The sequence below is a fragment of the Monodelphis domestica genome, chromosome 2, assembly GCF_027887165.1.
Source record: "Monodelphis domestica isolate mMonDom1 chromosome 2, mMonDom1.pri, whole genome shotgun sequence".
Lineage (NCBI taxonomy): Eukaryota > Metazoa > Chordata > Mammalia > Didelphimorphia > Didelphidae > Monodelphis > Monodelphis domestica.
The window spans coordinates 129733873-129986907 of NC_077228.1; the positions used below are offsets into that span (position 1 = coordinate 129733873).

At 35.8% G+C, this 253035-nt stretch overlaps 2 protein-coding genes and 1 long non-coding RNA gene across 11 annotated transcripts; 2 read left to right on the plus strand and 1 right to left on the minus strand.

Annotated features, from left to right (window-relative positions):
- Positions 1-19297: 19297 nt before the first annotated feature.
- Positions 19298-182274, plus strand: MARK1 (microtubule affinity regulating kinase 1). Of its 9 annotated transcripts, none has more exons than XM_007481424.2 (18): positions 19298-19499; positions 81440-81643; positions 83760-83813; positions 111110-111158; positions 114458-114523; positions 124024-124094; positions 130156-130212; positions 136670-136906; positions 137011-137130; positions 149236-149335; positions 150587-150699; positions 153211-153364; positions 156745-156938; positions 164306-164406; positions 167917-168078; positions 169082-169336; positions 177761-177805; positions 180210-182274. In XM_007481424.2, exons 1-18 carry the CDS (start codon positions 19449-19451, stop codon positions 180562-180564), a joined length of 2388 nt encoding a protein of 795 aa, XP_007481486.1. In that variant the 5' UTR covers positions 19298-19448; the 3' UTR covers positions 180565-182274. The 9 variants fall into 9 exon arrangements, 8 of the variants coding, with proteins under 8 accessions (XP_007481486.1, XP_056671940.1, XP_007481483.1 ...); XM_056815962.1 differs by having other exon boundaries at positions 169085-169336; XR_008916221.1 differs by lacking the exon at positions 19298-19499 and adding an exon at positions 19507-20073 and having other exon boundaries at positions 177696-177805; positions 180210-180243.
- Positions 179665-188907, minus strand: LOC107651303 (uncharacterized). Its single transcript, XR_001627905.2, has 3 exons — positions 188770-188907; positions 188122-188211; positions 179665-180217 (listed from the first exon to the last, which is right to left on the minus strand). It is a non-coding gene; the product is annotated as an uncharacterized LOC107651303 (long non-coding RNA).
- Positions 188683-211144, plus strand: C2H1orf115 (chromosome 2 C1orf115 homolog). The gene is made up of 2 exons (XM_001375744.4): positions 188683-189253; positions 207653-211144. Exons 1-2 carry the CDS (start codon positions 188924-188926, stop codon positions 207770-207772), a joined length of 450 nt encoding a protein of 149 aa, XP_001375781.1. The 5' UTR covers positions 188683-188923; the 3' UTR covers positions 207773-211144.
- The last annotated feature ends 41891 nt before the right edge of the window (positions 211145-253035 follow it).

The following is a 253035-nucleotide window of genomic DNA, read 5'->3' on the forward strand; positions in this document are numbered from 1 at the left end:
TTGTGGAATGATCAACTGTGGATTTAGCTACTCTCAGCAATATAATGATCCAGGACTGTCCTAAAGGACTTGTGTGACAAAATGTTATTCACCCCTTGGGTCAGAAGCATACTATTTTTTTGCTTTAGCTTATTTAGGTTTTTATTTTAGAGTTTGGGCTTTATGATTGTTCTCTTACAACAACAATATGGAAATATGCTTTACATGATAATGCAGGTATAATCCAGGAAAAAATCAATCTGCTTATTTCTTACAGTACAAATCCTTGTTCTTAAGGAACTCGCAATCTAATGAGGGAGAGCAAAAGATAGAAAGAAGCTTAAAAGTAGAGGCAGGGGATACTTGGGTTGGATGCAAAATGAAGTCTAGAAGCCTATTGCTAAGTAGGAAATTAAGAAATGGCTGCTCAAGGAAGGTGCCTTAAAATGGTGGACCTGGAAGAACCTCTCCACTATCCATCCTCCACCCTCTCTCCAGATAGAGGAAAGACAGGGTACCATGACTCAGTGTGTGAGAAGGGAATTTGTATTTTGATTTGATCAATCAGAGATTTAGATTTCCCTTCCATTTGTTTTGAATTTGGGTCAATCAGCAACCAGGGAATTGATTCCACAGACACTGCTCCTCTCAGTGGTGCCAGGCTAATTGAGGAATTGTGATTGGTTCCTGGGGGGTGATGTAGGAGAGCTGGTGGGTGAAGGTGAGACCCAGCAGGAAACAATGTGGGGTTGTTTCTGAGGCTGAGATTCAGAGAGAGACTCTGGGTTGTTAGGTACTATAATGGTTAAGTAATTCTTTACCTCCTCTCTATATTTCCCTCTCTTATTATCTTTATCTTACTATAACAAAGCTATTAGAGCTATTAACAGTTTTGTGACTTAAGGGTCAACTTTTATAAATGGCAACCACAACATTTTTTTACTCATATAATTTAGGCAAACCCATTCTAACCATTACAAATGGTACAGGGGGTACCATGGGACCAGGAGTACCAGAAGATGTGAAATTGGAAAAATAGAACAGATTAAAACTTCCCTGCCAATTAGCATTGGGATAGGTCAGTGAGTGATCACCATACTTTCATCTTGGGATAGTTATAAACATCAGTCAAAAACAAAAACAAAAAAACAAGAATAGTGTCTTTGAAAGACACAGAGAAAGTAGGGAGATATAATGAATTCTATTTTGAATATATAGTTTGAGACTCCTATGGGATATCCAGGTAGAGATCAGCGAGCAGTTGGTAATGCTAGATTAGCATTCAAGAGAGAGGTGAGGGCTAGATATAGAGATCTGATGATAGCTGAATCAATAGAAGCTGATAAAATGACTAACAGAGACCATAGAAAGAAAAGAGTAAAAGGCCTATGATAGAAAGTGGGAGTACACCCATTCAGGGAAGCCCTTAGACAACACTGACGATCCAACAAAGGAATCTGAGAAGGAATAGTCACACTGTAAAAAGAAGAACCAGGAAAGTACAGTGTAATGAAAATACAAGAAAGAGAATGTGTTTAAGAGGAGGGATTGTCAGCAAAGTCAAAGACTTCATAGATATCAAGTAGACAAATGAGAAAGGCTGTTAGATTGAGAAAAATCGCTGTTAAAAAATCAGAGAGGGAAGTTTCATTTGAGTAGTTGGGGATCAGAAGCTAAATGCAAGGAGTTTAGGAATGAAAAAGAGATGGAACTGAGGCAATGAATGGAGACAGCTTTTTTTTTTTTACTGTGAATATGGAAGTAAAGAGAAGAGAAATATTGGATGATATCTTGAGAAAGTGAAAGAATCAAATAGAGGTTTGTTTGTTTTCTAAGAATGGGGGAAATCTGAGCAAAATGATAGGTAGTAAGGAAATATTCAGTGAATGAAGAGAGATTGAAGATTTTTCAAAGAGAAAGGATAACAAGGGAAAAGCTTTTGGAAGAGTTTGGTGGGGATGGGATCTAGGGAATCTGCTGAGAGGTTGATCTTGACAAAGGAGAGCACCTCTTCCTCTAAAAGACTTCTTTTTTCCATTAAAGTAACAGTAAAATCCCCTAGTAAAAGAATGCAGAGAAGTGTTATATTATTAGAATCATTGAGGATATTTTATTTTCCCTGGTTATTTTAGTGATCTTGCTGTTCCTCCCATACCCCATTTTGCTAGGTTATTTACAGTTTAGCCACACCAACCCTCTCACTACATTGGGCACAACAGGATTCTTTTTTTCTTTTCTTTTCTTTTTTTTTTTAAACCCTTACCTTCTGTCAAAGCAGAAGAGTGGTAAGGGCTAGGCAATTGGGGTTGAGTGACTTGCCCAGAGTCACATAACTAGGAAGTATCTGAGGTCAAATTTGAATCCAGGACTTCCTGACTCCTGGTAGAACATCATATCCACTGCTCCACCTAACTAACTAGTTGATTGGTAGAGAACATTTATTTTCATTTTTAAGTTTTGCAAAATGAAATACGACAATCTTGGTATTAAAAAAAATTATTTAGTCAATTTAGAACATTATTCCTTGGTTACAAGAATCATATTCTTCCCTTCCCTTCTCTCCCCTCACCCTTTCCCATAGCCAACACACAATTCCACTGGGTTTTACATGTGTCCTTGATCAGAACCTATTTCCATGTTGTTGATGTTTACACTATGGTGATCATTTAAAGTTTATATCCACAATATAGTTTATCTTCTGTGTTTCTACTCCCACAGTTTTTCCTCTAAATGTGGATAGTGTTCTTTCTTGTAGATCCCTCTGAGTTGTTCAGGATCACTGCATTGCCACTAATGGAAAAGTCCATTATATTCCATTGTGCCACAATGTATCATTCTCTGTGTACAATGTTCTCCTCGTTTTGCTCCTTTTACTCTGCATCAATTCCTAGAGTTTGTTCCAGTCCCCGTGGAATTCCTCCACTTTATTATTCCTTTGAGCACAATAGTATTCCATCACCAACATATACCACAATTTGTTCAGCCATTCCCCAATTGAAGGGCATCCCCTCATTTTCCAATTTTTGGCCACCACAAAGAGAACAGCTATGAATATTCTTGTATAGGTCTTTTTCCTTATTATCTCTTTGGGGTACAAACCCAGCAGTGCTATGGCTGGATCAAAGTGTAGACATTCTTTTATCGCCTTTGGGCATAGTTCCAAATTGCCCTCCAGAATGGTTGGAATAAATTCACAACTCCACCAGCAATGTATTAATGTCCCAATTTTGCCACATTCCCTCCAACATTTCTTACTTTCTTTTGCTGTCATGTTAGCCAATCTGCTAGGTGTGAGGTGATACCTGAGTTGTTTTGATTTGCATCTCTCTGACCATAAGAGATTTAGAACACTTTTTCATGTGCTTATTAATAGTTTTGATTTCTTTATCTGAAAATTGCCTATTCATGTCCCTTGCCCATTTATCAATTGGAGAATGGCTTGATTTTTTGTACAATTGATTTAGCTCTTCATAAATCAGAGTAATTAGATCTTTGTCAGAGGTTTTTGTTATGAAGATTGTTTCCCAATTTGTTGCTTCCCTTCTCATTTTGGTTGCATTGTTTTTGTTTTTTTTTTGTACAAAAACTTTTAAATTTGATGTAATCAAAATTATTTTACATTTTGTGATTTTTTTCTAACTCTTGCTTGGTTTTAAAATCTTTCCTTTCCCAAAGATGTGACTCATATACCATTCTGTGTTCATCTAATTTACTTATAGTTTCCTTCTTTATATTCAAGTCATTCACCCATTCTGAGTTTATCTTGGTGTAGAGTGTGAGGTGTTGATCCAAACCTAATCTCTCTCATACTGCCTTCCAATTTTCCCAGCAGTTTTTTTAAATCAAATAGTGGATTTTTGTCCCAAAAGCTGGGATCTTTGGACTTATCAAAAACTGTCTTGCTGAGGTCACTTACCCCAAGTCTATTCCACTGATCCTCCTTTCTGTTTCTTACCATTACCATATTGTTTTGATGACCACTGCTCTATAGTATAGTTTGAGATCTGGTACTGAAAGACCACCTTCCTTCACATTATTTCCCTGGATATTCTTGATCTTTTGTTCTTCCAAATAAACTTTGTTATTTTTTTTTCTAATTTAGTAAAGAAGTTTTTTGATAGTTCGATGTGTATGGCAATAAATAAGTAAATTAGTTTTGGGTAAGATTGTCATTTTTGTTGTTAGCTCATCCTACCCATGAGCAATCAATGTTTTTCCAATTGCTTAGATTTAGTTTTAATTGTGTGGAGAGTGAAATCTTGGTATTCTTAAGAACAAGTTATAGAGGTATGGGTTAATTAATAGTTATGGCAAACCTTTTGGAGACCCAGTACCCAAACTACAACCCTCATGCCACATGTGAGCCTCCCACCTTACTCCAGACAGGGGGTGGGGAGGAGGCAGAGGGGAGGGTAATGAGAGAAATGTCATCAGACATGCATGGAGTGGGGCAGAGGAGCAGCCCTCTCTGGTACACATCCCATAAGTTCACCAACATGGGTCTAGTTGTATGATTTGAGAACTGGTTGGAGGCTTGGCTTCAAAGAGTAGTCACCAATGATTCAAAGCAAACTTGGAAGGAGATCTTTAACAGAGTTCCCCAGGGCTCTGTGCTCTTTAAAATTTATAATCAATGCTTTGGACAAAAGTATACTTAGCTTATTAATGCTTATCAAATTTGCACATGCTACAAAGGTAGAAAATTATAGCTAACAAACTGGATTAGATAGCCTCTGAGTTTCCTTTCAACTCTCATTCTCTGAGATCATGTCCAAAAGTAGAATAGACTGATTCAGGGGTTAAGGGAGTTCCCTATCACTAATGGTTTTTAAGCAAAGTATGAATGAATACTTTAAATTTTATTTATTTTAATTAAAATCTTTATTTAATTAATTAAATTAGAATATTTTTCCATGGTTACATGATTCATGTTCTTTCCCTCCCCTCCTCTGACCCCCCTCGCATAGCCAGCATGCAATTCCACTGCATTTTACATGTGTCATTGATTAAGATCTATTTCCATATTATTAATATTTGCATTAGGGTGATCGCTTAGAGTCTAGCATGAATACTTTTTAGATGTATTGTAAAGAGGATTTTTGTTCAGGTATGGATTGGATTAAATATCAAACTTAGAAACAGATCTCTGGTAGAATGCCTCAAGGATCTCTGGTCCTGTGCAAGAGATTCTGAGGCCTTGTACAAATCCAAGAATAAGGGATGAGATTGAAAGCTCATTGGGCTTATCTTTAGCATGAAGAAAGTCTTTGTCTAAGAAGTCAAGGAGAAAATTATGTGTGAAGATATAAGATATTTGTCAGATGATAAGCAATGGCCTTGGGCAGCTAGGTGGTGCTATGGACAGAATGCAAGATCTGGAATCAGGAAGTATTTTTCTAAGTTCAAAAATCTGACCTCACCCTTGGACAAGTCATTTAACTCTGTTTGTCTCAATTTCTTCATCTGTAAAGTGATCAGGAGAAGGAAATAGCAAAGTACTCCAGTGTCATTGTCAAGAAAATCCCGAATGGGCAACAGATTTGGACACAAAATGGCTAAACAACAGTAACAAAATGACCTTTGATAATTTTCACTGATTTCTAGATCAAGAATATTGTATAAAATGAATGCAGGTCTTATTTTCTCAATGACAGACTAGTTTTCTTAAGATAGGCTACATAGTGTGACTATGGAATAAAGTTTTGGAGTCATGAAAATCTGAGTTCAAATTTAGCTTCACACACTTATAAACTGTGTGACTAAACAAATTACTTAACTTTTCTCAGTCAGTTTCCTCATCTGTAAAAATGGGGCTAATAGTATCACCTACCTCAAAGATTTGGTTTAAGGATAAAATGAGATCATATTTAAAAAGCACTTCATAAACCTTTAAATGCTAGCTACTACTACAATTATTATTATTAGATACTTTGGATGGTTATCTGTCAGAATCAGCAGTGCTGCTATTGTTTAAGACATTTTGGGAATTCCTCTTTTGGTACTTCATTCAGAGCAAATTTGAATCATATGAGAAAATCTTGTCATTTTATAGTCACTCTTGGATTATTTTTTTTGTGGAGTGGGGGAACAAAGTAAGGGGGTACTTTTATTTTGACTAAAAATAGTATTGCCTAATTCAGTCAACCACTTGGTTAGCTTAGAGTGATATTTGGCTGCTTCTAAAAATCAAATTGACATTTGTAGGTAAAGATGTGCCACCATTGTGGATAGTTACCAACTTTTGCCAAAGGCTCTTAAAGAATTAAAAAAACCCCAGCAGTACACTTGGGTAAATTAGATCTGGTGTGTTTGTTTAAAATCAGTCACGGTAAAAATCATTACAACAACATATGTTCCTCCCAGTGTCTAACATGATGCTGGACACATAATAGATGTTCAATAATATTTGATTGGTGTTAAATGGAATTGTGGAGGAAAATTATCTGAGATCAGTATGTCACAAATAATGTTAGACCTTGCTAAAGGGACAAGGATTTTAATATAAAATTAAACCTGGAATAAGAGGTCAGATATAATGGTGAATTATGGAAAGAGCTAAACCGAATACTGAGTTGTCTATTGAGCAATAAGTGACCAGTTCCAGAAGGAATTGGTTCAGCAATGGCATAGCAGACATGTATATGTAGTGACAGATTAGAAATTCCTCCAGATTAAATTTTAAACCTGAGAACTATCATTTGCTATTTGATTTATGGGAACGGTTTAGGGCTAACTACTTTTCAATAACCTAATAATTCATATTACAAAGAAGTTTAAATGACCTTTAATATCTGCCAACATGTTCAGGTATAGAGAAAGGATGGAGCATTTTTGTAAATCTAAGGTATTCCTCTGCTGAAGAACATCAAGCTTGTTAGAGTGGCAATAGGGCAGTTTTGACCAATAGTTCCATGGGTACATCCAAAGTGTGGTTGAGGAACCAAAAGATGAGTCAAACACAGAGCTTTAAGCCATTAGATTTAGAAACCTTTGAAAGTTCTATACATCTTCTCATTGTTGACTTGGAGATTTGGGTTCAAACCTAGATTAAATTTAAACCCTTTTCAGAAGGACTTTTTTGGCTTCTGCATCTCCTACTTTCCAATACATAAGACTATCTCAATTGCTAAGTAAATTGATTAAAAGGCAGTGGAGCCTAATAGATTGCAAATGATATCCATGCCTTGAAAAGTTGGTGCCTTAGGATAAAGCTTTCAGTGCCTCACCCCGGTTACAGCTCTGCATATACTTTATTAAAAATAGGCTTTTGAAGGGATAGCTTTTGTTTTTATATTACCTTAATTTCTGTATTTATTTCCCCCTGCTCAAGCAGAGAGCAGTTTCTTATAACAAAGAATAAAAAAGGGAGACAGAATAAATCATATCAGCAAAAACTAACAATTACATCTATAGAATCTGACAGTATTTGCAGCATTCTACATCTGCAAAGAAGAGAGAAAAATGAATTTTAAAATCTCTTTCAGTTATGCTTGGTCATTATAATTTCACAGTATTCAGTTATGCTTTTTATTGTTGTCTTTATATTGTTGCAGTTTTATGAATGCTGTTTTCCTGGTTCTGCTTGATTCAATCTGCATCAATTTATATCATCTTCCTATGCTTCTTAGAATTGTCCATATTCTCATTTCTTATGGTATAGCAATATTCTGTTACATTCATGTACCACAATTTGTTTAGTCACTCCCCAAAAGAAGGGTTCTTGAGTATACTTGTATTAAGGGCAACAGCTTAATAGGTCTGTTAAAACAACAGTTAGAAAATAAAGAAAAAGCTCTCAGACTGGAACGGCGTCTTTAGCAAAGCATTAATGGAAACTGGACAATCTACTTGTCCAACCAGTTGAGGCTGTTTATGTAAAAGCAAGAGAAACTGGAGAAAGTCCAAAATATTGAGAAGGGAAAACAACATCCCTTAAGTTAGAGGGAAAAATTGATTATAAAATCAATTCCTTCTATAAAGTTTAGCTTGATTGTATCACTGAGAAGTGAAAGTAAACTGAGTTTTTAAAGGACACTTTACTTTAGTAGATTACAAATTCCAATAGTTCGCATGGCCAGGTTTCAAATTTAGATCTGAGACAATCCATTTGTTGTCTGAGTCCAGAAAAGCTCATTATTAGAACATTATCCACAAAATGATTATTCTTTCTTTTTCTCCTTCTTTCCTTCCTTTCCTTTCTCCTTTCCTTCCTTCCTTCCTTCCTTCCTTCCTTCCTTCCTTCCTTCCTTCCTTCCTTCCTTCCTTCCTTCCTTCCTTCCTTCCTTCCTTCCTTCCTTCCTTCCTTCCTTCCTTCCTTCCTTCCTTCCTTCCTTCCTTCCTCCCTCCCTTCCTCCCTCCCTCCCTCCCTCCCTTCCTTCCTTCCTTCCTTCCTTCCTTCCTTCCTTCCTTCCTTCCTTCCTTCCTTCCTTCCTTCCTATGAAGACCACCTTCTAAGACATAAAGGGGTAGCGATTACAATAGTGAAGAGTGAATTGGCATCAATTTTGTATTTATTTTTGAAGTTTTGAAGGATAGAATTCACTAATGAAAAAATTTGAATATCAGGTACTTAGAAAAAAAGGTATCTTATAATTCAATCCAATAAACAATTATGAAATGATTATCACATGTAAGGCATTTTGCTGGATAGGTTGTGGAGATGCAAAAACAACACAGTTTCTGCCTGAGAAGAGCTTATATTCTTCTGAGTACACATGACATGTATATAAACAAATATAAACAAGGTTATTTCAGAAAAACGGAGAACTATCAACTGGGTTGAGGAGAAGTCTGAGGAAAGACTGTATGGAGGAGGTAGTACTTGAATTGAATACTGAATAAAGATGAGGATTCTGAGAGGTGGAGAAGATGAGGGGGTGGATTCCAGACAAGGGGGTGGCTTGTATGAGTGCACTGAGGCAGGAAATAGAATGCTGAGTTTGGGGCAATAGCTGGTAATCTAGTTTGTCTAGAATAAAGAATGTGCTAAGAAAAATTTCAAATGAGATTGGGAAGATAGCTTGGTTTAAGAATGAGATGAATGCCAAATGCCAGACTGAAAAGTTTGTATTTTGTCCTACTAGAGATCATAAGGAAATAATGAAGGTTTTAGAGCAAAACAGTAATCAGGCCTGTGTCTTACTTAGGAAGATTATTTTGTCAACTATGTGATGGATGGATTGGAGAGAAGAGAATGGAAAGAGGATGACTGATTAAGAGTATATTATGTATTCCAGGCAAGAAATCCTGAGAAGCTAGACAAGAAAAATGTCAGTATGAGTGGAGGGAAGGGATTAGATATGAGAGATACTACCATAGGAGAATTGACAATCCAATCTAATGTAACTGGTTGAATATGAGGAATGAGTCATGTCACCATGGAGAAATATACAAAATTAATTAATTAATTAATTTGAGGTTAAGAATTTGGGAGAGTAGAAGATGGTGGTGGAGAGGGCTTAAAAGAAGTAAGAAAGCTATGAGGAGGGAGGAGATCAATTCTGTTTTGGACATACTGAGTTGGAGATGGTAAATACATCCAAGCTGAAACATCAAACAAGATGCAATCAATGTAGGAAGTGTGTAACATTACATATACTGTCAAGACGAGGTTGGGAGAAAGATTCAGGCCTGGATATAGAGATTTAGGAGTCATTTTTGCAAATATGATAATTGGATTCATAAAGGAAAAACAGATGTAATCACCAAGGGAGTAAAGAAGAGGGAGCCCAGACCGGAGCCGTGGGTGATGGCCATACTTACAGAATGGCAAATGGATTGCACTTAGCACAATGCCTGGTCCATAATAGGTGCCTAATAAAGGCTTCTCAACTTGACTTGAAAAAGAAAAACTTAGAAGGGGTCAGAGCTAGGAGAAGACATACTTTATATCATGGTAGTCTCTTGTTTGGAACTGGCTAGCTTGATCACTTCACAATGCTTTGGTTCCTTTGTGGCATTGCAAAATGTATAGGATTTACTATGCATATTAGTGCATGTGTGTGTGTATACAGACATAATATGTGAATGTGCATGTGTACATGTGTGTATGGATAACCAGTTGTAGCTTTATTTCCCCAACCCAGCTAAGGCAGCATAGTCATATACACCACTACACACACACACACACACACACACACACACACACACACAGTCATGTTTGGTGATGATCACTATTAATAGTGTCCTCTATCTGTGGGTTGGACATGGATTAAAAGACTGACCAGTAGTCAATAGTTACTTTCATACTACAAACATGCACAGACTCTCTCTTAGTTTGCAGTTACTATTTACAACCCTGACATTTTTGTGACGCTGTTGAAGGCATGATTGTCCTCATCCTCCCACTCTCAATTTTCCAAAAAGTCTTTGACTAATAGGAGTCACCCCCTTCCTTATCAGGTCTCTGTTTTGCTATTAATGTTTCTTAGCATTCCATTAGAACATTTGACTCTTTCCTGTTATTCAATCAAATTTTTGAAGTGTTTTCTTCAGACTCCCCTGTCTTTCAGTGCCTTTTTCCAGTGTGCCTGTAAACTTGGAATCAGGTTGTACTTTTGAAACTTTCGCTATTACAAACTTTTTACTTCTTCCAATTGGCAATGCTACATTCAGGCCCTACTCTGAAGTAGACAGGACTGAGTCCTAGCAGCCTTGCCTTAACCTTGTTGGTAAGTCAGTCACATTCACTGAGCCTTGGAGTGTGCCATGAGATGAGATGTAAAGTTTAAATGTTTGTTTGTTTGTTTGTTTTGTGTGTGAGAGATGGAAGTTCAGTAAGATGGTGGACTCCTCACTGAATCACTGAGACAGGGTCAGGGAGCCTTTCCATCAAAACCAGTTAAGTTTCATGTACCCAACCTTAACCCCAGTTCAGTTCAGATAGGACTGAAGTAGTCCTTGTTTTGATTGGTTAAAAGGTTATAGGATATGCAGATAGATGAGATTTAAACAGTTCTTATTTAGATTGGTTAAAAGCAGCTTGAATCATTAGGAGAATTGGTTTTATAAATCGTGTGTTCTGATTTACTAGCTTTCAGGATAAGATTGTAACTCTCAAGTGACCAGCCAATGGTAAAGGAGAGTAGGGACCATCTTTGTGGCAGGGACTAGGATCAAAAGGAGGCTGCCTGCACCCATTCTTTGTTCTTGTTTGCTGGCTGTAACACTTACAACACCGGCTCATGAGTGCCCCTTCTTGTGAAGATGAAATAAAAGAGCCTTTAACACATTGATCCCAAGTTCAAGATTCTTTTGAGTAGGTGGTCGTTCCTCTCATTTTTCAGTGTTATCAGTTTCTATGTGATGTTACTCAGAAATGGAGAATACAGAAAGAAATGCACCAGCCTTTGCAAAACAACCCTAAACACCAAAGGTTACCTAGGAAATGACTGCAGGTTCAGAGCTGGTTCAGGGTGGAGGCACATTGGGCACTAATTAGGATATGGAGAAAAAGAACTAGTGGAGCCTTGGAACAAGCAGACAGTCCTACACAGCATAGCTTATAGTAGTGTATCAAAGGACTGCTCATATAGCATATCAATCCATCATTAGGCATTTATTAAGAAGCTAATCTATGCCAGGTCTTGCGGTACAAGTGAAATGATAAAAATTAATGCCTCAAGAGTTTATTTTGTATATCACATATTTTGTATTTATCTATGGATATTCTTATTATATCCCCTGATAAAATATAAATGTAAGATAATTTGAGGCGGGAGAAATTAGGAAAAGACTTCATGCCGAAGGTGGCCTTTAAGCCAACTTTTGAAGAAAAGTGAGGATTCTAAGAGGTGGAAATCAGGAAGGAGTGTACTCCAAGCACAAATAATACAAAGGCATGAAGATGGGAGATGGAGGATGTTGTGTGTGAGGAATAGCAAGACCATACCGGTCAGAGTGCATGGAGGGGAGTAACGTATGGTAAGTTGGAACCAGGTTGCAAGAGGTGTTAAATGTCAAATTGAGGCACATGCATTTGATCCTTGAATTAATAAGGAGTCACTGGGATTTTTCTGAGTAATAGATTGCTATGGTCAGGCCTATGCTTTAGAAATAATCACTTTGGTAGTGGTGTGGAAGACAGATTAGATAGATTTAGAGACTTGAGGCAGGGAAATCGATGAGAAGCTAATAGTCCAAGTCAGAGGTAATAATGTTTGAACCAGGATTATATATGTGTCAAGAGAAAGGAAGTCACATGAGAGATGTTGTGGAGGAATCAGTGACAAAATTAGGAATCAGTGATAACATTTGGTAACTGATTGAATATGTGGGTCAGTGAATGAGGATGACCCTGAGGCTGTAAATCTTGGGTTCCTGGAAAAATGATAGACCTTCTTTCCCAGAAATAGGAAATTTTATAGGTGGATTGGGGTTTTGGGGATGGAGAGACATAACAAAAATCTGTTTTGAACATGTTGAATTGGAGCTGCTGGGAGGACATTCATTTCAAATTGTCGAATAGGCAGAGGTTAGGAAAAAGACTAAGACTAGATATATAGATCTTTGATTTATTTGCAGAAAGATGGCAATTAAACTCATGGGAATTATGAATTCACCAAGAGAGGAAAGAAGAGAGACTAGGCCAGAATCTGAGGGTATATGCACAGTTAAGGAGTGCGATGAGTGATGATCTAGCAATTATACAATCCATGGAACTGAGACTTAGTCATAAGCAAGAAGGTTTTTTTTTTTTTGTCACATTTCTTTGTACACTATAAAATAACAAGGGAAGAAACAATGTTGTAAAATTAAAGGATGAAGTATATAAGCAGATTCTGGCGTGGTCTTGGTGTCTGCTGCCTCTTGGAGATAGCTGTTGCCATGCTGATCAGTGTGGGAGGGAGTATATAACTACAGCAAATTTAGGAGCTCAAATATGGAGTTGGTCTCACGTGGCCAGGCAGAAAGACAGGGAAACAGGGCACAGCAAACTGAGGAAAGTCTTTATTTTAAGAGATGGTGGCCTAATCATTATTTCTTGCCATCCTCTGAACTTTTAACACTTTCTAATGGTACTCATTTGGAAATCAATCATATAGTCTTATGGTACTTCTTAAATTTTTTTTAGCATTTTATATGTTTATGTTTTGTCTTCCAGGTCAACTGTAATCTCTTTAGAGATGAAAACCCCGTTTTCAATAGCACCTACAACATTGTCTTTCAAACAGTTGATGATCAGATATTTCTTGATCTCTTGCATTACAGCTACAAAGAACTATGCAGAAATGCAATGAACTAATTAATAGGAATCCCAGAGTTTGGTGTATAGTAAGTACATAAATGTTTGTCAACTGACTGACTGACTGATTAAGAGATAAATGGGGGAAATATCATCTGTATGCTCTGTAGATATCTATGCACATACCCCAGCAGTAGGTATATAGGAGAATCTGGAAAATGTGAGCTCTCATCTGATTGAACTTGTTTATGATGGGCAGGTTCTCAATGGAACTTTGTTTATCTGGTTATCTTGTTATAGGAACTAAAGTACGAAAGATTCATCCATTTATCTGCCAAATATATGCTATACTTACTGTGTTCTATGTACTGTGCTAGGAAGTATAAAAAGACATTATTAACTATGGATTTAGCAACCAAGACACATTTAAATAATTGATTTAGGAAATGATAATAGGCTTTACTTTCTGAATGTCACATTTGGTATGTGCATATGATTGGGAAGAAACTATAACAATCTGGTATCAGTTATCTGATTTTAGATATATGAAATCTGCATGTCTTTGGTTTTTAAATAGTAAAATTCTGGAAGTTAATTATTTCAGATCCTCAGGATGCTGTCATAAAGCCACATTTCTTATTTTAATTAATTTATTTTTGGATTTAAAATTTTTTATTTAAAAAAATTTTAGAATATTTTCCCATGGTTACATGATTCATGTTCTTTCTCCCCCCTTTTCCCTTCCCCTCCCGGAGCTGACAAGCAATTCTATTTTATTACTCAAAACCTATTTCCATATCATTCATTTTTACAATAGAGCAATCTTTTAAAAACCATAACTCCAAATCATATACCCACGTAACTGAGTGATAAATCATATGTTTTTCTTTTGCATTTCTACTCCCATAGTTCTTTCTCTAGATTTGGATAGCATTCTTTTTCATAAATTCCATGGTATTGTTCTTGATCATTGCATTGCTATTAACAGCAGAGTCTATTACATTTTGATCATTCCACAATGTTTCACTGACTATGTACAATGTTCTCCTGGTTCTATTCATTTCACTCCACATCAATTCATGGAGGTCTTTCTAGTTCATATAGAAATCAAGCATTTCATCATTCCTTATACCATAATTGTATTCCATCATCATCATATACCACAATTTGTTCAGCCATTCCCCAATTGAGGGACATTCCATTTTCCAATCTTTTGCCACCACAAAAAGCACAGCTATAAATATTTTTGTAAAAACATTTTTCATTATTTTCTCTTTGGGGGTAAAAACTCAGCAGTGGATCAAAGGTTGGATCAAAGGGCAGGCATTCTTTTAAAGCTTTTTGGGCATAATTTCAAATTACCTTCTAGAATGATTGGATCAATTCACAACTCCACCAGCAGTATATTAGTGTCCCAATTTTGCCACATCCCCTCCAACATTTATTATTTTCCTTTATAGTCATATTAGCCAATCTGCAAGGTGTGTTATTTCATGTGGTACCTCAGGGTTGTTTTGATTTGCATTTATATAATCAGGAGGGATTTAGAACACTTTTTCATATGATTATTTGTAATTTTGATTTCTTCATCTGAAAATTGCCTATTCATATCCCTTTACCATTTGTCAATTGGGGAATGGCTTGATTTCTTGTAATTTTGATTTAGTTCCTTATATATATATATATATATATATATATATATATATATATATATATATATATATATATATATATATATATATATATATATGGGAAATTAGAACTTTGTCAGAGAATTTTGTTATAAAAATCCCCCCCCCCAGTTTATTGTTCACTGCCTAATTTTGGTTACATTGGTTTTGTTTGTTTTAAATTTTAAATTTCATATAATCAAAATTATTCATTTTACATCTTGTAATGTTTTCTTTCTCTTGCTTGGTCTTAAATTACTTCCTTTCCCATATATCTGACAGGTATACTATTCTATGTTCACCTAATTTATTTATTATTTCACTCTTTGTATTTGTCATTTACCCATTTTGAATTTATCTTGGTATAGGGAGTGAGATGTTGATGTTCGTCTAATTTTTCCCATACTGTATTCCAATTTTCCCAACAGTTTTTGTCAAATAGTAAGTTCTTGTACCAAAGCTGGGATATTTGGGTTTATCAAACACTAGCTTGCAGAGGTCATTTACCCCTAGTCTATATTCTTGAACCACCCTTCTATCTCTTAGCCAGTACCATATTGTTTTGATGATCACTGCTTTGTAGTACAGTTTAAGATCTTGTACTGCTAGGCCCTCATCCTTCACAGTTTTTTCATTTGTTCCCTTGATTTTCTTGACCTTTTGTTCTTCTAGATGAACTTTGTTATATTTTTTTCCAAATCTATAAAAAAATTTTTTTTGGTAGTTTGATTGGTATGTGCTGAATCCCTCTTCTCAATGAGCAGTATTATAGCAAAGTCCAGTGAGGTTAAAAATTTTAAGAATTTTAAAAACTCTAGAATTTTACCTACTATTACCTTTAAAAATAACTTCTTTGTTTCTTCAATTATCAAACTGCTTGCAATAGTATCATATCTTGAGAGAGAGAGAGGTTTCTAAAATAAATAGAATATATTTGGTTACTGGACCAAAAGGCAACTACTCAAAACAAGGGAAAATCCATTTTTTGGTCATAATTTTCTAAGTCATTGGAACAAGGACCTACATAAATAAAATAAAAGGGTGATGTATCATAGCACCTGAAAAATAGTAAAATATATATCACAGTAAGCCTCAATATTGAGGCTTACTGTGATATATATTTTACTAAGAATACATTATTGTATACATAAGAAAAGCAGGAATCATGTATGTATAAAAGTAAGGGGTTTACTAAGTTTCTTTAAAAAAATCTCAGTAATGAAGCATTACTCCTTTTAATGCACATGTGCATTTTTATTTCATGAAATACCAAGCTCTAAACCATGGAAATAAATGAAGCTTGTTTGGATGTGATTTTTAGACAGATGGAGTTGTTTTTATAGTATTTTGTTAGCCAGAATTGTGGAAGGCATGCCCACTTAGGGGCTTACATATCAATATTATACTTTCTAGTGTTCATGTTACTGATCTCTCATTCTAGTTCTTTTCTTATATGTTGATTGTATGAAATATATAGCCATTATTATCATTAACTTTTATTGAGTGCCAGTAACATTGGGGGTTCAGTGTTAATTAGCTTTCCTACCCTTGTAGTGTGTAGTGAATCTTGCCTAGTTCAAGATATCAATTAGAGCCACCATTGCCAACTGTCTGCTTCTGAGCCTGGCATGCCTCTGTAAACTTGGACAAATCACTGGAACTCTAAACCTCTCAGTTCTCTCACCTATAGGGAGGATGAAAAGCATACCTGATTTATGTTATAGGGTTATCACAAGGGGAACCTTTGAAAATTATTACTATTTTGAATTGGTAATACACTAAAAATTATGATGTCATAGATTCTGAGAATGCTAACAGTGGTGATCTTTGAGTCTCCTTGCTCCATCACTGTTCTTTTCTCTTATTGCTTCCACTTTTTTTTGTTGGTAACTTTTTTGGTACTCATCTTTCTCATAGGCCATTATAGCTAAATATAAGCCCCTCTCTTTGGCCACCCAGATCTTCTTGAGGCCTATAAGATGCTGCTGTAGTAATGCTTTAATAAAAAACTTCTTGTTCTCAGTTATACATCATGATTCAGGGTGTTTTCTTAGAATTCCATAAAATGACTCCTGTTTGGAGAGTGGTGATAGTTAATTATAGGGGTTGAATGACTTTAAATACCTAATTCCCCTTCCATTTGCTTTGTAAAACTAGAGAATGGTGTGATTTTAAAATAAAATTATTTTTAAAAGGATAATTAACCAACAACCCCACCTTCTATATCGCTTCTCCCTTATCTAGGGAGTATTTGAGAGAAGTGTAAGTAGAAGTTGGAAACATTTTGTTCTTGGAACCTTTGATATTTGTTGTTTTTAGGGCTGGCTAGTTAAGATTATTGAGTCAAATGTTTGCTTTTCAGGACTATCCTTCAATGAGGGGGGAATGGGAGGTGGGAAGAAAAACCCTTTGCTTATATAAATAGTGCTTTCACATGGGATGAAGTGCATGAAAAGCTCAGGATTTTTCACTATCCTGGAGTTCTCAACACAATTCTGGGGAAGAAGCTTTAAAATGTAGCATGTATTTACACATATGTATATAAATACACATTTATGTGTCTGTGTACATATGTACATATATGGACAAATGTATCTATGGAGACACACATAAATACACCTCCTTCTTGACATGGCACACTTTCTTTTACCCTTAGCTTCAACTCCCATTCATGATCTTAATGTATGAGACCTGATATGATGGAAGAGGAAAATGGGGAAAAGGGAATAAAAATTATAAGGTTTTGTATCAGAGGGCAAGGGTGTGAATAAACTTTATGAACTAATGCCAAGATTAGATTAAAACATGGCTGCACTGTGGTATAATGGGTCCTGAGGAATAAACTACATAGTGTTCTCCAGCGGGCATAATTAAGAATAAGGTCAGTGGAAGGCTGCAATAGGTCTGTCACCTTGATGAGAGGAGGAGGGTAAAAAGTTGAAGACAGCCTCTTGTAAGTGCCTCTAATGACGGATCCTTGTTTCTCAGGAAGTGATCTGCCGCAAAAGTAGATGTTGTGACACCCCAAAGGCACACTCTTCTGTATGTGCTAAGTGAGTCAGCTAACTCCTTCCAAACCCTGTAGCAAAATTTGGATAATTCAACACCTTTCAACCCTAGCTCCTCGAGGCACCAAAATATTTGATTTGTCCTCTATTTGAAGGGCTCTTAGGGACTAAAGGTTTCTGTGCAGTGGTTCCTCTGTCCCCTTCTTAAGATGGTCCGGGACAAAATGAGTCATGATGGAATCCGGAGACAGGGAGAAGTATGTGTGGGAACCCTAAAATGAGATGAAAGTGGGGGAAGGGCATCTTCATTTGTTGAGACCTACTAAGAGAGTATTTAACTAAGAACTTGGTGAGAAAGGTGAAGAATAGAACTGAGGGAGCAACGCTCAGGGGAAGGGGGGATTCATTGTGTTAATAATTAAAAAAAAAAAGACCCTTAAACATTTCCTACACACAAAGAAAAAATCATTTAATTCCACTGAATCCCAAAGGAACAAAAAGAAAGGGACCAGAGCTGCCTTGACCACCTTATGCTCCGTGCGTAGGGTAAGGACCAAAAACAAACAGTAGGTGGATGGAGGAGAAGGAAGAGGAAAAAGAGGAGGGGGACGAAAGGGCAAGTGGGGAGGGTGAGGAGGAAAAACAGGAGTAAAAAGGGGAACGGAGGTGGAGGAGGAGGCTCCGCATCCCTAATGAAGGAATGAATGGGAGCCCCTCTTCTCCCCATCCCCCCGCCCGGCTGGCGCCCGCCCACCCGGCCGCAGAAGCGGCCAAATGCCTCTTCGCTGCGAGCGCTACGCCCGCCTGAAATCCCGGATCTGCTGGGAGGCTTCTCAGCGGCATCGCGCCTCGGAGTGGAGCGGCCGAGCCGAAGCAGGGAAGTCGAAAAACAGAGAGGGGACTGCTGGGCTGCCTTGGGCCGGGTGCACTTGAATGCCCGGCTCGGCGCCCCTGCGCACCTGAGGAGACCAGACGGAGGAGAGAACAGGGGGCGGGGACGGCGGCGACAGGAGGAAGGAACAGGATAGGCGGTGGCGACGGCGGCGGGACGTGCTGACCGCCTGGTCCAGTCCCGTCCAGTCCCCGGGCCCGGGGCTACCCCCTCCTCGCGCTCCCGCCCCGGGGGCTCGAGGCCCGCCCCGCCCGCAGGGATTTGAAGCTCCGACTTCAACCTTCACCATGACCCGGAGATCCTAGCGGGACCTGGCCACCTCCTACCCCAGTCCATCCATCCCTTCTTCATCCTCTCCTCTAGCCCACCTCCTTCCATTCCCTCCTTCCTCCCAGCTCCTAACACCCGCCCTCCTCCTTTCGCCCTCCCTCTCTTCTCCTCCTCCCCCCGCCCGCCCCTTGCTGCCGCTCTCCTTTCCCGGCGCCGCGGGAAGCGGGTTCTCTTCCCCCATCGCTCTCTCTGGTCCTCATCCTCTCCTTCCCCCGCCCGTCCGGGGCCGCGCAGTGCGGGCCGATCCGCACCCCGCCCGCTTCTGACCGGGGCCTTCACGCCCCCTCCAGTGCGTCCCGCCCCCCGCGCTCCCCGCCCCCTCTCTCCCCAGCCGGGCGGCTGAGACCCCGGAGCGACCCCGCGGCGGCCGCCGCCGCCCGCACAAAATGTCTGCCCGGACGCCATTGCCGACCGTGAACGAGCGGGACACGGAGAATGTGAGTAAAGCTGCACGTTCCCCCCGGAGGCCGCGCCCGTCGCGCCTCCTCCCGCCACCGAGCCGGGCCCGACCTAGCCTTCTGGAGCCCTGAGCCCCCCTTCCTTATCCCCCTCCTCATACCACCTTGGCTGGGGTGGAGGGTCGGGGGTCGGAGGCAGGGAGGTCAGGGTGGGGGTGCCTGCCCCCTCCCCTATCTGGGCAGGGGGCAGATCCTCTGTGTTAATAGAGTGGTGGAGGAGGCGATGGAAGTGAGGAGGGGGGGAAGGAGGAGAAGGAGGCGGCGGTGGCGATGGCAGACTCGTCTCCCCAGAATAAGAAGCACGGAGGCCGGCTTTATTTATGCCTCTGCATCTGATCCACGAGCTTCGGCTTTTCCTCGGCACACTCCACTGCTGCTCTTCTCTTTCTGGCGCGCCCCCATCCCTTTCCTTTCGGATCCTCTTCGCTCCTCATCCTTCCCCGCTTCAGCTCCCCATGACTCTGCTTTTTGTAACGTTGTATTCACACTTTTTCATTCGGGGTGGAAGAGACGAAGAGTCAAGCCCAAGAGGAGAAAGGTGGACGGGGAAAATGTGTGTATCTGTGCTTTGTGTTTACCTTAGTATGAGGCTGTTGGGATGAAATGAGCAGAATTTCAAAAACTCCCAGCTTCTCTAGCTTTGGGATTAGGGCAAAATGTTTTAAAGCCTTATAAAGACAACAGCGCTTTCTTTTCATCAACTTGGTAGTGATGACTCTAAGTAGGTTTTACTTTATATATCTCTCTTCCTCTGGTATGTCACCGAGATGCGAGTCAGTGAGGGGAAGGGTTTTCAGTTGTCACTGCTGTGCCTTTGAACAAATAGTCCTGAGGAATATTTATGAAGATGGAGCCTTCTTTAAGTATTTAAACTTATAAACTACCCAGAAAATCATGTTAAATAGTAATGTCTCTGAAAAAAAGTTGCTTCTTGAGGTTTTGATCGAAAAAAGAAAAAAACAAAACGAATTATGGCATTCAATTGGGGCTTTTCCTTGATTCTTTGCCTGTTTTGGGAGAATATAAATTAAAATCTTGCTGGTTTTCTAGAGGCGTTGATAGTATAAATTAGTTGGTACTTCAGCTCTTAAATTAGGCACAAAAGATTCGAGAGACTGGGGATTGAAGTTAATTCTTGAGGCAATTGGGTAGGATTATATATTTTAGTGCCTGTGCGTTTGGGGTACATGAACGTTAAGATGGAGAAATTTCAATTGTAAAATAAAACTGTAAGAAGTCGGAATAGTAACTGTAGGCTCAGAAGTTTTTGTTCTTACTTAAAATCTGTGAGTTTTAGGTAACAAAGATATTGTAGAGCAACTGATTTTAAAATTGTGATTTAAAAAAATTGCATCATTGGTGGTTTTGTTTTTATATTATGGGTAGTCAGTTTGAATGAAAGTAAGCCATAAGAGTAAAGGGGGAAAGGTAGAAAATATATGCTTCTTTTAGTAGTCTTCGTTGTTAATAGATGTTACTTGTAAAAAGCAAAGTGGCATTGCATTTCCTCTTTATTGATGTTTGTGAATGAAAGGTGGTAAGACAGAGGAATAGTTTATTTTTGTCTGCTAATTTTCTTTCAAGGATAATGATTTTCTCAGTATTTGAGCACATTTAGTCTTGTTTCTGGAAAGAATCAATATTATCTGTCTACACTTGTTGGGAAGCAGACTAGTATAGATTTGTGTACCAAAGAATTAGTACAGGATATATTATGTATAAAGGCAATATATGTTTATTTAAGTTAAGCAAAAATTATGCCAATTGTATGAATACAAGTTTTCTGTCAAAAGCACATTTATTAAGACTTTTGCTAAGTAAGCACTTTGGTAGGTGCTAGGAACTGAAAAGCTAAAGTGAAACAGTTTCTGCCCTCAGGGAGCTCACATTCTAAGGGGAAGACAACTTCCGGCACAGGGATATAGGTAGACAAAGCATATATAAAATTACTTTAGATGGGAAGGTAGTAGCAGCTAGAGAACCAGGGAGAGACCTGATGTTAAAAGTGGTTCTTGAATTTTGTTTGGAAGGAAACTAGGGATTCCAAAAGGCAAAGGTGAGGAGACAGGCACAGGGGGTAACTACTGCAAAGGCAAAGACACAGGAGATGAAAATTATCTTCATACATAATGTGTGAGGAATCATACAGAGTTTATAGAGTCCCTGGAGTGGGGAGTAAAATGTAAAAAAAAAAATCTAGAAAGGTTTCTGATTAAAAGTATCCACTCCAAAATACTCACTTAAGTTAATATAGTTGAATATTGTCTATGAATATTTTTTCCTTTCTGACTTAGGACCTGCAGTCTTCATTCTCTTTTTTTAATGAAATTTTCTAGTGCCTCACTCCTTATTACCATTTATTTACCAGAAGAAATCTAGGTGGTACAATGAATGGAGCCCTGGTCTTGGAGTGAAGATAACCTGAATTCAGATTCTGTCTTTGATACTAACTGTATGACCCTGGGCAAATCAATTTAACCTCTCTCTGTCTGACTTTCCTCCTCTGAAAAAATGGGGGTAATAATAGCATCTACTTCCCAAGTTTGTTGTGACACATTCACAGTATGTTCATATAATACTAAAATGAAGCATATGCTTTGCTTATTTCAGTAATCTTAATTATTAATAGAGGTCAGTTGTAGAGGGGCATGCAAGCCTAAAAACAGTTATTTATTATTGATAAGGATTAAGCATTGTTATTATTTACTTTGTATATATTTTTAAATTCCCTTATATGTATACCAAGTTGTTTCCCTGTAGAATGTAAGGTGCTTGACAGAGGTATATTTCTTTTTTTGGCTTTGTATCCCCAGTGTCTAGCAGATTATAGACTTAATAAATGCTTGTCAGTTAATTAATTCTTTACCTCAAGGAACTTAAAATTTAGCTGTGAAGAAGATAAGGCCAATACAACAAAACAATTAGCATTCAATACCAGAATATATAATTAAGTACTTAAACTATGTTAAGATAGAATGTGAAAAGCATTAATGAAGATTGTTAAATGAACCTGACTTTTTTCCATCCCTTAATAACTGATAGTAAACACAGTTTATTCTTACTTATATAATTAGTGAGCTGGAATAGCAAGCTAATTTGATATGTATTATTGATATAGTTAATATATTAATATTGGCATAAGTAATTAAACTTGCTTTTTAATACTAGGTATTTACTTGAAAACAAATATTTTCCAAAATAATTGGGAGAAATCTTCCCACAATATGAACAAATATTAAAAGAAAACCCTCTTCTTCAAAACATGTGAAGACTAAGGTCAGTAACTATTTTATTCAGTGTTTGAAGATGAAAATAATTGAGATACGCAGACATTTTGGCATCATTCTCAACATAAAAAATTACTCTTTTAGATATATATGTGTGAAAACTTTTCAATATGCATCCTTATGAACTTAAGACTGAGATATTTTTTTTCTCTTTGGGAACACTAGTTTTTTTTCAAAAATATTTATTTTAGTTTTAGGGCCTATTTATTCTAATATTCTCTAAATAATTAAGAACAGTTATGCTATGACTGATTTCTCAATTAGTGAAAACTAATACTGAGTAAATTTTTAAAAAGTTGCATGTAATAGCTTTACAAAATATTAACAAGATTTTTTGACAATATTTACAAGATTTATTTTTTTACTTTGTCAGGACACAGTTGAACAATTGTAATTCCAACTCTTAAAGTACTAGTAAAATTACATGTTGATAGTTTAAGATTAAAAAAAAAACCTTGAAGTCACTTAAAAAACTGAGTAATGTACATTTTATAGATCTGAGATACTTAGACATTTTTTAATATTGCCAAGACAAGGAAAACTGTGATGGTGATACTTGGGGAGTAACTTTAAAATTTTAAATTGTTTTGGATACATAGAGAATGTTAGCTAGCATATAGCCATTGATAGTTGCTCTTAGGAGCTTATTACTAAAGTATCAAGGGAATGAGGAGGCTATTTAGTACATGTGTGATGTTTTAGAGAATTATACAATAGCAGTATTTCCTGTGTCACCATGGACTCCCAGTCATCCTCCTCTCTGTTCATTGCTATATTTGCCTAAATTATTTTAAAGAACATTTAAAAATGTTCAAAGCTATTTTGTTATAGAAGTAGACAACATGCTATGCTAATTCACAACCATACTTCTGTTTGAACTATTCTTCACCCAACTTTTCCTCTGAAACTCTTGTGCAGATCATACCTTATTTTAAGATTTAGATCAAATCTCACTTCTTCCCCCAAACCTTCGTCAATAAGCTTTAAATTAAATGCTGAATGTCTAGGCTGGGTATTCAAAACTAAAACTAAAATGATTGTGTCAAGATGCTTATAATCCTTCCATGAGCAATGTGTAGATACATATATACATATGCACATGTACACACATGTATGTATATACGAAACAGTTTCTAGATCATTTTGGGCAGAAGGTACTAGTAGTTGGTAGTGAGCTGGAATACGAATTGGAGTGATTGGATCAATAAAGTGTTTCTATAATACCCCCTTTTAAATCTTCCAGCTTGGCTACCTTGTTGTAGTAAGGGGAATAGATATCCCCCTTCTTAATTTCTTTCTTTGTTTAGTTAGAACATTTTTAGTTTGGAATCTTGGCAGATAATTTGTAGGTTTAAGTTATAATGTGTGTGTGTGTGTGTGTGTGTGTGTGTGTGTGTGTGTGTGTTGTGTGTGTAATTTGCAAGAGAGTGATGCTTTGATTTTGCTGTCAAATTTGACTATCCTGAAAAATATTTGACAAATTGGGAGAATGTTGTGGGAGGTGCCAGTTAGTAAAAATATCAATTTAATTAAGTTCTAGTTTACAGTGGAACACAATACTAAACATGAATCACTATGGTAATTTGGTAATCAGGCTTAGACAAGCTAGTAATAAATAGAAAAATCTAAAGTTACTAAGTACCCAATGAATCACATTTGGGAGCATAGAACCCAACTTGGGGGACATCAAGAGATAAGATAATGAAGCCAAATATGTATGGATTGGGCAAAAGACCTAAGAGAGTAGTATCCCAGGCTGCCTAAATTACTTCTTATGCCCCAATACCTTTTGAAAACATTTTTTCTCATTATGCTTTTAGTATAATTTTATTTGCTGTGTATGATAGTGGCAACTTTAGATTTCAGTAACTGTATCTCTTAACTTGATTACTTTGAAAAAGTACTTTCTAGTTGTACTGTTTCCCCTTTTCTAGAATCATGAATGTAGAAAGGAGTCCTAGGCTGAGAATGTGGTTGTATCACTACCAAATTGTAAGACCTTAGGAAAGTCAGTATGTTTTACCCCCTCCTGAAAAAATAGATTTGTTTAGTTTCATAAGGTACATCGATCCTCTTGCTTCCTTAGCATTTTATTGTTTGTTATTTCTCATTTTGTCCTAGAATTATTTGTGTTTTTATCAGACTTATTTCAAAGTGTTGACATCACCATTAATGATCTGATTATCACAATAAACAGTTTTATCTTGGAATATCAGATAACAAAGTAAAATTTGACTTTCATTTTTAAACCACATCTTTCTTTAGAAATCAAAAGACAAACAAAATACATTTCAATTGAATCTAGTAATTGAAAGATTAGATTTTGCTTTGTATATTGAGACTGACTAGATTAGAAGATTGTGTATGTGTTTATAAGGATGGAGAAGCTGGAGGCCTTGAAGTAAATTTAAAAATATAATTTGTACACAAATAAGACATGCATAGTATTAAAATTACTTTGAAGTTTGTATAGTTTATTTTTTAATAAGGACTTACTCTTCATTAAAGTTATACCATCAGTTAAACTTTTAAAATGTACTATTCAATAATTTGACCACCAAAATATTATTAAATGCTATAATTTTAGTAAAGCACCAAATGTGACCTTTGGAAAATATTTATATAATTTATCTATAATGATTCATCTGTTGATTTAGGACTGTGATGGTGAACCAATGGCACGAATAGACGTGTCTGTAGGGCATGCATACCAAGGACTCAGTGCCCCCTCCCTGCAGCCCAGAGTTCTCCTAACTAGAAAACCCAAGGAAGGCACAGCTGGGCTGCTCCTCTTCCCCTCTCCCCTGTAGGAGGTAGTAAGCAGGTCTCTTCAAGACTGCATCCCTTGGAGGACCAGATTGCCCCACCCCACTCAGAATACAATGGCCTCTTAACTACCTTTGGCCTGAGTGAGAAAGAAACAACTAAAGTCTTTACTGTCAGAAGCAATCTGTGTCTTTACTATACAAAAGGGGATTTGGGGACATGTCTTTCCCTGTTCTATAACCCATAACCCTCTTCCCCAGTTTCTGGGCCTCTTTAGTCTGTTCAATTTTCATTCAAAAGGATCCTTTGCCTGAGGGAAAAGTATTGGCTTATCTGAGCAAGTGGATCTCCCATTAAGCCCTCCATCTACATTAAAACCTGACTTCAACCCTTGGCCATTTGCTAAAAAAAGATTCATTTGGAGGATACTTCTGGAAGGCTGGAATGTGATGAGATGAATGTGTCAGGATGATGTAATTTAACCTGAGGATTATATTTTTCTATAAATAAGGGGTTTTCCTGCAAGCTAGGGCATTTTTTGCTTTTTATTCCCCCTAGCCACCTTTTTCTCTCTTTCTCTCTCAATAAAGCCTTGCATTTGAAATGGCTTCTGGTTCCTTGAATAGTAGCTAAAGAGGGTGTTCTTTGAAATTTTCACGGTCCCCTCAATTTCCACTTTGGAGAGGACCTAGGTTTGAGGGGATCATAGCTCACATAACTAGAGGGGAACAGAGTACAGTGCTTAAGCCCCTTGCCTCTCCCTCTTCCCAAGCCTGACTACATCCCCAGCCTCCCTGCCTTATTCTTCCTTTTGGAACTCTTTAAGGGTATAGACATAATAATGGTATTGCTTGATCAAAGGGTAAGCACTCCCAATAATCTCTTAGTAAATAAATCAAGTGACCTTTCTAAAGTTGTAGCACTGATACTGTTGACTCTTTTGATTTTCTTTCTATCCTTTTGATTCTCTCTTCTTGTCTGACGACTCCTATCATTCTCTTTTGCTAGATCATAATCCATCTGCTTATCCCTTGACTGTGGGTATATACTCAAAGGCTCTTTCTCATCCCTCTTCCCCCTTCTCTTTCTTCTCTCTCTGCTCTCCTTCCCTCCTTCATATTTTACAACCTTTGGCCAAGTATTTCATAAAATACCCATCAAGGAGCCATACGATCCTAGGCAGGTTACTTCACCTGACTGTGCCTTAGTTTCATTGACTATGAAATGAGAGCATTGAACTCCATGCTAAAATTCTTTCTGTTTTAAATCTAGTTCTGTGATCCTAGATCTCTGGACTTTAGTTTCCTCCTCTGTTAAGTGAGGGATTTGGATGTGATGATCTCTAAGCTTCTCCCAGCCATACTCATCCTTTGATTCTATATGACTGTCCATCCAAACTGGCCTGTGAGCTGTTATTTTCATTTTACATTCAACCCCCCTCCTCCATGCCTTTGCACTAGATGGTCTGTGATCCTTGAATGTTTGTTTCGTGTGAATCTTAAAATTTCTCAGACTTGTGAATGTTAAAAATTCCCAGACCCTACTTCATAAAATTGGGTTAAGACCATTTCCCATTTGGGCAGTGAAGCTATTTAGATCAGGAATGTGAGAACTCTACTTCACCATATTTAAGCATGCCTTAGGGGAAGATAAAGTTGTAAACTCTTTTCTGAACAATGAAAAGTACTTAAACCCATACTTATAGTAAGACAAAAAGTTCTTTAAGCCATGCCTATTTTTGGATATAATACAAAAGGGTGCTAAGTACTTATAAAGGTCAGGCAACTTGTGAACTTACAAGGAGCAAAGAGGTGAAAACTTAGAGATTCTAGTCTACTCAGGTGTGAATTACTCAAAAGATTAGTCTACTCAGGTGTGAACTAAGAATGGTCTGTCCTTTGAAAAACTTCTACTGTGATTGGTAGATATAAGGACTTGGGGGAGGTGACATAGGAGAAAATTCCCTTTGTAAGGAGATGAATCTCTTGAGACAGGAGAAGAATCCCCCTCTGGAGAAGGATGGCTGGCTGAACTGGTGTCTATATTCTTGCTTGGACAGATCTTGTGGTGAGTGATTAAGGACTGACTGATCTCTCTCTTAAGACTCAGGTCTAGGCCATGTTGACTTAAGGCCCTTCATACTTATTCCTCTTTTCTCTCAATCTCTCCTTTTCTTTAATTCCACATTTGTATTAATTAAAATCTCTATAAATCCCAGCTGACTTGTGTTTATTGAATAATTGGGAATATTTCCCTGGTGACCACCTTATATATTGATTTAAAAACAAGACACTGTAGTGAAAACATATTTTCTGAAATCACAATTAAATCCACTCTTATATGTACTACAATTTATATCTTTCACTATTTTAATCACTACAGTTTATGGCCTCAACTATTTTAATTATTACATTCCAAAAGACTGAAGGACTGTTAGAATTCCCAACTCTTTGTACAGTTCATTTCAGGAACTACTTCCTATGTGAATTACTCCTCCAACTCATTTCAACCCACTTCTCTGTTCTTGATACCACCATTCTCCCAGCCACCCAGTCTCCCATTTCTTCCTTTTCTTCAACCTCTTTTCTCAGAATAATAATAAGAATCTACACTGCATCTTTTTCATGTATTTTGTCTGTGTCAGTTGTCTCCATTATTCGAATACAAACTCTTATTTCTAGCTACTTGGATTAATATTTCCCTTCTCCCCTTTCCAATCTATCCTTTGTATTTGTGTAGAAATAATCTTTCTTTTGTATAAATTTTAATATATTACTCCTTTGCCCAGAAATATTCATTGGCTTTCAGTTATCTATTGAATAAAATATCTTCACATCGTGGCCTCATGTAGCATATTGTTTTGTATTTCTCTAATGCATTTGTCATGAGTTATAGTTATTGTGTATTTCCCTTTACGATTCAGTGAACTCCATGAGGATAGGTATAGAACACTATAAAAAAATACTAGATTCATAGTTAAAGTACTGAAGTGTGAAATCTGACTTTTACAATGGAAAGAAAGAACCCTTGATTTGGAGTCTGAGAATCTGTTAAAACTCTGTCTCTGATATTGTCCTACTTTTGTGACTTTGGGCAAGTCATTTAACCTTCCTCTTTGAAAAAATGAGGGCGTTCAATTCTATGACCTCTAAGCTTCCTTCCAGCCCTAAATCTCTGACTTCTTAATGGAATATATCTTGTTCAAATGTTGTCACCACTGCCTAATATCTTTACTCCTGGTGATAAATTTGTTGAATAAAGGAATCAAACTTAAAAAATTAAAGAGTCAATTCTTTTGTTAGGAATTTATGAGAAAAAAATTTTCTAGATATATCCACACAAAAGAGACATTTTAAATTTATCTATTTCCAAAAATGATACTTAATGGTCATGTACACCATTTTTCCTCTTTTTCTAAGTGTCTTTATTTGGTCACTTCTTGAAGGGAAGTTTATTTTATCTTGTTCAGTGTTAAGAACAATTTAATTTTGAAATATCAGATATTCCACTGCCATTTTCTTATAGCCATGCTTGAATACACAGAGACAGGTAGTCAGAAGTGACCTGATCCAACAAGTATTTGGCAGTAGTGATCAAAATGGGAGAAATAGAATAAAGCTACTAAAATGCAGTATTTTATCTTATGTCATTTCATTTTACTGAGGATGAGTTCTGCAAAGAACAGAGCTGTTTATTGAGGCTTGAAGTGTGCGTGTGCATGCATGTATGTATGTGTGAGTGAAAACATTTAATTGATCTTGATGTAGATCTAAACAGGGAGGAGATACTATTTCTTATGAAATATTCACTTAAAGTGGGATGGAATAGTAAATAGACCATTGTATTTCAGCTCAGAGTCCTAAGTTAATTTCTACCCCTGACAGTAGTTCTGTGACCTTGCAAGTAAATCTGAGTTCATATTCTCATCTGCAGAATGGGAATAAATATATTTAACAGTTTTACTGTGAGGCTTAAATAAAATAACATAGCATTTTACCTATGCTAGCTTTAAAGTACTATGTCAATTTCAGTAGTTATGTAAGGAGAAATGAACTTTATATATTTGCCCATCTACTGCATACCAGACTGTACAGTAGTCATTCTTTTTCTACTTATTCCTCCTTATCCTCTCCCTTTCCCCATCCGGTGTATATTTAAATCAGAATCTTTTGCGTTGTTAGGAATCTAATCCTGAATATTCTGCAGTGTTTTAGGGCTTGATACAATTAGTATAATGTCATCTTCAAACGGGAGCATCTGAAGTACCTCATCTTAGGGAATTTGTCTTTGACTTTGACTCTGAACTGGATCTCCTCTGTGATGGTAGTGTCTCTTTTGTTTCCCTGTTTTTGTCTTTTTAAATATTAATGATTAGAGGGCTGTAGAATCAGATCTCCACCCAGTGCTTCTCTCTCCTCTTTCATGCCTTTTCATGGTTCAGGGAATCTTGTGTAATTTTGAATTATATATGGCAGACACTTTGTTGGAACAGAGCCCTTAAGGTGGCATTTTGCTAGAATTAGAAAGTAGATGCCTTCTGAGTGGAGAATAGCTAAATAAACTGTGCCATGTGAATGGAATGGAATAGTACTGCCCTGTAAGAAATGATGCATGTGATAAGTACAAAGAATCATGGAAAGATTTACAGGATCAGATGCAGAGTAAAGTAAGCAGGGCCAGGAAAACAATATATACAATAATTAACAACAGTGGAAATTGAAATAACTACTACAAAACATTCAAAAGGGAAAATTGCAGCATTACAAAGAACAGGCATAGTTAAAAAAAAAGAGATATGAGAACACCCTCCCCTACCCCCACTTACTCTTTTGCAGAGGTGGGATGTAAAAATTAAAATTCAATCTCAATAATAAAAATACTATGTCATAGGAGATTTATTAAAGATCATTAAAAGTAAAGGACTAAAAGGGACACAAAACAAAAACCACTTGCCTATGGCTGATCAGCCAGTTCAAAACCCCAGTGCTTACTACCACCATGCTTTAGACTTCCAAGCCAAACAAAGAGGGAGAAAGTAGGACCGCCCACCCAATTTATGCGTCTACAGGTAGTAGGTAACAACAGGAAGTAAGTGGGCTCCCAGGAAATGTAGTTCTTTTTTAGGGTAACAGATTTTCAGTTATACAATGTCCATAGATATCATATGTTCATTGCATATTATTTCAGGTGTTTTGATGCATTAATTTTGCTTATATTTTTGTCTCTTCTATTCCTTCCTTCTATAAAAATTATTAATTTTTATGCAAAATGACTGCGAGTGGAAAGGGAGGATACTGAAATTCTGGAAATGTTAAAATCAGAAGATATCAGTAGAATTTTTTTTAAAGGTAGCATTTTGCTCAATCAAATCAAATGCTTTTATTTTTTTGTGGTCCTACAGTAAGTACAGTGGGACCTTTTTTCCTCTATGCCTTTTAAGTAGTTATGAACATATGTAATTTATGTACTATTCCTTGATAAAGTCTTTCTTTTTCCCTTCTAATACTTTCATCAAGGATGACCATGATATAGCAATATCTATTTATTATACTAAAATAGGTATATGAACTCATCAATTTGGATGTTCCCTCCAGTGATGGGCAAACCTATCTATAACTGACCATCATAGGGAGTTCTTTTCTAAGTCCTCCCATAAGTTTGCTGTGGAGAAGCCACCCAGTGTGCTAGAGGCCTTTCTTGATACTGGGAGGATACCAATGGAGTATTTGTATGTTTTCCCTGGTATTCCTCATTCTCAGTGTGTAAGTAGGTCATCTTCTTTAAGGCTCAAACATGACCTGATACCCTCTTCCACTTCTATTCTTTGAAGTTCTTCCTTGGTTATATGATGTAACCTGCTCATACCCACCATATTGCATTGTCTTCTGGGTGGTAGTCATTTTCAGTTATTTGATGATTATGTTCTGTATCCAGTAGCCATATAACACTGGTAGAACATTAGTACATAAATGATGGAACTTTGTTTCAGAGAGAAATTTGGGGACATTAAAAGAGTTCTGCAATTTCCTTATGACAATTCAAACCTGGTCTCTCCCTTCTACTTAATTTGCAGTTGATATTACTTGGTATATATCTTTAACATCACAGATAATTGAAAGATATAGAGAATACATGATCTAAATACTTATTGTTTGTTTTTAAAATTGTATTTTATCCACTAGAACCCATTAGAAAATAATGTCTTCCATACTATATGTAAAAATCATTCAAGATTCTTCAAAAGAAAAAGAATGACTTTCTGATTAACAAGTATTAGGTAAGGCATAAAACAAAGAGATAAGTATTCTAAGCATTGTGAAGGACATACAGTGCACAGTTCATATCGACTTTTCAAGAGGGATTTCCAGTATATACTGAGGTCCTTCAGATGCTTCTTTTTGAAGATAAAGACAATGTGCTAACTGTAATAAGATGTGGAATGATGTAGAGCCCTCCTTAGAGAGATCCTTAATCATTCAAAAGTATTTGGTCAAATTATCCACATAGGAAAAACCTAGGGAATAAAAAATGTCTTTTGTCCTGATTATTGCATGCATTTGGATGGAAGCATCATATGATTGGCTGAGATTTATTCATATCCCTTAGACCTGATATAAAAAATTCAATAGCTGAGGAGCCATTTGTTGAGAACTTTTAAGAGGGGATACCACAATAGAATCAAGAGTTTCAGTGTTGGCAGGGACCTTCAGAGTGACCTAGTTTAACCTTTATCAGAATAGGAATCCCCTTTAAGGCATTCCTTTCCTGTAATCTTCCTACTTCCCTTCAAATATTTTCAGTAATATAGAATTCATATTCCCATACTCAGCAGCCTGCTCCATATATCAGGTGAATTTCTGTCTCTCTGTAGCTTCTATCCTCTACTCTTAATTTTGCCTTCTAGGACAAACAGAGCAAGTCTAATTTCCATTTCCCTTCATTATTTGATGTCTGTCCCTGGAGTTCTCTGTACACCATTTTTCTCACCTTTTTAAATTTTTGGTATTAAAACCTACTTTGACCAGGTAGTGAGATGTATGGACCTCTCAGAATGAGATAGGTTTCAAGAGTACAAACTGACACATTTTTGGAGCAGGACCAATGTAACAATTTGTTTTGAATATACATGTTTGTAACAAGATTTCTCTCTCTCTTTTGGATTGGAAAGAGGGAATAGGGGGAGGAAAGAAGGTAGAACAGAAAAGTGGTATTTTTTTATTAAAAAAAATCTTAACTTTAATATGATTGATCTATTGGGAAAATAATCTGAAATGATGTGGTTCTTTATTTTTATTTTTATTTATTTACTAGAAAATCAACCCTTACCTTCCATCTTATAATCAATACTGTGTATTGGTTCCAAGGCAGAAGAGTGGTAAGAGCTAGGCAGTGGGAGTTAAGTGACTTGCCTAGGGTCACACAGCTAGAAAGTGTCTGAGCCCATATTTGAACCTAGGACCTCCAGTGTCTTAGCTTGGCTTTCAATTCACTGAGCTACCCAGTTGCCCCTGGTTCTTTATTTTTTGAAGGAAAGCAAATTTTTAAAAATGGTAACTCCTAAGGGCTCTAGATAGGGACCTTAAAAATTAAATGTCTTGGGGAATTTTGTTGGTTAGGTTTCAACAAAGCCTATCACTTGTCTTTTAATAAGGAAGGCAATTAAGTAAAAAGTAAATATAAGGGAGATTTTGTTTTCCACACTTGATAAATTATCCTTTAATGCCCTGCTAGCCTCCCAATGAGCCAACAGTTAAATAAAGTTTAGGAAGGAGTTTTATTTATATATATATATATATATATATATATATATATATATATATATATATATATATATATATATAAATTTATTTATTTATTTTTTGATTATTTATTGATGACATGAGTCTGTTGTTAAACTTAGGGATAGTATAGTATCTGAGAAAAATAGAAGAATAGCTTTAGAGTTAGGTCTTAGTATGGTAAAGTGCTTTTCTATCTGTTCCTTTTTGTTAAAGATGTGTAAATTCACACATTTTTTGTTCAGTCTTGCAACATTGCCCATTTATCACAGTTTTTTAATCTATTGAAAATTTTATTTTTTCTGTGTTGTGTAGATAACTTTATCCTATCATATATATGCTTATGTCTGATGTCAATAAAAATCTTTTACTTTCTTTGACTTATTCTGTAGAACTAGTTGACTAGAAAATCATATGTATATAGAACAAGATTATCTATTTGATGTAATTGTTGAAATTTTGAGTAATTGTTCAAGCTACTTGATAATTATCAGTGCAACACCATATTTATTTCAATGAGGATTCTAGAAAAGCTTTGAATTTGGACTTGAGTCCTAGAATTTGAGTCTCAGCACTGCCACTTAAGTGCTTCCATGTTTAACTGTAAATAGCCTCTGAGTCTAAATTTTTTCATCTGTAAAATGATGCAGTTGGACTAGATGATCTCTAAAGTCTCTTCCAACTCTAAATTTATTGTCCTGTGATGTATGAATGCAAGGTACCTTTTGGTAATAGAGCCTTTAAGGTAGGCTTTTGCCTTATCAATGCCTGCTTTTTCATTTTGAACAAAACAAAAAAGGAAGGGTCTTGTTTTCTCAATATGCTTAAGTAATTTATGTGATTGTCAAGAAGTGATCCATTATAGAATATTGCTTGTTCTCCCTATTAATTCCTTATGTGTTTGTGTGTTTTGCCTATGTGTGCTTATGTGTTAGGGATAAGGTTCTTAATAGTTTGTGTAGATGAAAAATTGTCATGTAAGGCAATATCTTTGTGGTCTTTTATTTTTACTATATTAATAAAAGGAGATTTTTTTTCTCACACCTTCCTCTAATACCCTAGGAATTAGATTACTTAATACCCATATAATTGTTTTATAAACATTTCTTTTTTTAATAAAATTTTTTTTCTACATACTTGGTCCAGTTAAGCTTCCTCTATATAAATACATCTGAAATTGTGAGTTTAGAATAAAGGGTTCCAATATGTTATCTTAACTGTTCTTGATAATGAAAAGTTTGTCATAAAAATCTTGGCAGAACTTTTTTATTCTTCTGTTGTATTTTTATTTTTAATAAACCCTTAAGTGCTCTTGGAATGACTTTGCTTAGTTGTACTTCTTGCCAAGCTTTCTTGAAACATATCCTCTATTGCTTCCTTTTGTTTTATGAGGATATAATGTGATCATTATACTTCATATGATTTTGCAAATAAGTTTATATTTGAAATTGGTATTCTCTGTGATCTTTATTCTTTACCTCTTAGAAAATAAGTCCATGATTTTTGACTAGGGTTCTTTTTAAGGCTTTTTATTATGACAATTAATTTAGCTTAGTTCAACTTCTGTATAAAGTCATTAAGTGCAATTTTTAATACCCACTACATGGTTTTCATTATTAGTTATCATTCTTTATTGTTACCATTTATTCCCTTAAATAATTTAGGATCAAGATTTTTTTTTTGGTAGTAAGCAAGAACTGAGAACAAAGGACATCCTTATCAGTTGGGAAATGGCCAAATAAATTGTGGTATATCAAGTGTAATGAAATATTGTGAAGTGAGTTTTTTTCAGATGTATGTCATAACTTTTTCTCATTATTATTCTTTTTTCTAACTTATTACTAGTTTGACCTTTTCTTGAAAAAGTTCATGGGGCTGACACAGACAGCTGTTACAGTTGTGACTTTTTGCATTGTTAATAACTCCTTTCTTGTCTACCAAAAATATAATTACAAAAAAAATGAATGGTATTTTTTGGTGCTTACTACAATTATAGCTACCAATTCTTTTCTCAAAAATTATTTGTGATGAAGAGGTGGGAGACTTCTGTGTAATCTACAAGTCAGCTGGCTTCTCCTGTTCCTTCTTCTGAAACATGCTTTCTGATATGTTACCCAGTATACTTAGCAGTTTCCTAATTTGAATGGTAGTCTCTGAGAATATATTGATTTGATTTGAAGGGTGTTACTGAGTCAAATTCTTCTACCCCTTCATTCTCCAAATAAGATTTTGGTATAATAATTTTTATGATTCTCTTTGCAGATACATATCATGAGCTCTGGAATACAGGAAGATCCAATTTCCCATGCTTTTGGATGTATGATAAAAGTAACCCAACCAATTCTTTTTCTTTGCTTATGATGGAACCATGAGCCAACTTGCTACACTTCTCTCTTGTTTTATGTATAATAATTAGCATTTATAAAGAATTTTAAAGTTTGCAAAGCACTTTACAAATATTGTCCCCTTTTATTTTTACAAGAACCCTGGGAGGCAGGAACTATTTTTAAAAGCTATTTTATTTTATGAATTATATATAATAACAATTTTCCATATGAGTTTTCTGAAGTTGTAATTTCTAAATTGTCTCCTTCCCCCTTTCCAGAGGTGGTTAGCAATTTGAACTGGGTTATACATGTATTATCATGCAAAACCTATTTCTATATTGTTCATTGTTGTAAGAAAATACTCACATAAAACCAAAACACCCAAAATAAAACTCTAAATAAACTAAAGTATAAAATAGCATGCTTTGATCTACATTCCAACTTCAACAGTTCTTTCTCTGAAGGTAGATAGTATTTTTTGTCATAGGTCTTTCAGAATTGTCCTAAATTATTGTATTGCTTAGAGCAGCTAAATCTTTAACAACAATATTTCTATTAATGTGAACGATGTTCTCCTGGTTCTGTTTATTTCACTCTGCATCACTTTGTGTGGGTCTTAACAGCTCTTTCTGAAATCAATCTGTTCATCATTTCTTTCAGCACAATAGCATTCCATTACCACCATATACCACAGTTTGCTTGGCCATTCCACATTTGATAGACATCTCCTCAATTTCCAATTCTTTGCCACCACAAATAGAGAACTGCAATTAATATTTTAGTACAAGTAGCCCCCCCCCCTTTTAATCTTTTTTGGGACACAAATCTAGTAGTGTTATTACTGGATCAAAGTGCAGTTTTATAGTCCTTTAGGAAAGTTCCAGAATGGTTGGGTCAATTCACAACTCTACCAACAATGCATTAGTGTCCCAGTTTTGCCACCCTGCCTGTACCACATTTATCACTCTACTTTATCGTCATATTGGCCAATCTGATAGGTATAAAGTGGTACCTCAGAGTTGTTTGTTGTATTTCTCTAATCAAGAGTAATTTAGGACATTTTCCTACATGATTATCTATAGAGTTGATGTCTTCCTCAGAAAACTACTTTTTCCTATCCTTTGACTATTTGTCATTTGGGGACTATTTGTAGTCTTATAAATTTGATTTAGTTTCTCTATAGATTTGAGAAATTAGACCTTTATCAGAGAAATATGTTAAAAAATTTCCTCCTAGGTTGTTGTTTCCTTTCTATTCTTGGTTACATTGGTTTTGTTTGTAAAAAAAAAAAATTAAATCTAACCTAAAATTATTCATTTAACATCATGTTATTTCTCTATCTCTTGTTTGGTCATAAATTCTTCTCTTTTTCACAGATCTTCTAGGTAAACTATTCAGTGTTCCCCTAATTTACTAATGGTTTTATCTCATGTATAAATCATACACCCATTTTAACCTTATCTTGGTATAAGAGGTGAGATATTGACCTATACTTAGTTTTTGACATTCTGTTTAATGGTTTGCCCAGCAGTTTTTGTCAAATAGAGAGTTTTTATCCCCAAATCTGGGTTCTTTGGATTTATCAAACACTATACATTGTCAAGGTCATTTACCTCTAATCCATTCCTACCATTCTATTTCTTAGCCAGTAATAGATTGTTTTGATGATTACTGCTTTATGGTATTGTTGAGTCAGGGTTCCATCATTGAGAGAAAAAGTAGAGAGAGAAAGGTATACAAAGCAAGGGCCAGACAGTGATGCGTGATCTCTGGTTATTATGACAAAGAGAAAGATTTTTATAGAAAATAGAGTGCTAAGCATTGCATCATAATTAGGAGGTGTTTTTTTCCCCACAGAATATTATTTATGAAATGACTTTACTGACACTCCTTTCCTGGCTTCTGGAGAGATTAGTTCCCGAGAGACCTACCCTTCTTGGAGAAGGCCAAGTGGTTGAACTCTTGCTTAATTCACCACCAAATTCTCCAGCTGAGGGGTTAACGAGTCCTGTGTGGGTTGAGCAGGGGACCAGAACAACATTTAGGGTGATAAGCTAGAATTCTTACTCTACTCTCTTTCACATTTTTCTACTTTTACTCTCTCTACCTTTTTTTGTAAATAAAGGCTACTGAAGTCATTTAGCTAAAAGTTATTTTAACTTGGGCTGTATCAATTTTAAAATCAGTGATCACAGTATTAATTTAGAATTCTCATATATTTAGTCCAACCATAAAATTTAATTCCTTACATTACACAAAACATTTCTAGTGCTTCTCTACAGATGCAAGCAAACTAAGAAAGAGTGACAGCTAATCTGTTATGCAAAACTTGGGGAAAGGAAGGTCTTGGTCAGTCTGTCATGACATTACAAAGGCTTCTTTGCTCTTCAAAATAAGGAAAGACTCAAGGTTTTTATGATGACCATTTTGGGGAGGAATCCTTCAAGGGTTCCTCTTTATCTATATTTCAACAGCTTGCAACTGTGAGATTTGATCCTTGTCAGAAATTTCATGCAAACTTATTAGTGTCTTATGGCTGCTTTCCTCAGTGGGTCTAATTTGTCCTATGTTCCTCCATATGATATAATTTGAGATCTAGTATTGATTTTTTTCATTAATTCCCTTAATATTCTTGATCTTTTGTTCTTCCAGATGAATTTTGTTATCTATTTTTCTAGTTATATAAGAAATTTTTTTTTGGTAATTTGATTCATATGGCACTGAATAAATAAATTTAGGTAGAATTGTCATTTTTACTCTATTAGCTTGGTCTACCTATGAGCGATTAATGTTTTTCCAGTTGTTTAGATCTGACTTTGTTCGTGTGAAGTGTTTTGTAATTGTGTTCTTATAATTTCTGTGTTTGTCTTGGCAAGTAGATTGCCAAATATTTTATATCCTCTGTTTTAAATGGATTTTATGTTTTCCTGCTGGACTTTGTTGGAAACATATAGAAATGCTGATGGTTTTTCTGGGTTTATTTTGTATCATACAGCTTTTGTAAGGTTATAAATTATTTCAACTAATTTTTTAGTTGATTCTTTAGGATTCTTTAAATATACCATCATGTCATCTGCAAAAGAGTAATAAATTGTTTAGTTTACTCACTGCCCATTTTAACTCCTTCAGTTTCTTTTTATCTTATTACTAAAGCTAACATTTCTGATACAATGTTAAATAATAGTGGTGATAATGGCCATCCTTGCTTTACCCTTGAACTTTTGGGGAAGACTTCTGTCATCCCCATCAGATCATATTTGCTGATTGTTTTAGATTGTAAGATTTAAATTAATATGCAAGAACTCCAAGCATTCTATTTTATAAAGTTTATTAATAATCACTTGAAGTAGAATGAATAAAAATGAAATAAAAGTAAAAGAAACCCAATTATCTAACAAAATTAAGACCACATGAGTAAAACCTCTCCTGGTTTTCACCTCACGCCACCTCGACCAAACCTGATCACAGGAAGAGAGTGAAAGGCACAGTTACACAAAATTTCTATCCTCCTTACTTCAGCACGTAATATGAGAAGGAAAGTGGGGTGCTGGGAATTGTAGTTTTGGGGTTCAAATTTTAATTACACAATGCTCCCCTGTGATTCCCATGAGAAGTAAGTATGTAGAAATCTCCCGGATTTACATGCCTAGTTTCCCCATGGAATCTTCAACTAGAGGTACATACAATATTGTACTTAAAAAGGGGAAATTACAATAATTTGGGGATAAGAATGAAATAAAAGAGAGAGAACAAAACTAATGATTGCTAGATGCATTGAGAAAAAGCCAATTCTGGGGCATTCCCCTTTGGTGTAAGAGTTTATGTTCAAAATAAATGCTTTCAATTCACAGTTCAATTTCACTACATCCCAAAGTTCATTCTGAATCCTTTGGTGCAGTGTGAGGTTTCTGCAGGCATCTCCATGGTGCCTTCTCCGAATAATTTACTTTATTGATTAGGGGAGGTAGCAAATTTCTTATCCTAGAATCACCCTTAAACAAGAAAATTTTTTATAAATCTAGAATTTTATGACAATTATACAATCTACCCTGAGGAGGGTGTTGACAAACACATGACTAACTATAAGGATAATTTAGGGTTGTGACCTAATCTAAGTTTGATTTTTGGTTGCCAGGGGATATCCCAAATAAAATATCCAAGTCAGTTTGCAAATATATGGTGGTTTGATCAATATATAGGGAAGAAATCAAGGAGAAGAGAGAGGGAAAAGGGATACAATTTCTCTCACCCAGCCTGTGCCAGGCAAGTTCAAAGTCCTCCACCACAAGGTCCTTGAAGATTAGAGGCTTTCTCTGAGAGGATAGTGTTTGGAAGGTAAAGGAGAGAAAAATCAGCCTAAACTCTGAGAGATCTCAGAGAAGAGCCTTACTGAACTAGGTTACTAGGCTTTATCAAGGAAAACTCACCGCTAAACCTGGACAATAGCAGCCGCCATGCCAAGATGTCGACACGCTCAGCAAGCTGCTTGCCAGCCACCTCTCTGCCGTCAAAGAGGCCGGAGAGAGGAAGTGCTGCGAAATACGTAGAAGGTTTTACATCACTTTCCTGCATCTCACATGTACCAATGATATCTTAGGCTTGACTTAGTACAGCCCAGGGGTGTGTCAGTTGTTTCTGATTTGTCATTTGCTAGCACATGTCTGTCATAGGCCATCCTCCTAAATACTTAATCCTTAAGTATGGGTGTAGATATTCCTGATTTTGTTAGACTAAGTAGGGTGGAGTAATCTAAAGTTCACATGAGTTATGAGGTATGTGAATCAATTGTTAAAAGGAAGTCAAAAACATAAAAAAAAACCCAAATAGAAGAAAAGAAAAAAAAATTAAATAGCAAATAAAAATTTGGAGTAAGCAAGAATAAGCCCATAGTAGGTCCTAAAACCAGGGTCCAATAAAGTGACATATATCCCACAAGCCTGTAGAACCATTGCAGCAACATGTTCTTACCTAATCAGCAATCAGGACTGCAGAAAATTGCCACACTTGTGAAAGACAGAAAAGGGACTAGATTTTGAAGTAGGTGGGAAATATTCCCTGGTCTGATTTTACCTTTGCTCTCAGGGATTGGGGAGCAAGTATTATAGCCAAACTGAGGTACTTTGTCTGAATTTGGCATGGGAAAATCCTGCATGTGACATTGTCAAACAGCTGCTTCTTTGAACCTCAAAACAAGTCCTCTGTCTTGGTGCAGATTCTCATCAATCCCGTCAGGATTGGGTGGTCTACCTGACCTTGTGCTTCTTGGCACTGTATAATTGCTCTTTTATGATCCCTTCTCCTGGAATCAGACACAAGCATTAATCAAAGTCCCATAATATTTAACAATCAATGGCAGGTTTCCATAGTCTAAAGCTTTTGGGTATGCATTAATATTAGGGCTAATGGATATTGTAAACTTATAGCACAAAATTAAAAAAAAAAACAGTAATACTGGTAATATGTGCTTCCTTTGCAAAAAATGAAAAAAGAAAATCCAAATACTCTATTGTACATACAAGGAAATTCAATAACAAAATAAATATATAATCCACAAACAGTGATCCACTGTGTTTTCCAAGGAAAGGCGCAATACAAAGGTTTTTCACCCCAAAATGAGATCATATTTAACTTGACCATGATCCATGGTATGGGTACAAATGATTTTCACCAAGTAATGGCTTTATAAAACAGTAGTATAACAGGTAATGCACATTCATAGAAGTACCCAAACCCTCCAAATCACAAAATTCCATTTAATGACAATAGTAAACAAACCTGCTATAATATAGGATTCACATGAGTTGCTGTGTGAAATTAAAAAAAAACAGCTTTGAAGCTCATGGATACTTGTCACAATTTCTCCAGATTTAGCTAATCTGTCAACCTTGGCTGAGATATTTTTAACAAAGTCTATTACTACCATCATTCCAAAATATGGGAGAGGAACCCAGAAAAACACAAACATCTGTACTGCTGATGAAAACCTTTTGGGTCTAAAATGTCACTAAGATTCTAGATCATCCTGGTGGAAGGGTAGAATAAAATGAAGAGTTACAACTATAAAAACCATACAGAAGCTACTAGACTCCTGGGAAATGCTCCCTCTTAAGAGCCTTCCAGGGGTACCATGCCCCCTAGGAAAACCTTCCTACCTCCTGGAGGAGACTATAACAGCCGTAAAAGACATGTCTTTATCTGTCTTACATTTTTATAAATGTGGAGATGGGGAATTCAATAGTGCCATTCACTTCAACCACTTTGACCCTTACCTTTTGTTACAAACAACTCAAAGGAAGGCAAATGATCAATCAGAGGTAGTGGTGCTCCTAGATAACCGGAAAAATCACTTATGAAGACCCTTTAAAATCAATTTAAATTTTTAGGTCATTAAATTCTCCAAAGGTTGTATACAGGTTGTAACCAGTTTGATGGAGTCCATCCATTATCATCTATGTGACAATTAACAATGGCAAAAAGGCACAAAAGACTGTTTTAGGCAACCTGTGATCTTGATGGATCTGGTGACTAACCCAGCATCCACAAAGACCTATGATTTTGCTTTGGAAAAGGGTTTGTCTAAATTGTTTATGGGCTTTTACAATGATATTTTCTCAAGTCCAGTCATAAGGGGAGTACAAATGAAGACAACGTAACAGCACATATAGCTAATGGCCAAAATACAGGAACAGAAAGTGACATAGTGTAACAGAATAGATTAGATCAAACAAAATTAAATCTTTTTTCCCATTTGAATAAGTTACAAAATTCAATCTTAAAACAATCAGCAAATATAATATATGTGATAGGATATAGACACTGAATTCAAGAGACCTTTTCTTCAATTCTAATAGGTGCATTATAGAGACTTCTTTGCTATTTGGAGGGGAGCAAACTGAAACAGTTAGCAATGGAGTCTGAAAAGCTAAAAATTCACTTCTAGACTCTTTAAGTTTCCTTTCCCAAATATACCCCAAAACTTTGAGTTGTGTGAGCTCTGTAATACTCTCCTGGAATAGGAGCTATTTGAGATAGGCAGGAAATTGGGATGCGCTTGCAATTCTACTTATTAAATTGGTTGCAAATATACTTCCTGTCTGTAGTTGGTGTAAGTCTAATATGCACTGGCTAGGAGTAAAGGTCTCACAAGGCTAGTAGATGGAGACATGCTCCAAACAGCTTTTGAATGGAGGGCAGCCGAAAGGCTTTAGCTTGAGGCTAAATTAGTGAAGGAAAACAAAAGCTTTCTATTTTAGGCACAGTGAAGGTAAAAACTCCTTAGACCAGCTGAGCTGGTTTGGGAGAGCAAAAAGGGTTTAAACAGCTATCAGGCTTAAGACTGATGTGGGGGTTTAGGAAAGGCCTTAAAGAGAGAGCAAACTTCTAGGAGTAAGATAAAGCTAAACTTTCTCAATTTAGCCCAACAATTAATACCTTCTAACAACAACAACAACAACAACAATAACAAAACTGAGCTGAAATTATGAACTTCTTCCAACACTCCAGGATTCTGGGCTGCAGGATGGTAGCTTGTGGGGTAGCAGGGTTGCTTCCCCCAGGTGAAAGGTGTCAGGAGGGTTAGAGACTTAATTGTTGCTAAAAAAAACAAAACACACACACACACACACACACACACACACACACACACACACACACACACACACACACACACACACACACAAAATATGGCTATCCAGGTGCTGTAAATTAAAGAGGAGAAAATGGAATTTTGATCTTACCCTTCTACTTCCAGACTACTCTCAAGGCAATCAGCAGCAGTAGTAGCAGGAGCAGTAGCAGTAAGCGAGAGCAACAGTACCCACTGAATTTCCCCAGATTGGGGGGGGTGGGGGGGTGGTTGTGAAAGTGGTGAGAAGGCCATGGCAGGAAAGAAACAGTTTTTTCAAACTAATCTACTCACTTAGTAAGGGTCCTCAATTCCAGACTTCTGATCACCATAAATGTAATATTTAAATTTATATGCAATAACTCCAAGTATTATATTTTATAAAGTTTATTAATAATCACTTGAAGTAGAAGGAATAAAAAGGAAACAGAAGTTTAACAAGCCTAATAATCTTAACAAAATTAAGACTACATGAGCAAAAACTCTTCTGGCTCTCACTTCACACTACCTTGACCAAACTCTATCACAGGAAGAGAGTGAAAGACTGGGTTACACAAAATTTATATCCTCCCTACTTCAGCATGTGAGAAGGAAAGTGTGGTGCTGGGAATTGTAGTTCTAGGGTTCAAATTGTAATTATACAGTTATCATTTTAAGGAAAGGCCAATTTATTCATGTTTTCTAGTGTTTTCAATAGGAATGGGTGTTATACTTTGTCAAAGGCTTTTTATGCATCTGTTGAGATAATCATGTGATTTGTATTACTTTGATTATTGATATGATCAGTTATATGGATAATTTTCCTAATACTAAACCAGCCCTGCATTTCAGGTGTCAATCCTCTCTGGTCATAGTGAATTATGCATGTGATATATTGTAGCATCTTTGCTATTTTTTTAAGATTTTTGCATTAATATTCATTAAGGAAATTGGTCTGTAGTTTTCTTTTTCTGTCTTAGATCTTCTGGCTTAGGTATCAACACATTATTTGTATCATAAAAATAATTTGGTGGGCCTCCTTTTTTTTCCTGTTTTGCCATACAGTTTACATAATATTGGAATTAATTGTTTTTGGAATATTTGATAGAATTCACTTGTGAATCCATTTGGCCCTGGGGCTTTTTTCTTATAGAGTTCTTTGTTGACTTGTTCAATTTCTTTTTCTGAGATAGAATTATATAAGTATTCTATTTTCTCTCTTGTTAATCTGGGCAATTTATATTTTTGTAAATATTCATCAATTTTATCTATATGGTCAGATTTATTGTCATATACTTGGGTAAAATAGCTCCTAAATATTTCTTGAATTTCCTCTTCATTGGAGGTGAATTTATCTTTTTTGTTTGTTTGTTTATGATCCAGGTAATTTGATTTTCTTCTTTTCTTTTTTTAATGAAATAAACCAATGCTCTATTTTATTTATTTATTTTTTCATAAAAACTCAGTCTTTATTTATTAGTTCATTAGTTCTCTTTCAATTTTATTAATTTTTCCTTTGATTTTTAGATTTTCCAATTAATTTAGTCTTTAATTGGAGATCTTTAATTGTTCTTTTTCTAGTTTTTTGGTTGTATGCCCAGTTCATTGATCTGCTTTTTCTCTTATTTTATTGATGTAAGTGTTCAGATATAGAAAATTTCTCCTAAGTACTGCTTTATCTATAGCCCATACATTTTTATATGTTGTCTCCTTGTTGTTACTGTCTTTGATGAAATTATTGATTGTTTCTATAATTTGTTCTTTGACCCATCCCTTTTAAAGATTTAGATTAGTTTCTAAATAATTTTTAATTTCTTTCCATGTACTCTTATTGATTATAACTTTGATTACATTGTGATCTGAAAAGGATGCTTTATTATTACTGCTTTTCTACATTTGGTTGTGAAGTTTTTATGACCTAGTACTGTGCTGTCGAACCTATGGCCCATGTGCTGGAGCATATTGGAGGGGCTGCTCCCTTCCCCTTTTCCACACACACTTGAGGATAATTCTCACATCACCCACCCCTCTACCCAGCAGCCCAATGGGAGTGCTTCTTCCCTCCCCTTTCTTGGGTAAGGTAAAGGGTTCACCTGTAGCATGAAGATTACAGTTTGGGTATGTGGTATCTAAAAGGTTCTCCATCACAGCCTTAGTACATAGTTTGTTTTTGTGTAGGTACCATGTACTACTGAAAAAAGGTATGTTCCTTTTTATCTCTTCAATTTTCTCCAGAAATCTGTTAAATCTAACTTTTCTAAAATTTCATTTTCTTCCTTTACTTTTTTATTGTTTATTTTTTGGTTAGTTATCTAATTCTGAGAGATATAATTTTCTTCCTTATATTTTTTAATTAGATCTAGTTTTTTTTTAGATTTGTCTGGGATGAAGATAGCTACTCCTCCTTTTTCTTACTTCATTTGAAGCATAATAGATTCTGCTCCATCTTCTTACTTTATTTTGTGTGTGTCTCCCTGCCTCAAATGTTTTTATTAAAAACAACATATTGTAGGATTCTGGTTTTTAATTCACTCTGCTATATGCTTCTATTTTATGTGTGAGTTCATCCCATTTATATTCACAATTATGATTAGCATCTGTATATTCCCTACCATCTTATTTTCCACTTGTGATACTGCTCTTTCTCCTTTCACTCTGTCCCTCCTCTCAAAGATTTTGCTTTTAACCACTCTTTTACTTCCCCCTCCCTTTTGTTACTCTCCTCCTCCTTGTCTTATTCTTCTCCCACTTTTCTACAGGATTCTTTACCCAAATAAGTTTGGTTATTAATATCTCTCTGAGCCAATTTGGATGAGAGTAAGGTTTAAGCATTACCTGTTAGCACCTTCACCCTCTCCTCCATTGTAATTGTTTTTCATGCTTCTTTGGGTGAGACAGTTTACCCCATTCCACCTTCCTCTTCCCTTTTCTCTCCTTTTCACCCCTTGATTTTTTTTTGCCCTGAACAGCTTACTCCTGCACCTTCTGTCTATATATACTCCTTCTAAGTGATCTGATAATGACAAAAATCTCGATTTACAAATATCTTTCCCTGTAGAAATACAGTTTGACCTTACTAAATCCTTTAAATTTTCCTCTTATTTACTTTTTTGTGCTTCTCTTGAACTTATATTTAGACATCAAGTTTTCTCTTTAGGTCTGGTCTTTTCATTAGAAATGCTTGGAAAATAAATGACCATTTTTTCCTCCTAAAAGAATATACTCAGTTTTGTTGGGTAGATGAGTCTGGGTTCTAAACCTACTTCCATTACCCTCTGAAATATATTCCAGACCTTCCAATCCTTTAATGTAGAAGCTGTTAAGTCCTGTGTAATCCTGACTGTGGCTCCATGATATTTGAATTTTTTCTTTCTGACTGCTTGCAGTGTTTTCTCCTTGGCCTTGGAGCACTTGAATTTGGCTGTGATATTGCTGGGAGTTGTCATTTGGGGATTTGTTTCAGGAGGTGATTGGTGGATTTTTTCAGTATCTCTTTCACCCTCCTGTTCAAGAATATCAGGGCAATTTTCTTTGATAATTTCTTATAATTTGTAGGCTTTCTTTTTAAATCATGACTTTCAGGTAGTCTAATAAGTATAAGATTGTCTTTCCTAGATCTGTTTTCAGGTCAGTTTTTTAAGTGAGATATTTCACATTTTCTTCTATTCTTTCATTCTTTTAATTTTGTTTTATTGTTTTTTGATGTCTCATGAAGTCATTAGCTTCTACTTGCCCATTTCTAATTTTATGGAATTATTTTCCTTTGTGAGTTTTTGAATCTGCTTTTTCATTTGGCCAATTTTTTTAAGCTATTCTTTTCTTCTTGCATTACTTTCATTTATTTATCTTCCCCATTTCTCCTCTGCCTCTTATTTGATTTTTGAGTTCCTTTTCCAGAGCCTAAGACCAATTCTCATTTTTCTTTGAAGTTAGTTTTGAGTGTGGCTGCTTCACTGCTCCCTTCTGAGTCTGTGCCTTGTTCTTCTTTATCACCATAATAATTATTTATTGTTAGTTTTTTTTTACTGTTTGCTCATTCTCCCCTCCCCCCTTCTTTACATTTACTTTTATCTAAAAGGTAGCCTTAGGGTAGAGAGTATACTCTCTTAAATGTCAGTTTTTCCTTGCTGCTACCCTCAGCTCTAGTTCAGGGTTTCTGTAAGTTTCAGTTCTTCTGAGGTGTTATGATGGCCTGTGGACTGGGAGCTCTGAAAGCCATCTCTTGCTGCTGATTAATTCTCCTCTTGGGACTACGATGGCTTGTAGGGCTGGCTCAGAGCACTGTGAGCTACTTTGAGCTGGGCCACAACCTCAAACCTAGGCAGGGGCTCTTAGTCTTACTGAGCTTACACAGGCCAGGTGCACTGCAGACTGCCTTCCACTGGTGCTTGGGTCTCAGTGCAGGCTTGGGCAGGGCTCTGGGCCTCTCTCTGTGCCCTCACCAGCTGAAAATGCTGAAGACTTCCTTGTGCTAGGGCTTAGGGCCCTACTGCAGCCTTGTGCTAGGGCTTAGAACTTTAAGGGATGGGTGTGGGATGCTCTGCTATTGACTTAGGCAGGGTCTCAGGCTCAAAGTTAGCTTGGGCCCAGGTTCACAACCCAAAGTAGTAGGGGGAATGGGGAGTGGGCAGCTTTCTCATTGGCTTTTTTGCCAGCACTCCCTGGTGTTGCTTTGCTTGGCTGTGCTCTCCTCTTACGCCAGTGAAATAGATCCTCTCTGCTTACCTTTAAAATTGTTTTCTGCAAGAGAGTTTCTTTACTCAGTCTCCTTGTTGGTTCTGTCACTCCAATTTTTTTTTTTGAGGCAATATTTTCAATTTGGGTAGAAAGAGTTCTTCCATCTTCTCCATTGTCTTAGTTCCATCTCCAGGAACTATTATCAAACTTATTTTACAGATGAAGGAATTGAGGCAGAAAGAAGTGAAGTAACTTGCCCAGGGCCATTGAGCTAGTAAATGGCAGGTTGAATGTGAAGTAAGATCTTCCTGACTCCAGGTCTCTTCACTGTGCCACTTAGCCACATTTATCAAGTCTAACACAATATGATTAACCCTTCCAGTAATAAACTCATTCTTTGGACATTTTATAAAGATTTTACATTTAGAGTATCCATGACCAAGTTAAAATTTGTAAAAATAGTTTAAAAAGATGTGATTCTTAGAATTCTTTGTCCCCTTTTCTGTCATTGTCATTGCAGATATAAAAAGGAGGCACAAAATAATGAGTGGCTTTTTGCATTTTTCTTTATTCAATTGGATTGCTGTGGTCAAGGAATTCATCACCAATTGATTAGCCAGCTGGTGATGAGCCTTTTTATACTTAAGGGAGCCAGGAAGGGAACTAGCATTTATTAAGTGCCTGCTGTGTACCAGACAACTATGCTTAAGCAAATTAATAGATGCTCTCTTACTGATTCCCAACAACTTGGGAGATACATGCTATTATTATCCCCATTTTATATTTGAGGAAATTGAAGCAGAGATTAAGTGACTTGACCAGAATCATAGCTATTAAATGTCTGAGGCTTGATTTTATTTTTTTTGTCCTGACTCCAGGCCCAGAATTCTTTATCTATTGTGCTACATAGGTGCCTAGACTTTAGCTAGACTGATCTTCAGAAAGCAGATTCTATTTAAACTGACTGGTAAGGCTTTGACAGCAATGTAGAACTTTTCAGAGCTTGTGCTTTGGGATGTCGCATTTTAGAACCCCAGATCACTGTGGGACAATGGGATGGTACTTTGCAGAAGTATGTAGTAATGTATAACTCCATTTCTTGCCAAATTATCAGCTAGTTTTTTGAAGTACATTAATTTAAGAATGAATTTTTTACATTTAAATTGTTATAGGTTTCTTCTAAAAATAATCTTTTTTAAGGCATCTGTGATGTTTGGTTTATCTATTCTTTTTCATTGTTCTGTTTGTTTCCCCATTCGAAGCATTTTCTTAGACTGCTTCTTAAATGTTTGACTTTTTTTAGTGTTTTAAGTGGTGTTTCTTTAACATGTTTTTTTGATCTGTATTGCTAGTAAATAAGAATGAAAATTACTTTTTAAAAAACATAATATTGTATCATAATTTTGCTAAATTGATTCATTGTCCCAATTTTTGGTTAAGGTGATTAGTTGTATTTCTTAAATATGTCATCGCCATCTTCAGGTATTGATATTTCTGTCTCTTTGTGTCCATTGTTTCCAAGACTGACTTACTACATTAGCTAGAATTCTTAATATTATGTCAAATAAAAGTGGTTAAAATGGGCATCCTTATTAGTACCTCTTTGTAGTGAGAATGATATTTTTCTCCATTTTATAGAATGTTGCCCTTGGGTTTCCAATTAATACTTAAAATTTTTTGTACAAAAATTCATTTATACATAGTGTCTTTACTGTTCATAGGAATTTAGAAAAAAATAGGACTATAGATCTAAAATTAGAAGGGATCTTGAGAATAGCATGTCTTTATTTTATAGCTGAGACTGAGATGGGTTTAATGACTTGTCCAAAGTTGAGAAGTAGAATTTGAATCTAGATCCGGTGACTATAAATCAGTGTCCTTTCCACTGTTGTTATTTTGCTTTTAAACTTCAGAAGTTTTTCTGAGGTTGGATCAGTCTTGCATGTTTGGTAGATGATAATTATTTTTGTCCAAATTATTTTTGCCTTTCTCTTCCTAGTATGTAGCAAAGTGCCTGGTACACAGTTAAGTGCTTAATAAATACTTGTTTAATTCAATTGATTCTTGCATGGTTGTAATGAATTTTTAGCATATTAATGTATTTTATTTGCTAATACTCTGTTTAGAATTTTTGCATTTATATTCAAGGGAAATTGATCTATACTTTTTTTACAAGTTCTTCACAGTTTAGGTCCAGTTTAACTTTACAGTATCATTGCACATATTCTCTCCTGTGTTCACTCTGCATTCCAACCAAATTGGACTTCTTATTCTTCACACATGATTTTTTCCTCTCCCATCTCCAGGACTCTTGCATAAGCTTTCCCTCATGCTTGAATATGTTCTTTCTTTGCTTGTGCCTCACAGAATCCTTAATTCCTGTGAAACTCAGTTCAAGGTACCACCTTTTATAGGAATCCTGTCCTTATCTCCTCAATAGTTGTGGAAATTACTTTGTATTTATTTTGATTTAAATTTTCAATATATTTGTTTTCCTCCCTCCCCTTTAGTTTAAATTGAAGGCATGATGTGTTTTGTTTTTGTCTTTGTCTTTCCAAAGCTGAAACACTTAATAAATGTTTGTTGATTTGAATATAGTATACTTTTCTTAACTGTACTGTAGAGTTTTTTCTTGAAATAATGTCCATTAATCTGATAAAATATTCCAAATGAGAAAAGCATTTGCCCTTCTTCCCTTCACCCAATTTGCCATTGGGTTTTTTAGTTGCCTAATTGAATTTCTACAAATGCCATTAATGATGCATCCTGAATATCCCCTCCTCTTAATTTTTTTTCATGTTGTGCTACCCAGATGAAATTTGTGGTTTTGTATTGATTTAACCTGAAAAATTCTCCTGGTGACTTATGGTTTTAGATCTCTATATATTTCAGGGCTGTTAGGATACTGAAAGAGTCCAGCCATTTCCTAACAATTTTGCATTGTGTCTCAAGTTTCTGCAAAGACTAATTAAAATAAAGGCTTTTAGTCCTGATTTTATCTTCATCTATAACATTGTTATTGTTAAAATAACTGTCCTCTGCAACATTGTTTTACCTGAAGTCATGTATTTTCAGCATTTGTGAATTCAGAAACTGGTAATAGGACAGTATACAGAGGTTTAGTAAAACAGTGTGACTACCCTTCCAGGGAGATAAGGCACAGCACATTTACTGTGTATGGCAGATCTATGGGGTCTGAAATCATAAAGATATTGTTTGGTAGAACTGGGAAGGCTATTCGAATTGGGCTTTAAAGGAGGCTGATGACTTTATGGCAACTCTGTCTCACTTAAATCCAATTTGTGCACAAATCAACACCTTGCTCTATGATATTACTGGTCCTCTTCAAAAGTAAAGGATAAACAGCAACAACAAATATAAAGGATGCCTAGGAATTCATTTAGTAAGGAAAATTCCATGTTTAGAGGACTTTTTGAGTAAAGTGAAAAGGTGTTCCAAGTCAGAACAGCCAAATTCGATAGAACCTTTGAATGTATGGAGGAGATTAATATAAAATAGAGTGACCCAAGATTGTGGAGAACCACAAATACCAGGTCACTTTGTTTATAACCCCTTTATCATCTTAAGCTTCCGTTTCTTTATTTAAATTAATAAATTACCTATGTATATATGCTAATATACATACTATAAACATATTATAAATCTCTTAATACTATAGGTTAGAAGTTATATGGGTAGGATTTCTTTAAGGCCAGACAGAATCTTGGAAAGTTGGCTTTTTGGAATATTGGTTAGCAGGAGTCAGTTGGTTTTCCAACTGCTGACCTGCACAGGTCCTGGAGGATTTTTTTCATTAGGAGAAGGCTGGTATTTCTGTTCCCTGGAACACTGAAAAACCCAGTGGCAGGTGAAGGATGAGAACAGGTTAGAGTTTCTGGAATAAGTTTGTGGGGGATATCAACAGAAAGGCAGTTTTTCATCTGTGTGGCAACTGAGAGGGCCAAGCCATCTTGATGCCTGCTTAGGCCAAAAAGCCACCCCACAGCTAGGCCTGGAAAGGCTGGCAGTTGGCAGAGAGAGTGAATAACCAAACTAATTGAAAGCTGAAAGAGATCTAAGGAGACAGTAAACTTACTTATATAAAAAAGAGAGGCAGTTTTTTCCCCTCTGTGTGACTGCAAAGTGGGCAGGGCCTTTGAGGCCTACCAAAAACTCAGAAGCCTGACTAGGCTGAGAAAGTAGTGGAAGTTGGAGCAGTGATTTGAAGGGATACAGGGAGGCAGTGAATTTTATATGTATATAATTTTTAGAATAAGTTATTTAGCATAGATTCTCTGGGGATTTAGTTCAGTGATAAGGAGTTGTAAATTAGGCTCAGGGAAGTCTGAGCAAGAAGCAAGTTCTCACAAACTAGAGGGAAGTGAGTAAAAGCTTAGCCCTATTAGTTTTAGGGATCCTAATCCTCAACCTTCATTGCCTTTCCTTACCTTTCCTCAAATCTTTTCCAATATTTATTAAATAGAGGTTTTTTTACATCAGTCTCCAGCTGTTATCCATTGTGCAGATCCAAAGAGTTACACAGAGTTCCCTCACTTAACTTCCTATATTAACATTCTTGGCTGTACCTTTCTACAACATTCTTATTTGCAACATTCTTCTAGATACATTACTTTAACAATATATATTACACGTGAGTAGCACCTGTGGTATACTTTTATATATCTGTCACTTATTTTATACACATAATATTTTTGATACAGTTACACTAGATTTTTACACTTTGAATAGGGCTACATCTGCTTCATTTTGCATAACAAAATAAATTTGGTGTTTAAATGGACAAACTATTGGAAAGCAGCTGAATGAATCTCCTAATAGACATGATATTAATTAACCTAAACATAAAAAAATTTCTGAAAGCTAATGAAACACCCATTTTTAGATTATCCTGAATAATTTCTGAATTTACAAAATCATCAGGATGTCACTACATAGCAATAGTAACTTGTTTTGATAATGCTTTATAAACCTTAGGACCTTCTAACAATACTGTGAGGTAGAAACTAAAAGTATTATATACTCTTTCCATTTTACAGATGAGACTGAAATTCAGAGAGATTAAAAGTGACTTTTTCATGGCCACACAACTATTAAGCATCAGAGCCAGGGTTCAAACTCAAAAGTGTTAATTCCAAATTTAGTATATCTTTCTGTTATGTCATTGTCCCTCATTAATATGATTTTTTCATCAAATTGAGTAACTATACAACTTGTATTAGCCATTTTATGAAGAACTAGCAAGCTTTATTTAGGTTACAAAAAAGGGAATAGGAAAAAAAATTTGTAGCATTCATTACAAATATTAAGTAATTCTACAAATACTAGGTAGTGTTGGGTTAAATTATGCAATTTATTTAACTGTTATTTCATAAAACATAAAGAAGCAATGCTCAAGTAGATGAATTTTCTGTCTGGCCTTTGTAAAGGCAGAGAGTGACATAAAATCATCACATTTTGAGGACTGAAAAAGGTGAGGTCAAGATGTAAAGTGGACAGAATTTGAAGAATCTATATGAATATTCACTTAAATGTTAACAAAAGTACTGATTTCAAAATTGGAAGGGACCCCAACTACCATCTAGTCCAACTTGTACCCTAAAATGAATTCTCACAATAGCATATTTGACATTAAAAACTTCACATCTTTTTCAGAGAAACTAACAATGCTTCCCTATATTGTCATTTTAAATTCATTTTTTAAGGGTAAGATTTTGGTTTTTTCCCCCCTATTAAAATGTTGACTTTTTTCTTATAAAATCATCCTGGCCATAGGACTTATTCGACAAGACAAGGAATTGGATATATATCCTGCTGCTATATGTATTTTTATTCCCCAAATCAAATTCCCGTTAATTACCCTTTCTACTGTGAATGGTCTGATATCTACTATTCTGTTGTTCCTGTCAGAATACATCTGATTTCAAGTTGTAAGCTACCTTGGTTGGAGTTTCTTTCCCTTGCGACCTCTCTAATATCCATTTTATGTCTACTCTATCCCTCATGTGTCCTTCCTCTACAGTTTTCTACCTTTCCATTTTGCTCTTTAGGACTCCTGGCATATTTAAAAAAAAAAAAACTGTCCAATTATATCTGTATGTTTTCCTTTACTGGCATATTTTAAAAAAACTGTCCATATTATATCTGTATGTTTTCCCTTAGAAATTGCTTAATTTATTTGTATATGTTGTGTACCCTTCCCCCTGGGACTTTCTTCAAACAGACACTGTCAAATGGACAGTATTTCCATTTTGTGTTTTGAATCCTCTGCACCTATCATAGTACCTGGTACCTAGTAGCTACTTAAATGTTTGTTGAGCTGAAATGAATTGAATCATATTAGAATCTACCCAACTTTCTAGCCCATCAGGTTTTTTTGATGTCTAACTCATCTTGTCAGTTAGCTTATGTCAGAAGTAGAATTGATATAGTATAATGTGATATAGTATAATAACTTTAGAATTGGAAGGGAGCATTTATTAAGTGCTTACTATATGCCAGGTACTATGCCAAGTTCTGGAAATACAGGTACAGGAAAGAAAGGCAATTCCTGCCCTCAAGGTTCTCTCATTCAAATGGAGGGGAGGCTATACACAAAAGGAAGCTGAAAAGCTGGTGTATTTACAGTTTGTTAATCCCTAGACTGGAGTGAGCTTCCTGGATGAAAAGGTTTCTGATACATAGCAAAGAAAGTCTGGAGTGCAATCTGGAGAATTTAGGTGCCCTCCTTAGAAGACATCTGATTCAAGCCCCTCTCTTGGATGAATTCAAGGTCACAGAAAGTGAAGTGAAAGAAATATGTCTGAAATCAGGTCCTATGAATTCAAATCCATCGTTCTCTCTACTATATTACAATGCTATTAAAAACATTAATGGCTACTGTACTCATTGAGACCAGCTATTCACCTAGTCCCAAATTCATCTAATTTTATGTCATCTAACCCACATATCTCCATCATATCTACAAGAATAATGAGAGATGGTATCAGATAACTTCGCTGAGTTCTTGGTAAACTATATTTACAATGTTGCCCAGATCTTCTAGTTTATCCCCTAGGTCTTTCTCCCTCCCTCTTTTCCTCCCTCTTATCACTCTCTCTCTCAGTATCAGTTCAAAGGTAGAAGAAGAGTGGTAAGGGCTAGGCAGTTTAGGTTAAGTGATTTGCTCAGAATCACACAACTAGGAAGTATCTGTGGCCAGTTTTGAGCCTAGCCCCCATCTCCATTTTTGGGCATGATTTATTCTTGATGAAGCTACATTGATTGTTGAAATAAGTGCTTCTTTTTCTAGATGCACAGTTTCTTTAATATGTTGTGCCAATTTCATTTATCTCTTCTGTGTATATTCTTTTCCCAGTGACATTTCTGCTTCCTCTATAAATGGATTTAGGACTGGATTGTTAGGGAACACATATGGTGGCTCTACTGTCCTTGATAGTAATTTTTTTTCTTATTTGAAAAATTACTTGAAGATCTTTTCTTTTTGATTGTTGCCTAGTTTCATTTTAAATGAACTTGAGATGACTGTTAAATTGTCTCTCTTGCCAAGCTTCTTTCAAACTGTTTCCCCCCAGTGCTACTTCTTGCTATTCCTTTTCTACAAACAAAAGTGCTTATGGTCCAAACCAGCATTGCTCTTGTCTGCCATATCTCTCCACTTGATAAGTAAATCAGATATTTGTTGACCTAGTTCTGTGATGGTAAACCTATGGCATGTGTGCCAGAAAGGTTACACAGAACCCTCTCTAAGGGCGGTACTCATCACCCATCAGACTTCATTATTAGAAAGGCAGAGGGACTTGGGCAAAGATACTCCCTTCCCCCCTTTTCCCGAGCCTGAGGACATTGATCTGCCCCTCTACCCAGCAGCCCAATGGGAATGCTTTCTCCTTATGCCTGGGGTAAGGGGGAGTGTAGGGCAGTAGCTTGGCACTCACTCTCTGGGGGGAATATGTGGTCTTAAGATGGGGGCGGTGAGACACGACACATGGTCGCTAAAAGGTTCGCCATCTTTAGGAACTTTTAATCCCTTCATTTTGGTAATTAATTTATGTTAAACTTTTGTGTGAACTTGCCTCCAGTAAGTGTTAGTCCTCTTATTCTCCTTGCTTTCCCCCCCTTTTTTTTTCAGCACCAATAACTTGTTCAGGTTAGTCAGGTTGAAGTTGACTTAATTATACACCATTTTTATACAGATACATTACTTAAAAAAATAATTTTTATACCTTGGTATTAACTTTGATGTTTACTCAAATAAATTGGTAGAATAACACTGTATAGACATTTGATTTAGAAATGACTTTTCAGTATCAAGACATTTTTACTTGCTAAAATACACATTTTCATTTTTCATAATGATTATCTAATATTTGCCAAATACAAAGCTTTTTGTTTCTTTTCTTGACAAGATTATATATAGATGACATATGTTTTCACATCATGTTATTACATATGTGTAATATGTATAATATTAACGTATATATATGTATGTCACAGAGAGAGAGTGAGACAAATATCTATATAGTCTGTAAAGCTTAGGCTTTTTTCATTCTTTACCTCCAAAATAATTTTCCAGAATTTTTTGACCATTCTTGACTGTTCTCACCTTTGCCTTGAAAATTCCAAGTAGTTTATAGATTTTCATATTGATTTGATTAGGACAGTCATGTTTTTCATAGAATTTTTCTTCTTAGTATCCTATGCTACAGATATTGACACATGCAGCAGTTATTTTCATAGTGTTTTTTTTCAAGATCCTTATGAACACTGAAATACAAAATGACCATGTGTCTCATGATATGTTCTTTCTTGTTGCATTTTTAATACATGATCATTTGATTCTTCTAAATCCAAAGGGAACCTTTCCTTCCATTTAGTTTCCACTTTTTTTTAGTACTATTTACTGATTTCTCCTAAATGCCACAGTAGTAACTCTGATACTATTATAGACTTTTAAACTTTCATTCACTTAGTGAAAACTCTTGTAAATAAGAATTAAGGGTATATAAGACATGATTTAGATAACTGAAAACATTGTGTGGATTGAATATTCATTTGACAGACTTTTTGCAGAAATTGTGTGGGAAAATGACTTCTGTGGAGACTATTATGATTTTTTTTTGCATATGGAACATGTTTTATGGTAGACAGATATAAAATCATTATGAATGGTAATAGAGAAAATATTCATTATGCAAATCTATTCTTTACAATTCAACTTTTCAGGAATGTTGTAACATTAGGTATTTATGTAAATTGGATAGTATATGGCCCTTGGTCTTAGTATCTTAGCCCAAGACCTAGGAGTCCATGATTTGTTGAGGGAAATGGATGTATCTTTCTGGTGGTTATAATCAAAATCATCTCTTAGATCCGGGATTTTTTTTTTTATATTGTGGAATAGTGTCTTAAAATGCATAAAATGAAATATATGCAACAAAGGTTACAAAAAAATTTGAAATATTGTTATCCAGATATTAAAACACCAAACAAATTTATGGGCCCCAGGAAAAGAATTCCTGTCTTAGATGATGAGTATATAAGAATAATATTTTTACTCTTTTAATTCATGTATAATAAGCATCAAATATGAAAATCTTATAAATACTTTATTTGTCAAATATAATTCAAAATTAAGGAAGAATTCTAGATATGAGTTTTACTTTTAGGGTAAGGACATTACTTGTGAATTTCAGTTTTCTAAGCTGAATAGTCTTTTCATAGTCTAGATTCAAATATCCATTTAAAATATATGTTGAGGGGGCAACTAGGTGGCTCAGTGGATTGAGAGTCAGGCCTAGAGACGGGAGGTCCTAGGTTCAATTCAAATCTGGCCTCAGACACTTCCCAGCTGTGTGACCCTGGGCAAGTCACTTAACCCCCATTGCCTAACCCTTACCACTGTTCTGCCTTGGAGCCAATACACAGTATTGTCTTGGGAAGGTAAGGATTTAAAAAAAAATAAATGAATGCATGAATGAATGAATGAATAAAATGTATATTGAATGCCTTTCCAAAATTTGTCTCATAGTAAAAAATATCAATTTTCATACTAACCTAGTCTGTTTTGGTGAAAAAATACACTCTACATACATATGTATGTACATTTTGTATCTGTGTATAGGTATAAGTGTCTGTATCCAGATATTGTTGCAGAGCTTAAGGCCTAATGACTAGGATAGTGAGTATTCAAAATGTTTAATGCCAACAAATGATTATAAAGTCAAAGAATCTGAACTGGCAAAATTGAACCTTGTTTAGGGTACGTTATTTAAAATTCTTTTTGGAAACTAACTGAGAGAAGACAGCTTCTTCCTCAATGAATAGACTTAAGACTTAGTCTCAGAAATTTGCTTTGCACATAATAAATGTTTAATACTTGTTGACTTGGGGTGGGAGAGATGTAGCTTTTGGAGCTACATTTTTTTCCCACCAAAAACATGAGCTAATATACCCTCCCCCACCCCACCTATGGAGCCAGAGTCAGAGCCAGTGCACGCCAGAATCAGTGAGTGAGCGAGAGGCACCTCTAGAGTGAGTGAGGAACACTTCTAAGTCCTTGGCAGCTGACTAAGACCACCAAAGACCTACCCCTAAGAGCAGCTACACCTGAAACCCCAGAAGGCTGAAGAGCATAGACCATGGGCACTCACGGGAAGATAGCACAGAGAAGGACAGCAAACAGCAGAAGCTGCAGAGATTTGAGAGCTTGCTTCAGGCAAAATCCTTACTCCTTAACTCCATACACAGAGAGCCTTCCCATCTCACTCAGATTTCTGACTAAAAAGGGAAGGAAAAACCTCCACTGTGATGGCAAATAATGCCTAGGAACAACAACCTCCCTCCACCAAGAAAAACAAGAAGAAGGGGTTGACCCTGGAATATTTTTATGGAGGAAAAACCTAGGCTACAGAGGAAATAGAAGAGGAAATTCAAATAAATGCACCAAAACTTTCCCCCAAAATGGAAATTGTCCACAAGCTCTTAAATAATTTAAATTGGAGCTTATAAAAAAAGATGGAAGCCTTCTGGTAAGAAAAGTGGGAAATAGTTCAAAGAGAAAATAACAGTTTAAAGGACAAGAACTCCCAATTGGAGAAACAACTGGAAGCCACAAAGAGCAGGATAGACCAAACTGAAAAGGAAAACCAGTCTTTAAAACTTCTGCCCATTATTCTTAATTTTGCCTCCTAAACCAAGAAGGAAAAAATCTAATCTCTTCCTCAGTATATATCTTCAGTGGCTCTTTCTTGACACCCTTCTACCTGGCTTTCATGATGCTCTAAAACATGTATAACTCTTAAACTTTCCAAACTTTATTGCTAGTGCTCATTAATATGAATTAAAGGAGACACCTTGATATTTTTCTCTCTTCACAATTATGTCATTACATTTGCTATTGCTGCTCCTTTTCCCTTAATGTAAATGTCTTCTTTCTTCTTTGCCTCTGCTATCTTTCAGGCCTAATTCAAGTTCTGGATCCACTGTGAAGTCTTCCCTAATAACTATTTCATTTTGATTGTATTTATTGTTTGTACTTTATACAGTAATATCTGTTGACAAAGAAATGAGTGCCTCACCTCATCACAGCACACTATATTACTCAGTGCATTATATATGTACTTAAAAGATGCTTATTTAAATATAGAGGACATAGTGCTACATTCTACTTCCTGCCCTTCAGGTGAGTTGGAATGGTCTAATGATCCAGAAGTCATAGAACATCTGTAGCCAAGGTAGTGTGCCTCCCTTGACTCTATACTGTAAAGTTATATAGTTCTTTTTTTTAACATTATTTTTAAAATTTGATCAATTTCAAACATTATTCCTTGGTTACAAAGATCATTTTCTATTCCCCCCTCCCCTCCCCCATCCCTCCTGACGTGCAGTTCCACTGGGTATTACATGTCTATTGTAATTGATTACCTATTACATAGGTATCAGAACCTATTTCCATGTTGTTGGTGTTTGCAGTAGGATGGTCATTTAGAATCTACATCCCCAGTCATATTCCCCTCGACCCATGTAGTCAAGCAGTTGTTTTCCTTTGGTGTTTCTAGTCCCATAGTTTTTCCTCTGGGTGTGGATAGTGTTCTTTCTCATAGATTGCTCTGGGTTGTTTAGGAACACTGCATTGCCACTAATGGAGAAGTCCATTACATTCAATTGTACCACAGTGTATCAGTCTCAGTGTACATTGTTCTCCTGGTTCTGCTCCTTTCGCTTTACATCACTTCCTGGAGGTTCCCATGGAATTCTTCCACTTTATTATTCCTTTGAGCACAATAGTATTCTATCACCAACATATACCACAATTTGTTCAGCCATTCCCCAATTGAAGCGCATTCCCTAATTTTCCAATTTTTTGCCACCACAAAGAGCACAGCTATGAATATTCTTGTACATGTATTTTTCTTTATTGTCTCTTTGGGGTACAAACCCAGCAGTTATATGGCTGGGTCAAAAGGCAGATAGTCTTTTAGTGCCCTTTGCGCATAGTTCCAAATTGCCTTCCAGAATGGTTGGATCAATTCACAATTCCACCAGCAATGAATTTATGACCTGACTTTGCCACATCCCCTCCAGCACTCATTACTTTCCTTTGCTATCATGTTAGCCAATCTGCTAGGTGTGAGGTGGTACCTCAGAGTTGTTTTGATTTGCATTTCTCTAATTACAAGAGATTTAGAACACTTTTTCATGTGGACTGAAAATTGACTATTCATGTCCCTTGCCCATTTATCAATTGGAGAATGGCTTGATTTTTTGTAAAATTGATTTAGCTCTTTATAAATTTGAGTAATTAGACCTTTGTCAGAGGTTTTGTTATGAAGATTATTTCCTAGTTTGATATTTCCCTTGTAATTTTGGTTGCATTGGTTTTGTTTGTACAAAACCTTTTTAATTTGATGTAATCAAAATTATTGATTTTACATTTTGTGACTCTTTCTATGTCTTGCTTGGTTTTAAAATCTTTCCCTTCCCAAAGGTCTGACATGTATACTATTCTGTGTTCACATAGTTTACTTATAGTTTCCTTCTTTATGTTCAAGTCATTCATTCTGAGTTTATCTTGGTGTAGGGTGTAAGGTATGGATCCAAGCCTAATCTCTTATGTAGTTCTTAAGAATAAGATTTTTCTCTCAGCTAACTCAATTTTAAAAGACGTATGTTTTTTAACCTCAGAGAGCATGTATTTTTTAAGAGGACCACCACTGATGTAGTGCTCTAGAATTTTTCCCAAAGTTATTTACCACTGAGGATATATACATGATTTGAAGCATCTTAAAGGCAGGGATAATGTATTATTTAATCTGGGTGTTTTTCTTTGCACCTACCAGCGATTTGTACATGGAAGACATTTGATAGTAATTTTATGAAGTTAAAAGAAAATTTCTTCTCCCTATGTTTATTAGTTGGGATATTTCATTAAATAGGTAGTTCCCAATTTAAAATTAATTCAATCATAAATTGTTTCTAGATGAAAAATGTATTCTGAATTCCAAATAAATGAATTGTTAAGATCCCAGGCCATCTATAAGAATGTATTTATCCCTTGGTTTTACCCAAAATATGGCACTAATCTTTCAACCATGTAAAATTTAAAATTAAATCTCAAAAAATCAAAATATTGTGTTTTAGGATATTTATTAAATGGATCATTAGAAATCAAGGAATAAAGAGGATACAAAATAAAGACCACATGCCCATGGCTGATTAGCCATTTCAAAATCCCAGTGCTTAATTTACCACTGCTGCCATGTTCCCTGCATCATGCCACAAAGAGAGAGAGAGCTTCAATGCCCACTGACTTTATCCTCTGTCTACAGGAAGTACATAATGACAGGAAGTCAGTGGGCTCTGGGGAAATGTAGTTCTTTTTTAGGGTAACAGACCTTCAATTACATACTCATTACGGTTTGAAGGAGAGCTTGTCTCAGTACTGTCTGGGGATATCAAGTTTTTTTAATAATAATTTCAAAATGGAGAGGAGAAACTTTCAGTATGTTCTTGGTGGCAAACTTGTCAGAGGATGAATCTAGCTAAGTTTGGAGAAGCTTAGCATTAGAAGTTTGGACACGTATGTGATGATTTTATTTTGGTCACAACCATTCATGAAGATCATTATCTAAGGCACTGAGGGGTTATGAAAACAATACCTACAGCATTTACATCAGAGATTCAAGGATGGAATTAAGAATAGTACTAATTATTCTATGCTATAGTATAATAACTATACTGTCAGAGCTTTAACACATTGATTTGATCCCTGAGGTCTCTTCCAACTATAATCTTCAACAATTTTATTATTTACAATGATTTAGGGGCCTCGGGGATTTTCTGTGTTTTTATCAGCATATCTGTTTAATATTCCCTATTTACTTTCATTTATGGGTAATCACAATAACAATTGAATGGTTTAAATTTGATGTTATCCATATCTCCTAGTCTGTGTAGAAGGTCAGCCATGGCATCAAGCTTGAGGCATACAACTAGTAACATTATAAATAGGGTATAGCTGAGTCTAAGAGACTTTATGAAGTCAGGGAGCATTAGAGAGTGTGGTTCATCTTTGTATTGGCATCATATCATTTTTACATTATCGTCTTTCTGAAAATGATCACCAAATCTACATATCCCAGTCTAATCACACCCTTGAGTATTAGTTATACATTTCCAACTGGCAGCTGGACATTTCCTCCTGGGTGCCTCAGTGACCCTTGAAACTTACTAGCTAGTGACTTGTCTTTCCCCGTAAACTTGCCCTTCCTTAACTTTTGGGCCTAAAAAAAATTACCAAATCACTTTGATTTCTGCCTCCAAAATATCTTGAATTTGCCCTTTCCTCCCTATTCAATTTGCCACTCTTCTTAAGCCTTAGAATTTCTTACTTGAACTATTGAGATAGCCTTTTTACTGGACTTTTGGTCTTATACAGGCACAGATCTGACTCACTATGTGATTTTTTTTTTGTTCAAAACCCTTCATTTTCTCTAAGATAAAATTCAGATTTCTTTTATAGATGCATATATGTTGCTGTAATCTGGCTCTATTATAATTTTTTTTTAGTGTTTATTTCATACTACCTTTTTAATTTACTCTGTTCTATTCACATTTGACAGTTTGCTGCCTGATTTTCATCCCACATTATTTGTACATTCATGCAGTCCATTCTTCATACTTGGTTTTAATTTCTTTCCTATCTCTACCTGTTGAAGCCCCCTCTCTTCCTTTTCAGGCCTTTGCTTAGTTGCCACCTCTTGTATGCAACCTTCTCTGATGATTCCATGTAGTCAAATATGTCTTTCTTGTCTTTCTTTCCAGTTTTTGTCCCAGTCACATTCTACCTTGAATTCTGTACTTTCATTGTCATATCCTCTTAATAAATTGTATACTCTCTCAGGGCCAGAAGTGTTATTTTTTCCCCCCATCTTTGTGTCCTCAGTGCCTTGCTTACAGTAGATACTTAACAAATTTTTTAAAAAATGGAATAAAATTAAATTCTAAAGCCAATGCCTTCATAGGGCCTGAAAATCATCTTAAAAGTTCAATTGTGGGAAATTAAATGTCTGAGAAAGCTGGCAAACCCAAACAAATTTTCGATAACATGAAATTGGGAAGAATTATTAATGGATTGGATGATAGAAACAAAGCTCAAAAATATCTTAATAGATTTGAATAATGAACTACATCTAGCACAATATAATTTATCATCATTCCTAGGCAGCAATACATATAACAAAAACCTTTTGTGTTTTAGTTGTATAGACTTTAAATTAGAGTCAAAAGCATAATGATTTCAATGTGAAGAACCTTTGGGTACATTAAGTATTTAGTGTCCAAAACAAGGGACATAGTATAACCATAATATTTGGGTAGAAATTTCCCTCTTGTTTTTTTTCCCCCTAGTTCTAGGCTTCACATTTTGTTAGGGGCATTAACACTCTGGATTTTATCTAGAAGAGACTTTCACATAAGGAATATTTCTAGTAATGTGGCTTCAGTTTAATCTAGGACAGTGATGGCAAACTAATGGTATGGGTGCCAAAGATGGTACTCCATCTCTAAAAGTTTCAACCTCACTGATCTAGGGCATTTAGGTGGCACAGAGGATAAAGTACTTGGCCTGGATAGTTACTGAGACCTAAGTTGAAATCTGACCTCAGACACTAGCTGTGTGACTCTGGGCAAGTCACTAATCTGGTTTCCCTTAGTTTTCTCATCTGTAAAATGACTTAGGGAAGGAAATGGCAAACCATTCTGGTATTTTTGCTAAGAAAATACCAAAAGGGGTCATAAAAAGCCAGACATGACTAAACAATAATAACAACATTTAATGTAGAGAAAAGTATCTTAAGGTCTCATATGTGGAGGAGTGATTAGTTCTACTCTGCTTGGCCCTAGGGACAAAAATTACGGTCATTGATCAGAAGTTAATGGGAAATAGATTGCAGCTCAGTGTAAGAAAAGTTCTCAACAATGGAAGTTTTCCATAAGTGAAATAAACTGCCTTGTGATGTAGAATTCATATAGGTGATGGAAGATTAGAGAATCAGAAAGGTTATTTAAACCAAGTCTCAATTTCTTCTATGACATTCCCGACAAATGGTCATCTTGACTCTACTTGAAGATCTTCTAGGGTAGGGACAGCACTACTTCTTGAGGCAGTTAGCTCTTAATTTTTAAGAGAATTTTCTATACATGAAGCTTAACTTACCTTTCTGCAATTCCTACCATTTGACTTCTGGTGTTGACACCTAATCTTACTGTTTGAGAATGACAAGTATAGTTCTTCCCAATAATAACCCTTCAAATACTTGTAGAGAATTATGCTCCCTGTCTTCTGTTTTCTATATTAAATATTCTCAATTATTTCTATTAATTCTTTTATTGCATACTTTCAAGTCTTCTCCAAAACATTTCTAGGTAATCACATTTTAGAAAAGTACATTGACAAGTTGGATAACATCCAAAGGAATGTGAATAAACTGTTAAAAGATGTGTTCTATTATTGGGAATATATTTCCAGAATCTTATTAAAAGGAGGGGGAAAGGCCTGCATATGCCAACAAAATTAGCTGTTTTATCTGTAATATGATAGGGACAGCAAGATATAGTGGGTAAAGAGCCATCATTAAAGACAGAAAGACCTGGATTCAAGTCTATTTCTTCTCCATGTTGGCTCTGTGACTGTGAAAAAGTTACTTAAACTATTAGTGCTCTAGGTAGCTTTCTAAGACAGTTGGAAAGAAGTTGGTGATGTGTTAATAAAGGAAGTATCCTGTACTAATGTAGCACGAGCTGGGTCTTAATTATCGCAACTCCCATTGTCACTAATAAGTTGGGTCCCAGAACATTGCTATTGTATCCTTTTATCTTAGGATGGGCAGTGCTGTTTTTCTAATACTATATCATAAGCCCCCTCTTTTAGAAAGGATATTTACCATTTTATAGTGTAGCCAATCAATCAATAAACATTGATTAAGATCCTTCTATATTCCAAGCACTATACTAAGTGCTGGGAATACAAAAAGAAAAAGGACAGCCTCTGTCCTTCAAGGAACTTACAATCTAAGAATAGTTAAGATAAGAATAGTTAGCAGAAAACATTCCTTTTTCCTAAAAGTCAGTGACACACTCTTCCAGGAGTACATATGCAACCCAGGGGAAAGTAGGCTTAAATGCTCCAGTGCTTAGCATAGTGCCTGGCACATAATAGACACTTAAATGTTGATTGATTGATTGATTGATTGAAGCCTAGAGAGCACATGTGGCAGTGTAGCTTATGATAGCAGAAAATTATTTGCTCCCCTTCATGGGAGCATGAAGATGCTTTTATTAGCTATAGTGTCATATTTTCTGTCAGGCTTCTTGTGGAGCCTGGATTTTTTTGTCCTTCATCATACCCTAGTCTGTATTGACGCCCCAATTCAGACATACCTGCCAAGGAGAGTTCAAAGATAATGCTGGAAAGATGGGTGCTCCAAAAACTAGAGTGTATGTGAAGAAGTTTGGGAATAGGGAAAGGGGCTTGCCTAGGCTGAAACCAGCTGATTTCTCCCCTCCCCCCAGGTCTAATGTCATTTCTTCTCAGAAGTAGCTGTTTTTTCTTACTGTCCCCAGGTGCTGACTGAACTGTGATTCTCTGATTCTGAACATACTCCTTGGTTTTATACAATCCCCATTGGATATATAACCTTGCCATATAGCTAGTCCAACTCATTTCTTGTGCAGTGGTCACTTCCAGTTCCTTCATAGACTTATGAGACATGAACTTTTCACACTTGGAATGTTTTTTGTTCATTCAAAACTTTGGTTCATTTTGTTCTCAGTTAAACTATCAATGTATCTTATAATTTACTTTAAATGGGTTGGTGATGTTTTGATTATTTTACTCAATAGAGTTCTACCTTTACACCAGTAAAATCACAAGTCTTTTATATTCATGACTGCCCCTTTTTGTAATAACCACAAACTAGAAACTATCTATACAATGGTTAGTTGAATTGTGGTTGATTAATGTAATTGATTTCCAATAGATGTAAGTTTGTCCATATCAATAGGCACAGAATCTTAATTTATCATTGTATGTTTATAATGTGCTATAAAAATGACATACTGTAAGTACAAAAGATGGAATGATTTACATGAAGTTATGCACAGTGAATAAAACAGAATTAGTAGAATATAAACAGTGACTTTTTAAAGAAGGATAGAATACAAATTTTATAAGTCAAATCTGCAGAAGGGAAGACAGTAAAAAAGTTACCCTGGCAGAATTGATCTGTTAGAAAAACAAATTGTAAAGAGTTTTTGGAATTTCATTCCTCATTTTGCGTATCTGCATGTTGATTTTAAAGCATACTTGTTGAGTACAAAGTAGCAAAAGTAATAAAAGAGAATACTAGGATTTCCAGAGTATGCCTAAAATTGTGATATATAGGTTACTTTTTATTTTCTTTAGCCTAATGCAAGATAAAATTTTTGATGAGAATAAAACTTCAGATTCTTAATTTAGAAAGCATTAAGTGCTTTTAAATTTTCTCAATGAGGTCATTTTCTTCTAGGCAACTTCTATTTACAACATTGAAATCAAGTGGTGAAAAAAATGGGGGGAGGGGAATTGGTAACAAAATGTTCCATATCATTTATAGAATGATTTCCATTTGGAGCTGGGAGGATCCTCACAGATTCTTTAGTTTTAGTGCCCTGCATAGGATTACACATCTAATAAGTATCTGAGGTCAGATTTGAACTCAGATCTTCCTGATTCTAGGCCCAAGGCTTTTATCTACTGAGCTATTCAGCTGTCCTGCCTGGCAGTAGCTGCTTAATAAATACTTTTCCTTCCCTCCTTCCCTCATTTCTTGACATCACATTTTAAAAAGGAATTTTTAAATTATTTGGACATGTCCAAGAGTGCTACCAAGATAGTAAAAAGTCTATGGAACATGTCTTAAAAGAATTGGTTTAAGGAACTGAGAAAGCTCATGTCTTAGAGAAGATCTACCTAGAGGAGACTGTGAATCTTAAAATTTCTCAGACTCTACCTTGGAACATTTGGTTAAAGTAATGGAGGTACTTGGTCAGGAATGTATTGAGAACTTAATCTTACTCCACCCATATTTAGGCACACCTTAAGGGGAAGATAAAGTTGTAAACTCCTTAGTGAACAATGAAAGTACTTAACTCATACTTATAGTGAGGCAAAAGCCCTTAAGCTTGGTCTATTTTTAGATCTAATACAAAAGGGTGCTAAGTACCTATGATGGTTAAATTAATCACTAAAATGGGCAAGCTTAGCAAAGAGGTGTGAAGTTTTAGTCTACCCATAGAAGGTGATTAACAAAAGAAGATATGAATTAAGAAGGTGATAACAAGATGTGAATTAAGAATGGTCAGTCCTTTGGAAAACATCTACTGTGGTTGGTAGATGTGAAAATTTAGGAGAGGTGACATAGGAGAAAATTCTCTTTAAAAGGAGGCTCTTTTCGTGGCTGAAATTAGTTGAGCTCAGGACCTGAACTGGAGGGTCTCTCCGAATACTAGTTTTGCTTGAGACAATCTTGTGGTGAGTGATTAAAGACTGACTTAGTTTTCTCTCTTAAAAGAAAGGCCTAGTCCATTGGCCTAGGCCCTAGCCTTCCTAGTATTTCCTCTTACTCTGTCTCTCTCCCTTTCTTTAACTCCTTCATTTGTATTAATTAAAATCTCCATAAAACCCAGCTGACTTGGGTATTTCATATTTGTCAATTTTCCCTATGGCGACCACTTATTTTTGATTTAAATCAGGACACTAAAAATTATCTTTACAGTTTGGGCAATTCACATTCTTGAAACCATATTTTCGAGGTCACAAGACATAATAGACATCTAGAAGTTTTTGAAGACTTATCTTGAAGAGAGGTTAAATTTGTTCCAATTAGTCCAGATGGTAGTGCTTAATGGATTAAAGTTTTTGAAAAAGCAGATTTAGATTTGATGTAAGGAATACTTTTCCAAAACTTAGAGCTATTTAAAAATGAAATGGGATATCCTAGTTAGAGTTGGTGTTATTTTAAAGACGAAGACTCTAAAACAGTTTAGTAATTTTTTTAGTGAAGGTAACCCAATAAGCCACTGTCAAGTTATAACTGACATTTATGTAGCACCTTAAGGTATGTTAAATACATTACATACTTGTTTCATTTAGCCTTCCTAAATCTCTGAAGTAAATGAAGACATTCCAATTTAAAGATGAAAGGTTGAGAAAGCTTAAGTGACATATTAGGGAATAATCAGAAGCTAGATTTCTATCCAAGTCTTTCTGATTCAATGTCCAGTATTAGCCATTTTAAACCACGTTTCTATTCATTGTCTTCATTGTAAGAACTAATTTGTATAGGCCTTGCTTGTTTTTTCTAATGACATAACTTTTAGTTGACTAAATTAATAGGGCAGAAACCAAAAGTAAATTTTGTAACAATAATAATTAGACCAAACACTCTGGAATTTCACAAAGTAACAAAAATGTAAAATTATTTCCTGACAAATTTAGGGAAGCCAAAATATAGACAACTTATAAAAGACATCAAAAGCTATAGGGAAACATGACTTTTAAATTTTAGGTAAAAGTTGAAGGGAGGGATAGATAGGCCACTTTATTTCGATATGAAAGAAAAAGTGACACATTTATGTCAGTTGTATGTATGACTCCCTTGAAAATGCTATGAAGTATTCTTATCTGTTTATATATATTGATGTACTTTAAATATAAATCTAAATATACAGAGGCAAGAGAATCAGGTCTGGATCCAAAGGTGGTGCTGTGGACAACTTACTTAATTTGTCAATACCTCAAGATTTCATTGGTAGAGAAAATTTCTATATGAAAGAAATTATAGGTTAAGTTTCTTCCCATTCCCTTCAAAATACACAAATATAAATGGAAACTTTGGCACATTCATTGAGGCTAATTATCCTGATTTGTGGGTTGAGTAAATGAAGACTTACCTAAAGGATTATATCTAGCTGGTCTTAGACTGTTGGATTTAGAATCAGGAAGACTTGGTTCAAATCTACCTCTTGACACTTATAGTCTTTTTGACTCTTGGAAATTGATTTAACCTCTGACTCTCCATTTCTTCATCCATAAAATGAGAGAATTGGGCTAGATAACTTACCAGATCTGGCAGATAACCATTTAATACATGCTTGTTCATTCATTCATTCATTCACACATCTTATTTCACCAGGAAGGCAAAGCTTTGTGTCTCTTGTACCTAGTACAATGTCCCTCACTTAGGTGTTCACATAATTGTTTGATGATAAAATATTGAAAAAATGACACTAATGATCCCTTCCATTGGCAGCATATTTTTTAAAAACTATAAATTATTTTTTATATGAAGCTTAAATTTGTTCCTCTCTAATTTCAGTCTCTTAAGTGGTGTGGAAACAAAAATACAAAATTCCTGACTTCAAATGATTGTTTGGTTGGAGAGACAGCATATTACATGGTACCTAATATTCTTTTCATATTTACATATTAAATGAGTTGTAAAGATATTTACTATTACAGGAGTTTAGATGAGGAGGAAACTCATATTTGGACTCAGGTGCTGTTTTGATCATTTTTTTCTTTCACCAGTTGGTTGGGATTAATGGTAGAGTCAAGGGGTAGGCTTTGTAGGGGCCTGGGTCAGGTTAGGAATGGCAAAGTTAAAATTCTAGAAGACTACTCACAGAACCTCAGTTGAAATTGACATTATTTATAGGGGGGTATTAGTCCTGCTATGAGATTTTGTCAGTCTTCAGGGCCTGAGCTTAAATAGATGCTAATGCTTGATGATAAATCATGCATGAAAATCCTAGGATCAATAGTTGATTGCATTGACTTAGAAAAAGTCAGCTGTATACATATATTATTATAATTTCCCCCCTAAAATCAAACATAAATCTGCTACTCAACAACTTCAGTCCATTAGATGGTGAGGAAACCATCTAGAGATGGTTTATATTAGAGATGGTTATACTAAATGGTTCGTGGTTTAAGTGGATAGAGAAGATATATCACTTGCACAACAATTTGAACTAGCTTCAAGGTTTGGGGCTGTACTCAGTGAGTTCCCAGAGAGGGTTTTCTAGTACCTTTTTCTAGTTTTTTTAGATACTGCAGTGGTTGGCAAGAATTAAGAACTTCAGGGAGCACCAATATTACCTGACTGTCCACATTGGAAAATCTAATCAAAAGAATGAGAGAGGAAACTTCCTGTATTTATTCACCAAACTAGTTCTCACAGATAGTAACTATAACGAAGAAAGAATAACTCTTGAAGTATCTAGAAACTGAAGACAAAAAGCCAAGAAAGGGTTATGACCTCAAATGTTGATACACAAATGCCCAAAGTTAAGGCAATAAGCAGGAGGAACTAGAGGTACTAACTATACTTAGATTTGGTCAAGGTAAAAGTGGAATATAACTCTGAAAGGCCAAAATTTACTCAAAAGAAACTGGAGAGGAAAGTAGCACTCGATATTATGCTATAGTGATGTGGAGAAATCCAGAAACCATGAGGATGAAGCACTGTAGACATTATTTGGGTGAAGGTCAGTGGATGGAGCAACATAAGTGATTTCACCATTAGAGTATATTACAATTCTCTTGGACATAAAGAAAATACATGAGAAGTTTGGGAGACGTTATTAACCTAGTACAGAGATGTGATAAAGTAGTAATGGGTGACTTCAGTTATCTGCACATCTACTAGAGTTCTTTCTCTGCCAAAAAGAGGAGCAGCCAATAACTTCTTGATTTGCCTTATTAATAATTTCATTTTTCTAAAAGTAGAGGAACCAAAATGAAGGAAATTCTAACAGAGAGATACTGGTTTCTAGGGTGGAAATAATGGAAATGTTTAGGAGAGGTTGAAGTGATCACTATACAATTTTTGTGATAGAATAGAAAAATTGCACATAGTCTGACCTACTCCCAAAGTTGGCTTTGAGAAAAGAATAATTAAGACAGGAAAAGTAGCCTGAGTGGAGGGAAAGAAGGGAAATATTTTTTAAGAATTCCATTCTAATGGCCCAAAGGGAAATAATTTCCATGAGGAAGAAAAACAGAAGTTGTCTGAAGAGACCAGTGTAGAGGGAGAGAAAACTTAGCAACTGATTTAGATTTTACAAAGATAGGTAAAGAAGATTGGAGAGTGGGAGGAGACAAATACCAAGGGATGAATAAGAACATAACATAGTAGTGAAAAAAAAATTAGAACTAGAACTCAGAAGCTGCTGTGGGAAACTTAAGGATAACAATGGGATTTAAAAAAATATATTGAGAAAAAGAGAAAGTCTGTCAGAATTAGATGGGACGATAACTTACAGTTGGACAACAAATATTTATTAAGTGCTTATCTTCCAGACACTATGCTAAATGCTAGAGATACAAGTAAAAAGAATGAAATAATCTATAAAAAATTAGTTTATAGCCTAACAACAAACATCTAACAATGAATATAAAGTTAATAAGTACAAACATATATAAAGTCGTTAAACATAAGGCTATTTATGATGGAATATACTGGCAGTTCATAGGAATCAGGGAAGACTACATGCAGAAAATGGTGCTGGAGCTACATTTGAAAGAAGAGAAATACTTTATGAGGTGGATGTAAAGGGAAGAGTCCAAGTATGGAGAATACCCAATGCAAAGGCATGGAGATGAGAAACAGAATGTTTTGAGTTAGGAAAATAGAAGAAGTCAGTATGGATAGACTTTAGAATACAGGAGATGGAGTAATGTCCAGTGAAGCAGGAAGGATAGATTAGGTCCATACTGTGGAGAGCTTTAAAATCTAAACATAGGAGGAATTATTTCATCTTAAAGGCAATAGGAAGCCTTGGAAATTTGTTGAGGAGGAGAGTAACATGATCAGATTTGTGCTCAGGGCAAATTTTTTTGGTAGCAATGTGTTGGATGGACTGGAATGACGATAGAATAAAAGATAAGAAGGCTAATTAGGAGGCTGTGCCTCTAATTGAGCAAAAAGCAGAAGTCTTTCATGCATGATAAAATTTATGCTGCTTAGCATTTTGATCAAAACAGAAAAAATAATGTATATGTTTTTATTGGTTTATTTTTAATTATTATAAGGGGTGGGTTAGAGTAAGCTGGGGATATTTGGCTTATTTTATTTTAATTTTTTCATGATTTTATTGGATTTTTATTTGTTAAAAAAATAATTATTTATTTCTGCCCTCTTAGTGGCAGCAAGCAACCACTGTAGCTAAGCAGGAAAATTCAATCAAAAAATTTTAAACACTTACATGATCTAATGAAAAATACTGATTCCATCCAAAACAAGTCTGAATTTTGCAAACCTGTACCTGAACCACAAATGGAGGATGATCCTATTTCTCCCGAAATGGAGATGTCACCCCTCTCGCATACATCAGGTGCAGACCTATCTCTCTCATGCTCTGAAACTCCTGGCTGATCTTACTTCCCCTTATCCTTCTTCTAATCCCCCACCCTCTCCTCCCCTTTCTCCCACCGCACAACCAACCCCAGCCCCAAAGAAATCTCCTTCTGCTACCATACCTGTTCCTACCCATTTTGCCTCAGCATCCCCACAGTCAACTTCTAAGGAATCACAGCCATCGGATGACTACTATGAATTCCTTTTCCCCTTAAGGGACACAATAGGGATGTGGTAACCCTAAGGCACCATATACCTTTCACTCATCAAGAAATTAGAGAACTGAAATAATGATTTCCTCATTTTGAATGTGAACCCCTTGTGGTGACCAATAAGATGGCTAATATATTTTTTATCAATATGACCCACCCTATAAGGATGCTGAATTAGTTGTTTTCCTGATCCACTGGGGGCACTTGTCTCCCAAAGATCACAGGGGGGATATATTGATTTAGAATCTTGAACCCCAGAGACTCCATTTCCCACAGTCTCCTTTTCCTTTCATGTGTCATGGGTTAATTTTGTATTCAGTTTTGGTTTTGAGCACATTTTGGGCTATGCTCACACTCTCTGGCAGAAGTGCTGGCTGGCGGTAGCAGTGTGGAGCTAGATAGCTGGCATTTAATTTTCCCTTTTTGCTCCAAGTCGATTTTTAATAAATAATATTAAAATAATACTTGGAGTATTGAACATTAATTTTAATCTTTACAAATAACAGTTCAAAAATGGCTAATAAGGAGTGGATAACTATCATCAGTAAGTCAGTCTTAAGAGAGCACTTACTTACCTTTGATAAATTCTAATTAGTTGACCTAAATACAAAAAGAACTAATGTATATGATTTTAAAGTCACTGTCAAAGATATATTCGACTGTTTTGCCATTTCACTTATATCTGACTCTGAAATAGGAGTAGTTTGCTATTTCCTTCTTCAGCTCATTTTACAGATCAAGAAACTAAGGCAAAGGTTAAGTGACTTGTCCATCACACAGCTAGTAGATATTGGAGACCTGATTTGAACTCAGGAAGAATTTTCCTGACTACAGGCCCAGCACGATATCCACTGTGCCACCTAGCTGCCCTATACATTTGACTGAAGAACAGCAAGTGTTCTAATTTTCAAAAAGTGAAGAGCACAGAGTCTACAAAGTATATGCAGTGAGCTTGACTTCAATTGTTGGGCAAATTCTAAAATGCATCATTATAATGTATATCTATTTAAGGAATTGGTGAGACAGTATGCCTCCTTCCAAATTTGAAATTCTCTAATTTTCTGAAAGCCATGAGGCTCTTATGTGTGTTAATGTCATTTTATACTTATAGGGGTCCACCTGGTGTTCACTGGTGATCTGTGACCCATTTGTGGGGATCTTTGTGAAATTCATAAGCCCTTCAAAGTCAAGCTTTAGTTCCTTCAGGTGAGCTGTGAGTTGAAATATGAAGAACTAAGGATGTTACGTCACAAATTCAGCTGAAAGAGCTCATCTAGTCCAATGCTTTTATTTTACAAGTTAGAAAATGAAAACTCATAAAGATTGTGACTTGTTCAGTGATCTGAACTCAAGGGCCTTTTATTCCAAATCATCATTCAGATCCTGCTATTTTAACACTGAATTACTCTGCCCCTAACCAGAGGTGCAAAACTCCTCTTAGAGAAAAGGATATATGTGAAAGTAGAGTTCTTTTGTAGGGAGCAAGATAGGTCCAATTATCTTGGAAGATAAGGCAGCAGAGAAATGACTTTGTGAGTTCCATCTGACCATTGAGCTGGAAGTCATTTATAGTATAGACATGATTCTTGAAGAATTCTTTCTAAAAGTGGGAAAAACTGCTTTACAAAGTTTCAGTTATTTGTGAAAGAAGAAACTTACAGAAATGCTTCCATTTTCCTTGACAAGGAGAGTAACCTTGTACTGGAAATTACAGCACAAAAATGGTTAATATGGAGTTAATAATCTATATTAAGAGAGCCTTTAGTTACCCTTGATAAACTCTTATTACCTGGCCCAAATGAACTGCATTGTTGAGCACAAATAGAACCAATGTATGTGACTCTAAATTCTGTCAGTGATATATTTGCCTGTAGAAGAGAAGAAAAAAAAATCCTTACCTTCCATCCTAAAATCAATACTGTGTATTGATTGCAAGACAGAAGAATGATAGAAATGGTAAGGACCAGGCATAGCCCCTATAAAGGATAATAGGAACTGGGTTCAGATCTTACTTCTAATTTGTATGATCTACATATATCTCTATCTCTATCTCTATCTATCTATCTATCTATCTATCTATCTATCTATCTATCTATCTATCTATCTATCTATCTTGCCTTGGGCAAGTCACTTAACTTCTCTTGACTATTTATTTCATCTATAAAATGGAGGATCTATGACTTGAGGTCTTTTCCACTTTTAGATCTACATTTCTATGATAAGAACTGTGAGCTCCCTTTTGTTTTATTTAATACTCAGGGCACTTAATTTTTCATGGGAGCAGCCTTCTGAATCAGACTGTTTCAGACTAGATATTACATGGCATTATGGCCAGATATGATCTCTAGGGTCCCTTTGAATGTAAAGACTGTGAATTGGTTGAATGCTATTGTGAATAAATTTATTACCATCCTTCATTTTCATAGAGTTAACAGGATCTTAGGATACCCAGAAACTCTAGTTCAAACCATGCTTGAAAAGAATTCCTCTGTAAGAGTATAAAACCCCCTTCTCTGAATAGTGGTTGTTCATCAGCCTTTGCTTTCATGAGCCTCCTTTGAGGGAGGGTCTGTTATGACCCAAGAAAGTCTATTCTACCACTGGGTAGTTCTAATTGTTAGGAAGATTTTTTTCCTTGTGTCAAGCCTATAATTTCTTCTTTCAACTTGACATTGCTCCTGAATCTACAGCATGTTCTTGGCTACAGCAGTTATAGAGTTCAAGAAATTCAAGCTACTTTCAAAAGAATGCTTCTCCAAACACATATATTTTTGTTTGTTTGTATTGTGAGTGTGTGTGGGCATATACACTTCCATATTTTGATGATCTGTGATTTCAACTATAATGTGGGTACTCTCTCCATTTATCACAGTCCTTCTGTGCCTTAGTAGGTTGTTTCATTGTTTTCTATGGCAAAAAAATTGTCTTGCAGCTAACCTTTTAGTCATTAGCTCCTTGCAACAAGAAAATGGGTGTGAAAATTTTATTTTTGAATTGGAATTTCTTTTGAGAAATTATTTTCTCCTTGGCACCCCAGAAAAAGTTTGATTTTAAAGCTCAGTCTCTCCCCCAGGCTGGTGTTGGATCCTCTCTTCTTTTGTCTAGATCTTTTATCTTTGTTAAGAATAACAGGGTTAAAGGCATATCACTGGGTTGGGTTTTGTTACAGGCTGGATGGAGATCCTGCCCCTTATTTATCTGTAAATAAAAACTCTTAGGTAATGAAGTTAGTCAGCTTTTGCTGCCTTAGTGGTCTAGTCACCAGGGAAGGAGGAAAGGGTGCATTGGCATTCTTATGACCCCCACCAGGCCCTGTGATGAAGCAATGAGGGAGGAGTTGAGGTCGCTGAGGCCACATTTTGTATGGCTATTTTCTAATCAGAGACGCCTAGGAGAGGGAGTGGATGATATCAGAAGAGCCTTATATTGACTTACAGGACAGGAAGTCTCACTTTCTTTTCTTTCTCAGCTTAGCTGCTTAATCGCCTCCCTTCTCCCAGAACTCCTGCCTTCTACCTTGCTAAAATTCTGTGGCATCTGCTCGGACTATGGAGGGAGACCATTAGTTAGTTGGAAATCTTGAATGGTCAATTAATAAATTAACGTAAATATAATATAATATCCTTCAGAGAATTTCATTCATTACATGGCCTTACATTTTTTTGGAAATCCTCCTTTCAAATTTCCTTTATTAAAAAATCAAATGAATCTCTAATGGGGAAAAATACATTTTTAATTATCCTTTTTAGGGAAAGGAGTGGTAGTGGGATGGAATGGAGATAATGATTCATTTTTTCCTTGTGACTTTATAATTCTACTAAATCTAAGGATTCTGGGTCCATCTTTATCAGCTGTAGTAGCTCAGTATTATTTACCCTCAGATCCCAGATATTTTCCTATTTTGGTGGCAAAAAAATCTGACTTGGGACAGGATGGATAGGATTTATATGAATAAATACAATAAATGAGACGAATAACAAATTATTATTGGGTTGTAGATAGTGAGAAACAAGAATATTGAGTTCTACCTCTTAGAAAAGTTCTGCCTCTTAGAAAATGTCTCTTTCTTTCAGACATAGGTCAGACATCCCCTTCTGTGGGAAGTGCTTCCTGATCTTCACAATTGTTAGTGCCCCTTCTCTCTAAACTTTTGTATTTATAGGTGTTTCTTCTCTTTTACATAGTTTATTCTGTATAACTACACTTATAAATGTACCTGACTTCTTGTTCCTTCTGAATAGGAATTGTTTCATTCTTTGTATGTGTCCTATACAGTGGGCAAAAGATTTGGCATATAGTAGATGCTTAATTAATTTTGATTGATTGTTAATCAATTAAATGCCTTGGAGGCAGTGTGGTATAGTGTGAAGTGTAATGAATTTGAAATCAGAGGTTCAAATCTCTGTTCTTGCCTGTGCAAGCTTGAACAAGCTGGCTTTTCTCCCCTACTCACCTCTGCCCCACTTTTCACTTCTTTGGGGCTCCATTTCTTCATTTATAAGAGAATGACACAAAAAAGATATATAAATTCTTCCTTTGTACCAAGCCCTGTGCTAACCGCTCTAGTAGGGCAGAATGTGTGTGTTGGTGAAAAAGAACACTTCCAAGGAGTTGAGAATTAAGTGACATAGTGATCTACAAGGAGAATTTCAATGGCTCTTTCCTCTCTGATCCTGCTTCCTTCTGTGATGGGTTTTTATTCACTGCTCTTTTAGAGGACCTGAGGGTATAGCATCACTCCTGTAAGAATTTGAGGGGGGGGGGGATATATATATATGGAGAGAGAGAGAGAGAGAGAGAGAGGGAGAGATGCTAGTGATATTCTGATAAAGAGTAGGAAGTCCTTTGCAGAATAAGGTTTTTAAATGCTAGAAGGACAGAATACATTTCAATTAGAGGCTAGTAAAAATTAAGATGTTATTTTTTTCTCTTCAAGTTCATGGACTTCATAGAATCTCTTCACAGAGGCTTTGGGGTTCTTTGGGACCTTCATTTAAAAATTTGCCAAATATGTACTTTATAAGTTTTCCCTTCATTGCTCAGATATGTGGTAAATATATAGTATGGTATGGTACAGTGATGGAGAACCTTTAAGAGATGGAGTGCCAGGCCCCTCCACCCCCAAGTGCCATGCCCAGCCCCCCCAATATTCTATTCCTCTTCCCCTACTGAGTGTTGAGCAAGCACTTTTCCCCCCTTATTCTACCCAGGGATGGGAGGAAGCATTCCCATTTGGACTGTTGGATGGTGGGGGGAGAAGGAAGGGGGCAGCTGCTCCCCACTAGTTAAGTGAGCTGATATCCCCTTAAACCTAGGAAAAAAGCCCCAGTTTCCAGGAAAACCCCTTATTTATAGGAAAATATAACCCTCAGTTTAAATGCCATCATCCTGACATATTTACCCTATCACATTTCTAGCCTTCCTGAAGCAGGTATCCTCCAAATCTACCTTTTTAGCGAATGGTCAAGGGTCGAAGTAAGGTTTTAATCTGGATACAAGGCTGATTGGGAGATTGACAAGCCACTATTGTGTTTTCCACAATTTCTAGCCTACCTAGTCTCCCTTAGCCAGCCCCCCCCCCCCCAATACAAATTAAACAGGCTAGTAAGAGGTGAGGGGAAGAATACAAATTAAGCCCAAGTTTGCTTATGAAAGAAACTGGGGAAGGGGATTATAGAACAGGGAATAGGCTCTGATTCATAAAACTTACTCCCAAATCACTAGACTCCTGTTTTGAACATTTTTAAAGTACAAACTCAAAAGACACATCCCCAAATCCCCAAAATGTTTTATATAGTGAAGACCCCTGTTGCTTCTGATAGTAAAGACAAAAGTTGTTTCTGGCTCATTCAGGCCAAGGGTAATGAAGAGGCCATTGTATTCTGAGTGGAATGAGCAATCTGGTCCTGGAAGGGATGCTGTCTTGAAGAGACCTGCTTATTACTACCTCCTACTGGGGAGAGGGGGAGGGGAGTAGTCCAGTTGTGTCTTCCTAGGGCTTTCTAGTTTCTAGTTATGAACTCTGGCAAATTCTGCTGCAGGGATGAGGGCACTGGGTTCTAGGCATACATATCCACAGAGAGATCTATGTGTGCCATAGGTTCACCATTATGGGTATTTATTTTTATTTTTTTTTTATTTTTTATATATTTTTTATATTTTATTTTTATAATTTTTATAATTTATACAAATACTATTTGTATAAATTAGTGATATAGTAAAAGTTGTTGGCTCTCAGACCCAGAAATTAAGTGGCAGCAGAATGGGGAAGGTCCATACTAATGATGCAGTTGTCCTTGAAGGTTATTGCAAATATCCAGGGTAGACCAGAAAAGAGATCAGCTATCATATGGTTTTTAAAATCTGGTTTTCCTTCGTCACTTTTTGATTCTCCTTTTTCAGTTGGCTCATTTCTTCTTGAATCACTTACAGTTCTTCATGCATTACTTTCCTTTCTTCTTGCATCACTTTAATTTCTCTTCCCCACTTTTCCTTTACCTGTCAATTGGATTTTGAAATCTTTTTTGAGTTCTTCCAGACTCTGTGTCCAATTCCTATTTTTCATTTAAACTTTGCCTGTGTTTCCTTTGCTTTCACTGTCCTCTTCTGTATCGGCACCTTGCTCTTTGTCTCCATAAAAATTCTTTATAGTTAAGTGCTTTTTTCATCGTTTGCTCATTTTTCCCTATCTAATTATAGGTAGGCTTTGTTTTCTGGGAAGTTGGGGTGCCCTATTAAACTTCAATCCTTCCTTGATGCTATTTTTGGCTCTTAAACTTCAATCCTTCCTTGATGCTATTTTTGGCTTATTTTCTGGGTTGTTACTAGTTTACTAGATGGTCTGAGGGCTGAGAAGTCTGAGAGCCCCCTCCCCCTGCTGATTCAATTGACCCTTGAGATGTTGCTAGCTCTTTCCACAGGCTTGGGTATAAGTTTTTGATCTCAGTATGAACTTGATCAAGTCAGGGGCTGATCAGATTTTAGCCTCAGACAATTTTAGCTTCAGGCACACTCTTGATTGCCCTGTCCTGGAGCTCCACTCTTAGTTTCTGGCAAAAAGATCCAGGTGAGGGCCCCCCCTTAGAACTGTGTCCTCACCCCAAATGTGGATTATGTCCTCATCCCAAGCCCAGACTGGGATTCTTGGCTTCGCTCTGGGCGCACACGGATTGGCCCCTTTCAGCTCAATTGCCCTGGGCTCAGACTCTGGACTTCTCCACAGGTTTGAAATTTCAAGGGGTATGAGTTGGCTTGGACCACTATTTGCCCTGGTGGGATCTCAGAGTCTGCCTGTTAGATAGGGCTTAAGTTCGGAACCTGTGACAGGAGATGTGGGGTGGTGAGAGGGGAGTGTTGTGGTTTGCTCTTGTCTTCTCTTCACTCCTTGCTATAGCCTCCTGCTGACTCTGCTTCCCTTTTACCTCAGTTCCCTAGATGGTCTCTGTCTACCTTTTGGGTTTTTCTTTTCTTGAAAGTTGTTTCACTGTCTCCTTGTTGGTTCTTTCACTCCTTTATTTGTTTTGTGGTGATATTTTAATCTTGGTTGGAATGGATTTTCTTGGTGAAATGGAGTTGCTGCACTAGTTACTCCTCCATCTTGGCTCTCTCAGCTAGCATATGGATAGGAACAGCAGTACTACTGGCTGACCAGCAGTATATGGAGTCAGAGGCTCTGGGTTTAAATTCTGACTCCTATGCTTACAACCTATATGATCATAGAAAAGTCACTTTACTTTCCTGGGCTTCCATTTCCTAACTTATAAAATGAGAATTTTTGATAAAATGGTTTCTGAGTTGCCTTCTAGGATCTATGATTCTAGTTAAAGTGGAGAAGCAGAATCCATTATCTAGGGCAAGGACCATAGGAGGAGAGAAGTAGTTAGGCTGACACATTTAAAGGTCTTGGAGATCAATATAAGGAGATGGGAACTAAAGACCATATGGGCTAGTTATGATCCAGCAGAAGAGGTCAGGATACCTGGCTAATAGGCTGATGAATAAAAGTACTGCTAAAAGAGCCTTAAATGGGAGCTAGTAAATGAGGAAGAGAGATTATTTTGGGTTAGAATATGTGGCATAGGCTGAATATCAGTTATGGGAACCAGCAACCAAAATTACCTTGATACTATGTATATGATCTCTTAAACATAGGTAATTCTTTTTATGTAGTATTCTCAGGACAAGAATTAAAGTCTAAGTGTGGGAAAAACTGGGCCTATAGAAATAGTGCAGTGTCTTTTTTAAAAATGTCATTAAATGATTAACATAAAATCTTATAACTTTCCTTCATAGCATACATCTGTTGATGGATACCCTGAACCACATATCCAGCCTACCAAATCAAGTAGTCGACAAAATATACCACGGTGTAGAAATTCCATTACATCCTCTACAGATGAACAGCCTCACATTGGAAATTATCGTTTGCTAAAAACAATAGGGAAGGGAAATTTTGCCAAAGTGAAATTGGCAAGACATGTTCTTACTGGTAGAGAGGTAAGTTTTCAATTTTAAGACTTTAATGTATTTCCATAGACCTTAATAAAAAACATTTAAAAAACTTTCTTATTGTTGGAAAAGATATACAAACTGTAGGATTGTCCAGTCTTATGTGAGCCACTTATGTATTATCTACAAAGAATATCATGGCTTTAAAAATTGATCTTTTGAGTAGGAGTGGGAAGTACTCTTATTTCAAAGCTACTTATACACTACATATTCTGCCATATGGGTCTCCCAAGCTCTCCCTTGCTCTTGTTACTTAAGTTGTTAGACTTTTCCCTAGCTCCTGTCTATTCTTGTTGCTTAAAACTGCAGTTAACAGTGCTTTCTTCTGCCTTTTTGGATAGGAGTTCACCCTGGGTAATTTCCATCCATTAACTGTTGCATAAGAAACATACTGAAGTTTGTAAGTGCTAAGATAAACCCTTTTTAAAAATCTTTGTTTAGAAATTGCTAGCTGGTCTTTATTAAAAATGATATATTTTTCTTATTTTTATAATTAAATTCAGTTTCTTTTCAAATTAGGAGAATAACCTTTTCTCTTTATGCGTACAATTTAAATCCTATATGCTAATATTAATATTTTGAAGATTTATCACATTGTAAAAAGGTTTATTTTTATTTCTTTGCCTGTATTGTCATGTTTTACATCTTAATATATTTTTATCAATCCTATTATGTTATTCTATGTACAATAAACTTGAGGCCTCAAATAATAATAACTTTATTAGATTAATATTTAGGATTCTATTGAAAATGTGTAATCATAAATAAATGTTAGGTATCAGGAACATGGCTTAAGCATTGAGATTTAGGATAGTTTGAAGACAGAAATTAAAAACCAAGTGCTAAATTCCTTTGAAGCCAAATTACATATGGGTGAGGAATAAACAAATGTTAATTGTATACATTTTGAAACTACGTTTTTAGAGCTTGTAATGGACAAAAGCAATTTTGTACCTAGTTCATTGGTTCTTAACTTTTTCATATAGGAAAATCCTTTTGTAAAGTAAAATATTTTGTATTCCTCCCTATAATTGTTGTATTGTTAGTATTATTGATTAAAAATGTGATAAAACATTAATGAGCAGTTTCTTTAAATGAAGTAATATTTTACAAGTCATAAAGCAGATATATATATATGCATTTATATATATATTTTTAAATTAGTAAATATGTGAGGCACTGTTTATTTAACCTGTGGAAAGCATGTTGCTCAGTGTATTTAGACAGTGGTATGTATGCCAGCTCCTTGAAAGTAGGAACTGTTTCATTTTTGTCTTTATGTATTCTTCACATAACTGAAGCTGTCTACCATCTTCATTAAAGTTCCTTATGGGTAGAACACTTGAAAAGGGGGACTGGGGACTGAGTGAATATGGATTGAAGGGCTGAAGTTTAAGGAAGGGAGAGCACAAGACGAAAATATAAACACAGAGACAGTATATCAGCATAGCATAAGCCTGACAGGGAGTTAGCTTTGGTGGTAAAGAGCTTAACTCTTAGCCTGGCATACTGATTTTTATTGAGGTTACAAGAATAGGGGAAGGGGAGATTGATAATCAAACTGGTGGTCTGACAGACAAATAAACATTATGAGGTAATTGTCACAAGATACAAGAGCTGGAGCCTAATACAATTAGTATAGCTAATGCCCAGATCAGGAGTTCATTTGACCTCCAGCATATGTCTTATCTGATACAAATGCTAAATGAGTGTTATAGGCAATACAAAGAACTAGTTAGTCTTCTGGAGTATAGTGCTGGGAAGGGGTTGGAATTTCACAAGGTTACAGTCTTAATTTGAACTCAAGGTATAGTGCTTTGCACATGGTATGTTGCTTAATAAATATTTTAATTTTGCATGATTTTTTATTGATAAAGATAAAAATAATGTTCACTATACATTTGAAGTCTTAGACTCTTTTGTAATAAAGATATCCACGGGTCTATAGTATGAGAACAAACCTTGATCAAGATAGAAGCCACAGATTCAGTCTTATTCTTGAAGACTTCTATTCAGTTAGACACTTAATAAATTAATTTGTGTCATTGGGGAAAAATGAAAAAGTCAGAAATCTCCTGAATAATTGTATCATTTTGTTTTTCAGGTTGCAGTAAAAATAATAGATAAAACTCAGCTGAATCCCACCAGTCTACAAAAGGTAAATGTGTATTTACTTTAAAATGTAAATAATTAGAATATGGGAGATAGTTTTAAGATATTGACTAAATGTAGTATACTGCTATAACTCCTTAGAGACTATTTCTGATTGGTGTTTTGGTCCCTGATAGGCTAACTCTAAAAGTGAACTACATTCCTAAAAAATGTTTTTGAAAGGAGGAAAACATGGTATTTGCACTAATAAATAATTATTCAAAATTATCATATTAAAAACACTGTGAAAACATAAATTAGATAATTAGGAAGGAGTAAATATATTCAAACCACTAGGCCAAGGGGCAGGCTCTTGGAAATCTACATACTGAAAAGCAGGTACCATTAGCAAATACACAAAAATATATCTGGTTGAAAAAAATGCAGAAAACAGAGAAAGTAAAGATAAAAGCACAAGTTTATGGCACAGTCAATTTTTAAAAAGTCAAATAGAAATGGAGATGGAGTTTGTTTTTACTAATGAATTACTTATCAAATGATTATTTTAAATGTAGGATCATGGGGTGAAACGTTTAGATCTGAATGGAATCTTCGAGATCATCCAGTACAACCTCTTTATTTTATAGATGAGAAAATTGAGACCCAGAGAAGATAATGTAGTCAGTCATACAGATAGTAAGTGACATTGTAATTTAAAAGCAGGTCCTCAGTAACCAAATTCAGTATTCTGTTTTTCAAATACCTGAATGATATAAAAGTTAGGTATAGCAAAGGTTTTGTCATCTGCCATATTTGAACATCAGAATTACTTGATAATCAAATATATAGTTGAGAGTTAATTCCAGAGATAATCATTGTGGTGTTTATATGGCCAGTTCATAGTCTATAAACTGAAGCCAAGAACTTACTAAATTCCTTTGAAGTACTATATATAATTAAAAGTAGGTAAGGCAGAGTGGGAGAGAAAGCAAGAAAGAGAACCAGAGCAATCAAATGCCATTTGGCATTCAATTCTGAGTTTTCAAAGCCTGAAAACATTCTCAAACTCAAAGGCTATGTTATTTAAAAATAAACATAAAACTTTGAAAGTAAAGTATTTGATATTTATCGCAAAAGTTTTGTAGATGAAAGCAAAATGTTCTTTGACTCTTAGCAGTGCTTGTCAGAAAATAATAGGACAGGAGTAAATGTGACAGGAATAGACTTTGGGATAAAACAACTAGAGCAAGCATTTATCAAGTTTCAATTATGTGCCAGGCCAAGTTCTAGGCACTGGGGTTACAAAGACAAAAAAAAACAGCTACACTTGCCTTCAGGAAGTTTACATTTTGTTGGGGAGATATGTTTAATTTCTTCCTCCTTTATTATGATTATTAGACCGAAGATTTGTTTGGGGACTTGTCAGATATACCAATTTTTAGAGCTTTTTAGTTCTCTAAAATGCCATGTAGTCTGTAGTCTATGTATTCTTTTAGAGTGCAGTCAGTTTTAACTCATTACTTTTAAGTTGGAAATTGACACATCTAATATACCAAATAGAAGACTTTGGATCAATAAAATATATTATAAATATTTTATGTTATAAAATATAGTATTTTAATTTAATCTTCCTCCTATAAAAATGTTTGATGATATATACTTGTTCTGCAAGGAGGTCTATGCAACCCCCTCCTTTTTTTTTTAAACCCTTACCTTCCATCTTAGAATCAATAGTATATCTTGGTTCCAAGGCAGGAGAGTGGCAAAGGCTAGGCAATGGGGGTTAAGTAACTTGCCCAAGGTGACACAGCTAGGAAGTATCTGAGACCAGATTTGAAGCCAGGACCTCTGATCTCTGGGCCTGGCTCTCCATCCACCAAGCCACCTAACTACCCTCAGTGCCCTTCTTGAATTATATGTTTTTGTTGATTTAAATGGTAGTTTAGCTTAATTGAAGTAGGCTGTCCATTAATAGCTCAGATCTGTTGTAGTAGAAGATTCCTAATGTAGAAAACATTTGAATATATGTGTTTGTTACCCATTAGCCTATTCTTATTCACCATGTTCCTGAGACTATATATTGCAGCTACATTTGTGTACACTGCTGAAATGTGAACACAAAGAAAGATGGGTTTTCAATTATAGTGTCATCTGAATGTCTTGAGTAACTAAAAGCTGAGAAATTGTTTTTTAAGTATCTACTATTTTTTAAATCAAAGTTAAAATTTATTTTTATTTATTTTTTATTTTAATAAATTTCTTCATAAATTTTCTGGTTATATAATCCATATTGCTTCCCTTCTTTCTTCCCTCCCTGCTCCCAGAGCTGGCAAGCAATTCAATCTGAGTTATACATGTATAGGCACACTCCACAGAGGCCTTCTGCATTTTTTATCACCGCCTTGCGGTCACACATTACCGCGGGTCGGGGGTGCTGGAGGCTGTTACGGGTCCCGGAGGGAGGGGGCGACAGCGGTGTGGCTCAGGCACTCCATCTGACCTGGCAGGTGCTTTCACTGCCTAAGCCGTTGCGCATTTTTTTTAATAGATGTCCTTTGTGGTGGGTAGTAGGCCAAAACAAATGAAATTTGTAAATTTTATTTTATTTTTAAAATTATTTTTATTTTCATTTATTTATTTTAGAAACATGTAAAAACTGGGTGTGAGAAGTAAGATAACCAAATCATTCTTATTATCAGTTCATGCTCCTGTATGAAATAGTGATGTTAATGAGGTTAATGAGGTGAAGGTCAAATATCTTCTCCACCTATCAAAAAGTAATATTTATATCAATGTTTCTGTCTCCCTGCCCCAACCCATCTCCCTTTAGTGTCATTCCTTCATAGATTCTCTCCTTCACTATTTAGTCATATCCCACATGGTACTTAGGCTTCTTGGAGACTCTGTTTTAGGGCCTTCAGTAAGTCTTCTTGCTATGTGATTATTAGTAAGGCAAGTTTCTATACATACAGAAAGAAAGGAAGGAAGAGGCAGAAACAAGGGAGAGATCTCCAGATATTGTCCTTTTAGGAACCCAAAATTGTACCATAACTTACTTTTTTGAGTTGATGTTGATCTTAGAAAGTCCACTATAGACATTAGCAACTATTCTGGAAACATGAAAGTCTGAAAAGGGAATGGTGCTATCTGCAAGCACCTGGTAGAGCTAGCTAACATGGGATGACAGTAGCAGCAGCTTCTTCAACTGGGTCAAACTACTGTTAAAGATTGCCCATATAGTGATTTATTTGGTTCACATACTGATGTTATTCCATTCCCTGAGTCTCTACTGCTGACAAATCAGCGATAATGTTGTTAAGGATGGTGGATACTAGGGTCTGTTCATTTCCATGGGCTGTAGGTTTGCAGTGGTTGTTGAATTCTCCATCAAATATCTTGATTAGGGCATTGCTAGGGTTTAGAAGTAGCTTCTACTCATCTTGTTTCTAGTCTGTTTATAATTGATATAGTTCCGCTTCATGGCCTGAGCCAGCTCTGGTCCTTCAGACCAAGGGAGTTGATTTCCACTTTGACACAACATGTCCCATAACAACAGCTCATGATCTCTTACTAGCTGTACCTGCTGCTACCACTACAGTTGGATCCTATGGCCATCCATTTTATGGCTATTTATGATTATATATAGAGAAAAAAGAAGTCATGGTGATATAGCATGACTGATAGCTATCTCATAGCCATCACTATTTAAAAATTTATTTGTTACATTAAAATTCCCAGGTGACACTTTCCTTCCATCCCCTGCCCCCATTAGAGAAGGCATTACTTGATAGAAGGATATATGTATGTATGTGTATATATATGTATATATATCACTCTTGCTTATTTCTATTCACCACTTCTTCAAAGGTAGAAATACATTCTTCAAACAATATTTCTTTTGCTGCATATGTTCTCTTGATTCTACTTCAGTGTTCTAGTCTTCATAACTTCATGTATGTCTTTCTATGTTTAAAAAAAATAGCCTCATCATTTAGTGTTCCATCACAATCATACCACAAGCAGTTTGTTTAACTGTCCCCACACTGATGGGCATCCCCTTAATTTCCAGTTCATTGCCACCACTAAGAGAGCCACTATAAATGTTTTAGAACATATAGGTTTATTTCCTTTTTCCCTGATGACTTTAGGAAATAAAACTAATTGTAGTATTGCTAGGTCAAAAGGTATACCATTGTTCTTGAACTAAAGGAAAAAAATATTCAAGGTATACAGTTATAGCAATTTCAGTATGCATAGATATGGTCAGAAATGACTTAATTTCACACTAGGGCATAATCAACCTGTAATACTTTTTTCAAAACTCAAGCCATGTCAGCTTCATCTCTTTAGGAATGAAGAATCATTTACTCCATTAATCTTCAGCTTGTTAACAATAAGATCATTCTTTAATTTTCTGAGGAAAACTCATTCAATGATACCTCATTTTTCCTTACTGTTAATGCCTTTCATTTTTATTAAATAGTGAATCTAGTTGATTTTGTAGTAAAAAAAGTTAGATATAAACTAGAGTGAAAATCATCATTAGTCATTTAACAAATATTTAAGCACCTACTATGTTTCTGGCACTATGTTAAAGAAAATAGAAAAGGAGTTCCTGCTCTCAAGGAATTCATAGTCTAATGTTGAAGACAGCCTGCAAATAACTTATGTACAAACAAGATATATACAAGGAGAATTTGAGGGTAGTCTCAGAGGGTAATGAGGCCCAGAAAATGCTTTTTGCAGAAGATGGAATTTGAAGGAAACTTAACAGGTGGGAAAAGAGTTCCAACCATGGAGGATAGCCAGCAAAAACACTTAGGATATGGAGATGCAGTGTCATATTTGAGAAGTAGAAGTAGCAAGAAATCAATATTACTGAATCATAGAATATATAATAGAAGAATAAAGTCTAAGAAGCTTAGAACAATAGAAGGGAACCAGATTACTAGATTACAAATGACATTAAAAAGCAAACACAGGGTTTTTATATATGATCCTCTAGGCAAAAGGGACACACTGGAGCTTTTTGAACAGGAATATAATATAGATCTGTATTTTAAGAGTGATCATTTTGTGACAGCTCAGTGGAAGATGGGCTAAGTGGGGGCAGAGAAGAGGTAGGGAGACCAAAAGGATATTGTACTGTAAACATGAGGAAACAAGAGCATGCATTATGGTAGCATTTCAAAGGAGAGAAAGGGATACGTAAAAGATCTTATGAAAGTAGAGATAATAAGATCCAGTAATTATTTGGATATTTAGGAGTAAGATTGAGGAGTTAATGTTGATAACCTAAGTTAACATACTTCTTGGGTGACTACGGGGATGATAGTACCTTTGATACTAACGGAAAAGTTAGGAAGAAGGGAAGGTTTTGACAGATAAATTCAGTTTGAACATAGTTTATACTGGACATAATAGTTTGAGATGTCTAATAGGCATTTGAAGATATGAGAGTAGAGGTTGGGAAAGAAGCTCAGACTAGACAAATAGGTCTAAGAGTCAACTACATAGACATGAAAATTGATTTCATGGTTGTTGATGAGATCATTAAGTGAAATAGTATATAGTGACAAGAAAAGAGGGTCTGGGATAGAGCCTTGAGGACTTCTACAGCTAATGGATGTGATCTGAATTAAAATCAAGCGAACAAGACAGAGAAAAAGCAGATATGTAGGAGGAGAACCAGATGTGTAGGAGGAGCAATGTCACTCCAGCTACAGAATAATTATATTTTTTAGCTATTTTTATTCTTCAAAACTATCTACTTTTTCATAGAAAAGCTGAACTTTGTCATTGAAGGAATTACCCATACTAACAAAAATCAGATTTATGAAAAAAAATTTTAGTTACCGTTTTTTATTTTACATATAACACACATATAAAATAATACAAACTAACATAATATTACATATGCTTTGTTAGAAATATATAATAAGTTATGATAAATATGCTTATTCAAGAGAAAAAATACTCATATTCAAAAATCTATCTCACACAATCCTCCTCTCTTAACGAATTGTTAAATTTATTTCTGGTTGGACTTGAATATTTAATTGGTGGTCACCAGGGATTTAATTTCTAAATCCCAAAATGAATTATTCAAGTAAATGGAAATTATGATAGTTTATTTACAATAGAGTTAAGATATTAAGGAAGAGATGACAGGAGAGAAATAGAGAAATAGAGAGAGAGAGAGAGAAAGAGAGAGAGAGAGAGAGAGAGAGAGAGAGAGAGAGAGAGAGAGAGAGAGAGAGAGAGAGAGAGAGAGAGATGATCTCTATTGATCGATCCTTGTGTGCCTCTGTTTCCTCTATTTAAAGACCTTTTTCTCTTGTGTCACCTCCCCTAAATTTTATATCTACCAGTCACAGCAGACGCTTCTCTCCAGGATTGCCCACTCAATGTATGAAATGGGTATTAATACCTTTTGTAGTTAGTTAACACCTTTTTTGTTTAGTTAACACTTTTTTGTAGTTAAAATGGGTAGATCTAATTTAAATATTGAGTTAACACTTTGGGGATTAAAATTTAAAAATAGGCAGGGGATTATAATTTTATCTTCACTGTCAAGGAAGAGCTAAGTACCTTCATTGTTACAATCAGGGGAGAGCCAAATCCAATCTTCACAAGAAGGCAGGGGGGTTGTATATATATTATCTCGTATTTACATATTTCCCTATACATCATATTGTGCAGCAAGACATATTGATTATACTAGAGAAAATTTCATAGAGGAAATAAAGTGTAGAATTCATTGTTTAAATCTGCATTTAGACTCTGAATGTTTCTTATGTGATGGTGGATAACTTTTTTGTCTTGACTCACTTGGAGTTTTCCTGAATCCTTTGCCTCCTTGATAATAGTTTCAGTTACTTTGGATCATTGTTCATTATTGTTACTGTGTACGCCATCCTTTTGGTTCTGCTCATTTCACTTTGAGTCACTTCATATAGGTCTTTCTGGGTTTTTCTTGTGATCATCTTGTTTTTAATTTATTATAGCACAAATCATATTCTATTATAATCATAAACCACAACTTGTTCAGTCATTCCCCAATTGATGGGCCCTTCAGCTTCCAGGCCTTTGCCACCACAAAAAAGACTGCTATAAATATTTTAGAACATATGGTTTCTTTTCCTTTTTATCTTGATCACTGTAGGAAATAAGCCTGATAATGGTATTACTGTGTCAAAAAACATACATTTTATGACTCGTTGAGTATAATTCCAGATTGTTCTCAAAAATGGTTGGATCAGTTCACAGTTCCACCAACAATATATTAATTTTTGTTTTACCAATCCCATCAAACGTTTGTCATTTTGTCATTTTAGTCAACATGATAGGTGTGAGATGATATCTCAGATTTATTTTGATTTGCATTTCTCTAGTTAGTAATTGTTTAGAGTACTTTTTGATGTAGTGTTATATAGCTTTGGTTTCTTCATCCAAAAACTGTCTTTTCATAACTTTTAATTGTTTTATCAATTGGGGAATGGCTCACACTCATATATTTGACAAAGTTCTCTATATCTTAGATATTAGTCTTGTATCTGAGGAACTGTCTATAAATTTTCCCCAAACTTATTGCTTTCCCTCTAATCTTGGCGACATTAATTTTATTTGTACATAACCTTTTCAGTTTTATATAGTGGAAATTATCCATTTTGCATTTCACAATGCTTTCTATCTTTTGTTTATTCATAGATTCTTCTCCTATCTGTATATCTGATAGGTAACATGTTCCCTGTGCTTTTCATTTGTCTATAATATCTCCCTTTTAAAACTAGATATTTTATACATTTTCATCCTATTTTGGTAAATGGTGTAAGACATTAATATAGATCTCATTTCCACCAACTACTTTCCAGTTTTCCCAATAATTTTTATGAAATAGAGAATTATTATTCAAAAACTTGGGAACTTTATCTTTGTCAAACACAAGGTTACTGTAATCTTTTACAACTCTTTGTTTTATTTTTATTCTGTTTGACTGATCTAATCTTTTATTTCTTAGCCAGTTTTGATAATTACTTCTTTATAATATAGGTTGAAATCTGGTATTGCTAGTTCTTCTTCCTTAATATTTGTTTCATTATTTCCTTTGATATTTTTGACTTATTGTTTTTCTGAATGAATTTTGTTTTCTTTTAATTCAATAAAATGATTTTTAAATAATTTAATTGTAATGGTATTAAATAAACAGATCAGCTTGGGTGAGATTGTCATTTTAATTATGTTGGTGCTCTGCTCACCAAAACAATGACCATTAAAAATTTTTTTTAATTTGTTTTTATTTATATAAAAAGTATTTTAAATTATGTTCATATAGTTCTTGGATTTGTTTCTGAAGATATACTCCTAGGTATTTTATTCTATCTATGATTAATTTAAATGGGTCATCTTCTTCTGTCTCTTCTTGCAAGACATTGTTAGTGATATAGAGAAATGTTGATTATTTATGTGAGTTTGTTTTATATCTTGCTGCTTTAGTTAAATTGTTTCAATTAATTTTTTATTTGGATCTAGGATTTTCTATATATATCATATTTCTCTTATTGCTATTCCTAGCATTTCTAGTACAATATTAAATAATATTGGTCATAATGGGCATCTTTATTTTACTTCTGATCTTAAAGGGAAGGCTTCTAACTTACATTCTATTATACATAATATTTACTGATAGTTTTAAATAATAACTTCTTATAAATCTAAGGGAAAGCCAACTTATAGACCTATGCTTTCTATTATTTTTATTAGGAATGAGTGTTGTATTTTGCCAAATGTCTTTTCTTTATCTATTGATAGAATTATGTGTTTTTTGTTGATAAAATCAATTATGTTAAAGTTTTGATTATACCTGGTATAACTCCTGCTTGGTCATAATGTATAATCTTTGTGGTACATTGTTATAGTCTCCTAGCTAATATTTTGTTTAGAATTTCTGCATCTTTATTTGTTAATGAAATTGGTCTGTAATTTTCTTTCTCTGTTTTTGCTTTTCCTGGTTTAGGTATCAGCACCATATTTGTTTCATAAAAGAAATTTGGTAGGATTCCTTCCTTACTAATTTTTCTAAATAATTTGTTTAATATTGGAATTAGAAGACCTTTAAATGTTTGGTAAAATTCTCTTGTAAATCCATCTGGTCCTGATACTTTCTTTTTTAAAGTCACATATATATTTTGTTGATTTTTTTCATAAAACCAGTCTTCATGATTTTCTTACATTCAATTTTGTTGATCCCACTTTTAATTTTTAGGATTTCCTATTTAGTATTTGAGAATTTCTTAAAGTTCTCATCTTCTGTCTTAGATTGGCTCCAAGACAGAAGAGTTATAAAGTTTAGGTAGTTGGGGTTAAGTGAGTTTCCCAGGGTCACAGAGTTAGAAACTGTCTAAGGCAAGATTTTAACCCAGGACCTTTTTGACTCTTACTCTACTGAACTACACTGCTGCTCTAATTGATGATTTTTAGTATTTTCTTCTAATTTTTAAAATTGTATACCCATTTTGTTAATTTGTTCTTTCTTTTTTTATATAAGCTTTTAAGAAATAAAATTTTTCTTTAATTACTACTTTGGCTATATCCCATCAGTTTTGGTATGTTGTCTCATTATAATTTTCTTTAATAAAAATTATTTATTGTTTCTGTGATTTGTTCTTCAATCCACTTATTCTTTAAGATTAAGTTATTTAGTCTCCAATGATTCTCTGGCCCATTTTAAAATATAATTGTATTGCATTATGATCTGAAAAGGATGCATTTAATTTTTCTGCAATTAGTTATAAAATTTTTCTTTCTTAATATATGGTCAGTTTCTGTAAAAGTATTATGTGTTGCTGAGAAAAAGGTATATTCCTTTCTATCTCCATACAGTTCTCTCCAGATATCTATCATATTTAGCTTATCTTAGATTTTATTTATTACCTTAATTTCTTTATTTTTTCTTTGCTTAAATTTATCCACTTCTGAGAGGGGAAGGTTTAAGATCATCAGTATTATAGTTTTGTTTTCTATTTTTGTTTGTAACTCCTTTAACTTTTCCTTTAAAAATGTGTATATAACAAATTTGTTATATATGTGTTTAGTATTGGCAATGCTTCATTATCTGCAGTACCTTTTAACAGAATGTAATGTCCCAATTTATTTCTTTTAGTTAGAAGTATTTCACTTTTAACCTTGTCTGAGATTATTCCTACCCCTTCTTTTTTTTAATCACTTGAATCACAGTGCATTCTACTCTCTTTCTTTATTTTTATACTGTATGCCTTTATTTTTTAAACATGTTTCTTGTAAACAATAATATTGTTGGGTTTTAATTTTTATCCATTCTACATCTGTTTCTGTTTTATGTGTGAATTCATCTCATTCACATTCAAAGTTATATTTATTAGTTGTGTATTTCCCTCCATTCTGTTTTTCTTCACAGTTTTTCTTCATTTGTCCCTCTTTTTATCTTATTTCTCAGAAATCCAATTTTATTCTAACTACTACCTGCTTAATCTTTTCTTCAGTCTTACCTTTATTTTCCTCCTCCACCCTTCTAAGATTCCCTCCCTTTTTCTAAATGTTAATCTATTTATCCTCATCCTCTCATATCCTTATAAGTTAAGAATTTTACCTTTCTATATGTATGAATTATTCTCTCTTTTACTCAGATCCAGTGAAAATAAGGTATTATAATTGCCATCCCTCCATCCCTTCATCCCTTCTCTTTATTGTAACATTTGTTTCATTCATGCCTCTTTAATATGAGCTGATTATTCCAATTTGTCCTCCATCCAGTTTTATTTCATTTTATTATATTCAGTTTGACCTCAAAACTTCTATCAATAAATGCTCCTTCAAACCACCCAATTAATGGTATTCTTAAGGGTTAAACATACTATTTTCCCATATGAGAAGTAAATATTTTGACCATATTAAATCCTTTATAATAGGTGTTTCCTGTAATCTTATGCTGCTGCTTATTGCATATCAGTGTTTCTATTCAATTCTGGTCTTTTCTTCAAGAATATTTGAAAGTCTTTTATTTCTTGAATAGCCATTTCATTTCTTGCATGATGAGTAGGTTATGCTTTGTTGAATAGTAGTTTCTTGGTTGTAAGCCCAGTTCCTTTGCTCCTTGAAATATTGTATTCTATTCCCTTTGTTGTTTTAATGTTGAAAATGCTAAATTTTATGTTATCTCCATTGTATCTCCACAGTATTTGCAATGTTTCTTTTTAGTTGTTTGTAGTATTTTCTCCTCAACCTGGAAGTTACACAATTTAGCTATAATGTTCCTATAACTTTTCCTGTTGAGATGTTTTATAAGTGGGGATCAGTGAATTCTTTTTAATTCTACCTTGTATCTTCTAGTTCTTGAACTTGAGGACACTTTTCTTAAATTATTTCTTGAAAGTTAGTATTTAGACTCTTTTTATCTTAACTTTTAGAGAGTCCAAGAATTCTTATGTTGTCTCTTCTTCATCTGTTTTCTAGGTCAGTTGCTTTGTAATATTTCTTCTCTTCTGTTTGTTTTTCTCTTAGTTTCATTATTTCTTGTTGTCTTAAGAAATTTCCTCTTGTGCAATTCTAATTTTTAATGAATTATTTTCTTTAGCAAGTTGTTGAGATTTTTTTCCAATTGATCTTTTATAGTTTTCTATATTTTCTTATTTTGTTTTTATTTTTATTTTCTTATTTTTCCTCAGCCACTCTCATTTGGTTTTTAAAGTCTTTGGATTTATGCCCATTTTATGTTTTCCTTTAAAGTTTTAGAAGTGAATGCTTTATATTTCACCATCTTTTGAATTTGAATTTTGGTTTTTATTTTCAAAGAAGCTATGTATGACTGAGTTCTTGTTTTTTTTTTTTTAATTTTAGCAGCCTATTTTATTGTCAATTTTATGGAACTGTCAGGTTCTGTGTGTGTGTGTGTGTGTGTGTGTGTGTGTGTGTGTGTGTGTGTGTGTGTGTGTGATAATGCCTTAGGGTTTAGTTATTATTATTTCTTGGGCTCTCTGGGGGTCTTTGATCTCTTGGTTCTTTTAATTTCTGTATTTTAGGGTCGCTAACAATGCTATCATTTTCCAACACTCATCCCCTGTGGTTTTTACGGAGGCTACAAGTATCTTCTTACTCTTTTGTGTTGGAACAGCAATTAGGAACTCCCATTTTCCATTCACTCAACTGTATATTTGCTCCTCCTCTTCTATAGCAACAATTTGATACAATATCTAGTCATCATAGATTTTCTCTCAGTCAGCTACCCAGCATCAATTGGTTGAAGGATCTCAAGTCGAAGACTGCCTCCAGGCCCTGCCAGCTGTTTATTTTGCCATTAGACAGCTATCCAGAACTCTCTCAGCTTCTTCCCAAGTTGTCTCACTTTGAGCAATTATTTTCCCCCAGCTTTTAACCACTTTTGCCACTTTAGAGTTTACTTAGAGACATTATTTTTAAATATTTGTGGTGGAATTTGGAGGGTAAGGTAATCTTATGATGCATTCCTCCATTTTCCCAGAATGTATCGTGAAAATTCATGAAAAATCAGATCCATGAAAATATTGAATCTATTTTAGATTACTTTTAATGAAAATTTGAGAATCCCCATCAGAGGAGTTTTAGATAACATGAATAATATATTTATTATAGGAATTATAAGACATTTCTTAATTTAGTATAAGAGATATTTCTTACTCCCAGGGCCTTTTAAAATTTAACACTACTGCTATCGAGTATATTTTAATGAGTATGTGGTCCTAATACTAAGCATTTTATAAAAATAAGATTAAACAGTAATGGATTCTTATACCTTTAAGACCATAGGGTTTAAAGTTAGAAAGATCATTCGGTCCTCCTTTTACATGGGTTCTACTTCCCATAATGCTTGAGGCCAGGAAGGTCTTACAAATGGAGGAAATTCTTTAGACTACATTTCCCAGAAAAGGTATATTTGGCTTTGTAACTGCCTTGGGAAATACAATGCTTGAAGTAGCCATAAATTATGTGTGCCTATGTGAGTGTTTTACTATTTTTATTTTTTTTTATTATTTCATGTTTTAAAATTTTTGTGTTCCAAATTCCTGTTGTCTTGTTCCTCTTCCACTCCTGAGAAGATAAGCAACATATCAATTATATTTGTGAAGTCATGGAAAACATGTTTCCATTTCAGCCATATTGCAAAAAATCTCAAGCAAAAATAAGAAAAACAACCAAGAAAAAGGGAGAAACAGAGCAAAAAGAGTGTGTTTCATTCTTCCCTCAGAGTTTATCAGTTCACTTTCTGGAAGTGGATAGCATTTTTCATTGTGAGTCCTTTGCAATTGTCTTGTATCATTGTCTAAATAAGACTAGCAAAATCTTTCATGGTTGATCATCATTATAGAACTTCTGCTACTTTCTACAATGTTTTCTGGATTTTTCTCACTTTACTGTGCATTAGTATGTTTTCTTAGATTTTTCTGAAACTTTCCTGCTCAGCATTTCCTATGGCATAATAGTATTTCAAAAGAATCTTCCTTCACATTTTCTTTCATTGATTCTCATGATATTTTTATTCTATTGTTTGTTGAATGCATGAATAAAATGTGCACTCCGACTGAACCTTGAAGCAAGCTAAGCATTCACATTTTGCAGTGAAGGAGTTGGAAAACATTGTATTACTACAAGAAGCAAAATTTAAAGGCCACATCTTCTATAGACTGTTAGTTTCCCTTTTTTGTGTTAATGGATTGTCCTCAACTTTTACCAGTTGTCTGAAAGCATCAGTTTGTCACAAGAGTAAGTGGGAAAAGGATGAAGCCATGTTAGTGCAATAATCAGTACTATTAGAACATATTTTAAAGTGGGGTGGCTTGTGTAGCAAAGACAGGCTCCATGAGTGATTTATCCCTTTATCCATTCCTTATCTTTCTGAATCTTTTCATTTCTGTAGCGAAGGAAATAAAATTGTGTCACTCCAAATTTACCAGTTCTTATTCTTCTTGTTTCTGCATTTTGATTTTTATCTCTTTTTTTTGCTTTTGATACTGTTTTTATAGTTGAAGTGATGAGAATATCTCTTATCATTTGAGAGGAATTGGAACTAAACATAAATTCTTCATGTCTATGAAAGTTATCCACATTCTTTTTTTTTAAATTATTCACATTTTTTTTTATAAAACCCTTACCTTCCATCTTGGAGTCAATACTGTGTATTGGCTCCAAGGCAGAAGAGTGGTAAGGGCTAGGCAATGGGGGTCAAGTGACTTGCCCAGGGTCACACAGCTGGGAAGTGTCTGAGGCCAGATTTGAACCTAGGACCTCCCATCTCTAGGCCTGGCTCTCAATCCACTGAGCCACTCAGCTGCCCCCAATTATCCACATTCTTAAGTAATTCTTGAAGTTAGCTTCTGGCCTCAGAGAATTTGTAATCTATTGATATTTTGTCACAAATTTGCATGGGGTAGCTTATTAATGGAAACTCAGGAAGTTGTACTCCTTGTTTTTGTTCTTTAGTAATCACCAACTAGTTTTATTCATTATACTTTTAGGATGGGGTCATAAACATGATTTGGAACAAAGCATAAGATATTTGTCTGGGCTAAAAGTAACTAGATGACAAAAATTATTAAAATAAATGCCTAATTAGCACATTTAAGCTAAAATTTCCAGACACAGCATGAAGTTACACTAACATTTTAAATGAATGATAAATTTAAAATAGTTTCAATAGGAGAGATATTTGTTCATTTTTACATTTTCCTTATGCAGGATATTTAAACTAATATACTTCGCTACATAAAACTTCAGATTCTCTTGTTAACTTTTAGATAGATAGTTAGGCTCCCTAAAGAGCCTTTCTTCCAAATATTCAGTCTTTTTGCCTTTTCTTTTTTCTCAAATATAACTATTGTTATTTCTTTGATCCCTTTTTATGGAAATAGAACTCTTAAGTTTTCAGGTGCTTTAGAGATATCATATACCTGCAGAAAGTAGATAGCACATATCCTTAAGAGGTGATCATTTGGAACTAATAGAATATAATGACAAGTGTTGAGTGCCTTCATCTTCCTGTTAACACTCCTATCTCCTTGAGCTTCAATCTAGGGAAACATTGGAAACAAAAGGAGCAATAGATAGGCACATTAAAATATATGAAAATACTTTAGGATTTCTGTCAGTAAAGGCTCCATATTGACCATTGTTCCAAAAATATATGTAGTAGCTGACCCAAACTTTTTCTTTGAGACCTGCAAGCAAATCATTGGATTTAAAGTGGATTCTTGGGGACAGATGGGATATTACTTGGTTAGTAAATGATAGGTTTTCAGATTATAAAAGTATTCTGAAGGCAAGAATTATTAATTGGTTTCCTTATCCATGAAAAACATTTTAGTTGCTCAAGTATTTTGCTAGCCTCAATTCATTAGATACATGAAAATTAAATAAAATGTAATTTGTCATGACTACTATGTCCTTTTTAGGTTACTCTTAGGGCCGAGAGTCATGGAAAAACAATTTAAATTTATCTGAAAATGAATCATTGTTTTAATGTTCTAAAAAGGATGATTTAAAAATTTTTTGTTCTAGGAAGCTTTGTGTTCAACTTATAAAAGTATGTTTTTAAATTTTCATGACTAGAAATTAGCATGTTGATTTGCTATTTACTTTCTAGCTTGTTTCATAGAGTTATAAGTTCTATAAATTTTTAAAATGCTTATGCTTGCTTTTTTTTAGTACTTATTTTATGTACTACAAAAGGGAAAAATGACTTGGTTAAAAGACCTAAGTTTTATTGTGATGTTATGATATTTCCAATTAGAAATTACTTTCCATTAGGAAAATTAAAAAGCTTTCTTTGCATTTTAGAAAAATCTTATATGGAGGAAAATAGCTTTCAGTAAGTGTCAGCTAATTAATAGTATTTGCTTACTAAAATACTTCACTTCCCCTAGTATATTATCCACAATAATTTTTCATTCACAAAATACTATGCAGCATAAATTTAAAATGAAAATAAATTGTTGTTATAGAATTTTTGTAATAGTACACATTTTCTAGATCCTAATCTTTATATCATAAAAAATGCAAATTTTTCATGTATTTTAATTCACCCACTTCACACATTCTGCAAAAGATACGAAGCACATTTTTAAAAAAAAGTTTTTTTTACTAGTTTTTGATTCATATTCATTCAAAAAGTTTTGATCCTAAATGTACCTATTTTAATTTCTTTTGTTCTGTATTTTTTTCCAGACTGGTTGCTTCATCCACCCTCCTTTAATTTGCAGCCATTATAATTTAATTCAGAATCAACTAAATTGTAACAATTTAGTTTTAGTTCAAGCAATTGATAATGTAAACTGTATAATGTTTTTCTTCCTCAATATACAATTTTTCATTCAATCAAGAACCGGTTTATTGTCTACCATGTGCTAGGTTCTATGCTAGGTGCAAGAGATACAATTATAACTAATCTAATATGGTTGGATCTGTTAAGGTTTGTTTGTTTTTTTTTTCTTTTGTATAAGGAAGACTGGGGCAGTTTTTTAAAAAAATGAAATGGGGAAGGGAGATGGTAGAGATAAATTGAAGATTAGAGAAGTAGAGGACATAATTGAGTTTTCTAGCATGTTGGAAATAATGGAAAGGTATAGGATTAAGCATTTGTAGAAGAGTTAGTTTTGGCAAGAAAGACCTGTTAGATTTGGGGAAAGGAGTGAGAGAATGGGAGATGATGTCAGGATTTTGGTACTGAAGATCATTGAAGAAGAGAAGATTCAATGTCACATGATGTCAGTTTCTAAGTAAAATGCAGTCCTTTTCAGTAAGATGATGGATTCAACATTTTCTCCATTCTCCATTAAAACTTCCCAAAAGAGGAATTCTGCATCAGTGGTAGAAAAAATTGCTATTGAATTCCTAGGACAAGAAAGGAAGAAGGCAAAGAAGATGACTTTATTATTTAATGATAGAAAATTATCTTCATTAAGGTATTTACTCAGTATTCTTTCCCATTCACCAATTTTACCCCCTCAGGCAGGTGAACATACCAACACTTTGACTTATTCTAGGGACTTATTCAGAAGTTTTCCATCCTCAGAGACTCTGCTGATGCACCCTACTTTCTACCCTCCTCAGACTATTATAGATAGCATACTGTACTCATTGACTTTGCCTACTCACATGAAGAAGATATGTATGGATGGGGTGGAGGTGGGGGTAGGGTGTGTGAAAAGGAAAATTGGCTGTCCTTTTTAGAGCCACCTCTGGGTTAGGAAACCTCAAACTTCAGAGACTTTATCCAGAATATCCATATACCTTCCTTCAAGTGTGTAAAATGTGGCAGATGCTTAGAGAAGGAAAGAATGAAAGCCAAAGGTAGAACTTTATGCTACATTATGCCTGATAAGAAGGAAACTCAAAATCCCACTGTGGATTTTGCCCTCAGAAATTACTTGGGGCAAAAAACAAAGCCAATGAAGAGTAAATCCCCCCAAGCGGGAGGAGGCTGAGACTAGGTTTCAGTCTAACTCCCATAAAAGTTAGAAGAATCAGAAAATAAGTGGCAAGGGCATATGAAGATAAAAAGTTAACATTACCAAAACTTCAAGAGGAAGGAAATCAATAAAAATCCTAGAGCACAAACATAAATTAATAGAGAAGATGCCAAAATTAAGATGACTTAAAACAAAAATGATTACAAAGTTCTCTAAATAAATATTATCATCCAAAGAAAATTGAATCCATGCCTGATGAAAAATAAAATCTTGTGGATTCCCAAGAAAGCATGGAATGACAACAGGATACTTCATAGTAGTTCAGAATGAGAAAGGAAAATAATGAGAAGTTAGAAGGGAGCAAATTTCATGATGGTCTCTTTAGCAAAATATTTAACAGAATAGAAAAATTTGAATCCAGGGGAATGTCTCCAAAGAATATTAAGAGAGAACATCAAATTTGGAAAATAAATATACTGATATTAAAAAACAAAGCTGGGAAAGGACATTAACACCTGAAACTAAATTATTTATGTAATAAATAAGAACTGCATGGAATAAGAAAATTGCCCCAATATTCTGAATACAGAAACCAAAGTTCAAAAGAATCCCAGGTGTCTCTAGAAAACACCTACCAAAAAAATACTTAAATTAATGGTTATATTGAACAATTTTAATGATAAACAACAAATTCTCTAAACAACCAGAAGGCCTTTAAAAAAGAAATCATATTCAAATAGCACAGACTGTTCTATATTTACTCAAAAGAACAGAAGAGAATAGAATAATAGAATAACACATAACAAAAAGCAAAGGAGCACAAGTACAAGCCCAAATAATATACCTAGCAAACTGTTGCCAATTCATTAATGAAGAAATGGATTGTTTGATAAAAGATAAAAGGAGAAGTTAAGGTATCCATGAAAAAAAAATGAGTTTAACATTCAGCTTCTTCACTTCAAACAATAGAAACACAAGAAAGATAAACTGCCTAAGAAAGAGTAAGTAATGAAATAAATTACTGTCTTTGTATATTATTTTTGAGATAAAAAATCAATACATACATATAGACAGATAAATAGGTAGATATAGAAAAAAAGTACGCAAGTGAATGAAGATGAAAGCAAAATTGAAAGAACAAGAAGTGACAGTCAAGGATCAGACCTGAAGCATCACAACCTCATATAGGTGAAATATTTTATATGACAAAGTTGCAGATTTACAGGCTGCATAAAAGGAAAGAGGAAAGGTAAGTATAGAGGGAAATTGTGTTGTACTTTAATCTACTGCATAAAACAGTGAAGAAAAGAACTATACTTTCTTGACAAGAAGAAAGTCTGGAAGAATAGGCGAGGTGATAGAAGGTAGGGATCAAAATAGGGAGTGAAAGGGCGAGGTCTCAACCCATTGGTAGAAGTGCCACTGAATAACACTCCCATTGAGAGAGAGAGAGAGAGAGAGAGAGAGAGAGAGAGAGAGAGAGAGAGAGAGAGAGAGAGAGTGAGAGTGAGTGTGTCGGTCGGTCGGTCGGTTGGTCGGTCGCAGGAGTTTTGGAACATTATTGTTTAATCTGTGGCAGCTTGGTGGTACAGTGGATAGAATGGCAGCCTGAAATCAGAAGGAACTTTATTAAAATCTGGTCTCAGACACTTACTAGTTATGTGATCCTGTGCAAGCCAGTTACCTCTGATTGCCTCCAATTTTCTTCATCTGTAAAATGAGCTGGAGAAGGAATAAGCAATTGCTATTTAGAAGGATAGGAAAATATGAACCTAGAGATGAGATAATGAGGTAAATGGAAAGGAAATTGTCATGGGGGAGGACAGGGGATTAGATTGGACCATACAATATGTGTAATTTTTACCAGGAGAAATATGGTAAAAAAGCATTCTATCATCAATGCTTTCATCAGAGTGAGACATGAGAAAAAAAGATGTGAACATAATCACCCAAAAAAGAGAAGTTTGTACAAAAAAATGGACGTGGAGAGCAGGATAAACTAGATCCTCATTCTCCTCTGAACTTATCAATGAAGGAATAAATACACATATCACAAACAGTTGAATTCAGAAATGCATTTCATTCAATGTAGAAATGGGAAGGAATGAAATTAAAGGATAAGGAAAAATAGAGGGAATGTAGATTATAATCCAAAATAAGAAAATCTTTTAAAGAGGGGATCAGGAAAAAAGAGATGGAAAAGTGAAAGAAAAGGATGGAAAGAAACATTAAATAATTGTAGTTGTTAAACATGATTGGGATGGACTCACCAGAGGTTAGCAGAATAAATCTAAAACCCAATAATGTGTTTTTTATAGGAAATATTTGAAACAAAATGATATAGATAGTTCAAATGAGTTTACTGGAGCAGAATCTTGTGCTTCACCTGCAATAAAAAAGGCAGGGATAGCAAGCATGCTTTCAGAGAAAGTAAAACAGGCCAAATTAAAAGAAATAGACGAGGAAACTGTATTTTGCTTTTGAAAGTACCATAGAATTTCAACATTAAACATAAGTGTGTCCAAATGTCATAGCATCCAAATTCTTTTAAAGAAAGCTCAAACGAGTTATAAGAGAATAAAGTGAAACTTAATATTTGTGGACCTCAATTTGCCCTTCTCAAACCTAGATAAACCTAGCCAAAAATAAACAAGAAATGACTTCAGGACCCCAGAATTTTAGAAAAGTTAAAATATCATATACCTGGAGAATATTGAATGGTAATAGAAAGGAATATATTAATTTCTCAGCTGAGCATAACATATTCATAGCAACTGATGTGAATCTTAAAAACTACTCAGACTGTACTTTAGAAGATTTGATTTAGCTGTTTCCTTATTCTAATAATGGAGATACTTGATCAGGACCATCTTGGGGACTTTACATTTACTCCACCCATACTTAGACATACCTTAGGGGAAGATAAAGTTGTAAACTCCTGATTGAACAATGAAGGTACTTAACTCATACCTAGAACTTTAAGCTAAGTCTATTTTTAAATCTAATACGAAAAGGTGTGAAGTACCTATAAAGGTTAAATTAATCACAAAAAGGTCAAGTAACTAACAAAAGGCAAGCTTAACAAAGAAGTGTGAAGTACCTCAAGATATAATCTAACCAGAGAAGGTTAGAACTAAAGAGTGGTGAGAACTAAGAATGGACAGTCCTGGAAAAAAGCGTCTACTGTGATTGGTAGACATGAAAATTTAGGGGAGGTGACATAAGAGAAAATTTCTTTAAAAGGGAGTGCAATTCAGTTCAGAGTTGAATTGAGTTAGATTCTGAACTCAGTTTAGGAGATTCAGTGGAGGACTAGAGCTTGCTTGGAGATGGTTTTGTGGTGAGTGATAAGACTGACTCCTTCTCCTTTAGGCTCAGGAAGGCCACTTTGGCTTAGGCCTTTAACTGCTTCTTGGCTCAGCCTGAGCCAGAGCAGTTTAAATTAATTCTCTGTCTCCCTCTGTCTCTGTCTCTCTCTGTCTCTGTCTGTCTCTGTCTGTCTGTCTGTCTGTCTGTCTGTCTCTCTCTCTCTCTCTCTCTCTCTCTCTCTCTCTCTCTCTCTCTCTTTCTCTCTCTCTCTCTCCTTCCCTTAATTTCTTCATTTATATTAATTAAAATCTCCATAAATCCCCAGCTGACTTGGGTATTTTTCATATATGGGAATTTCCTATGGTGACCACTTATTTAGATTTTAAGTCAAAAATTATCCTTACACTAAAAATTATCCTTACAGTTTTGGTGTTTACACTGATCATATATTAGGGCATAAAAACCTCAGAAACTAACGCATCATTTTCTAACCACAACAAAGTAAACTATAGATTTATCTGGATAAACAAAAAATCAAGAATATCAAAGGAATTAAATTTAAAAAGTGATGAAAGAGCACATAGCATTACTGAGCATAGTATTGTTCCATAAAATCCTAAATCTCAACTGTTGTGGCATTTGATAAATAATGTTGTGAAAAGTAGAAAGTTTTTTGGCAAAAACCAGATATAGACCAAACTTTCCTACCATTTACCAAGACAAGTTCCAGTTGAGTACATCATTTTAGATATAAATGGTGATATTAGAGAAGCTTGGAAAATTTTACTTATAAGATCTATGAATAAAAAAAATGTTCATGATTAAATGAGGTGGAGAGCTTCAAAGAAGGTAAAAGGAGTAATTTTGATTATATAAAATTGAAAAGTTTTTGCTCAAAGAAACCCAATGCAACTAAAATTAGAAGAGTAATTGGAAATTCAGGGGGAAAATCTTTGTCAGGATTTTATCTAACCAGGGACTTATTTTATTTCTAAGATAAATGAAAAACTAATTCAGATTTATAAGAATTAGCCATTCTTTAATTGATAAATTATAATATATCTATAGATAGATATTTTCTAGAGAAAGAAATCCAAATGATGAATAGCTATATGAAAAAGTTCCATACCACAATAATAAAGATAAATGTGAATTAAAGCTGCTTTGAGATATCACCTCATACTCCTCAGTTTGACAAAGTTGATAAAAAGGGAAAATGAGACATGGAGGGACTGTGGAAAAACATGTACATTAGTGAATGTTTGGTAGAGCTGTTTACTGTTCTAGCCATTGTGTAAAGCACTTTGAAACTATGCCTCCAAAACTATGATTAAATTATACATGCCCTTTTGTTGTTACCACTACTGGTTTTATGCCCCCAAAGATTTCAAAGAAAGTAGAAATAGACCCATATTTACAAGAATATTTATAGCTTTTTTTCATAGTGTCAAAGAATTAGAAACTGAGTGTTACTTATCAGTTAGAGAATGGCTGGCTAAATTATGGTGTGTGTGTGTGTGTGTGTGTGTGTGTGTGTGTGTGTGTGTGTGTGTGTGAGTGATGTAATGCTATTGTAGTTTCAGAAATGACAAAAGAGGAGTCAGAGCCAAGATAGAAGAGTAAAGGCCGAGATTCATCTGAGCTCTCTCAAATCCCCCTCCAAATAACTTTATTCTAATGCCTCAAAATCAGTCTAAATAGCAAAAAATCCCAAAGGATGAAGTGAAACAATATTCCTTCCCAAAACAGCTTAGAAGAATGGCAGGAAAGGATCACATTGTAGCACAGTTCATGATCCAGCGAACCAGCAACAGGCCTTGGAGACACATACCTTGGTGACAGTAGCTTCAAGAGCTCTCTGCTAACAGATATTAAGGGAATCTGACAACTGAACATAAGGAGATTACAGGGGACTCTTTCCTGAGACTGGATGTAGGACTCTGTTGGATTGCTCATATACAGCACCCAGGTGTTATACCAGGGTGAGGAGGAAGAATAGCATCCTAGCACTTGCAGCCTCAGTGGAGTGGGAATCCTGGCAGAGTTGTAGGGCAGAAAAGAGTCTTTGTGGTTACTCACAGACCAGATCACAGGCCAAGAGAACAGTGAGTACACCTCTCTTTAGATAACACTACCTTGAAACAACTGAAAACTTACAGATTCTTTCCTTCCACCTGAAAGTAACTGAAAATAGCAGCACAAAAACTCCAAAACTTGAGGAAGACCACCTTTCTTATTGGTAGCAGAGTAGAACTTTAACATAAAGTTAAAAACTAAGAAATATCCTGGAAAAAAAGCCAGCAGCACCAGTAACAACAACAACAACAAAAACCTGACAACCCCAACCCCAACAACAAAAATAAAAACCTGACCATAGAAAGTTACAATGGTGATATAGAGAATCAAGACAAACTGAGAAGACCATGAAATCAAAGCAGCCATGTGAAAAGCTTTAAGGGAAAATGTGAATTAGATTCAGGCCCAAACATAATTCCAGGAAGAACTCAAAAAAAGCATTTAAAAATCATAGAGAGAGAAGAAAAATCAGAAAAAGAAACAAGAGTTATTATTAAATCATTAAAGGAGAGTCAACAGTTTGGGAGAAGAGGCACAAAAATCTACTGAAGAGAAGAACCTCTTAAAAAACGGAATTGGCCAAGTAGAAAAAGAAGTATAAAAACTCTTTAGAAAAGAACTTAAAAAGTAGAATTGACCAGTTAGAAAAGGAAAGAAAGCTCACTGAAGAAAAGAATTCCTTGAAAACTAGAGTTGGGCAAGTAGAAGAAGTCAATTATTTCATAGGACAAGAAGAAACAAGACAAAATCAGAAAAATGAAAAAATAGAAGAAAATGTGAAATATGTCATCAGAAAAATGATCTGGAAAATAGATCCAGGAGAAATAATTTCAGAATTATTGACTGCCTGAAATCCATGATTAAAAAAATGCCTGTGCATTATATTTTATGAAATGATCAAGAAGTCTGTACAGATGTCCTAGAAAAAGAGGGTTAAAAAGGAATGGAAAGAATCTACTTTTCACCTCCTAAAAGAGATCTCAAAATGATTGAGCTCCTAAAAGAAAAATTCTCATGACCATACTGAAGAATAATTAATTCTAATACTATGGAAACTATTTAGAAAAATAGACAAAGGAGGACTCCTACTAAATTCTTTTTATGACACAATTACAGATCTGATACCTAAACTAGGAAAAGCAAAAACAGAGAAAGAAAACCATACACCAGTTTCCTTAGTGACTAAGCAATTTTTTTAATATGTTAAGAAAGAAATTACAGAAGTATGTCAAAAGATGATAACACTTTGACCAAGTGCAATTTATACCAGGAATTCAAGGCTAGCTCAATATTAGAAAAACAATCAGCATAATTGACCATATCAATAAGAAAATGAACAGAAATAATATGATTTCATCTCAGTAAATGCATAAAAAAGCTTTTAACAAAAAAATAAGATTCCAATAAAAAATACTAGAAATCATTGGAATAAATGGAATTTTCCTTAAAATGATAGGAAATATCTATCTAAAACCAAAAGCAGACATTATCTGTAATGATAAAGCTAGAAGTCTTCCTAATAAGACTAGGATTGAAACAAGGATACCCATTATCACTACTGCTATTGAATGTTATACTAAAAATAGTAGTTTTCACAGTGAGAGGAAGAAAGAAATGGAATGAAATAGAATAGGCAATGAGGAAACAATTTTTTTTTTCTTTGCGGATGACATGATGATATATTTGAAGTGTCATGACATAGAGAATCACCTAAAATTTTTATAAAAATAATTAATACCGTTACAAAGTTGCAGGTTATAAAACAAATCCACATAAGTCACCAGCATTTCTATATATTGCCAACAAAGATCAGCAGAAAGAGATAGGAGAAATTCCACTCATAATAATTGTAGACAGTATAAAATGCTTTGCTGGCCGAGACAACCCAAGTAATTGGAGGTACATTAATAGGTCATTGATAGGATGAGACAATATAATAAAAATAACAATTATACTTTAATTAATTTGCTCATTCAGTGCCATGCCAATCAGGCTACTAAAGAATAATTTTATGGAGCTTAAAAAATAGTAACAAAATTCTTCTGGAAGAACAAAATGTCAAGAATATCAAGGGAATTATTTGGGGGGAAAAAGCAAAGAAAGGTGGCTTAGCAGTATCAGATCTGAAATTATAATAAAAAGTGGTAATCATCAAAACAATCTGGTACTAGCTTAGAAATATAGTGGTAGATCAGTAGCATAGATTAGGTACACAATACATAGTAGTAAATAGCCATACTAATCTAATGTTTGGTCAACTCAAAAGATCTAAGCTTTGACAGGTGAGAAGAACTCACTATTTGACAAAAACTACTTGGAAAACTGGAAAGTAGTTTGGTAGAAATTATGCATAGTCCAGAATCTCATACTGCGTACCAAGATAAAGTCAAAATGGGTTAATGTTTTAGACATAAAGGGTCATATCAAGGAAAATCAGGCAACATGTAATGTTTTGCCTATCATATCTATAGATAGGGGAAGAATTTATGACCAACCAAGATAGCTTTATAAGCTGTAAAATGGATAACTTTTATAAACATTATTTTTTTAAAAATTTCCTCAAACTAAATCAATGCAGTCAAAATGAGAAAGAAAATAGAAATCTGGGAGAAATATTTTTATAGTGAGTTTCTCTTAAAGGTCTCATTTCTTAAATGTATAGAGAACTGAGTCAAATTTATAAGAATACAAGTCATTCTTCAATTGACAAATAGTTCAAAGGACACAAACAAGCAGTTTTCAGACAGTGAAATAAAAATTATATATAATATGAAAAAATGTTCTCATACAATGAATTAGTGAAGTGCAAGTTAAAACAACCATGGTATCTCTCAAACCTATCAAATTGGCAAATATGACAGAAAAGGAAAATGACAAATGATAGAAAGTTGTGAGAAAATTAGAGTAGTAATGCACTATTGGTGGAGTTCTAACCTAATGATCTAACCATTTTGGAGTGCAATTTGGAACTATGCCCAAAGGGTGCATATCCTTTGACCTTACAGTACCACTACTAGGTCTGTATCTCAAAGAGATAAAAGAAAAGGACAAGGGACTAATTTGTTAAAAAATATTTATAGCAGCTCTTTTCTGTGGTTAGCAAAGAATTGAAGCTTGTGTGAATGCCCATCATTTGGGGAATGGCCAAACAAGTTGTGGTCTAAGACTGTAATGGAACACTATTATTCTATAAGAAATGATGACCAGGAGGATTTCAGAAATACCTGAAAAGACTTACATGAACTCATGCAGAATAAGGTGAATGGAACCAGGAAACATTGTACACTATAACAGCAATATTGCATGATAATCTATTGTGAATGATTTCGATATTCTCAGCAATACAATAATGATCCAAGACAATTCTGAAAGATTTAATGAAAAATGCTATGTACTCCCAGAGAAAGAACTGATGGAGTCAATGCAGATTGAAGCATATTTTTTAAAGCTTCCTTTTTCTTTTGTCTGTTTTCTTTTGTAATATGGCTTATGTGTAAGTATTGTTTTGCTTGACTAAACATGTATAATCTATATCTAATCTATATTTAATTGCTGTCTCAAGGAGGAGAAGGGGAGGGACATTTTGTAACTCAAAATTTAAACAAATGCAAGTTAAAAAGTGGTTTTACATGTAATTTGAAAAAATGTATATAAATTTCACATGAAAATAAAGAAATGATGCAGATGGTTTAAGAAAAACCTTGGTAGAGTTTGATGTAAAGTGAAGTGAGCAGAATCAAGAGAATAATTTATACAATAACAATAATATTTTAAAAGCAAGTAATTTTGAAAGATTTAGTTACTCTGATCACCATAATAGAACCAAGTGTCAGAGAGTTCCAAAGGACTCATAAAGAAACATGCTATCCATCTTCAAAGAGAAGTATATTAGAGTGCAGATTTTAACATTTTTTTAAAACATAAGGTTAATGTGAGAATTAGTTTTGCTTGACTATAAATATATAATTGACAAGAATGTTTCAGGAAGCCAGAGGCATATCTCACTTTTGCTTATGTTATAGAGCTGAGTGGTTTATTACCAGAAAATTGGAGAGCAAGTGCCTTTTTTTTTTTTGACAATTCATTAACATTCCTCTAAGGTGATAAGTTTCTATTACTTGTAGGAATGCCTTTACAGGTTAAATTCTGTGTTCATAAAAATACTGAATTTAAAAATCTAAATTATATGCACCTATTGAGTTATAAAATGTCAGTCTAGAAGGGACCTTAATAATTTTATCTCTTCATATTTAAGATGAGAAAACCCAATTCCAAAAAATTTTAAATGATTTTCTTAAAATTTTTTTAGTAATTAAAAACAGTGATGGAAGTAAAACTTAGGGTTCTTAATTTATATTTAAATACTGTGATATTGAAATATGTTGTAAATTAGTCTTTTTTTAGATTACTTGTGTTTGTATCTGTAAACTTCAGTTATTTCAAATGAGATCATATTTAAATTATTTGTAAAAATATGCTTAAATAATTGCTTTCTTTAATACAGTTATTTCGAGAAGTACGAATAATGAAGATATTGAATCATCCCAATATAGGTATGTATTTTGTTATTTTATAGATTACATGATATGATTTTTTTAATTTGAAAAAGTAGATAACATTTAGAGAGATATATATGAAAAGCTGACTTGTAGACAATTTAAAAATACAAAGAAAGCTGATAAAAATAGGTAAATGGACTATTCAATAACTTAGGTAGGCATAATATAATGTAATATATTTCTAATATAGAGGTGTAATTAGAGATAAAAATCTACTTGGCATAAATAACTTTTTTACCTCTTAGTTAAATCTCTTTAAATGAAGATCATATGACTTTTTTAAAGCTATTCCTAAGAAATGGAATTATCAAAAGAGCTTTGTAATTCTTTGTAATTCCTTATATTTTGGACTCAGTCATTTAGTAATGCCTACCAACATCTCAGGCTTAATAGAAAATTATTATTATTATATAAAATTACTTTACAACAGACTTTATAATTATTTTTTTAATGTAAGACATTTTAATGTTATTATTCATTTTAAGACTGATGTAAACTTAAGGGAAGCATACAATATGAAATGTCTTTTAAAATTACTAAATTCATAAATAACTATCCAACAGCTATTTATTCAGTTCCCACTTCATACTTGTTCTGTGAGGGAAAGAAATATATACATACATATAGACATATATATATGTGTGTGTGTGTGTGTGTGTGTGTGTGTGTAAAATTATGTTTCTCTATCCTCAAAAAAACCCTCAGTATGATTACTGAGATAGATTGATGTATGAATGTATAGATCAAAAGAAAAGTATAAAGATCTTGTAGCAAAACACATTTGTGAACATGATGATATGTCTCATTTATTGTTAAGTACTAAATATGGAAGGGGAAGAGAATTAATCCTTTATATGGTGCCTAGGTACCAAAATACCATACTATTTTCCAGGGATTGTGCTAAGCACTTTGTTATAGTTATATCATTTGATCCTCAGAACCATTATGAGATAAATTCTATAACAAAAGTTAAATTATTTGCCTAGTGTCTCTTAGATAATAAGTGCCTGAGACCAGATTTGAACTCATGTTTTCCCAGCTCCAGGCTCATCACTATTATCTACTCCTCTACCAGTTTCCTCTAAAGAAATGATGTGGCCAATAAGATACTTTAAAAATAGTTTATTGTCTTTTAAAATTATATCTTAAAAATCTTGACTGAAGATTGAAATAGTTTATATTTTGGAGTGTTTTACATATGTTAAGCCATTTGTTCTTCACAGCAGATGTGTAAAGGGGAAAGTTAGTTACAAGTATTATTCTTATTTTACAAATGAATGAATAGATTCAATGAGGCAATTCTGGTAAAGTTTATACTGCTAGGAAGAATACGCGCTAAAACCTTTTCTTCTGCTGTTTTCATTTACAAAATACTGTCTCTAAGTAGCAATGAAGTGGCCAGATGCTCCCCTTAAAGATGTCCCAGGAAATGCTGAGTAAGCGTCACAGTGTCAATATTTAAAAACTCAGTAAAAAGGGACCTCTTTTGCTCTCTTCTATCGCATCTTTAATCACTTGGGTATTTGGTTTATTTTTGTTTTGTTTTGTTAACCTTGAAAAAGCTTCTCTTTTATCTCCATTGTCCCCAGGCCAAGCCCAGAGCAGAATTCTAGTCATTGGACTTCTCCACTCATATGTTGTTAGAAGGATCTTTCTGTATGAAGCATGTTTCTGTTCACATCTTAGTCTTATGTAACTCTCTAGTGTTTTTCAACAAAGTGTACCTTTCCCTGTAGCAAAAATACAAGCTAAAAAAGTCACCCCTAACCCTGCTTCCTAATCAGCCAATCATTATTAAACACCTATGTGACTGGCACTGTGCCAAATGTTAATAATCTCAGAGTGCAAGGAATCAAGGCTATCTTGATCTGGGAATCCCTTGAGTCCTTCCATCCTGATCTTAGACTGAGGACTACAGAGAAGGGAGAAAAGCCAATCTATTATCACAACTACAATAGATAATCTGGTTATAGTGGACCATCCCTTTTGTTTTTTCCTCCCCCCTCTTTCTCTCCTTTCCTCAAATCTCTTATTGTTCCCACTAAGTAGAACCAAGACTTGAACCAAATTATCTGAGTATAAATTGAGTGTTATCTCGATTGCCTTTCATTGCCTTCTTTTCCCCTTAGTTTTTTCTACAACTTGTATTCTCAGTATGCCTTTCTCTTTTTGTGGCTCCCATTAATGCCATCTTTAAGTGTTCCCATGTAGTTAATGGTTGAATAATGGCATCAGATTGATTTTATAATCTGTTTAATTTGTGATGCTGAAATTTATGTAGTATTTCTTTTCTTTTTTCTAATTTTCCTTAACATAATGGTTTTTATTTTTGAAGATCTGCAATTCTTTTTATCTTTTGTATTTAATTCTGAACCCATTTTGGCAAAATTTTGGCAAAAGTGTTACTAAAAACGTAGAATACAGTGTAAGTGTCTTTTAGTTTCTGTAATTTACTTTCTTTTTTAATAGTTTTGTATTAATATGGCACATTTTCAAGACTAAGAAATATGATGAAATTATAACAGTGGCCTATAGCCAATTTAACTTAAAATCTTTTTTTTTAGCATTATACATTTATTTATTTTTTAAAACCCTTACCTTCTTTCTTAGAATTGATACTAAGTATCAGTTCCAAGGCAGAAGAGGGTAAAGGCTAGGCAGTGGGGAATAAAGTGATTTGCCCAGTCCCAGAGCTAGGAAATATCTGAGGTCAAATTTGAACCCAGGACCTTCTACCTCTGGTCCTGACTTGCTGTCCACTGAGCTGCCCCTTTTCTAGCATTTTAAAGACTGTGGAATGCAAATGAGATCTTTAAAGAACCAAAAGAAATAATTCAGAAACAAATTTTAACCAAAATAAATCTTATAACTTTTCAATTGGGAGACTAAAGAAAACAGTTCCATTTAGAACATTTAGTGCCTTATCATGAGCTCATTACACATGGAAAAAAATAAGTGTTAATTTTGCTTATTTTACTTGGTAAGTTATTTATATTCCTACGAAAGGAACGCTAATGTACCTAGTTTTGATTAAACAAGTTTATGTAATTTTGATCCATTAATATATTAGGTACAACAAGTTTACTTGGATAGCAAGAATTTAGAAAATTTTTTACCTCAGTCAGAGAATAGGATATTTAGCATTTTATATAATTGATAGTATATAATAGCTAATTTCCCAACTTCTGTGAGCTTTTTATTGTCTTGATTTCAAGTGGTAACTATTATATATAATAGATTTGTGTATTATGCTGATGATTATGAAATTATGTTTCTAATTTCCATTTTTCTAGTAAAATTATTTGAAGTTATTGAAACAGAGAAGACACTGTATTTAGTAATGGAATATGCCAGTGGGGGTAAGTATGGCTACTTAAGGGGAATAAAAATGAAAAATTAAAAAAAAATTTTTCATGTTGTGGAATTAACATTTTATTTTACATGTATGTTTTAAATATTGTTACTGAGTCTGTTTGAGTTTTGCCTATCAGAAACCTAAAAAGAACAACATGTAAATGTAATGTTTACTTGTTTTTAGTTCCTTACATTTTACTCTCAAATTTTGTTTTTTCTAGAGCCAGTCAAAATACATATTTTGTAACAATATCTGAAGCTCTTTTGTTTTAGAAACTTGAAGCTCATTTGCTCTGAATTTCTAAAAATATTTTTTCATAATTTGAAGTTCTGGGCCATAGAGGGAAAAACATAACACACCTAAACTGTACTTAATAAAATTAACTATTGAAAAGCATATGTTAGACCAATCCTCATTTGCAGATTAAACTACATTAGAATCTTAATTTATATACAATTTTGGAATAATTGGTAAAATTTAAATTTGAGGCAAATATATTTCTAAATAAGAAAATGCAGTGAATTGGACAATAATTCATAATTCAAATATCAACGAAAAGAAACATATGTAATTTAAAGAATAAAAAGTTGTTGAATGCAGGACTGATTTTGAAATTTTCTACTGGAGACAATGACCTGAGCTATTATTTGCAAAGACATGCAATTATCTTTCATGTTACAAATAATAGTCCTTTCCCTTATTCTCTTTTATTTTTCTTTTTGGGTCATATCCCCTTGTGTGTTAAAATCATGCATTTGGTAACATAAAGTCATTACCATGTAAATTACCTTTTTTTTTTCAGAAGTAGGAAACTTCCAAGCAGGACTTGAAGTTATTAAAACACAAGAAAGACTGATCTTTATTGAAGGCTTTTGAAAAGAATTTTAGAGGCACATTTTAGATACTGCTTATTCAGTGTCACCATTCAATATATAGATCCATTGTCTTTGTGGGAAACTGAATTTCAAAATACAGTAATAGCCAGGAGCTGGTTTGCTGATTCCTTTTAGGAGTGGAACTCTAGGCTTTTGCCTTGAGAAACTAAAACCAGTGGTGGTAGAGCAATTAAAGTTGTAAATAATGAGAAGAAGGGAAATGGATCAAAAGAGTAGGTGGTCATCTAAATTATAGAGGTCCCTAATTTAGGAATGCCCAATGTGTATTTGATTTATGTATGTTCATATCACTTAACCACCTCAGAATAACGCTTTTAATGAAGTAGCACAAGTTATACAATTACGTACTTCTTCCAACGATAGCACCTTAGGATTTACCTCTCTTTTCTTCTTGGATGACCCTACTCTCTCAGTTATATAGCACTCTACTATATCATCCTGGCATCTTTAGCCTATAGTTGGTTCAGGGTAAGGTCAGAAATAGCAATAGTTCCAGTATTAAACCTTTCCCCTGAATCAGAGAAACTTCCCACAATCCCTGTGCTGTTCTCTTTGGATCATCATGCAAGGAACTGATATGCAGCCTCTGTTACCCCTTTGTCATTCCCATTCTCATTTCTGTTCCCTCTCTTCCTGTGTATAGCCTGCTTCTGTCCTGTCTACAGCATGTTCTTGTCTCCTCCTTACTTACTGAATCTTCATTCAAGTTAACGTGGGTGTCCCAGGGCTCTGCTCTGAACCCTTTCTTTTTCCCCTCTATATAGTTTCACTTTGTGATCTCATGAACCTCCAAGGAATCTGTTGTCATCTCTATGTTGATTATTCTTCAATCTACTTATCCAAACTAAACCTATTTGCTGACCTGTAATCTCATATCTCCCACTGCCTTTTGAACATCTTGAACTGGATATCCCATAGACATTTTAAACTTAACATATCTGAAAGTTAACTCATTGTTTCTCTCCCCTCCCTGAAGCCACATCCTCTTTCTAATTTCATTATTACTGTTGAACATATCACTGTCCCCTCCTAGTCACCCAGGCTTATAACGTATATAGAGGGGAAAAAAAGAAACTGAATTTCAAAATACAGTAATAGCCTTAAACTCTCAGCCTTATACTCTCATACCTCATATCAAATCTGTTGCCAAGACTTGTTAATTTTATCTTCATCATGTTTGTTCGTTATGCCCCTTTATCTTCTCTGATACTAAATATCCTGGTGTAGAGTCTCCGTTTCTCATCCCTGGATTATTGTAAATAGCCTGCTGGTTGGTTTACCTGTCACAAGTTTCTCCACTTCAGTCTATCCTCCACTCAGCTTCCAAGGGATCTTATTAGAGCACAGGTCTGACTATGTCACCTCCCTATTTTAAAAATATACTATAGCCACTTCTTATTGTCTCCAGTATCAAATCTACAGTCTTCTCTATTCAGGGCCCTTTATAATCTGTTCTCCACTTCACCATTCTTCTTGCCCCTTACATTCTCCCTACCCCTTCCTCCTGCCCTACATTTCTGTTATCTACTAACTCTGCTTTCTTCTTGCTTTCCTCACACCTGCACCTTCTGATTCCTGGCATTTTCACTGCCTGTACCCTTTGCCTAGAATGCTCTCTCCTCATCTCTACCTCCTGGTTTCCCTGGCTTTCCTTTAGTACTCAGCAAAAATCTCACCTTCTACAGGAAGCCTTTCTTCCCCCCTCTCCCCCAGCAGCCTTAATTCAAGAGGGAGATTTTCTTGCTATTGATTATCTCTAATTTGCCCTGTACCTATTGTTTGAATGTTGTTTCCTCATTAAACTGGGAACTCCATGGAGAACAGCAATTGCATTTTTCCTTCTTTTGTATACCCACAGCTTAGCCCAATAATTGGTGCATACTATATGATTAATAAATGTTTATTAATTGACTCCTAGATGTTTTTTGTTGCACTATTCTTCCATGTCTTTTCTCCTACCTCTCTGAGTATTGCTTCTTAATTTCTTTGTTCTTTCACAAAAGTCTAGTTATAACTTTCTCCTTATTTACTTTCTGTTGGTGATCTCATCAACTCCCATTAATTGAATGATCATCTTTATGTAGATGACTCACTAATCTGCACATCCAGCTTTCATCTCTCTCCTGTGTGCTAGTCCAGTTTTAATAGTTCCCTTCTGGTCACATCTACCTGGATGTTCTATAAACTTCAGTGTGCCCCAAATAGAACTTAATATATGTTTTCCTAAACCTGCCCTTCCTCTTAATTTCTCTATTTCTGTCAAGAACACTGTAATTCTTCTTGTCATCCAGGTTTAAAGTTAAGGAGTAATTCCCAACACTTCCTTCTTTCCTCACTTTCCATATAGAATAAACTAAAGCAAAATAAGTTTTAATTCAAACTTGTATTTATCTCCCTATCTCTTTTTCAAGGCCTTTCATATTAATTCAGGCCCTCCTGACTTTTCACTTGGACTATTGGAAAATCTTTCGCCAGCGTATTCCCTAAATAGCAGCCAAAACAGTCATTCTCAAGCAGTGTTGCCTCTAGGGCAACATGCTCATCCTGCTGGAAGCCCTGCCACATTCCTTTTACTGCTTTCCAATTTAAGAGTTCTTTCTCCAAAAATTGTCTTTTATTTATCTCAGCCTATCGTTTCCCCTTCTCTATAAAGTTTTTGAGGGTTAGGTGTGGTCAAATTTTTGAGGAACTCCTCAAAAAGAGGTTTGTTGTCCCACAGATTGTTTTGCTCCAGTCCCATCTTCCTACACTGGGAACCCAGTTTGGAGTTCTTGTCTTTTCAGGCTCACCACCGCCACCTGGTGGTTATACCAGAAGTAATTTCATTTCTTGTCTTCCAAGTACTTCCATGACTGTGAACACTGTGCCTTATATGGAACAGGCATCTGCTGCACACTTGTTGAATTAAACTCCCTATCTTGTATCCTTGCCTTCCCAGATGATTTAAGTTCTTGCTTTGAGTTCTCTGATGAAAAGTTCTACTTTTAGCATAAGGTATGAATGAAAAGAGGCGGAAGTAAGCCAGGTATAAGATTTAAGTATAGATGTTTATTGATAACTTTTATTTTTCTGTCACCCTCATTTCCCTGTATTCCTCCCCTGGGAGCCATGGGTAAGGAACATTCTATATTACATTAGATTTTTTGATGTGTTAATTGGTTTTATGGAGATAAGATTTTAATATTATAGAAGAAAGAAATTGGGAAGCATGCAAAAAGGCAGAAGCAGTAGCTGAGTGATGACCTGTCAGTCAAATGAGAGGGTTCTACTGGGAATGTTACTGGGAGAAACAGTTGGAAGCCAGACCAACTGGAGGTGGGCCCTTGTTACCTTGAAAGAGGGGAGAAGAGGTTTTCCTCTCTTGGACTTTGGAGACTCAAGCTGAAGGAAGTCTTGTGACTTAGAAGGCAGAAGAAAGAAGGACAGAAGTCCAGATATCTCTCTGCCTTGCTCTGTTGATGATAGTGACTGAACTTCCAGACCTATCAGCCATTTCTCTCAATTGAACTGTATTCCAACATCCTCCAACCCAAGACTCATTGTAGTATTAGGGAAATCCTCAACCCTCTTACCTCCATTCCTTATCCCTTCCTGTCTTCCCCAAATAAACCCTCATACTTAAGATAAAGAAGAGAAAGAGTATTTTCGTTGGAGATATCATAAATTCACCCTGAGTTGATTTAGAAGAAGAAGGGGAGGGGAGGGGAGGAAGAGGGAGGCTGAAGGGAGGGAGATATAGAGGAAGGAGGGAAAGACTGAAGAAAGAAGATAACTGCCTGATCTTTAGTTATCAATTACCAATCAATATAGTCCTTTATTATTATTTATTACAATTTGGCACCCAGACTGACTGAACTTCACAATCCCTAAAATAACAGCAAAGATATTCAAGCAAGTGATCTGTGGGGTAGTAGTTCTGGCAGCTATTACAGTTGATTGGATTTATATCTTATAGAGCAAAATGACTAATATGGTAGTAGATTCTGTAGAATACATAAGCAATACCACTATGTTTATACTCCAGATGCCATTTCAAAAAGAAGCCATTCTCTGGCAAATTCTGACACGGTTCTATATCATCTCCATGGCTGCAATACAGACACTGACCTACCTTAGAAACATTTACAGATTTGTGATCCCTAAACATACAGCAAAGACCATGGTAGTGGATACAAACTTGGAGACTCTTGTTAAGAACATGTTTGAAGAATTTCTGAAGGCAAAAGGACTAGATCAGATTAAGAATAAGGGAAATGATCAGGCAGATAGTACACCCAAGGAGAAAGACAGAAAAGCCAAGAAAGCAAAGTCCAATGCACAGGGCAATGACAGTGACATGGACACTAAGGCAAATAGTGAAACCAAGAAAATTTTTCCACTCAAAGACATTTCCAAGATTTCAAACACAGCTGGTTCATTCAAAGGTTCATAGGCAGTTTACTTTCATAGGCAGTTTATTACCCAAGAATTAGATTCCCTGAAGAAAAGGTTCCCAAAGTTTATTGATGATCCCTATAAAACTCAGAAGGAGCTAAAACGTGCTTTCCGGATTTTTTGAATAATATTCATGTATTTTTCAGTTACTAATAGTAAAAACTCTTTAAATAGTGCTTTGAGGGTTTCCTGCTTCAGTGATTTAAAAGTTTAATAGAAGCAATAAGACCAGGTAAACTGGAAATAACAGATCTAGCAGTGATCTTGTCCTTATATCTTGATTTTTGAGCAGGCAATAGTGGCTAAGGGGATCATTCATTTAGGAATTCAACATTTGAAAGTATTTTCATATAAATGCATCCATCATAGTTTACTGTTTGTAAGACTATTCACATTGCACTAAATTTTCAGCATATATAAATTCAGTAGGCTTATAACAATGTTTCTGATCTGAATTATAGATTTCCACATGTAAAGTTTTAGAGCAGTGTGCTCATAAATTTGGAACTGCCTAATTTGTTACTTAAATATTTTAACTAATCACTAGTAAAACCTAGTGATTTGTGGCATCTCTTAGCTGATTACTAGTAGCTTTCTGTTCAGGTACTGATTGGACTTAGAATTGGTTTTTAGTATAAGAATCAGGTACATCAAGGCAGAAGAATAATAGTAGATAGGCCTTTGGGGTTCAGTGACTTGATCAGATTCACATAGCTAGGAAGTGTCTGAGGTCAGATTTGAACCCAGGATTTCTTGCCTCCAGGCCTGACTCCATTTATTACCTGAGCTGCCTAGTTCCCCGAAACCCAATTCTAAAACAAATGTTAATAGGCTTAATATTAACAAAAAGCTTATAGACTATATAGTTTATTCAGTTGGTTCTTTCTGCCTTCTAAATAGCTTCTATGACAATTAGTCTATGAGATAAGCCTAACTATAATTTATATACTTAGGTACTTTTACTAAATGGAGTAGATGGGTGGAGTCGGTGGGCATGACTAGTAGGTTGAAATGACATTTTATAAGCATCTGCAAGGATGTGTTGATATGAAGATGTAGAGCATTTTAATTTTAAACAAAGTAAGTGAACTTTCTGTCTTTCTTAATGGAGGGGCATAGTAATATGTGTAACAGAGCATAGGATAATCATTCATGTTTTGGGACTGAGGACTATGGGGTAGGGAGACAGTTTTAAGAACTGCTGAAGTAAATGGTAGCTGCAACTCTGACCCATTTTGCTTTTAGGAATAGCTCATTCCTACTGATTGGTTTCTTTTAGCTGAGATGCTTTGCCAATTCTACTAAGACTATGCCAGCGGTTTGGAAGCCATTCTCATGCTCTTATTATCTTCAAATGATATTGAATTAGTTCTGAAAATAAGGTACAACATTCGTCTCCTTTTAAATTGTGTAGGTATCTGAGGCTTTCATTTGACAAAGAAATCAGAAACCCAACATGGGGAGAAATGGATGATGTAAATTTATCTTTACTAGGTATAGGTCAGTATAGTCTGGCTCAGAAGTGGATCTTTGTGATTCTTCAATGGCTTTGGAAAAGCAGGCCATCCAGTGGGATGGTCTTTGCATCATTGCCAGGCCAAATTATCCCAGGGAAGCTAATTTCTAGAATTATGCTTAGAGTAGTTCTATGCCTAACTGGCCCTACAGACTCATTTAAGTTCTCTGAATTTGTCCTATTACTTATCTGTCTCTGTGAGATCTAAAAGTCCCCAAAGAATTACCCTTGACTATACACACAGACACACATGCACATATGTGCACACATGCAACACTAGATCAAATCTTCAGAATTGTTCCCAGCCTAGGTCCATAAACCAAGTGTAGACTGAAACTTTGTTTTGTACTTGAGGAAAAGAGAGCCAAATGGCAATTTCTCTTTTATTCCCATCGTCCTAGTATGTGCCAAGCACACAGTTCAAAGCTTAGTTCAATTCAATTCAATTCAATTCAATTCTAAGGTAGAAGAGCAGTAAGGGCTAGGCCAATGATGGCAGATCTTTTAGAGATGGAGTGCCTAAACAGCCATGTGTGAGCCTCCCCTCAAACCCCCCCACCCTCCCACCCCCTGCTTAACCCCTTACAGGAGAGGGAGGAAGCACTCCCACTGGGAAGAGGGGCAGGTCATGTGAGAAATGTCCTCAGGGGCATGTGGAGGGGGGAGGTGCAACCTCCTCTGGCATGTGTACCATAGTTTTGCCAACATGGGGCTAGAAAAATATGGTTAAGTGACTTGCCCAGATTCACATAGCTAGGAAGTATTCGAGGTCAGATTTGAATTCAGGTCCTTCCCCCTCCAGGCCTTGCTCTCTATTCACTGAGCTACTTAGCTTCCTGGAGCCTAATTCTAAAGCAAATGTTAACAGACTTAACATTAATAAAAGGCTTAAAGACTACATGATTTATTCAACTAGTTCTTTCTGCCTTCTAAGTAGTTTCTATGACAACCAGTCTATGGGAATGCTTTGTGTGTATATAGATATAGATAGATTAAGGGTAATTCTGCCAACTATATAAAGCCACCCGTAATTCCTAATCTGCTGGTCTTCTCTCCCAAAATTACATGTTATTTATTTTTAATTTGTTATATATATACATCTGTACATGTTTGCCATATCATAGAGCATAAGCTCCTCAATGGTGGGGGCTATTTCTTTCTTTTTTTTTTTTAATTTTTATTCCTGGTATCAGCTCAGTGCCTAGTATATGATAGGCACTTAAATGCTTCATTGAATGATTGATTGAACATATAGTATAATCCCTCCCCACATACATATCATGTTCTTAAAATGTTTGCATTTCTAGGCTTTATCTTACATAAAACCTTGACATGTTATACTTGTTTTATTTTTAATATTTTAAGAAAGCATTCTTGCTTCCTTAGGATTTCTCAGATTCCATCTGTTATATCACTTTAAATAAGACAAGGAACAAGGAATTATTGATTCTCTGTTTTTAAATTATGATCATATGTAGTATGTAAGAATATTTCAGGGGTTATAGAATATCCATTACCTTTCTAGTACATACAAAATAATATTTCATTGTGTTTACTATGCCTTCAGTTGGTAATTATCTTTCTTACTATATTGATGACTGGCACAAATACTGAAACCAAAGTGGGAAAACATTTTGTGGAAGAGTTAAGTGGTAGACTAGGCTAGAAGAATTAGATGGCTTCTATTGATTTCAGATTCAATTCAACAAAATGTATTAGTACCGTATTCTTATCACCATGCTAGACCCCTGAACAAATGGGAAAAAATAATAGCTAGCTTTATCTAGCATTTTAAGGTTTGCAAAATGCTTTACAAATATTATCTCATTTTATCCTCACAACCTTGAGAGATAGGTGCAATTATTATCCCCATCTTTACAGATGAGGAAACTGAGGCACAGAGTGGGTTAAGTGACTTGCCCAGGGTCCCACAGCTAGTAAATCTCTCTCTGAAGCTGGATTTGAACTCAGGTCTTGTTCACTCCAACTACAGCACTCTTTCCACTGCACCACCGGCTGCCTCCATGTACCAGGTACAGAAGCATGACGCTATCTGAAGCTTTGAGGAGTTTGCTGTCCAGTGGAGGAGACAGTGGTACAGACAGTAGGATAGACGTTCACTGAGGGTGAGACACTGGGGTGGGCTGGAGTAGTGAGGGGGACTTTAAGCACAAAATGGGGTTTTAGTTAGAGCCTGAAGACCATGTAAATTAAAATACGCAGGAGAGGGTTGTGAGGAGGCAGCTTTTGTTGTGGTGGTGGTTGTTGCTGTTGAATATTGAAGTGTTGTAAACCTTGGATCTTCAAGTAGCCCCAAAATATATTCCAAAGGCAAATATGAGTTATATTTGTGTTTTTAATTTTGATGACCTAGTAATAGAGAATTGATGATATTTTTAAGAAAATAATACCAGAAAGCAAGGTTTTCTGGTTGTGCATTATGTATATTCATTTTTAGAAATTTTATTAAAGTATAAAAACTGGTTATGATCATATTTAAACATGCAAGCAAGCTTTTTCACCCAAGTTCTAATAGTTTGTTAATAATAGGCAAAAGTTGGTGACCACATGACTTTTTAAAAAATGACCTGAAATTACATATGTTCTTAATTGAAAAATAATGCTTATTTCACTGTCTGCTTTACCTTTATGACTCAGGTGAAGTGTTTGATTACTTAGTTGCCCATGGAAGAATGAAGGAGAAAGAGGCCCGTGCAAAATTTAGACAGGTATGGAAAGTATTTTCCTGATATTTTCAGTGACACAAATAATGGGCAATGTCACCAGGTTGGAACCAGAATTCAAAGTGGTATTGTAAAAAGTAAAATTCAGGTTTTTTTAATACTATAGTGTGTTTTGTTATTGTTGCTTGTTTTATTTTTTTAAAGGAAAAATTCTGAAAGAAAAAAATTCTGAAATCAAAATTTAAATAATACGGATGATTATTTTAGGCCCTTATAAATCAGCCAACTTTTTATAACTTTGACTCACCACTTTAATACTTTGTATATCATGAAATAAAGATGACATTTCTAGCAGAATTGTTATCAAATTTTAATTTAGTATTATACCACATTATATATCATAATGGGTATGTATGTAATGATAAACTTGAAACTTATGTATAATTCTTAAGCCTCTTGAATGAATGAATGTAAAAGCATTTATTAAATGCATACTATGTGCCAATAAAAACATCATTATTTGCTATAATAATTTTATCTGAAAATTTAACTAATAAAAGTTAACCATGAGAGAGTAGCAAAAGAGCCCAGAAAATGCCTCAGTAAGGTTTCACATTAAAAAGAAAAATGTGACTGACAAAGGCAAGGCTGGGTTAGAATATAATTTCATTTGTAAAGTCTTAACAAAAATATTATGAAAAATTATGATCAATATTACCTTATTAAGCAACAGTGACACCTAAAATTTAAAGAAAGTTGTTAGATATATAACCAAGCAAAATCATCCCAAGAATATTCAAAAATAAAAATGAAAGGAGAGTGACAAAGAAGGAAAAAAGAAATAGGTTTACAAAAACTATTTTAATAAACTTTTCTCCATAAAAGTTTGCAAAGTCACCATACTGGGACCTTAACATCAGAGTCCCAAACGTACTTTTACAGGAGCTGGGGATGGTACTAAAGAGAATGAAACCAGAACAAGTCTAGATAGGTAAGATATGTGCTAGAGACTATATGTATATGTATATATGTATATGTAATTGTATTGGATTCATTTTACAAGATATCTAAAGGAAAGGAAGATGCCAGAATGGAAAAAAAAATCAAACCTTGTTAATAATTCAAAAAGGTAACTGAAAGAGCATTTGAAACTCCCAACCTACCTTCCTACTCTTGTCCATATAAAATCTTTATGAGAGTCATATATGGACAAGTCTGGGGAAGTCTATCTAAAGGTATTAGTGGGAAACAAGCAGCTTTTTGTAAGTGATATTTTAAAACGGGCCACATAGTTATTATTTCACAATTAGCTGAAGGATTTAGAGACCAAAAGATCCCATTTTGCTTACTATTTGTTGAATATGAAAAAGTATTCGACCAAGTAGAACAAAATATGCCCTCAAAGACATTTTTACAACAAGATATTTCCTCTCTTTATATCAGTATATACGTTCAAGATTTCTTGGAAGATGTCACAATACAGATAACATTGTTCAGTGATACTTTGACATTAAGCATCAGGAAAGGGATAGAGATAATTATTCCCTGGAAGTGTTCTCCACTATGATGTGGGAATTCCAATAGAGAATGCAGGTAAGAGAATATTTCCTTGTGGATGGTGAGGTTCTCCAGCTTTTCTTGGTCGCAGATAAAATTGTGCTGATTGACTGAAGCCCCAGACAATGAAAAACTTCCTGGATGGGACCACACAATAGTTTAACCTAACCTATCCATCCACCCAGGAAAGACCATATGGATGAAGAATGTCTGTAGTCTAGATTTCAGTAAGCATTTGGATAGATGTCCCATGAAGCTTGTACAAGACTGGCTCAGAAAACTGAGTTCAAAGTTGAACAGGAGAAAGGGCAGCTGGATTGCCTTCAGGAAATCCCAAAAATTTATTGACCCCACCCCCCACCCCCCAGAATCTCATGAAATCAAAGATTCAGCTTTTCATTACTAATGTTTTTCTGTCGTTACTATTTGGCAGTGAGACTTGTTAATATAATACCATTACCTTCAACATCCTAAAAATGGGTATTACACTGAGAGCATTGGAGAGATACATGGTAGATTTGATCAGGAAAGCTGCATCCTATAACCATGAGAAACTGTGAAGAATAGGATTAAAGAATGTAATAAGGGAAGTAAATAGAATTTGGTTGCATGGAATGACAGGTGTCACAGTGAAGTATAACAGATAGACAGTGAGTGTCCTATTTTTGCCCTCCACTATCAGTAGAGAATGAGGATGGTCTTCAACACTTTTGGTGAATCTCCTATGACATGGTTCCCTGCTAGAGCATGAATGAGTTGCAAAACACGTTATTGAGAATACTTATACCAGTGAGATCACAGGTTCATTTGAGTATGTGCTAGTATTGAGCATTACAAATAGAGAATTGAGAGCTCACATTCTAATTGGGGAAGACAACACAGTTAAAAGTAATAGGATATGTGGATCCTCAGAAAACACCTCTTGGAACTTAACTGTACAGAAGTCTTGCATACATGTATTACATAGAGTTTTAAATACTGTCCTTCGTATTTAGTGATGATATTGCTATTGTGATTAGTATCCATGTTTTAGGTTTTAAAAGGACTATTCATTTTGTTTAGTCCTTATAGGTGTGCATGGGATCTTATAAGCATGGAAGAAATTCACATTCATAGCGTTAATCTGGGGCCCGGATTCTAATAGAAATTAGATGTGAAACTTATGAAATAAGTCCAGTTTATATTGAATTTCTAGTAAAATTGAAGTAAATGGCCCATTAAATCCACCTCAAATCAGAGATATTCTGTAACTTTGTGAAGTATTTTTTACAAAAGTGAACTTTCTTCAACTATTAGCAATGGCTCATTTTGTACGGTCTCTTTCTAGTTCATCATAAAAGTAAATGATCCTAATGAAACACTCAATTAGTTTGTTATTATCCTCCATAAAACTGGTAAATAGCAACTTCACTTTAATTAAAATTTACTATCAGATATATAGGATCTTTCAGAAAATATTTTCCCTAAATTCTTTTCTACCTTCTTTAATTATACTGGAGGCCATTATCTTGTGTGGTGATAGGTAAGCCTCTTTAGCCACAGAGTTGTTTAGGTGACCCTCTAAGATTGTAAGTTTCAGAGGTGTTGGACCACATAGAAGCACTGCAGAATGTGACTATGACAGGAAATTGTCTTTCTTGTTGTTTTATAGTTTGGAAGGGATCATTTAGAACAAGGAAGATGAACTATATGTGAGATATTTGATTCAATTAATAGATTAATTATGAAAAGCATCTTGAAATTTGTATATATGAATGGGTTTTATAATGACAATAAAATATAGTGAAATTTCATAAAAGGAACTGGAACTTCTTAAAATATTGTTTAGAAGAAGCAAACTTTTAACTTAAAAAACTTAAAAATACAACTAAATGACAAACTGAATTTTTTATGCAAAGTTAATTCTTTTCAGAATTTTAGAAGCTATGTTCTTTTTACATAATGCTAGAGGATAACAGATATAATTGATGAAGGGAATAAGGAATGAAGAAAATTACATTCCTTTTTTCTTCCATCTTGGATTTTAATAAACATATCTACAATTGGATAATGTGATCCATAAGTGATCTCACTCCTTTGATTACTCACTCTAGCTATACTAATGAAAATCCATCCATCTGCAATATGACAGCCCAATTAGAATTTTATTTAGTGTAACTAAATGAGTATGTAAATAGAAATTGTTACAATTACTCAGAGCCAGGAAGAACAAGGTTCTTTAGAAATCTTATACATCAGGATTCCCTTGACACAGCTTATTAGATATATCATTGATATCTATCATAAATAGGTAGTGAGACTTATCAAGTATTCCCTATATATATATATATCCAGCAGGTGGCGTAGTAAAACCCTTAATGACCCTGCTCACAAACGTGACTCCATAACAGTGAAAGTCATCTTACTGTAAGAGATAACTGAAAACCATGTGTGAAGACCATGACCCATAGTCATTTATAGAAGCATTTACTCAGTCCAAGTCCATGTTGTTGATATCAGATTGTCAGAATTAATTGTAATTATGATTATGTAATTTATTAAAGATCTTGTTCAAATTAGCAAAACAGTGTTAGCAAAATAGGTGGCTTTTGTTAGATGAAATGCTACCTTGTACGGGATTCCTTTCTTAGTTCCTGCCAGCTGGTGGTACCTTCCTGTCTGTGAACTCTGTATATATCTTGTATGCACCTATTTATATACATGTTGTCTTCCTCAGTAGAATGAATGTAAATTTCTTGAGGGCAGGGTCTATTTTTACTTTTTCTTTGCATACTGAATAGTTAGCACAGTATCCCTTGTGTAGAGTAAGGGATTAATAAATGCTTGCTGATTGGTTGATTTGTGGTGTTTCAGTAAAATGAAATTACTTTAGTAAATGGTATACATATGTATAATAAAAATTAGGTGACTACTTTCAGCACATAGCTGAAGGAAACCAATATTTAAAATCAGCTTCTAGTCATTGGTAAGAATGACACAGGCTGATAAGTACATATATTTCAACTTGCCTGCATCCTATCTATCTTTCATTTCAGTGAGTATCTAGAGAGCCTCTTCCTTAAATTTGCTATATAAACCTGACATGCTTGCATGAACTAGTAATTAGTTTTATGCTCATGCCTCCAATATCTACACCTCAGAAATGCTCTGTTAACAAATAGCTCTTTAAAAATACTTTTAAAAAATCAAATGCAATTTTTGGTTACTCTAGTACCCCATACTGCAATAAGTATAATTGTATGAAATTAGCAAAAAATTTTCCTTTACCATAATGTAAATCCCCATTTCTAGTTACATTTGTGCCTTGTTTAAGTTATATTATATATTTAAGCAACCAAAAAAAAAGACAAACCTATGATGATAAATTTGTTGAGGTGGTGGTTATTAATATGAACTTCTACCTACTTAAGTTAGTTCCATTAAATATACAAAGCAGTCCATGATGTTAGCTTTGGAAGGAACCACCAAAGACCTTCATTTGATAGGTGAAAAATCTGAGGTCATGAATGACTAAATAATTTGAATCTTTCAGTACCTTGGATGATTATGTTAAATAAGTTATTTAAGTTAGAAAATATCTGAGTTAATAATTTGAACCCAGATCTTCTGCAAGTCCTGTTCTCTTTCCATTATCTCTACACTGCTTAATTATTGCTTGGTATCCTTTCGGTGTTTGTATTAAAGTGATAGAATGTGTTATACTACATTTTTGTTTGTAATTATGAGTTTCTACTTAGCATTTGCTCTTTAGAGATGAAAAATGCCTTGTAACTGTTGTTTATAGTAAAATTAAAAAAAAACTTTGTTACACATTGGCATTATTACTGAGTTTTTTACAAATATGGAGCAATTATTTTAGTTAAATACTTTGATGTAGTAAATTCCAGGTAGAGCTAAGGTGAAATTTTACTTTTTCTTCTATACAGTTAAGCTAGCTATTATGTTGACAATTTGAAAACAGGCCTTAGTGTTTGTCCTTTAAAATTTTTTCCAATGTGTATTAACAAATAAGTTTTAGGTGTTCTAAACACCTCACTGATAAATCATTTTAATAAGACTCATTTGTCTTTAATAAAGTCTCTCAAATATATTTGTATAATCTTGGAATAAAGTTTTGCATTTTTTATTAGAGCACATTATTGTAAAATTTTTGGAAATGTACTAACAATTATTATGTTACTGGAATCCATGAAGTTACATCATCTGAACAAGAACATAGAGAGCATAATTTTGAAAATGTAAAAAGGAATAACATAGCCTACATAAAATTCTTAAATTTCATAAGGAAATTAAGAGGTATTTTTAAAAAATACTTTAGAGAGAGAGAATTTTGACTTTTCACTTGACATCTTTAAAGAAGAAATTTTTACTCATTAAAACTTTAAAGATTACTATATTGTTAAAGCAAAGCCATAGTAGGAGAACTAAATATAATGTCAGAATTTGAGTAGTTGATAGCTGGCATGTATCTAAAACATAGGAAAGAGAAGAACCAAGGGAAAATGTTTTTATATCATAGTCTTGAATTTTTCATTGAAATGTTTTCCAGATTGTGTCCGCAGTACAGTATTGTCATCAAAAGTGTATTGTACATCGTGATCTCAAGGTAAGCAGTTGGTATTCTGATTTTACAAACTATAACTTATATTAGAAAAAATTAATATGATTCATTATGGCTAAGGAACCAGAAACTCATTAAATAGGAAAGTTTCATATAAAACATGTTGTAAAGTTTTAGGTAAATAATTATGCTGACATTTTAATTCAAATATTAGAATGAACTACTTCATACAGTAGTGGGTTTTCCTAGAAGCAGAGTTTTCAAATATCATCTATATCAGTGGTTTCAAAACTGAGGGCTCTATATTCGTAGTGAGCCATGACACAACCCCAAGGGGTAACCCACAGTATCGTGGGTTCAATGCCAGTTCTCTGACATAACCACCACCCCTTTGCCCCTTATTGCTTAAGTTTCTCAAAATTGCACCTAATCTTAAAGAAATATTTTAACATGCATTATCTATATCAAATTGCGTGCCTTCTCAGGGGACAAGGAGGGAGGGGGAAAGAGAATTTGGAACTCAACATTTAAGAAAACATGTTAAAATTTTTTTTAATTACTTGTAAAAAGAAAAGTATTTTAAAGTATCTTAATACATATTTATCTGTAGCAGGGATTCCTAACATGTTTTTCTTGAACTTCTTTTAAAAATATTTTGATAATCCCATGTATTTTATTTATGCATCTAAAAGCATTATTCTGAGAATAGGACTATAGACTTCACTAGAATGTCAAAGAGGTCCGTGACACAAAAAAAAGATTAAGAATTCCTTCTCTAGAGCTTTATAGTTTATAAAGCACTTTACTCTCACACTAATTCTCCAAGTAGTGAAAGTAATTTTATTTTATTAGAAATTTATATATAATTTATGTCATATAATAAAATAGTAAATTTATTTGACAAGGAAACTGAGGCTCAGAAAAATTGCCATATTCCAAACTCAAACCTAGCCCTTCTGACTCTAAATCTATGTTCTGAGCCTTCTATTAAAACTGTAATGTACTATTTTAAGCAACATGTATTTGTTTTTAGTGATAAATACTACATACTTCAAGTGACCTTAGAGATCATAAGATTTCAAGCTTGACTTTAGTTAGAGATATCACTTACTCTCATTCCCTTACTTATTTAATTGGGATAAATGACTGTTTCAGAATTGGAAGGGACCTCAGGGGCCATTTAGTCCAATCAATATGCAAAAGGAATCCCAGTGTGGCAGACGAAGGGATCTTCCTTGATGACTTTCATTGGTGCTATTTTCTGGGATGGCCTATTCTAAAATGTGGGCAGCTCTAATTGTTGGAAAGGTTTTTCATACATGAAGTTCAAATGCTCATTAAAATTGCTATCTATTGCTCTTAGTTCTCTCTTCTGGGACCAAATAGAACAAGTTTAATTTTCCCATTCATATGATAATCCATCACACACAGTTATCTTGTTTCTGCTGAGACCAGACTTCATACAACACATAACTAAGGTTTTTCACCATTCTGGATTACCCTAGTCTCCAGCTTGGAATGTTACATGGTGTAGAGGATAGAGTGCCATGCCTGGAGTCTGAAAAGTTCATCTTCCAGGATTCCAATCTGGCCTCTGACACTTATTGTATAATCCCAAGGGAGTCATTTAACCCTTTTTGCCTCAATTTCCTCATCTGTAAAATGAGTTAGAGAAGGAAATGGCAGACCACTCCAGTATGTTTGCCAAGAAAACCCCCAGATGGGGTCACAAAGAGTTCAACACAACTGAGTTGATTAAACAACAAAAATCTCTGGCTCATTGGTGTCCTTTATAAACTTTAGTATTCAGAACTTAGATTCAGAATTTAGAATTCAGAACACAATATTCTAGATATGTACTAACCAGCATAGAATTATCTCTTTATTTCTGGAGGCCATAGCTTTCTTATTGCAGTCCAAAGTAATAGAATTTTAATTTAATTTTAAAAATTTAAAGAAAGATTAGCCAAAAAATTAGTTTCAATCTCTTTAGCTCACTGGGGCTTGAATTTTTTAAAGCAAGGAACTTTTGCTTTGGAAAATAGTTTTAAAACATTATGGAGTATTTGAGTTTGATTTGAATTCTGAATACAGCTTTATTTTCTACTTTTCCTAGAGTCTTTCTTTACTCTTTCCTGTTTTACTCTCATTTGTTAAGTCGCAGTAAAGTGTAACTAATTGCTATATCTTATGTAATTGGCAAACTGGTCCTATTTACTTGAGGAGTTATCAGACATCAAACACCAAGGTTATCCATTCATCATGGGCCAGGTATTCTGACTTTTGACTTGCCACCAGACTTTGATGACTCTGGAAGAGAGATTGAGGCTCTTTTTTGCAACTCTGCCTCACTTATATCCAACTCATATGCAAGTCAAGACATCACAGTGTGATGACTTTGGTGCTTTTCAAAAATAAGAATGAAAAACAAAAAAAATTGCCTTTTTTTACTACCTTATCATACTGTTGGTTCCTCTTGACCTTGCAGTCAAACTAAAACATCTAGATCTTTTTCTTATATAGAATTAACTTTTTGATTGTGTACTTTGTCAGTGTAGATTTTGACTGTCTCTGATAGATTTATTTACTTATTTATAAATTATTTGCATGTATGTCTTAATAATTATATACATCATGAGAGACAAAATAGAAATTAAAAAGTACAATAAAAATGAAATAGTATTTGATCCTAGAGTTAATAGGGCACCACTGGAGTTTACTGAGTAGTGGAATGATATAGTCAGCCCTGTGTTTATGGACTATCACTTTGCTAGTTGTGTGGAGGGTAGGTTGAAGATGAGTGAGACTTGAAGCAAGGAGGAAGGCTATTGCAGTACTCCAGAATAAAGGTTTCAGTTATATATAAAAGAGATGGGGTGCAAGAGATATAATGGAAGCAGAATCATCACGACCTGGCTTGTAATTGGATGTGTGGAATAAGAAAGAGTAAGGAATCAGTGATGACACTGAGGTTGCAAACCTAGGTGACTTTAAGGATAGTGGCATCCTTGGTGGAAATTAGGAAGTTTGGATGAGACAGGGTTGTGGTAAAAGATAATATAATGAAATTTGTGATACACAGATCATAACTCATTCATTCCTATTTATCCTGTGAAATGTACTCAAATCCATTGAAAATGAAAAGGGGGAGGTCAGGTAGGACCCCTACTCCTACTTGGAATCTAGGAACACAACTACCACAAGGGCAGTCTACTGCAATCACAGGGTGATAGAAGGAGCAGTTTGTGGCTTACTGGGGATAGGGGAGAATTCTGCCTATGCAACTGCTTGTATTGGTGATGTTGCTTGGATCATGGTAAGTTTAAGGGGATGTTGGGAGCTTGCACAGCCATAGAAGTTCAATTGTGGAATAGAGCAGGAAGGAAAAGTTGAGCAGTAATGGGCCAAGAGAGTGTGTGGTTATCTGAGAGACTATGCAGTTGGCTATTGCACTGAATATGGGGACATGCCATGGCTCACTTGGAGTGTGGTTTGCCTCCCCCCCTCCCATTGACCATAGGTATAATTTATATTTGAAAACCCACTACTGTGTGAAGGCAGTTCATTATGAACTTTGGTGAATTTAACTATTAAAAAGATGTTTCTCCTATAGGGCCAAAATTGCCTCTATTCCTTGCCCAAGGCAACACAACTACTGATTCTACTGATAGTCAATTAAAAACAATTATGTAAGATAAAATTTCCTCTCTAATCCTCAAGTGTACATAATTAAGAGTTGAGGAACCATCATTCTAGCACTAGAATCAAATACTGTACTTAAAAGTGTAAGGGACCATAACTTACTTGAATTTCATTTTGTCATCTGTAAAATTGAGAAGATAATACTTGTAATACTTCATAGGGTTGTTAAGGAGGAATCATCTTTTTAAAATTCCAAATTGAAAAAAATCAAAATAAGCATTTTCATGAGAAAACACTATAAATTGTAAAATATATTTAGAGTGAACTATTTATTATTAGCTTATCTAACTCTTTCCTCTTAGGAGTTAAAAAGTGAAATGATCAAGAGTAAGAAAATTTGTCCAAGATCACACTCTAGTAATGAAGTCTGGAACTAGAACTTTTATCTGCTCATTCTAGTCCCTCTATTATTCCATACCACATGAGTTATCTTTTATTGTCTATATTTTCAGTGGCATCTGTCCTCATGATTGATTAATTGATTGATTGATTATGTTAATTTGGGGTAGCTGTTTAATTCTGAATACTAATTACATTTAAATGATTATTCTGAAAGGAGATTTTAGGTTGTAATTATGTTGAGAAAAAATGTTTTAGATGTTTTTTCCCTTTACTTCTTAGTTGTAGTTCCTTAATTTAGTACACCATGCTCATAACTATCATGTGTTTCTTCATTGGCTTTTGCAACTCTTGGAACACTATAATGGTTCATGGCTTGTAACCAAACAGCAACAAATGGTGGAATATTGTTATTAAAAGGGTAGATCTTCATTTCTGATAAATGTTTTATTATTATTAATGGAGATTTGGAATATCATAAGAAAAATCCAGCCTCTTCTATTTTAAATTCAGGGCTGCCCAATTTCACTCTCCAAGATAAAAGATAAACATACTGATAGAGAAGTTTTCTGTTTTCCATATGTAACTATATGTCATAGGCTAGATAATAGGCATTCTTTATACTCTTGAATATTCCTCTGCAAATTGTTAGGTCACATAGTGGAGGAAACTGAAATCCATAACAAATAAACTGTAAATAATTGCTGGGATAAAGGATTCCATCAAGGAAACTTTTTTTGAAAGTAGATTGGTCATACAAGAATGAGGTTTAACTATTGAGCAACCTGTATGCCACACTGGTACTCTCACAATGATAGGAGAAAGTGAAGGACTCTAATACATTACATGGACCATTTGTGTGGACTTAAAAGAAAACCTGAACAAGAGACACATAGGTTGGGATTGGACATACTCTGCTAGGAATTGCTAGAAGGCTTGTCCAAATCAATGAGATCATAAATCCATTTGATTGGGAGAACTTGGGTTCAAATTTAACTTCAGATATGTTCTACCTTTGTCATCCTAGGCAAGTTAACTTGACTCCATTTGCCCAACCCTTTGTATTCTTCTGTTTTAGGATTGACACTAAGACAGAAGGTAAGGGTTTTTTTTTTTTAATCCATCTGGATATTTGAGCTTGCTTTCTCAGAAATGCACATTTTTCTAAAAATATTTTTTAAAAGTTTTAGTTTACTATCACTTATAGCATCACAAATGTATCTTATCCCTTTAAAATCCTTTTAATATTTTTTGGAATCTGAATCAAAATTTTTTTAGCAAAGCTTTTGAAACAAGATAGTATTTATAATTTAACTAGTTGGTTCTTGACTAGTTAATTCTTGATGTGTCAATTATTTATGGCAATAACTTCTCTGTTATGTTTATTATGGTAGAATCATTTTTTTAATATGGGAAGGAAAAGTTTATTACTAGAGTTTATTATTATTACATTTTTGTTGAATACTGTATATTTTTGGTGAATGTATACTACCCAGGTATTTAGATTTTTCTACTTTTTTACTAGATATACACTTAATTCCTTCAGTTTGTTTGGTTGTTTTGAGGAGCTAACTTGGTGGTGGTACAGTGAATAGAATGCAAGGCCTGGAGTCAAGAAGACTTGAGTTCAAATCCACCCTCAGACACTTACTAGCTGTGTGACCCTGAGCAAGTCACAATTCCTGTTTACCTCAGTTCCTCGTCTGTTAAATGGGGATAATAAAACCTCCCTCCCAGAGTTATTATGAGGATCAGATGAGACCATTGTAATTTGGAACAGTGCCTTGGGCACATAATAAACAGTATATAAATGTTAGCTATTATTAATACCTTAGTTTCCTCATCTATTGAATGAGGGAATTGTCTATCTATCTGTCTATTTAATAGGATCTTTGAATGGATTCGGTAAAAGTCCTAGTTCTGATGCTCAATGTGTGATCATGGGCAGTTATCTTAAACTCTTTCAGCCTTAGTTTCTTTATCTAAAATGTGAATATAACTTATAGTACTTATCCTATCAGAGTTGTAAAGTTCAAGTGAAGTAATACATACATATTTTACAAGTCAAAAAGCATATAAATTTCAGGTTTTCCTATCATTATTATTATATCATAAACATAAAATGATTCTGAAAAAGTTTAAGTGAAAGCTGCATTTTTAAGGATATATTATCTATAACCCATTTTTATATTTTAAAAACCAAGTTTGTTAAAATTAAACTGAACATGTACATACTGAAAGATAAGGCTGTATTTCTAAGACCTTGAACTGGTATTTATTTGAATTTGATAAATATATAAAGTTGACTTACTAAGATATTGAGATGATATTTAGTAAATAAGAACAATAAAAGGAAAATTTTTAATTATCTGAAGCATGGTTTTAATTAGGTAAATTGCGTTTTTATATGAAAACTTTCCTTTGCAAATCATTTTCTTTTTTTTAACATTTTCCTCCTTAGGCAGAGAATCTTCTTCTTGATGCTGACATGAACATTAAAATTGCTGACTTTGGTTTTAGTAATGAATTTACAATTGGAAACAAATTAGATACATTTTGTGGCAGTCCTCCCTATGCAGCTCCTGAACTTTTCCAAGGAAAAAAATATGATGGCCCTGAAGTAGATGTATGGAGTCTTGGTGTCATTTTGTATACGTTAGTCAGCGGATCATTACCATTTGATGGTCAGAACCTAAAGGTAACATTTTAAATTCAGGATAAGTTTTTACTTTAAAGCTTTCTAGCTTTTGTAGTAAGCTGTATACATACATATAAACATTTATTTGTTTATTTTTTGTAAAGGAACTACGGGAGCGAGTCTTACGAGGAAAGTATCGTATTCCTTTCTATATGTCTACAGACTGTGAAAATCTTCTGAAAAAATTATTAGTACTGAATCCAATAAAAAGAGGCAGCTTGGAAGTAAGTAATTTATGGAAATAAACTTTAGTATAAAATTCCAGTGATGGAAAAGCTTAAAGCTTTCCTAGAACTTTTGCAAAAGTCTATGCTTTTTAGGAAAATTGGCAGTTTTTAATGCATAGAAAGAAGTTATATGAAAAAAGTTATATGAAAAAAAAACACAATTTACATGGCTTATTCTTTATCCAGTGAGAACTTTCTGGAAAGAGATTTGTTTCTTATTTGTTCTACTGTAAATTATTGGCCATGGGGCTTTAAGACAATATAAAAGTAGAGAAATACAATTGATTTTTACTTGTAGTGAAAGATCCTAGCTGAAAAGTTAATGAGTTAGTTATTTAGAAATGGTAACAAGAGTACCTTGAATAATATGGTCAGTATTTGGTAATTATTGGATGAATTAAACTATCACAAATTCAAATTTAATGAATAGTTAATAATTCCAAATAAAATAGATAACTCAAAATCGTGTAGTAATTCAAATCTTACAGAATGCTTTTGTTAAAGAAATAATATAAGCTAGGCAGTACAAGAGATATCAGCTAATGGAGAGTTTTAGTAAAGTGTTCTCTGGGCCAGTATAGAAAAACATAGTTTTTAACTGGGACATATAGGAAGTGTTATCTGAGTACTTAATATAGTGTCATAAACCCCATAAATATTTAGTAAATGTGGCTTATCCATTTTGATGATAAAACCCATTGTTTAACTGTTTTAGAAGCCATTTGTGACAGAGATACTAGTCTTCAAAATAGCTAATGCCCGTATTTTCTTCTGATGCTGTGCATTTAGAAATAGATTATTCCTTGAGTGTTTTGCCCATCTATTTTTAGAAATATTATAGTATGTACTAAAATGATTTCAACAATCCAGCATGTATTGTGCACTAGTGACATTTTTGTTTCATTTGTCTGCCTTAATAGAAAGGGTAGAAAATTCAGATCATTAACTTCATTTAAACTGTACTTTTTTAGTGTAGCAATTGGGCTTTCTGACACGGATTCCATGCTGGTTAGGAAGCATCCTAATAGTGAGCCATCCCTGTGTACAGAGCTCTCAGGTTAGTTTGGGCTTTGTAATTTTTTTCCACAAGTGTTTTTCACTAAAGGATAACATGTTTGGTGGAAGTCAAGAGATGGTGGAAATTAAGGGACGATGACCTCTGTTGGGAATGATACTAAACTATGTCTTTGAATCAGCATAAGATTTATTTTTCTGAGATATATATTTGAATGGGATATATTTCTTCCATTTTATAGTTTTGTGTGTGTTCCCCCAAACTCTGAAATAAACAACGTAGATAACTTTTAAAATTGAAAATTATATAACAGAAAAACTCAGCTTTGTTCAAAATCTTTTTTAAAAATGAAATTGATTGTTATATGTAATTTATAATATTTAGCCTATTTCTTTGTTTTGGGTTAGACCTGTGATTTCATTGGGAATTCCCAGTATGGACACTCTTCACTATTGCAAATCAGCAACTATCCTACAATTTATAGCCTTAGAAAATTACCTGGGGCAATAAAAAGTCAAATAAACTGCTTTAAATCAAACATTATCTTTCAGAGATAAGATTTGAACCCAAGACTTACATATAATTAGACCAGTTACACTGCACTACTTCTTGGAGTTTAGATTGTTTATGTCTAAGTCATAACTTATGATTCTCTTACCTAACCATACCCCCCCCCTTCATAGAAGTGCCCTTTTCCTGAATTTTTCTTCAAGTGATTACTATCATGAAGTGATAACAATGAGATAATCCAATGAATAGAATGAAAAGAATGCATAAAAATGGTTTACAGATAGGTATCATTTAAATTACTTTGAGTAGTTAAAAAAATTTACTTAGGTGATTTAAATTCATAGTGGTTAAATTAGGATAACTTCTGCCATTAACTTTGAAGTAAACATTATATATAATCCGATTTAGTTTGAAAAGCTAGATTACTGTTATATTCCTGGTGACTAGATGTTTTTACATTATTGACTTCATTAAGACCATCTACAGAAAAGCCTTCTAGTTTATCACATCTGAATGTGACAACTGTGGATCAAAGAGGCCATGTTGTAAAAACTTAGTTTTACAATTCCCTCAAAAGGCTTTTTGGAGAGAGGAGAGCATTTGGAATTTATTTTAAACAAAACCTCAGAAATTTGGCTTTGATGTAGCAGGGACTTCTATTTTTAATTTGTAAGTTAAAAAATTTTTTTTATTTCTCACCTCCTTATTCCATGATACTTTGCAAACCATATGTGAAGAACCACAAGTTATGAATGGAAAAGACTTTGTTATTTAGCTTTCATAATTTCTTCTTTCCCAATGAAATTTACTCAAATTAAAAATTGTTTTTGATGACTTCAGTAAACTAATAATGTTTTTACCTCACATATGTAAGTTTTTATAGCTATAATTTAAATTTAACTATCATTCTTATTAATTTTTTAAATATATATGTATATAAATTTATTACCTATTATCCTTATACTTCCTTTCCTTTGGAGGTATAGTGGGAAAAAAATTAGTGAAATCAATATTCATTTTTACTGACTTCACATAGAATGTTGCAGTTTCTGAACAAGTAGTCAAATGATGATTTTTTTCATGTTTAAGATATATATATATATATATACACACACATACACACTTTCAACATTTGATAATTGAATTAATGGGTGTGAGTAGTATATTCATGATCTTAGAAACTATCTCTTTTACATTTGAATATGAATGTATATAGTGATCTATGAAATGGCAAGTGCTTCAAACCAGATGTTTCTCTACAGCTGATTTGAAAAATATTTCCATAATAGGAATGTACTATATCACTTCTGAAATCATCGACCCAATGCTCACTTCATTGCCTCTTCTCCCTACTAATCTTCCCTCTTTTATTTCTCCCCTTCCTTAATGTAGACAAGTAATTGTGAAATAAAAGTTATTTAGGAAAGAATTTTGCTATCAAAATCAAATAATGTTACAGTTGGAAGGACATTTATCAATAGCCTAAATCTCATTTTACAAATAAGGAGGCTGAGGCCAATGGACTTAAGTGATTTCCCAAAGTATTTTCTTGCAGCTTCTAGGCTAAGGCAACAGGCAAAATATCTTTTACATATCTGTAAAAAATATTTATGTATTTGCAGCAGGTAATAATAATATTATTATAATAAGGTAGAATTCACATAGACTTTAAAAAAGTTTTGCAAGGGGTTTGCTCGTCTTTTAAAATGAGTTTTTATTGACGTCTTTGTTTTTGTAAATCATCATAGTTATTACAAAAATCCCTCCCTCACCCCTTCCAGAAAGCCATCCCATATAACAGATAGTATTTTTTAAAGAGGAAAATAAAGTCAGCATAATTGATTAATACAGTGAAAAAGTCTTATAACATATCATTGTATAACACCTGTGGACCTCCCATCTCCATGAAAGGTTGAGTTGAGGGTGTTTTCTCATTTTCCTTTATTCAATTCATTCTTGATCTTTATAATTTTGTTATATTCGCTTTTTTTTTTTTGGTGTGTCATTCTTCTTTCCCTTTACCTTAGTGTAGTCACTATATCTTGTTTTTATAGTTTTGCTTATTTGATTCTGCATCGGTTCCTTTAGATCTTTTAAAATTTCTTTGTATTTATAACACATTTTTAGTGAATAGTGGTATTCCATTACATTCCTGTGTAATAATTTCTTTGGCTATTCTTCAATTGAAGAGTATCTACACTGTTTCTAGTTCTTTGCTATCACAAAAAGGGATGCTATAATTATTTTGTAATTTTTTTCTTATTGGAGGCTATTTTGGAGTATAAACCCAGTAATAGAGTCTAATTCAAAGGATATGGACATTTTAGTCACTTAATTTATTTAATTCTCAATTGCTTTCCAAAATATTTGTTCCATTTCACAATTTCACCAACAATGTATTAGTGTGCCTTTCATTCCACAATTCCTCCAATATTAACTGTTGCCACTTTTTGTCATCTTTGCCAGTTTGCAGGGTGGGATGTAAAACTTCAGGATTGATTGGAGCATTCTTTCATGTGATTGTCAATACTTTGCAATTCTTCTTTTAAGAAATGTTTGCTCATATTCTTTGACCACTGATTTATTGGAAAATGGCTGTTAGCCATATATAATTATTTGTTTACATATCCTTGTACGAAGGGTTTTAAAATATATTATCTCATTTGATCTTCACAGCAACCCTATGAGGTAATGCTGTTATCATACCCATTTTGCAAGGAGGAAACTGAGGCTGAAAGGTTAAAAATTGCACAATTGGCACAGCTAGTGTGAACCAGCTTAGTGCCTAAGTGAAGATTTTAACCTGAGTCTTTCTGAATCCAGGTCCGGCACAAAATGAAAACTCATTATAAGCTGTCCAAATTCTTATGTGACTTTGCATATTAAAATATTTTAGAATAATATTTTTATGATAGCCTTTATGTTTTTACCTTTTTATGAATTTACAACTTAAATATATTTATATTGTCTTGGGATAATTAAAATGATTCTTTATAAACATCTGACATTTTGTTAATATTGTTTTCATATTGTCAATAATTTTGCTTCCATTCTATTGATAATGATAGCAATCACGATAATTTCTTTTATTAAATTTGAATCATAGTTTTGTCAGTTTTCCTGGTTGGGGTCATCTGGCCATGTATGATATAATTTGCTTTTGCCCTCCTGCCCCTTATGCCAGCCAGCCTCAGATTAAGTGAGAATCCTTTTGTTCTAGCAGTGACTCTCCTCTGTCCTTTGCGCCTATAGTAGCTTTTGAAACTCCCCACTGCCTTCCAAGGCTAACCCAGGTGGCCAGAACAGGAGAGCTATCTACACAAAAATGATATAGACTTCCCTATTTTTGTCAGCAATTCAGTTCAAACCCTTTTATTATTTCTTGCTTTAATTCATTCATAAGTGTTATTCCTGGACTCAGAATTATGAAGAAATCTCTAATTAATTAATTACCTATATATATGTATTTACCCTCATAATCTCCCAATCTCAAATTAAAAAGAAAACCAAGAAAATATACTCTCCACATAAGTACATGCATTAGATATATTTTTTATTCTGTTTTAAAGTAGCAACTGCTATTGCTAGAATGTTTCTGTGGTATGAAACAGACATCATTCTTGGTGTAGGATAGAGCATAACAACAGATAACTTAAAGGAAGAATTTTATATCATTCACTCTTCTACTTCTGCTCAGCAACCTTTCTCCTTATCTTTTCCTTTCTTCCCTTCTTTGGAATGATGTACCAGTCCTACAAAGAGACACAAGTGATGAACCGAAACTGCAACTCCATCCACTCTTGGAACAAAGGTGCTTAAACCCAAAGATGAACTTTGAAATTTAAAAAGTAATATTATCTTTCATTCGCTTGCAAATTTTATCTCCTTTTTTCTTTAGCTCTTAAAAAAACAAACAAACTTGTCAGCCCTACTTACATATCAACATTCAAGATATGCTGAATGAAGAAACTCAACATGTCCAAGACCAAATTCACTGTCATTTACCCCTGCACCCCATTTGGTTCATACCTACCCCAAATGAAACCTTCTGCTTTCAGATTCTTTGTTTCTTTCAATGATACTATCAAGAACCCAGAGTTGAAGTTGAAAGTCATATATGACTTCATTCTCTTCCTCCTCATTCTTCCTTTCTTTCCATTCCTAAACCCACTGCCCTGGTTTAGGCCTCTCCCTTTCACTTCTCAAATACTGTCTCCTGGTTAGTCTTATTACTTCTGATCTCCTCATTCCAATAATTTTTACATACTACCACTAGATCAGTTCTCCTAAAATGATATTTACTTCCCCTGCTTAAGAACATAAAATGATTGAATCAAGTCTAAGCTCTTCCTATAGGGCTTTAAAACTTTATGCAAGCTGAATCCATTTTTCTTTCTGGTTAAACCACTTTTTTCACTTCCTGCCTATATCCTAAATACTATTTGTTCTTCAAAGCCGGCCTCAGGCCTCTCCCCCTTCCTGAAAATCCATCTCACATTAAAACCCCTCTCTTATATTTTTCTCCTTTCTGCCATATCATTTAAGTATCTTCTGTCTGATGCTATTCTTTATATATCTGGTATATTTCCAGCTAAATTATAGAGTCCATGGAGACAGAGATATCTTGTACTTATTCAGAAATATTACAGTCAGAAAACGAATGTAAAGTATTTACATTTAGATATTTATATTTATAATATTCACATAGATCAATTGAGAATGTTAGGAGTTCTAAATTATATTTAATTTTGTAATTATTGACTACATAATTATGCTTTGGGAAATAAATATGAGGAAAAGAAAAATTAAACTATAGAAAGGAAAGAAAAATTAACTATGGAAGTTCACATTCAGTGCGCATTCAATCCATTATAATAAAAATATATTAAACAATTACAGTTTATCAGGCACTATGCCAGGTATCTGGAATACAAAGACAAAAATAAAAGCTTTTCTGCCAAGTTTTTTTTAATTGGTACTCTCCTGATGTATTTGTTTCATTCTATTAGATTTGTGGTTCTTCATAGTATGAATTTCCTCAAAATGGATATTTCATGTGTTCATTTTAGTGAACCACACTTTTTAAAAAACTTCAGTGTTCTATTAGTCTTTATGAGACACTTTTCCTTTATAAGGTAGACTAATTTTTCTGTCTTTTAGAAAACCATCAGTTCTCATGCTAATATGATTGACTTCAAGCATATGATGGAGATAATCACCATATTTTTAATTGACAAAAGTTGATATCATGTCATTTCTAATTTTTATGAAATTATCCATCCTGAACAAAGAGCATAGTTCTTCTCTTTAAGAGATTTTAGAGGCCGTGTTTACACATTTACACACACACACACACACACACACACACACACACACACACACACACACACCCCTCTTTCTACCGAAAATAGTCCCTTGATTTTTCCATAAAATAGTTACTCAATAAATTGTGACATATGGGTCACTAGTAGAATGCCAAAGGTTTCTGATGATTCCTGCTGTCTTCTCTTATCCTTTCTGACACTGTTTTCTGTAACAGCACAATAGAGACGCACAGAGACAATCTGAAAGAAGAAAAAATCAAGGCATATGATATTGCATAGAGTGGTAGCTAGTTCAGCTTTATGTAGTCATTCATTAGTAGACTTAACTAAAGCAATTTGTATTTTAGCCCGTGGTAGGCTCTACCTTGTTTAAGTTACTTAGGTTTGTGGAAACGTTTTATAGGAAAGAATAAAAATGCTTTTCACCTCAGCTTACTTCTGGAAATTTATTTCCGTTTGATTCTTAAGTGAATATATTTTCTATTATAATTGGGAGGTTTTTGCCTCTACACATTTTCAGCACTAATGAGGCTCATAGTTGCATGAGCATATAGAATGAGATCTGAAAGGTGTTGTAGATTCCTTCTCATCAAACTTGCTTATTTTATAGATTGGGGAAATGGAGACTCCATAAAGTGAAGTGACCTGACCAGGTTCACATAGGCAGCATTAGTCTTTCATAGAATAGGGGCCCAGTCATGAGGTATTAAACTATCTGTAAAGTGGCCAAGTGATTCTGTTATGAGGTAGGAATAAATCTTTTACGTGAATCACAAAGGAAGCAGCCATTAAATGAAAAGTGTTAGATGGGGTTAAGCTCCTCTTCCAATATTCTCCTAGACTACTTGAACTCAACTTTTAAAGGCTACCCAAAGGAATGAACTATCATCTTTATCCTGTAGCCACTATTGCCTTTTTTATTCATTTTGGGACTAATTCCTACCTCATAAAGCTATCACCCAGATGATCTAATTTTTGTAATTTAACACTTCATTACCTTAATTCTTTTTTGTGATTAGTTGTTGGCTAACATTTATTAAACTATGTGTTAAATTAGATCTAAAAAAGACCAGCTCCCTTACAAGATATAACTAGACATATCTGTGATGATTTAAAGCAGTGCAATCATGTTTTCAAGCCACAATGTCACAAAATTAAACAACTAAAGGCCATTGTAGAGATCATCTAGTCTAATTCCTTTGTCTTATAGCTTAGGCAGCTTATCCATTGTCACATATAGCAGAACTAAGCCTATTAATTCCCAATACAAAGTTTTTCAATAGATTACATTGGACCCATTATTAGAAATTCAATAAAATGGATATAAGCATACTATATTGATGATATCAAGGGTTCAAAGTTATATGACCCTGGGCAATTCATTTAATTGCTCTAATCTCACTTTCCTCAGTAGAAGATACTCTATATTTAGAGGCAGAAAACCTGTATTAAGATCTCAGCTCTGCCATTCCATTTAGTAGATGTGGGATCATCGTCCAAATATCTCTCTGGGCCCCAGTTACCTTATCCATAAAATGAGAGCCAGATTAGATAAACCTTAATATACCTTTTAACTCTAAATAATATGAGTTTATTTAGTTATGTATAGTATAACATTTTATATATTAAAGCTCATCTATAACAAATGTAACATTAGATAGATAGCCCAAGTGTTGCACTAGTACCCATGAAAAATAAAATACCTAAAGGAAGGCCTCCTACATATGGCACAGGTTCTCTATGAACAAATACGGACCAAAAGAATCACACAGGATGAAAAGGTTTGGAAAGGTTATAAGTACAGACGAACAAAATACCAGACTGATAGTGAGATCACAGATGTATTGAGTACTCACTCTGCCAGAATGATGATAATACTTCAAAGATCTTTATTTTATTGATGTGGATATGCCTTCCATCTCTTCCATCTGTTCATGTTATAATACTTTATACACACACACACAAATATATATATATATATATATATATATATATGCCCCTACTATGTGCCAGTCATCATGCTAAACCTTTTGCTCTTATTAATATTTGCAAAGTGCTTAGTACAGAGCTTGGCATGCAGTAGGAGGTTACTTTGATGGGCATGTAGTGTCAAAGTCTAAAAGTAGAAGCAGAGCCAGGAAGTGAATGGAATTTGGACTTTGGATTGTTATGACCAAAATATTCATCACCTGTTGATACTCTTCTCCACATCTGACTATAGACTGCCTAAGACAGCAGACATCACTTGGCCCATGCTCAAAGCATTTGCAGTATGATAGGACCTAATGCAACTTCTCACTTTTCTGTTGTCTAGCATTTGAGAATACCAAATCATTTGAGTGAATACCAAAATCATTGAGTCATCAGAGTAAAACTTCAGTAAAGAAGTTATAATAAACATTTAATGTTTAGCTTTTCTTAAAGTTTTAAAAGGCCTTGAGGAATTACTTAGGTTCTCTAGGACTTTTTAAGGGAGGAATTTGTTGCTGCCTTTTTCTTTCAATAAATGTGTCAAAAATAGACATCAAAAAAATAGACATCGACTGAATCTTAATATTGAAAGGACTAAGGATTTTAGTTTTGAGGGTCTAGAGAACTAAAATTTCATGAATTGAATTATCTAGATGGACATTTCATGGTCCTTTCTTCCTTCCTAATAAAGAATATTTGTTTTTAATGATAGAGGGATGAGTAATCATTACCAAAAGCCCTTTGCTTTTGTAAAGGCACAAAGTATTTATTTAGTAGCTATTGGCCTCAAAGCTGTTTTCTTTTAATCACCAACTGACAGAGTCAGATTCTTTACCCACATGCCAAATTAGGTCACTGTTTACCTTATGTAGGTATAATAATAGTATCTTATTTAAGAAATAATATATAAACCCTTCTTTAATATAAGTCAAAGAGGCCTGACCCATAGAATAGTTTTACACACACACACACACACAATTGCATGCATGCAATCATTTTTTAGCCACAGCAATTGACTAAAGGTATGAGAAATTGATATCTCTTTCAGTAGAAGGATGCATACACTGGTATCATCAGAGATCCTTGAAACACTAAAGTAATCACATCTCCCATCCATGGATTCTGATCAGCTCTTTAGAAAAATACTGGTATTTTTCTTATTTGTGATTTTGTTTTTTTTTGTTGTTGTTTTTAAACATGACTGGAGAATTGAAAGGGCAAATGAAAGATAAGAAAGGTATCAATATGAAAAGTTCATATCCTTAGAAGTATTTTACCTCTACTGAGTAAAAGTTAGCAGCTCTGCCTTTAATACTGGGTAGCTAAGTCCTGCTTTTCTTTCTCTTTGAAGAAACATTTAAAAAATTTTTTTCTCACTATTCTTATACTTTCCTGTTGTGGTGATGTATATTCCCTGATCATTGATTGTTACCTGATCACATTAATATTTTTCTAAATTTTAATTTGGAGAAGTCACTGAGTTTTCTTTTTAATGAATCAGCTAGATAGTGAAATGAAATTATATTGCCGGAAGTGATTACAAACAAGTGTCATTGTTGCTTTAAAAAAAAACCGTTACAATTCATAGTATGTCATTAGTAAACATATACAAATTATGTGCAGAATTTTTTGAAAATTTCCTTCTACTCCTCCTGATTACTTGGTATATGAATACAATCCTTTGGAACATCCTGGTGGAGGACATTACAGCATAATCAGATATATATATATATATGTATATATATATATATATTTTACGTAATAATAGAATTCACATTTGGAACTCTACTTTTGTAATCTAGTTGTCAGTTTTATTAGGAAATAGGAAGAATACATTCTCTAAGTAGATATACTTAGCCATAAAGAGAGCTTTAACTTTTACAAATTAACAATTAAAACATTAGAGCATGGGGTTTATGCACAAGAAAAATTCTTTAGAAAGGAAGGAGAAATTATGCTTTGGGCACCACATGATAGTTAAGATTAAACAGTAAATAAAGAAAATATGTTGAAACGTAGATGTATAACATGCGTCAGATAATAGAGAATATAAAATAATTTTTAAAACATTTTTATAATTCAGAGTTTCCACCTTGTGTTTTCCTCTTATTCCTGACTAACCTTATCTAGGTTTCCAAATTAGCTTCCTGGTTGCTCTCTCTTAACTCAAAGCTCAGTTCTGTTCCTTGGCTTGAATCTGACATCAGTGATCTTTTCATGTCCTTAATCATCTCCTTTCATTCCATGTCTTACCCTATTCCTAGCCCTCTGCTTTGATGCTATTTCATTATCTGTGCTGTGTTTAATGAATAAGCCTAATTCCTTTTCTTGTGATTTCTTCTTTTCTGTGCCTAGTAAATTAAGATTTTCAAAAATAAGTTGTATTAAGTGGAGGATATAAGAAAAGAGAATTATCTTTTCAACATCCCCAACTGGTTTTTAGTTAAACTTATATTATTAGAACCCCAAAGACTCAATAATTTGTTGCCATAGTTGATATTCAAAGATAACACATTACACACTTCTTTTTGCTTGATTTTGGATTAGGATAAGAGAAAGAAACCTTTTGGACCAACAGTGGACTTAGATCAAGGGTCCCCAAACTTTTTACACAGGGGGCCAGTTCACTGTCCCTCAGACCGTTGGAGGGCCGGACTATTAAAAAAAAAACTGAACAAATGTGTATACTGCTGTCTGGGATAGCAGAGGCTGCAGCATTGACTGATGGGCCTGTCACACCTTGTACTGCCACCACTATACCAGGCAGCAGTATACTTCAAAATCCCCTCCCTCTGCTCACCGCTCACCATGATGATGTCTCCTATTGTACAGTCACGTAATCCTTTGCGTGGCACCTCATTCTCGTTCTGTTACTCTTAGAACAAGGCACCATGCAAAGGATTAAGTCACTGGAAGTAGTACTCTATGTGAGTGGTGCCACGCTTTGCAGCGCCACCACATATAGTGCTCCTCTCACTGACCACCAGTGAAAGAGATGTCCCTTCCTGAACTGTGGTGGAGGCTGAATAAATGACCTCAGGGGGCTGCATGTAGCCCATGGGCCTTAGTTTAGGGACCCCTGACTTAAATGGTAATGGCATCTCTCAGGTGAATGTCTGTTATACAGCTCCATTAGAATCATTTTCTCCCTTGCTTGAGTCTCACACAAACGTCAGTAACTTCTTATTAAGTAAATGATACATTCACAATTCCGAAAGTAAAGCTGAAATAAGTAGTGGAATATTCTGATTGACCAAATATAATATAGAGTTTATTTTCTAGCAAATAATGAAAGATCGGTGGATGAATGTTGGTCATGAAGAAGAAGAACTAAAGCCATATACTGAGCCTGAACCAGATTTCAATGACACAAAGAGAATAGGTGAGTATAATTGTTGATTGTGTTTCTGGGCTAGAAATTAGACTCTTTTAGTACAATATCTGTCAAAATGGAGAAAATGTTAAACTCTGAAGCTGACATTTATATAGTGCTCTCAGGTTTACAAAATACTTTATATTCATTATGTCATTTTACCTTCCCAAACAACCTGTCAGGTCAGTCCTGCAGGTATTGGTGTCATTATTTTACAAGGCTCAGGGAGCTTCTGTTACCCAAAAGTAAGAGTCAAAGGTGATATCTGAATTTAGGTCTTCATTGCTATTTATGTGATACCACACTGATTATAATTTGTGAATATTAATAAATATTTGAATTTTTCTATGTAAGTATAATTTGAAAGTCAAACTTTATTTTTTAATGAAGAAATAAAAATATTCTGCATTTTTAAAATGTAGTTTATCAATAGTCTGTTCTATACATAATCTTCATAAAGACCAGTTTTAAAACAATCCACATACACAGAACCACTTGCCATTTCTTTTGATTTCCCTAAATAGTAAGAAATAATTGAGGAATAACAGGAAAATGTAGCATATATGCCAATGAAAATCTTAGAGGGTCAGATTTGAAAATGTAGTCTGAGTTGAAGAATACCTCTAGTTCTCTTCACATGATCAACAAGGGCTGCTCCCAGCTGTTCCATTCCCATGTCTTTTTGTCATTTCTCCCATTTACCTCAAGGTCCTCTTAAATCCACCTCCCTTTATGTGAGGAGTAACTCTTATCTCTTTCTTTGGGAGACAGTGACAGTACTTCCTACCTTGCTACTGGAACATCTGATTAAAGGTGGGGGGAGAGAAAAGCATTCTAGAACATTTTTCCACTAGGAGAAAATTAAAACACTTCTTCACCACTGCAAACTGTACCAACAGATCAGGAAGCAGAAAGCAAGTGGCATATGGTTCACTGTCATCCACTATGAGTGTTGGAGGATTTGTGTGTGTAAGTGTACCTGGCTAGACAAGGGAGGTCAGCTCAGGAGTGTGGTAGACAGTGACAAATAACCTGGATTGATGAGGATCATCTGCATTTGAGTAATAGGGAGTATATGATATATGTATGCACGTGTTAATTCAAAGGTTTAAAAATGTGTCCTGAGTGCACATTGTAAGATCAGGACTTAATTGTCAAATCTGGACGTTGCAAATAAGCTCATTTTGTTTGTTTATAAGAATATAATCTGTTTACCAACTAACAGTAGTTTTGTGGTTTTCTGAATTTTCTTGACTGTAGACATTATGGTAACAATGGGTTTTTCAAGGGATGAAATAAATGTATCCTTAATAAACCAGAAATATGATGAAGTCATGGCCACTTATCTACTTCTGGGCAGAAAACCACCTGAAGTAAGTATTTCTTCCTGACTTTCTAAGTAATATGAATAATTTCAGTTTACTGACTATAATTGCTAAGTATAAGATACCATTAACATACTCTTTTTTGTGGGGAGTGCAACTGTGAATTTGTCACTATAAGATTAAATTCCCTCCACCAGAGCAAAATGACAACTCAACCAACCTACAGTCATTTTTATAATTTAATTTTTAAAAATTATAAATGTGATAAACACCCCAAAACCTAAACATTTCCATATACAAAGTAGATTAAAAAGATTACATGTGAAGCCTCTAATCTCTGTCATATATAGCTTGATTTTATTTTTTGAAGAAATATATAATAAATTCCTCTTGCTACTTCCAAACACCTACTTGTGTTTTCTTCTGAACTTTCTTCTGTTCTCTTTAATAATTTTTCCTTTTTGTGGCATTGCCAAATCTCCTTTCTCTCCTAAACTAGCCTAATTGGGAGGGGAGAGAAAAAAAAAGGGGGAAAATAAAACAGTTCTTACAAAAGGGCTTAGTCAATCAAAACACATCCAAACATATGCTGTGTCCAAAAATGTGACTTGGTTTTCAAAAGCATCCTGAATTACTAGAGAATTGTGTCTTACACATAGTTATACAGCTGAGATCTATCAAAGATAGTAGTGAACCCATGTTTCCCTGGCTCCAAGACTAACCTTCTATCCACTATACTTCACTGTTGTAGTCTTTGCAATACAGATATACCTCAGAAGCATTGTGGACTTGGTTCCAGGCCATCAAAATAAAGCAAATTTATAAAGTTAGTCACATAAACTATATGGTTTCACAGTACATATAAAAGTTATATTTACACTACACTGTAGTTTATTAAGTATGCAATAATATGTCTAAAAATAATGTATATACCTTTGTTAAAAATATTTTATTGCTAAAAATGCTAACTATCATATGAACCTTCAGAGAGTCCTAATTTATTTGCTGGTGGAAGGACTTGCCTCAGTATTGATGACTGCTCTCTGATTGGAGTGGTGGTTGCTAAAGATTGGGGACATTGTGGAAGTTTTTTAAAATGAGGCTACAAAGAAGTTTGCTGCAACAATTGATTCTTTCACTTGAACATTTAGAGGCAATCGTGGGGTTATTAATTGGCCTAAATTCAATATTGCTGTGTCTCAGGGTTTAGGGAGGCCAAAAGAAACGAAGAGAGAGAGTTAGCAGCCTATATATGGAATAGTTAGGACACATATATTTATGAATTAAGTTTGACACCTTATATGAGCATAGTTGGTGGCATCCCCAAACAGTTACAATTGTAACATCAAAGACCCCACGTCACATATCACCGTAATAGATATAATACTATTGAAAAAACTTGAAATATTTCAAGAATTGCCAAAACATGACACATTCACAATGTAAACACATGTTTTTGGAAAAGTGGTACCAATAAACTAGCCACAACCTTCAATTTATTTAAAAAAAAAAATCTTCAGAACACAGTAAAAGCAAAGTGGGATAAAATAAGGCATAACTGTATCCAAAAATACTTAGTATCTAATACTCTAATTTATGAAATTTTAGGAAATAATTTAATTGATTCAAAATAGAATGGTAAATTTATAACCTGATTTCATTCCTCTGGAACTTAGTTCTAATGAAACTTGGATTAGATTTGTAGTGGTCATTTTTTGTAACAATGGGCCAGTGTAACATCTTCTTTAGAGAAAGGATAGTAACTAAAATCAGAGAAAAATTTGATGATAGAATGTATGCAAGAAGTGTTAGAATACAAACCTAGAAAAGATAAGAGACTAATTGAAACTTTGTTTAGTTTCAAGGAATAGCATATTTCCTTTGCTTGAAGGAGAGTGAATTAGAAGCAAAGAGATGAAATTTAAAAGCCATCCTCAAAAAGTAATAACTGAACCATAAGAACAAATTATCTCCTTTAAAGGAAAAAAGACAAATTAGTATAGTACTCAAGATATAAAAAGCTGTTCTTAGAATGTTCTTTATTATTCAATAAAACAAAAATGATTTCTAATTTTTTAAATATAAATTTTTATAAAGTATTTGAAAAATTTACTTTTTAAAAGTTATAAAGAGTAATCCTTACATTTTAAGTTTTTACTATTGATTCATATAAAAAGCACTCTTATGGATGATCCATGATACTCTAACCTTAATTATAAAATATTCTAGAAATTAATAGTATTCATATTAATGGAATATTAGAATACTTTAGTGAAACCAATGGTGAATGACTTTTGCATTAGAATTTTATAGATCCAAATTCAGAACTTTTATTAGAGAAGTGGCAACAAATGATTTGCCCTTGTCAAGCTTGCCACCCTGAAAATTCTAGAAACCAGCAGTCACTTTCAAACAAAAATTTTTTAATTTTGCTCACTTTTTGGGTAAAGTACTATAGGATAGTTTTTACATATTAAACTAATAAAGTAAGGGTATGTACCACTTCTTTTAAATTGTTTGAAAAAAAAAATCTTAGTGTCCTTTTTCTTTTGCTTCTAGTTTGAAGGAAGTGAATCTTTGTCCAGTGGTAACTTGTGTCAGCGGTCTCGACCTAGCAGTGACTTAAACAACAGTTCTATGCAATCTCCTGCTCATCTGAAGGTCCAGAGGAGTATATCAGCAAATCAGAAACAGAGGCGTTTCAGTGATCATGGTGGGAAGCATTTTCAATCCAGTAATATACAAATTCAGCAAGCAAGCACTAGTCATATAGGAAGCATTTATTAAGTGCTTGCTATATGCATGAGACTGTGGATACAAAAAACAAAACAAAACAAGCAAAGCAGGCTTTTCTCTAGGAGTTCTTTGTAATGTAAATAACCAAGTACATAAAAGAAAAAAGTATATATATAGAGAGAGAGACAGACAGACAGACAGACAGAGGAAGTTCATGGGAGAAACAGCATATAAAACAACTATGTACAAATGATTTATACATGATAAATTGGATAAAGCCAAGTGGGAAGGCACTAGCAATAGGGTTAGATTGGGGAAGGTTTCTGCTTAGTTGAGATTTGAAAGAAACCAAGGAATCTAGGATGCATGAAGATCAGGAAGAAGAGATCTCCAGCTATGGGGAACAGCCAGTGAAAATACCTAGTCAGAGAGATAGAATGTCTTGTACTAGACTGGTGTATAGAGTACATGGAATGGGATGGGGGTGTGGGGTTCATGAGGTGTAAGGTATAAAAAAACTGGAAAGATAGGAAGGAGTTAGATGATGGAGAGTCAAAAGGGGATTTTAGATATGATCGTAGAGATAATAGGGAACCCCCTGAAGTCAATTGAATAGGGATATGATATGATCAGATTTGGGCTTTAGGAAGGTCAACTTGCCAGTTAAACAGAAGATGGAATAGGAGAGACTTGAAAGAGGGAGACTAACACATAGGCTATTGCAATAGTTTACACAGCAGTGATGAGTCTATACCATTGTGGTTATAGTGTGAAAAGAGAGGAGGGCATATGGAAGAGACATTCTTTCATTATAAGATTTTGAAAGTAGAAATGATAGGACTTGGGGTATGATTGCATATGGTGAACAAAAGAGAGTGAGGGTGTTGAGAATAATATCTAGGTTACAAGCCTGCTAGGAAGATGGTGGTAAACTCCACAGAAATAGGGAAGCTGGGAAGAGAAGAATTTGAAGAAAAAAGATAAATTAGTTCAATTTTGTACCTGTTAAGCTTAAGAAATCTATGAGACATTCAATTTGATAAAGAGAACAATATGAACATTTCTACTAGGCAATTGTATTCTAGTTATAGAAACTCCAAATTTCTCATATTAAATTAATACACAGGATTGAGTAATATAGAAAGTATGAGCTGGATAAGTAGATCTGAGAATTATCATCATAGAGATGATATGAATCCTTGGGAGCTGATGAGGTCACCAAGTGAAATAGTATTGAGGAAGAAGAGAAATGGAGCCAAGATGGGGTTTTGGGGGACACACGGTTAGTGGAAGTAAGCTAGATGAATAACTGGCAAATGAGTCTGAGGAGTCATCAGACAGGTGTAGAATCAGGACAGAATAGTGTCATTAAAAGTTACAAAGAAAATATACAGGAGAAGAGAGCAAAGAATAGTGTCAAAGGCTGCATGGATGTCAAGAAGAATGAGAATTAAGAAAAGACCATTAGATTTTTTTAAAAACCCTTACCTTCCATCTTAGAATCAATACTGTATATTGCTTTGAAGGCAGAAAGTGGTAAGGGCTAGGCAGTAGGAATTAAGTGATTTGGCCAGGGTCATGTAGGTAAAGAGTGTGAGGCCAATCTTGAACTCGGGATCTCCTGTCTGATCTTGACTCTTAATCCATTGAATTACCTAGCTGTTCTCAAGGCCATTAGATTTGGCAATTAAGAGATTATTGACAACTTTAAAAGAGCAATGTCAGTTGAATAATTATGAGATCAGAAGCTAGCCCTGCAGAGGGTTTAGAAAGCTGGTGAGAGAAGTGGAAGGATCTAGTGTAGACTGTTTTCTTAAGGGGTTTAAAAACAAAAAAGAGGAGAGATACAGGATAATATATATAACAGGGATGGCCAGATGAAATGAGGATTTTTTTAAGGATGGGGAAGATACATTTGTAAATAGCAGAAAAGCTATTAGCATAAAGGAAAGTTTGAAGATTAGAGGAAGAATGGGGATATGAAAGAAAACCACCTGGTGAAGAAAATAAAATAGAATGGGATCGCTTATGCATATGGCAAGGAGAAGGGCCTTCTTCATATAAAACAGGAATGAAGGAGATAATGAAGGAAGATAACCTGAGTAATGTGAGATGAGAAAGGAGAAGAGGAAGCCCTTAACAAATAACATAATTTTTTTTTCTGTTAAAATATGAGGCAAAGGACTCAACTGAGAGGGTATGGTAAGGACCTAGTTGAGACTATATAACAAGTTTGTAATAAACCTATTCAGTACAGCTTTTTTACTTCTTGTTAGTTCTATTCATCAACATTTGAGTAGGAACAAAGAAGGTGAATAGGAAGAGTTATCTAGAAGTTGAGATTTGGCAAAGGGTAATTATGAGGAGATAAGGGGGCAAGGCACTCATATATACCAGGTAGGATAGAGTTGAATTAAGTTACCAAAAGGTCTATATACAGAAAGGAGTTGAGTGTAGTCAGTGGAAAGATAATGATCTTGGAATGATCTGAGGAGTGAAGACATTATGGTGAGGACAAGATTAACTATCACAAGGCAGAGCAAAAGATAGAATGATAAAAACATGGTCAGATATTGGAATTTTAGAATTCATGAGCAATACTTCTGGTAATAATAAGATCAAATGTATGACCATCTCTGTGTATAGCTGAGATGGAGTGATGGAGTGTAGATCATGAGAATTGACTATATAGAAGTAGTACAAATTAGTGTATTTGAGGACAGAAAAAGTTGGGGTGGAAAGAAAAACTTGAGTCAATCACTGAACTCATTGAGGCAGGAAGGAAATATCCTTGGAATTAGCAAATAACATTTATCAGAATTTTGATTGGATGATAAATTTGTATTGATTGCAGCCTCAAAGGAGGAAAGTTTACTTGGGTATGGAAGGTTTGGAAATAGGAGTACTCCTGTGAGTTGGAAGTATGAATGAAAATGAAACCAGGACTGGAAAGAGTGTCTAGGTTCATGAGGGAGCCAGATCTCAATGAAAGACTGAAGATGGAAGGAAAAAGGTTTGAAATTAAAGCCAATTTGTTTATTTTGAAGTAGGTATTATAGAGAACAAAGTGGAAAGGAAAGGGTTTATGACATTCTTTTTAAATATTGAAGATCTACATTTTTATGTGCCTATTTGTTCCTCATCCTTTTGAATTACTGATTTAGAGTATCAAAAATGGCATCTACTTATTACCCTTTTTGCCATGGTTTTTCAAAGAACATTCATGTTCTTTGGTTTAGATTTCAGCATAAAGTTTGCAGAGGTAGACATTTCTAAGATCAAAGAGAATCTATTGTAATTTATGAACAGAAAAAAACGAGTCATTTTCAGCTGATGATGATATGTTTTATTTTACAGTTGGTCCGACAATTCCTGCTGCTGTGTCATACACCAAAAGGGCTCAGGCAAACAGTGCGGAAAGTGAGCAAAAAGAGGAGTGGGACAAAGATGTATCTCATAAGCTTGGCAGCACTATAGTTGGATCCAAAGCAGAGATGACAGCAAGTCCTCTTGTAGGACCCGAAAGAAAAAAATCTTCTACTATGCCAAGTGTTCGTATATATTATTGCATGTAGAAGTATACTGTGATCATGATTTAAAATTCACATCTTCTGTTTTTTAAATTACAGAGTACATATGTTTATGTGACCTCATTTATAAACTTTAGAAATTACAGAAAGGTTAGAGTTATATCAATTCAACCAATATATGTTTAAATCTTACTCCATGTAAGATACTGCAGGGGATATCTACGTGAACAATGTGGTTTTTGAACTTTAGGAATTAACCATCTATTGGGGAACATAATTTGGTTCTGTTTTGTTTTATTTTAAAGAAGCTTATGACTTCATTGGAATAGGGCCCTCTCTGTGAGGAAGTTTACTAACCCAATGAAGATCAGCACTTGCTTTGCAACTTGAAGTCTTAAGAGTTGCCCAGGATATTGAATGGTTAGATGACAATACTAGGGTCACACAACAAGTATATATTAGAGGAAGGATCTGAGCTCAGACTTTTCTGACTCTTAAGACTATCTCTGCATTGTCAGTGCCATTTATACTCAAATACAGACAATATGAGTGTCATAATGGATGTACAGGTAGTAAAGTGGAAAAAGAACTAGACTTACTCAAAAGAACTGCACTTTTGGCTAAGTTCTGCCATATATTGACTTTGGCATTTACTAACTTTAGGAGTATGAGTGAGGAAGGCACCGAACTTCAGTTTCTTCATGGTAATAATAGTACACATACTATCTATTTCACAGGGCTGGTGTTAGAACATGCTTTATAAGCTTTAAAGTGTGTATAAATAAGAGTTGTTGCTATTATTACAAAGTGCTAGAGGTGGTTAATTGGTAGGATTTCCACAGTCAGAGGCCTTGTTTATAGGGAAGAGAAAATAGATCATAAGCAAAGGAACAGAACATGTATAGAGCACAGTAAATAGTGAAAACTCTCAGGTATGGAGGATAGATACATTGAAAGATGAGTAATGGGTTTAGAATATATGGAAGGTGATTTTGAGCCAGAGTATGGAGATACTCTGAATGTCTTGCTAAAAAAGTTTAAATTTTTTTAGGAAATAGGAATCTTTCAAAGACTCTCCAGCAGATGAATGACATAATTAGAGTAGTCATAAGAACATTTCTCTGGCAGTGGCATAGAGGATAGATTGGAAGAGAAAATGACTGGAGATGAAAAGCCAGCTAGGAGACAATTACCAAGTCTAGTAAAGAGTACCTGAACTGGGGGCACAGCACTGGGAATGGAATGAAGGAAACAGATGAGTCATAGTAATGACAGGAGTTGATGTGAATGACAATGGAGAAGGACCAGTTAAAAAAAATGCCCCAAGGTTTATAGCATGGAGTACTGGAGGAATGATGGGTTTTGCTACTAAGAATAGAGAAACTAGAAGATATCTATCCATGTAAAATTTTGAGGTGTTAGGGTTAGGGGAAGATAACTATTAAAGAATTGGAAATGCATGTCTGGAATTTGGCAAAGAGGTTAAGCTTAATAGAGGGAAAGATTTGGAGGACCCATGTAAAAATCTTTGAGGATAGATGTAAAAAATATACACTTTGAGGAAACTGGGTGAAAACGAATCAAAGAACTGTAGTCAGAGAGAAAAGGGAAGTCAGCCAGTCAGTAAATACTTGTTCCAGGCACTGTGCTAAGTGCTGGGGATACAAAGAGAGGCAAAAGATAGCCCTGTTCCTCGAGTAGCTCACAGTCTAATGGAAGAGGGAACATTTACACAAACACATACAAACTAATATATACAGGATACGTAAGAAATAAACTGCAGAGGGGAGGTACTAGAATTAAGAAGGATTGAAAAAAATGTCTTGTGGAAGATAGGATTGTAACTGGCACCTGATGCCATGGAAGTCAAGAGACAGAGAAGAGGGAGAGCATTTCAGGCATAGTGGACAACAAGAGAAAATAACAAGAATCAAGAGGTAGAATATCTTATTTCTTGTTCATGGAACAAGAGTGAAATCAAGAATATAATGTTATTGAACCTGAAGGAAATGAAGGTTTCAAGAAGAGAGGAGCAGTCAGGGAGTCGTGTGCTCCAGAAAGGTCAGAGAGAATGAGGACTAAGGGTAGACCATTAGATTTAGTAATTAGATGGTAGTTGATAATCTCTTCTAGAGATCAGTTTCAGTAGAGAAATAAAAGCAAGGTTTTTAATCATTTACAAATGAATAGATTAAGAAATAGAAGTAGCAGAAATTTTTTTTATTTAAAAAGAAAATTTGTTTTTGGAGTAAAGTTTCTTCAAGTTTTATAGCATGGATATCTAGAATGATGATAAGTTCTAATGAGGGAGGGAGGGGATCATGTAGCAAGGAAAGTATATGCATGCTGATTTGAGGAATAAGGAGGAAGCAATGACAAATGGGGGATCATAAAGCCTTTCCCTGAACTACATACACTGTGAAGGAAGTTGGTAGTTCCAAGAAGAGGAGATTCAGAGAGCACATTCCAAGTATTAGAAATAGCCTATACTAAGGCAAAGAAGTTAGAGAAGAAATGCCAAGTTCAGGCAATAGTGAATGCCATTTTGGTTGGAACATAGAGTACTTCCAAGGGAAGGATGTGCTGTAAGCTGAGATGAGCTAGTAGGCAGAAGCTAGAATGTGAAGGACTTTAGATGCCAAGCTGAGAAGTTAATAATTGTTAAATATTTATTAAGTCCCTGGCACTGTGCTAAGCTTGAGGTATACAAATAAAAAGCAAGTCCCTGCTTTCAATATGCTTACAGGCTAACAGGGGGAAACAACACATAAAAGAGGGTAAAAATGAGGGTAGTAGAGTGGAAGAAACCAACAAGAAGGTTCAACGGCTGAGATGGCGATGCAACAAAACACTGTGGAGTGCTTAGGGCGTGTTGGAGCACAAAAGACAACACGGCCATCCAATGCAGCTGAGGAAGTCTCCAGGTGTAACGACTTTTCGTGCCAATGGACCCAGGCTTCCAATGCCGAGAGAGTGGGACTGTCTCTGTGCATCGACTTTTCCACTTAAATCTTCATGCACAAGTGTCTTTGTGCACAAAAACGCACAAAGACAATCGTCATTCTCGGTTCGAGAGACAACCAACAACAGAGTGGGAGAATGTACCTGGTGCAAGGGGCATGATGGGGAAGTCCAAAGAAGTCCCAAATTAGCATAGCCTGTGGGAAATAGGGAGAAGACTGGGTTAAACCTCCACCCTAAAAGGAGAGCCTGGAGCCCATGTCTTCTAGTCAGAGGGTCAAGTCAGAAGAGTAGAGAGTATTGATGAAATATGAGTCAAAAGACTAATTCAGTCAGGCAGAATATTAAGAATTTCTACTGATTTTTTTTTAAACCCATACCTTCCATCTTGGAGTCCAAGGCAGAAGAATGGTAAGGGCTGGGCAATGGGGGTCAAGTGACTTGCCCAGGATCACACAGCTGGGAAGTATCTGAGGCCAGATTTGAACCTACAACCTCCTGTCTCTAGGCCTGGCTCTCAATCCACTGAGCTACCCAGCTGCCCCCGATTGAGTTTTTTTGAAGGAAGGCATGATGGAATTTATGAGTATAGTTAGAAGGAAATGGAGAGAAAACTGTCAAAACCACACCTTAAATGAAAGCTCTGGACTCCATGGCCTTACTCTCCATTGCGAAGGTCCAAACAGAAGTACAAAGAATACTAATATGGTTTTAAAATATTTAATATTATCCAAAAATTTTTATATTTTATACTAAAAGCAATAGGAAGCTTTAAAAAGTTCTTGAGCATGTCATGATTTATGGTCCAATTCAGGTTTCAGGAAGATAATTTTGAAAGCTCAGTCTAGTTTGGGGGAAAAGATTGAAAGTTGGCAATCTGTTTTGGAGTTTGTTGGCAATAGTCCAAGTAAATAATGATGACACCTGAGCTAGAGTGGTGACTGTATGAGGAGAGAGAAAGGGCATGTTTGAAACATGGTGGGCATGTAGAATTGGCAAGATGTTATCGGTTGGCTTTGTGGGGTGAAGAAGGAACCATCAGGCATGACTCAGGTTTGAGAATTTGATTAAATGGAAAGATGATTTATGTCCTCAACAGAAATAAAGTAAGTTTAAAGGAAAGGTGAGTTTAGGTGGGGAAGACAATGGATTCATTTTGGACACATTTGAGTTAGATTCATATAGGACATTCAGCTGGCATTTCCTAACAGGGCAGTTTGTGATGTTGACTTGGAGTTGGAAAGACCAGGATGGCTAGATAGATCTGGAAGTCATCCTAGATAAAGATGATCATCAAAGCCAAGGGTAATGATGGGGTCCTGCAAAGACAAAAGAAGAAAGTTTGAGATAGACCCTTTTGGAACACCCAGGGTTAGGTCACTGAACATAAATCTAGCAAAGATGAGCAATCAGATAGGATGGAGAATTAGGAGGAAGAAATGTCATGAAAATCCAAGGTAAAGAATATTGCCAGCACTAACTGTATTGTATTACAAAGAAGATAAGAAGAATGAGGACTAAGAGGACACAGGATTCAGCACTTAATGGATTGTTGTTAACTTTGGACATGACTATTCAGGTCATCATCACATTTTTTGTTGAATTTTTTATCTCTCCCTCTGAGGCAAACATAGAACTCATGCCTAGTTAATACTTTGGCATTAAGTAAAGTGTTAAACTAAAGCAATGTGGAAGTTTATGCAGAATTTGGGATCAGGAAGATTAATACAAATCCTGCCTCTCACATTTATTAGTTATGTAATTATAAGTAGGTCACTTAACCTACCTGAGCTGTTTCCTGCAAAATGGGTATAATATACCTATAGTATTTATTACCAAGTTGTGAGACTCAAATATGATTATGAATGTAAGTAAGGCCTTTAGCAAATCTTAAACCCGTAGTCTTGAATGTCAATTTTTAATTAAATTACATTACATTTGCCTAACAATATTTTAAGATATACAGGACAATGTCTAATATCATGCTTCTTTTAATTATAATTTTGTTAATATTTCTCTGGAATGTTTCAAAAATTCAGTATATGAACATTATTGACTAGAAGTGCTTAAATATATTTTTGTGTTGTGAACCCTTTTGGCCATCTGGAAGCCTATGGGCTTTCTCAGAATTATATTTTTAAATTCAGAAGATAAAATATATAGGATTACAAAGGAAACCAATTATATTGAGATACATTTGTTATCAAAATATTTTTTAAAGCAAATTCATGGACCCCATGTTAAGATGCTGGGCAGAGCTAGGTGGCCCCATGGATAGAGAGCCAAACCTGGAGGTGGGTTCAAATGTAGCCTTCATAGCCGTGTGATCCTGTGAAAATCACTTAACCCCAGTTGCCTAGCCCTTGCTGCTCTTCTACCTTAGAGCTGATACTTAGTATCAATTCTAAGACAGAAGGTAAAGGTTTAAAAAAAGGAAGAGAAACCCCACTCTTAATAGACACTTGAAGTACATTTCTCAAATGTTAACTCAAGCATAAATTTAAAAAATGACATGTAAAAACAAGGATATGTAGCACATTAAGCAAAATTTTAAACCGTTCAAGATAGCCAAAGTTCCTAATATATGAAATACTTTTTTGTTGTTATTTCAAAGAATTTTCTATATGGAACATTGAAATGCTTATATCAAAGGATATTTAATGTTTTCCAAATTTGAGCATTGAAACAGACATGTTCAGTTCTCAGTTGGAATCTACGAAACAAAATGTTGAGAACTTTTAATTATAAGGAACAAATTGAATTTTTTTTTAAGCAGAAACAGTTTTATTTGCCAGGGAAGTGTTTCATTATAGCAATAAAAGGTTCTGAAGTTCTAATAATTTTTCCCTCAACTAAATATCAGGACAAGTATGTTATAAAAAAGAAAAGGTTTACTAGCATCCTTGAATTTTTATTACACAGCTTCAGCTCCAAGGGAGCAACTTGGGTATATGCTCAGAACATATGAGCAAGAAACTCTTAATCTTTTTCTGTGTTGTTACATGGAAAACTGTATTGCTTTGCTGTATTTCTACTTTCCAGGGAAGCTCTAGGAGAAGATCACAAAGAGGTTTCGATATTCTAGCTCATCTCTTTTTTTTTCCTTACTTCCATTTCCACTATACAAGAGTAGGCAAACTTTTCAGACCCCTCACTCAGATTAAAATAATGGATCTCTCCATAATATAATTTAGAATTGTCTAGCCCTTGTTTATTATGGGTCACATCTAAATTTAGCCTGAAAGTGCCTTTTTAACATGTTCCCAACTGTTTTCCGTTGTTAACTTCTTATACTTGGGATATACTTAGCCCTAGAAGTTATTCCTATTAGTTTCGTGTACTGTTGAGATTTTGTAAGACCCACAGTTACTCAATTTTGTTTCTATTGCCCTTGGGTTTTTTTTATGTCCTAGTTGACCATAGACATTAAACATAATGAACAATGTGGCATAAACATAAATTTTTGTAGTTCTTATATTTAAACATTGGTATTCTAAAGCACAATAAAACCATATTTTATTTAATTCTAGGAGAATTAAATGTTTTCATTAGGTGATTTTTCTAATTAACTGGAGTTTAAGTCAAATCTCTTCTGGTTAAAAATACTTCTAAAAACACCTTAACACTTTTCCCTGTATTTATAAATTATATTATAGTACACTTAAATCCTTCTTTAATAACTGAGAATTTTGAAATGCCATAAGGTCATGATTATGAATATCATTTTTCATTATATTATACTCTAGAGCTAGATAGAGAATGGGGATGAACAAACTAAGGTCCATGTGTCAAAGATGACTTATGAGAAGATTTGGAGTAGCATGACATCTAGGAATGGGAATTATACAAAGAAACCTATGGGGGTGTCCACATGGTAGGAAGAAGTCTGCCCTGCTAGTCATCCTTTCCTTGATTTTCATCTCAGAACTTCCAGTTACCTTTAATTGAGCTTTTTCCTTACCATAGGGATGAGGTTTAAGGTCAAGATATGTCTCATTAGATGTTCATGAACTTTGCAAAGCATGTACTCATGGGAGCTACTTCCCTGAGGTACTGACTTACCTTACAATTTCATTCACCCAGAGTGACTTTCAGAGAAAGTAGTGACTGATATGTAACAGCCATATGGTCAATGGAGAATTACTGGCACAGTATTTTCCCCTTGTTCTTAAGGATTGCTAATTCCTAGTATAAGAGATTAGAGTAAATTTCTCTTAACAATTACTTTTTTTTCCCTAAATTCCTAAATTCCTAAAAACTAAATGGAAAAACAAATCAAAGAAATTCAATTAATTAAGAGTTTCTAGTTAATTAAAAGTTTACTATACTTGTTCAATATAATTTGAAATTTATATATATATATACATATATATAATCTTAATTTCCCATAATTTAATTGAAATTGAAAAATTAAATTTTTCTTATAGAACAATGCTTTTTCTGGAACTGGTATGACAAGAAGGAATACATATGTTTGTGAAAGGACTACAGATCGATATTCTGCAATTCAGAATGGGAAAGACAGCAGGTAAAAAGGATTTTGAATTGTAGCATAAGATAATGAATTTCATGTTGAACCAGATCAGCTCTATTCCTGGAACTCTTGAGTAGTATTAGAAGAGATAGATAGTGGTAAGACTGAGGGTTTATGGCTTAAGCATTGTATAAAGCTGTAAGACAAAAGGAGACTGAGAATTAGCTTAAGTTGGTGTGGTAAGTTTGTGGTATAGATATTGATGATACTGATGAAGACAGTTACAAAAATGGTAAATCATTGCCAGCGTCATATGATCATATATTTACAATTGGAAGTGTCCAAGGTCACACACATGAGTGACTTAGCCAGGATTCATATTTAACATTCCCTCCATGCACTATGCAGCACCTCTCGCCATTTCTTTAGATTTTCCCTTCCTTACACAGTAATCATTTACCTTCTATATGCTATTAATTTCCCCCTCTTGTTCCATTCTTTCTCCTTTAACTCTTTATTTCTTGCTTGTACTTGTATTTTCCTTCTTTCTTGTTAACTTCCTAATCTCACCTTTCTTTCATTCTCTTTTCCTTTCTCAGAACTCTTTTACAGTCATCCCTTTCTAAGTTTGAAGTGTAGGGTTGTTAGAAGAAAGAAAAAAGTAAAATATTAAATCAGTTTCTTCCATCTTAGAACAAAAACTTTATGGGGAGGTTTGGAGACATTTTATCTCCTTAAAAATGAGAAATTTTTAAATTAAATTATAGAAGCAAAGCATAGTAAATAACTTTTAGATCCTAAAACCTATATGACTTACTTTTTATTGCTTATTTAAAATGCTGACTTTGTGAATAAAATCCTAAATAAGCATTTCATTATATCTACAATCACAACTTTATAGAATGACCATAATTTGAAGGACATTGTTTTTCTTTTTCTTGTTGAATGAGAATGAAGGAACTTTTAAGATTTTAATGAATACAAACGCTAAGAGTTTTATATTCTTTTCATTTATATGGAAGTTGGTAAAACATCAGTATTTTAACTGTTAATGCTTGTCCCCAACGTAGCAGAACAGTCATTACTTTTTAGTAATTAGGCATAATTAACAGTAATTTACAATTCCAACTCCTGGAGAATATTTTTTACTAATATACACAGTTTTATGAACAAAACAAGCATTATACTCAGAATCAGAAGACCTATATCAACCTCTGCCACCATTTGATGACTTTATTTCAATTCTCTAAGTCTCAGTTTCCCCATTGTGTAAAATGAGATCAAAACTAAGTGATCTCCAGGGTGCCTTCCAGCTTTGAAATTCTAAATTCAATAATCACTTTATCAGTTCATATTAAAAGGCCTATGAACCAAATATAATAAAATTCTCTTCACTGTTATTACTTATGGCATTTCATTTTTCATATTTCAACAGTTTTTTCTATTAACTGGAGATAAAATATATTGTGAGCCCCTTGAAAACTGGAACCATATCTTGCGTATCTTTTTATTTCCTCTTTCCCCTGTGAACTCTTGCTCCAACCTTCCCTCAGCATAGTACAACACTTAAGCACAGTGCTTTCCACTCTTGTACAGTTTCATGATAGCCTTCTAGAGCTGCTGTGACCAAGAAATTTGTCACCTGGCAACCAACATGGTGATCAGTATGTCACGGGGCCAATACTCAAAAACTTTCTCTTTTGTAAGGTTCAGAGATGACCCAAGGACTCTATGATGAAACATCAGAGAAGGACTTTATATTGGGACTGCATATATATACTGAGTACATTCAGGCATTATCTTCAGACTTCACTGTCTTCATGGAGGACTTTGGTCCTTCATGAGATTTCTCTGTACATTGAGGATTAAAAACCCTCATTCTCCCCTCTTGCTCATTGATAATGGCTTTGCTCTGGCACTGATGGTGTCTTTTTAAATTTCTCTTAGTGAGTTTAACTTGAGGTAAATTGTAAAATCCTGATATTGTCCTAGGTTGCCTCATGGATACCACATTAAAAATAACTTATCAATTCAGTAATTTCTCAGTTTTGGACTTCTTCAACCTCTTGAATGGAAAACAGAAACACAGTAGACAGAAAAATTGAAGGTATTGAAGCTGGCTAGATATACCCAAGTACCTTGCTTGGAAAAGAGTCTACATTCCTTTTGATCCCTCCAGCAAATCATGTACATTAGAGAACCATATGCACAGGATAAACATGGACTTTGAGATGGCTATAGCATATCAGTGTAGAGTTCTTGGGCTAAACTAGAAGCCGTAAGACTGGAAACCAGTAAAATTCAGAGCAACAGTGGCAGAGGAGGGCCTGGGGCCCCCAAGGGACCAAACTTGAATCAGAACTGTGGAAGGGGAAAGGGGCAAACATCTGTTGAGTGCTTGCTTTGTGTCAGGTACTAAGTCATCTGTGTGGTACAGTAGACAGCACCATGGAGCTAGTCAGAAAAACTTGAGAGACACTTACTAGCTGCATCACTCTAGGCAATTCACTTAAACTTTTCTCTTTCATTTTCTTCAGTAGAATAGCTACTGTAAGAGCATCTTCTTCACTGGGTTGTTTTGAGATCAGATGAGAAGCAATGAACAAGAAGGGCAGAGACATGATCTAGAATAATAAAGATTCTTAACTTGGGATCTGTGAACTTATAAAAAATTGTGGAGTAACTTTCATCATAATTGAATTCCTCTGGCAAAGTAATTTTGCACTTTGTTGTTAAGATGTGATCAATGACAATTAAAAGTTCTTATCATTGAAGAAGTCTAGGGAAGTGGACCTTCTATGATGGTTAACACTTAGTAAATAGGTATTGAATTGAACCTAATAGAATTGACGACCATTTTAAAAGTCAAGTTTGAAGAATAAGGAGAAGAGTTTTACCAACCTTACTTACAATAGAAATAATAGCTGATATGCAGTGAGCTTTTAAGGTTCAAAGAGCATTTTATTTACATGATCACATTTGGTTCTCTAAATCACCCTACAAAGTTGATGCTGTTATCATCCACATTTTACAAATGGGAAACATAGAGCTAAAATTTTGTTGATGTCCCATGTTTAGTGCTAGGATTGTCTGAGGTGGGATTCAAAACCAATATCTTCCTGCTCCCACATCTAGCACTTGATTCATCAGAGTGCTCTGCCATCCAGTATATTGAGTTTTCCTACACTTTGGTGTTACTAAATTCTGCACTGTAGCTAATCCTTGGCTATCATATTCTTATAATGATAGGGAGACACATCAAGTCTTCTGCTTCCTAGTTACAGGTTGATAATTAGTGAAAGTCTTGAGTCTTAGGGGGAAAAAATCTTTGATCTATTACTTAATCCATTACTTTCGAATCTGTTATATAGCAACAAAAATAACTTTCTCAAACAGTTTTCCATGGAAACTGGTGACAAAACTGAAAGAACATTACTTATATTGTATTAGTTTAAATTTTATTTGGTTTGGTTTATCTGTAAAAATCTTATTCTTTATTTGAGGTAAATTTCCTTTTGTTTTCCTTTTCATATTCCTATGGTTTTCCTGATGACATACTCAAAGTCTGACAGAAATGTCTGCGACTAGCACATCTTCTGCGGGCTCTGCCATCACTTCTGCTGCACCATCTACTCGGCCTCGACACCAGAAATCTATGTCTGCCTCTGGCCACCCTATAAAAGTCACATTGCCAACCATCAAAGATGGCACTGACTATCGACCAGGGTAACGTACTACTTACATCCCATTTGCTTTTTTATGAAATATAGTGCCATATCTTGTTGTCATGAATATTTTGCCACTTTACTATGCTACTTTATTTTATTTTTTTTAACCCTTACCGTCTGTCTTGGAATCGATACTATGTATCGATTCCAAGGCAGAAGAGTGGTAAGGGCTAGGCAATGGGGGTTAAGTGACTTGCCCAGGGTCACACAGCTAAGAAGTGTCTGAGGCCAGATTTGAACCTAGGACTTTCCATTTCTAGGCCTAGCTCTCAATCCACTGAGCTACCCAGCTGCCCCTACTATGCTACTTTAAAAAGGCTGTTAATTTTCCTACTCCTTAGGTCTTCATTTTACAAAAGATAAAAGGGAGGGTTGTGCTCCATATTCTCTCAAGACCCTTTGAATTTTAAAACTCTGTGGCTATGTGATGCTACTATTGTTCCTATGCCCAGTTAGTTTAAAGAATTTTGACTCTCTACCCTTGATCATTTTAATCATTTAATATTTGGATTAGTTAACACATAGTTATTTGGTATTTATTCATCAAGGTTCAAATTTATCATGAGTTTAAAGTACTAATACTTAAGAATTAAGAAGTTTTTGTTTGTTTCTTTAGCTCTACAAAACTTTAATTAGAATAATTTACCATATGGACATTATCAAAGATTTAGCATTTCTGGTGTTGAAAGGTTTATGCGTTAATGTATTTTACAGAGTAAGAGTACTATAATTGAACATTCTGAGCTTAACATTTTCTTAATCTTTAATGAAGGACTTTTTAATAAACAATAAACAAACAATTAAAAAATAAATAATTCTAAAAGTTATTCTTAAGAATGGGAAGATCACTTCTAACTAAGATAATCCATAGTTCATATCTTTAATCAGTAAATAAGTGCCAGCAAGAAACTCTGCAAATTTTCCTTCTAGCTTCAAGAATGACTCCTGAGTGAATGATTTTTTTTCCGTGTCAATCTAAATAGCATCTTAATTTTTCCTAGTAGTACAACTCAGAGAGTTCCTGCTGCTTCCCCATCTGCTCATAGTATTAGTGCTACTACACCAGACCGAACCCGTTTTCCTCGTGGGAGTTCAAGTCGAAGTACTTTTCATGGTGAACAGCTCCGGGAACGACGTAATGCTACTTATAATGGACCACCTGCTTCACCATCACATGAAACTGGTACATTTTCACATGCCAGAAGGGGGACATCAACTGGTATAATAAGCAAAATAACTTCCAAGTTTGTTCGAAGGTCAGTACCTATATATTGTTACGGTTATGTTTTGCAGATTTAGTAGAGGGAATCAAATATGTATGAGCTTTTTTGGGCAGAATTTGTATAGCAAATGATTTTTCATAGGGATATTATGATGCTACCCTATAAGTATTTCTCACAGAAATTTTATGATGCCAAAGTCTTTTGTAGAAGTTTCTAAAATAAGTTTGTTTTTTTGCATAAAAGAAATCCTTTAAATATAAACAAAATCATCCTAATGGAAAGCAAAAAAATTTTAAAACACAAAAAATGATAGAATAAAGAAATATGTATTACTTAATGTATTTTTTTGGTTTTATTTTTTTTTAATTTTTTTAAACATTATTTTATTTGGTCATTTCCAAACATTATTCATTGGAAACAAAAATCATTTTCTTTTCCTCCCCTCCCCCCCACCTCTCCCATAGCCGAGGCATGATTCCACTGGGTATCACATGTGTTCTTGACTCTAACCCATTTCCATGTTGTTGGTATTTGCACTAGAGTGTTCTCCTCAGTCATATCCCCTCCATCTCTGTAGTCAAACAGTTGCTTTTCTTCGGTGTTTTTACTCTCACAGTTTATCCTCTGCTTGTGGATAGTGTTTTTTAGATCCCTGCAGATTGTTCAGGGACACTGCATTGTCCCTAATTCTTACTGTATTTTAATAACACTGTTACCAAAGAATATTGAAAATATGTACATTTAGCATAAATTAGTAAAAATAAAGTATTTTGGTTGTATCTTTAGTTTCCTTTCAAACTTCCACTGTAATTCAATGATTATTATTCAAGATAATTTTATGATGTTTTTCTCATATCTTGAAAATTATATCATTCTTATGTTTTCCACAAATAAATGTATATTCTCACTTAAATGATTTTTTTCTCATTTATAAAAATTCTGCAAAAGGAATCAGATAAATTATAGACAAAATGACCAAAAGCCTCCATAATCCCTTTAAAATGGTAAAAATTATGTTCTTTCCTATAAAATGCAAAAGTCATACCAAACACTAATTTTAAAAGGAGCCCAAAATACTATCTATCTATCTATCTATCTATCTATCTATATATATATATATATATATCATGACATAACTCAACCTCTGAGTCACAGCCTTTTTTTTTAATACAAAACTAATGGACTCAGCATAATATCAACATTAACTTTTAATTAACTTAATTTAGCTTGCCACCTTATGGTTTGGAAGGGCTTTAGGGGGATGATTGTAAGGCCCTTATCGTTTTAAATTTTTTTTAGAAAAATGGGCACTGATGCCTTTCCCCTTCCAACCCCACCCCACATAAATTTTCTTATTTCAAACACAAATCAAGCACAGAAGTATTCAGAATCATTCCATTTACCTTGGAACCATACTTAAATTTGGAATCATGCATTTCATTAATAATCATGAACATAATCATAAGTATTTAAAGTGCTAAATGGTCTTTTAAATTGGGTTCCCTCTGCCCTCATCTGGTCCCCAAACCTGCTTAAGTACCCTGACACATAATTAGACATGCACACACCTCAAGAATATCTTTAAATGGTATAAGAAACCATGAAAGATCATTCAGAGAGGTAGTGAAAGGTAATGAAATGGGCTAATTCTTTCTTTTGCTTTGATGCGATTTTAGAGATTTTTTTATAGCCTTTTTATATTAGCTTACTGATCTATAAAATGTCAACTGGGTGATCTGAACTTTTAAAATTCTGTGAATATGTCCTGTGCAGTGCAAAAAGACTGAGAACCAAGGATGTCAACCATATAGTTTTCATCCCTTCCCTCTCTTCCCCAGGACCGGGTCTAATGAGTGGGTAAAGAAATCAATTAGACATCAATTGATGTCTAAGCATTCAGTAGTGCCATAGAACCATCTAAGTATGAATAGAAGCATATATACGTAGAAATTTGGGTTTCACTCCCAAAGTGAGATCTCTTTGAAGATAAGAAATAAAAACACACATATATACACACACATGCACATTCTCTCTCTCTCAGTCTTTCTTTTTCTGTCTCTCTCTCTCAGAGCTTACATTATATGGCAAGGAAGTAACATTTATACATTGAGTGTTAAATACAAAATACATACAAACGAATTTTCAGATGAAACATCATAAGCCTAAGTATGAAGGGCAATTGTTAAACTAATAGAACAGTTTAAAATAGAACATTAATACTTGGGCACGTTTTTCTTGTATTTGTTTTATAACAATGACTTTAGCATAGACATCATAATCTGGTGCATTGGATTAGGAGTCAGGAGACATGCATGTCTCTTTCAATAATTAATTCAACTGAGCATATCATATGCTCTTTCTGGACCTTATTTTCCTCATCTCTCAAGGGAAGGGAGTCTATAGATTTAAAAAATTCTTATGTTTTTCCTTTTAACAATGATTCTTAAACAATTTAAGTTTTTGCTTACTAAAATGTTTTTATGTACTAAAACTAAATATTTTCCTTTTTAAAAGAACTTTAGTAGATATTCTTGTTTTTTGTGGAAAGTAGAGGGAAGGCTACTTTTCAATCAGACTTCTGTGAAGAAGTATTTTAATTTTTTGACATTTTTAACATATATAAATTAAAAACCTATCTGTTTCCTAAAATTCCATGTGTAATTTAAGTTAGAAGGTAAATTTTTAAAATTTATAGCTACCCAATTGGTGTGGAATTGATGTAATTCATTAAAGTCACAATGAAGCCTACAAGAGAAACAATATCAAGAACTATGTAATAGTTGTCAACTCTTGTCAATTCTGCCTCCATAGCATTTCTTGAATACATGACCTTGTCTTCAGGTACACAGCCACTCTTCTAGCCTTAAGATTTCCTTGAGTCTCTTCTTGACTATTGAAGTAGTCTTCTAATAGGAGTCCTTGTTTCTGATCTCTTCTCTTTCTAATATATACTCTTCCCAGATGTCAAAATAATCTTCCTAAAGCTCAAGTCTAATCAAGAAAATTCAGTTGTTCTTTGTTATGTAAGATAAAATGCAAACTTAATAACTTGGTATATTTTTTTTATGTTTCCTTTTTTATTTTTTTTTCATTTGAATAAGTTTATTTAGTCAATTTAGAACATTATTCCTTGGTTACAATAATCACATTATTTCCCTCCTTCCCCTCTACCCACTCTTCCCGCAGCCAACACACAATTTCATTGGGTATTACATGTGTCCTTGATCAGAATCCATTTCCATGTTGTATAACTTGGTACATTTAAAAGAAAACCCAATACTTTCTAATCTGACACTAGCTTACTCTCCAAGCTTATTTCATATAATTTTCCTTTACTCATTCTATGCTCCATACTGATCCAACTGCTTCTTCTCTACCTTGTTGTTCTATTTCCCACATCTATAACATAGCCCATCTTACATGCTCCTCCTTTCCTCCTTCTCCTCTTCAGCTTAAGCTCACCTCAATTTTTGCCTTTTATAAGAAGTCTTTCTTGATCCACCAAGTTGTTGATACTTTCTCCTTCCTCAAATTATATTGTATTCATTTATCTTTCTGTCTGTTACATGCTTCTTCACCTTCAGTAGAACATTAGTTACTTGAGGGCAGGGACTAGTTTTCATTTTGTTTTTGTATTCCTAGTACCTAGCACAGTGCCTTGCACAGAGTAGGCATATAATAATAATTTTTGTATTGAATCAGTTTTAATTAGATCTAAAACCACCCCAGTTCATTGCTTTGATACTCCTTCAACTGATGCAGTTTACAGCCCATCCATACTGTTTCATCTTATACAGCATTGTGGAAAGGAAACTAAAACATGTTCTGGACTTTCTGCCACTGTGTTGGAACAAGCAACAGTGGGAATATTAGAGAGAGCAGAAATTGACAAGACTGACAGTTGGTGGGGAAAGGGACAACTGGGAGTGGCAGTTGGTCTTGTGACTATCACTTCCTTCCTAGCTTTGGAAATGGGAGTTTTTCTTCTTTGTCCCTGGATAGAAGTGTGTCTATTTTCTTCAGCCCAAAGAGACAGGCCCAACCCGCTCTGAAGGTCAAAACTTTCTTGTTGCTTGCTGTCTACTGCTAAGATTTTGAAATTAAGAAAACCAGCACAGATATAGCATAGTCAGGAATAAGAGAAACCCTCCACCAGCCTGTGAGGCCTGGCCACAACTCCAAAGCTAAGAAAGACTCAAACCTTATCTAGGGAAATCCCTCTTCCCTCTTCCCTGATACCTCTCCAATCTGAACTGGTTATTAAAATTTATCTTATTTGAATATCGCAGTCAGATAAGAGGACTATCTTTTCTGGGGCATAGAGGGAGCTGAACCTTAGGATAGTCATTCAACTACAAATGGTCCTTATCGGATCCCTGCTGGGAGACCAAAGTCTGGGGAAAGGCTTGTCCCTCAGGAGGGTCCATGTTTACCTGCTCTGGGGCATCTTCAACATCAATCCATAGAGAAGACATCCCCACAGCATTTCTTGGACACCCCATTTTGTTAAAATATAGCCTCTCTACGGGGGGCATCTCTCTCCTTTTTCCTCACCAGCAGCCATATTCCCTCTCTCCCTTCAACTCCTTTATTTCCTGCTACAAACCTTCCATATCCCCTGTTCTTATCCACTCATTTTTCTGTATAAATATTACAGCATTCATCCATTCCTTGCACATTCCTTTCACAGCAGGAAGTTCATAAAACAAGCTGAGAGCCTTATTCCAGTTCTTAATATTACTTAGGTACTCAGCATTCAGGCTGTCTACTAATCATTGCTTACTGTCATTATATGACTGACTCATTTTGATTTCTGGTCATGCATCTATTTGGTCCTTAACACTACTTTTCTCTTGCAATTTATCATTGGTATTGTCCACCCACCATCTCTCTCCATTCCCTGCCTTTGGGTAACCTGCAGTTTTTACTCTTTGGAGGTTGTGATATCTAAAATGCTATTAAAATGATTGAGTGAGGTTTTTGTTTTGTTTTTGTTCTGTTTTGTTTTTTACAAGAGAAACTTGCGTTCATTGAAAGTACTTTCTCAAATATGTTTTGGCCCTACTAACTTATTTTTATGCTATTCTAGGCTTAGTTCATTCATCTTTCTAAAATACATATCCCAGTGAACCAGCTCTATAACTCCATTCAGTTGCATATTATAGTCTAAATAAAAAGTCTTTATCCATTTGTTGTTTTTCCTGTATGGGTAGCTTACACAGAATTTATTTTGCATTATTATGGATCTAATTTAGGAGGCTTTCCTATATTTTGAGACTTGGTGCAGTAATCATAATATCCATAAGTATCAGAAAACCTTAATATCTATAGAGTTTTGGACTCTATTCTTTGTACTCTAATTGTCCTTTTTGTTAGTAGTAAACACCTCTGTCAAACCTATGTCTCCTTGTTTTATGTCTCACTTGATACTAATTAGGAGTTTTCCTGTCTTATCAGTTTTATTTGTGTAGCATCTTTCAAAAAATCATGTAAAATCTTAACATTGCCAGGGAAACATCTTGTTGAAGAAGAGCCATTAAAACTGTTATTTTGTTCTACAGAACCATTTGCATGTTTATAGTCAACTAACAATAAAGAGCAGCATCTTGTGTTCTGTATGTCCTGATGAAGACATTTCCTTGTATTGTATTTTAGTAGTTTGAAGTTGCAACTTGGTGTTGTTATTGTTATAATCAGAATTCTCCAGAGACTATATTTATTTATAATTATTTATTAAAGAGTGAAAAGTGGGCCTGGCACATGGCTGATCACCTAGTTAGCCTGAGCTCACTGCTTACCCTGCATCCCCACCATTCATTCCTACTATTTGGCTTGTATCACTCATTTTTTGTTTGTTTGTTTGTTTTTTGTGGGGGAGTGGGGCTAGGAAAAAAAAAAGCCTAGAAAATCCTAGATCTATTACATATACCTCCCGTGACAACACTTTTTTTGGGTCAGTCTGATTGGACAGACTTGATCTCAATCCAGGTTAGAGGCCAGTCTTTTGGACAACAGGAGTCATGTGGGATAAGAGGCAAGCGACTTCTGGCATCCTCCCAGAGTATACATGTACCACCCCTCCCATACAGATAACCCTTAGGCTTTGTTTTTAATCCAGTCAAAGGGTGGAGGTTGAACAGAAACCCAATTAACTAGAAAAACACCCCCAAGACTGATCTTAGGGTACTAAGAAAGGTCATGTAAACTGGTGTTCAGTTCTCACATACTGTAGGAAGAGTGATGCTGAAACATCTAGTTTGATCCAGGAATAGGACCTCTAGTAATCCTGAGTTACTGACAGAATAGGGCATAATTAATTGATATTCATTTGTAGGGTTTAAGAACTGGGGGTACTGATTATGACATTAGTAGGGGCTAGACAACTCTTAATGTGTAGCATTCATTTAGTCTAGTCCTGTAGTTCTCTATGTTCTGTTTTATTCTCAGATTTTATTTCCTTCTCACTCCCTTGCTTCTCCCTATCTCTCTTGTTCTCATAGGCTTCTTTCTTTGTTATCCCTCAAACCTGAGGAAATTAATCCACACCAAACTTCTATGTGACTAGTAATAGAAACAGGCATACTTAGTGCCAAGACCAATTTTCAGGACCACTTGAAAACCAAGAAACTTTTTTACAATCATTGAGATCCAATAAAGTTAAAGAACAAAGTTCCAATAAGTGAAAAATCAGATTTATGAGGAAAGGTTAAAGGAGTTTCAATAATTAAGATTGTGAGGGCAAAATGAGAATAACTTAATAACTATTCTTAAATATAATTATTTTAATAATTCTGTCAGCCTCTGGCCATTATGACAAAACAAAAGAAAATTATTTAAAGCTTCAGATGAAAGGTTTGCTTGTGTATAAGGAAGTTATAGAATGGTAGCCTCTGGAAATCTCTCCAAAAGCTTTAACAAAATTGTTTAATTCTAAATGGTTGACAATATGACAGCTGGTAAATTTCTCTAGTGTTTTGATTGAATAACATAACATACTATGATTAGCAAACAAACTATTGTTTATTTATTATCTATGTCAGCATTAGTAAACAAAATAAAAGTTCTTAAAATGATGGTGTACTCTTTTGTCCTGACAGCTGAGCTCTCCTGTCCCCCATTTCCCCATATGTAACTAATGGGTCAAGTGTCTCCCTAGTCCCTTTCCTACATGTCAAAGCAGCTACTGATAGGATATCTACCAGCAACAGGAGCAGCAGCATATTGAAATAGCAGTCATGGGAAACTGCCCACTACTGTTTTGAATAACCATGGATGAGAGAGCAGGATTTGAAAGGTGTTCTGCTACTTCTGAGCTTCTAAAACAGTGATTATTGTGCAAAAGTTGAATTTTGCCCCAAAATTCAGTTCTTCCTTCCCACCATTAGACTTGTACTCTCAGATGTTTGGTAAATAAAATTACTTTACCCATGAACCAAAATGGCCTATAGACTTCTACATATCACTGCAATAGCATTTGCTAAAAGGAAAAGCACTAACTGAATTTGAAATCCAGAGTTTTAGCTAACCAGTTGTTTTGTTATCCCACTACATGTCATCTTTTGATAGATTAATATTGATTAATAATCATGATGCTTCTATATTTTTTGTGTTTAATTGCTTTTAACAATGATGAAATCATTTAAGATTTTATTAGCATTTTCATAGTAAATTCAGAGGAAGGGTTTCTTTGGTTTTATTTAATACATTTTTCCAGTGTGGACTTACAGGTAAAACCTCATTTCTGGTATATATAGCCATTGAACAAATAAAATAAGTATAGTATCATGCATACACCCACACACACCCTGCAACAGTAAAGTAATTAAAAGTACATAAAGTTCTGTTATAGTAGAATGAGTAACTTCTTGTATGCTTATTCATTGACATTTGCTACATGTTTCTACCAAATCAAATCATTTAAAATGCATGTCTACATTTTGATTGAAATTCTAATAAACTTTTTATTGCTTTTTTAAAAATTATATTAATATGTGGTATGTTGAGATAGATATATTATATATAGAAACACATAAAAAAGCTTTTTTCTGAATACAAAGATTCAGTCATATTGTGAGATTTAATTTCTGTATTGAGCGACTACTAAAATTGGATTTAGAAAAATTAATAGTTATATCTATTAATTTTTAAATCATTCTAACTTTAGCTGGAATTAAATTTAAAAATTCTACCATATATCTTATTTGGGCATTTGGAAGATTATGTAAATGAACTGGTTTCATTTTTTTCAATTTTAATCAGTAGACGCTCAATAAATGTTAATTGTTGATGGCTATGGTGAAATAAAACTGAAACCTAATGACAGGTTGATATTGATGAACAAATGTAATACTAAGAGTTTTCTCAACAAAAAGTTATTTTAACATCATTTTAGATGTAGGTTTTCTGGATTTATTTTTCACCTTTATCATTGAATCTCCACCTTAACTTTGTTTTGAGGGATCCAAGTGAAGGCGAAGCCAGTGGCAGAACTGACACCTCAAGGTGAGGAGCCACTATTAATTAATTAATACTTCGCTGCCAGGGCTCTGTGTATGAAAACATGATTTCTGAAATATTTAATAGTAGCTCATAAAATGAAACTTTAAAAACCAATGGGCTAGATATTATTTTGTATATTTAAATGTTTTGTGTTTGGGTAGTGTTTTCTTTGTCTCCTAGAAATTTATTGCTTTGGGGAAAAGTTTATATTTAATTCTTTGTATTTTTCAAATAGCATCTTGAATTGTATACTTTATAAAGAAGCAGCATTTCTGTATTTTAAAATGTTCACAATAAAAATAAACTCATTAGATTCTTATTGAACTCATTGTTTTTGTTATTTTAAAGTAATATAATTAAAATGAATGTAAGTCACATATAAAACAGCATGGAATTTAGAACATTCAAATATCTGCGATTAGCAAATATATCTAAAGAACTTTAATGTTAGTCATCAATTCCAGATGGGTATTCAGCTTGGGGTTTGGCTCAAAATATAAAATTTTGATGGAGCGTTTGGGACCCTTATACCATGCTTATTAATCATGGAAGTATATGAATTATGTCAGTATTCATTCAATGGGTTTGCTCATGGGAGAGCTAAGGAATAAGGATATTGCATTTTATTTTTAATGTTGCAAGTAGGACATGTTCAGGGATGGAAATTAAATCTTTGACCCTCGTCAAGTAGCTTGGCATCAAGCTTCATAGGATCAGCTGAACACACACCTTGGATTTTGACTACATTTAAAGTGATTACTAGAAACAAAAACTAATGAGTTTTTTTAACATGTTTTTAAAGCATTATTCCCAAATTATGCCTTCTTTAAAAAGTATACTAATTTTATATTTTAGTTCTGAAGTTAAAAAAATATTGTCCTTCTTCTGTATGTTCTTAGAAACCTCCAGCCTGTGGGTAGAGGGCAAGGGGATGGGGAGGTGGGATGCAGAGAAATCTGTTTGCCTTTGTTCAGTCTATTAAATAACCATGGAGAACTCTGGTTTTTAACCCCTCTTGTCCTCTGCACTATTTTTATCCTACTAGCCTATGCATCACCCCTAGTATGAAAGCATTTCACCAGGCATCACTACTGTTAATTTAACTGTCTTTTTATAATGATATGGTCACACAATGCACAAAATGCATACAGATTATATCTTTTTAATATGATTTACACCTATTTTTCCTTTTTTACTCTGAGTGATGCTTCTGTTGGAAAAATAAGAATATTGCTTTATCCACTATTTGAGAGAAATAGTTTATTATAATTTAAATATAGAAATGTTTGTGTTTCTTTGCAGTAGGAACCTGTGGTTCACTTCCTTAGAAATGGTATAGTACCAAAAGCTAGCCTTATGTCCCAGTCCTGAGCTGATAAATTGTGTGACCTCAAGCAAGTTTATAACCTTCTAGCCTCAGTTTCTACTTGAAAAATGAGAGTAATGACAATAATATTGATTATGGTAGCTTCCCCCTAGCTACCTTCTAATTGTGAAGTTGATTTGTTCTTCCAAATATTAAAATGATAGATATATTTAAGTTACTATAAATTATATACGTTCAAGACAAAAGAGAGGACTATTTAAAAAATCAGCTTCCATGCTTATTTAAACATTGTTTGGATAATTCTTTATATCTTTTATCCTTTCCTTTATTTTCATTAAGCTTACATAAGTGACAGAGCATTAGTAGCTCTGAGGTCTTGAAACATAATTTATACTAGTACATATTAAAATATAAATGTTTTTCAAGTGATATTATTTTTCCTCATCTGATTCTTAAAGTATGAGAATGCTTGAAGAGTTACTATCCCAAGAGCTCTATTCAATATTTTATTATTGAGCTATCTAATTCCCTTATTTTATACACACAAAATTATAAAAAATCATCATGGAACCTTTGTGTAATTATTCTGAAATATAACTTCTGATTTTATACTGCTTATAGAAAACATTTCATATTTCAATGAGATGTCTGTAGACCAAGATTCTTTTACTTTGGCCTTGATCTGTCTTGTTCCTTCATGTTGCCTGTAATTTCTCACCTGGTTCCATTTACCTTTCCCCTTCAACAACCAACAAAGAGAATAAAGCAATCAGAGAGAAGAAAAGTACAGTGCACCTTCTAAAGTCATTTTCATATACACAGAAGCTTCTTCTTCATTTTATGTGTGTGTAAAATGTCTATGTCATTTCCAAATTATAGCCATGCACACATTAGTAAGTCAATACAAAGTATTGGTCCTAAGTAACTGTGCTTCATAGTATTATATTAACTTGCTTGTAGTTACCTTTAAATCATCTGCATTGTGGACAGTTTTATTAAATGTGGAAACTTAAACACATTTTCCCATATATTAATTTTGCTGTTGGATGGACTTTTTTTCCCATCTTCTTCCCCTCACAGAAGTACTTCTGGAGAACCAAAAGAAAGAGAAAAAGAGGATAGTAAAGATTCCAAGCCACGTTCTTTACGGTTCACTTGGAGTATGAAGACCACTAGTTCTATGGACCCCAATGATATGATGAGAGAGATCCGAAAAGTGTTGGATGCAAATAACTGTGATTATGAACAAAAAGAGAAGTTTTTGCTCTTCTGTGTACACGGAGATGCCAGACAAGATAGCCTTGTTCAGTGGGAGATGGAAGTTTGCAAGTTGCCACGCTTGTCTCTAAATGGGGTACGCTTCAAAAGAATATCTGGGACTTCAATTGCATTTAAGAACATTGCATCCAAAATTGCAAATGAGCTTAAACTGTAAAGAAAACTAAATTTACAGGATCAGGGAAGATACATACATGATCTACAACTTGTGAATGTACTGATAATGCCTAATGTGATTGGCCTGTGAAACTCCCCCTGTAGAAATTGCCCTTATTGCAATAAGGTTATATATAGTTATAAACTGTAAAATTAAAGTCAGTATGAATTATATTAAATAACTGTAGCTAAAAACATTATGTTCACATGTACAGGTAAGTCAATTGAGTATTCTGTTCATTTTATGTTCATAGAATTGTATAATAAAAAAAAAGATAATTGCTTAAAAAAGATCTTGTATAGTTGTCTAGATTTCTGCACAGAAATATATGTTTGATGCTTTGAGTTGAAATTGTTATTTACATTTTGGTGAGTTTTTTAAATTCTTACCTTCATCATGCATTTTTGAAAATTGTGTCCAGAATTAAAGTGCACAAAAATAGTCTTTACAATTGTAGCATGACATTTTTAAAAATAATTTACAAATCATATATACATTTAAATCAGCACTTGATGAGTCAGCTTTTGTTGTACAGAGAGTTGTACCTGCTTATCTTTGCTGTTATCCTTGTTATTGAGCAAGGGTTAGTTTAAATTAAAAAAAAAATGTTTACAGTGTTGTCACTTAGAGTTTAAAGAAACAAATAAAAAGCTTTGCCTTGGGCTAATTGATACAGGACAATGAGTTTAACAATAGGTCAGATTTTGTCTGAACCTTGAAGTGTTTTCTTCTGGCCCACAGATAAATGTAGCAGGAAAACAACAATAAATCTCCCCTTTGATTATCATGATGTACAGTATGAGTTAGGTTCGCTGCCTTCAGAATATTGCAAATACCAGTTTGTGGAAATGTAATAAATATTGGTACTTTTTCATAGCACAAACTCATTTTTGAAGTGTTGACCAATGCATCAGTTAAAAAATGCCACCTCAGGAATTAACTGGCGTTTGGAACGTTTGGCACCGATTCTTCTCCATACATCATCGTCCACCACTCGCAGCCACTATAATATGTGAAATTACCTAAGAGACTTTTGAGAATTGTTTATAACAGTAGATCATTGATTTATGCTTATGTGGTTGTACAATTTGTTCCCATGTTTGTGTTTAATATTTTACCCAATTCTTGTATTTATTCCACATCATTATCCCTGTAATGTGCAGCTTTGTAATTGGGCATTGACCTATTTTTTCCCTTCATAATTAGTGATACGAACTATGTAAAACCACTAGTACATCTTAATATTTGTTATTTTGTACTGAATTGACCTTGAAAGGTTGACTGTGCATTGTTAGTGTTGTAATTCCTGCAGTTTCAAAATATAAGCCCCATCTACACATGCTAGTAAAATAGAAAGTTCATTCAAAATTATAAATTTAAAGAATAATAAAGCTGTGATCAATAATTCTGTAACCCTAACCTGCATTAGAAAGGTGTGAGTGTAGGTGATTCCATGATGGCTCCCTAAGGTGGATTCTCCATGCTGTCTTGTCCTGTGATGTAGCTTTCTTCTGTAAAAGTTTTGTTCTAGAATGGACATGTATTTTTGCCTTAGCGAAGGGTGGTGTTTGGGAAAAGAACTGTAGCCCCTTTTATTCCAGTGTTCATTCAACAAAATCGATGCAAGTCATCTTTATTCACTTTCACTGGTGCACTCTGAAAATTTACTTGAACAGTTCTCATAATAAAGCACTTGTCTTTTGCTCTTTACCAGAATATGGATTAACTGTTTGCAGTAGAAATTTGTATAATATATGATAATGAATCTACTTCATTTCTTCCAAAGTTGGCATGTGTGTTGGGGAGGGGGCTACCTAGTCTTTAAAAACTTTTTAAAGCAGGTACATGCTAGACTCCAGCGATATCAAGTCCAAATAGATCCAGAAGAAATATCTTTAAAATCATCCCAGTCTTAGAGCATCAAAATGTAACTGAGTTCCAGTGAATATTCAAATTGTGTTAGCTACTCAACTTTCTCTATAAGGCATATGTGCTAAAAATGAGATTATGATATTGGTTTAGTTTGTCTCTCTTTTCTGTTGTTATGAAAGAACCAGTGTTGCTCACATGCCATTTGGACCCTGGCCCAGGCAGTAAGTATAGTGATTGGGAGGGGTGGGGGGGTAAGTGTCAAGAATTTCCCTGACTCATCTTCCAAGGCCTGGTTTCCCCTAGGAACTCTCAGAATCTGACTTGTTTTGCTTTCCCTGAAATCTTCAGGTAAGGATACTAAATATCTGACTTGTTTTAGTTAATACAGAAAAATGCATAGTGACTCATTAAACAATCAACAAAACTTTCCTCCCTTTTGTAACAAGTATTATTACACTTTTATGAGAAATATCAGATAATCCTCTCTGCTGGCTTCCACCTTCCTTAAGCAACTTTGCAGTCCATATTAGAATACCAAATTGCTCTTTGGAATGTGTGTTCCCAGCCCTTCTACTTCCCTTGTGGGATGTCACAAAGGGGTGCTTATTATTGTAATCTTCAGCTCTCTAACAGGATTATAATTTTAGAACTGGAAATGGCTTTAGAAATTTGTTTTACATGTTTTACGGCTGAAGAAACAAATCCAGAAATGTTAACGTATCCGAGATTGTTATACAGGGAACAAGTGGCAAAGCTGAGATTCAAACCTAGGCTCTAATTTCAAATATAGTGCTTTATTATGGTAATAAAGCTCCCCTTCTGAGTAAAGCTAGGCATCTGTCTTTTCTCTCTCTTTAAGGTTCTTTATAACCTAACCCTTTCCAACCTAGCCCTTTCTACCTTTCAGTGTTGGGACACCAGACTTCCTTCCAGCCAAACTGTTCTACTGACTCTTCTATTTCCAGAGCTTTTCCAGTCTCTGTTACTTTGTACTTGTTGCCTTCCATGTTTAGAACATTCATACCCTCCTCAGATCCTGGTTTCCTTCAGGACTCCCATCAAGTGATACCTTCCATTGAAACCTTTCCTAATCCCTCCCCCTACCACAATCTCTGAGGGTTAACTCTCCAAACTATCTTATATCCACTTTGCTTGTGTATGTACTTAAGAGGTGTACATGCCATCCCTCTTTTAGAAAGTAGGCTCTTCTTTGAGTACAGGAATTTTCACCTTAGTCTTTGTATCCCAGGAACTTAGCACAAAGCCAGAGACATAGTTGGTGTTTATTGTATCTTTCTTTATTGATTGATTCCTTGTCTCCAGCTTATAACAACCCCTGGATGCACAAAACGACCTATTTTTAAAAAAATGAATTAAAGCCTCCTGGCACACATGCAGCCCAGACCCACTCTGCCTATATCTTTCTCAATCAATTTTGATGATCGAACCCCTTCTCTGGCCTCAGGTTAATTTTAAAGACCAAGCCCAGGCTAAGAACTCTGGCAATTTATGAAGTATTAACTTCTGTGCTATTTGGGCAAGAGAAAGCTATAAATTGGTGCCAAAACAAAAACTTGTCAATGGGACTACCAGATCAAGAGAAGGGAAATTCACATTATCTAAGGAATTCACCAAAGTGACAGACATTTCTCTTCGCATAAGTCCTCTAAAATGGATAGGAATCAGGACTAGATCTGTGATTCATTAGTAATAAGAAACTCCTAGAGGAGGAAAAGCCCTCTGCTGATACAGGTTGGTACCTTCTTTAAAACTCACAGAACTGCCTGAAGCAAAAGTGTCAAATACTAGCCACACCAGATTAAAATGAAATTGGGGGATGGTTCAGTGGATTGAGAGCCAAGCCTGGAGACAGAAGATCCTAGGTTTAATTCTGGCCTCAGACACTTCCTAGCTGTGTGACCCTGGGCAAGTCACTTAACCTCCGTTGCCTAAACTTCACTGTTCTGTCTTGGAACCAAGACACAGAATTGATTCTGAGATGGAGAGTAAAGGTTTCTGGGGTGGAATTGGGAATTATTTAACTAAACAAAAATAAATAGATGTGAGTAGCTAAATGGCTCAGTGAATTGAGAGCCAAGCCTGGAGTCAGAGGGGGTATCCTGGGTTTGAATGTGGCCTCAGATACTTCCTAGCTGTGTGAGCCTGGGGAAGTCATTCAACCCCCATTGCCTACTCCTCACCACTCTGCTGCCTTAGAACCAGGACACAGAATTGATTCTAAGCTGGAAGGTGAGGGTTTTTAAAAAATACATAGAAAATAATACATTTTAAAACCAAGCCCACAGAATCCTTTATGTATGGTTTGATGGCCTCTGTTTCTGTTTATTGGTGGTTGATACCACTGACCTGACGGGGAAAGCATTTATTAATCCCTTCTATGTGCCAGGCAATATGCTAAGTACTTTTGCCAGTCTTCGTTCCCCACAGCCCTGCCAGGTATCTAGATAGTAATGCTATTATCATCTCCACTTTACAGCTGAGATGAGTGAAGCAGTGATGAAGTGACTTGCCCAGGGTTATACCCAACGGGTAAGTATCTGCAGCCAAATATGGGTTTGGGTTTTTCTGATTTCCAGACTCAGTGCTCTACCCATTACACCACCTACCTACGCCTCTGTTTGCCGAAGGCAACAGTAGTGTTTCCTGTTCCAAAATTTCTACTTTTAGCATCAGTAAAGATCACCAATATAAAGGCACCACTTTATATGGGAAATGGAGTACTATTTATGAGACTAACTAGAGCAGTTTAACTAGAGCCTGGAGTGATTGAAGGTTTATAATGTTGGAAGGAGGTTCAGTCTGTATTGTGAAGGGCTTTTGATGCTAAACAATTTCTGTTTGCTCTTAGATGTAAAGGGGAACACTGGAGTGGTTTGGGCTGGGGTTGGCGGTACAGTGAATAGAGTGTTGAGCCTGGAGTCATTTAAATTAATCTTCATGATTTCAAATCTGGCCTCAAACACTAGCTGAGTGACCCTGGGAAAGTCACTTATCCTTGTTCACGTCAGTTTCCTCATCTGTAAAATAAGCTGGAGAGAAATAGCAAACCTCTCAGGATCTTTGCCAAGAAAACCCTAAATGGGGTCTCACAGAGTAGGACATGGATGAAATAACTTAATAGAGTGCTGAACTATTATAACAGAACTTATTAAGAGGTGTAACATGGCCAGACTTACAGGAAACTCTGGCAGTTAATTGTGTGATGGATAGATTGGAATGAAACAAGACTTAAGGCACTGCAAACAAGAGTTGATTATAATAGTCTGGGTTGAGAAGTAGTAAGAATGGGAACTAGGCAGGCATCTGCATGGAGAGAAGGGGGCAAATGGCAGAAATGTGGAGGAAGAAAGAACATTTGGTAACTGATTGGATATATAGAGCAAATGTGGGATTAAGGATAACATTGAGGGGATTAACCCTGGCGACTAGAAGGAAAGCGGTCCTCCTCGACAGATAAAGGAAATTTCAGGAGAAGGGACAAGGGTTTGGGAGGAAAGATAAATTCTCATTTGAGCCTGCTGAGTTTGAAATGTCTAAGATAGAGAGTTCCAGATGTCTAACAGGAAGTTAATGATGTGGAATCGGAGATCAGAAAAGAAACTAGGTCTGGATAATTGGCAACATTTGAATAATTAATCATGGCATTGAGACTGGCAAGAGTGTCAAGTATAATTAGAAGGAAAAGAATAAAGTAAGGAGAGTAGGAAAGATCGATTGTAGAGCAAAAGCCTCTGAGGTTTCCTGTAGGTATGGAGGAGTGAGAGAAAAGGTAAGGTCCTCATTGGGAGCCGTCTACACAAATGAAATCACAGGTCAGGTTCAGTTATGGTGTATAAATAGAAATAGATAACCATTTGTCACAGTTATAGGTATATGATGGGGAAAAGAAGAAAGGAGGAGGGGGGAGGGAAAGGGAGAGAAAGGAAAAGTAGTATAGTTTAGTGAATATAGAACTAGCTTTGGACCTTGGAAGATCTAGGTTCAAATTCTGCGTCTGACCCCTACTGGCCGAAAGATCCTGGGCAAATCATCTGATTTCTCCCTAGGGCATTATCAGATCTGAACTGCATGAATAAAGGAAGATGCTCACTTGGAACTCCTTTCAACAAAGAAATCACAGATCCAACAAGTACTGTTTCACATGATATTAGTTTCCAGAACATGACAAAGCACAAAGAACCTTTTACTCATTGTCTTGAAGGTGATTAGCTGGTCAAGTTTGAAAACGCATTTGGAAAAAAACGGCATCTCAATTCTTTCCTCCATAAGAAAATACTTGAAAAAGAAGAGAGGAGTCAGGGATATTTTTACTTGGAGAATAATAAAAGAGGAGCTGACAGAATCAAAGAAGGAAGCTGCTTCTTGTTTTCTAACTAATGCAAAAGCAGTGGTGTCAGATTCAGTTATGGAAGAAATACTGCAACTTAGAGTTTTGGGACAAAAAGCAGAAATTTAGTGAAAGTTTGGGAAACTCTGGTAGAGACATCATTATTTTATATTGCAGACCATAATTTCTCTTTATGTATCTAAGATAATTTATTGTTCTTTCACTTCTGTGACAGACCTGTGTCTGAAACCTTAGAGCTAAATAACTAAATCTTTATGAAGTCAAATGCTCCCATTACCTGGTGGATGGAAGTTGCTGAATCACTAAGAATTCTTGGAAAGGGCAGGGAGAGTTGGGAAAGGCAATTATAACAAAAACATCTTTTCATTTTTTAAATTTAAATTTAATTTAAAAAAACCCTTTCTTACTAACAACTCTAATACAGAATGGCAACAGCAAAGGTAGTGGGGTTAAGTGACTTGCCCAGGATCACACAGCTAGGAAGTATCTAAGGCTCATTTGAACTCAAGACCTCCTTTCTCTAGGCCTGGCTCTCAATCCTCTAAACATGACTACCTCCTTAAGTAAGCATGAATGAGACAAAAGAGAAAGTTTGGTAGTTTGGATCAGATGTGGAGTCAGAAGGACCTTGTTTATCCTCAACTCCCAACTCTTACCTCCCAGACTATATCCTAGTCTAAGATCTAAGTAGAAGTGGCAAGTTTTTACACTTTGAAAAATCTCTCTTTCCTCTCTCAGTTTCCTTCTTCCCACTGATACTGCTTGGTGCAGGCTGTTGTTACATCATGCCTATTGCAATAGCCTGATGGCTGGTCTCCCTGCCTCAAGTATCTCCCCACTGCAATCCAACTTTCATTCAGCTGTCAAATTGGTCTCACAAACCCACAGACACACCTCTTTTGGCTACTCAGACTTCCTTCTGGTCATCTAGAATACCATCTTCTGCAAGAAGCTTTCTTCAATCCTCCTTAATCTTAGTGCCTTTCCTCTAAAATTACCTCCTATTTACCCCCTAGTTATCTTGTTTGTACATAGTTGATTCATTTCCAGTTTTCTCCTCCATTAGATTATAAGTTCCTTAAAATCAGGTTCTGGGTTGCTTGTTTGTCTCTCTTTGTATCCCAAGTACCTAGCGCAATGCCTTGCTTAGAGTAGATATTTAATATGTGACCTCAGTTTGCACAACTGTACAATGCATATGATTAGACAATCCTTAACTCACAGGACTGTTGGGCATGTGAACATATGGTTTTTAGAAGTTACAGTAGCAATGCTAAGTAATAAGATTATTTTTTTCTTGGAGATAGCTTACTAACCTCATAAGGAAGACTTGGTATTCTTAGTCAATAACATCTTTGATATGAGGCTATAGAGTATTGTAAAGAGAGTGCTCACAATCTGGAGATCTGAGGAAGAATAACAGTAAGGACAAGTGACCTTGAGTGAGCCACTGAGTTCCATCATCTATAAAAAAAAATCTTTTTTATTTATTTTTATTTAATTTTTTCCCATGGTTCCATGATTCATGTTTTCTTCCCTCTCCCACCGCTCCCCCTTCTTGGAGTTGACAAACAATTCCACTGAGCTATAGATATAGATATAGATATAGATATAGATATAGATATAGATATATTCTCATTCAAACCCACTTTCCATAATATTCATTTTTATAAAAGAGTAGTCCTTTGAAACCCAAACCCCAAATGATATACCCATATACACAAGTGATAAATCACGTTTTCTTCTGCATTTCTACTTCCACGGTTCTTCCTCTAGAATCGTCTATAAAAATTAAGATAATAGTTGTACTCCCTAGTGATACTGAATCGTGAAGAAAGTGTTTTGTTCAGTTTCACTCTATAAATAGGAAGTAGTAGTAGCTGTAGCAGTAGTTAGTAGTAGTTGTTAGTAGTAGTAGCAGCAGAGGAAGAAGAATGGGTAGTATTTACATAGCTAATACTGACCCTTGTTACCAGGGGGCGCCAGGAACCGGGTCTCTCCTGCTCTTCGGGTCCTGTTCAGTGAAGTCACAGGGAGGAGGGTCAGGGAGAAGGCGGGGAGCAAAGGTTCTCTCCTCTCCTCTCGGGACCGCCTCGGCTCAGTAGCTCTGGAGGCAGCATGACGGTGGGCGCGAGGCTCCGAGAGAAGATGGACCGCAGATACCTTCGCCGGTTCCCGGGGCGGGGGCAAGAGGAGGGGGAGGAGGAGGAAGAGGTGGCCTGTATCCTTCAGCACCAGCAATTAGAGGAGGAAAGAGAGGAGACTAGGGGCTATGAAGAGCAGCAGCAGAGCCCGCGACCCCAGGGTGAGGTGAGAGGGAATCAGGAGCCCCACTCCAAGAGAGTTCACTTTGCCTTTCTCCCGAAGAGATATGAGCCTCTGGAGGAGCAGGCAGCCGGAGAAAAGCCTAAAAAGAAATATCGGAAGAAGCTCAAGAAGTATGGCAAGGTATGGCGTAGAGGGAGGCGCAAGAGGGGGAGGCTGGGACCTACATTTGTCCCGCTGGTCCCTGGAGCTACTGAGGAATGGGCCAGTTCTGACTCTTCCGGTCCTCCGACCTCTGAGGTGCAGGAGAAGGGGCGCTTTCTGACATCAGACCTCCGGCACAGAGGCTCTGCTCTGACATCCTTTAATTACTCCCGCCTCTAACTTGTGCGCCTGGGGCGCGTCCCACACTCATCTGCCCCGGCATCAAGTTTGCGCCAGGGCTCGGGGCAGTGGGAGAAGTGACAGGTGCACTTCCTGCCATCTAGGGATGGCTTTTCTGCTTCTGACATCTCGATAGACACAGGCCCACCTGAAAAATACTCGAATCGATACGACTTTCCAGTCCACCCTACCACCTTAGATCTAACCCAGCATATTCTTGTATAATATAATTGCCTAGTAAGTTCTTACTGACTTACTGATTAGCCCATTTGAGAAGAGACCTCTGCAAATTGTAGTGTATGTGGGTTCTTTTACCCCAGTGCCTTCCTTTTACATGTAAGTAAATCGAGGCATAGAGAACAACTTGCCTAGTGTTTCAGAGAATCAGTCAGTGGCAGAGCCGTGACTAGAATTCAGATCATCTGCTTTTTTTCTACGACTAAATGATGCCTGGTTTTCTCTGGTCTGTGATTATTTCTGCCATAAGAAAGATTTCTCTGATCACTAGCTGATTTCTCCGAGCTTCTCAGGGCAGGTATAATGGAAATATTTGTGGCTTTTACATTTGAATTCTATCTCTGATACTTTGTGATTGTATAACCCTAGTAAATTCATTTAGTCTTTTGTGCCTCTTTTACCTCATCTGTGAAATGGAAATAATGCCTTCATTAACTACCTCAAAAGATTGTCTTTAGGAAAATATTCTGTGAGCTCTCAGATCCTATGTAATGTGAATTGTTAACACCATTCCACTTTCCTTTCTCATATCTGGTTATCTACTCTAAACCATGCAGGGACAAGATGACTGAAGGAGACTGTAGACTATAAGTCTGAAGGGGAAGAAGAGAAGAAGGCAGAGAAAGACTGATTTATAGGCAATTTCCAAATTTATCCAGTTGATCAACACTTACTAAGTGCCTATCATGTTCCAGAAACTGTGCTTCACCCTTGCTCTAAATATTTTGACAAAACTACTGATTTAAATTGATTAAAGAAATACAAATCCAAACAATTCTGAGATATCTCATGCCACTTATTGGACTGACTAAGATGATAAAAGGGCAAAGTGACAAATGTTAGATGGGATGTAGAAAAAGGAGACACTAATACACAGTTGGTGGAACTGTGAACTGATCCAACCAGTTTGGATCCTTGCATTGGTGATTATAATTGTCATTTACAGTTGATCATCATATTATTACAATTACTATGTACAATGTTTTTCTGGTTCTGCTCAGTTCACTTTGCATCATTTCATATGTCTTTTTTTTTTTTAACTCTTAGCTTCAATCTTAGAATTGATGCTAAGTATCAATTCCAAGACAGAAGAGTGGTAAGGGCTAGACAATTGAGGTTAAGTGACTTGCCCAAGGTCAGACAGCAAGGAAGTGTCTTGAGGTTAAATTTGAAACCAGGACCTCCTGGCTCTATGTCACTGAGACACTAGCTGCCCTTCATATAAGTCTTTCCAGATTTTTTTTATGTTCATCCTGTTCCTCAATTCTTAAGGCACAGTAATATTCCATTATAATTATACCACAACTTGTCGTTCTGTTCCCTAATTAATGGACATCCCTTCAGTTTCTAATTGTCACCACAAAAGGAGCTGCTATAAATACCTTTGTGCAAGCAGGTCCTTTCTCCCATCTTTGATCCCTTTGGGATTCAGACCTAGTAGTGGTGTTGCTGGGTCAAATGGTATGCACAGTTTTATGGCCCTTTGGGCATGATTAGAGCCATTCTTCTGACAGTAGCCCCAATTTATTCAATATTTATCTTGTTTGTAAAAGGTTGTTTGCACATTATCTCCCCTCTTAGCTTTTAAACTCTTGGAAGGCAGGGGCTCTTTATTTGTTTGTTTTTGTCTTTCTTTGTATCCCCAGTGTTTTGGCACAGTCCCTGGCACCTGGTAGGACTTCCCAGACTGTTCCAAAGCTTATATTCTGCCTTGGACAGCCTAGTCCCAACCTCCACATCATTATGAAGCCTCAGCAGTAGGACTTTGTCTCCTTTGGACATATTATTTGCCCAACTCTTCACTCCATTATTTGCAGATATTTCTCTGGGTGGGGAATTCCATACATAAATATGGTTCTTGTCAACTCTCCTAGTCCCTCTTCCAACTGGCTATTTCAGTGCTGAATGCTTTGTGACCTATAGACATATTTGTTTGCTTTAGGTTGGGGGATGGAAGAGGAGGAAGAGCCCAGAGGAAGAAGTTTCAAGGACTGGGGGGGTAGGGAAGCAAGACAAAAGGCTAGGGAGGGTTAAAAATGGAAGTTTCATGCCTAAAAGACAGGAACTAAGAATTTTCCCTTTTGGGGGGCTGCAGCACCAATCTTTGTAGCTTCTAATTCCTTGCTACCATGGGCAAACTCCTCAAGTCCTCCGAGCCTCATTAGAGAAACTTCCAGGGATCAGCTTCCCAGTAAAGATTATCGTTTCCTAGCTTTCATAGTTCCATTACACTCTTCTCTTGATATTAGTATTAGACTGAGGCCAGGATTCCCAATTTGTTGAGAATCAGAGCACTAAGTAAAAAAAAAAATAAAATGTGCTAACCAAAGCAACCAGCTTAATCTGTCCCCTCCATGCTCCCTGTTGCTGTGTGTGGTTTATTTTTAAATTAAAACTAATCCAATCTCATTACCGTAACAATACTTTGTGAAAATTAAATATATCTTAGGGTGTTAAAAAAAATGGAGAACTGGGACTCACTCATGGGGGGTGGAGCAGAGAAGGGTGCAAGAAAGGACCAAGCAAGTGTTTATTAAGCTCCTGCAATGTCAGGCACAGTGTTAAGTACTTTAGAAATATCTCCTCACTTGATTGTAGCCTTAAAGATCAGAGGTTTAGAGCTGAAAAGAACATTTTTGTTGTTGCTATTCAATCATGTCAATAATGTCTGACCCCATTTGAAGTTTTCTTGGTAAGGATCCTGGAGTGGTTAGCCATTTCCTTTTCCAGCTCATTTTACAGATAGGGAAACTGAGGCAAACTGGGTTAAATGACTTGCCCAGGGCCTTAAAGTATCTGATGTCAGATTTGAACTCAGGATGACTAGTTTTCCTGAGTCCAGTCCCAGCACTCTATCTACTTTACCACCTAGCTGCCCCTTATCATCTAATCTAGCCCCCTCCTTTTAGAAATAAAATGGGTGAAGTGTTAGCTTGTCCTAAGGTCACAAAAATTGTAAATGACAGTGCTGTGATACAACTACTAAAAATTCATTTATATAATGTAGTGAATTAAGTTTTCCTCAAAGCTTGAAAGACTTGAGTTGGACCCTGACCCTTACTGAGTCTATGATCCTGGGCAAAGTCCCAGTGCTCCCAGGCAGTTCTGGAAGACTCCAAGATTGGAAGAAGATGCCATGTCATGTTAGCAGAGGGGATTTCCCCACCTAGGAGTTCCCTATGCCAATCCCAGGTCATTGAAAAAACAACTGATAATAATGAGGCAGCTAGATGGAGCAGGAGGAGATAGAGAGCACAGGAAGACCTGAGCTCAAATCCAGCCTCAAATACTTATTAGTTGTGTTGCCCCTCGTCAGTTGTGTTTGTTTGCCTTAGTTTCCTTGGCTGTAAAATGGGGATAATGGGACTTGTTCCCAGGGCTAATGTGAAGATCAAATGAGATCATGTTTGTAAAGTGCTTAACCCAGTGCCTAGCATTTTATACATTCTTGTTCCCTTCGCCTTCTCTTCTGATCCAGTACTTTCAAGTCTACAAAGTAGTTGACTGAAGCTAAGAGATTAAACCTCTTGTCGGTGGCTACACAGCAAAGAATTGCCTCATTCAGATTTTGAACAAGATCTTATTGACTCCAAGTACAAATTCAATAGGTAGTTTGGATACTTTTATCTCTTCCCTACAAATAAGGAAACTGAGGCTCAGCAAAATTAAGTGATTTTTCCTATATCGAGAAGCTTGTTGTTGTGCAGCCCTGTCCAAGTCTTCATAATTCCATGGACCATACTGCCTCTGGAGTTCTCTGGGCAAAGATACTGGAGTGGTTTGTCATTAATGCCAACAGAGGTTATGTGAGTCACCCAGAGTCATACAGCTAGTGAGTATCTGAAGTTGTTTTTGAACTTAGGTCTTCCTGATTCCAGATCCAGCTCTCTACTCACTGAGTCACCTAGCTACTCCTTTGAAGTGTAAAGGATAAATTTAGCATTGTGACCTAAACTATATTAATTATTTGGTTGCCATGGATATCCCAAATATAAAAAGTACCCAAGTCAGCTGGAAATTTATGGTGATTTAATTGATATAGTGGAAAGAAATTAAGAAGAAGGAAGATGGAAAGGGTGTAGGATTTCTCCTGCCTGGCTTGTGCCAGGAGGAAGACCAGAGGCTCTAGGAAGGTAAGGTTTTGGAGAGTATAGGAGGAAGGAATCAGCCTGAACCCCAAGAGGGCTCAGCCAAGATGCCTGAACCTGAATTAGCTCAAGGGCAAACTCACCGCCAAAACCCAGACAAATAGCTGCCACCACGCCAATATGTTGGAACGCTTAGCACGCTGCCAGCCAGAGTTGCCTCTCCGGGGAAAGAGCGCAAAGAGAGGAAGTGACATGCCTTATATAGATGGTTTTATGTCACTTTCCTGCGTCTCATCTGTACCAATGATAGCTTAGCTTGACTTAGGACAGCCCAGGGGTCTGTCAGCTGTTTCTGCACATGTCTGTTTAAGGCCATCTTAGATACTTAATCCTTGAGTATGGATACGTACATTCCTGAAATTGTTAAACTAAGTAGGGTGGAGCAATGTAGAGTTCCCAAGACTTGATTCTGTTAGACCAAGTATTTCCATTGCTACAAATCAGGAAATAGCTAAATCAAATCTTCTAAAGTATGGTCTGAATAGGGTGGAGTAGTTTTAAAATTCACAGAAGCTAGAGGGTAATAAATAAGTCATAACTCGACCCCAGTTCTTCTGACAACAAGACCAGCAATTTGTCTGCTATACTATATCTATCATGGGGAAGTTGCTCCTTTTTTTTTTAAATCATCTTTTAGGGGGCAACTGGGTGGCTCAGTGAATTGAGTCAAGCCTAGAGACGGGAGGTACTGAGGTCAAATCTGGCCTCAGACACTTCCCAGCTGTGTGACCTTGGGCAAGTCACTTAACCCTCATTGCCTAGCCCTTACCACTCACTCTTCTGCCTTGGAGCCAATACATAGTATTGGCTCCAAGATAGAAGGTAGGGGTTTAATAAATAAATAAATAAATGAATGAATAAAATCAACTTTTAAAGATTCAGTGCAAAAAAGTTAAATTTCTAAACTTCTTCAATTATTGACTTTCAACATGTTTAATAAAAAGGCAATGAATATGGATGACCCTTTTACCCCTCTTTCAAGGAATTAATGGTCTCCATCTTGTTTCTTCTCTCTGTTCCATCATGTCTTCTATAATATGACAGAATTTCCATCTTTACTACTTTCCACAAGTAGAAGCCTGCTTCCAACTGAGTAGATAGATAGATTGAGCATTTATTAAGCACTAATTATGTGCCGGGCACTGAGCTAAGCACTGGAGATGCAAAAACAAGTTTAAAAAAAAGACAACAATCCCTCTTCTCCAAGGCTTTCCATTCCAGTGGGCAAAGGGAGGTACAGAGGGATGGATCCCACAGAACAGAGGCATCCTCGGGGTGAGAAGGCTGTTAGTGATTGGTGGAAAAGACTGGTGAGTCAGGAGCAGAGCTGAGAAAGAAGTGGAGTATTTAATGTGGGCATCACAGTCAATATCTAATCCATAGAAATCACTCTGTTTTCAGCAACATCATCATTTCACTTTTTTGGTAAAAATGTCTATCAACTATATCATCCAAACTAGGAGCAAAATATGGACCTCATTTTACAGATGAGGAAACTGAGGCCCCCAGTGGTGTTACATGATTGACCTAATGTTATACAGGTAGTGAATGACAGAGCTCCCAGGAAAACTCAGATCCTCAGGCTCCAAATCCAGTAGTTTTTACAGTAAATCAGTTTCCTATGTAGAGATTGCTGTTGCATAGTAATGTCAGGGCTTAATGTGAGCGATTGTAATTGCTATCAGATTTTGTTTATATAGCACTTGATATGTCAGATAGGTGATGGGAGATTTACTAGAAAAAGCCTGGCTTCTAAAAACAAGTCACTATTTTTTTTTGGTCACAAATGACAAACTTTTTTCATCAATCAGCTTTTCAGTTTATGTCCAAGTCTCTTCCTGCTATTATTGAAAGAAAGTAAGCGGAGTTGGCAATTGCTGTAGAACATGAACTCTGAAGTGAAAAATCTTGGTGAGGATGACAAAGTAATCAAAATAAATGAATAAGTCCTTTCAATGCCCTTTCTACTCAACATTGCCCCATTCTCCATGTCCCACTCATTCTATCCCATGCTGCAATGATGAAAAGAGTGATAAATTTCTATTAAAGTTAGCAATTATTTAATATTCCAGACATTGCAAGGTAATGGAGATGCAGAGGAAAAAATGAAAGGAGTGGTGGGCTTCAATTCAATTTCACAATCACTTGTTAGGGGTCTCTATTCAGACTCTTATCAGTTCTTTTTCTGGATGCAGATAACATTTTTTATATGAGTCTCTGGGATTGTCTTGGATGACTATATTGCTGAGAATAACTAGGCCAATCATGGTTTATCAAAAAATATCACTGTTACTGTGTACAATGTTTTTCTGGTTCTGCTCATTTCATTTTGCATCAGTTCATGTAAGTCTTTTCAGGTTCTTCTGAAATTATCTTGCTTGTCATTTCTCATAGCACAATAGTATTCCATTACAACTGTATACCACAACTTGTTCAGCCATTTCCCTATTGATGAATAACCTCAATTTCCAATTCTTTGCTACCACTAAAAGAGCTGCAATAAACATTTTTGTACAAAGGGGTCCTTTCCCCTTTAAAAAATCTCTTTGGGAGATCTAGTAGTAGTATTTCTGGATCAGCGGGTATGCACAGTTTTAGAGCCTTTTGGGTATAGTTCTAAATTATTCTCCATAATGGCCGCATCAGACCACAACAGTGCATTTGTCACCTAATTTCCATACATTCCATCTAACATCTGCCATTTTTATTTTCTGTCATATTGACCAATCTGAGAGAGGTGAGGAACCTCAGAGCTGTTTTAATTTGCCTTTCTCTAATCAAGAGTGATTAAGTGCATTTTTTCTTATGATTCTAGATTGCTTTGATTTCTTCATATGAAAACTGTCTATTCATATCCTTTTGTCATTTATCAGTTGGAGAATGACATTTTTTATAAATTGGACTTCATTCTCTACATATTTGAGAAATGAGATCTTAATCAGAGATACTTACTGTAAAAGTTTTCCCCCAGCTTTCCAGAGCAGACATTTACATAAGACTTGAAGGTTCATAAAATCCTTTATATATTTAATTTGTATGATTCTCACAATGATTCTGTGGAGTTAATACTATAAGCATCTCTGTTTTATAGATAAAAAAGGAGATTGATACCCTTGTTTATGGTTATATAGCTAATAATTTTTGTAATCAGGACTTGAACTCAAGACTCCCAGACCTTTTCTATGAGAGAAGACTTCTACAGCCTCTGTCAGTCAATCTCAATTTGATCTATTTAGGGAGTAAATTTAAAATATAAAATTCTCCTTATATCACTAGCTCAGCAGGTTTATCAGAATAAGGCTTTGTCTTACTAATGAAACATTTAATTAGGTCTAATTATGTGCAATGTACTGTGTACTCTGAGACTATAAAGAGAAAAGGAGAAGGTTCTTGCTCTCAAGAGGTTCACATTCTAATAGAGAAGACAACATATACAGAAAGTTTATATTGCAAGTCAAATAAAAAGGTCCCACGAACCCTTAGAGTTCAAACGCAAAGCAGAAGGTAACATGTTTTCATTGTCATTGTCATCATCATCATTATTTAATTTTACATTATAATTATAAAATATACAATGTGTACCTGAAATCTTGGGTGCTGGGTACAGTGGATAAAGTGCTGGACCAGGAATCAGGAAGATTTGAGTTAAAATCCAGCCTCAGGTAGGTTATTAGTTGTGTGACCCTGGGCAAGTCTTTAAACTGGTTTGTTTCAGTTTCCTTGTCTGTAAAATGAGCTGAAGAAGGAAATGGAAACCCACTCCAGTATCTTTGCCAAGAAAACCACAAATGGGGTCACAAAGATTTGAAGATGACTGAAATGTCTGAACAGCAACCCAAAAGTCAAAAAGTAAAAGTCATCGTACAATTTTAATCTTTATACATTGTTTAATGTCACTAAGAATTTTCAAACATCGTGCATAACTAATATGTTGCATTTCCATGGTAGCCATTCATTATTCAGTAAATGTTTGTTGAATGGCATGGATTATTTGGTAATTGCTCTTTAACTCCACTTGCCCCCAAGAAGAAGCCCAATGTGGAAAATGAGTTTCGTGTTCTGTCAGCTATTTAATAATGTTCACTTTGGTGTAAGGAAAGAAAGAAAGGAGAAGAGTGCAAACATAAAACAGGAAGTCTTTCCCCAGCTGTCCTTTAGACAACCATAAATTGGTAGGCTTGGGAGGCCAGGAGCTAAAGCAGAGGTGCCCAGATTGTGATTAAAAACAAAACAAAACAATTAAGGGGAAGGAGAATAAGAGTCAAAAAAAGCAGCTTAGATGATGTGGAAATGGAAAAACCACTGGATTTCCAGTCAGAAGACAGAAGATTTTGTCCAGATTCTATTTACTACTTGTGAGATATTGAGCAGTTTCAAATCTTGAGTTTTTAATTGGTAAAATGGAAATAATACCAGTAGCACTTATAGGTAGGTAGTCTTAGTGGTAAAATTAGGGGTTATTGACTGAGTATACTATACTAGTGGTCACCAGGGATTGATTCAATCCCAATAAATTACTCAAGTCAGTTTGGGATTTTTATGGTGGTTTTAATTATAATAGAAGGAAGAAATTAAGAAGAAGAGAGGGAGGAAAGAGGTATAAGATTTCTCCTGCCTAACCTAAGCTAGGGGAAGTTCAGAAACCTCAGTCAGGGCCTCCTCCAAGATGAAGGGTCTTCTTGGAGGATAGTGCTTTCAGGAGATAAAGGAAAGGAAGAATCAGTTACCTCACCAAGGACACTCAGGGAAGATGCCTCACCTAACCCACGTTACAGAGCTTCTTCTAGTCACCTACCAGCAAGCCACAACGGTCAAACTGCCAAGACACCCAGCACGCTGCCACGAGCCACACAAGCCAGAGAGAGCCATGTCTCTGTGAGAGGGACTGGAGAGAGAAAGTGATGTGAAATATATAGACTGTTCTTTACATCACTTCCTGTGTCTCACATGTACCAATGGTAGCTTAAGCTTGACTTAGGACAGGCCAAGGGATCTGTCAGTTGTTTCTTATTTGTCACTTGCTAGCACATGTCTGTCATAGGCCATCCTCCTCAACACTTAATCCTTAAGTAGGGGTGTAGACATTCCTGGTTGCTAAGATTTTAAAGACTAATCAGAGTGGAGAAAATCTAAAATTCACAGTAATCTGGCAAGGTGGAAAAAGTCTTGGCTTTTGAGACAGAGAACTGGTGCTCTGCAACTTACTACTCTATGCATGTGCCCCATAGCAAGTCCCAGCCTCTTTGATCCTTAGTTTCCTTGTCTGTAAGAGAAGAAGGGAGCTGGTCCCTGACCTATTGTGAGATCCCTGCCAGCTATAAATCTATGATCCTATGACCTTTCTTTGAGGATTAAAAACAAAAGGCTTCCTCATTTGTGTGTTTTGGGGGAGTGGTGGTGGGGAAATTATATAGTTGTCTTGTTTAGAGCTATTTTCCCTTTTGGAATAGAACGGGAAAATTCCCACAATAAGTTAGTTAGGTATCAACTAACAAGAAACAGAAACTACCTTCTCTTTCTCAGACTCTTCTGTTTGTGCCCAGATTGCACAGGAGTGAGGAAGACTCTGATTCTCTCCATCCTATTAGCTCTGGTGTAGTTTTCCCTCATTAATACTGGATTTCCCCATGGCTGTGATTAAGGAGATAGTGGGTTTCCTAGATTTTAATTTCTATAATTCCATTCAAATAGAAAAGTGTGACAAAAGGGCAGTTGAATTTAATGGTCATTTCTACTAGGAAGCCAAGAACTATATCCCCAGAAGAGGATGAAAATTCTAATTATCCCCCTATAGCCGAAATCTCCTGGGACATCAGTAAATTAATACAAAGAATCTGAATTTCAGGAAAAACTCATGTCTGGAGGAAACTAGTAGGTGATTTCTCCCTGCCCCTCCGCCCCCCCCCCCCAAATGAGCTTGTTATCTTGAGATTCATTGTATTTTATGGTTTTAAAATTATGGTATTTGTTTTAGTAGATGGAAGAAATTTGACTTCTTGGTGGATTTTTTTTTAATTAACCCGGGAATTTTTGTAGCATTTGCAGATCCTCTCTGGTATCCTGGGAGGCCAAACTCAGATTTAGCCCATCCTTGTCTCATGGACTCCTGCCTTATGGCTGCTGAGTCAAATATTGACTCAGAATTTAGATTTGAACAGAATCTCTATACCATCCAAACTGTAGCTGAAGGAAATCCTCACTATAAAGTGCTTTCAGAAAAAAGAAAAAAAAAAAAATATATATATATATATATATATTTGGCAACTTTTTTTGGTCTTTTTAAAAAACATTTTTGTGGAGATAAACATTTTCTTGTCTCTTTTCCCCCATAATCTCCAGATGATTTTCAAATCATACATATTAGCAGTCTCTAAGTCCTGCTGGATTCACTGGGGCACAGGCCCCCATAGTTTTCTGGCCCAATATTCCACTAAATTCCCATAAAACATTTTTCTCATATGAGTGGAGCCTATTCTGATCCTTAAGTAAAGTTTGACCATTTTCCAACCATTTGTACTGGGAAACTCCATTCTAATTGTTATTAGTTTGGGAGAATTTCCTTTTATTTGTTTATGATCCCCACTCCAAGGTCATTGTGAATAACAATAATATTTTATTTCATCCTCCCCCCAAAAAAGAATTATCTAACAGCCTTGCCTACTTCCCACCCACTCTGATCCCAACAAACACATATTCCATTCCATGAAAATCAGAAATGGTGAGCGTAAATTTAGCTCTCACCTTGATCTACAACCTGAAAAGCTATCCTCTCTGGATGGCATTGAGATAAACTTTGGTGCATATTTTACATGTCTTTATTCCACATTTCTCAAAGCTATGTTTTGACATCATTCCAATAAATGAGTTATTTTAGTGGTACTTCTGTTAGTGGCAAAGATGAAATGATAAATTCTTCTGAAGAGATAATAAACCAAGAATATAGATGACATAAATGTCACAAAACAAAGTTTAAGGAAAGAAATATAAGGCATCTTGGTTTTTAGTAGCTTAACATTAAACAGACTTTCTCTGCTTTTCTTTATTTAAAAAAAAATACTTCGTTGCTTCACATGTAAAATGTTTCCTATTAATTCTACAAGAGCATTTTCAGAATATCTCTCTCCATACCATTCTCCTCCTCTACCCTACCATTACTCATCAATAGCATAGGGACAAGTGACACTTAGAAAATCCTGTAAGTTCATTATTTGATTTTTTATTTTGCAAACCTTCCACATCTGAAGAGATGGTCTTCAAAGGAGATACAGTGGATAGAGTACTAGATGCGGAATCAGAAAGACCTGAGTTCAAATCCTATCTCAGAAACTTTTTTGTATGACCATTGTTTAAACCTCTATTTGCCTCAATTGCCTCATCTATAAAATGAAAATAATAATAGCACCTGATTACTAGGGTTGTTGAAGTGTGTGTGTGGGAATAAACGGATAATATTTATAAAGTGCTCTGCAAATCTTAAACCAGTATGTAAACATTATTTTTGTTTTGTTCATTATTAAATGAATTTTTTGGCTAAAAAAGATCTATTACAGGCTGGTTGGCTGATCGTTCTGGAGCATATCTAACCTGACATGTACTAGCTTGGTATGAAGCAGCATGGCTTCATGGAAAGGTCATTGACTGTGGAGTCAGAGGACCAGCAAGTGACTCTTGGGTGACTTTGGGCAAGTCACTTAAGGTCACTAGGCCATCGTTCCCTTTTCTATAAAAGGAAAAGGCACGATGAGATCTTCTCTAAGGTCTCTGCCCAGTGTTAGGTGTTAAAAGCTGCCTGTGCTTAGGCTTCACTGGCTTAGCTTTTAAGAACCTAGGAAAGCTTTATTTTTTATTTATTTATTTATTTTTTTAAAACCCTTACCTTCCGTCTTGGAGTCAATACTGTGTATTGGCTCCAAGGCAGAAGAGTGGTAAGGGCTAGGCAATGGGGGTCAAGTGACTTGCCCAGGGTCACACAGCTGGGAAGTGGCTGAGGCCAGATTTTAACCTAGGACCTCCCATCTCTAGGACTGGCTCTCAATCCACTGAGCTACCCAGCTGCCCCCGGAAAGCTTTATTATACATTATAATGGGGAAAGGAAAGGGAAGAACACTTGGCTAAGAAAGTATAGTATGTGGAAAAGATTGCTGACTCCCAGTAATTAGGGGACCTGGATTCAAATCTCATTTCTGCACTTAAACTCCCTCCTTCCCTCATCATTTAATGTCAGTTGTGATGAAAAGAAGTTATTTCAAATTGGTTAAAGTTAGATAAGACTAAAAAAATCACTAGAGATTGTGTTGCAAGAACATAATAATAAATAAGAGGAAAGTTTATGCTCACCCTAAGATATACTGGCACATCCAGCCTGTGTTCTATGCACTCTTAGGTCTAAGAACCCCAGAACTGTCAATTACTTTGGATGAATCAAGAAGTTGTTGTTGAGTTACTTATTTCACTTAGAATCTTCATGACCCCATCTGGGGTTTTCTTGGCAAAGATACTGGAGTGGTTTGCCATTTCCTTCTCCAGCTCGTTTCACAGATGAGAAACCGAGGCAAATATGGTGAAGTGACTTGCCCAGGTCATATAGTTATAAAGACCCTGAGGTCTGATTTGAACTCAAGTCTTCCTAGACCTGGACCTTCCTCCAGGTCCAGCACTCTATTTACTGTGCCACCTCACTGCTCTGAGTAAGAAGGAACTAGATTCAAAGCCCACTTCAGACTGACTTTTTGCAAGTCATTTAATTTACTGTGCCTCAGTTTCCTTTTCTGTAAAATGAGAGAGATTGACCTGATGGTCCCTTTTTTCTAGCTTCAAATCTTTGACTCTAGGAAGGATCTTTTGAGTAGCAGCATTTTGTAATGGAGCCAGAGGCCCTAAATTCAAATCCTCACATACCTCTTATCACCTGTGTGCCCTTAGGAAAATAGCTTAAACTTCCAGGAATCTCAGTTTCTTCATCTGTAGAATAAAGATAGTATCACCCTCTTTCTTGCTGTGAGGCTCAAATGTAGGTGAAAACATTTTGTATGTGAAACTAATGTTTGTGGAAATATTTTGCTTTCACAACGAGCTAGTTATATAATCTATTTTTTCTCTCCCCCCCTTATTTTTTGTTGCATTAGCACTGTGGAAGTTAAAAAAAAGCAGCACATCACATGATCTCTTGACCTCCAGGCGCTGAAGGCCCTTGGTAGGGAGACACATGAGATGAGTAGAGGACAATATACAACAGAATGTAGTCAGATGTCTATGAACATTGTTTGAGGTATGATGAGTTCTCTTGCAAGGCCAAGAAGAAAGGAGACCTTAGTGGGAACCCTGGTAATAGGGGAAGACTTCCTGGAAGTGGTGAATACTGTTGACTGGGAAACTATTAAATAGAATTATTAAATAGTCAAAATAACTCTTTAATCAAGGGCAAAGGGGTTCAATGCAATAGTAGGCTGCACAGAGTCCGAGGATTGAACTCTGGCCCCTCTGGACACTGACCCCAGGGAATGCCACCAAGATAGATGACCACTCCCAAGAGCCATTAAAGTTGGGAAGTTTAAATACCTTTCTAGGTGAAACCTGGGGGCTGGGGAAGAGAGGGACAGTTGATTTACTTTACCATGGCAACAAAGGAAAAGGAGGAGTTCCAGGCAGGAATAACTGTGAGGGGCTGAAGCTTTACAATGGACACAAAAGGGAAAGACCCAGCCAAGGGCTGGGCCATCTTGGTAAAGGACTTTGGCCTAAGGGGGAGAGACCTTTGGGACAAAAGAGACACTTAACATCTTAAAGTCTATTGTTAGTCTGAGAGGCTGTGAAGTAGGACTTTCCCTCAGGGAGGAACTCTTGTGAAGAGGTCAAACCGGGAGCTTTCACCCTTAAGCTAAGTAAACTGGGGTTCATTTAATCTTTCTAGGCTAAATTTGGGATCTTCTCGATTCCATGTTGACTATTCAAGACTCATATCTGCAGGGCAGTCAAAAGCCATGGGGTAACAGATAACAGTATTGGATCTGGAATGGATGGATCTGAATCCTGGTTCAGCTGTGTGAGCTTGGCAAAGTCATTTCCCCTTCATGGAATTTCAGTTTTCTCTCCTGTAGAATGACTCTCTGACATCTTTCAATCTGTATGGTTCTTTGTAATAGCTGAAGGTAAGATCAGAAAATCAGAGCATGTATGTGTAGAGACATTGAGATAGACAGTTTCAGACAGTCTCTGCCAGTTATCCAGGTACATGCTAAAAGGCTTAAAAGTCTTTTGGAATGTTTGATTTGTTGGTTCTCATAAAGAAATACTGCACATTCCCTTGAAGAGATTTTCCATGAAAAGATTTTCTAAATAATTAGCAGGGAAAAGAAAGGAAGGGGAAGGAGATCCTAGCTTTGAGATGATCTCTTTCTAGCCATTTTATAGAGGAGTAAACACCCAGGAGAAGTGATTTTCCCAGTCATATTAGGTAGTGTTCTCAGTTCATTTTCAGACAGTTAAAATTCCAACCTAAAGATCTTGATCTTTAGATTTCAGTTTTTCATTAGGCAACATGCTAGATAATGAGAACATTGAATTCTTGTTGGGTAACTCTAGGTCATCAGCTAAAAATAGCTTTAGACCAATCAAAGTTTCGCATTCATTTGAACTCTTTGAGCAAGTGTACAGAAACATACCCATGTTCCAGTGAAGAAATATCTCTCTTATCCTCAAAAATGGAGTGAGTGGAGGGAAAGGCTAAGAAGAAGGGAGGGGGAAGGTTCAGAATTGTCTAAATTTCTTGCCATCAAAAGGCTTAGTTAAGAACCTCTAGGATAGGTACTTGTGTGCTAATTCTGGTAGTACCTTCTGGACTCAGTTTTCTCATCTGTAAAATAGAAATATCCAGTGAGTTCTGGATACTTCCCCACTCCTGGAAGTGTGATGACTCAGTGAAGTGCTTTGAGTTCTGAACTGCATAGCTAAAATGAGAGAGACAGAGAGAGACAAGAGAGACAGAGACACTGAGATAGAGACAGAGAGAAGGAGAGATGGAGAAAGACGTGTGGGACCACTTTTCCCAATATTTCAGCACCCTAATATCGCCTGGCTTCTATGAAGTGCAGAGGAAATTTAGGACATTCCAGCTAAGATGATTACCCTGACCCAGTTTTCCTGTCTGGATTTCATGTTTATATTATCACTGCCCCACTTTTGCCCCAACCCAGGGAGAAACTCCCTAGGGAATATAGATGAAGTTTGTTCTCTGTGCTTCAAGGAGAGGATCCAACATAAATGAAGTGCTTATTTGTGAGTGGGTTACTTAAAAAACCACAACAATGGGTTTTTAAAAATAATAATAATGGGAGCTCAAAATAGCAAGCACCCAGACTGATGGGATGGGGAGAAAATGCCCCCAGATCCCCAGATCCTGAAGTCCCTTTTGCACTAAGCAGTCCAATCACAGAATAACGAGTAGGTAACCTAGCCTGTGTGTGTGTGTGTGTGTGTGTGTGTGTGTGTGTGTGTATGTGTGTGTGTGTGTGTGTGTGTGTGTGTAGAAGATGCTTATCCTCAGTGGACTCTGAATTTTCTTGGCATTACAGAGATGTTCTACATAATGTGTACTCACACATGCCCTGCCCAAAGTCTACCTTTCCTTCCCTAGTTCTGGCTCGTGATTTCATTTCAGTAATATAACACTTTATCCATTTTTATTCTTAAATAGCCTTAGAATGACTCTATTTAGTCTTGCTAAGCATTTTTTGTAAAGCTTGTCACATCAGGTTAACAAGTATTTTATTAAGTACCTATGATGTGTAGTTCTGGGGCAGCTAGGTGGCTGCACTGCATTGAGAAACTAGAAGACTCACTCACCTTCCTGAGTTCAAATCTGGACTTGTATACTTACTAGCTATGTGACCCTGGGCAAGTCACTTAATACCCCATTGCCTCAGTTTCCTTATCTGTAAAGTGAGCTGGAGAAGGAAATGGCAAACCCCTCTAGGATCTTTTCCAAGAAAACCCCAAACGATGCCACAGAGATGGATGAGACTTAAAATTGGCTGAATCACAACAAACGTGTGTAGTGTAGATCTAACAGAATATATATCTGAGACTGAGGGTCTGCGTGAGCCTCTAATGAGATAAATGGATGTAAAGCATTCTGCAGACCTTGCAGTTCTATAGAAATGCCAATTATTGTTATTGTTATCATCATCATCATTATCATAACTAGCCTCCACTCTGGGGATGACTTCCTTCCCTGAGCCTTCCACTGCCCTCCTGCTGAGCTCCAGCAGTGTTTATATAGCAAAACAGGGGTGTGCTAGGAAATGTCTAGCAAGGCTGGGAGGGAGTGTGCACACTACTTTTAAGTTTCATTTCTTAAGGTTAGACAATCGACAAAACAATAAGTCAAGCTCTGATTTGTAATGTTTGCTGATTTCGAAGGTGTAAATAAATGCTTAAAATGAAAGTTTAAACATTAAATCTGGCCACGTGCAGGTTCCAGCTGGCTTCAGAGTACTCCTGTCTGGGACAAATAGATTTAGATAAGGAGCTAAGCCTAGAGTTTTTAAAGGAGGAAAGAGTGGACTGGATTAGATTACTTTGGGAGAAAAGTACTTTTATTGACCTCAAGCTTCCTTAATAACAAAGGCTCATCTTTTTCAATTCAAACATTTTTTCTCCATTAAGATGTGGAACACCAGTGCCTAGCATGGTGCCTGGTCCATAGTAAATACCTAATAAATGTTTATTTATTAGATTAAGTGACTGAGACAAAAGACAATGGAAAAAAATGTGTGGTGGATGTGAGCCTGCTACAATATGTTACTAGGCAGCAACAATGAAGAAAGCCAAGAGGAAAGGATGCCATCAAAGAATGAAATGGTAGAAAGAGAGGTTGGTTTTGGCTATATAGTGAGATGGAGGAATGATGGGTATTTCATTGATACTCTCTCAGGGTTGTGAGAAAGTGAGGAAGGTCTCTAGCACACTGGGCAAACACCAAGGGGGAACTTTGGGAGGACATGGATGCAAGTCACACAGGATGGGCAGGTATAGATTGTGATCTACATTGTTGGAGGGAATTTGGGAATTACTGAGATCACAGATCAATTTAAATAGGAGAGGGGGTAGAGGGAGAGGGAAAGAGAAGGAGAGGGAGAGAGACAGAGAGACAGAGACAGGGAGAGAGAGAGAGGAAATGGGAAAGGGAGAGAGAGAAACAGAGAGAGTGGAAGGGAGAGGAAGAGAGAAAAAGAGAAGCCATTTGTATTAGCACTTTATGATTACAAAGGGTTTCATGATGATTATAAGTGTCATTATTCCTATTTTATAGATGTAGAAAATGAAACTGAGAGGTCAAGTGACTAACTTGGTATTCAGCAGCCAAGAAACATTAATTAATTCATCCCTCCCCCAGACCCATTAGTATATAATTTAATGTAGCTCTCTTAAAAAACATGATTGCTTCTTCTAGAATCAACTTAAAAAAAAAAAAGGAAGAAAGGACAGTGATTAGATTCATTTTCTATTCACCCTTGAGTTTAAATACTGTTTGTTGTTGTTTAGTTGTGTCTATTTCTTTGTGACCCTGTTTCGGGTTTCCCTGGCAAAGATACTGAAGTGGTTTGCCATTTCTTTCTCCAGCTCATTTTATAGATGAGGAAATGGAGGTAAACAGGGTTAAGTGACTTGTTCAGGGTCACACAGCTAATAAGTGGCTGAGGTCAGATTGTAATTCAGGTCCAAATTTTATCCATTGTTCCACCTTCCTGAACCATTGCCACCAACCTGTGCCATTTAAATATTGACAGATGATTTTTCTTTCTTTAAAAACAGAATGTTGGAAAAGTGATCACCAAAGGATGCCGATACTTTGTCATTGGTTTGCAAGGACTTGCCACGGCTTACTCAGCACCCTTCTCAGCATCTGCTACCCTTGTTAACTTGGTTCGCTAACAGAAGTCACAGGCTAATGACACTGCTGTCCTGGGAACACCATGAAGCAAGCAAGAAGATTTTGACCCAGAAACTTCTTATGACTCGAGAGGAAAAAAGTGCCGTCTTTTCTTGTGGAGGTTGATGAGGGGTGTTAATGAATCAGTCCCTTCCATACTTTCTAATGCTTTTCATCTTCAAAGTGTTCTTCTATCAATAGAATCCTAGTCAAAAGGAAGCCTGTGCAATGAAGTATTGGACCAAAAGGATAAATTGAGGTTTCTCTCAGACAAGATTCTCAGTTACAGAACTGAAAAATTAGATCCTAAATCCTGAATCTGCAGCTCATCAAACTGAAGGAGAACCACGTAAAAGACAAAATCTAAGCGAGCCGACGTGATGGAAAGGAGATTCCTAGTGAATTAAAATGGGGAGAAATTTTGGCAAAGGATTGGATGTTTGGTGATCCTTTCCCAGAGTGAATCTTGAACTGATACCTGACTTTTACAGAAGACCCAGTATCCTCTTGTCCCAGAAGTTCCTATGCAATGTGTCCCCACAGAGGCCCTCATTTGGAAGACAGACTTCTTATGTCTTCTTGCTTTCCTATTGCCAAAGATTAGTTACCACTGTGAGAAAAACTGGAGGAGACGGTGAATTTTGAAGAATGAGATATCTTGAAAGCAGCGTTGTACTGATGCATTTGAGGTTATTATTCTAATTTTAAAAAGACCTGCGATAGTCTAAGCCTATCCTATGCCAGTGAAGAAATGAGTAAAGGTGAGAGAAAAACAAAGCCTGCAGGTTTCAGGAAGGTCCCTTGTTTGATTAGCTCCTTGTTTGAGTTGGGGGTTTGCTCAGGGCATTTTACTATTCCAGCCCAGCCAGTTTAAGGCTGGCTAAGCCTTAATAGGAACAGCTGAATTTGTCATCTGATTATTGCAGATGAAATGTCCTCCTGGAGACGCTAAATCTCCTTATAGTGCTGTCCCACCATTTCTACTGGAAATACCGTGTTTTTACTATCTCTGAAGAGAGAAGAATACACGTGTAAGAGATTGAAATGATTTGGATTGGGAATGAGTTGGGGTTGGGTCAGGACAAGACAGTTAAAACAATAATATTTAGCCATTCCTTGAAGGAAGTAACAAGGAAAATAGAGATGAGAAAGAGAGATAGATACTAACAGGGAAATAGAGACAGAGAGACAAAGACAGAAACACATAGAGGCACACAGAACAGAGAAACAGAAGGACAGAGAGACAGAGACAGAACAGAGAAACAGAAGGACAGAGAGACAGAGACAGAAAGAGAGAGACACCCAGAGGCACTCAGAAACAGAGATTCACAGAGTAGAGACAGAAACAGAGGGAGACACTGATAGACATAAACAGAAACAGTGAGGCAGAGACAGAGACAGAAACAGAGAGACAGACAGAAACAGAGACAGAGATAGAAGCAGAGAGACAGGTAGAGACAAATAGAGAGACAGATACAGGCAGAGAGACAAAGAGGGAAGAGAAGAGGAGAACAAAAGAGAGAAGAGAAAGTGAGAGATAATAGAGAAGTAAAAGAGAATGAGATTAAAGAGGGGAGAGGAAAGTTAGAAGTAGAGTCTGACCTTTTTATTCCTAACTGGAGTTTAGAATCCTTGAAGTAAGGTAGCAGAGAAGTGGTATTACCAGCTGGTACTAAGCCAGGTAGGTCCCTTGAACATCAAATGGAGACCTCAACTTTTCGGCTTTTCAGATCAATTCCAGCTTAATGACAACCCTAATGGGAGGACGAAATAGGTAAGAAAAGGGAAGACAATGAGAAAGGAAAGCAAGAGAAGGGCGTTTGATTGTGGTATTGCTAGATTTCCAAATTCTGAAGCATTAATATTAATAAACTCATATCTAAGGAAAAACTTGGCTTGAATACTTATGCTGTCAATATTTGCAATGTGAAACCAATATTCAAGATATTGCTAAATGGTCAACTATGATGAAAGGAAAATAGAATGGAGCCTTATTTATCATATCAATAAGAATATTAGAAAATTCCTGGCAGTCTTGCTTTTCTGCAAAATCATCCCTTTTCCTTTTATTTTGTCTGTCAATGAAAGTAGGCTTTGAGATATAGGTCAGTCAAGAACTTCGAGTGTTAATATGCAAAAGAATAAACTTGGGAGAATGCAGGCTTTGGATTTGTATGGATATGTATGATATCATTCAATGGTATAAAATAATGCTATTTTGTTGCCAACTGGAAGCTTCTAACTGACAAAGGCTTCTGATGGGGCCTACGAAGACAGGCTTATTCCTTAGAGATATTTGGGTGTCTAGAATGTTTCCCTTTCCTTCATGCTGTTTGGGTGAAACCATAGAAGAGAAAGAAGAAAGGTCAGGCATGATCTGGCCCTGGCAATTCTCAAGCCTGGTTAAGAATTAACTTAAATTTTCAAACTAACTCAGTTTTGTCCTTACAATTGGGTTCATTTTGAAAGGTTGGTTTCTGCAAACTTTTGCTCTCCGTTAACCACAGTGTTTTCTTTTTTAAAAGCCAAAGCACTGGTGCTTTTCCCTTCGTCATTTTTCATCAGGATTATAAAATTAAAATTTTTATGTCGGCATGCTCTAGGTGATTCCCATTTTCTGCTTTTTTCCCCAACCCCCTAGTGATAAATTTCTAGAAGTTTTCCCCTCACTTGTTCATGAAAGGCACAAGGAAATTTTGTTTCTTTTCCAATCCTACAATGTAAATAAAAGTTTGGATTTGTTTAATGAATGTGGAGATTTTTTTTTTTTACTATGAAGTTTTACCTAATCTTCAGTAGCGTGCTAGCGTGGCTAGGTTATGCAGTGGATAGAATTGGGTCTGGAGTCAGGAAGACTCGCCTTCCCAAGTTCAAATCTGGCATAATATACTTATTAACAGTGTGGCCTTGGGCAAGTCACTTAACCTCTTTTGCTTCAGTTTCCTCATCTATAAAATGAGCTGGAGAAGGAAATAGCAAACTGCTCTGATATCTTTGCCAAGAAAACCCCAAATGGTATTATGAAGAGTCAAACTCAAACAAAAGAATTGAACAGCAGCAGCCTTCTCTCCTAATTGGAGGGAGGGTGGAGTACCAAACTCCTCCCAATGTCCTCCTTTAGAGAAAGCAGAAACTAGACTCTCAGATCACTGCTCTTCCTAGTTACAACTCCACAGAACAAGATAGTCTCTCCTGTCCTCCTTTTTGGTGTCTTCCCTCTCCCTGACTTTTTTTTGGCCTCCTTTTATTACTTGTGTCTCCCCATTATACTGTAAGCTCCTTGGGGGCAGGGACTGTCTTTTTTATTATTTGTACCCCTAGCACTTAGTAGCTAGAACACCCATAAGTGCTTAATAAATGCTTATTGGACTGGATTTGCTTTGACTTCTTCCTGTGCATCCTCCTCCATTATGTAAGATAATGTTTTCTCTCTGCTCAATTCCTCCCTTATTCTCTAGTATATCTTTCCCACCTTGTAGACATTCCTTTTCTTCCTCCTTTTAAGGCTATCAAAGCATAACAAAAATTATTCCCAAGTCATCCTTCTTTTTTTTTTTTGACTCATGTCCCCTTCTGAGAACATTTCTTCAGTGGAGTAAATATGAGCCCTGCTGCACATCAGGGATTCAAGTAATTTCACTTAGAAAGGAATTTGATAGGACCTTCATTTTTTGAAAGACTCTTCAATCTAGTAGTTGCCAAGCTTGATCCTTCTTCATCCCTTACATGCCCAGTCCAGGTGGACAGAAAACAGTCTTGTAGTGAAATCACTCAAGCAATTAACAAGCATTTTTTTCAGTGTCTATCATGTCCCAAGCATTGTACTAGATGCTGGGAATACAAAAAACAAAAAGTGTGAAAGCCTCTGGCCTCAAGGAGCTTACATTCGATTAGGGAGATGCATGTTCATGGAGAAGTAAGCTCAAGATTGGTAGATCATGGGACAAGAAAGTCCTCCCCTTCCCCCAATACCTATCAAAACTAATAGCCCCCCTCCAATGACTGTTGAACCCCAGGAACACCTGACAGAACACCAGGACTTTGTTCCTCAATCTGTCCTGCATGGATGAGCAACAGACCTGAGACTGCCCCTCACACACCACCTCAGGTACATCGAATGAAGTTAACCCAAGTAGCTCACCTTCCCCAAAGACAAACAATAGAGGTGATCCAAGTTACCTTGTTCCCTACACCTGCTATTTCTCCCCCAACTCTCCTGGCATCCTCCCCCTTGACATTTCCACTCCTTCCAGACTAACCCTCCACCCCGGAACCTCTCACTAATCTTTCTTCTTGGTGTTGGGCCCCCTTGCTGCTCCAAATAAACCTTGCTGTCTCACCTTACTCTAGTCTCATTTTTCTCTCCGGTTAAACATCCATCAGTAGGACTGACATATAGTGCTGAAACCCAGGCACTACTTTGGGGGATGGATCTGGAAAGGCCTTTTGAAGGGAGCAATACTTTAGCTGTACTTTGAAGGCAGTTTTGGATTCCGAGAAATGAAGAGGAAGTACATTCCAGGCAGGAGAGACAGCAGTATGGTCAAGGAGGTGGAATGTTGTAGAGAGTAGTGCAAGCAAGTTGGCGATTCTGGCTGGATCATAGAGTGCATTGGGCCAGGGAGAACAGAGGGTAATGTGAAATGCACCTGCAAAGGTAGATTTAAAGCCAGATTTTGAGGAGTTTTACTTTATCCTTGAAATAAATGGGAGTCATTGAAGTTTCTTGAGATGGAAGTTATCTGGCTAGACCTATTCTTTAGAAATATCAAGCTGACAGCGATGTGGAGGGTGGATTATAGAGCAGAGAAGCTGGATGCAAGGAGGGCAACTGGGAGGTTTAGCAATCCAAGAGGAAACCTGACCAAGTTAGGTCAAGAATCTTTAGTAAATTGGGAATAATTCACCATTTCTGGCCTTTTCTTGATCTACCTGATAATTCAACTTTGGGCCTTGTAAAATGCTTGTACTTAAAGTACTTTTGTTTAAAAAAATTCTCCTCACAGTAGCTGATGTATGTAGGAATGACCCTATGAGATGAGTTCAGTTATTGGTCCAAAAAGGAAAGCTTTATGCCAATGTAGCATGTCAGTCTCTTTGCAAGAAAAGGGGTGGGAATGGGAGAATAACTAAGTGGACTGTGTTTGCAGCTGTGTTGGAAGATGTGGAGAATCCAGGAGTACTAACTAGTTGTGAACTTTGGTATCAAAGAGTAGGCATTAGCCCCTAAGTGATCACACCTAGCAGCTGGGTCATATAGTAGATAGAGTGGTGTATCTGGTGAGTTCAGATCAAGCCTCAGACATTTACTATCTGTGTGACTCTGCCCAAGTCACTTAATCCTGTTTGCCTCAGTTTCCTCATCTGTAAAATGAGGTGGAGAAGGAAATGGCAAATCACACCAGTATCTTTGCCAAGAAAAGCCCAAATGGGATCACAAGGAGTAAGATACAACTAAAAAGGACAAAAACAAAACAAAACAAACTCCACTGACCACAACAATTTAAAATCCTCTTTCTGGCAAGTTTCTTCTCATCTCATCCCTATTCATAGTGGGAATGGCTGGCCATCTTGGAAGAAATGTTTCTCCTTAAAACTGGAGAGAATTTTGGAGGTCACCTAGTCTAACACTTTCATTCTGCAGACGAGGAAAACAAAGCCTAGGAAGATTGAGTTACTTGTTCAGTCATTAAGGAAATTGAATCCAACCCCCTCATCACTAGCAAGCTACCTAAACATTTTGATCCTTAGTTTCTTTCCTTAAGAAAAAAAAAAGAGAGACTTAATTTGCTTTCCAATTCTAAAGCTATGATCCTAGCAGGGCTCTTTTTCTCTCTCCTTTTGAAAACTCTTACCTTCTGTCTTAGAATCAGTATCGGTTCCAAGAAAGAATGGTGGTAAGGGCTAGGAAATTGGGGCTAAATGACTTACCCAGGGTCACCCAGCTAGGAAGTGTGGGAGATCAGGTTTAAACCCAGGACCTTCCATCTCCAGACCTGGCTCTCTATCCACTGAGCCACCCAGTTGCCCCCAGATCTCTTTCCCTTTGTTGATAGTTTCCTTCTCTAATACCACACCCAAGGCATGACCCTAATTGGGAGATCTGATGGTTTTAACAGAAACACAGGTTGTTCCAGAAGACAAAAATCTTAAATTCCCTCAAACATTCTCTGAAAGACTTAGAACAACCGAATTATAAATAGGACTCATTCCCCACCCCCCAGAAGCAAGAATAGTTGTTTTATTTTTCTCACTCAATGTCTCTTTATTTTAAATCTCAACTGCACAACTGAAAAGTGTGTGTAGAGGAAAAAATAAAATATTTTCAAATATTTCATACTAGTCTAGGTGCCAAGGTTTAAATGGGCTCCTGGTACTTTCTGTGTGTGGTCTTGATAAAGAATTACATATGGTAAAGTAAGAAATGGGTTTTTAAAAATCAACCGCATAAATAGAAGTTAGAAGTGAGTGATTAAAAAGGAGTCATTCTGGAAAAAAAGTCTAGGAGTTTTCAAGGACTGCACAGTTGATATGAGTTAACAATGAGACATGGACGCCCCAAAAGCTAATGCTATCTTTGGTTACCTTAAGAGAGGTATAGTGGCTCAGTGGATAGAAAGTCAGGCTTAGAGATGGGGGGGGTCCCTGAATTCAGTTTTGGCTTCAGATATTTCCTGGCTGTGTGACGGTGGGCAAGTCACTTAACCCCAACTGCTAGCACTTCTACCTTGGAATTGATAAAAGTTTTTTTTTTCTTCTTCTGAAGAGCTGGTTGTTAAATGTTTACCAGAACATTGCTACTGCCTGACCCATTGTTGGTGTTCAGGCATTTTTCAATCATGTCCAACTCTTTATGACCCCATTTGGGGTTTTCTTGGCAAAGATTCCTTCTCCAGCTCATTTTATAGATGAGGAAACTGAGGCACCATTTATCTCTTCCACATTGCCCAGGGTCACCCAGCTAGTTAAGCTTTTGAGACAAGATAGTAAGTGTTTAATAAACGTTTATTGACTGACTGACTAATACCAGCCTCAGCCCCCCTGGCTACTGGAACTACTAGCACAGGACATTATAGTCCTTAAACTTAACTCCTTAATACATTAACTAATGTTAAGATAAGTGGAAACTTTAATCAGGAGCTCCTCCACTTACATATTTAGTTTAGTTTTAGTTTAGTTTAATCATTTAATAGACCTCCCTCATTTTACATGTGGTAATTGAGGCAGCTAGATGACACAGTGGATGGCGTGCAGGACGTGGTGGAGTCAACAAGACCTGAGTTCAAATTCAGTCTTGAACATTTATTAGCTAAGTGATCCCAGGCAAGTCACTTAACCTCTCTTTACCTCCACTTTCCATTTGTAAAGTGGGGATAATAAAAGGATCTGCCTTAGAGAGGGTAGTTGATATAATAATTATAAAGCAATTAGCCTGGCACATAGTAAGTGCTATATACATACTCTCATCGTCAAAGGTAGCACAGATAGTCAATACATATTTGTTAAGTGTCTACGGAGCTGTAGTAAGCACTGGAGATAGTAGGATCCAGGGCTCGCATCTGAATCTTGGACTTGAATTTCTGGTTCCAAAGCAGTTTTCCTTCTCTTTTCCCCACCCTTCCACCCAACTCTTCCCCAGTGCCATGGTGGCTCCTTATGAAACAGAAGTAGCTGAAAGATGGGAACTAGATGGAGGAGCAAAGGGATTAAACTCAAACGACTTTCATCGTTTTCTTCCAGGTGTTGCTAGAGTTGAGTGTATGACTTTTTGAATTAAGAAACCACTTTGTAAAAGCCCCAGGCATCGTATCATCACAAGTAATTCTCAGGAAGGCACTAACCTCTTAATAGAAAAAACTGTGAGTTAAACTTCAACTTCCCTTAGGTGAAATATGATTAAGATCCTGTTTGTGCTTGTATTAAATGAACTCTGGTCTTAGCAAGATTCTGTTTATTTTCATTTAACTGTTATCAAACCTTGACCCATGCTTTGGATGATCGCCAGCAAATTCCCTGTTGCCTCCTAATAAGGCATCTCTAGTCCTGATGCTCAATCCACGAGCCACTGAGCTGCCCCCATCCTTCATTTCCAAAGAGGACCAATAGCATCCTAGGTTGGTCTTGACTTTTAAGTGATTTGGATTTAAATGAGGCAGAGTCACACAAAGCCTTCAGCCTTGTTCTCTCTTCCTGAGTCATTGAAGTCCAGTGGCAAGACAAAAATCTGAACTACTGGTGATGACCCAGAATGCAGTAGATGACGTTGGCACCCTCCCTGTTGGACCATGTACTAAGTACTCCACAGCACCTACTTCAGTCGCCTTCATGATTATTGAAACAAATTATATTCATCTGCCCATTCTATATAAGGGTAGCCATTCATTCCACTAAGACACCACTGGGTTAACATTTAATTTCAACCTGGTTTAGACTTCCTGCCAAGACAGTTTTACTGGAGTGTGGCTGTTACCTTCTAAGGTCACATGAGTGAGAATAGCATAACTGGAATTGGAACTCAGGTCCTTTGGCTCTAAACCAAGTATTGACTTTTTTCTTTCTTTTGTGAGATCGTGAAAAGCAGAAAAAATATCCACTTCTAAGTGCCCTGTGTACCAAGCCAGCATTCATTGTGGTCCAAGTGGAAGGAACACTGCATATCTGGGTTCAGATCCTGGATCCAGTCTTACTACTACTACCTTTGTATGTTTTGGCAAACCACCTAGTGTGAGTTTTAAAATGAATATTCAATATCTAAGTATTATATTTTAAAAGTTTTATTATTAATAACTACAGCAAAAGAACTGCCTGAATTCAGCCTGGTCTTGGGTCCAAAAAAGAAAGAGAGGGAAGAGTTATAGCCACTTAAATACAATCACACAAAAACATGGGGAGGCAGGAAAAGGGAATTTTGGGAAATACTAAGGGACTTCTGGGGGATGAAGTCCAAAGGTTCAAAGTCTCCATTTATACACTAGCTTCTGTTGACCTCATCATCTTCATTTGTTAAATGAGGGCATCAGACTAGATGAGCTCAAAGTTCCCTTCAAGTGTTTAATCTATGAGCAGTCAATAAGAATTTCTTAAACGCTCTCTGTGTTTTATATCTGCTTGTCACTCAAAAAACAACTCAGAAAATCTGACCCGATTGGTTATAGATGAGTCCATGAAGACCCCTGTCTTTGGCACTCCCTGGCTGTCATGGCAGAGAGTCTTTCAAAGAACTCCATAGGGTTCCTGTTTTATTTTCTCCTCCAGCCCCTTCCTAGTGATGTGGACAGACATCTTCACATTAAGAACAGAGAACTGGGGGCAGCTGAGTGGCTCAGTGGATTGAGAGCCAGGCCCAGAGATGGGAAGTCCTGGGTTCAAATCAGACCTCAGACACTTCCCAGCTGTGTGACTCTGGGCAAGTCACTTGACCCCCATTGCCTAGCCCTCACCACTCTTCTGCCTTGGAGCCAATATACAGTATTCTCTCCAAGACAGAAGATAAGGGTTAAAAAAGATAAACAAATAAAAGAACAGAGAACTCCTGATGTTAGGTACTAGGTCTCCCTGGATCTTCTGAGCAAGACTCCCTCCCTTCCAGCCTCCTATAGCCCCATCTCTCCACCACCTAGAAGTTCTCAGAGAGCCTGGTCTTTTCTCAGGGAAGGGTGGGAACAGCAGGGGTGGGACTGGGCTTCTGGCTCTCCTTCCCATGTTGAGAGATTGAGGAAATGACCTCTGACCAACTGCCATTTTCAATTTAAGGAGGCAGAAATCGTTAACAATGAGGAAGGGATTTGTTTCTTTGAGCCAGGCTCAGAATTCTGTTTATTTGCTTAAGCAGCACAATGTTCCTCGGCTGTGCCAGGAATCCAGGGGCCCCAGGATCCTCAAGGGCAGGCTGTTTTCCTTTGTCATTATTTTACCTCTGAGCCTTTGAAAGATACACATGGAGGCTGACCTAAGCCCCTGCCCCCTGGGGTCGTCTGTGACTTGCTTAATCCTTATTGCTATGGTTGCTCAGCTGTGTCCAACTCTTCATGACCCCATATGTGGTGTTTTGGGGTTTTTTCTGGCAATGATATTCTAGTGGTTTGCCATTTCCTTCTCTAGTGGATTAAGGTAAAGGGAAGTCACATAGCCAGTGTGTGTCTGAGCCTGGTTTTGAACTCAGGTCTTTCTGACTCCAAGCCCAGCACTCTATCCACTGAGCCACCTAGTTTCCTGAACACTGACAAAAAGAAATTGAAAGTCTGCACAATTATTAAATTCTATGTATTATGGCAATTCATCTTACCATCCAAAAAAAGGTTAAGAAAATTCACTTTTCTTCATTGGAGAAATGGGATTATGGGTATGCCACGATGCATACACTCTCAAATTTAGTGAAGGTTGGTTTTGCTAAACTGCTTATTATTACAGTGTATTTTTAAATAATTTTGCTACAAACAATGGCTTGATATATAGGTAGGAGGGAGAATACTATACTTGTTTGCCTTAGTTTCCTCATGAAATATGCATTTTAGAAGTAAATGTCAAACCACTCCAGTATCTTTACCAAGAAAATCCCAAATGGGGTCTTAAAGAATATATATTGGCCATATGGCGTTAGGTAAATCATTTTACTTCTAGTTATTTAATCAACTTTCTAAGATTCCAAGATTTCAGAGAACGTGCCATCCTCCATGGATAGTAAGAGTTTATCTTACTTATCCCCTTGAGAATTTCATTAGTAAGTAAAATAACAAGTCTAATCTCTTTCTTCATAAATAACAACAAAAAGATCAATATTTATTTTTAAAAAGAGACACCTTTTTCATCCCACCTCTTCTTGATAAAAGTATGGGGCAGCAGAGCTGGAAATGAAGCTAATACTAACGATAACTAACATTTATATCATGTCATGCTATGTGCCAGGAGCTTTATAAATAGATTTTATTTGATCTTTATAATAACCCTGTGAGGTAGATGTTGTTATTATTATTACCATTTTACAGATGAGGAAACAGAGATAAAAGATATTAAGAGACTTCTCTAGAGTCACACAGCTAATAAGTAGCTGAGATTAAATTTGAATTCAAGTACTTATGATTCCAGGTCCAATCTCTATTCACTGCACCATGTAGATCAGGGATGGTGAAACTTTTAGAGGGGTGGATGATGTCCTCAGGAATGTGTGGAGATGGGGAGGGGAGAAGCCCAGCCCTACATCCCTCTGGCTTTCTATTAATAAACTCTGGTGAAGTCTGTGCTGAGTTAATGGTGGATGTGCCCACAGAGAGGTCTCTGAGTACCTGCTCTGGCACACATGCCATAGGTTCACCACCACAGACCTAGATGCTTCTTAAAGATTTTGGATCTTGATAGCATGTGGAAGAATGGAATAGAAAGACAATTTGTCCTCCAAACTTTTTCTATTTTCTTTTTCTCTCTGCTGATTTTTTGCTAATTGTTGGAGAGTATTATTCTGGCCATGTTTAGATCATTGAAAGAGTTTATAATATCAACTTTTTTTTTTTTAAACCCTTACCTTCCATCTTGGAGTCAATACTGTGTATTGGCTCCAAGGCAGAAGAGTGGTAAGGGCTAAGCAATGGGGGTCAAGTGACTTGCCCAGAGTCACACAGCTAGGAAGTGGCTGAGGTCAGATTTGAACCTAGGACCTCCCATCTCTAGGCCTGGCTCTCAATCCACTGAGCTACCCAGCTGCCCCCTATAATATCAACTCTTGAAAAAGTCAAAGAAGGAATTTGACAACTTGTGAAACAATTAAAGATTGTCTTCATCTCCAACCTACCTAAATATTTTATACTCCCCACTGTTAAGAATTAAATGTTGGTTTGGACCTCATCCTGGTTAATTAAAGGCAAACTCAGGAAATAATATAAAAAAGTTTGTTGGCACTCTAAAAGATCAGGCATTTGGAATGGGGTCACCCCCAAATTGAAGTTCCAGTCTGCTTTTATAGACAGTAGTAGAAAAATTTAAACATATGAATAAGTTGATCCTGATTGGTAGAACTTTTGATGAGGAGGTAGGATAAGTGTCATTTCAGCTGCTCGCCATTATGGCATCAGTGGGAAAAGATATTAGTTCTCAGGTGATGGGACTAGTCCTTTGGCTACTGGATCAGCCTAAAGGAGACCTTGACCTCTCTTGAAGACTGTCTGAACACAGTGACCAAAGGTTGAACAAGGTTAAAATATGGGGGTCCCTCAGACCATATTTTGCCCAATGACCTGATTTTGCATACCATTACGGAGTTCTATTCTTCCTGTCCTGAAACCTTTAACCCTCCCTCCCTCCCTACTCTTTGTTGCCTAGGCTCTCCATTGCTAAGCTCCACTTGGGTAGTGGCGCTATTTTATTCTCAGTCACATATCAGTATTCTCTAACCCCCTTTGCCCCAACCTCTCACCTACCTCCTTGGCATTTCAGACCCTTTAAACTTCTTGGGCTAGTGTTTGTTGCTGGAATTCTTTACCTATGTTTGCATGTGACTACCACTTTGGCAGTCTGGTGAAGCCTGTGGACACCTCAATATGCATAAAATAAAATGTACAGGATCACAAAGGAAACCAATTACACAAGTTGAAATGCAATTATCAAAATATGAAAAAAACTTCATGGACCCAAAGTTTGTAATAGTAATCATGATAATAATAATATCATCTAGCATTTACATTGTACTTTTAAGGTTTGCAAAGTATTTTACAAGCATTATCTCATGTTATCTTTACAAGAACCCTGCAAGATAGGCACTTAGTGTCTCCAAAATGGAGTCACAAAGAGTAGGACATGACCAAAAAGGACTAAAACAATAACTTCTTGATTCTGCATTTAGCTCTCTGCCCACTGAACCAATCACTATTTCAGATTAGGAACCCCTTGTCTATCTCATCTTCTTAGCTTCAGACTGTGGACTGAGACAAAGTCCTTGGTTAATAACAGCATCATTGCCTAGGAAGAGATTTGGAATTAACTAAAGAGATTTAGGATTGCCCTAGAGGACTTCAAAAAACCAAAGAACTAGTTCAAAATCCAATATGAAGGTAAGGGTTTAGAAAACAATTGAGGCAATTTGAACTCAGGTCTTTCTGACTCTAAGCCCAGCACTATATCCATTGCTGCCTATTATCATTAGCTTCATTGTCAAACTTCTTGGGGAAAGAGAGGAATCCATATATAACTCACGTAGATGCTGTAACTATTCTCCTAACTCCCACATTCATTGTCAAGTTGAGCCCTCAGTGCATGGTCACCTATTTCTCTTCAGAGTTCTATGATCAGCCCTGACGAATTGGAGCTTATTTTTCTTTTATTTAAGATCTTTTACAATTAATTTTTTAAGTAAGAAAAATCTATTTTCTTTACCTCTCATCTTCCCAACACTGAAAAATCAAACAAACAAACCCTTTAACATCTGCATAGTCAAGCAAAATAAATTCCCACATTGGCAATAAAATAAAAGTTTCATTTTATATCCTGAGTCCATTATCTCTCTGTCAGGAGGCAAATAGCATGCCTTATCAGAGTTCTCTGGAATCACGGTGAGTCATTGCATTGATCAGAATTCTTACATCTTTCAAAGTTGCTTGCCTTTGCATTGTTGTTTTATTCCTTCATCTATCACCATTTCCTATGAGACAATAGTATCCCATTACATTCATAATAATAATTTGCCCATATATTCCCCAGCTGATGGACAGGGAATTGTTTATTCTACTACTATGGTTCACAAATCCCCATTGGTATATGTCCTAACATTATTATTAATTTATGTTTATTAGTCAGCAAGCCTCAATTAGGTTTTCAAAAGCCTTTAAAGTACTAAGAGAGTATAGTAAGGACAGTTAGTTGAAAATAAAATTCCTCTGATATACATACAGAGTCCAGGGGGAAAGTGGGATAAAGCTTAAGGATAATATATGATAAAGGGTTCTTCTAGGTCCTTTCACTGGATCCCTTAAGACATTGCCCTTATGTTTGGTGTCCCTTTTCTTTAGTGGGCTTTGTTGAGTCTTGAATCTGCATCCAAATTGTCTTATTGATGTTATCTCTCACTCTGCTTCTCCCAAGCAATTTTTCACTAGTAATTTGTATCAATCAACCCACCATGCATCTCTCCATTGCCCATTAGGCAACTCATAATTTTAATACTTCAGAGTCTGAGATATTTTATGACTCATGGCCAGCCATGCATCATCATCTAGAGCAGTGGTTCTCAAGCTTTCTAATGCTGTGACCCCGCAATACAGTTCCTCATGTTACAGTGACCCCAAACCAAAAAATTATTTTGGTGGCTACTTCAAAACTGTAATTTTGCTACAGTTATGATTCGGAATGTAAATACCTGATATGCATTATGTATTCTCATTGCTACAAATCAAACATAATTTAAACATAGTGATTAATCACAAAAACAGTATTTAATTATATGTTGAGAAATATTAATTCAGCAGGAGGCAGCCTGAGCACTGGGACGGGAGGTAAGTCCTGCCTGGGGAGGGGGTCCACAGACACTGCCTTCTTCTTCTTGTCGTCTCCCTCCAGCTGGAGCTGAGGCTTCACTTTGCTGGGGTTACTTGGTTATCCACTCCAGGAGTTATCCACTCCAGGACTCGTTCTTAACCCCTTGGGAGCCAGCGCTCGGGTGCTCTCTCTGGGTCTCTGTTTGAGTCCAGTCTCCAAGCAACAGGGTAAATCCATTTCCCCTCATAGGGGGAGGGCTGCTGATAGGTAACTAATATTAGTACAATGTGTGGGCAGCAGGGTCCCCGTTCTTTCCAAGATCTTGCTGTAAAGTAGCATGATTTCTTAGCGGCTAAAGCCATGGGAAATATGTATTTGTTTCAGGCCTTTGTTTCAGGACTTTGCTAGAACTAGATGGTACATACAATGGATATAGAATTTAGAGTCGGAAAGATGAGTTCAGATATGATCTCAGACACTAGCTGTGTGACTCTGTGTGGATAGTTAAGGCAAATCTCTTTAAGTGATTATGAATCTCATAAAGGACACTTGGCAATCTTGGCATGAGATGTTGAATACAGAAGCAGAAATAGTATTAAGGGAAAAATATGGGGAGAAAACTCCATTAGGTCAGAGAGTAAGTCTCTGCTAAAGGAGGCATGGTGTTAAGTCAACAAGTCATCAATTCTCTAAATATTTGAAAGACAACTGACTCTCAAACACTTGGAACAGATCACAAACCAGAAAAAAGTGAACAACAGAATAGCAATCAATACCAACAATTATGCATCTATCTGCCTACTTTCCCATTACCACAAAATTATCATGACCATAATCTATATACATCAAGGGAATTTTTGATGCAGGTACAAGAAAGGAATGAAATTAATTAAATATTGTAGAGAAAATAAGCTTCCACTATGTTTATTGCTGGTTTGCTATTTTAAGAAGCATCTGATTCAGTAGAGCTAAATGCTGCCTGAAAGTGTCCTTCAATGAGTCATCTCCTAGTCATATCTTTAAATCATAGAAAATTATTTGAAAGAAGTGACAACAGAAAAAAATTTGTTCATGAACTCTTTATCAATATCAAACAAGTCATAAAAAGTTATGCATGTATAACAAGTGTTTCTCATTTTGGATGTTGAATGTACATTCCAAATAGAAATAAGGATTCTTTACAGATAGTGTGAGCCTACAGATATATCTATCAGGAAGAGATTGCACTGATTGCATTGCATTGGCTATCATTAAGAGTAATGATTGCTGGATCTTCAGAAAGAATCTCTAACCTCTCAGACAAATAGTATCCTGTTATTGCATACTCTTCCTGGCCCCCAGCAGGACACTTACTGTCAGTATAAAAAGCCAAATTCTTTAGTGACAGCCAAAGAAAACAAATGCCGGGCAAAAACACTCCAAGGTCTCGAGGAAGCAGGCAGCTGCTGCTCAGCCAAGAACTCTTTGAAAATCAGAGGAACAAAGGACATGACCAATGAAGGAATTGTATTGGCACTCTAGATATGTGGTGTTCATCAGGATGGAAGGGGCCTCTGTTCTTTTTAATTTTCTTTTTTATTACAATGAACTTGATAAGCATGAAAAATGAATATTAACATATCCAAAAAAAAACGGAAAAAGGACTGCATATGAAATTATTAATCTCCATTATATACAGCTTTTAAAACATATATATTATACTCGTACACACACATATAATTTAACATGGTAGTTCTAATACTGTTTTGCTTGTCTGGATCCCATTCTGCATTTTCTTTTGTTGTCTTTTTTTGTATTTTAAAATAATTCATCAATGTTATTTCTTTTTTGATATGATTATCATTAACCCTGCTTCTTTTCAAAACTCTCCTATTCAACAAGAAACTAATAGGTTTTTTTTACTTCCCTTCTGTCTCCCCAAGAAGGCATGTAATATAATAAAGGTTTTACATATATTATCATATAATACATATTTCTCTGTTCCTCATGTTGTAAAATAAGACATATTGCTTATACTCGAGAAAAATTCATGGAGGAACTAAAATGAAGAATATGTTTCAATCTGCATTCTGACTCCTGCTTCTTCTGTGGTGGTGTCTATCCTCTCTCATCAAGAGACCTTTGGAGTTATCCTGGATCCTTGCCTTGTTGATAATAGTTAATGTCATTCACAGTCAATCATCAAACACTATTGTTATAACTGTGTACAATGCTCTCCTGGTTCTGCTCACTTCACTTTGCATCACATCATAAAAGTCTTTCCAAGTTTTTTTGTGATCATCTTGTTGGACATTTCTTATGGTGCAGTAGTATGCTATTATAATTGTATACCACAACTTGTTCAGTCATTTCCCAATTGATGGACATTCCTTCAGCTTCTAGTTCTTTGCCACAATGAAAAGAACAATTATAAATATTTTAAGACATAGAGTTTATTTTCCTTTTTCCTTGATCACTTTAGGAAATAAACCCAATAGTGGTTTTGGTAGGTTAAAAGGTATACACAGTTTTATGATTCTTGTATAATTCCAGATTGCTCTCCAAAATGGTTAGATCAGTTCACAGTTCCATCAATGACATATTAGTGTCTCCATTATCCACCCAGAGAGACACCTCCCTGCCCCAATCACTAAGCCCAATGAAAATCTACTATAAGGGGGTGACTAAATAGCTCAGTGGATAGATCAACAGGCTTGGAGTCAACAGGAGGTAGGTTCTACTCAGACATTTCCTAGCCAAGTGACCCTGGACAAGTCACTCAATCCCAAATACCTAATCTTTACTGCTCTTCTGTATTAGAATCAATACTTAGCATTGATCTAAAACCTAAGGTAAGGATGAAAAAAAAAAGAACCTATTTAATGTCAGGTAATAGAATGCTGGACCTAGAGGCATAAAGTTCTGAGTTTGAATCATGCCTCAGATACTTATTAGCTGTGAGATTCTGGGAAAATAATTTAACCTCTTTCAGATGTTTTCTCATCTGTGAAATACATATTATGCTAATACCTCACATGTTTTTTCCCCCCCCCCAGGATCAAATACGATCCTATGTGAAACCATAAAATATAGTATGTGGTACTTTAAAGTTTTCAATATTCCTTGTATATTAGCTCACAACAATTTGGTCCTCACAAAATCCCTTCAAAGTAGGTATTATTTTCTTCATATTACAGCTAAGGAAATCAAGGCTGAGAGAGGTTAAATTATTTGCCCAGAGTCATAGGACACAAACTCAGGACTTCCTAATTGTAGGTCCAGCACTCTGCCCAGAGCTCTAAGTAGTTGTCTTAAAGTACTCTATAAATGTTAGCAAATATTATTGTTGCTATTATTGTTATAATTATGATAATTAGGGTAGAAAGATATCTATAAAAAAGAATCTCTACTTAAAAAAAAATCCCTACATTACATTCTCTCAGGAGAGACAATATAGTGCTCTAATATTAGAATACAACAAAAGTCAGGAGAATCTGTTTGATTTTTTTTTGAAGTAGGGTATGATCTACAACAGAAAGGACTTCTCTTTTCCCTCTCTCTCCTGTTCCTGTCCCTCCCTTTCCTCTCCCCATCTAAACAGAGCCCTTCCTCTTTTACAGATTTTGGCTTTGTTTCTCTGTCGCTCTAAATTCCCAATGGATTTTAATTCCAGCTCTTTGCTGGGCTGAATCAGTTAAGCTACTTTTTGACTTCAAATAGAAGGAACCTTAGTCACTTAACCCCCATTGCCTAGCCCTGACCACTCTTCTGCCTTGGAACCAGTACACAGTATTAATTCCACGACAGAAGATAAGGGTTTAAAAAAAACAAAAAGGAAAACAAACATTCCAACAATAGAAGGGACCTTGGTCCAAAGGTTTTCCTCTGCAGGACTGTCCAGGAAGCCAACAGTACTTTGCTTTACCATCCAACAACTTGAACAGAGTGGCAAGCTCACTCATACTCTTTCTACCTATTCCTTTTTGCAGAGACCCTGGTCAGAGCTCCTCTCTGTGGATATCTCAAGCAACTACATAGTTGACCAGTAGAGCCTTTCATTTTTAATTTTACTTATTTTTTATTACTTGGACTTCCTTTTTTGGATTGACCAAAATACTCCTTTCAGGAAAAGAAAAGATCAAAAGAAATCAAATACCATCTTTGGTCTCTCAGCATTATTATTAGTCCTTGCCTTTATCCCCTCTGACTTTGGGTTACTGAGCAGTTATTTGCCCAAATTTACATAGTTTATTAAAGTGGCAGGGCTGGGGGTTGAAACTTGGTCTTCTTTCTTCAAATCTAGTGCTTTTATCACTTGGTTTGAAATATTTGTTGACATACACTCAGTTCTCAAAATGAATGAAGTTAGAGGGGTAAAGGCAAGAACAAATGATGAAAAACCAAAGATAGGTTATTTCTTTCTCTTTCATTCTCTCTCCTTTCTCATTCTCTCTCTCTCCATATCTCTCAATCTATAAACCATGCATACATATACATACATGTATATGAATTTTATTTATACATACATATGTGTACATGCACACACACACACACATATATATGTGAGGAAGATCTGGATTCCAGTTCTACCACTGACCCATACTAGTTATGTGACTCTGGACAAGTCGTTTAACTTTTCAGTGCTCTAGTCCAGAGATAGGGGCAGCTATGTGGTGCAATGGACAGTGTGCCAGACCTGGATTCAGAAATACTCATTTTCCTGAGTTCAAATCTGGTCTCAGACACTTACTAGCTGTGTGACTCTAAGAAAGTCGTTTAACTCATTTTCCTCATCTTTAAAATAAGCTGGAGAAAGAAAGGGTACACCACTCCAGTATCTTTGCCGAGAAAATGAAAAAAAAAATGACTGAACTGAAGACCAATAGAAATAATAGAAACCAAACTCCAATAGAAACAGGGGTCAGTAAACCCTATATAAAGCTCCCATGGGTCACATATTGACTTAGAAAATCACAAATTAACATTACAGTCATCCCTCACTATATCACAATTTACTTATCATGGCTTCCCTGTATTGCAGGTTAAAAAAAATCTAATTCTGTATCATGGAGTTTACGCTATATTGTGGGATTTTGTAGATGAGTACACAATGGATATTCCCCTATCATGGGGGTCTCTGGAATGTAACTCCCACAATAGGTGAGGGATCACTGTATCTCTGTTTTATTGTACTTTTATTAATTTTCTTAAATATTTTTCAATTATATTTTTATCTTGCCCAGGCTGTATTAGGGATTATTGTGGACTAGGGGGCCTATATTTGGAAACTCTGCTCTAGACAACTCTCTAAGGCAGTGCTGGTGAATCTTTTAGAGACTGAGTGCCCAAACTTCAACCCTTAATGCTGCATGTGAGCTTCTCCTTATCCCAGTCAGGGGAGGGAGAAAGTGTACTCAATGGGCTGCTGGGCAGAGGGGTGGGTGATGTGAGAAATGTCCTCAGGTGTGTGTGGAGAGGGGGAAAGGAGCAGCCCCCACCAGCATGCATGCCATAGGGTTGCTAACATAATAAATTGCCCAGAGCTGCATTGGTAGAGGGAATGCTCACCAGTAAAATCACAGATGTAGTTGCTATCTCTGCACTATCTAGCTATGATTATGTACGGGGGCTTGGTGAAAACTCTTATTTTATTCTGACTAAATTTAAGATGATTCTTTTCCTTCTTGTGCCTTTGTAGCTGCTAAAATATGACTCCTTGGCCATTACAGTTAAATATGGGGAGACGGAAGGCAGGGAAATCTCTGAGAAAATTTGTTAAATTGTAGTGTAGCATGGGAGACAGTATGAAATAGAGTGAGAGGTCACATTTGCAGTGTGTTTCTGGCCCCTGTGGGAATTTTATCTGAAGTCTGTATTTCTGTGGCATTGGAAAGAGAGAAGAGGGATTAGAGCGTGGGGTTGGGTTTTGTCGCAAGACTATGAGTCAAATCCTTGAGCTGGCTAGTGTAATAAGGCGGTATTGGGGATGGGATCTGATGGATAGATTGGGGCCAATACCAGATTGATAACTGAGGTTTGGGAAGGCCAACAGAAACCCAGTCTAGGCAGAGCCTGGGCTGAGATCAATACCCAGATAACAAACCACAGTAACTGGAAGTGCATTTTGTTAAATAAGGGAAAGGTTGAAAGGGTTAGGGGAGATCCTATCACTGAGGTTACTAACTAAAGTAACCCCAAATCTAATGGCTTCACATGAAGGATCTTCTTAGAGTTGAGATCCTCCTACACTATTTTCCTGATATGCTAAGCTGTAAAACCAGTCCCTGTACACCTATTCTGCCCTAACCCTCTTGGTGTTAAGGGAGATACTGGCAAATACCAGATGAGGCAGGGATCCAGGGAAAGATCCTGAGACCTGATGGACTTGGACCTCAGCTTACAACCAGCTTCAGATGACACAGGACAGAGGCAGCTCCCTCAGATCTTCTTCAGGACACACAGCACACAATCAGCAACACAGCATTAACGCAGGATTGGGTCCAACTCCCAGGACTTGGCAGCCACATCCTCCAGGATAAAATCCAGAGAGAGATAGCCAGACTTACAGTCTCTGAGATTTTTTTCCCAGCTGTAAAAATGGAGATTTTGAACCCTAGACTTCATTCCCCAGAAGTCCTTAGCATTTCCCAGAATTCCCTATAATCTCCCCTGAGTCTCCACATTGGCGAGATCACAATTAGTATTTAACTGGCAGTAACGCCTCTTCCTTTGCAATGATGTAGCAAGTATAGTGGTAAACTAAGTGTGGGGATTTTAAATGGGCTAATCAGCCATGGGCACGTGGTTTTTATTTTGTATCTTTATTCCTTGATTTCTAATGATCCTTAATAAACCTCATAAAATATAATATTTTTATTATTAGAGATATAATTTCATTATTACACAGCTTAACCCTCCTTTCCAAGATTCCAGAATTCTCTCTTCTGCTAGTCTCATGCCACTGTGTTCTGCAAACCTAACTCATCTTTTCCTTATAACACTAGTACAGCCTTGATGCTGGTGAGATTATGTATTGGTGGTGACTAAGGGGTTGCTGAATGAGCTCAAGGAAGAAGGCTTTAGTTCTTGAGGTTTCTTTTTACCTACTTTTGGGTTCTTGATTTCTAAGATCATAGAGAGAGCTGAAGTTGCTTCATTTTTGCACATATTTTCTGAGAGGTTTGAAAGGATCAGAGAAAACAAATAATCTTGCATCTCAGTTGGTTACATGTCAAGCAATACAGGGGTATGTGTTAAATTATTCAACAAACAAGTTCTCTAGGGGAGGAAAATGTATGAATTTACACCTTTAAGCTTAATCTATGTTACTGACACTTTCTTAAGTAGACAATCAACAATAATAAATCAAGCCTTGATTTGTAGCTGAATGCTAAGGTATAAATGATGATACCTAACATTTAAGAATTGCTTAGAGCTGGTCCCAGCACAGCCTTTCACATGAGCTTTGAGGTGCTACGATAGTGATAGTAGCCCCCGTCTATCTTGTATACTGTCTTCTACAAGCCCACAAAATAGCAAACCAGAATAAAGAAATCAAGGGATTGGGAATTAGTGGCTATGAGGCTGTCCTATGTACCATGCACGAGCTGAATTAGAGCCACAGGAGCCCTCCATGCGAGCATTATGCCCTCAGGGCTTTCCTAAGCATGGCTAGAGCCCCTGGCATAATGCATTAATAAAGCTGGAACATCTTGTGGCCCCTTGGACTTGAATTTGGAGGTCTGAGTGAGGAAGTTGAATTTGTTAAGGTTGAACTCAAAATCAATCTAAAAATGTTTGAAAATAAAGATGTGATAGATGAACACGTTCATTTTGATGAACATGGAAGGGCTAGAAATAGCATCAATATGTATGAAATTTTAGGATTGGTATGAAGATCTTACTGTTGTTATGGGGAAGGCTCAAATCAGAATTTTTAAACAAGTGGATGTTTTTGATTGATACATATAAAGAAGATAATGTTTTTCTAAACTAAATGGCTTAGATAGTACATTTGAAGTAAGTAAATTAAGAATGTTAATGGGCAGCTATGATACCTTTATGGACAACAATGAAGGTAGCATTATACCTCAGCTCAACTTCAAATGAATAAACAATACATGATAGAGGCAACTGGAGACAAGTCATGAAGCATTGCTGATACATTTCACCTTGGCAGAAATGTTGGGGAGTACATCTATATTAGGGTTGAGAAACCTACAAGTAGGAAGCTTATACCTCTACACAGTGCCTTTACCTTCCTAACCCATACATAATGGCTTTGGAAATCATTCTGTAATACATTCTTCCCTAATGTAGGAAATCTCATTATCATAATGCATGGGAAAAGTCTTAAAGTTCATTTCTGAAAATGATTTCAATTATTTGCTGTTTTTATGGTCCTGGAATTATCCTTAGGCTTGGAAGCATTGCTCAACTGGACTCAAATGGAGACTGGGAATAGCAGGAAATGTATGGTGGATGGCGTCCAATTTGGAAATAAGATTTCTGCTGGCACCAGATTCCTGTACCTTTGAAGAAAAACCTAATCTTGTCATCCACAGAAGCTTTGGAGTAAATCATTCAGTACTAATATTTGTAAGTGAAAGAATAAGCATATTACTGTGATTAACTGTAAACTTTACAGGAAACCCAGTGAATAATTTTTAAAATGTAATATTCCCACAAAAGAGAAAAGGGTCAAGTCACAACAAATGTATTAAATTAACCAGCAAATGAGTGTAATATATATTTTGTACACCAGATGGAGAGACACAAGCCACCAGCCAATTGGCTTTGTCAACATGAATTAAACATGTTTTGTGCAGGCTTCCCTAAAGGCTGCATTGGTCATTTTCTAATGCCTGGAATACGCACTTTCCTATAATCCTCCCCCTGGTTTCCCCAAAGAATACCTAAATTTCCTTATGGCACAGATCAAACACCAGTTTTTGCATGAAGTCCTTCTGATTCCCCCAACTGCATATACCTTAATCTCACTAATGTGTGTTATGTGTAATATATATATTATAATATTATATATATTATAATATAGATATTATATATCTAATATATATTAGATATGTATAATGTTCATACATAATTATACGTACTATATATGTGTGTATATATTTATAATAAAATGCTCTATGTGTAAATATGGAGTTTTTTACTATATATGCTATATTATATATAATATATTATTTAATTATATTTAAATTTATTCTGTATATAATTGTAGCAAGATTTGTAGATTGCAGATAATGGAGATTAAATACAGTGTTGCTCACTAGAAGGTGCTTAGCCTACAAGTTTTTAATTGATGACTCTTCTCTAACTCTTCATGGTGATTAAAGGTCCCTAACTGACCTCATGCCTCTCTACACTCAAATCTGTCTTCTACACAATTACTAATTTCCCTGGAATTCAGATTCAATCACGTCATTCCTCTAATAAATTCTAGGGCAGGACTCCTTAAATGTTTTTATGTCATGGACCCCTTTGGCAGTCTGGTAAACTCTATGGATTCTTGATCAGAATATTTTTTTAAAAAAAATTATAAAGGAAAGAAATGCAAAATTTTAGTGAATGGTTAGTGAAAATAAAGTTGTAATTTTTTTTACTTTGCAATTTCATGATCCTCCTGAAGTTCCCAAGGTTAAGAATCTCTGCTGTAGTGACTACGCATTACCACTAGGATCAAGTATAAATGGTTTGGCATTAAAAGCGTTTTAACAAGTTGAGCCTCAAACCATTATTCCAGCATCATCATGCAGTACTCTCCTGAACTCTCTGGTCCAGCTAAACTTATGTCTCTTTTTTGTACAATTTTCCATCTCATACCTCCACACTCTTTTATTCATCACCCTCTATGCATGGAATATACCCCCTCCTCACTTTTGTCTCAAAGCATTTCTTATTTCCTTTAAGATACTGGTCAAGAGCCACTCTTAACATGAAGTCATTCCAAATGCAAGCATCCTCCCCCACTAAATTACTTTATATTTATTCTTATTTATTGTGTATATATTTAGAGCAGGATTTGGGGATACTCATATGTAGAGTATTCACCCCTTTCTTTACAAGCTACTGGCCCATGTTCCTTTTTTTCTTCATTCTCTGTTTTAAGGAAATTACCACATCAGTTATTAAAATCAAACAAGTTCTCTTTAATCAAATTGCTCTGAGCTCCCACCCCAATTTATTTAATGATGCTTATTTAATAAACTGGAGAAATTTATTTTCCTTTTAGTGTTTTTTTCATGTATATAGATATGATGATATAATCAGTATGTCAATTCCCAAATTCTCCTAGGCTTAAAAAAACATAAAAATTGGTTCATATTATTTATCAACATCATAACAAACTATAAAACAAAGTTGTAATTATTTATACTACATTGACTATGATCACAAATAAAATTATTTTTAATCACTATGACTTCTGATTTCTCAATTCCATAAAGAGTCTTCAGACTATTCAATTCTTTCAGAATGTCACTTAAGAACCTTTGTCAAGAATTTTCTTCATAACATAAAGGTCATCCAAGTTCTCTTACAAAGTAAACTCTCTTTGTCTTCTTCCTTAGTTCTCAAATTGCCAGTCTCTCAAGATCCTATTTCTTCATAAAGATACAATAATATTAAAGTTTTATGGAAAAGGGTATAAATTTGCTGTCATATATTTATTCAATGGTCACATGTGTATATGCTGTTTCCCTTGATTATAAGGTCCTTGAGAGTAGAACTGTTCAGTTTTTTTTGTCTTTATAACCTCAGTACCTAGCACACTGCCTGGTAAATGGCTTATGAATTGATTGCTGATACAGCCTTGCTCGGGTATTGTAAAGAGTGAATATTATGGTTGAGACTGAAAAAAATCTAAATTTAAATGGTCACCAAGGGAAATAATCCCAAATAATAAAATACCTAAGTCAGCTGCCAAATTTTTATGGTGATCTAATTACAACAGGAGGAAGAAAATATTAGAGGGAGAGAGAGAGAGGGAGAGAAGGAAAGAGAGAGAGAAGGAAAGAGGGAAAGAAGGAAAGGAGTTTAACTCAGACTGAGCCAAAGTGGGCGTTAAGGCGTTGGAAAGCCAAGGCAAAGAAAGGGGTCAGTCCTTATCACTCATGTGACCGGTCTGAAGGAAAGCTGTCTGCCGGGCTCCTCCAAGCTCAAGCTCCAGGATGGAACTGAACTCTCCCCTCTCCACAGGAAGTCACGAGAACTCCAGAGGCTGTTCTTCTACCTCACTTCTTGTATCTCACATGTGCCAATGGTAGCTCAAGCTTGACTTAGAACAGCCCAGAGGTCTGTCCTTTTTTTTGAACATATCTGTTGAAGGCCATTTTCTCAGATAATTAAATCTTAAGTTTAATGCAGATCTTCCTAATCTTGTTAAACTAAGAAGGGAGGAGAAATGTAGTTTCCAAGACCTGATTCTGTTATTCCAAGTATCTCTATTGTTATTGATCAGAAAATAGCTAAATTAGATCTTCTAAAGAATGGTCTGATTAGGGTGGAATGGTTTTGAAATTCACAGTATTAATTCAATATTACTCTAAGGACAAGAAAAGAAAATGGAATATAGCTCTGGAATATTAAAATTGACCTCCCCCCATTTCATTTCTGGGAAATTACCTCCAATCTAGTAAATGCTTGATCTCTACATTACACTGAAATGGCAAACTATTCCAGTATCTTTGCCAGGAAAACCTCATGGACCATACTGTCCATCAGGTTACCAAGAATTGGACAGGACTGAACAACTCAACAAGAATAACAATGAAAATAAAACTGTGGTCCCATTGTTTACTAAAGCATAATGCAGGTTCTTCTCTTCTTTTTTGTTTATTCAAGATCTCTTTCAAAAAAGGATTTATATAAAGATATTTTACAGGACATACATGTTAAATCTATATCAGATTGCTTGCCATCTCAAGAAAGGGAGGGTAAGAAGTTGGCTTATTAAACTTTTAAAAAAATGAACATTTAAAAGCTTTTTTGAAGAGAAGGTTAAAAATTGTTTTTATGTAATTGAAGAAATATATATATATGTATATATATATATATACACACACACACATATAAATATATGAAACACAGACATATATGAAACAGCATGTAGGGGCAGCTTGGCAGCTCAGTGAATAAGGTCTGGAGATGGGATCCTAGGTTCAAATTTGGCCTCAGATATTTCCTAGCTGTGTAACCTTGGGAAAGTCACTCAACCCCAGTTGTCTAGCCCTAAACATTCTTTTGCCTTGGAACCAACACACAGAACTGATTCTAAGGCAGAAGGTAAGAGTTTAAAAATGATAGGAAGAAAGAAAGAAAGAAAGAAAGAAAGAAAGAAAGAAAGAAAGAAAGAAAGAAAGAAAGAAAGAAAGAAAGAAAGAAAGAAAGAAAGAAAGAAAGAAAGAAAGAAAGAAAGAAAGAAAGAAAGAAAGAAAGAAAGAAAGAAAGAAAGAAAGAAAGAAAGAAAGAAAGAAAGAAAGAAAGAAAGAAAGAAAGAAAGAAAGAAAGAAAGAAAGAAAGAAAGAAAGAAAGAAAGAAAGAAAGAAAGAAAGAAAGAAAGAAAGAAAGAAAGAAAGAAAGAAAGAAAGAAAGAAGGAAAGAAAGAAGGAAAGAGAGAGAGGTGGGGGAGAGAGAGAGGGAGGGAGGGAGGAAGGAAGGAAGGAAGGAAAGAAGGAAGGAAGGAAGGAAGGAAGAAGGAGGAAAAAAGAAAGAAAAGAAAAATAAAGGAAGGAAAAAAGAAAGATAGAAACCTAATGTAGTAAAATCATCAAGCAACAACTGCAAGCAATTTTCTCTTGTAGAGGGCTTCATAGAGTTATGTCTTTCACCTTCCCCATTGCTCCACAAACTCCTAGCCTCCATGAGAAATATTAATTTAAAGAATTTTGTGTTTAGAGACTAAAAGCTAGGTGGTATAATGGATAGAGTGCTGGGTCCAAAGTCAGGAGAATTCAAATTCTAATTTAGCCTCATATACTTACTCCCTCTAAGTCCCCAGGCAAGTCACTTAACCTCTGTCTGCCTCAGTTTTCTCAACTTCAAATGGGGATAATAATAGCACGTCCCCCTCAGGGTTGCTGTGAAGTTCAAATGAAATAATATTTGCAAAGTACTTAGCAGAGCATTTAGTACAGGGATGGCAAAGATGAATTTGAGCACATAGAGGGCAAGCTCTCTGTGAGCCCCTTCCCCTACCCGCCCCCATTACTAAGAGAACTGAGAGAGGAAGTGGTTGCTTTGGGCAGCTGAACAGAGGGGTGGATCATGCAAAAAGCGTTCTTGGGCACTGGGAAGAGGGAGAATGGAATAGCTCCCTGAGTGCCAGATGGGCATGTGTGCCAATACTTTGCCAATGCTTACCTAGCCCATAATAGGCACTATATAAATGTTAGTTATTATTAAGGGGATGGACTGTAAGCAATGGATAACTGAGGGGTGGGAGGTGTCAGGAGTTGACATTGGTCTCCTGGCCCAACTTCACCAGCTGGTGAGATTATATAATAGCTGCTAGGCTAAGCCCATGCTAATACTATGTGCTTCTGTTGCTGTTATATTATGCTATTTCAACCAAAGCTATGGCCTCATATCTAATCCTGAGTCTCCACTACTTTCAGTATAGTTGAAATAGCTCCCTATCCTATCCTAGACTATCCTAGTCCTGCCTCCAAAGCTTCCATATGGAGTTGCAATAGCAGCTGCCTTCTATACCATCAGTAGCTCTAGAGCACCTCTTCTCTGCTCCTAGCCTCATGGGTTGAATGAAGAGCTACCTTTTTTTAAAGCAAAGAAAGAAATGTAAACAAATAATCATGGGATTTGTATATTTGTATGAAGCTCTTTCTATTCCCAAACTTTTCACTATTGCTTCTTGCCAGGACTTCCAGGAACCCTTCAACTGTACTGGGGTGAAATTTCACTGTGATATAATCATTAAAAATGTAAAAGCAGAGCTAACTGTTTGACAACCCCGATTATATTTCAAATTTAAATGTATTTGTTTGTTTGTTTTACAATATGTAAATCTTGAAATTTCTCAGACTTGTGAATGTTAAAAATTTCCACATTGAGGAATCCTCCATTGGAACAAATTCCCTACTGGGAAACATTCCCCATTTTGATGTGAGAACTCACCAGGATCAGAAATGGGAGGACCTCTACTCCACCCGTACTTAAGACTGCTTTAGGGGAGAAAACTTCTTGCTAAACAATGAAAGTACTTGGACCCATGCTTATAATAAGGCAAGGAGTTCTTTGAGCCATGCCTGTTTTTTAGAATTGATACAATGAGATGCTAGGTACCTAAAAGGGTCGGGTAAGTTTTCTCTTAATGAGATTAGTTGACTCAGCTGTGTTTTCTCTGGTTCAGACTTACTGAGGGGATTAGTAGACACAGCAGTATTTTCTCTGGTTCAGACTTACTGAGGAGATTAGTCGACTTAGCAGGAATTCAGATGGGTAGTCCTTTGGAAAACATCTACAGTGATTGGTAGATGTAAGGACTTAGGGGAGGTGACATAGGAGAAAAACCCCTATATAAGAAAAAGCAGAATCTCTTGAGAAAAAAATCCTTTTGGAGGATCTCTGATGAGGATCGCTTGGGAAGAATCTCTTGAGAGAGGCTCTGGAGAAGGGAAGCTCTTGGAGGACAATCTCTAAGGAGGTCTCGCTGGAGCTCCTCTGAGGGGACTCTGTCCTTCTGGAGGCTCTGGAGAGAGGCCCTTTGGAACAGTCTCTGGCTGGAAGGCTCTTTAAGGAGGACTCTGGCTGGAACTCTCTCTGGTGAAGTCAGCTGAGATGGAGCTGGCCTGGTGTCACTAGAATCCTTGCTTAGACAGACCTTGTGGTGAGTGTTAAAAGACTGACTGACTGATCTCTCTCTCTTAAGACTCAGGTCTAGGCCATGTTGGCTTAAGGCCCTTCATACTTATTTCCTTTTTCTCTCTTTCTCTCTTTTCTTTAATTCCACATTTGTATTAATTAAAATCTCTATAAAACCCAGTTGACTTGGGTATTTGAATAATTGGGAATATTTCCCTGGTGACCACCTTATATTTGATTTAAAAACCAAGACACTGTAGTGAAACATATTTTCTGCGGTCAAATTTACTTACCCTCTCTTATACCTATCACAATTTATATCTTCCACCATTTTAACTCACTACAGTTTACAACATCACTCTTTTAACTGTTACAGTTTAAGGCCTTCAACCATTTTAAATCTAACAAATAAAATACTCCCCTCTCTCCCTTCCCCCATTAGAGAAGGCATCATTTAACAAAAAGATTTAATATGTGTATACAAAACTGTCTTACTTATTTCTATTTATTAATTCTTTCTCTGGAGGTGGACATACATACGTTCTTTTTCAAACAATATTTCTCTTACTGTATATCAAGTTGTTTTCTTCCTTCTGCTTGTTTTATTCTTCATAATTTTATATGTCTTCCCAATCTTTTCCCAAAATTGACCCACTCATCACTTCTTAAGGCATAGTAGTATTCCATCACAATCACGTGCTACAACTTGTTTAGTCCTGACTATTTTTAAATGAGATACAAAACAGGGAGAAGCAACAGCAAAGGTATCTGCCACTGTCCTAAAAAGGTGCTCCACAAATAGTCACAATAGAGTAGGGATTTCCTAGAGGCAGTGATTTCCTCCAAATGCTCCTCCTTGTTGATGGCTTGGTACTGAGTGCATCAAGACTGAGCAGTGCAGAGACTCTGAATGATATCTATAATCACCAAAAAGACTTGAGCATGACTATTCAATAGCAAAAATCAAATGGAGGAAGAATAGTTATTATTTAGTCTATGATAGGAAGTGAGATGAACAATCAGTAGAACAGATGAACAATCATTACATGAAAAACATACATTCATATATTTATATACATATATTTATACTGTAATATTTGAAATTACCTTTAAAGACTGATTCTATTAATTATTGGTTGCCAAGGATTTCACTTATGAAAATCATAAATGAAACACTCAAGTCAGAATGGAGTTTTATGGTAATTTAATTATAACAGGAATAAGAAATTATTAGAGGGGGAGAAAGAGAGGGAGAGAAGGAAAGAGGTTAACTCAATCTTCTGGCTGAGCCAGAGGGAGTTTTAGGCCTTGGAGGGCCAAGGCAAGGAAGGGAATCAGTCCTTTCACTCACGTGACCAATCTGAAGGAAAGCTGTCTGTGGGCCTCCTCCCAGCTTGAGCTCCGGGATCCAACTAGCCCTGTCCACAGGAAGTGAGTGAACTCCAGAGGCTGTTCTCTGCCTCATTTCCTGTGCCTCACATGTGCCAATGGTGGCTCAAGCTTGACTTAGGACAACCTGGGGGGGAGTTAGTTGTTTCTGATTTGTCATTAGCTAGCACATGCCAGTGTAGTGTGGGTGTGCACATTCTTGCATGCTAGACCAAGCAAGATGGAGGAAGTTTAAAAATCACAATTCCCCCCCTGATGATGATTGGGGGACTGGTCTCCCAAATTGATCACTAAACATAAGCATCCTGCACACCAAAAAAATTCTAACTGCAGGTGTATATAAAATTTTACCCTCTAAGAGGAAAACCACAATAGTTGTAGACAAGGGGAAATAGAGGAGAGAGAGAGACAGCAAAACCAATGTTTTGCTGGGCGCATTGATAAGAGCCAATTAGGGGGCAGTCCCCTTTGGCATTAGAGTGTACATTCAAAATAAATGTTCAATCAACTTTCAGTTCAATCAACCACACCCCAAGGTTCATTCTGGATCTTCCTGTAATGTAACAGTTTAGGTATCTTTCTGCAAACAGTTCATTCTCTGGATTCAGTTAGTTAGCAAGCTTCTTCTCTGAAGATCTATCTCGAACAAAATTTAAATCTTGGATTTTATGAAAATACAATACATATGATGTAGTTATATACATAAACACACATAAATGGAGTGTTAGTGGGAGAGGAGTAGTATAGTGTTGCAGGAATGATTATATACATCATATACATATATTCCTGTGAGTCCATACACGCACACACATATATAGTCAATTGGAGAAGTGTGATACAGTTTTTCAGGAGTTGTTGTATGTACATAAATATGTTATACATATGAATGTGTGTATCATATGCATATATGTGTGTATGTGTATGTATATGGGCATAAATATTCAGTGGGATCTTCCTAACTTCAGGCTCAGTGCTCTAACAATTACCACCTAGCTGCCCCAAATCCATTATATTTTAATTTTGTGTGTGTGTAAGGAAAAGGAAATAATGTAGGTGATAGTGCCTACAAATGATCATGATCCAATGTAAAATTTGTAGGTTAGAGGGCAAGGTCACCTCCAATATTTCTTTTACCGTACTTAGATATTAAATTCAAATATAGTGGATTTTGGTCAATTAGGCAATTTCATTTGATGCATGTTTCAGCTATTAAAAAAATAAAGGAGGTGAAGATGAAAAGAGAGCCAGAGACTCTGGTGAATCAGAGTAGGCCACTAAAAGCAAACAATTATTTTTAGGGTGACTTCTTTCCACCACAAAAGCCTTTCTTCTTAGGTACTGTGGGAAATAAAATGACTGTAACCCTACAGGGAAGTCCCAGAGGACTGCTACCTCTACAGAAAGATAGCTAGGGAGCCTCTTAGGAGGCTTCACAGGCTTCAGACAAGCAACCTTAGGGAAGGAGACCACTTGTATAAAGAAAACACAGTTTACGCCAAAGCAAAGCATTAGCTTATTCTTGCAGGTGGGAAAGGGAAAATAATTCACCAAGAGTTTAAAACATACTTAGAAAGCAAAGTTATTGTTCTAAGAAAAAGAAAAACATTTTTAACAAATAAAATAAAATCCAAGTCATTCTTCTAATCTCATATCCTCACTGTTTGGTCTTGGCTTCCAGTGCTAGTTACAAAGAAACCTGAATCCATAGTGACCAATCAACATTCTGATGGTAATTAATAGAATTCTCCCATTATACAAACTAGTATTTATATAGCACATCAAGATGAGCAAAATGGTTTGAATACATTATCTCAATTTGAAACTCTTCTTCTTCTTTCTTCTTCTTTCTTCTTCTTCTTCTTCTTCTTCTTCTTCTTCTTCTTCTTCTTCTTCTTCTTCTTCTTCTTCTTCTTCTTCTTCTTCTTCTTCTTCTTCTTCTCCTTCTCCTTCTCCTTCTCCTTCTCCTTCTCCTTCTCCTTCTCCTTCTCCTTCTCCTTCTCCTTCTCCTTCTCCTTCTCCTTCTCCTTCTCCTTCTCCTTCTCCTTCTCCTTCTCCTTCTCCTTCTCCTTCTCCTTCTCCTTCTCCTTCTCCTTCTCTTAGTCCTCCTTCTCCTCCTCCTCCTTTGCCTCCTCCTCCTCCTTCTTCTCAGTAGACAGGGTGGAGATAGGGCAGGGTTTGAGAAGGGATGAAAAGGTTTAGAAGTGCTGCTATGGTGAATGAGATCGTGAATTAATTAGGAAGCTATTTGGAGCCATGAGGGCTCCACTGAGGTTACATAGCATTAATTTGTAGTGAACCCAGCCAGCATGGTTTCATGATTTTTTTACCTTTGTTTAGTCACATGTGAGCCTTCAGGAATGAAGGCAATAAATTGTGGGAGTGGAAAATGGGACTAATGATGCTTGAGGAAGCAATTTTACAAGGTAATTATAAGTGTCAAACAGGATCATATATGTAAAAACCATTTTATGAAATTTAAAGTGCCATCTAAATGCCATATGTTATTGTTACCTAGTATGCTGAAGGCTGTTTTCTGGTTCTCTTAAAATTTATGTAAGTGCTATAAGTCCAACACAGAGTCTAACCATCTGCTATCCCTCTTTCTAACTATCATCAATGAATATCCTTTTCTGAAGGACTTTAGGATGAAGCTGGGCAGTGCAATGAGTAGAGGCCTGGACTTGAATTTAAGAAGACATGAGTTTGAATTTGGCCCCAGATACTTATTACTTGTGTGACTTTGTGCAAGTCACTTGTGCTTTGGCTGACTTCCTCATCTATCTCTTTGTCTCAGTTTCCTCATCTGTAACACGGGGATAATAATAACACTGAATATCCATGGAAGTTAAGAAAATAAGATGAGATAATACTTGTAAAGCACTTTGTAAACTGAAAAGTGCTATATAAATGCTAGCTAATATTGATAACTTCTTTTATGATCCTGTGTTACTTCTTCTGTGTGAGACTTTATTGATAATATACTTAAGTACATGTCTTTCCATAACTCTTTAGACTACAAGAAAATTTCTATTTCCTGGCTATTTTTGATCTGCCCTCTCACCCATTTATTATACTTCAGTAGATGTGGACTTGGTACCTGCTATGTACAAGGTATTGTGCTAAGCACTGAATTTAAATTCAGCCTCTATCCTTACTAGCTCTTTGACTATAGGCAAATTACTTAACCTGTGTTTGACTCAGTTTCTTCACTGTAAAAAGGGGATCATAATAGCACTTACTTTCCAGTGTTGTTGTGAGGATCAAATGAGATAATAATTATAAAGTGCTTAGCACAGTACTTGGCATATAGTAAGTGTTATATAAATGTTGGCTAATATTATTAGATTACTCACCTAGTGAAGGAAAGGTAATGTACTTAAGATGCTGAACAACATGTACTTTATGTACTTGGCCATTGTGGGGCTTTATTTATTTATTTATTTTTTGCCTGACTATCCAAAATTTTTTTTCATAGTTTTAAAGAAGTGGGAGAGAAAGTAAATGCATTTAAAAAAAATAATTTTAAGACAATCTTATGAATAAGGATGATAGAATACTGGTCTAAATGTCCACAATCAATGTATTAAGCACTTATTATGTGTCTAGCATACTTTCTATTCTTAGGTAGCATACATTCTATGGGTAAGACAATATGTATTTAATAACTACAAGATAATTAAAGAGGAGGGCATTGACATTTGCAGGAATAATGAAATACAAGTAAAGGGTGGTGTTTGAGCTGCATCTTGAAGGCAGAGAGGGCTTCTACAAGGTAGAGGTGAGAAAGGAGTAAATACCAAGCTTAAGGAATGGCAAGCTCAAAGGCAGAGATTTGAGGTAGAGTATGAAGTGGGAAGCCAATTTGTCTAGATCCATGATGGTGAACCTATAGCATGAATGCCAAAGATGGTACACAGAGACCTCTCTGTGGGCACACACACCATTGCCTGCCAGAGTTAAGTTACAAGAATGGCAGTGGGACTAGGGCAGAGCTTCTCCCTTCCTCTCTTTGTCAGAGGTTGATAACCTTGGGTCTATCTTAGATATGAATCTGAGTGCCCTCTGTAAAGAGGTAGAAACTCAGAGTCTATCTGAGAGCTAGCCCAGGTGCCCTCTCCCTCCACTTCTTTAGGCCTCTCACAGTACTGCATGTCTGTTGCTGGCAAAGACATGCTGTTGCTGACTGTTCCATGAACTCTGGATGATTCCTGGTACTGTTATCTTACCCCAACCATTATCCTACCAGCTGCACCATCTACATTCTTGTTACTCTTTCCCATGGACCTTTCTTACAAGTTCATTGCTTGTAATTCCTGTGGTTTTTACCTTTAAAAAGATCTACCAGTCTTCAGTAAACTCAAACCCATTGCCATCAACACTGGGTCCCTTCTGACCCCACACTGTGATTGTGACTGTGATTCTTATCTTTTCCCTAACCCTTATCTTCAGATGAGGTCCTTCTTATTTCTACCTTTATATTTTCTCTTACTATTTTCCTCATTCCTTACCTGCTGAACCCTGGTCCCAGTCCATCCCCCCTCTGGGGCTTTAACACCTCTCCATCATGCCTCCCCATCCCTCTGCCAAGAAACCCAGTGGAAACGCTTACTCCTTTCCCTAAGCAGAGCACACCAAACACTCCCCTCCCCTGTCTGGGGTAAAGGATGGGACCGGGCACAGCACGTGATCTCTAAAAGATTTGCCATCAGTGGTCTAGATGGTGGAGGGTAGAAAGGGGAATAATATATAATGAAATTATAAAAATAGATTGGGACCAAGTGGTGGAGGTCTTTAAAGTCAAATAAAGGGTTTGTTGTTTTTACTATGGTCAATAGAGTCATTGCAATTTATTGAGTAGGGGACACACAACAAACCTCAACTATCACTCAACATTACTTGGAGTCCTGAGATGAATATTTTCATGACCAGGCTTCTCCTTCAGTGTGAGTTCTTCTTTACAAGGTCACATGGTTAGCTATCATGCTCTATGATAGTCAGACATCTGACTTTTGCTCTCCTATCTCCTTTATGGGCTTTTCTCAGTCAAGAAGAGTAACATTTCTTTCCCAAGACTTTCCTACTATTAGCAAAGGGAGTCTGTAGGCTATTCCACCCTCACTTGGGCAGGGCTCTTTCATGAACATCTCAGAGATTTAGCACTTAGGTGACAGAAGAGGAATTCTTCTCCATTAAGGGACATCATCTCTGCTTCAGTGTTTGACTGCCACTGCATCTACTTAGTCTTCAAGACATTCAATCCATGAACTGAGGACATTTCTTCTAATGATGCAGGGCACAATTAATTTCAACACATCCTCTGTGATGCATGTTCATGCCCATAAATCCTCTAACTACTGTGAGGCAATTAAACCTTGCTCTTGCCATTTGACTCCCCTATCTTTTTTTTTTCTTATTACATATCTCTCTTTGATGACCTCCACTACAGTATTCCCACTTTTCATGTTTGAGTTGATAATATTTTGGAGCCTGCTCATGTCCAGCATTTACTTCAATGTTGCCATTTGGGTGTCCTAAACTTTAATTCTTCGGAGACTATGGCTCCTCATTATTTCAAGCATTGTATTGTTCTGTAGAAAAGATGGTTGGAAAGAAACCCAACTAGTTTTGGGATTTTACTGTCAAGCAAATACTTCAAGGATGTTAAAGACAGAAAGAAAGGTTCCCACACACCCCAAAATATGTATGGCCAAGCTTTTTGTAATAACAAAGAATTATAAACAAAGTAGGTACCCATCAACTGGAGACTGACTAATCAAATTGTGATATATGCACATAGCGGAATATTGTTGCATCTTGAAAAATGAAGAATATAGAGAAATTAAAGAAGCATGGGAAGACGTATGAACTGATATTAGGTAAAGTAAGAAGAATACACAATAACCTCAATGACTACAACAATGTAAGTGGAAAGAACAACTACCACAAGACCAAAACTTAATGCTGAAGAATTGTTATGACTGGCTTTGACCCAAAAGTAGAGGGCAGAAAATGATCTCCCTTCCCTTATTTACAAGGTGAGAGACTATGGATGAAGAACATTGTAAATATTGTCATTCTGGCTAAACTACTTAATTTTTTCCTTCTTTAAAAAAATTTTTTTTTGTTACAAGGGATGGTTCTCTGAGGAGCATATGACAGATCATGACACACACTTCAGTCAAAGTTGGTATACAATATCAGTGCAAGATATACAATGTATTAGTGAAGAGTCCATCTTTGAATGTGGACCACGGGAACTTTAATAGCACTGGTGAGCCCTTTCTGGAAGAGGAGATAGCTAGTGGTGAGGCCAGGTATGGAATTTATTTATTACCAAACTGATTAAAATGTGATTGAAAATAGACTTTAATGATTGTTTTCCAAATTTACCAGAAGGTTGTTGAACCTCCTTTTGGTCAAAGAGTCACACCCTAAGACTACTGAGAGATGGTCACTGCTCAGAAGGTCTTCTGTCTCAGAGGTTTCTCTTAGACCAACCACTCTAGAGGAGTTCCCAAAGAGAAGCGAGTTGAATCTAGCAGTTTCTCCTCAGTCCTTCTCTGTTCCGTTTTTGAAATCTTCCATCCTCCTTGCCCTTCCCCTGATTGAGTTGCTCTTTTTGCATGCTGGATTTACTTTTCTCTCTTATAGCACTTATAGTTATGCTTTTTATTCTTTTATAACAGTAAAAAACTGGAAACAATGTAGATATCCATTGGTTGGGAAATGGCTAAAGAAGTTGTGCTACAGAGTAACATAATGCCATCAGAAAGGATGGCTATGACTCTTCTGCCTTAGAACCAATAAACAGTATTGATTCTAAGGGAGAAGGTAAGGGTTTTAAAAAAAAAGATGACTATGAAGAATTCATTTCAATTATTAATTAATTTAGAATATTTTTCCATGGTTACATGATTCATGTTCTTTCCCTTCCATCCTCCCTGTCCCCTCACCCCACCCCTGTAGCCAATGAGCAATTCCACTTGTTTTTACATGTGTTATTGATCAAGCTATGAAGAATTCAGAAAACCATGCAAAAACATGAAGGGATATAAAATGAAGTAAACAGAATAAAAGTAAACAAATAATAAAAGTAAACAAAATATACAATATTTACAATGACACAAAATTAACTTGCAGAAAGAGCAAAAACCAAAACTGAACAATGAAATTATAATAACCAAGCAAGGCTCCTAAAAAGAAAGAAGAATGCAGATCTTTCTTTTATTTAAAAAGGTAAGGGGCTATATAATTGATATCAGAATGCATGATGTGTTGGTTAGCTTTGCTGAACCATTTAAAAATATTTGTTATGAGGGATTGCATTCTATAAAATGAAGAGGGAATGGATATGTTGGAAGAGGAAAATGCTGTAGAATAAAAAAAATTACTTTTTTTATCTAGCACTTAGCAAAGACCTTGACATTCTCTGTGTATTGCTTGAAAAACTAATTCCACTCTAACAATAATTTTTATTAGATTCCACAACTGCAAAAGCAAATGAAATAATGTCTGTAAAGAACTTTGTCAGCTTTAATAGCTTATATCATAGTACAGAAAGTACTGGACTGGGAGGTCAAGAAGTCTTCAGTTCAAATCTAACTTATGACACTTAATTAGTTGTGTGACAATGGCGGGCAATTTGCTTCTTGGAGCCTGGCAAATGAAAACATTACTGATTTCTTTTAACAAACATGAAACTTTGCATTGTACAGCAACAAAAGAGTAATTACACTGTTTAGTACTTATAGATGGAAGAAGCCATAAACACAGCACATGCTTGCTCTCTGTTCTGCTCAGGACACTTATTCCCTGAGATTCCCTGAGACTGAGCTCAGTCATGAATGATATCATCACATGATAAGCCATTGGAGTGTATCACATAAAACTGGCGCAGACAGCTTTCCTTGCAGAGTTGTTATCCAGAGTTGGTTCCTAATTTTTTTTCACGGTAAAAATGACCTTTCTTCTGAAAAGTTCATTAAAGTTAGACTCAAAAATGATAGAGAAATCACTTTTCCATTAGTAAAAGTCCAACCCTGTCAACCCCTTGACAAACTCTGCATCCAGGTGTTCCTCACAAACAACATTCCATTTCTTGTCTTTTTCCTCTCCAGCCTTGGCTAGGTTGTACTCACTTTTGTCTCTTAGAATCCCTTTTCCTTCAAATATTAGCTCAACTATCACCTGCTATATAAAGTATTTCCTAATATGTAAGACTAGTGGTTTCTTCTCCCTGTCCTAAATTTTCTTGCATTCTTTTGCATATATTTATAAGACAGCAAATATTTTAGTCACACCCCAGGGTCTGTTCTCTTCTTACTTAATTTTCCCTTTGGCCAAAGTTAACATCTAGGACTTCACATTATGCTCCAATGACACCTTCTCCAAGGAAATATACTTTTTCCTTGGTCTGGGAATTCTAGGATTTGGCTATAATAGTCCTGGGGTATTTTGTTTTGGGGTCTCTTTCAGGAAGTGATTGGTGAATTCTCTCAATTTCAATTTTTCTCTCTTTTCTGATATATTAGGGCAATTTTCCTTGCTGACTTCTTGTAGTATGATGTCCTGGCTCTCTCTCTCTCTCTCTCTCTCTCTCTCTCTCTCTCTCTCTCTCTCTCTCTCTCTCTCTCTTTCTCTTTTATTATCATGTATTCAGATGATTCTTAGATTATCTCTCCTAGATCTATTTTCCAGTGAGATGTTTAACATTTTGTTCTATTTTTTAATTTTTAAAATTTTGACATTGTTTCCTGATGTCTTTTGGTTTCATTAGCTTCTAATTATCTAATTCTATCTTTTTGGAAGTTATTTTCTTCCCTGAGTTTTTGTGTTTCCTTTTCTATTTGCCCAATCCTACTCTTTAAAGAGTTGTTTTCTTCAATGTATTTTTGTGTCTCCCTATCCTTTTGGCCTATTCTAGATTCTATAGAGTTGTTTTCTTCAGTGAATCCCCCCTTCCCTCTGCTATCAAGTCTTTTGGTCAATTCTCTTATTATTTTTAAAATTTCTTTTCAAGTTCTTCCAGGGGTTGTTTTGGGGCCTGACATTCTTTCACATTTTCTTTTGAGGTTTTACATGTGTCCTTTTTGGCATTGTTATCCTCTCCTGAATTTGTATTTTGGTCACTGAAGTAACTTTCAAAAGTTAGGATTTTTTTTTGTCTTTTGCTCTTTTTTTCTAGTTGTTCCCCCACCCCACCTTATCTATCTATTAAGGTACTTTTCCTGGGTTAAAGGGTACACTGATCCAATCTTGTAGAGCACTCTTCTCTGACTTAGGGGTGGGCCCAGCTGCCTTTGTTTCCCATGGTGTATTTGTTAAAGAGATGGCCCTGCTGGCTTGCTTTGAGGATGTTTACAGCTATTTTGTCTAGCTATATTCAGCTCCTTGCACTACCAATTCCCTTGTTGATTCATGGCATATTCAGCTCCTTGCACTACCAATTCCCTTGTTGATTCATGGACTGGGTTGGTCCCTGTTCTGCTATTTTCTTGCCCCTGCCAAATTTCCTGCCCTTGCTTGGACTGGGCAGGTAGCCTAATATGGGCTCTGCTGCCCAGCAGAGTTGGGCCCTCTGTTGCCACATGGGAATGCAGTTTCTTGTCTTCTCTGCCTTCTATACCTATGTAGGGTGGCTCAGGATGGGCTCCTACCCATTCTTCAGCTTTGTTGCCTCTGGTGGAGTTGCAATGTGTTCGGCTGCTCCAAGTTCTGCAGGTTCTCACAGATGCTGTGCTACCTGGGTTACTCTCTCTTCTTACCCCAGTGAGACATTTTCCTACAGTTTTCCTTTTTTTGAGATGATTTACTCCCTCCCTCTCTCTCTCTCTCTCTCTCTCTCTCTCTCTCTCTCTCTCTCTCTCTCTCTCTCTCTCTCTCTCTCTCTCTCTCCCTCTCTCTCTCCCTCTCTCTCTCTGTGTATGTATGTATGGAGGGATCAGAGGAGTGGAGCATCTTTTACTCCACCATCTTAGCTCCCAGCATGTACTCCCCACCCCAGAAGTATATAAATGAGCACCAAATTCAAGTTTAGGGTTTTATTCTAGTTATAGGATCATACATATATTCAAACTTTGACTCAGTATCCCGGAAGGATGTCTTAAATTCCCACACTAAAATTACATGGTTTTGGTGTAGATATGGTTTGTGAAATCCTTCAGAACAGTTCCTCCACTCACATTCTGATTTCAAAGAAAGACAGTGGGCATGAACTAATTTGTCAAAAGACAATCATGCTTACAAAATGCCACCAGCAGAAGTGGTTAGCAAAGTCGGACATAGCTGGGATTTTTTCACCTCTTCCAAGATGAAGAGAGGGGAAGGAGTAGGGGAAAGAAGATATCCCATGGCTATTGTCCTTTGAGGTTGAGTAGGAGAGTCTACTACCAAATAGGCCCTGCCTTCAACTAGACTGATGCAGGCATGTCTGCTGGTTGTGGAGGATAATGTTGGCCACCCCAAGGGGACCATTTTCTTCTGAAGGCAAGCGTCTTTCATTATCACCTTATTTAATTGTCTTTAGCAGGAGCCTTAGATTTGCAGTTAGAATGTTTGGATTCAAATTCTAGCTCTTCTACTTATGTTGTGTTATGTAAATTACCTCAACTCTGTGATTCTCAGTTTTTGTATCTGCAAATTTGATACTGAAAGAAGCTAAACATGGAGAAACTTGTATATTTGGAAGCAGCTTTAAAACAAAGAACAAAAAAAGAACAAAGAAGGTTTTATCTTATCCTACGGGTATTAGTTGGTTATTGGAGTTTATTGACATGGTCAGACCTGTACCTTCTGAAAACTATTTTGGCAGCTGTGTAGAGAATGAGTGAGTAGAGAGAGATTTGAGGCTGGTAAGCTAATTAATCCATTGCATAATCTTGGTGAAAGGTAATATCATGTGAACTAGGGTGGTGATTGTATTGAATAGAGAGAAGGGAATAGGTAGGAGAAATGTGGAGAATGACTAAGACCTGGCAACTGATTAAATGAGATGAGAAGATGAGGAATCAAAGATACCTCCAAGATTGTGAGATTACGGTTATTAGGATGATGGTACTACCAAAGAAAATTGGGACTTGTGGGGCAGGGTGGCCAAGTCTGGGAGGGAAAGAGAATCAGTTCTTTTAGACACGTTGAATTTGAGAAGCCTTAAGTGATATCAAGTTGAAGAAGTCCAATAGGCAGCTGGAGATACATGACTGGAGCTCAGAAGAGAGACAAAGATTGGATATATGAACTGGGAATCATTAGCATAGAAGTAATAATAGATCCTATGGGACCTAATGAGGCCATCATGTAAGACTATAGAGAGAAGAGAAAAAGGCTCAGGTCAGATCCTTGGGATATATAATCACAGTTAAGTAACATTACATGGGTAATGAATCAGTAAAGGAAAGTGAGTAGGAAGAGAAACAAGAAACAAGTGTCATTGAAAATCCAGAAGAGAGAATATTCTGGAGAAGAGTACTAAACTATTAAATCCTGCAGATGGCTTGTTTTAAGACATGGAAATAAGAAATGGAATGTTGAGGTCAATAGACTAATTTGGGCAAAATACGTGAAATTGAGTAATATGAAATGAAAAGGTAATTAGAGACAGATCAGGAAAGCTTTAAATTTCAGATTGAGAAGACTGTATCTTGAGGAGGCAATGGGAACCAATGACAATTTTTGAGGACAAGAATGACATAAGAGTTGGAACCATCCTTTAAGACGATTTTGGCATAATTTTTGTCAGATGGAACAGAGAGAGAGAGAGAGAGAGACTACATCCAGGGAAACCAGGGAACTCTTTGCAATTGTCCTGGTAAGGAATAGTGAAGGCTTGATTAGAATAGCAGCTTCATAGAGAAGAGAAAGGGCTGGAGGTGAGACAGATTGTGGAATTCACAAGATTTGGCTTCTGGATATGGGAGCAGAAGTAAGGAGTCAAAGATGAATTAAAGTTGTGAACCTGGGGTGACTGGAAAGAGCAAATCTGTTATAATAAATCAGGAGGTTTGGAGGCTGGTCAAGTATAAGGAAAAAAGAAAATTATGTTTCTCTCACATGTCAAGTTTCAGATACCAAGTGGATATCTATTTAGAAGTGCCCCATCACTTTAACAATGAGACACTAGAACCTCGTTGGTGAAGCCTTGGCACCAGTGCAGAGCCAGCACTTAGGGAGTTGCTCCATTCCCCCTCTTCCTAGCACCTGAGGACATTTTTGCATGCCCTATTCCTCTACCCAACTGCCCAAAGCAAGCAGTTTCTCCCTCAGCTCTCTCTGGTAATCCAGAGGCTCACAGACAGCTTGAATTTGTCTCTGGGCAATCAAAGTTGCAAAAGGTTCACCAACCCTTATTAGAGTGATTCAGGCTAGAGATAGATAAATTCAGGAATCCTCAGCATAGAAACTATAATTAAATCCATAGGAAGCTGATGATTTTTTGGAGAGGGAGAGAGACATAGAGAGAGAGAGAGAGGAGTATAACCTTGGAGAAAGTGCTTCCAGTTACATTTTATTTTATTTGTTATTAAATGTTATTTTTTTCAATTACATGTAGAAACAATTTTTAATAATTATCTTCTGACATTTGGGGATTCAGATTCTCTCCCTTCCTTCCCCCTCCCCCCCCCCGCACTGAGGTAGTAAATAGTTTTATGTAGGTTATACCAGTACTTTCATGCATTATGTACTTCCATATTCCACATGTTGTGACTGAAGACACATATCATATATACAACAAAAGCTCATGAAAGAAATAAAATGAAGGATGATATACTTTGATCTGCAATCAGTTTTCAACAGTTTCTTCTTTGGCTATGGGTACCATTTTTTTTTTTATCATGAGTCACTTGAGTAATCTTGGAACCTTGTTTTGCTTCTAATAGTTTAGCACTTCACAGTTAATCATCAAAGACCATTTTTATTACTACATACTATATATGTGATATAATTTTATTTCCATAAATATTTATTACTATATATAGATAGTATATATAATATATACTCTATATTAATAGTATATTACTATTGTAAAAATAGAGTTGAATCCAGGACTTCAACCCACTTCCCCAGAATGCTTTGTAATCTCACTGAATTCTCACCTGGGCCTAGAGCAAAATCATTAGCAGGCTCTCTTCCTGGCTCTGCTGGCAAACAGATGCGTCTCATGATGTGAGTGAAATTTGGGTGGGCCTCATGGCCCACCTAGCACGTGCTTCTCTTGCTTGTATTTTCTTTAACCCTTGACCTTTAATAAACCTCAAAAAATATAATACTCCTTGCAGAGAGAAACTAATTTCTACCTGCCTCAGTTTCCCTAAATTTTAATCTTTACACTATATACTATATATATGCTCTCCTGTTTCTGTTCGCTTCACTTTACATCAATTCATATTTGTCTTTCCAGATTTTTCTGAACTCATCTTGTTCATCATTTCTTATAGTGTGACAGTTTTCTATTATGACTATAAGTCATAGCTTGTTCTATCATTTCCAACTGATGGACATTCTTTCAGTTTTCAACTCTTTGCCACTTCAAAAAGAACTGCTAAAAATATTTTTGTACAAGTAGGTCCTTCCTCCCTATCTCTGATATCTTTAGGATACAGACTCAATGGTTTTTCTGGGTCAAAGGGTATTCATAGTTTTATGGCCCTTTGGACATGACTCTACATTGCTCTCCAGAATGGCTATATCCAGTTTATATAGTTCCACCAACAATGTATTAATGTCCCACTTTTCCCACATCACTTCCAACATTTGTCATTTTCCTTTATGGTCATATTAGCCACTCTGGTAGGTATGAGGTGGTATCTCATGGTTGTTTTAATTTGCATTCTTCTAATCAATAGTGATTCAGAACATTTCCTTATGTAAATATGGATAGTTTAAGTTTTTTCATCAGAGAATTACCTATTTGTATAATTTTTACTATTTGTTAGTTCAGGAATTCTTTCTATTCTTATAAATTTGATTTAGTTCTTTATATTTTTTAGAAATGAAACCTTTGTCAGAGATGGTTATTATCTCCCCCCCCCCCTTTTGTTGTTTCCCTTCTAATCTTGTTTGTTGTGTTTGTACAGAAACTCTTAAATTTAATGTAATCAAAATTATCCATTTCACTTTTCATAATATTCTCTATGTCTTGTTTGGTCATAAATTCTTCCCTTATCCACAAATTTGACAGGTAATGTTAACATTTCCCCCTAATTTGTTTATGGTACTTCTATTTCTAGATCAAATATCCATTTTGATTTTATAGATTTTTTTTTACAAATACATTTAAGGGAATGATTGCTGATATTTTAGATAAATGCCCTTAATCACTTTAAGGAAAGCTCCCTTCCCCCTAATGTTTTAATAAGGAATGGGTATTGTATTTTGTCAAAAGATTTTTCTGCAACTACAGAGAAAATCATATGGTTTTGGTTGATTTTGTTATTGTTATGGTCAATTATGCTGATAGTTTTCCTAATAGTGAACCATTGCTGCATTTCTCTTATAAAATCTCTGTGGTCATGGTATATGATCCTTGTGATATAATACTGTAATCTCTTTGTGTTTTATTTTAAAATTAAAAAAAAGTATTTTATTTAAAATTGTTGTATCA

Bases quoted from the DNA above. Each gene is read 5' to 3' on its own strand.
- C2H1orf115 (XM_001375744.4), top strand. From the start codon at position 188,924: ATGACGGTGGGCGCGAGGCTCCGAGAGAAGATGGACCGCAGATACCTT. The intron at 189,254-207,652 runs GTATGGCGTAGA...CTTTAAAAACAG, and splicing joins AGCTCAAGAAGTATGGCAAG to AATGTTGGAAAAGTGATCAC.
- MARK1 (XM_007481421.3), top strand. From the start codon at position 19,744: ATGGAAGTGAGGAGGGGGGGAAGGAGGAGAAGGAGGCGGCGGTGGCGA. The intron at 124,095-130,155 runs GTATGGAAAGTA...AATGTTTTCCAG, and splicing joins CCCGTGCAAAATTTAGACAG to ATTGTGTCCGCAGTACAGTA. The intron at 164,407-167,916 runs GTAAAAAGGATT...ACATACTCAAAG, and splicing joins CAGAATGGGAAAGACAGCAG to TCTGACAGAAATGTCTGCGA.